This window comes from Vidua macroura, chromosome 31 (genome assembly GCF_024509145.1).
Source record: "Vidua macroura isolate BioBank_ID:100142 chromosome 31, ASM2450914v1, whole genome shotgun sequence".
NCBI lineage: Eukaryota > Metazoa > Chordata > Aves > Passeriformes > Viduidae > Vidua > Vidua macroura.
In genome coordinates, this window is record NC_071601.1 from 1 (window position 1) to 246,453 (window position 246,453).

Below are 246,453 nucleotides of genomic sequence, written 5' to 3' on the forward strand. Positions count from 1 at the left end.
AAAAAAGAAATAACAGAAGGAGGATTTCAAATGTTAAAGAAAAAGAGGTTTGAGAAGAACTGAAGCAATAACTAAATATATGGAAATCTTTATATTTATTAAAGTGTGGTTCTATATTTTATGAGAACTGTAAGAACAGCACAAAACGTTCACTCAAAATACAAAGTGAAGGAGCAATAAGTCCTCAATAAAGTAAAATGACCATCGCATGTACAGGCAAGAGAGGGGATTTTACCACAGAAGTCTCATTGACACAAATTAGAATTGAAGGAATTGCAGACAATGATATCTACCATTTAAAGAAAAAAAATATCTAAGTAAACAAGTTAGGTAAAACTCCAGGAATGAAGGGTACAAAAAATTATGCAGCTATTATTAATCTTTCTGGACAATGAACTTTCGCTCCGCCCCCCCCGGAAAAGGGATCCAAAACCAGAGGACAAATCCAAAATACAGAAGCTTTTCACAGATATGATATGTCCCAGAATATTAAATGTTAGCTCTAAAATATGTGTACCTTTGTTTGAGGTTTATTTGCACAACATAGTAGTAGTCTCAACAGATTGATGGTAGATTTGGATATTACCAAAAATTAGTTTCCTGTGACAAGTGGAATTCATGTTTCATACCAATACTCCCTGGTTGGACATTTATGTCCTCCAGACGATCACAGTAAATCCCTTCAGAAGCCCGAAGAAGGAACAGCAGCTTTAAATCCCTTTCTAGGGGATGTTGCAAAGAACCTGCAATAAAGACAAGACAGCATCAAACCCACCACAAAAGTACCATGGCTTCTGTGACACTGAAAATGGAAGGGAAACTAGGGGGAGAATATGTGTGAATCTGATTTTAAAGAAATACCTAAATGGCTGAATTAATATTTCCATACTCAACCAGTTTTTTCCTTTTTGCTCCTTCACCAGTGGCAGGATAATCATACAGCAAGGATGGGAAAACTAGAAAGACTGAGGAATAAAAAGCAGGGAAAAAGAAAGTGCCCAAGAAGTTTTGATGTGTGCAATGGTGATAAGTCTGCACAGCAAACTGTATTCCAACTTTGCCTTCATTTCTTTCACCAAGGGTAGTTTACAGTTTCAGAGGAAAATGGCCCAGCACTAAACAGATATTAAGGAGGAAAAAGTAGGACAGTTTTTGCCCTGGAGAAATGTATGTAGAGGTCCAGTAAAGGAGTTCAGCATTCCTTTAAAATTAGAGATAAAATCAATTATGCAACAGAAAACTGCAGCAGATGTAGAACTAAAATATATATACGTATCTGTACAAAATTAGCTGGCCTGTCATGTTCTTTTAATATTTAAAAATTACTAGTTTGGAAAAGAGAGCTGATTTTGTATCCTAAAGAAACACTTTGCTTTAAGAGCCTTTTTTTATTTATGTGAAATCAATAAAACAATTAATTTTTCCCCACCAGCACCTGACTGATAACTGAGGATATTTAAATTCTCTGTACACCTTTTCAATGGGTAAAAGGCAAACAGTATAAGACTTGCATGTTCCCCATCTAATATATCTCACACCTGTGAGCACGTATGTTCTCTGGGGACATGGAGGGAATTATTTTTCAGTGTCCATCATAGACCCAAACCAGGTTGGATTTCCTTTTTTTAAACTCCCATAACTGTGTTTTGATCAGAGGAAAAGCAGAAATTAGGTTGTTTCCAAATATACTTTCACAATTTCTCATGTTTTTTTGCTCCTGGTTACAAAGCATTTACTATTATAGTTAAGTCAGTTAAAACCATCTCATATATCCAATTCTCAGCTCAGTTTTAAAACAATTTTTAAGTAGGTTTCCAGACTTAACAATCATGTACAAATGATTGGAAATGGGGATTCTATAGGATGAACTGGAAGTTCTCCCTCCCTTAAAAGATTTACATCTACATTTAGCTAAAAATCATAAATTTTAGTCCAAAAAAAGCACAACATATTAAGAAATGTTTCCCTTATTAAAAAAAAGCCAAAACCACACAAATAAAAAATACAGTCAGAGTGAGAAACAAAGGTCATAATAAAACTATTTATAACGGAAAATAAAATAAAATTAAAAAGGGAAGATTATATTCACAGAAATTCTCCAGTGGCTGGAAACTCTAATTGGAAAATGACACAAAAGAACATAGTAGTCATCAATCAGTAGAAAAATTCTGCTTCTTTTAAGAATTTTTGGAAGAAAAACAGGCTTAATACTTGCTTATTGCCATCAATAGTTCCATGGGTTTAAATCAATGGATTTCAGTAACTTGAATGCAAGTGCTAGCAGAGAGTTTTACAGGAAATCCGTTGGACTATTAAGGTGGAATCTTCAATAATTTTGGGATCACTCATGGTGTCTGAGAGTCCTTGAAGAAAGCTAATATTGTGCCAATATTTCAAACAAAGATAAAAGTAAGAGCCCCAGGTAATTACAGGACTGTCAACTTGACACTGATTCTGGGGGAAAAATAAATAAAAATGGAATGTCCAACTCTGAATACAATTAATAAATCATTAAAGGTGGATGATATAATTAATGCCAATCAACCTGCTTTTATAGAAAAAAAAGGTCCTGTGAACCTTCCTTGTTATCGTCTCCTAATGAGATTACAGGTCTAGTTGATAAAGATAATAGCTTTGATATCGTATAATTGGCTTCTCCAAGGCACTTGGCTTAGTAGCACAAAACTTTGTGATTAACAAACTACACGAGTACAGCAGGAACGTGGCGCACACTAATTTACAGCCTGAGTCACTGGAATGGGGACATGGACTCAACCAGGGCTGGTCCTGCAAATCCTGTGGCATTCAATGTTTTATTGGGGACCCAAACTTGTGTGAAGATACTGAAAGTAAGCAGATAAACTGATACAACTGGAGAGAACAATTACAAGGATACTCTAGGAAAGTCAGCAAGAATTTAGAAGTGAAGAATTAGGAAAAAAGTGAAGAATACTCTACGGGACCCTGCTTGAGCAAGGTGGTTGGATTAGATGACCTTCAGTGATCCATTCCAACTTTATCCATTCTGTGATTCTCTAATATTGAACATTATAAGGCAAGAGGTCTTGAAAAGGTAAGAATCTCTCTGGGAATGAATGGAGAAGAATGAAAAACAAAGGGAAAAGCTGAGTAAGGTCTCAGATACACATTTTGGCTAAGTATAAATAGATTCCAACAGAATGGCCCATGAAAATGAAGATATGGAAGCAGCAGCTACTTCAGCTTACTCATAAGGGGACTCCAAAATAGTTGATTCATACAAGTCACAGGAGCTGGGTAAATTTCAGAACCTTATGAAGTAACTAGCAATGAAATCACAGCTCTTGTGTAATTTTGTTGGATACAGCAACTTGCCACAAACAACAGGAATCATAAATTCTGCAACACATAAGTGAAAGATCTGGGCTTTAAGTGTCCATCTTTGGACTTTGGTTGTGAAAACTTCTGATTTTTTGTCCCACTTTTCTGTGGTGAGCAAATCCAACATAAGACCACACCAAACTGCCCAATTCCCCATCCTGCACGAGATGAGTGGAAATGGATCCCCTTTCATGCTTCTACTCCAGCTGGAAGCCCTGGCAATTTGATGAGCAACCTGATTGATCATAAAGTGAAATATTAACATGCTGCTGGCAGAAAACCAGGAAAAAAGGATACTTGCAAACTGGAAATTACGAAAAGATGGAAATGTCTGGTGAGATGTGCAGAAAAGGTCAGAAGGCACTAAAGACAGAGGCAGGACTCCCTCAAACATGTGTTCTTCCAATTGCACTACACAGTGCAAAAAGCCCCAATCATTTATGATAATTCTGTGTTAAACAACCTGATGTGTTAATAAATTCACCAATGATACACACTGTCCTGAAGAAGTGTCAGATGCAAATGTTGAGATTGTAACACAGATCTGTTAGCACAATGGTTTCTGCTGGTTCATAATTCTCCATCAGGTCTAACCCCTAGAGAGGAGAAAACCTACTGCAAGAAATAAAGGAGGGAATAAACAGAAGAACAGAAATAGAGATGTGTTTTTTCTACCCAGATTTTCATTATTCTGGACTGTGGTCTGGATATAGTTTGTTGAGTTTTAAAAGCATTTTCCATTGTTTTCATATTTCAGTTCTGTTCCAGATGTTCCTCCTGACAAATTTTTGCTGTATTGTTTAGGGTTTTGTTCCATAGCAAAACCCATTCAAATCTTTCCTAGGATGGTGGGTGTTTCCTCCCTTCTAGCCCTCTCTTTTTTTCACAACATAACACTCTGCAACAGCTGTTGTATATAAGAGCAACAAAATCTCTGAGATAAGATCTCCTCCTTTCACCTGGCAAACAGACTTAGCTGAGTATCTTGCTGGGACCACCTCCTCTGTTTCCTGAATCCAAAACTTCTTGGACTCCAAGTACCCAGCTATTTTGAAAACTGTGCCATACTTTCACCAGAAAGTCTGAGGAGCTTTTATTCATGGTCAATACACAGCTGGACAGCACCTACTGTTGGCTCTCTTCTGGGGCTTCCTTCAGGTGTTCAGGCTGCACTCTGGAAAGCAGCCAAACAAGGAGACCTCACTTGGTTGTCTCTTTCTGCCAAATGTACAGAAGATTTCAGAAGTCCTCAGCTCCACATCTCCATAGCTGTGGAATAGGAACCAACAGCCAGAAGTGGGGAGTGAATGAGGAATAAGTGGTGAGACACATAGGATGGGATCTGAGAGTCCCAGTGCCCTCCAAATCCTCTCTTGGATGGCAGATACAAGACAGGGATAAATGACTGAAGAGTGGGACTTTTAAGCAGAAGTTGCAGGCAGGGGGAGACACCTGAGGATGCCCAGAACAATAGAAAATCCTTATAATTAGGCAACTGAACCATATTTCTGGGGAGAATCATATACCTGCATTCAGGTTTTTTATGTAGAGTTTTTAATGTTTTTTTAAAATGTCTTTTGTAATGTAGATTTTCTCTAGATACCTTTATCAACCAGTCTCACTGCAGGGGCTTCACTGGTTATATTGGATAGACCTCTACTGGAACAGCAGCTCATGTGCTGATGTCCACATTACACCTAAATTTGGGTGTCTTGAACATGCGAACCAAATCCTTTCCCTACATGGTGCAATCAGTTAAAAGAAACTGAATGGCTTGGAGGGGTAAAAGCCAAACAGACAGAGGCTGAGGGGTTCATTGAAGGGAATACAAATAGTCCAATGATCTTCTCAAATCACTTTTTTCTGTGGTCTGGAATGAAAATACATCCTGTTACACCAACAGAATCCCTTCTTCATACAAGTTGGGCAGGGATGTGTGTGCAGGGATGATGTGTGCAGGGATGTGCAGGGATGATGTGTGCAGGGATGATGTGTGCAGGGTGGGACTCAGCCCACAGCCAAAGATGGGACCCACACAACAGAGGTGCTGGAGAAATTGGAAAAGATAGTACACTGGTGAAACTCACTGGTGCTCTAATTACTGTTCTTTATTTACTGCTAACACATGGCCATTTAATGAAATACACTGGTTTACCCTTTGACGAATCAGTATGGGGTTTCTTCACGGAAAAGAGGGGGAATAAATGCATTAGAGCTCTTACCACAAGCAAGATAAGAGGCATTAGAATTGTCTGGGGTTCCCTCTCCAGACAATCAAGCCATGAGCTAATGATGACCTTAGGCTTCTTGCCTCCAATGAGTGACATGACTGACAAGCAGCCATCAGGAGATATGTGAAGGAAAGAATGTGACAAGTTGAAACTAAAAAGAGAAATCCTATCTAGATAATTACTTGGCGGGCTCTACTATAAAAAGCAAAAGCAGCCTGCCAGCAAAGAGCAGCTGAGTGCAGTTTAGTTCAGGAGAAGTCCAATGGATCAATGTGTGCCAAGTGAACTTCAGCATTTTCTTCAGGTTTATTGGGAGCTGAGGGCTTTGCTCAGCAGTGGAACAGGGCACTTTCTGCACGTATCGTCTGAGTTTTAATGCTTGTGGGTTAAAATGGACAGAATCATCTTAGCTGAGAATGGAAAAACAACTGTGAGATGTTGAACTCAATTTCTTGTTTTGTTTTGACACAGATGTGCTAATGATATTTAGCACTTTGCTTTCTCTCTGAACCTCAAACTCTCCTTTTATAAGCTGGGAAAATAGCCAATTTTTACAGGATCACATTGCAGAGAAATAGAAATAAATGGTGTAACTAAAATTCTACTGCAAACATCATCATAAAATAAAACACTTTGAAGGATAAAGTGAAAGAGATAAATTCCTTATCTTGGAGGTAGGACTATGAAAGTAGAAATAATCAGAAATTTTCCCTGGATCCAACAACATTGAAGGTCTAGGAGCACTCAGAAAATTCCTGTGGGGGCAGATCCACACATTTTCCTTTGGGTTTTCCAAGGGTTCTGACAGAGTTCTTTGTGGATCTTAAATTATCTCACACCTTCCAGGGATCATAATTCACAGGGATTGTGATTGTACATTAAAGAGAAAAGTGATGATTGACCCTGCACAGTCAATGGTGCTCCAAAAATTCTGATTTCCCAACCATCACTATTTTCTCATCCCAGTTTACCTGTAAATTATTGTTTCAATAAAATTAATTAGGTTCTTGTTATGGTTGATAAATTCCAATTTTACACTGATTTTTTTTCCCTCTGTTGCATATTTCCCATCATCATTTAGTTCCTATGCATTTATGGTCATGATTTAACCTTCTGATTTTGTTTTGTCTCTGCAGAGAAGAAGTCAAGTGATCTGGAGGACACCAAAACCAGATAAGATGAATTTCTAAACTGATCATTGTTCTCTAGGAGTTTAAGGGGACAAAATACTCTAGCTTTACCAGAAAGTCTTTGTCCCAGGCCATGGAATTAGAAGGAACAGCATGTGGCTATAGATTGTTACACTGAAAACAGGACATGGAGAAATTATACAACAGGCAGGACCTGGGGATTTGGCTCACGTGATGCCAGCCTGAGATCCTGCTCAGGCAGTGCTGAACGCTGATGTCCACATCTATTAAATCTGTTTACTAAACTGTCTCATTATCTGTTTTGTGTCAGGATTTCTTTAGGGTGTGGTGGAGTCGGACAGATGGGCTTCAAAACCCTTCCTTCAGGCATGGAACAGGCAGGATTGGACAGATGGGCTCCAAGACGTTACCGTAAGGCCTCGAACACATGGGAAGGGAAAGGGGAAGGGAGGAAAAAACCGGCACTCCCAGCTCTACATGCAGGCAGAGAAGCCAGTATGAGATGTGGGAAACTTGCAGAGTCTCTACCCACCCATCATCTCACAGCTGAAAAAGAACAGCTCTCCAGGAGAGGCTGGACTGTGACTCAACAGCTGCAAATACCTGTCTGGCTTTTAATATCATTACTGCTCACAGATGTGCTGGAGGGGAGTTTGTGCAGCGAAGTGCCTCAATGTTTTTTTAATAAGTGTTTAGCAATGAACACATGCTTTTTCTTAAAACCAATATGAAACCATATTTAAAGTGCAAAGGAGTCTAAGTAAGAAATGACTGACACTCTTTTAAGTATATATATTTTTTAACCTCCCAGATTAAGCTTTCCAACCTCTTTTTCCAAAGAAAAACACAAGACAGCAAAATAACTTTTTTGGCCAGTACTATATTAACTAAACAGTCCCTTGAGATTAACAACAAACAAATATTGAAGCAGACTTCCTCAGGAGGTGATTACACAAACAAATTCTCTTTTTAAAGTTCATGAAACCAATCTTGAGAAAGGTCAAGCAGTGATCAACAATTTGATCCCAGCATCCTAAGGATTCCTGTAAGTAAATATAATGCCTGGCTTTAGAAACCTTGATATTTAAAGGGAATTATGTGAGTAATTACTTCAGAGTGGAAAAACACCGATCCTGACTGTTGTAAATAATGTGGAACAGCCCCGGTGACTTTGGGGATTGTGAAACAGCTGGAAGTAGGGGCAAGGTGGTACCTTCCTGTGGTCCTGGTGCTCATCTGTACTGAGGGATGAGAAGAACAAGTGTGCTGAATCCAGCTGTTTCACACCACAGCAGGATTTCCAGGCATTCAGGGAATTCTTCATGACTCTGTTTATGTTGGCTTTAAATATTTCTGTGTCACAAAAAGTGTCCTATTAATGCCCATAGGCACCAGGCATTGCCTGAACACTAGGGCAGATCCTGCCCTGAGGAATTACTGTCTCATAAAGCAGCCCCACAGGAAGTAGGGAGGGCTTTTACACATATCAGATAAAATCTCTGCCCCAGTGAAACCAGGAGTGAGGTGCAGATTGCAGTATTTGTAACACATTGCCATTAAAGGAATAGGTAATTAGCTCAGTGGATAATTATCGTGCTTCACATGGATCCTGGGTGTCCAAACTGCAGATATCCAGATAGCCACGGGGCATCAGGTTGGACAGCATGTTTATGGTGACACTCTTAGTTCTCCACAGTTTTTTTCCTATCAAGAGCAGAAATAAACCCCAGGCATCCCAAAGATCAGCTGTTCACTCACCCACTCTCAGCACACCCCCCAGCACAACGACACAGGCTGCGCTCAGGACGTTGCTGGAGTTGCTGGGGAACTCGAGGGTCCCCAGGATGTAGAGTCCTCTCAGAGGGGGAAGAACCACATCCACCAGGATGGTCCTGTCTGGGAAACAAAGGAGAGGGTTGTTTAGGTCAATGGCAGCCTGACAACACCACTTGCCAAAAAGTGTGGCGAGCTGGTGAAGAATGTCAGCTTGGCTTGAGTTTTATGTTCAGATTGGTTTTCATAGAATCATGGAATGGCCTGGGTTGGAAGGGACCTTAAACATCTTCTTTTTCCAACCTCCTGCCATAGGAAAGGAACCCTTCCACTGTCCCACGTTTCTCTAAGCCCTGTCCAACCTGGCCTTGGACATTTCCAGGGATGCAGTGACAGCTTCTCTGGACAACCTGTGCCAGGGCCTCACCACCCCCTCAGGGAAAAATTTCTTCCTAATATCTAATGTAAACCTACTCTGTTTCAGTTTGAAGCCATTAGTCCTTGTTCTGTCACTCCAGACCCTTGCAAATAGTCTCTCCCCATCTTTCCCATTTTTGCTTTATGGAACTGAAGAGGACAAGAGAGTTCTTTTGAAGAGAACAAGAATGACAAAATGCCTCATCCCTGGAAGCAGTCAAGACCAGACTGGACAAGGCTTGGAGCAGCCTGGTCTAGTGGAAGGTGTCCCTGCCCATGGCAGAAGGTTGGAACAATATGAGCTTTAAGGTCCTTTCAAATACAAACCCTTATGGGATTCTAAGATTGATGGAAATGGAAAAATATCCATCAGTATCACCAAGGTGCATCATGGTACAAAGCGACTGCAAGTCCCCACCTTGTCCACAGTAGTGAGCAGGGTGACAAACTGCAGCCACACAGCATGAACACTGACTTTCTGTTACCACTTTTCCCTCTTTTCATCTTGGCTTTGCTCTGAGTTAGGTTTAGTGTATGAAAACTCACCTCTTCCTCACCATCCAAGAGGAAAGCTTTGCTTACACAAACATAACCTGCAGGAAGCCAGAGCTCATAGCATCACAGAATTGTTAAGGTTGCAAAAGAGCTCTGAGGTCATCACCAGGTCAACCATGAGTTCCATTCTGCAATTATATTTCCCTCTAAAAATCAGTTAGCAATGACCAAGGCAAAGCACCATTCCCTCAGATCCATAAGGAGAAAGCAAGGGAGATATTTTTTATATTTCAGAACAGAGTGGAAACTTTTATGGCTTGAGCACAATGACAACATCACTGCTGCTTCCTGAAGCTGAAAGTCTGCAGCCTGGGAGCCTTTAAAATGCCTCTTAAGTGTTCCAAGTAGGACATGAGCAAGGATGTAAATGGTGGATCATTTAGAGGCAGCCCGCTACACAGAGGTGAATTCCACCCCCAGGGCCTGTCTAATGCTCTTGGATGTCACTAAGAACTTCTCAGTTGATTGCACTGGAAAACAGCTCAGGCCCTGAAACTGTGGTTTCCATCCCCTTTCATTATTGACAAGAGTAACAGTATGGTGCATCTCTCAGTCAGTGGGTGCTCCTGGAAGAAGGAAAAGCAAGGTGTTTCCCTAACAAGGGGCTAATAAAGGCTTTCATAGGAACAGATTGCAGGGAAAAAAAAAAATCTTCAACATAATGACAGCCCTACCCTACACAGAGGTCTTCTGTGACTCTCATTGTTCTCATAAGCATTTATTGCAAGGCATAGATGGAGAAAACAGGAAAGATTAAAGAACGCATATTTTTATGGTGCATTTTGACAGAGGGGTGAGAATGGGACACTTGAAACCAGTTTTGTGTGGAATATAAGAACCATGAAGTGTCTTGGGAAGTGGTTCTGCTACTTAACAGTTTCACTGTTGTCAGTGGACATTGGCAACTGCTGTGGATGAGAACACAAATGACCATAAAATGGGTAGCACAGTCCTTGCCAAAAATCATGTAATCAGGGACTGGCTCAAACTATTTAGCACATAGGTTTAACAAAATTTCCAAGCCCTGTTTGCAGGAAACATAATCAATATGATTCTGTGAAAACCTTAATGAAGTACACTCGGAAGTAGACTGAAGGAAAATATTAGTAGGCTGTCCTTAACAGTAGCATTTTCTAGTTTTTTACTCCTTGGTTTTGCAACTCTCTAATTTCACAACCTCCAGGGAAAAGAAAATTTTATTTCAGGTTCTCTTTTCAAGCTTGGAGTTCTGGTTCTGCTTACAGACTTGTTTGTCTCCTACCTACATATTCCTTGTGAATCAATTATCCCACCTCTTCCTTTTCCCCTCTGTATTTTCATCCTTTCTCTCTGGCCATGAGCACTCTGAAAGCCCTGGATGTTTGTTCTCAAGGACTATACCAAGTACAGCAGCAAGCCATGGTTAATCTGAACCCCTCATTCCAAAACAAATTCCCTGCATCCCTGAGCTGAAACATCTTTCAAGCATGCAACATTTTCACAGCATTCAAATGAAGTAAGTCTCTAAGAAGCAAGTGCTTTTTTCTTCCCCCCTAAATCTTACGGTGTTAGTACTTAATATATTTTTACAGGCATGAAGAGACTCCTGTCTATAATCTCTTTACAGGACAGGTACAGTCCCATGCCCTGCAGAGCTGTGGAAGGAAGGCTCAGGATGTGAGGATATGAAACAGAGAGGAGAATAAGGGGGAGATGTTGTTAAAATGGTATCTCTCAGACAGAAGGAGAATCTAGTTTGTGAAATCACAGCTCAAGAATGTGGCAAAAAGCTGCAGTTGACAAAGGCCATAAGTATATTCATCAAACACAGGCTGAAACATTTTTACAAGGAAAAGAAGCAGCGCTCCCAGGCATGCCATTTATATGTCACATTTCAGTCTAGAACAGAGATTTTTTTGCTGAGTTGCACATCTTTCTAAAAATGGTTTTATAAAGGAAATGCTGACTGCTCTGTAACTGTGGCATCATGTGTGTGAGCCTTGAAACAGAGGAGTGAGAAATTCCCCCACTCAGAGATATCTCTGCAAACCTAGAGTTTCCTCAGTTTAAAAGGACAACACTCTGGGGTGTGATGCTTGGGGTGTGAAGTCCTCAGAGGGTGAAATGTTGCTCCGCAGAAACAACAGAACACTCTTTTGAGGGAGGAAAAAAAGTATTTCCACACTTGAGGAGGAAAGCAAACAGATTCAAAGGTAACTTCTTTACAGAATACACTCATTTACCTCGTAGAGGGAGATATGACTTAGCAGTTAAAATAATAGACTTTAGGTCACTGAGCTCAAAGGATTTACCTTCAGAGAAAGACAAACTGGAGCTGTTTTCCCACCATGAAAATATTCATATAAAGGCAAGAAACCACTTTCAGCACACCACAGTTTGAGCTTGAGAACAGGGCAATATTTCATTGTACATACACTTTCTTCAGACAAAAAGCTCAGGTATGCCAGAGTCTTAATGTTCAGATGTACAATACTGAGAAGACATTAATGACTCCAGCAATGACACAAAATGCCTTTGATCAGCCACATTGCTGTATAAAACACCATAGCATGCAATTGAATGGAAATCAGGCACAACAGAGGAGCTATTATATGGGATACAGTACTCCAGCATTCATCTCTTCAAACAGAAAAACTTCAAAGAAAATCAAAATCAGAAAATGAAGAACAGAGTGAATTCCACCACTGGAGAGGGAAAAAAAAAAAAAAAAAAAAAAGGAAGATAGAAATTGCCAGAGGCTACATGATATCATATCAATACCCTTCAAAACAGCATTCCTTTGCTTGGAATTATAACACATTCTCCTTCCACCCAGAGCACACTGCATCAGGAGTGTGCCACACTAAAAGCCATAAACCAAAGCCCTGAAAATCCCAGGGCTTTGGGAAGCTAATGCCTCTGCTGGCTGCTGGAATGGCATGACTAAACTCCTCTGGCTCGTTTTCCAAGGTGGTGTGCCTGCTGAAGCCTGATGCATGTGAGAGGTCCTTGTGGGATGGCTGTGGCTCTGGAGGATGAACCTCCAGGGATAAAAGCACAAGCTGTGGCAACCTGAGCTTAGGATTTCCAGATCAGGCTGGAAGATACTCATATCCACTGGGGAGACAGATACTGATGGGAATTGTAGCAGCACACCAACACTAAAAGTCACTTTTACATGAGGAACACGCCTTTGTTGCAAGTGAAAGTCATCCTTGTACTAAGTCTGTGAAGTCAATCAGGGCAAAAAAAGAAAGAACTTAGTACACAACCCCAATTTCCAAGCTTGTCCAAATCTCCAGGTGTCAAGCAGACACCAAGCAAGAACACAAAAACCTGGTTTCTAATATGTATATTTTGCTAATAGAGGCATTTTCTACCTTTTCAAACCTTCCTGAGATCAGCCCATGAGGTAGCCCTAATGTTGCAATTCTGCTTATTTTTTTAAATAAGCCTTTAAATTGAAGCCTTCAATAGCTAAATTTAGACAGTGCCCCAGTTCTCCAGTGAACTCTAGGAACCCACATTCAGTCAAAGATTTCAACAGTGTCTGACCAAAGTCTTTCCCTGTACTTCTTCACACTAGAAATTAGCACTAAGCATCTACTATTTGCTTTTATGACCCTAAAACTGATCTATTATTTGCTTTTATGACTCTAAAACTGTTCTTTGGGGGCTGAAAGGACTAAGCTAGTCATGCACAGAATACCAGAAGCAAGCTCATGTCTTGGCTTTCAACCAGAAAATCATTGTCGATGGCTCCCAGAAGAGAATTTTAAGTAACCAGAAGACAGCAAAGAGTAAGACACGGATGCATCTTGCCAGGAGTGAATCATAAAAACTTCTTTTGGTGTGTATAGCAGCACAAAGTTTGGGTGGTTTGTAGAATATTTGTTCTCATGAGAACAAACTGTCACTTTTTTGAAGCCTTCTGGAGTCATTCTGAGTTAAGCAGGGTCTGCAAAAGCCAGTGGAAAAGGGAAGAGAAACATACATAAAATACTACAATTAAACATACATTTTAAAATTGTTGATTTCATTTTAGATTTTGGATCCAAGCAAGGGGCTGGCTTTCTTTGAACTGAAGACTCAAACGCTTTTGGCAGCAAAGCAAAGCATGCAAAATGGACAGAAAATTCATCTTGCCTAACTTAATTTTTAATGCATTTATTTGAGCAACAAATCCAGTTCCCTTATCACCCTGGTGAGGACCATGACTCTAATTTAAGACCCTGTACTCTGTTGAGTCCAACACCAGTGAGTGTCTCCAAACCAGCAGGACTGAAGAGGGAGAGCAGAAATAAAATAGAGAGAGGATGACCAGAAAAGGCAACAAAATAGATGGTGTGATAGACAGTTTGTGTTTGTGTTCATGTTTGTGTTCTCAGGATAAAATCAAAGGAGGATTCCAGAAAGGCACTGGAGAGGAAAAAAGTTTCTGCACATCAACCAACAAATACATTTACTCTGGCAATGGGAGTGAAGAGATTTTTTTATAGAATCACAGAATCATGGAATAACCTGGGTTGGAAAGGACTCACAAGAATCCCTGAGTTCAGCTCCTGGCCCTGCACAGAACAGCCCCAAGAACTCCACTGAGTGTCTCAGAGTGTGATCCAGACCCTTCCCCAGCATCATTGCCCTTCTCTAGATATGCTTCAGCTCCTCACCTTTGCAGGAAACACAGAAGAGCTTTATTCATCATGCATCACAAACTCATCCTTCATCTTCTACTCTCCTGATCTGATCTAAACAATAGAACTCCAAACCCTCAGCCAAACCTATTTATTTATTAATTTGTTATTCACTGTGTAAATTTACCTCTGTGCCTATTCATATCTACATCTGACACATGATGGTGAAAACTGCAATGTTCTGGTCTTATGGCAGTAATGGGTTGATATTGGTGAACTGGTCATCACAGAATCATTAAGGCTGGAAAAGACCTCCAAGACCATTGAGTCTAACCTGTGACTGATCCCCACCTTGTCACCCTGTCCAGAGCATTGAGTGCCACCTCCAGACCTTCTTTGGACACCTCCAAGAATGGGGACTCCACCATCTCCCTGGGCAGCCCCTGCCAATGCCTGACCACCCTTTCCATTAAGAAATTCTCCCTGAACTCCAACATTATCTACTCTTTAGCTCAATGTAAGTTCCTCCAAAAATGAAGAAAATTAATATTTTTAAAAATACAGGCTTTAGGTTTTTTTTATATTTACTAGAAAATTGAAGAGTAAACTAAATATATATAGAAGGTGGATCATAATTCTTAATGTAACCCTCAATTATATATATATATATATATATATATATGTGTGTGTGTGTGTCTGTGTGTGTGTGTATGTGTGTGTGTATAGATGTATATATGTGGGAGATGTTTGTGTTGGTATTTGGGCATGGAATTTCAGTCATGGTTAGGGTTTATCTTCATATAAATATATCTATGCATGTACATATATATATATATGAAATCTTTAATGACACAGGCCAGAGAAGCCCTAACCATGACTGAAGCCCCATGCCCAAATACCAACACAAACATTTCCTTCCACAAAAGCCATAAACCAAAACCAGGTGGGAGAGGTGTAGACATGAAGCAGTGTTATCCACATTCCACATTTCCAGAAGTGGAGCTGTGGTAGGTAGAGAGGCTTAACTGGTTTCAAACAAATAAGGAGACAACATCATGTTCTAGAATATTTCAGTTACATATCAAAAAATATTCATTGGATCATTCAATAATTACATCTGGAAAGGAACTCAGGACCTCATGTAGTCCAACTACAAAAGGAGGGTCAGCTCTTATGTAAAGTGGTTATCACAAGCTTTTCTCCAGATTTTATTGCAAATTCCCTAATAAATGTACTAAAATCCAGTTTTCATGCAGTGATCCCTGCTAAGGGATCCTTAGCATCCCTGCTAAGATGAGCAGGGATTTAGGTGTAACTCAGTTGAAATACAGGCCTAAGCTAAAATATCTAGGAGGCATCCATGGCTAATGGTTTGAGAAATTACCATTGATAAGTGGGAATTGCAACAGAAAATAAAACGGAAGGTTATGCAGAAATGTAAAATATGATCCTTGCACAAAACACAGAGAGAGATGGGGCAAGAGATGAGCACTTTGTGAGCTGTGGTTCTTACAAGTTCTCTTCTGAATTGAGGTCCCTGTACATACTCCAGCTTGAAAGTCAGTATAAGTGTTTGTGTTCATACGTATGTGAAAATGGAAAAGAATTATCATTCTCTTCCAAAAACTACATTTTTGTACTGCAGTCTGGGTGACAAGGAACAAATGGGGTCCTGCACACACTGGAATGGCCACCAGGGCCAAGGAACCCATATTGGAACACAAACATCAATCCAAAATGTAGGCAGAGCCCAGCACCTCCACAGAAATTAAACACCTTTCCTTCCTCACGTACTTGGCAAGATGATGACATCTTCCCCAGGGCCTGGGATGCTGCCATTGGATCCACCCCAGCCTTTTCCCACACCATTCCATGTCTCTGGGAGTGACCATTTCAAGACAGCACAAGAAGGAACTACAAAACAGAACACATAAAGACAGGATTATCATTTTCTGTAGCTATTTCTTTGATAGTCAAGCATCTGTGACATTAACATCCTCCTTTTTTCACTGTTAACTATTCTTTGTTATTTTTCATGTTTAAAGAAAACTGATTGAGGGGATTGAATTCCCAGGACATGGGAATTTCCATACTTTCCCAAAGTACAAAAAATTTAAAATAATTAGCGATCAACTCTTACAAGCTTGCTAACACCCAGAAAAGCAATTTTCCTATTCCAAGGGGTGACCAAGACCTGCCTTGGAAAAACAGCTTGACCAAGACACATGGAAACTCCTGCTCCTTCTCCAAAATTTCCTTTTTCAGGTCAATCCAAAAGAAAAATCATGAGCCTTAGGAAAGTATTGGAAGCAACTGAGTTCACCTGATTGCACCTGATTGACTTGCACTTGTATTTTAGAGAGCTAACTAGCCAGGCTACATAAATGAATAGCCCCTAGGTTTGTTGTCCTTAAGGTGAGGAAAGGAAGCTTTCAAGGGAAAATCCTGCACACTAAGTTTAGTCAATCCTAGACTAATGCAGGCAGGGCCTCCCTCTGGAGGCCTCTGCAAGCACCTACTTCTGTCCTTCCACTGTAAAGGGAATTCTGGCATTTTTTTTTCTTGAGGAAATCTTCTTTGGGGATTGAAAATATGGGAGCAAGCACATGCCAAGGTTTGGGGGCTATACCCACCTCAGTAATGTTGTGGTGTACAAAAAACTTCTGTTGTTAGCACAGGGAAACACAGAAATTAAACCCATGTCGAGTTCCTTAAGTTTGGGTCTGTCTCTCCAATCACTTGTTTGTTCTGGGAGAAATACCCTGCCAAAATGTCTCTACACCCTTTTTCCACATAAGTGATTACTGTTAATCACAACATAGCAAGGCAGCTAATATGATGCCTTAAGTTTTAGCTTTCACATTTTTCAGATTCTGTTCTGCCTTAGTGTGTGACTCTGAACTTCATACACAGTGTTAGCAAGTTCTCCTCACAGTTCAGTTAGACAAAACAATCATTTTCCAGCCCAAGAACCAAGGACACCATTGCAGCTTCAGGCCCAAAAAGTGTAAACAACACCGAATTGAGGAAAACAATCTGGGAAGATGGGACTTCATAACCTGCAGCTGTAATTGGACAATTAACCCCAATATGTAAACGGACCAAAACTTATAAAAGTGTGAAAACTCATGACCTGTCATCTCTGTTGGGTCCATCTTGGGTGGAGCCACAGCCAGGCTCTTATTCTGCCCAAGGTGTATCCTTTGAAGGCCTTTCAATAAATACCTACTTTATTCCTTTAACACTGTCTAGCCCCTGTTCCAGGTAACTTCTCTAGGCGACAATACCCAAAAATATCAAAATGTGGAAGTGTCCCTTGTCTCTGGTATGTTTTTCTGTCTGATTCAACATGAAACTGAGCACTAATAACAGACTATGGAACACTAAAATACACTATAGACTGGCATTCTCCATGACCTTTCTGATCTGCTGTGGTATTTCCCAGGGAAAGTTTATAGTTTTTTATACTGTGGAATCACACATTTATCTTGAGCAATGGTAGATAGGGCTCAATGAAACACCTAAATTAATACCAAGAGCCTCTGTTGGCTTGATAGATGTACAAAATATTGACGTGAAAAATAGCAATTTACTCCTGAAAAAGCCATAAAAAGAAATGGTGTGACTCCCAGACCAATGTTTTCTGACACAGACTATCACATACCTGGGGCAGGTAAAGCCACTCTTTCCTTCTCTTTCAATGTCACCTGAATTAAGTCAGCTCCTGTGACTGAACACAGAGAATTTTAGGGAGTTACAGCAAGGCCTTTCAAATTAACACCAAAAAAAATTAGTAAATCAATTTCCACACATGAATTCCTGACAACATTATACATTTCTTACAAAAAACATTTTCTTTAAGAGATCTATACATGTTTTCTAAGCACTTTTTGTCCTTTTTTTTTTAATGCATTGAGAAAGGACTAAGCAAACACATTTTAATTTACATACTGATACGGAAGGTCTCAAGACAACTCATTAGAAACAGCTAAAAAGAAAACATTCAACAATCAGAAATTCTGGGCTGGAACTCGAATCTCATTTATCCCACTATAAATCCACAGCAGTTCCTCTCACACAAGCGATATCACACCATTGAATGCATAATGTATTAACTGGCTCAAACAGCGAAATACAGCTTTTGTTTTGTAGTTCAGTTTTGATTATTTTTTTTTTTTTTTTTTTTTTTTTGCCCCCAAAATCTGGTATCTGAAAGAGATGCTTTAATTAGTCAGACTTTATGGACTGGAGACAGGGACCCTGTGTTCTCTGCTGTGAAAAGGGGTCAGCAGCAATTATCACAGTGGTAACCTTTGTGCCCGTGTATTGTCAGCAGGAGAAGGGCCAGAATAATACAAATCAAAGAGGAGCAGGAGAAAGCTGCTTCAGACCCAGCTAAAATCCCACCTCCTTTTCATCTCCAGTGGCATATAAAGGCACTTCCTTTCAGTCACCAGACTGGAACAACTGTAGGTTAAAATAGAAACATTCTGACAAACAAATAAATCTCCTGTCCTCTGCCCAGCCCCTTATGGTGACCCTAAAGTGTTGTTGGAAGATTTTTTTGGGGGGTAGAAGAATTGTATCAATGAAGCCATTGTCAGAACTTTCCTCAGTTCTAGAACATGCCTGGAACTTTCCTCTGTGTGCATCAACCCACTGATGGGATTTCATGCCATATTGTAATTTACTTATTTTATCTTTAAACAAGTCTCTATACTTTTAAATTGTGAAACCCATCCTTCCCTACCTCTCTCCTTTTCTCCCAGTGCAACTGAGCAAATTTAAAATAACTGAGGTTCATTAATTTTAAGTGTTCAATAAATTAGTATGAATAATCAAAAAACTTGATTCTTTCTGATAATTACTATTTGATGTCAGTTGAAAGCACTCAATTGAGTTAGCAGCATATGCTCCTATGCCAAATGAGGCTTCCATAATTAAATAGAAACTGATTCCATGAGGTTTTTCTCATGTCTGATTAATTAGTAATCAGGTGCCTCAGCCCTGTTCTTCAGTGACACCTTCTCTCCCAACGGTAGCTGGGATCTGATCCATGTATCAGTCAAATCAATCTGCCCCAAACCATCACACAGAACTCACACTGAACAGCAGCATGCATTGAGTGGCCACAAGGTGAACATTTGAGGAGAAAAAGATGACATGAAACTGCTAATTTAAAGCCTCTGACACAACTCTTGTGGCTTTCAGACAATACATCTGTGTGCACTTTTATGGTTATGGTGCTTTTCCTTCTCGCACAGGGCAAAATAGTTGCCAAAGCTGATAAAACAGGATTAGGAAAAACAAGACAACCAAGCCCTGACACTATCCTTTTACACCTAAATATATTTTGTGAGGTTTGTTGGGTTTGTTTGGTTTTGGTTGCTTTTTTTACTTACTTTTGCAGACACCAGACTGAAATAATCTAATTAAGGATGTTTGTATTTTTCAGAGAAAAGCTGTTTTAATTAAATCCTGAGGGGACATAAAACTTGATCAATATGGTGCATAGACCTCATAACGGGGTTCAATCCCCTTATATGGTAAAGAAAGGAACCATTAAGATTTAATTAATTACAGAGTTTTATCATTGCCATGTCCAGAGTCAGGCCAATAATAAAAGTTTCTCATATTTGAAGTGTCATCGCACCAGAGAGCATGACAATTCAAACCATTATAAGTTATTTATACCCTTGACACGAGCATAAGAGTCAGGGACAGAATTGTCCCCAGAACTCTCCACATCCTTGTAACTTGTACAATTTTTTACATCGATGGGGTGTAAAGTGCATCGGTTGTGAATCAGCAGTGTTTTGTTGCCATTTCCCACAAATACTCCTAAAAACTGATCGTGAAAGATAAAGGCCTTGGGATTAATCAAGGCTACAGTGACATAGTCCTTTTGGTGGTTTTGTTTTGCTGCTGAGTACGTTATCACTGGGTTTTGCAGGACAGGAAGAGATACAGGCACTACAGATGAAGGACATCATTAGTAAACATTGAATTAAGGTGACTCTTGGCTAAATGTAGTTATAAGGCTCCAGGGTTTAGTTGTATAAAACCTTTATAAGGCTCATCAATTTTCTGCCTTATTACAGCTCCTCCTGGATGTTTGGGCTGTGGATCATAAATATAGGCCTTCTGGATGATACTGCTGGTAACTTTTCCTGGTTCAGGGCTCCTTGAGTGAACATGAAGGAGGAGAAACTCAGTCTTTTATCAGCTTTGCACTGACTCGGAATTTTGCCTGTGGATATTAGGATGGGCTGAAACTAGGATAAATGGCTCCAATAGCCTGACTTACAAATAACAAGCAGCTCCATGCTATTTAACATCAATTGGGCTAACATCCATCACCAGAAAATCAAAACTTTTTAGACAACACAATCAACAACACAGTGAGACACACCTCTAGAAATTGGAGAACCTAGGAGAGGGTGTTTGGTCATCCCCTGTGAGGAGCTTCTTCAGGAGATACCCAGAAGTGTGATAAAATGAGGACAATGAATTAGGGAGAAGAGGTGTAAAATCCATTTTATATACATATAAATAAATAGATACAATTTTATTTTTTATTTTCATATATATATACACACACATACACACGCACATATATATGTATATAAGTCTTTGGGTTGATGGACACAAATTCTTGCTTACAGCAGATTGGCATTTGTGTGAAATTCCTCCTGCAGACATGGCATAATCAAAAAATCAACCCTGACAGGATTATAAGGGCATTTCATCATGTTATTTTTGTAACTGCTGCACTCTCTGGTTTCTCTGCTTCCACGCCAGAAGGACAGGAGTTCACCCACCAGGAGAAAGTTGTTTTGTCTCTTTGTGTCTATTACAAAAATTGAGAAACTGAGGGAATGGGGCGAGGTGGGGGGTGGGTCTCAGCCTGGAGAAAAAGAATCCCAAGGAGGATCCTATTGCTCTCTGCAACTCCCTGGACTGAGGTCGTAGCCAGGTGGATGTTGGTCTCTTCTCCTAGGTAATTAGCAAGAGGACAAGAGGAAATGGCCTCAAAATGCACTGGCGGGGGGGGGGGGGGGGGGGGGGGTTGGGTTGGAAGAATTTCTATTCTGAAAGGGTGGTTAAGCGTTGCTACAGACTGCCCAGGAAGTTGGTAGAGCCACCATGCCTGGAACTGTTAAAAAAATTACTGGATGTGGCACTCAGTGCTCTGGTCTGGGTGACAAGGTGGGGATGGGTCACAGGCTGGACCTGGTGACCTTGAAGATCTTTTCCAACGTAAATAATTTTATGATTCTATGATTACAAGGGGCACCTCTTCGCAAAGAACTGACTTTGATTTCATGGAGGTCACTGAGCAGCCCACATCTGGTCAACTGGCCCTCTGAAGCAACTGATATGGGTGAGTTTTATCTGGCTGGAAGAAAAGATTCATCCCTGTACAATCAGTCCTCTGTAAAGAATTAACTCCATTCTTCATGTCTTTCACCTAGGATTCTCCTTTACCCCCAAGCAATAGGGCTGCAGAGAATATCTGTGTTTATTTATTTTCTGTATTTTAATATTAGAAACAAACATTCTTTAGAGTGCTTTTCCTCCTATACAAAGCAATTATAGAAGCCCACAGAGCCTAATGGAAGTGAGATCATTCTTTAGGAATCTGGAAAAGACAATAAGTATAATCAAATTATTTTTTTAAGAACTATGGAAATTGTAAACCTGCTTCTGACACAGCAGTAATGTGAGGTTGAGCCTCAGGCTCTCTTAACAACTCACACATGAGCAGCCTGAGCAAAGTCAGCAGAATGACCCATCTGCATAAAAGTTGTGTCTACTGAAAAATGTATTTGGGATAAATAAAAAGTTTGATAATCCTTTCAGTGATGTTTTCAATAATGTTTCTGTCCAGCACTTCAAATTTTAGGAAAAAAAAAAAAAAAGAAGCCAAGAGAAATATGGAGGTGAAGGAAGACAACACTTTGTTCCATTCTGAAATAAAACAGCTTAAACATTTCAAAAGTGAACTAAAAGGAAACAACATCTCTCTGGTTTTTAGCCAGTTCCAGTATTGCCCAGAGACCTTAACCAAGGAGCAGTACCACTCTGTGGCACCATATGCTGAAATTTGTAACAGACTTTAAAAGCTCATCATGTTACTATTGCAATTTACAAAGGATATTTCTCCTAAAAAATTTCCCAGATGTCCCAGTGGGATATTTCCACCACCTTTGTTACAATAAGTGTTGTGTTTGGGTTTGGTTTTTTTGGTTTTTTTTTTTTTTTGATTCAGCATGGTCATATCATATTTCACTCCTCTGAAATGTGGTTGAGCCACAGCCCATGAGTGTTTCAGAGTCGCACCACAATTGCAGGCCCACAGTGACCTTTGAGGATCACTTCTCTTAACACATAGGGTGCCCCAGAGAAAATCAGAGTGATGCTATGAACCATGTCAAAGCAGATCTGGTGATGTAGAAATGACTGGCACAGGATGCTTCAAGCGCCTTAAGCCTCCCCTTCACCCAGAACCCAAAAAGGACATGGGGTTTCCTGTCCTTTGACTAAAATTCCTTTAAAATGGTCTGAAAACGTGATTTTTAAAGTGGCTTAGAGGCTGGCTAACAGTTTCATGTATGTAGGTAACAGTGACTATCTTTGTTAATAGGATCATTGCCGATACAATAGATACATTCTCCATTACAATTATTTCTCCCCATTCAGCACCCCCTGCATTCTCCTCCAAGCCTAATTTACAAGACTCCAACCATCAGTGCAACTTAACTCCTTTAATCCCCTCCATACGGTCTATTTTCTTGCCTTTTGTGCTAGACAGACTTTTTTTTTCCCCCAAAGATAAACAAACACGTGCATGACGCCAGGCAGTTTTGGATGGAAGAGGGCATGCAGAAAGCCCGAACCCAAAGCAAAACTTCTGGCCAAAGTGGCTTCATTCGGCTGCCTGCTTCATTTGAATAACAATATCTTCTCAGTCACGGAGTTTTCCTTCCCCTTCTCCCCATTTTCTCCCCCATGCAGGCCTGAGTAAAAGGCTGTGTGAATTCAGGAGCCTGCTCATTAATGAGCTGGCATCTGATCCGTATTTACCGACGTTAATTTTTGGATGTAATGCACCCCTGCCACTTCCCCATAGTTTGCCCTAAAAGGCTTTCTGAGGGGCACAAAAGCAGAGGGTCAAAAGTGAATTGACCCCGGCCAGAATGTACAATTATTGCAGAGAGGTGGTACACCGGCAGCTGTCGAAACCCCACCGAAGCGCTTCCAAAAGTTGGAGGATGACTAATACGCTGGAGCCCTCCCCTCCGCCCCGCCAGAGCCGCCGACTTTGGGCAGGAAGAATTATGGCCCTCCCGAGCAGCTGCAATAATTGTCTTGCCATTGTCGCCCGGCCCTCCCTCCGCCACCCCCTACAAGTGCCCATTGTGGCCGCGGAGTCAAGTGATTTTATGCTCGGGCTGATGCTGTTTGCGCCCAGCTGCCCGAGCGCTGACACACGAGCCTGGAGAGGGGGGACCCGCGTCTGCTAGACGGGGCTGCGACATACCAGACCTTTTACATAAGTCAAACAGGAACAAATGACTCTTTATCAGCCCCTTCTCCCTTTGAAGTGGCGGCTGCTTATAGGCCCTTACAGCTTTTCCTCCTTAGCCCGAGCAAACATCCTCCTTTTGATATGCTACATGCTCATTATCTCTGCCCCATTTAATGATTTTTGATTGAAGGGTGGCAGCGCAGTTGCCAAGAGGGTAGTTAAAGAGGCTCCACGCAGTCAGGACAACAAGAAAGGCTTTCCTTGTGCAGCAGCCTAAATTTGGAGTTTCTTAACAGTGTGTTCTTGTTCTTAGCAGCAGATAAGGGCTGAGCGTGAAATTCTTAATTAAGCAGTAAATAGAGAGTGGGGTGTCAGCAGATGCAGACTGTAGCCATGGAGACCAAGTCTGATGAAGGAGGGAGCTAAGACTGAACGCCGGCCCCGGGCTCGGGCATAACTGACAGCTGAAGAATCCGACAAAGCTTGTAAAAGGGATTAATTAGTTGGCTAATTATTTAATATAGTTAAATGTAAATAAAATATTATATTAAAAAAAAATCTAAAAGAGGCAACTTGAAGAGTTGGGTAAGACGATGTTCTGATGGCCAGACCTTCTAGCCTTGTCCTCTCCAGGTGGGTGGGTGGACTGGTGGGGTTTTGAGGCCAGAAGGGACTATTGTGGCAGCTTTCTCTGACCTCCTACAGAGCATGAATCTCGCCTCATGAGGTTTCTAATAGCTTCTCGCAGAGCTGGAGCATATTTGCCTGAAAAGACAGCCAAGCGTCTTCTAAGGACCCTGAGTGATGGAAAGTCCACCACATGCCATGAATCTGCTCTGCTGGCTAATTATCCTCACCCTCTTAGTCTGCACAGCAGAGGGAAGGAGAGAAATCCCACACCAGGACCAGGAAAGTGCTTTGTTTCAAACTTTTACCCTACACCGACAGCATAGATATTAGGTACCTGACACTGAATTATTGATCTCACTCCTATAAAAGTCCTCGCAGAAAATGTTCACAGCATGAATTATACATGTTAGGTGTTTTCTTAAATTTCCCCTCGTGTACATTGTATTATTGTTTCTCTCTCTATTAAAATGAGGTACCACGACAAGCTCTTCATGTAATAAAAATCAAGATGAAAGTAAGGCAAGAGAAGGACAAGAAAGCCTCTGTGATGCAAGAATAACATATGCCAGCCAGACCACTTTTGTCCTGGTCTTCCCAAGACTCTCATCTCCTCTATTTTCAACAGCAGAGGCCAAGCTACAGATGCCATCCTCTGAGCTTTCCCATGCTGCTCAGACAGTGCAAATCAGGATATGCAAACTGAAATGCAGTCATCTTTTATATTTGAAGGAACAAATTTACACTGTTAGTAAACAGAAATAATAAAACATTTTTCTTCTTTCAGTAAATACTTGACTTGGCCTCTGGTAAGGCTGAGACACAACAGCTAAATTTACAGTAGCCAATCTACACTTGAACTGTATTTAAATAGGGTCAGGACACAGACCTAAAACCAAGACCCTAATAATCTACATGGTTATAATGCTGGCTAAACTCCTGGCACAGCTTTGGCCTAGAGCAGGCAGACTCTCAGATGGTGACCAGTACACCAGTACAGTTTGGGATTTAGCAAGCACAGGGATCTTTTAGAATTTGAAGCCTGGGTACATCCAGCCCATTTTTAGAGCTAAAATGTTAAACACAATCTATGCTGTGGCAGTTGCTGAAGGACCAGAGGTGGACACAGGAAGTCTGATCCTCAGACTGAGGTTAAGTTTTGGGCCTCCCCAGTTCTCCACAAATGTGATTTTCCACACTGGTTGATTTTCACTGTTGCCAGACTAAGCTCATTGGATTTCCTGCCCTCATTCCAGGCGTCTTCCTCTCCACTGTCACAATGGTTGTTCTAAGGTATCCTACATGAGAAAGCCATTTGCATGCCATCTCAGTAGTGGAAAATCAAGAGAAATTCATTAAATTTAATGGAACAGAAGAGAAAAATAATGTGTTAAAATGAAAATCATCATCTTTACTTTCCTGGTATATGGCATGAATGAGAAGATAATCTTCTCAAAGGCACCAAAATATATTTGTGATTTCTAGTTCCGTTTCTACTAATAAAGGCAACAATCATTACCTTGTTTTTTGACATATAGAGCTTAGATATTTATAAAATTATTTACTTGAAAATGGGAATTATTGAAAATGTCCACTTCTTAAAAAAAAAAAAATATTTCCACCACACTCCATGATCTCACATACAAAGTCACATAGGCAAAGGTTTAAGATGCCTTTGGAAGTTTCCAGCCCTAGAAAAAATTCTCTCCCAGTAATCTTACTGCCTTCAGTGGGCTCAGCCTAGCAAGATAACCACATTTTATTAACGATACCTGTGATGTAGGATCAGCTCACAGCAGAGGTCATTAGTGGAATTTAACGCCTTTACCACTCAAAAAAAGCCAACTCAAATACAACTGATGCTACATCACCCACTATTTACGGCACATTCCTTTTGTTGCTAGGTCAGGCATCAGCTAGATCAGTTAGGGATGGACCTGATGTGCACTTACCCATTTGATCAGCATTTTGAAGGACTTCTCACTTATTGAAAGGACATTGAAAGCTAGTCGTGAGTAGATTCAAGGTTTAAATTATTGGGGTTTAAATTAACGAAACATCAGCTCTGTCACCATTCTTGATCACAAATGTGGAGTGCAACTCCCACACTGCACTTACCCAGATAGGTGAACGTCCCCAGCTTGCTGTCAAGATGCCAATCACAGCTCCTGTGGTGTCCGTACGAAGGTACCAACTGGAGTGACTGTCCCCTCCTTGTCCCACAGGACACCACAGCCTCAAGGTGGGCAGGGAGATCCTTGTGTTCCACCAGCAGGTAATTCCCAGCCTTGAAGTTGCTAAATGTCACTGAATACTAGAGAAGAGGGAACCAAAAGAAACATGTCTGAGTCTGTGATTAGAGCTCCATGGAGGGCAGCATAAAGGGGTAAGGAGGGTGGTGCTCCAGACAGGCAATATGTGTTGAAAACAGGAAAATAAATGCAAAACTAAGCAGGAGGTGATGGTAAATGCAGAAAAAAAATCAACTCCCCTCATCACCTTTGAAAGGTGAGGAGGATCAATGTCTTCTGAAAACTGTGCTTCAACACATCTTAAGGCAGTAAAAGTCCTGTTGGTTCCTAAGCACCACACTGAACTTTCCCCTAAGAGATCCAAAATCATCAAGTGTCCATGGCTAGGTGGGACAGGGCTTGGAGAAACCTGGTCTAGTGGAAAGTGTCCCTGCCTATGGCAGGGGTTAGAACTGGATGAGCTTTAAGGTCCTTTCTAACCCAAACCTGTCCATGATTCCATGACCTTCCTGCTCCAGGTGACTACTGAGAACTTATCTAAGAGATAAGCGAGAGCTTATCAGTCATCTTATCTAAGCCTATAAATACAGAGAGACTTTCTCAGTGCACTTAACTCTATTTTTTTTTCTCTTTGTTCATCCAAAGAGATGAAAGCATGATTATCTCTTCCAGATATAATTTTGAAATTAAAAACCTTCCCGTATTACCTGGAGCTGTTTGCTGACCAAAGGGTTGTCAAATGTCAACGTGTATGTCTCTTTATCCAAGAGAAGAACCATCCAGCCATACAGGTTTGATAAAGTATCAGGGACATAATTGACTGTGTTTGACTTATTCCTACTGTCAGTCACAGTTAAATTATAGGGAATGTCTGGAGCCTCTTTTCTGCAGGAAAAGAAAAAAAAGTAATTACATTTTTACATTGAATTCTGTTATTCTGCAACCTGCACGGTTCTATTTTTATTTGAATTACAGTAGCTGTGCTGGATCTCCCCTAGAATGTGTTTCCATTTTTGTACTTCTTTATAAATGCCATAAGAAACAATATTTTGCCCCAAGTGCTGTAAAAAGAGAAAGAGAAAAGGAGAGATGCAGCACGTAGGAGTAAAGGAAGAGGAAAAGAGTAGAGCAGGGGCAACAGCCAGGGTACCAACTTCTACATTGCCAGAGTATTTTCCCTCCACCAGACTCATGGGCCTCAGGTCCAAATGTTAGGATCTTCATGAAATTTGGTGGAGTCTTCTTATTAACCTCAGCCCAGGCTGGGTGGGGCTTGGAGTAACCTGGTCTGGTGGAAGGTGTCCCTGCCCATGGCAGGGGATTGGAATGAGGTGATATTTAAAGTCCCTTCCAATCCAAACTATTCTGTGATTCTGTGATTATTCACTCCCAACTGAGTGGTCAAAAGTTTCAAAAAAATTCCTGTGTAATTCAAAGAACTGGTCTCTGCCTGCAGTCAAAGCTGGGGCTGCTGAGGGCTGATTAAATTCTTCACAAAATGGATGAATTTTTAGCACAGCAGTTCTTCTGATCATCCAAATGAGAACTCAATCCCCTTTTTCACTAGAACTTGGCACTCCTAAATTCTGACCAGTCTAGTCAGGACAAAAAACCCTTACTGAACAGATCAACATTAGCTCTGATATCATGAGGAGTCATAAACCCTTTAGATTTAAGGTTGTAGTAGATTCCTCTCAGTTTTGGCATTTGAGCTGACAATAAGCTTTAAAAATCCCCTCTTTTAAGCATCCCTTGAATAATTTTTCTCAATATTTGAAGCATTATCTTACAACTACACATCTCAGCATATTATCTAACCTCTCAGACTGGATGTGGCTTGCTAACACAAGACAGTGCTAAAACTCGTGTCATCCTGCAATTTGCCTGTATTTGCAATTTTTGGCTGGTTTGTGACTTTTTTTTTTATCCAAGTGCTTTGGAGATGATGCAATATCACCAGACCACTCATCCCAGATATATTTTTCTTTTCTCTTTTAAAATCAGTTCAGGGATTTTTAATTTTTTGGTTGATGTTGTTGTTATTCTAGTGTCTGTCACTTTGTCAAAGCGCTTTCTGGTTACCCAGAAACATTCATCTGAGAAATACAGCTGAGAAACAGCAGTGGCAAAGCAAAGTGTGAATCAGCAAAGAATCACTCAACCAGAAGATATTGGCAGACCAATGAAACTGGAAGGAGTTTATAAGGCTTAAACAGCTTTTGTACCACTAATAAACCTCCTGTTATGGGCATTAACTGGACCAGGATATTAGGCTGCTAATTAAGCAAGTAAATGACAACAAGCACATTATTGCCACAGCTATCAGCACCTACACAGGTATTCTAGCAGCAGAAGAACATCACACATAATGCAAAATTGTCTTGCACATCAGAAGGAGCCTTATTGACTTGCAAAGATGCCCAATGTCACAGCAAGTGACAGACACTCAGACCCATCCTCTCTGCAGCATAAATTCACATGGTTTTACTCTTTATTTATTTTAATTTTCATCACCAGAGGATTCTGAAGAGCACAGCTTGAATCACTTTTACTGGTGGACTCTCCCCAGTACTTCCAGGAGAAGTAAAGACAGAGAAGAAAGCTTGGAAAGGACAATCCTTCTGGGATACAAGCCTAACCTGTTAGAAATTTATGTGGCAATTCCACACCAGCCATTCCAACAACTAGTGAATGGGAATGTGAATTCACAGACTAGTGAATTAACTGTGAATCCATTTATGTTGGAGACCAATATTTAAAAGACCCCAAATAAATATCTTAAACTGCATAGCGAACTTCCAGATGGCTACAGTGAAGTGAAATATATCTTTTCCTGTGTGTCTACTTATAACAGACAAGAATCATAGAATCATTTAAGTTTGAAAAGAACTCTGAGATCATCGAGTCCAACCATTAACCCAACTCTGCCAAGGTCACCTCTAAACCATGTCCCAAAATGCCACATTTACATGTGTTTTAAATCCTTCTAGGCATGGAGACTTAACTCTATTTTTAGAGATTTATGAGCACCACTGCCCCACGAAGCCCATTTCATGCCTGACTTCCTTTTCCATGAGGAAATTCTTTCTAATATTCAATCTAAACCTCTCCTGGTGCATCTTAGGGCCATGCACTCTTGTCCTGTGCCTTGTTCCCTAGGAGCAAAGCTTGACCACACCTCCACACTCTGTCCCCGACTGTCCCCTCCTGTCAGGGAGTTGGGCAGAGCCAGAAGATCCCCCTTGGGCCTCCTTTTCTCCAGGCTGAGCCCCTTTCCCAGCTCTCTCAGCTACTCCTGGGGCTCCAGCCCCTTCCCAATCTCTGTTCTCTTCCCTGGACATGCTCCAGCCCCTCAATGTCCCTCTTGTCATGAGGGTCCCAGAGCTGCCCCCAAGCCTGGAGGTGTCCCAGCAATGCCAGCACAGGGGACAGGCACTGTCCTGTTCCTGCTGGAGACACCTGTGCTAGGACAGCCCAAGTGCCATTGGCCTCTTGCCCACCTGGGCACACCTGACTCATGTCCAGCTGAAAGCCTGTTCATGACCCAGGGAGGAAAAGGAGCAGGAGATACCTTATGGCCTGGAATCTCTAGGGTTTTCTTGACCTGGAATGTTGTGTCCTTGTGTTTTACATGCGTTGCTTGAGGTGTTGCCACCCATAAATTAATTTCCCACTCATGACAGGCTGCCCACAACCAAACCGAAAATTTGGGGAACCCAGAAATCTTCTCAGCTCAGTGTACAAGTTAACCAGTGCAAGGACGCAATAAGCCTGAGATACATCCCCTTGAAAGGATGTCAGTGTGTTGTTTTTTCACCTCCATGCCAAAAAGGCACCAAAATGGAAGTACCCTACTAATGGAATTACCAGCCACAATTAGCACCATTTCCATTTGCCCTAAATAGCCAGTGATTTCACTGTGCCCTAAATAGCCACCAATCTACCTCTCTTTAATGCTAATGAAGTAGAAGAGCGCTGGCGCACAGGAGTGCGTCTAATTCAGAGGATCTGAGGGAGCCTGCACGCATCATTAACGTGGAGAGCTTCATTATCAGAGGAGAGCCTTCCCCTGAACTTCTCCTGGCTTTATTTGAAAGAAACTAGGAGGCAATGGTCTTAATGCAAAATTAACCCTCCCTTTAAACTGCTGGAAGCCTTTACAAACTGTAAAGGGGAAAAAAAGGATGACTCATTGTAAAGGCTGTATTTTTTATATTGAAGCAGGTTTCAATTAAGGAGCAATTTGCTTTAGAAATATGGCAGGATTACTGGATAGGGCTTTACAGTCTGAGCCACAATTTACCGATTGTCACTGTATAAACTGTTATATAATTTAGTTCAAATGCATTGTGTAGAACTGCTCAACAGATATGGGCCACAAAGGATTTGTTAAGCCAATCAACAACATGGAGTAGAACAAATATTAACTCTCCTGTTTATGCTTACCATTAACTTATTTATCCTAAGGGTCCATATCTGTGTGTATGAAGGCAGGCACTCTGTTTAGCTCTAAATGCTTGCTGTTTGTGTAATAATCCATTATGATTATCCCTCTTCAAAAACAGGAAACAATTTAGCATTGAACTTCAAATGGGACACCAAATGTTTATATCAAGAGTCCATGTTTATTGTTGGCCAAAGGGAGGCTAATTCCAAATTATAACCATATCAAACACTTTACAGGTTTAATCCTGGGCCCCAGACCAGTTCACTTTATTTTAATTGCCAAGAACTAAGAATTTTCAGCTGTTTTCAGTAAATGTGTATATCTTTGTTGAGATACCAAGCTCATTATTCAAATCTGTCTTTTATTATGAATCCTTAGTAGCAGAAATTTTTTTTCATGCATGAGTCTTTTAGGAAATAACCACATCTTTGACCCTGATCCTGAGTCACCACCACAGGCTGAATTTTAAGTAAAAGAAGAATTGGGATGGTTTCCCAGGAATAGAAAGGGTTGTGACTGACAAGCCAAGATGGATTCATTCAGAGTAGAATTTCAGTTTGCTATGCCTGACGTCCAAAATCCCCTATGTTCTTAAAACATTTCCCCAGATCCTACAGTTTACAAGGTGATGTTTTCAGGAAAACTAAAATCAGACAGGAATCCTGAGCTGGAAAGTGATTGGTAAACAAATGGTTCAAATGTCTGCAGTGCGAGCATAGCAAAGACCAGAGTAGAACTTCTTGGTCACTCTGCTTTTCCCACATGAGGTAGAGCTCAGAAGAGTCCCTGGAAATGTCCAGTGCCAGGTTGGATGGGGCTTGGAACAACCTGAGGTAGTGGAAGGTGTCCCTGCCCATAGCAAGGGGTGGAATGAAATGATCTTGAAGGTCCCTTCTAACCCAAACCATGCTGTGATTTTAGGATCAATATGTTGGTTATTACAGGGAGTCCCAGCTGATGCACCTGGCTCATAAGATCCATCCAACGGACTTGCCAGATTTCTACTTGCCAGGAAAGAAAGCTTAGGGCCAGCAAATGTTGCCTCAGTGTTAAATTCATCTCCCTGCACTTAGAAATACCTCAGATGATGATCAAGCTGAGGGAGAAGGCTTAAAGAAATATCTTGTCTTGCATACTCATAACACTGTGCAGGATCTGGCTTTGCTGCCCATACCTCTGACTGCAGGGTGAATGGAAAGGTGTCCTCCACTGGGAAACAAATTTCTCTTGGTAGGATGTCTGAAATGCCAGAAATGCAGGAGAGTAAAAGCTGAATCTCTAAAGCTGAGCTGATGAGTTAGTAACTGAACAGTCAATAATTTAATATTTGCCTTCCATGTTACATCACAGGAGCCCTCAGAGGATGGGTTATGGGGGACAAGTGACTGTGTAAGCTGCCCCCTGTGTGGGTACAATCATGTACACAGGGAGGACACATGGCCAGAGAGGGACTGAGGACATTGAGAGAAGAATCGTGGTTGTCAGGGTGTTACACAGCAGGGAGACGTTCAGCTGAGTGCTGAACGTCAACTGAGTACAAACCACAGAGAGTAAATATCAAAGGAAAAGCAAAACTAAAAGCATCTGAACTCTCTTCACAATTCAAACACACAGAGGCAGGGGGACACCAACCCATCAGCAGTGGCTGGGTTTGCAGCAGAAATGCGTCACACAGAGAGGGTGTTAGAGCTGATTTAGGAATGAAACCTAAAATGTTAATCTTTTGCTCTGCATCAGAAGAGGGAGACAATAAAAGCCTTGAACTACATGACTGGTGCTGAGCAATTCCGAGGCTTCCCCAGTGAGAAAAGGAAAGCAAATTAGAGGGACTAAGAGGGAAAACTCCCTTTTGGCAGGCGCAGCCACCAAGTGTTTGGAGTCCCCTTCGCCGCAAGGTGCTGCCAGGCTGCAGATTATTCTAATGCTCTCCTCTTGTAAAAATTATGCATAATGTGAAGAAACTTTGAAAGTCACTTAATCATGTTATGACAATTTTTTAATGAAAATTTGTTTTAATATTAATAGAGATACATAGTTTCATGATAATATGGGTAGCGGTGGCATTTGGAACAGCCGTTTCTAGCCTGCAGCCATGCTGTGCTGTGCCATAGCATAAGCTGTGCTTCAGACTACTCAATAACTTTCTCACATATAAATTTATAAAGACTTTTATAAGCTTCAATTACATTTTTAAAAGACATAAAACCCCTCTTTAAAGTGTGCTTACGTGACACATTAGTTTAACTTTCAACTGGACTTTGTGAAGAAGGGTTTTGTTACAGCAGTGCTAGCTTGGAAATGAATCCCCATTTCCCTGGAAGTTGTTAAGCGAAGTAGTTCAGGACAGAGAGTCACAAAATATTCAAGATAGTAGTTCTCCTTTTCAGAAAAGAGTTTCCATACTTTTTCTCTAACAAAACACTCTTTTTCTCCCAAGCACGTATTTTATTTTGGGGAAAAGTGTCAATACAACACACTCATCCTGGTAAATTAAACGGCACAAAGATAAAGAGTCAATTGACCACATTGTAGCATTAATAATTAAAATTGTTCCAGATATTCTTTTAGCTGGCACCAAACAGCCCTATCCCTGACAGCTCCCAGGCAGGGGATCTTTCCTAAAGGTTAGTGCTGATGCAATATCCCTGATGTTTTGGAGACTGAGATGGTTGAAAATATGGCCATGTCCAATCCTTGTCAGTTGCTCCTGAGGTTGCTGAGATAGAAGTTGCCATACTAGGTCTCCCCTCTTAAAATCCATTATTTGCCTCAACCTTCAAGATTTTTGGAGCTGGAATCCCATTCCTGAATTTCAGGATATGAAAAAAAACCCACCATCTCAAGGTTCTCATGCTTTTCTTTGAGGTGCACAGAAAATTCATGTTGCAGACCTGACAGGTCTCATATTCCATGGCCTGGTAGAGCACAATAGAAAGATTTCTTCCAGAGAGATTTTTAACCCTTTTCTTGACAGAAACTAAAGACAGCTAAGCAGCAGTGCTTTTTTCTTTTTATTGAGGTGAGATGGATCCAAGAAGAACTTGTTAGGAAATTTTTGCCTGTCCCTCACCTATCTTTATTCTCTTTACTCAACCTCTGCCAATTGCTCCTAGTCATGTTTTGCTGTATTAATCCCAAACTATTCCCTTTTTATTGCAAACACTCTCCAAATACATCTGGACAAAATTCACCCATTCTCCTTCTTCCACCCCCTCATCCTCTTGTCATGCTGTAGATATTTTAATGACTTTTACTCTTCATCCCCTCCAGCTCCTTTTATTCCCCATCCTGGTCCTCTTCCAGGTTCCTTTTGGAGCTCTGTCTATCTGAACAAAGCCTCCTTGACTCACTACACTCATTTGGCTGGATCTGACAGTCTTTCAACTTAACATGATGATGATTTGGTTGCTGGGAGCTGCTGAGGAGAGAGGATCTGGAAGCAGCACAGAGAGGATGCTCACAGTCCCTGGGGTTACTCTGCTGAGCACACAGTCCTCAGGAGGATATGCTAACAGCTGGCTTCTTCTTCTCAGACTGCCAAGAATCTTTGATGCAAATTGACTCCCAGCTCATGCAGAGGAATAATAAAGAAGATAAATAGAAGGTACTTGCATGAAATAAAACCTTCATTGAGAAGTCATTGATATGACTAATCATCGAATCCTGGAATGACTTAGATTGGAAGGGACCTTAGTTCCAACCCCCTGCCATGGGGAGAGATACCTTCTACTAGACCAGCTCCAATCCCTGTCTAACCTAGTCTTGAGCACTTCCAGAGAAATTCTCATGCAGTTTACTGGGAAGAAAAAAATTAGGTCTGGTACGTGTTCCAGAGTTAACAGAAATGGTGCAGATTAACTCCTTCTTGTGCTTGTTCCTTACCCACCTTTTGATGCCAGGAGAAACAAGGTGTATTAAATATCTTAACTGTCATGAATTATTAACAATTACATCGTGGCAGTACCCAAATGACTCTACAGGACCCAAATCACTCTACAGGCAACATTTAGAGAAGCTGCATCCACCCACACAGCATCAGCCCAAATATCTTGCAGTCCATTTCATCAAGGTAAACACAGACTAGAAAGGGAATTAATTTCCCCAAGACCTCAATGTTAACTACTTAGGAAAGACACCAAGCACAGTTTTATTTTGCCTTCTACCCAGTATTCTTTTAGTTACATCAGAATGACTCCAAGCTCTTAAATTTTTGCAGACATTTGGTTTCATTACGAGACACAGTAATCACATGCAAAGCCTTCAGGTAACTCAAAGTCTTATAGTTTTCTCCTTCAATGGAAAAAGCTGATTAGTCTTTTTCCTGTTTGGGAAGGGGTTGGGGTTCTCCCCTTCCTACTTCTAAAACATTAATTATGAGGCAGACATGAATAATTAACAGCCCTCTGACAGAGCACTTCAGGATTTCTGCCTGTGTACTGCTAACCTGAGACAGCAAAAAATTGATAATTTTTCAGGTTTTTACTCCAAAAGAAGAGTGAAATACTGAGCATGGGACTGGGAAGGGAAGATGAGCATGGCAAGAAAAGCAGGAGTGATGTTTAGATCTCTAAAAGACTTTTTCACCCTTTTTCCTACATCAGAAATTTGCAAATGTCCTCCCTTTGTGATAGAAGTGGTGGCAGTTCTTGGCTGAACAGCATTCCTCCACTGGATCCCCTTAGCTGCCAGCTGGTGAAAGGCAGGGAAATTCTAGCCTGGGGAGACAAGTGAACTGGGAGCTGTCCAGCCACCAAAGCTGATAGGAATTACCTGGCTGTACCCCAGGACTGGATTTTTATTAGAGTTCTTTCTAATTTCCCAAGCTACCAAATTCTTCAGTGTGAATGTCAGATTTGACACAGCATCTCCAGGAGATCCTTGTCCTTCTGCCATGGAGTGACAGGCCATGGGAGATAGCACAGCAGACTAAGAGATGCCATTGACATCTCTTTAGACCTAGTTTAGGACCAAGCAGAGAGAGGCAGCAGTCCTGGAACTGAGCTCAGACCAGAAGCAATCTCAGAATACCACATAGAAGCAAAATCCACACTGTATTTTGGGAGATGGAACAATTACTTACAAGTGAAGAGCCATACGGTGGAAAACAAGGTCACTGTCACAGACACTGCCACCAGAAGCTTGGCTGAAGTTGGCACTGGCTGTGCAAGATGCTGCCAGGATATCTGTGGAAGGCAGGATGTGACTTCCCTTCTGTCCCGTGGTGGAGCCGTCAAGGTCCTCAAGGATGGCAGAGTGAGGAAAGGGGAAGGACACTTGGAAAGGAGAATTGGTGAAGGTCAGATGTTCAGCTGTCACTGTAAACCCACCTGTGGGTGACAAGCAGCATTTCAAAAAAACAAAATGGTCACTTCATGTAATGGGCCTGAAGACAACTCTCTGGAGGAAAAGAGACCAACTTCATTCCACCTTGCCTTTGGAAAAATGTCTGATGGGTCAACAAAAATGGGGAGATGCAGGAAAATAAATGGAGATGGTTGTAGGAATAGCTATTGCTGTGCCAGACCAAACCTGCCCAGTACCCTGCTGTGGTTCAGATGCAGGTGCTGCTCCTGGCCCTACCAGCATTTCCTCAGTGACTCCAAACACTTCTTCACAGGCCCACAGCCAAAATTACAGTGACTCTTATAGATCCTGTCTGCCTGTTTTTTTAGAGGTGAGTACATGGTGTAAAAGTACTTGACTCTTGTGCGTATTTGCAGCACCTGGCAGAATAAAGCCTAGGCTGAAAAGTGAGTCTGGGGGATTTTTTCACTACTGAAACATAGATAGCTACAAAAAAGATGAATATTCATGCAGGCTAAACTTTATGAGCACATTAATACTTACAGAAATGTCAGAAAATCATTGCCCCATGGACTGTAACAAGTCCATTTTGGCAGGAGTGCCCTACAACACATGGGTTACTATTTGACTGTCCTATTCCCAGTTTTAGCCTGACTAAACCAGATTTTACTATTCCTCCTGTCCTTTGATCTCATCTCCTGAAATCCTTTTCTCTTCTATATTATTGTAGGGCAGTCTTCATTTATATAAAAATACATTTTATTACAATGCACAAGGCAATTGCAGCTGGAACATTCTTCAAAGAGCCTTTGAGTACCTCTTCAAAGCTCAGAAGGATGCTTAGTTTACACATTATCTTAGGCAAATTCACCTCAGGTTTAGGTTGGCCTGAGGTAGCAGTTTGGTGAAATTCTGTGAGGTTGTATCATAGCTTTTAAAGAAATCATCACTCTTGAAATTTTACCTCTCAAAATGAAGATGCAGAAACAAGGCAGTGTATAAAACCTCTTTCCACTGAGAAAACTGTATCAGTGCAAAAATCAGGCTACATTTGTCTTAAAATAAATGCAATATGTGTGATGAAGTCAACTGAGTGATGAAGCCACATCCAGAAAGACGGGAGAACCTGAAATCTCAGCCTGTGCAGAGGAGTTATCAATGGTCATATGTGGAAACTGTGAACTTGTAATTGGAGGGGAATCTCGGGATTTGGGAATCCTGAGAAATAAATATAAATCAGACTCACCCTGCCCTTGGTAACAGTCAGAACAAGTCCTGATCGCTGTGCAAGTGTTCACATCAAAGTTCCTGAAAGCTGTATTGGAGATGAAGAGCTGGTATCTTTTGGGAGTCTTCAGTCCTGCAGACATACAGGTCCTATCCTGAAATGGAGAAATGAAGGAAACATCACCATGTGAATCATAGAGTCCTAGAATGGTTTGGGCTGGAAAGGACCTTAAAAGTCACCTCATTCCAACCCCCTGCCATGGCAGGGACATCTTCCAGAAGACCAGGTTCCTTCAAGTCCTGTCTAACCTGGCCATGAAGATTTCCAGAAATGGAGCATCCAGGATGCAGCAGCTGGGAATGCAAGAGTGTGATTGCCCATAACTGTGGAGTTATGTATGGACAGATGTAAGCTAATGTTTGGCAAATTCTGACAACACCTATCTAATTCCCCACTTGAAGCAGGTGATCGCTTTTAAGGGCAGCTTGTTACCCTTTGTTTGAGTTGTTGCATAGTAGTTATGACTGGACATTCACTGGGGAGAAAGAATCCACCTAAAAGCCACAGTGTGTGGATTTTTACATCCCCATTTTACTTTACCTTTTTTGTCCAGCAAGTGCAAATTTTTCCTACTCTGCAAAGCTGACCATTCTATTCTGCAAAGATGACCATTCTTATTTCTGGTCTAAGAAAAATCTGAGCACTGAAATTCAAAGGGATTTTGTGTGATTTGGCATGGGGACACACTCAAGCCAGGCTCTCTGAAAAGCTCTAGAGGACTTCAGGGTCTATTAGAACTTAAAGAACCAGAAAGGAAGAACAAAAGCCATGGGAGATGAAAAACAAAATCGACAAACTGGATTTTGGGGTGATTGTAGTCCATGGCACAATGGAAGTGTACAACCCTCTGCCAAACTCTCTTGGAAATGGGCTGGAAATAAAGATAGAGTTAGTGAGCAGCCTGGAGGAAGAAGGGCTGGCAGGAGTCTGTGATACTGTTTCTGAGGCCAATGAATACTTGTAGACTATATCTCAAAAGCCATAGTAAAGAATCAGTCAAGAAATCCACCCTATGTGAAAACACCTGCAATTGAAAAGAAAGAATTTAATGGACTCGCATAAGTAGATTATTACTTCAAAGAGAAGGTGCTATCTTCAATCTTTGTAAGACACAGTGGTTCCATCAGCTATTTTATTCTGAGGCCAAAACATCAGGAGTGATAGTCGTGGTCCTCGGACCATCCTATTCCGAGTCAGTGCTAAGCAGAAATCCCTCGTTCCTGGTAACAAATTGCTCAGAAAGTCTCTATTGGCTTTTTTCTTACACTTCTCGTTCCTCCAGCCCACACAGTTTTCTATGTCTTTAATTAATTAATTTTATTTAAACAAATAGCAAATAGACCAGTGTGAGACAATAATTCCTCCCTTGTGTATCTCAGAACTCTTGCTTTTTCCAGGAAGAAATGCTTCTCCTTAAATGGTTCCACAAAGACAATGAGTTGCTTAATGAGAACATGGAGGAAGCTTTCTGGATGTCTAGGAAGTTAACAAAAATCTTTCACTTGGCTTTTACAGTCCTGGATTTAGCCCTGTCACTAATGTTTCAGTGGGTCAAAGCCTCAACTTTTCAATGCCCTGATATTTCCAGAAAACAATCTTGTTTTAAAAACACTTTTTTCCAAAAAGTGGAAGGGCTAACAGAGAGGAATATCCAAGGTTCCCATTAAATTAATAAAGTTTTAATTGATATTAAAGAGACATCATTATTAAAGGGAGAATTACATACATTAAGATGTAAATTATGACAAGGAGGCTCTTATCATGAGATAATCAAAGATAATCACCCCCCTGAGGTACTGCAAGAAACAAGGCACAGCATGAGCGCCTCTAAATCTCTTAGCAAGTACAACATTGGAGTCCTTCCATGGATCCTGCAAAGCAAAAACAAAGACACCCACCCCTTGGTATCAGAGAAATTCACTTGGACATCACTGGGACACTGCAAGGTTGGACAGGTGAAGCCAGAATTTTATCTGAACCATCTACTTAGAATAGACCTGCTAAGGAGGTTCCTTTCTGTGAGCTTCTAAAGAAAACTCATTTAAAATACTTTTTTTCTGCCAGTCAGAGAGAAAATTAATTTAATGAACAACAATAGAAAACTGAACAGGAAAAAAAAAAAGCCCTCAAAATCATGAACAAGCAGCTGCAGCCAGTTGTAACTAAAATTCCACTGTTATCCATGTTATTAATCTGTTAACAACCTGGTAGCACCCAAAGGACTTTGTCCAGCTGCCTAAAGAAATAGTGTGAGAAGAACATATTTACTGCATAAATAAAATTACATTTTGTCAGTATTTTTCATTCTCAAGTAAAAAAAAGTAACACTCTGTATTCCAGGTGGACCAATGATGCTGAGAGGGAGCAGAGGAAACCAAAGTGTTAACAAGGATAGAAACCAAAGCTGGTGTTGCCCCTCAGTATTCTCAAATCACTAAACTAAACCCACTTGTGCATAGTTAAATGGTGCTAAATGCAAAAGGTGTACAGGAATTTGTGTTAGAAAAGCTTGATTAAAGAAAAATTATGATTTTGCTCAAAAAGTAAGGTTTGGTGAAATTCCAAGATTTTTCTGAGACCATATCAATCCTGGAAAAAAAAAATTAGTAGGAAAAAAATTTGCACTTGTCTTGCTAAGATCCTTCAGCTTTTTGTGTTTGTGATTTTGCTTTCACTTTTGAACATTGTTTTAGAAAGAATATACAGGATTATGCCTTATAATGTGAAATTTTGTACTAGATTCTAATAAAAATAGGAAAACCAGAGTCCTTGTTTCAAATTTGCTTTAAAAAATTCTTTAAAACTTCCATGCTGAAATGAAAAGATGTTGGAAAAAAAAAAAACAAAAACCTGTAGAACCGTGTTGGTTGGAAAAGCCCTCTAAGACCATGGAGCCCAACTATCAGCACAACACTGCCAAGGCCAACACAAAACAATGTCCTAAAGTGCCAACATTTACATGGTTTTTAAAACCCTCCAAGTGATTCCACTACAGCCCTAGGCAGTCTGTCCCAACACTTGAAAACATTTCAGTGAAGATATTTTCCCCAAAATCCAGTCTAAACCTTCACTGGTGCAACTTGAGGGCATTCCCTTATAACCTGCTTAAAATCCAAGCTTTTTCCAAGCTGCCATGGAGCAGGGGCTGTTCTCCAAGTTGCTTTCTTATTTCTCCAAATTCCTATTGAAATGTTGCTGTGAGACTTAAGAGACATTGAAATTCCTTTCAGTTCTTACCTTTTGCCCAAGGTGTCCATTTAAAACACTATCAGACACAGAGGTGTTTCCCAGGCTTTCCACAATGTCAATGCCAAAATCTTTGCAAGCAGAAATCCAGAAATGCTGGAGTTCAAGGTTCCTGCTACTGAAAATCTACATGAAAGGAAAATAAAATAATAATAATAGATATCATCATCAAATGATAGAATGGTTTAGGTCAGAAGGAACCTTAAAGACTATTTTATTCCAACCCCTGCCATGGACCCTTCCATTATCCCAGGTTGCTCCAAGCCCCATCCAACCCAGCCTTAAACACTTCTGGAATGGAGCACCTAAAAGAAAGAAGATTGTTTCTAAAGGGAGCCTATGGAAAGAAGCAGAAAAAAAAAACTTAGTTATTTGTGTATTCTAGGTCAGTCACATACAAAAAAATTACAAGTTATGCAGAGAAAACAAACAACAACAACAATGAACCTGCAAATCACCCTTTTACTTCTTTTCATACAAATAGCCTTTCCAGAAAGGAAACACATCAGCCTGAAAAATCACACTGAAAAACTGGACACCTTCAGAGGAAGAGTCATAGGGATGGGTGAGGCTATAAAACCTTACAGAGAAACAAATACAAACTGTTCAGGTCATCAGACAGGAATTAATAGGATCACAGGGTCCAAACTGTGACTATGGGAAAAAACATGACATAATAAAGGGTGGTGTGGCTTTTAAAAATCAGATTAATTAATAGTGAGTCATATTAGCTGGAGAACAAAGCTAGACAAATTTAAATAAATAAAAAGTGCAAAATTTTAAGAATAATAAAAAAAAAACCATTTAAACCATCAGTTCTATAAAAGTAATATAACTACCTATTACAGTCTTCATGAACAGCTCAGATATACTTGGAGAATTTTTTATTTGGCAACATGACCTAATGGAATGAGGTTGGAATGAGATGGATTTTAAGGTCCCTTCCAACCCAAACCATTCTAAAATTCCATGACTGCAGTGGCAGACAGATGCTAGATGATTACAAAGAACACCGGCTGAGGAAAGTAGCACTGATTCTGAAGCAAAAAGAATTCACACAAATCAAGTTTCTGGCCCTTTCATTTGAACAGGAGCCTCCAGGTGAGGATATGGACAGAGAAGCACAAGAGCTTTTAGTCAATCAAGCTTTTAGACAATCAAGTGTGGAGATGAGATACTTAGAAAGATCCTGAGCATCAGAAGGCAGCAGAGACAAACATACCTGTGCTCCCCCATGGCAGCTCCAGGCTGTGAAGTTGTTGAAGTGAACATGACTGTCTGGCACATACTCTGGGTATACCAGCAACCCGTGCCTGTTTAGGAAAGAAAGCCATGGAGACTGTTCCTTTACAGTGCATGTCCTGGTGAGCAGGTTTTTCTATTCATCATATTTGATATCTAAAACCTTAAATCTGTAACATTGTCTGCATGGGACTTTATTTCTTAAAAGCAAAGTCAAAAGTTTTCAGTGTTAGACCTATCAGAGCTAAAAAGGAGCATGTAGTGCCACTGAGAGGTTCTCACTACAAAACACCCCCCCCATGCTCATGAGTTTTTAGCCAATGTCACCTTCAGGTAAGCCTGACATGGATCTGGACAGATAAGGCTCTTCTTCATCTTGGATTCAGCTAACTTGGATTACAGCCCAAATGCATGCATTTGGTTTGACCTTCTCAGAGATTAAAAATCCAGATTAATATCCAGATTAACTCAAAATTCAGGTCACCTTAACCACTGATTTTCAGTACGATGTCATTTTTTAATTCTCTTCCCGTTTTAGGGAAGTACTGGTTAAAACTTTTGTCAACAGCTGTTCCTGGATACTAAAGGAACAATTGTTGCATGAAATGTCACAGAACCATGGAGTCAGGGAGTGTTGGAAGGGACCTTAGAGCTCCTCTCTTTCCACCAACCTGCCATAGGCAGGGACATCTCCCACACCGATTCTGCCCTTCTCCAGACAACTCTGCTTGCAAGAGACAAGGACCTGAAAGTGTGCAAAACTGGGGGGAAAAGTCCTGAAAAGAGAGGCAAGGCCTTTTCTGCCCACTACTGCAATTATAGATGGCACAACCATTTGCTGAAGGAAAATTTCTTTAACCAAATTCCCCAAGTACCTTGTGCAGGAGTGAGCTGTGTTCTCACTGAAGGACAGGAGACGCACTCTGGATGGTCCCTCAGGGGAGAGATGAAAGAAATAGCCATACCCAGCACCACACACTGTGTTACCCTGTAGAGAGAAATATGTAACTATGAAAATAATATTACCACAGATTTCTGGAAATTAAAATCAATTTAAGAAACACACAAATTAAAATCCCAGCTGTAGTCCATTCAAATTATGGTAAACTGGCTGGTGGATACTGGTACCTCATTTCTGCATCCCCAGTCTTGTCCTGTTTTCACTTTGACCTTGGGCCAGTTGTAAAAATACTTCTTTTTAAACCAGTCAAGGAGCATTAGCCAAGCAATAGAGACAAACATCAGAAAAATGGTGTTGTCACAAATCTTCAAGAAGTAGGTAAGAAAAAAATGTGTTGAAAACTTACATCTATAAACTCCTTTCTACATAGGAAATGTCAGGAAGGAAAAGTAAATCACAAACTAATCCCAAAGATAAATCACACACTAATCAAGTTTATTGGTTTCCTTCTTAGTCTCAATATTTCTCCTATCTCCCAAAGCAAACAAAGCACAAGGAAATAAAATGAATATTTGCATTGAAAAAGTGAGACTCCTAAAAGTCAAGAGAAACCAAAGAACAACATCTTCAGGATATGTCATTGACTGATCAATTAAACTTCCTTACACCTGTGGTAAATTATGTGGTTTGGATAATTTTTATAGGTCATAGGAAGATGTGCTGTAAATTATTGTCATTTAATATCTCTTAAAGAAATTGCATTCTAAATTCTGTGCTTGAGTTACATTATTTGTGTTGCAAATAATAAAATAATAAAAATAAGGGGACATAAAGTCTGACTGGCCTTAAAATTAGGAGTTTGGTACTTACAGAATGTGCATTAATTAGGTTATATGAGTTGTATTTGGTGTGTTCTGAACTTTTCTACTCCAGGATAAAAAACCTGCTCTTGCCAGCTTAATTTGGAGAGCAGTCAAGCCTAGTTGGGTTTGGGTTGTGTCCATATAGCAATGTCTTCATGTGTGCACCTGTGCATGATCCCTCTCACCTGCCTTAGGTGTGTGAAAATTTGAAGTCCAGGCTGGTAGATTTTAGCTCCCTTTCTAGGGAAAAAAAAAAATAATAATAAGACATAGGCATGTGCAGAAGGCAATGCTTTTGGTCTGTCCTTAGACAAAATTAATTGCTCTCTAGAGGTATGTGGCTCTCTGAGGGGGGTCTAGGATGGCCTTTCTTGCAGCTCTAAGGAGGGCTTGCTCTCTAAGATCAGGTCTGACACCACCACTCCCATTCATAGGTCATTGGACAGTGTTAAAATACTAATGACTTTTTGGTCCCTGATGGTCCAAATCAAAGCTGAGCCTGGTGACCTCGAGGTGAATCTCTCCAAATACCAATTACTTTCTTCTGACCCATCCAAGTGTGCTCCCTGCAGTCCTGATCTCTGACATCTGTCAAGGAATAAAGTACTGAGACCCAGAGCTCTGCTTTCTCTATCCCCTGGTAAAACTGCTGCTTTTTCTGAAAGTGTAGCCACAGAACCTTTTTCTTTAACAAAACACTTCTACAGTCCAGTCACATAATTTCCAGGATATTTTACTTGTGACTCCAATCATGCGTTCTACAGATGATTCATAAGGAAAAAAAAAAAATCCCTGCATATTTATTCAGCCAGCTCGTGGCTGGAGGCAGGGGTTTTAAGCAAGCAGGGAATTTTGTGTGGAAATCAATTCTTTGTGGAAGTCAGTATATTATGAGTGTCCATGCAACCAAAATTCCAGAGAGAAATTACCTCCCTGAGCATGCCAAAAACCTGGAGGTATGCACTGCAAGTCAGTAAAATCAAGTGGCTGATGTTTTAAGTGTCTCTTGACCATACAACTCTGCTGGTGTAAATATTTCCTGAATTTCTTTTAGATAGCTGGGACTCAAAATGTTGACCTTCAAGATGACATTAAAGTTCTGGACAGTGTTCCCAGCACCGCTCCCACAGTTTCAGAGCAGGGCAGGATGTGAGTAGTACTCACAATGTGCCTGCTTTGGTATGGGTCCACTTGGCAGGAAAGGGTTTGGGAAAGATCTCAGCAGGGATGAAACGATGGGAAAACAGTGCCAAACAGATGCAGCTTCACCTCTTTGGTCCTTGGAGAATGGTTGGATGGGGTGACACTAGGGAACAAATGCATTTACCAACAGTGTGACAATCAGTCACTCCTCTGACACGAAGACACCAGCTGAGCTCCACCCCGTTCATTCATCTGAGCTGTTTCCCAGTCCTCAACACCAAGGCAAGAAAGAAAAGGGAGGTTCTTGCTGGATTTCTTAAACCCAGTCCATATGTTGTTATGCATGTGCACCGCATGCTGGCTCTGGCATTTCAGGGCATTGAATGTTTATGGATTGGAACAACAAAAAAAGCCAAAACTCACCAGGCCCAAGAGAGACAACATAAAAAGATAAAAACCTACTTTTTAAGTTATTTTTTCCTGCACACAAAAAGAAAACTAAGGACATAGGGTGGATGTTTCAGTGAGAAAAAAAGCCAATATCATAGAGGAGCATCTTCAGTTCCTTGCGCTGATAGCATTTAAAAAGTAAAAAACCAGCCTGCTAATGAGATTGTCCATGACATTAAAAACTGATAACCTGGGCTTACACACTGTGTTTAAAAAAAAAATATATACTAACCTTGTAATAATCAGTTTGCACTCATACTGTCTGAGTATAAAACTATAAACCTGATTCACCAGTGCACTTAAGAGCTAAATGGAAACCAGTGGGACTTGGGTCTCCAAATGTCTTTGTAGGCTCAGGTTTGAGTGACTGGTCTATCCCAATTTCCACACCGTTTAGGCCACCACTGAATTTCAAGGAAATTTAATCTGTTCAGCCACCGATGCAAATTTAAGCTCCCAAGTAAATTGACTAGTTATGAAAACATTACTGCAGGTCTCACTGTGGAAAGGCTTAATCCATCATGCACAGAAAATGTTACACAGTTTGGACCTAGAGCCCTCTGCAGTCCCTGCCTTAAAGATTGCAGCCAATAAGTTAAAACCAGTAACCAAAATATGGAAATCTGAAAATAAACAAAAAAACAAACACAAAACCAATAACCAGAAAGACTGACAAACACCTGAATTCTAAACTGGGAAAATTTCTATCTCATGTTCTGGCCTGAGAACCAGGCAGGTGGAAGATGAGTCTTTCCCATTACATTCTTCAAATGGAAGTTTGAAGATAAATAAACTAGGATTATAAATACCTAAAAAGCTTGAGTAATTTGATCTGAGAATTTTCATGAGAGAAAACGTGCTAAGACTACAGCATCATAATGCTGGTGCTGTACCAGCACCCTGAGAATTTAGTGATTATTATTGCACTTAGAAAAAGCCACCAGTTCTTTTGCCAGGGAGAAATGTGACCTTTTTCTCTTAATATCCCTGTGCTTTGCTGCCTTCCTGAGCACTGCTTGCTCCTGTTGTACAGTAAGTGCAGTTAATAACAATTTTAAGCTGGGCAACTTCTTCGAGTTTTCGTTTTGCTGCTGCGACTCCTCAGACATTCCACTCCTCTAGATGATGAAGGTCATCAGCAACCATGTGAGAGCCATCTGCTACCCTGCCTGGAGCAGCACATCTCTGGAGAACAGAAAGGACCCCCTGATATTGGGGTGCACAGCCACAGCTGTAGCTTTATATCTACAAACTCACGTGAGCAGAGAAGGATAAATAAATGTGCTGAAAACCCAGCACAGCCAGTTCCCAGGAACCCGTGGAGGTAATTGCAGCAAACCTTTTCAAAAGCTGAGCCACTGGCGATGGAGTGAACAGCTCCAGGGTAAGTCAGTGCATGACAGTACAAAACTCTGTGCTTAGCGGAGCTGAAATTCTCATGATTCTGCCTAGCTGTTGTATTTTAAAACCATATTTGATGGCCTTAAAAATGATAAATATGGCCTCGAGGGAATTGCAGAAAAGTTCTCCTTCCTCGGTGCTCCTGTCTTCATAAAAACATAGGAAATGTGTTGGTCTCTTTTTTCACCTTCAAATTTAGGTGTAAATCTTTCTTCATAGAGCAGAAGCCCCGGGGGTGATTAGGTCTTCACAAACAGTAATTGGTTTGGTTACTGGGGGTTAACAATAGAACAGGTTGGGATTATTTTTTTTAATGAAAATATGCATTTTTCACTACTGAAAGTGTGGAAAGAAAGGTCAGTTTCAATGTAATTTCTTAAAATAGTTGGGAAGGAAAAGTAGTTTGAAGTTGATGAAAATCATATTTTTCCACTAAACACATAAAAATGACTCTTTATTCTGAAGTGTAAGACCAAAAAAAGAGTATGAACTAAGAGAGAGCATCAGAGAATTAGTGAATAAAAGTATTTTTTCTGAGCTCAGCTTTTTGATGTGTGGCAGTTCTCTTTAAAAACCTGGTGGTTTATTACCATTTAGAATAGAGAAGCTTCGTTTCTTTCAAAATCAATGTCATTTTCATAGGACAGGGAACACGTTCTCTTTCACAGCCCAGAATGCAAATCTTCAGCTGTATGGTCAATGTGATTTTAAATCCAGACAGAGGTGTAATTGATGCTGCTGAATTTTAGTGATTTTGCAGTCAGTCCATTAAAATTGAGGTTTTTTTTTTTAATAATGACATAAATCCTAGAGAAGCTGAGGCTAAACTTTTTCCAAGTTTTCTGAATCTGTGAGCATTATAAAATAAAACAACATTTTAAAGGACCTCAGGATGAATTCTCTCACTGTAATATTCCATTCCACTCAAACACAGCAAAATTCTCAGTAATAAATTTACCCAGGAACATAATTTATTTTGTAATATGCACTTGTTTCAATATCCCATCACAAGCACAAGTTCTGACAGCTCAGCCAAGAAACAAATATTGTGTATGTGAGCTCCCAGATAAATGAAACTCTGTGTCTTTCTGATACCTTTGATTAGAAAGGAAATGTTATGTCTTACACCAGAACTTCTTACCCTGATGTGGCTGGCAGGAGCCTTGATGTAGATCCCTGCTGGTGACAGTGTCTCAATATTGGATAAACCATCAGTTACAGAAAGGCCAAACACTATGTTGTTACTAATGTTGTTCTCCTCTTCCAGTCCCTCACCTTTAAACGAAAAAGATATGAAGAAAAGGAAAAATGAAAGATAAAAAATAAAAAATAAGAGGAAGAAAAAAGAAAAAGAAACATAAATGTACATATTATTCATTATTCATATTATCATGATTCAATGTATCTATTATCATGATTCTCATTTCAATACACACGAGTCCAGATTATATTCACATATATTTCCCTGTACGAGGTATTATATGTGACTATACCACAATAATATATTCTGGACTGCACGTTTATGGTAAAAATAAATAAAATATGTATTACAAAGCAGATTTACAGTTGAGAAAAGAGGCTCAGAGTGGTTCAGAGTGGGAAAGATGCTCACCTATGTACACACAGGCATGCTCCTGGCAGTACTAGAATTCAAAGTCTTCTTTACCTCCTGTCTCTGTTCACTGCCCTACTTACATGTAAGAAAATTTCTAAACACCTGAAAAACACCTGGTGCACCTCTGCACAAAAGTGGGGGGTTGCCCCTCTAAACAATAGAGTAGGAGAAGAGAAAGGGAAAAATCAATCAACCAATTGATCAGACAACACAGACCTCTTGTGGTGCCCCAGATCTAGTTACAGTATAGAAATTGGAAGAAGAAAACAAAATAAATATTTTTTTTAAACTGCATTGTAAAGAAATGGGCCACCTAATGGCAAGGAGTGGACAGTCCCATACAAGCCAAGTCCAAATAAGGACACATGGATAGCATAAGGGGAAATGGCCTTAAGTTGCTCTGGTGGAGGTTTAGGTTGGATATTAGGAGAGATTTCTTCACCTGGAACAGGCTGCCCAGGGAAGTGGTGGAGTCACCATCCCTGGGAGTGTTTGCAGCCATGGAGATATGGCACGTGGGGACATGGTTTAGTGGTGGGCTTGGCAGGGTCAGTTTAGTGGTTGAGCTTCCAGAACATCCAGACCTTGGAGGTCTTTTCCAACCTTAATGACTCTATGATTTTATGATCAGCACTGCTGCTCTTCTGGAAGCAGAATACAAAGTGGAATCCTGTGTGGAATCTTGTGTGGAATGCATAGGCCATTCTCTCTGGCCTACATTAGGAGCAAATCACACCCATCTAGTTTTGTTTACCCACCAGAAGTCATTATCTTCAAATACACCTGTTCAAGTTCTATTCCTAATACAGATCCCTTCCCAAATAATTACTACCCGAAATATAAGCCACTTGACAAGAAAACCTGTGCCTCTGGTTGGTTTTCAGGATAGCAACAAATACTTTTAGCCTTTCCTCAGGGAATCATCTTTCTCAGTTTTTTCCAGTCTGTATGTACTACAAACAATGCTACTACTAGAGCATGAACAAGATCCTAAAGAAGTCTTTTTGACAGCCATACAGGATTTGAAGGTTTTGGCTTTCAAGCTCAGACCTTGTGTGTCAATAATTTTAAGTCCAGAGTGACATTTTTTGATAGTCTTGCAAACCCTCTGAAAATAAGAATTTTAGGTGAAATCACTGAGAGAATTCAATTCCAGAACTGCAAAGACCAGCTGTAATAAATATTCCTTCATGGGCAACAAAATTATATATAAATTAATCCATCAGACTGGAGCTGCTGACAGTGAAGCCATTAAAAGCATCTTGAGGATAAGGTGTGCTCAGGCTGAAACTTCAGCTCAGCTCTGAGTCCTTTAACTCAGACACAGATCCCAACACGAATGAGCCAATGGATGCCAGAAGCTTGGAGGTCCTGCTCTGCTTCCCCATGGCTGCAAGGGCTCTCTACATCAGCTTGGGCAAGTCCTTGCATCTCTCTGAGCCAGCTTGCTTCATCTGCAAGGTGTGTGTAATCACATCAGGTTTATAATCTTCCCTTTTTAAATCATGACATATCACTCCTCATTATGTTTATACACAGCACCCAGCACAGGAACTTGCTGTGTGTGGGGAATTGCAGGATCAGAATTGAAGGTTTTCTTTTTTTTTTCCCCTCTGTTTATCTCATAATTGGTCATTTTTATCCCATCTCTTATGGAAAACAAAAATCGAGCTATATCTTTAGGTATTCAGGCAACATGAGAGCCCAGCAGAAGATGCTTGAAATCAGTCTCCTGATGGTTAGTTAGGAGAACTATTTTGTTGTTTAACATTTTTGTTGCTCCAAGCTCTGGTTTATTTAAGTGCTAAATCCTCTGGTTAACTTTTAACATACGCTTTCATTCCATTATCTTTGACATCAAACGACTGAAGTTAAATGTAATATTCTCTTAAATGCTTCATTGAGTTGTGGTCTTACATATGGTATAATGACACTTTTCCAAAGACAGATGAATCAATCCCCTAAAAAAAAATCTACTATTTTTCCACTGAAAAATAATTGATCCCGATCAAGTGAAGACTGACCTGAAGAAAGAGAGCTGGTCAAATGGAAGTAGCTGCTAGGAATTGTGTGTGGAATTGTGGGAGCTTTATTCCAAATTCACTGACACCAGAAATTGCAGAAGATGTAATTAAAGTTCTCAGAGTACAGTTAAAGATCTGCCATTCTTTCTTCCAAAGCATTTTCATGCAAATGGGAACCAGCACAAGCTGCTGTTGTATGTAGTGTTGATATTTGCCTGCTTCACTTACCCAGGAGAAGCCCATGGCCTGAAATGTTGTAGAAAACATTGCTGTCCACACTGAGGTTGGAGATCCCACTCAGACGGAGGCCTTGGCCAAAGGAGTCCAGAACACAACAACCACGGATGTAAGAGTCTGGAAGGAAGGGAGTGGTCTGAGCACAAATCACTCTGCAGATTGAGGGCAGATATTTTACACCCCTTCTCTAGCCAGGCATGGTGACCTTGCCATCATCCAGATCCTGGCCAGTGCTGCCTTCTGCCACCAGGAAGCCCTGACCCTCACTCAGTGATGAAGATGGCACAGGTCCCTTCCAAACCAAACCATTTTATGATTCTGTGAGAGGTGCAAATGTACCTTAGGAAGGGAAAATCCATTCAGCACCCTTAAAACATTCTTTGAGCCCGCCTAACTTGCCCTTACCACCACCAGCCTTCAGAGCCCTCACTGCCACTTCCACAGAGATGAATTTGGCACTTAACAGTGACAAAGTCAAAAGAACTTAATATGCTTCTTATCCTTTGGGCGATAAAATTAAATGTTGGCCCCTGCAACTAGCCAGCCCTGAGCCATTTTTGGGCTCCCTCATAGTGTCTTAATGCATTCATTTCCAAAGCTACTCTCTTCTACATCAAAAGAGCAGTGAAGCATAAAAAAAAAAAAAAAAATTTAGGAAGAAGCAGAGATAGAAAGGAAGTGAAGCAGGTGAAACCACTCTGTGACTTGGGCTTAGACTAGAGGTGAGGGGTTTTTTTTTCACAATTAACAATTCAATTTGCCAACTGATTCAAGAGCCAAGCAGGTTTTGGGCAGGAGAAGGTAGATATCTCCAGTGCAGGCAACTCACCTGCCATCCAGGTGCTGCCAGTAACAGTCAGGGCACTGCAGTGGCGCCGGAACGCTTGGCCCACGTGGCGGAACTGGACCCCCTCCAGCTGGAGCCGGCTCGCCTGTCCCTGGAAGGCCTCCACAACCACGATGGCTCCCAGGTCCCGGGAGCCCAGCTGCCTCTCACTTTTCTTGTACAAACACCCAGAGTGACCTAGGACACAACCCAGGGAGAGCTGTGAGTGGCACCCTCCCCATGGGGTGGGACATGCAGGGGGAGATCCTCCCCACTGACCCAGTGAGACTCCAATTCCAACAGGGATCTGAAACATGGGCCCAAAGACAACACAGGCAAGCATTTCTGATGTCCCTCAAAATAGGCATGGTTCTTTCCCTAAAAGTCTGGACATTTAGGAGGGAAATGTATCAAAACAAGCAGGAAGCTGTAGTTTTATGTCTTGGACAGCTCCTTGGAGTTAATTTTAGATAATTGTATGCATGAGGAAGAGGGATTTGACATTGATTTCCCTTAGGTGAGGTTCTTGAAAAGGAGGCTGGGTATGGATATATAGAACTAAACTGAAATGAGGCATTCTGTTGGTTTCTTTTAAACTCTGTTCTCCTGACTCTCCCTGCAGATGGATGGGGAACTGTTGCTACCCATAGTTTCATGACAAGAATAGAGATTAGGGAGAAATTCTTCCTTGTGAGGGTAGTGAGGATCTGGCATAGGTTGTCCAGAAAGCTGTGGCTACCCCTGGATCCCTGGAAGTGTCCAAGGCCAAAGCTTGGAACAACTTGGGGTAGTGGAAGGCGTCCCTGCCCATGGAAGGAGGGTGGAATGAGATGATCTTTAACTTCCCTTCCAATCCAACCATTCTTGGATTCCATGATATGACAAAAAATTAAATCATAGGACTGGGAAAAATTCCTGAAATACCCTTCCATGGATATGAGATATTTTGGTATGAGATTCAAACTATGAATGTGTTACTTGGGCTTGTTCAGTGGAAGAGCAGGGGGGGATCTCAAATTGCAGCACTGCCTGCTGATGCCCAGTAATGCTCATTTTTCTTTAAAAAAGGTAAATTAACCACAAAAAACACTGCTCACTCCTCCTCTGGTGACTCCTCTGAGAAATCCTCCTATCCTTTAACTCAAATAAAAACCTCAAATGGTTAGTGCATTTCAGAGCCTATATTTATGAGTTCCACACAAAATGGACCATAAATCCATGAGTAATATAAGCAGCTGGCTGCTGGATATCAAATGAAGTCTTGTGTCACAGTCTGAAAGCCCAAGGCACTTTTTTTTTTAAAGAAACTTTACACCTGGGTTGCCAGATAACCTAACTCTCCTCACATTATAATCACTGTGTCTGATTCTGCCTCTTGAATAGATCGTGTAAATCAGGAATCCACCTGTCAAAATCCATGCCATTTCATACAGGTAAAACTAAAGGAGAACTGAGATATTTAACATTTTTTCACCAGTGATACTTTATGCATCACCTGTTATTTTTTCCTTGGCAACCCTAAACACTAAACAACATCTCAATATTTTACGCTAAAGAGTACAAACAGCATTGGGCTGTTTTGTTTTTCCTTCGTCTTTAAGTGACTAAATAGTAAACACAATTAAAAATTTAATATATTATGTACACTGAAACATGTTTTCAGAAGATAGTTTCTTTTCTACACCCTTAGGCTCAGGCAAAACTAAAGGGTCTTTCCCAAGATGGCTTGAAACAACAATGTGAAAATAATACATCTGAGATATTACAATGAAGTGCAGTTCAACTCCCAAGACTTCACACTTCAATGTCAAACAATGTTTGGAAAGACAAACTCTCTTTCCTGGCATTGGAATTATCTCAAAGTTATCCTAGGAAGAGGGAGTTCTAATACACAGTGATGCTGCCACAATGGGTTTTAATGGAGCAGTTTTCCTTCCCAGTACATTTCTGTGAGAAAAGACCTCCTCACCTGTATTTACACACTGCCTGAGGTGGGACACCCTCTCCAGCGTGACATTTCCTTGAACAACCACCCTTCTGCTGATCAGTGCCACCACAGCACTCGAAGGCAGACCTTGGCCATTGCCCCATTCCTCTCCAACACTGTGGGGATACCTAATGAAAGACAAAAAATATCATCTGCACCAGCCAGAGGGAGAGAATTATGTTTATCATTTCTTGTTATTTATGTTTATGACTATAACCTCCCAAATTCTGAGCTCGTTTCAGTCTTTTTCTCAGTAGATGGCACATCCAATCAGCGCTAGATAGGCTTTTCCTTGTCTGATGTTTGCTTTTATCTTTTTGTTTCACAAGCTCTCAAACCTTCCTCAGATTATGTACATAATGTTATATTGTTTTGTGTTACTAGGAAAAGGCTTTTCATCCAGAGGGTGGTCGGGCACTGGAACAGGCCCCTCAGGGAAGGGGTTACAGCCCCAAGGCTGCCAGAGCTCAAAAACACTTTTGTATGACACTTCCAGGCATATGGTGGAGATTTTGGAATTTCCCTATGCTGGGCCAATAACTGGATTCAATGATTCTTGTGGGTCCCTTCCAATTTAGGATGTTCTATGACTCTATGAGATTTACAACAATATATTTCAGACTTTGAATTCTCTTTCCAAAGTAGGTTTGGGTGAAAACCATCAGGATTTTTTTCCTCGAGCCCAAATTATTTCTGAAAATTATACCCTTAATCTTCCTGGGCATTGGAGTTAGGTTGCCTCTAGATAATGTAAGAAGTGCAGTTTTCAGTCTGTCCAAGATCTCCAGGCACAGCAGATGAAGAAAGTGGAAGGCAGTGAAATTAACACTCACTGGAAATATGAAAGCAGATTTCCACAGTGAAAAAATTCACTTTGAGTGTATTACTTAAGAAAATCAGTCAAGAAGAGAGGATATTTTTTTACACAAGTCATACATTTCTTGTGAAAAATATGCACTTTCTCAAGGAATTGAATATAGAGGAAATTTCTTTGTCATTCCTATGCTGACACCACTGGACTTTACTGGCCATCAGTGTTTTCTGCTTCAAAGGTTTTCTGAGTGCAAGGACATGATACAGAATTTAAACATAGAATTTAAACATTCAGGATTGAACATCCACTACCTTTAGGGGAGCGAGGAACTGAAATATCACTGGCCACCTTTGTTAAAGGGATTTATATAGTTATTATGTCCCACAGGGAACGGCAAATCCTGACTTTGATCAAATTTTCTCCTTGTTTAGCTCTCTGCTATAAAAATCTCCTGAAAGGATACCTGAGTGGTGATCTAAGGTGCAACTCCATGTTGTTCACAGACTGGATAACAGCCACTTCCTCCTGCTGCTGTGCCTCTCCAAGGCCTGAGCTTCCCACCAGGATTTCATCACCAGGTTGCCAATCAACAGGTTCCTGGAGCACTAATCGTGTGTCACTAGCATTAGCTGATGATTTCAAGTGTGTGAAAACTACTTTGGGCATCCAGCCTGAAAAGAACAAGGGGGAAAAAAAAAGGGTTAAAAAGCAAGTCAATCCACTTAAAAAACAAAGAGAAGTAGCATTCTCCTGGTTCAGGGTTGGGTTGGACAGGGCTCAGAGCAGCCTGGTCTAAAGGGACGTGTCTCTGTCGATCACAGGGGGGTGGAATGAGATGGTCTCTAAGGTTCCTTCCAACCAAAACCATTCAATAATCCAATGATTCTATGAAATCCGGGTATAACAAGCCCCAGCAATGAAAAATCTTGCCCTATAACCCTCCTTTCTTCACTTAATTAAGTTTGCTTTAACTTTTGACATTTCCTTTTCCCTCTCAGGCTCTGGAATAGATTGGTCCAGTGAGGTCCAGCACACTGAACATCATCAGGGGAGAGCGTGTGTTTCACACACCCACCTTTAGAATACTTTTCCTTCCCTCCCTTGCAATAGATCATCATTTACCTTTAGCCCACAGCAAGTTACTGTCCTCCTTGGTCGTACTGAAGGAAAGTAATAATAGCAGAAATCACTGAGTGCAGAGGTTGCATCCAATAAATCATTTTCAAATTATTTTAAGCAAACTTCTCTGTCCATATCCTGTTTCACTTTCTTGCTCCTTATACTCCAGTGTCTTCATTACTTATATTCTAGTGTCCCAACTATTTCCTTAATGAAGATGGAAATAAGAAGTAGCACTTCCAAGACAGTAAATTCACAACAGAATCACCGAAGAATCAAATCTTTATACTCTTATTTTGAAGTATACATGAGCACCTGTTCTTTGTGTCAGTGATGGGCATCTAAACCTGAAACACTTCAATATTATTACATTTTCTTAAATCAAACTTGAAATTTCTCAACTTCCAGCTAAGAAAATCTCCCAGACATCCTTCATTTAAGGTATTTCAGTTCATATTACAAACTGTTTTGGAAGGCATCAAACATCTCTGGCTGTTCAGCTCAGCCCTGTGAGGTGCATCTGGCTTTCTGTATCCTATTCTGGGCTCCTCAGAGAGACATGGCGTTCTTGGAGTGGGTCCAGTGGAGAGTGATGAAGATGACAAAGGGCCTGGAGCATCTCCCTTAGGAGGAGAGGCTGAGGGAGCTGGGGCTGTTCAGCCTCCAGAGGAGACAGAGCTGAGAGGGGCCCTCAGCCCTGGGTGTCCCTGTGTGCAGGGAGGGTCAGAGCAGGGCCCAGGCTCTGCTCCAGGGCCCAGCAATGGCACCAGAGGAACGGGCAGGAACTGATCCCAGTGAGTTCCACCTGAACAGAACTTCTTAGAACTTCTTTCCTGTGCAGTGACCAAGCATTGAACAGATTGTCCAGAGAGGCTGTGGAGTATCCCTCTCTGGAGTTATTCCAGAACTATCTGGACACAACCCTGTGCCCTGTGCTCTGGGATGACCCTTCTTGAGCAGGGAAGTTGGATCAGGTGACCCACTCGGGTCTCTTCCAACCTGACCCATCCTGGGATTCTGTGAAACCAGTGCAGAAGCTGAAATGCAGTAGGACACATAGGACAGTGTAGGTGCCAATGGAACCAGACTGGAATGACTCTGTAGTAGCCCCCAGAACATGTGGACCTTGCAACCTCAGCACGTACATCATTCACCCTCCAGTTCTGCATCTATAGGGCCATGCTGTTTTCTAATGCAGACATAGACAAAACCCACCTTCCACCAGATATTAAAGACCTCATCCTCAATACAGCTCATAAAACCTCTCTTAATATCATCCTATGTGCATTCTTTTACCAGCAGCACTCTCTTCATTTTTATTAATTTACCTCCTTCCACTGAGCGATTCTTGTGAATTTTTAGGTCTGGCATAAAAGCCCACGACTGGCAGCAGCCATCTGCATGTGGAGCACTGCACAATTTCTCTCCAGCTCTGGACATTTTGTTTCTGGTGTTGATTTGTGTGCCTGTGTTAATGTGTGTTCTCATGCATCTGTGTCCAGACACACAACTGACCCCTGTGGAGTTCATCTGTCACACACACACTCCACAGCAGCACTGCTGGGCAACAACTCCTGTCACTGAGGACTGGGAAACATCATTCTGCATTCAAAACATGCTCCAATGGAAAAGGCTTTTTTCAGGCTTTTTTCCACTTTCGAGCTCTGACTCAAAAAATTTTTATGGAAAATGTTCTCAATTGTTTGGGATTTTTTTCTTGTAAAAGAATATTCAGGGCATCCAAACATTCCCCCATTTCCTTTATTTCCTTTTTCTTGTTTTCACCTCTTACTGTGTTCAGCCACCTGTCTACCATTCCACAGTTTGTTGTACCTTTTTTCCTGATGATCTAGGTGGGGTGGGATATTTCTCTTCATGTTCAAAATCAACTTCCATTTTCCAATAAGTTCAGTATATTTTTGTTAGGGAAAACCAAACCAAACAAATCTAGTAGGTTCCACTTTCATAGACTCATAAAATCATTAAGATTAAAAAAGACCTGTGAGGCTATCAAGTCCAGCCATTAACTCAGCTCTTTCATGTCTACCACCAAATCATGTCCCTAAGCACCACATTTATCCATCTCCTTGCTTCCCACTTATATTCCCACATACAACATCTCCAGGTCAGAATCTCCTCTACTTCCAGCAGCACAAGTGACATACAAGATATGGTCAGTGACACCTTTCTGGGATCAATGAGGGACCATAACTGAGGCTTCTTGGCCCTAATTATAATATATTCCCCTTGAAAAGAAACTCTATTTTGATTAAAACATGCAAAGTTCATAAAATAATCTTTGGTGCCTGGGTTTGGGCTGTGCAACAGGTAAATAAATTACCTGTTTGAGGGGAAAATGTTTAAAAGACCAACAGCTGTGATGTATTTAAATTATTTCTTCTCCCAAAATGTACTGCAAGCAGAAACACTCCAAATGCTGAAAAATAGATGAATCTGTATAACTCCTTAATTATTGAACTCATTTTTAATAATTAACTAAGCACGAGTTGGAAAAAAAAACCATCTTGAGATCTAAAGCAGAAGTGACTTCATGTTAAAGGTACAGGAGAGGGCCTTCAGACACAAAAAGCTGTTGCAGGCAACACAAGAATTGAGCTCTTTACTAAATGACTTAACAGAACACCCTTAAATATGGAGCAGAGAAGAATGGTGCAGCCTAGAAATGCAAAGGACTTGAAAATTAATTCCAAATTAATTAATCACAAATCTTAAGACCAGGAATATCTTGGCATCGGGACTCTAGTTATGCTTCCTGTTAGAAGCATAATGTGAAGCTGCAGTCTTTTATGGACCTGGTAAAATTATTAAGAATTATATAATTCTGATGTGTACAAAGCCACTCTTGAGGGAAAAAACAGTATAGATTTAATTTCCTATGGCCTCTAATACAAAAAATTTCATAAATCAGTGTGGGATAATATGTCACTTACCTAGCTGGTTTTACCCAGTCCTAAGTAGCGATCGGATACCAATAGGTACTGATAGAACAAGGCGAAAAAGCTTTGAGAGGAGTCATTTAAATTGGATATTAGGAAGAAATTCCCAAGTTAGAGGGTGGTCAGACCCTGGCACAGGTTGCCCAGAGAAGCTGTGGCTGCCCCTGGATCCCTGGAATTGTCCAAGGCCAACTTGGATAAGGCTTGGAGCAACCTGGGATAGTGGAAGGTGTCCCTGCCCATGGCAGGGGGTTTGAATTAAATGAGTTTTGAGGTCCTTTCCAACTCAAACCATTCCATGATTCTAAGTAGCTCAACAGGAGATGTGAATTTGACATTTACAGAAATTATCTCCAAGTCACATCAAAACTGAGCAAACCAGCAAGGTGTGTCTGGGCACACATCTCCAGGGTCACAGGAAAATCTGTCCACAGAATGCAAAACATTCATTGTACTGAGTATTGTAGGTTTAAAAAAAATAGGCTGTAATTTACAATCTTTTGATTACAAAAGACACGAGCATCATTTCCTCTTCCAGGTGTACAGTGAGTGACTCAAAGTACACAGAAAACTTTAACTGGGTGTTTGATATTCATCTCTAGTCACTCAGCTTTGGAGGCTGAAGCTGCTACACTGAAACACTGGAAATAAAGGGGTTTGAAAGGCATTACTACAGAGTAAAGAGACCGCTGCAAATTGATTAGGAGACAAGTCCTGTAATCAGTGGGGAAAAAGAGCTCCTGGGGATCCTACACAATCTGAATCACCTAGAGGAGTTTCTCTGCCCCACTGCAGGCACAGGAGAGCTGTCCCCTCATTCAGACCAGGGGATTGACCCAAAGTGACTCAGAAAACACCTGAGTAGCCAAGGAGCCTTGGAAACTCCATCTGCCCTCACTTGTGGCTGTCCCTAAAAAGGTACAGGTGTCCTTGGACCTGACGGGATGCACAGACCTGGGCTCCCTTCATCACTGATTCCCTCCCTAAGCACAAGTCCAGCTTCTCTGCCAACCTGCACTCCAGAGCAGAAAGGGAGGGAGGGAGGAAGAGGCCAAAAAGCAGTGCTATTGATCTCAGCTGAGAAAGGCACCTCCACATCCCACTCCTCATCACAGTGGGGAATTTTGCTTCAGACAAAATATCTTTAGAGTCTCTATTTGTCAGACCATCTACAAAGCACTCAAGTAATAATTTTACCCATTCTTTGCACATTTAGAAAATATCACCTCTTGCCCACTGCCTTAAAATGTGTTCCAGCTTCCACTAGAAGAGAAACTTGGATTGACAATGATCATCAAAGGAGGTGCCTAATTTTTAATTTTTTTTTTTCCTATTAAACCAGGGCCCACCATGCTGGAGGGGGTGGAACTTGATCTTTTTGATCTTTTCCAGTCCAAACCATTCCATGTTTTTGGGTTAGGCACTCCACACATGCTGATACTTAAGGCTAGACCTAATGGGAATCTCTCCTCTGGACACAGACAAGTCCTACTACAGCACTCATAAAGAGCCCATGGCTGGATTCTTTATGCCATGGAAACATGGCTGAGACCTCCACAAGATAAAATTATTCATCTCATTGTACACAAGGGAAGGTGTGGAGGAGATGAAAAAGGGTTAAGTGGCTTGTTTGGGGTAACACAGGTATCTGGGGATAAAGCTGGGAAGGGAGTTTCCACCGAGCCAGACCAGTTTCTCAAAAATGAAATCTGTATTCCACTTAGGAACAATCCAACACATCTGAAAATCAACACTTAGACTCTTCCAAGAACTCTTCCAACAATTCCAACAACTTAGACTTGTTGGAATTTTCAGTTGTTCCTCACTCCTCATGTATAAACTCCAGTGGCAGGATTCCTGCAGCTACTGGAATGCTTTCTCACTGGAAAGGGAAACTGAATCAGTTTAAACAGATGAACTCAAAAGCAGATAATTTGTCCTGGTCCAAGAGGCAGACCAAAACCAAAAGAGGAGGTCACAGCTCTGTGAGTCATCTCCAGCTTTCATACATTTCTATTTCTATTTCATTTTTACATGAATTTCATTTTAAATCTATAGGTGCCTAAGAATTTACACGACAAGATGACAAGGTGCCTTCATGGAAAACAGATGTCCCTGACCTGAAAACAAGACTTTTTGCAGTACACGTTGTTACCTAACTTTAGACACCCTGGGAACCTCCTAACCAAGCCTGACAGCAAGCAGTGTGAGCCACATTCAGAGTCAGGCAGAGCTGGAGAATAGGGTTTACACATGGGAGTGTTGGTACAAACTGGATCTTTTAATGGGTTTTAAGAGAACTGGTTCCAGTTCTAAGCCTGCCATAGTTCTGTTGGTCTTTCTCCCAAAAGTTGTTTAAATGTTTTTGAAAAACTTCCCCTTTTTGTCATAGGGCAGCAGGGTTTGAACCCTTCTCCTCTGACACCCAGGACCCTGCTGCACCTCATTTTTGATTCTATTTACCAGAAATTAATTAACTCAGTTGTGAACACAAAGCTGCTTAGGGTGTTGACAAACTATAAAGCTCTTTTACACCTTCACACTGTTTATTGGCATTTTAAAGTTGAGGTAATGAGATCCTTTTATTCCACAAAAGGAATTTACAAGAACTGCAGGGCTCAGACACAAAATCTACTTACTGGGAATGTACAAATTACACTGCAGATAATTTGTCAATCTGTTGTAGCTATACTGTAAATCTTTAGTGTAAATGGGAATAGGAGCTTTAAGTTTCCAGGAACAAAGTGAAAAAAAAAACTGTTTTCCTACTCTCACAAAAAAAAAAAAAAAAAATAGAACTTTTCAAGAGAAGTTAATAATATAATTCAGTGGACTATAACTGGTTTTTTTGTTTTGTTTTTTTTTTAAGAATATAAAAACCTCTCACCTATGGCAGGGAGTTGAAACAAGAAGACCTTTAAGGTCTTTTCCAGCCCAAACCATTCTATGACTCTATGATTGTCTCTGGTAATAAAATACAACTCACTTTACTGCAGCATTTCTGGGGTCAGACTATCTTAGGAATGTAGCTTCCTCTCCATTGTCATAATCCCTTATTATTGTTCCCTTTTCCTGACCCAAAATGCACTTCCTAATCAAACTTAGCTTGGCTATTCCTAAAATTTTCAAATGTCGAAGTGATAACTGGCAGTACTGCCATTAGAAACTGGTGCTTCAGGAAAAAGATGAGTTTTTAAAAATATATCTTTAGATCTACAACGAATACATTTTGCTGCTGTTGCTTCACCTAATAAAACAAACCATAAAAATAATAATGGATTAAATTCTTCAAGTTAAAAGGAATAGAAAATCTTTTCCAAAAAGCCTCTTTAGTCAGGATAGCACATAGATGTGCTGCTCCAGCTGTCTATGGACAAATGGATCTTTGAGTGACAGATCCCTAATTAAGGACTAGGAAACAATATTTTATGAACCTGGATTTTATAATTTTTTTAAGTGTCACAGCTACCTCAGCTCTTGCAGTGACTAGTCCAGTCACTGGGCATAAAGAATGCCAAAAAGGGAATCAAAAAAGAAGAATGAAAGCTGCTTTCCTATCTTTTCAAATGTGTTAAAAAAAACATTTGCTTGAACTGTGAGCTGTCAACCCTCTGGACTTGAATGTTTCTAGCTATTTTTGCTCTCTGTTAATTCCAGTCCTAGGTATATTCCATAAGAATTTGTATGTTTTTAGCTTATTTTGCAATGAGAGTAGTTTGTTAGGGTTTTGGTTTTTTTGGTTTTTTTTCACCTGCTGCACATCTTAGAGAGACAGAGACATCTCTGCCTGGAACTGGGAGCTGCCTTCCCATCCCTGTGCAGTCCTGCAGGACTCACTGCTGTGTGTGGGCAGCTCCTGGGGAGATGCAGAGCAGCTTCCCTGCCACAGCCACTGCTGAGCTTTTCATTCCCATCCCAAGGTGATGGAATTCTGATTTATAACTGCTCATTAACCCTTAGGACACCCAAGAGTTTATCAGCTCTTTGACAAGAAGCTGCAGCAGGACAACACTGGGTATTTTAGGTGGGCTGAAATCATAGTTTGGAATCAGAGTCAGAGAATGGTTTGGGTTGGAGGGGACCTTTAAAGGTCATCTAGTCCAGCTCCCCTCCTCCTGTTGAAGGAACAGGAGCACCAGCTGGATCAGGTTGCTCAGAGCCCCGTCCAACCTGATCCTGAATCTTCTCTCAGTGAGCAAAAATAAAAAAATCTGACATCATCTGGACAAGAGGACAAACTGAATAACTTTTATGCTCTCCACTGGGAGACATCCTTGAAAGTAACCTAGTCCTGCTGAATGTTTCCTGTCCATCAAACTGCAGTTTTCACTTTAAGCATTTCCATCTGACTATCTTTCAACAGCATCCTGGAGAAAGCAAGGATTATCATGTTCTTTTGGAAGTTCAAGGTGAGGTTGGATGGAGCTTGGAGCAGCCTGGTCTAGTGGAAAATGTCCCTGCCATGGCCAGGGTTTGGAATGAAATGAGTTTAAGGACCCTTCCAACACATTTCATCATTCTAGGATCTTACTGAGGATGGGAAGGGCTTTGTGATTAAACAAATCTATAGAAACTCTCAATGTTGTCCTTTTCTGACAATTTACATTGCAAAAAATGTACCTTCCCTTCATGCTTTCCCATAAATGCACAAATTTCCAAGCATTCCCTTTAATCAGAGATCCCCCAGTCACTTTGCTAAGTCACATCAGTCCTGAAAACAAGGGGAAAGATATTCCTGTAATGCCACTGCATCAATGAAAATCCATGCTCCACGCCTAGAACGAGCTCACAAGTAAAGATGCTACAGAGGAAAAGGTCTTTAGACCAGAAACAAAGAGCTCCAGCCGTGGCAGCCAAAGACAGTGGATCCTGCAGGGAGCTGCAGACAGCTGGTGACACTTTGTGTGATTGCCAGTCCATCTCCCATGCTGCTGTGGAGTGAGACAGGGCATATCTCCCTGCAGGAGGGGGAATGTGGGGCAGCACAACCATTGCCAGGCTAAGATCAGCTTCCTGTGTCTCCAAAACGTGATGGAGGAGAATTCAGCACCAGGAAAAGTGAGGGTGAGCCCAAAGGGAGGGTCCCTGCCTGGCTCAGCCTGCAGCTCTGGGGAATGCCAGGGCTTGGTCTAGGCCCCTCAATTTGCCAAACTCCACAGAATCACAGAATAACTCAGGTTGAAAAAGACCTGAGAGGCTGAGTCCAACTTGTGACCAATCCCTGCTTTGTCAACTAAAAAGGAGCACTGAGTGCCACATCCAGTGCCACGTCCAGTTTTTTCTTGAACACCTCCACCACCTACCCAGGAAGCCCAAACTTCTCAGCCTTCCTCCTGTCTAGGGTGGAAAGTAACTCTGAATTTGCTGCTGGGTGTTCTCTTCCTCCAGCCAATAACCTGGGTTTTGTCCAGAATTGGAAGCAATATTTTGATGTTATATTTGAAAGTTTGAAGGAGGAAATTATTTAATATATAATATGCCTCCACATTTGTAACAACCCACAGACCTGCACCCTGTCAGGAATCACAAGGTAATTATATATAGGTATATTAGCTATGGTCTATTTATATATTCTATTCTATCCTATTTTATTCTATTCTCTTCCAGTATATAGTGTGTATTGTATTATATTGCATTAATATCTTTACTACCTATATTATACTTATCATTATTATATAATATATATTAGTTTCCATCTCTCTGTCCCCTTTGCATCATGTTTTTCTCAGTAAGATCAGCACCAAAACACAAATCAACTGATTTAAGCTTAAATCAAAGATAATAGATGCATTTCTGTTAGAAAGAAGGGCAAACTGTGAAAGACACAGCAGCTTGTCCTGAACCCAACTCTCTTTTTTTTTTTTTTCCCATCTGCTAGGTCTTTAAAATCTAATGGTCATCTTATATTTGTGAATAAGAAAGTGAAGGCACAAGTCATTGTACATTAGCTACTCCATGGGAAGTGCCTAAGTGCGGTTTCTTACCCCTGGTGAACACGAGGGGATTCAAGGCAGCTCAGCCTTCTGTTCCAGAGCCATCTGCTTTAATGCATCATGTTAAAGTCAAGGTCTTGGAAAGGAAAAACATTGTCACAGGAGGAAAAAAGACTCCTGCAACCCCCACACCGAATAGCTGGCACCTAAGGAAAACCAGCCTATGGAAGCAAGCTCAGGAAATCAGGAAGTTTAGGTAGTGAAAAATAACATTTACTGAATAGATGCATTTCAGTGGAGTAAAAAAAAAAATCTTTTCTCTAACAGATCTCTGCACCTTATCTTGAATCCCCCTGCTACAGATTTTTTTCCCTTATTTTTTTCCCCTGGGAAGCTTTTCTTTTTAATACATGAGTAAAGCAGAACAAATTCTCTCATGTTGTCTGTGATCTCTTAATCTCAATCTCAGCACAGATACATAACACTGCCTAATGGAGGCAGAGCAAGAGGCATTTGATTAAATGTTTGATCTCTGGAGGAATGCACAGGCTTTGTAGAGCACAGTGAACAGCTCACAAATATTTTGTGTTTTATTATTGATTAAAAGCAATTAAAATTAATAATTGGTTTAACTGATAAAAAATACTTTTTTTTTTTTTTTCCTGAGCTAACCCTGAAAAAGTATCAGATTGCTTTGGCTACAGAGAAATCTGGGATAGAAGTCAAAATGCAATTTTCTCCATTGCAAATGCAGGAACATTCTTTGCAGTAGGACTGGCCATGATTTTAGAGCACTGAAATGACTACTGACAACTCTGTTTAAATTATCCTGATTATAAATAAGTAAGTTATTAAACCAAAACTCTCAGGACATTGTTTTTTCTTTACCACACACCTTTCATAGTTTGGACAAGGTGAATGCAGCATGCTTTTAATCTGAAGTGTTAACATCTTTCATCTAACTGAGGGGATACATATTAGTCAAAATTCAGGGAAAAGGCTCATGGAACCACAGGATCACAGAAGGTTTTGTGTTGGAAGAGACCTTAAAGATCATCCAGTTCCAACTCCTGCCATGGGAGGAACACTTTCCACTAGAATAGGTTGCTCACAGCTCATATTCTTTCCCAGCAGAGTGTTGACACAAAGTTTTCGATAAATGCCTGACAAAGGAATGCTGGTCTTTTTTTGGAAAGAGTCATAATCTGTTTCATGGGGACACAATGGAATAACAAGGTCACCTACACAGGACTCCTGAAAATAAATAATAAAAAAAAAATTAAAATATTTCAGTATGTGGCAATATCTCTGCTCTGGAGGCAGGCTGGGAGAGCTGGGGGTGTTCAGCCTTGAGAACAGAAGGTTCTAGGGAGACCTCAGAGCCCCTCCCAGTGCCTAAAGGGGCTCCAGGGGAGCTGGAGAGGGACTTTAAACAAGGGCCTGGAAGGACAGGACAAGAATAAATGGTCTTAAGATGAAGGAGGGTGGGTTTAGATGGGATATTGGGAAGAAATTCCTCCCTGTGAGGGTAGTGAGGCCCTGGCACAGGTTGCCCAGAGAAGCTGTGGCTGAACCTGGATCCCTTTGGAAGTGTCCAAGGCCAGGTTGGACAGGGTTTGGAGCAACCTGAGGTAGTGGAAGATGTCCCTGGCCATGGCAGGGGGTGGGACTGGATGATCTTTAAGGCCTCTTCCAACCCAAACCATTCTGGGATTCTGTGATAAGAGCATTAGGACCACACAATCAGGCTGCCACAAGGACAGGGTGGGTGTTCTTTGCTTTGATGCAGCATCTCCACTCTGCACCCAGTTCCTCCCCCCACTCGGCATCCACTGGTGTCTCCAGTTTCCCTGGGAAGGACAAAGGCACAAGAACAGCCAAGGCCACCACGCTGAACTTCTCTCCTGAAGCTTGTCAGGAGAGTTTCTCAGGGAATAGAGCGCGAATGGAGCTGGAGACAGTGATAAATTTCCCTTCTGAACAATCAATAAAACTCTCTCAGCCCTGCTCAGGCCCCTACTGCGGATGCAAGGGCCATAATTACATTGTCAAAAAGTCGAGTTGCCCCGGCTGGCTGAAACCCCCTCTCAAAGTGACGGGTGATTGACAGGCAGTTTATGGGTGGCACGCTCTGACTGGCAGGGGAGTTGGCTAAAGCCAAAGGCAACAGTGAAATTTCCCAGTCTGCTACAACTACCAGAGCAAAGGACTGCCACTCATGAGGGAATTGTGGGAAACCCTTAGTCATATTAACATATCAAAGTGAGGAGCTGACAGCGCTTACTAAACAATCTGAACTCAACCAGAGCTGCAGAGCATCCGCCAATGTTCCCAGCCTGAAAGAGGAAAGGAATCAAAATGTGCTTGGTCCTGTCTTTGCCAAGACAGCCAAGAATTTGGAAACCTGCTTATTTAATGATTTTGATCTGAGATAACATATATATTCATGTATATAAATGTATCTCACAAATGTGTATTGCAGAGCATGTCAGCCTCTTTCACATATATATATATATATATATGAAAGGGGCTGTCATGCTCCACAATTTGTTCTATACCACAGACCACCAGACTGATGCTAAATTGAAGACAGAACAGCAGATTTTTTTTTTTTTTCTGTGTAAGCAATATTAGCCCAGTAAAAAACCCCACTACTTTCTGTCATGTTTTCTAGCAGGCTTCTACTGCTTCTATGTTAAATTGCAGATTACATGGTTTGAATGAACAATAATTGCAGCCATGCACTGGGGCTGTGTGTGCTGCAGAGCTTAAAAAAAGACTTCATAGCTACTCTGGATCTGTTGAATAAGAAATTGTTATGATTTCTTGAATATGAATTGGTTTTGAATAATAATAATAGAATAAGAGTTGACATTGTTCAGCCTGAAGAAGAGAAGGATCAGGGAGACCTCAGAGCCCTTTCCAGTGCCTAAAAGGGCTCCAGGAGAGCTGGAGAGGACTTGGGACAAGGGCCTGGAGGGACAGGACCAGGGAATGGTTTCAAACTTACAGAGGGCAGACTTAGATGGGATATTGGGAAGAATTTCTTCTCTGTGAGGGTGGTGAGGCCCTGGCACAGGTTGCCCAGAGAAGCTGTGGCTGCCATGGATCCCTGGAAGTGTCCAAGGACAGTTTGGATGGGACCCTGAGCAACCTGGGAGAGTGGAAGGCATCCCTGCCCATGGAATGGGGGTGGACTAGATAGTCTTTAACATCCCTTAACATACAAGCCTTTCAATAATCCAATAATTTATGAAAAATTGAAACCAAGAGTTTTTTCCACTAAGGGTCAAGCCACTTTTGACTTTCTATATCTCCATCCAGGCAATACTTGGATTGCAGACCTCATCCTCATTTTCCTGAGAACTATGGCACTGAGTTAAATGGATAAATTATCATTGAGAAAAGACTCAAAGGTACTGATGTGGAAGCCTGGGTTTACTTCTCTCCATCACATTTTCAAGGTAAGACTGCAAAATGTGCTTTGCCCTGTTTGTCTTCAGTTTTTGTCTTCAGCTGGGTGATGGAGTCACCAAGGCAGAGTTGATACAGGCTTGGAATGGAAGGCAGAAGCAGCACAGGAGGCACAGCTGCCAAGAGTTGCTACTGGCTTTTTTGCTAGAAAACAAAAAGCATGGAAAAGTGAAGGCTCATGCTGTAAAGTGCTGACAATCTAAGGACAAAATCCTGGCTTACAGGGGTCAAACCAAGAATAGAAGGATATTTTAAAGTGGCAGAAGACAAAGAAAGTGAAGCAGCAAAAGCTGCTATGAGGCAAATTCAAATCTCAATACTTTTCTTTAAAAAGAAAGAAAAAATGGATGATTAACCAAATTAATCCCCTGGAAAAAGCCTCTAAGGAAAACGCTGGTTTTTGTCTCCCTTGACGTCCTCAAAGACCAAACCTTTCTGGAAGGCAAGCTTTAATCTGTCAGGAATTACTGAGCTCAGGGCTGGGATAACTGTGTGAAACTCAATGGCCAGTAACAGACAGTCAATTCAGCCAAGATGCTCTAATAGCCCTCCTTCACAGAGACCCTCCAGGAAATGGGGTAGAAACGCTCTGCAAAGCCACTTCACTGAAGTTATTGAAGCCTTTTACAGGCAGTAAATAATTGAGCCTTGCTGTGTCTCAATGAAGGGGTCAAGAGCACCTGACATGGTGCTGAGGTGCAGCTCCACCTCTCCTGTCCCTGCCAGGAGCTCCTTCCTCAGCCCCTGATCATCTCTCCTGATTCAGAAAAGCATCTGTTCACTGACTCCCCTCCAAACCCAACCTCTCCCAGCCTTGCTCAGCTCCTGTGAGCTGGCAGGATGAGGGCACAGAGGCCCAACTCACTCCTTGCCTGTGTTTCAATGGTACCCTTGGTGCCTGACATCATTTTTGTCCAAAAGCCACGTGTTTCTGTGCTCAGACAGCAACATTTCCTCCTGTAGGGCACAGGGTGGAAGTTCAAGACCTGCTGGAGGGTATGAACTCCCACCAACAGGAAGGTTGGCGCACACGAACAGGAGGAAGGGAGATGAGACAGTCAGATGGTTTTTCTTTTTCTTTTTTTTTTTTTCTCCTCCTCTATGAGACATAGAGCTTTTAAAAATAGCCCAGTAGAGAAGAAGAGAAATGTGCACCAGTGTTCTGAATCGAGTTTGGACTTGAATTCCATGTCCAAACTCCGGCAGCAAGAAATGGCCATTTTATACCCATATTTCATAGACTTCAAGACAAGCTCCATATCTAAATTCTCCTATGCCACAATATAAGAATGGGGTAGGGTTGCTGGAATGGGTCCAGAAGGGGCCATGAAGATGTTCTGAGGGCTGGAGCCCCTCTGCTCTGGAGACAGGCTGGGAGAGCTGGGGGTGTTCCCCTGGAGAAGAGAAGGATCCAGGGAGACCTCAGAGCCCCTTCCAGAGCCTAAAGGGGCTCCAGGAGAGCTGGAGAGGGACTTGGGACATGGGGTGGAGGGACAGGACACAGAGAATGGCTTCCACTGCCAGAGGACAGGGTTAGATGGGAATTTGGGAAGGAATTGTTCTCTGTGAGGGTGGAGAGGCCCTGGCACAGGTTGCCCAGAGAAGCTGTGGCTGCCCCTGGATCCCTGGAAGTGTCCAAGGCCAAGCTGGATGGGGCTTAGAGCAGTCTGGGCTAGTGGGAGGTGTCCCTGCCCAGGGAATGGCTGTTGGAACAAGATGGTGTTCCAACACAACCCATCCTATGATTCCATGAGAATCATGACCTAAGTTTTGTCAATTTATTTTTCTTCCAAAACCTTTTTTTTGTGTGTGTGTGTTTTCTTTGTTTTGTTTTCTGTTATTCATTTATCCTTTGCTTTTGACAACAAAAGAAATGTACTCACCATGAATGGAAAGGGTCCCATTCCTCACTGCCAGGAATTTGACTCCATATGGAAATAATGGTGGAGAGTGGAGGCTTCCGTAGAGATAGATGTGTGCTTTGTGATGGAAAGGGGCCTCAGGGGATCCCACCTGGAGCTCTCCTCCATCAGACACCAGGATGTAATGAGCATGCAGTTCTACAGGCCCTGGTCCAGTAAACAGGAGTTTTCCACCTGAAGACAAGAGAAGAACAAAATGCAATCATATATTCAGTCAGTCATTCTCTCACAGTCAAAGGAACTGTAAGAGGTAGGTAAACAAAGGGGTTTGTAGCAAAATTAAAGGCTAAAATGTTATTGCATTCTGTGAAATTTCCACCTTGCTCTTTATTTCTCCCTATGGATTTATCAACCCTTTAAAGACCCAATTAATCCAGTCCATTTTTTAATTCTACAACAACCTGGATTTCTAGGCTTGAGTAAGGCCAGTCAGCCTGGGCAGACTCTCTAACCACAGTTAAAGGAAGCTGTGTTTGGAAAAACCCAGTTTTAACCAACTAAGTCACTAAATGTTGAAAAGGGATATTCCTGCTTAATTTGTATTATGTTACTTTTTAGATTACAAACTACTTGTGACTGGCAGAGTGGAGAGGAAAACTGCTTTGGAACGTAAGAACTAGCAACTTGTTTAGATCAGTGGTTGATTTAATCCTGCAAACTCTTCCAGCTGCTGTTCAAAACCAGATGCTTTCAAATACAGTTCAAAACACATCTCCATCTTAGCTGGATGTGGGTTGATCTCCCCATCCCATAAAAACCTCATTTAATCCCTAATTAGAGGTTAGCTTCACCTCAAAGCATAAGGTTTCAACTCCTTGCCAACATTTTCCTCCTACTGACTATTAGTATAATTGGATAAGATTTGCCAGTAATAAAGAACTGGTCTTTGGAATCTTTGTGATATTTGGTCTCAATAACTTCTTGAAGCAATGAATTCTGTGGGTTAAATGCATAGTGCATGAAAAACCATTTCCATCCCATTTTATATGACTCAAGCTCTTCAGCTCTGTCAAGTGCCTCCTTTGTTCTTGCCTCTCATGAGCTGAAAATCACAGTCTGTCACCTCAGGATGGTTCATTCCATTATCTATTTTGTATTTCCTCTCCTGTGAAGGACGCTGTCACTTTCTGTACAATGGATGTGGACCCTCATTCATTTTGTCACACTGCACATGGGATGTGCCTTCCTAGGTCAAGCCACGCTTCCCAGGAAAGAGTAGGGAAATTCCCAAAGTCTGGAAGCTTCACACCTCTTATAAAGGGCCTACCCTGCTCCCTTTGTGTGAAGTAGCTGGTAACTGTACCAGCTCATCACACAGCCAGTTTGCTGCTGGTGGAAGCAGTTTTTAATGGTGATCTCTCTGTCTACCACCCAGTTGGCTCTCCTGCCTCACAAATTCTTCCCTGTAAGAGTGGGGAGGCCCTGGCCCAGGTTGCCCAGAGAAGCTGTGGCTGCCCAACTCTGGAAGTGCTAAAGACCAAGCTGGATGGGGCTTGGAACAACCTGGGATAGTGGAAAGTGTCTGTGCCGGTGGCAGGGGGTGGAACCAGATGATCAGATGATCTTTACGATCCCTTCCAACCCAAACCATTCCCATTCCATGATTTCATGATAACACTGCCAAATCTTAGCAAGAAAAAGGGAGATCAGACATTTGCGTTAATTGCAGTATTTAGACTAAAGGAAAAAAAAAAAAAAAGAGAGAGAAATTCTAATATAAAAAACAGATTAAGTACTATCTTGACCATTGCTCATATTCTGCTTATCCTGATTCGCTTTTTTTGTTCTCACATGGAGAGGCTTTCCTTGTTTCAATGATTTCTTGAGCTTATAAGAAAGTCTTATGACTTAGTCCTCATTTCTTAGGCTTATAAAAAATAGTATTTGAATAGGGACTACCCATTAAATATTTTCTTTTCAGATTTCATTGCTTTCCAATTTTTCACATAATTTTTTACAGAATATGCCTAATAGAAGAAAGAGATAAATCTCACATTTTCTTGCTTATAACCACTGGGAACCACAGGTTTGCTCTCAAAAACACCAACTCTCCTATGTGTAAATTGTCTCTTTCCCTATGTACTTTTCTATGTACAAATGTATTAGTATTGAGCCTTTATATAGAGTCTTTGCAAATTACACCGCATGGATTGTGAAGAACCAGAACAAATTTCAGCTTGTTTCGTGTAAAACAACACCAGATATCTGACTCCAGCAGCAGTTTTAAAGCTCTTGAATGAGACTGGACCTGTCAATTTAAAGAATGAGCATTCTGAAAGAATATTTAATGCTTTCATTCTATTAGCATTATTTGGCAATAAATGGACTGCTGGTCCATCTTCCTCTAATGATATAATTTACCATCCTGTTTCTTCCCATACTGAGAACAGAAATATTTATTAAATACTTTTGCTTTATAGCAACAGTGTTAATAATTTTATCACCACAATCTATAAATGGAACTGTAAATCACTGTGATTTATTTCACTCCTAACATTAAAAAAGGCATCTTCCCTAAGGTCTTTATTGACTTCCTATGCTCTATTCTCAGTCAAATACAGTCATTTCTGTTTCCACTTCTCTTCATACAATTTTTAATGAGTATTTTAATTGCTGCCATGCTGTATCACTGAACCAGGAGGGCTGGTAGACTGTTGTCCTATCCTTCAATTGCAAAATCACAATTCTGTCTCAAAAAAGATTTCCCAAGTTTCAGTCACATATTGCCCATTCAAAATTTTCAAGCTGCTGATCAAAGATTTTCCATATCTTTTGTGGATTTCTGAGTGTCTGAGAAGCTTGGATGCTGCTAACTGCTCTGGGTGCAAGTAGGAGCAATAGTCCCACCTCATCCCAGCAGCAGCAGGAATTCCAGCAGGAGCTGTGCACACCTGGCATGCAAGTTTGACCCTTCCAGAGGGAAATCAGAGTTACTGAGGCTGGGAAAGACCTCTAAGATCACAGAGTCCAACCATTAACTCAGCACTGCCAAATCCACCACTAAACCATGTCTCCAAGCATCAGGTCCACGCATTTTTTGAACACTTCCAGGGATGCTGAGTCAACCACTGCCCTGAGAAGTCTGTTACATTCCTGGCCCTCCTTTCCAGTAAAGAAATTCTTCCTGATATCCAATTTAAACCTCCTCTGGTGCAACTTGAACACCAGAAGCCCTTATTTTAGGAAGAAATTCTTCCCTGTGAGAGTGGTGAAGAATTAGAACAGGTTGCCCAGAGAAGCTGTGGCTGCCCTGTCCCTGGAGGTGTTGAAGGCCAGCTTGGAAGAGGCTTTAAGCAACCTGGTCTCATTTAAGCTTTCCTGTCCACAGCAGGGAGGTTGGAACAAGATGGTTTTTAAGGTTCCTTCCAACCAAACCATTCTATGACTGTGGGATTTGCTGTATGTGACTCTTTTGCTTTCCCTTAGAAGCATCAGTCAGACACAAAATTTAACCCTGGAAAAGGGGCAGATCAGCTACACTCATGGTCACTCCACAGTGCTGTTGTCCCCTGGATCTTTGCAAAGCTTCTGAAAACCTGCCAGGACAAATCCAAATGGTGCTCGGTCTTTGGGAGAAAATACAGTGGAAAAGTAAAGTTCAGCTGCTGAGGATAAAAGAAGAGCAGCACTGCAGAACAGAAAAGAAAACACTAGGAAGGACTCATTTAACCATTTATCAAGTCAATGTGTAAAACAAACTATGGCCAAACATACAGATTCTTCTGTCCAAAAATTGCATATTGTCCCTCTACACCTCTGTGGTTTCTGTTGGGTCAGAATAAATATACAGCTGCTGCTTTACAAGGTTGTCTTCTCCTTTTTTTAAAAAGAAAATAAAAGTTATGCTTCCTTCTTTTATTGCACTTGACCCCTTCTCTGAGAGCAGAAAGCAGGAATATTGCTCAACGGAGCCTTTGGCTGTGACCCTCAAATTGTTTGTTATGGCTGCACAGGAAAGCAAAGTCCTACACATGACCTTGAGGGTGATTTTATAAAAATCAATCAACCACTGTTATGATGGCCTCCCCACCAAGCAAAATAAATACAATTAAGCCCATAATCACTTCTGTACAGTAATGTGTAAATTCAATGGGTCTCTTTAGGTGGAGTGAGGGAGAGAGGGGAGAAATATGTTGAGGCTATTTGATACTTTGTGAGAACATCAGAAGCACCATTCTTCTCAATTAACCCAGCAATTAGCCTCCACCTCTGCACAAACAGAAAAGAAATCTTTCTTTATCTGTCTTTACTAAAGGGGGGAAAAAGAGGAGGAAAAGAAAGAATAAAAACAACAAGGCAACTCCATATGTCCCACAGGAGGGGAGAAGCAGCCAGAACAAATAATTAAAAAAAAAAAAGATATATTAAAGAAAACAATCCTAATAATAAGGTGGGAGGTTTAATCTGCTGAAAAAATAATTAATTACAACACTACTCATTTTGTGAAAAGAGATTTACCTCCTGAAGTCCCTGGGAAATGGTGGAGGACATGCTCAAAAATAAAGGATTTGGAAAGGGAATGTATTAACAATTCTCTCTGTCTCGTGTCCTGGACTCACTCATGCAATGCCGTAGCCCAGGTATCCAAAACATTAACTATGAAAAGAGCCTGCATTGTGCACTTCTGCTAAAAAAAAAAAAAAAAAAAAAAAAAAAAGCAAAAACAAAAACGAAACAAAAAATTAAAAAAAAAAAAAAAAAAAAAAAAAAGTAGAAGATTGGGCAGACTGGTGTGGGGAGTTTCTCCTTGCCTCTGTCAAGAAGATCCACACTTGCAGACAAAGCATTTTATATTCCTCTTCAAAAACCTCATTTTAAATAAAGAAAAATTCTAAACCTGATATTCTTATCATAAATAAAAGCAATGTTACTATTTTTCATTTAGGTTGTGACATAGAATGGTTTAGAGATTTTCTGAAATTGGAGGGAAGCAAAGTCCCCATTCCAAAGTACACCTTTTGCATGGAGACATTTTTGAGACCACACTTTGCATTCACTGTCAATATACAATATTTTTCCTAATGAATGGCTCATTAGGGATCTGGGATAAAAGTAACATATTTATATTTAGTTCAACTTCAGCTATTCAGTTCTGCTTCATATTTTATTTAATTCTACTTCTTTATGTAAGGCTGAATACAGTGTTAAAGCCAGCAAACTACAAGAAGAGTGCTGGATAGTCTCAATACATCTTTTTTTAATAATCAAGTGGTAGAAGAGTATCAACAAAATGGTCTTACATATCACTGCTGTGTCATAACCTTCATCTAGCAGGGAACTTCCTCAACATGGAAGGGGATTTACAGACTGAAATCTTAGCCCTTCACCTGGACTACCTCTTCCCATCACAGTGCAGGGGAGAACTGCTCTGGTTGCTCCATGACCAGGAATAACTCAGCCCCACAGCCTTCAGCTTGCTCTTACCAGCTCCTCTCACTTGGTGTTTCATGACAAAGCCACAGAATTCTCCATGAGACAGGGTTGGGACCAGAAGTTCTACTCCTGGCCAGCATCCCTGAGTGGCAAACAGCAGGATACCACTGCCAGAGCTGGAATAGCTTTATTGATCTGTGTAACTACAAGGATGTAGTGTGCTGGCAGCCCCCTTACTGCTCATTCTTCTGCTCCAAGGGTCTCCCTGGTAGGGCCTCCAAGCAAGGGAAAAAAAACCCAAAGCAACCAAAATCTTGCTTCACACAGAAAGAAAAATACAAAGTTCATGAGATTTAGAAAATACAATTAATTATTTCATGGATCTGTCACCTGCACCCTCTTGACATGCTCACAGGACATTCCAATGAACCACGAAAGTTGTTTGCAGCTGGGACTATGGCTGAACAAGATGCAAAGGGGAATTTTGTTATACTGGCCCTGTCCAAAAAGCTGCTCAAACCAAGAGTCCAAAATTCATCCTGCACCTCCCTCAAAATGTTCCTCCATATTCATAGCACACAGGTACAGATCCCAGATTAGTTCTGAATTCAAATGCCTGTGTATTTCCATCAGGACATCACTAATACACTCAAAAGTTAAGCTTGTATTCCAGCATTTTGTTGGATGGACGCCTTAATCCATCCCTGGGAGAGGAATCAGCAGCTGCTTCACTACTCTCAGACAGAATTCATTTCCCCAGCCTGACAAGCCTTTGTTTTTTGGCTTGCTGTGCTCACAGCCATCTGTTCAGATGGCACGTGCTCCCTTGGAAACTGATCAGGCTCTTCCCTTAGAGCTCAGGAGACAAGTAAAAGGCAATTCCAATCAGCATCCCAGAAGATGCTGCCATAGATGTACCTCCTTCAAAGAAATCTTTCTATTTCTTCAGCTCTTAAGGGGCCTCTGAGATACTTAACAACACCTGGATGGGTTGGGAAGAGGAGAGATGACTTGGTGGGGAAGAGGTGTAGACACTCCAGGGTGTCTTCTAGCACATCTGACGTCATCTGGGATCTAATTGAGAAACTTCCAAGTGAGCCTTGTGAAGGCATCAGGTAAACACCACCCAGAGAGGTGTGATGAAAATAAAGGTCCTTGGGCTGTCATTTCAAGTCCCCAGGTGACAGACATTAATTCAGTGCACATTTGGAAGTTCTTCCCTGTAAGGGTGGTGAGGCCCTGGCACAGGCTGCCCAGAGAAGCTGTGGCTGCCCCTGGATCCCTGGAAGTGTCCAAGGCCAGGCTGGACGGGGCTTGGAGCAGCCTGGGGTAATGGAAGGTGTCTGTCCTTGCCCATGGCAGGGGGTGGGATGGGATGAGATTTAGGGTCCATTCCACCCCAAACCATTCTGTGGTTCTGTGATTCCCTCTTTCCATGACAGTGATGAGAGGAACGAGATGGTGCTGCCCAGGGTTTCTGCTCAGTCTCTGCCAAAGCTGTGTTCAGTTCCTTGGCCAGGATTATCTTCCACAGATCTGCTCACTGTGAAACATCCCACAGGAGTCTCAAGAGCTGCTGAAGTTGCAGCAAATCAATTTAATTGGCAAGTGGGAGTCCTGGGAGGCCAATGTCCATGCAGTAAGCCCATATGAAACATGATGGCAAAGGAAACCTGCAGTTCACACCCAAACTTGAACCAGGGTTTGCAGCTGGAGGAGGACCTGAAAAGACCCACAACTTAAACTGCACTGATTCAGGGCCTTAAAAACCTTCCTCCAGGAATGCCTACTTCTGTGAGTTGCACTCTACTGGATAACACTGAATCCCTGCAGAAAAATGTACTTAAAAATAAAGAACTGATGCCTTTCACAGTTTTTCATGAAAACAGAAAGGATTCTAAAGCTCTGAGACTAATTATTGAAGGCTCACCGTAACAATGTAGGAAAATATCACACAGTGACAGAGAGAAATAGAGCTGACTTTTCTTCCTTTTAAATCTCAATTAAAAAATACATTGGATGAAATTTCCCATTAGCTGGTACTATTTGTACATCCCATGTTCTTTCTTTAATTAAAACACATGCTTATTGCAATACTGCCAGAATCACTTTTATGGTATTTTAATTGTAACGTCTCTGCCTGATTAAAAAAAGAAAATATGAACTGGAAACTCCCTAAAAAAAAAAAAAAAAAAAAAGAAAAAAAAAAAGGATCACAATGCTTATCCCAAATGGATTGCTCAAAAGGGCACGGAAAACACCATGACAGGAGCAGATTCCAACTGTGCCAACTCACAAGGGATTTAAAAATGAGTTTATGGATTGGTTGATGCCATAGAAGAAAACAGAGGGAAACACTTTTTCCTTCTTTCAATGAATTAAAACCCAATCTTTCTCAGCAGCGACTGAAGCACAGTTTATTTGACAACTACTGAATTTGGTGTATCAGTGAATATTTGATGCTTGTTGCTAATAGCATCAAAGAGGAGGAAAAGACAAGCAAAATCAATATCTTTGTTTTCCCCACTCCTGGATTTACTCACAGGATCCATTCTGGCCAAAGTCTGATCAAAGCATGGATTACAAGAAATTCAAAATATTCACAAAATCAGAGAATCAAAGAAAAACTGCATGTGGCACTCAGTGCTCTGGTCTAGTTGACATGGTGGTATTTGGTCAAAGGTTGGACTCCATGATCTTTGAGGTCTTTTTCAACCTAAATGATTCTTTAAGTGAAAATGAGTCTTTTCCAGTACAAGGATCAAAGCAATCTTCTCCCTTATGCCTGCAAGAGTGGCCACTTCAAAACTGCCTTTGCAAGAGCAACTGCCCAGTTGGGGATCTTCAATTCCACTGCAGTGTAACTGGGAGTGTCACCCCAGAATTCATCTCCAAGGGACTCCTGAAAGACCAGACAGCTTCTTTTTTTTTTTTCTCCAGACCTCCCTAGACCACTATAATTTCAGACAAAGGCAATAACACATGTCTGAGGTATCAACCCATCAAATGCAAAGTTCCTCCAGTGTAAACCCTGTGCAAAGGAAATTTCCATCTGTCCTAGGTTATCATAAATATTTCCATGCTTGTGATGCTGGGATTACAAAAATAACTGCAATCTGCTGAACATACAGAATTATCTACAGTCTGTCTATCTTGTATCTCTTTCCCAATCAGTTTTGTCTGAGCTGTTTCACAGCCTGACTATTAAACTTTCCACTCTCGATATCCATGCTCTGCTTGTTGAGGAGGAGGGAGAAACTGCTGAGCCCTCGTGGCAGTGAGAAGAATCCAGCTGCCTAATCCTATTTTTCTATTGTTTTGATGTCCAGATCTTCTGCCCAGACAGTCTGGTCATTCCCAGAACCTCTATATATTTGGGGCTATATGTTAATATGGCCAAAGAAGGGTCAGTTTAAGGCTGCAGGTTAAGTTGATGTTCTTGTACTAACACTCTTTAAATAATTCCTGCAATGTTAAAATCATCAAAAGGGGACAACACAGGGCCAGTATTCAAAGTCCTCATGGTGTCTTAAAAAGAGGGGAATTTCAAGAAATGGGCCTGTAAACATGTGTTGGATTTGCTGGATACAGCACCAGAAAATGGGCAGTGTAGCAGCAGTAAAATGTTACATATTTTTCCATCCACAAAACCTTGTATTTTCAGCTTAAGAGTGCACAGCCAGCCTGATGCTGAGTCATGAAAGCCAAAGGGAGCAGAACTACAATTTAATCCCTTTCTCCAGCTCCAGCTAAGAAAAGCTCTTCAGGTAAAATAGGAATGGGATGTTTTAATCGAAGCACATATTGACACCTACCTTAGGGGTTAGGGGTTTACTGCCATGCCCATCTTGCACCTGGGGAAAGTGGTTGATTATTTGATGTGCTCATGGGGTTGGTAGTTGCTGCTCTGAGGGATCACCTGTGGTTCAGTTTGAGATGGGTGTCTATAATTCCTAGGATGAACAGGTCTTTGTTGATGTGTTTTTCTATCAATACAGGAGCCTAAACAACTCCCCTGAGCTGGACAGCTTAAAAAAGGGAAAGTAAGGAAAGATAAATCTCAGCCTCATTTCAGAGTAGATCTCATCATGTCTTGATTCCAAATCTAACCAAGGCTACACAGCCAGAGAACTTATGGTAGTGGCAGTGGATGCAACAGGCAACTTCACAAAGCTCAGACAAAAAAAATCCTGCAGGTTATAATTCTAAAATGTTTTATTCCTCTGTTTGGCATGTAACAATGGAGAAAATAATTGCATCTAGAATATTCTAATGCTGCTTTTCTAACTGAATTGACTTTATAAACCAGGCTTCTTGGAAAAGACGATAAAGAAGAGGAATGATTTGAATGTCAGATGAGCCAAAGCCATAAAGATACTACTCCAGACTTCATTAAATTCAATCAGAGCTCCAGTAGCTTCATGAGGGCTGACTCATAGATCAAATGAGCCTTTGAATAGGTCCAAAGCTCAGAGGGTTTCTGCTCTAATATTTCGTCCCAATTCTTCACAAAGTCAGTGACTGAGCCCCAAAATCTTCATCCAGATTTGGAGCCAAAAGAAATCTGGTGTTCTGACCTGTCTCCTCTAAAGTATGGCATAATCACAATGATGTTAAGAATAATCTTGAGTCACAGATTTAGAAATTTCACTGGGGAAAAGGATTGTACCAAAGTGTTTCACCTTTTTTTAATCTTGAAATCTCAGTTGATTTTTAATTTTGCTTTTAAATGGGAGTGATGTAGCAATTCTTGAAAACATCTAAGCCTAGACTGAGCAAGTTCAATCAGTTTTGAAAATGTTCTCATGATAGGGATAAACTTGCAAACTTTTTTCTTTATCAAATTATCATTCAAATTTAAAATAAAATATAATTGTCAAATGCATGACTTTCACCATCATCTCCACAAAAAACTAGTACCTTTAGTATAATTTTAGAATAAAAGCAATTTTACCAGTAATGATCCTGGTCTTTAAACATATAAAAACTCCTGCTTTCATTTTTTCAGCTCTATTTCAGCAGAGGCTTAACTTTGAACAAGCAATTTCACCAGCACAACTCATTCCCATAATACCAGTCATGTGTACAGCAGTTTCCACAACCAGGATCTAACTTCCAGGGGGAAAGATTTCTGGCATGGAATTACAAGTCCTTTAAACTCTTACTTTGACACTCTCTGAGATATGCCTGTCTCATTCTTATTCTGGGTCTATGTACAGGTACATAAACCCAGCAAATCCAGGGTTTCCCACCATAACTGTGCTCAGTTATCTACTTACTGCCCACCAGCTGGGTTCTAGGATTTGGGATTATTTATTGCATTTGATAGTTGTGACCCACAATTCTATAATGTTAATAATTTTGTAAAGGTGTTTGTGACACACCTGCCTCAAAGATGCCAAACAGAACAGAGCAGATTTCTGTTATCAGCAGTGCCATTATCACTGAACACTGCTCAGGACAGCAGCAATTTTGGTAGACTGGGGAAATAAAAAAAAAACGGGGGGGGGGGGGGGGGGGGGGAAGGCCTTTTTGCTGATATTGTCATTATGCTCAAGCAGCATAAACAATTCCTTCTGCACACAGAATGTTTAAATTCTTGCCCTGTCCCCCATCACCGCCCCCTTGCATCAACCGAGGGCAGGCTCAGCCTCACAATCATCTCCTCTGATGCTGGAGCTGGGGAATGGAAGGAGAGCCCAGGGCCATGAAAAACCCCATCCCGGGAGGAGGAAGAGCACCGAACCCCCCTCCTGCAGACCTCTGAGTTGCAGCAGGTTGAGGACATTCGTGGTGGTCCCCAAGAGCAGGGTCCGGCCGCCTTCTATCGTGACGTTATCGCCATCTCGCGGCTGGTGGCCAGCAGGCCAGCTGGAGTCCTCGTCCCACCGGCCACAGAACTGGAGGGCAAGCTGGAAGGAGAAAGATCCAGAGAAGTTCAAAGCTCCCCCCTTCCCATCTTCCAAGAAGCCAGTTTGCTCGGAGAACAGTGGAGGAGAGGCCAAAGCCGCGTCCAGCGTGGCATTGGCATCTCCTCTGCCGTGCTCTGGGCAAGATAACTTCCAGAGGGACCCTGTGTAAGGCAAAGGAATAGATGGATATTGGCACTGGAGAGGTGCTTGGCCCTTCAGGAATGCCTGCCAGAATTTGGGGGTTGCTCCTTTCTCGTTCTGGTCTGGGAAACGAGGGATTTGCTCCAGGACCGACAACAGGTTTCCTGGTGTGTGTCTCTCTCTGCCTCCCGAGAAGCAGAACTGCACTGTTGTTTCCTGGCAATGTCATCAAATAGCCTGAAGAGCTTAGAATTAAAACATCCTGCTGGATGGGCAGTATTGTGCTTTAGAGGTTTTTGGGTTTTTTGGTTTCTTTTTTTTTTTTGGGGGGGGGGGGGGTTGTTTTGGTTTTTTTTTCTGCCGCTCATCCTCATTTAGACAGACATTCCTCCTCTCAAAATACCTTTTTAGTTTTCTCAGCTTATCCAGTGTTGTTATTGCCTCTGCTTAGAGGGTGAGCAGAGCAGTTCCAAATAAAGCCCTGAATAACTTGAAAACTGCTAATAGATTGACTCATGCCATGCAATTGTAAAATGATTCCTAAGTTTAAAGGTTGCTCCTCACCTCTAAACTTCAAGCATGCACTTTGCAGTGAAGGTTTTATAGAATCACAGAATTTTTTGGGTTGTAAATACCTGAAAGTCATTTCCTTCCAGTCCCCCTGCCATGGGCAGTGACACCTCCCACTAGACCAGGTTGTTTAGGCCCTGATGGTGAATTTCTTAAAGAAGGTGTGAATATTTTTGTCTGGGCACGTGTGCACAAGTGTGGACATAGACATCCAAAACATATTATTTGGTCTCATATGTGAACCAGCAAGAACATCCTCAACTCATCTGAGGCAGTGGTGGGGGCAAACCAGACGTAGAAATATTTGTGGTCCTCACTGGGCTGTGCTAATCCAAAACAGCAGTGGAAAGAATAACCACAAGACAAAAGCAAAACAGAGTTACTCCATTTTCAAATGGAGCACATCGAGTGCATTAAAGCTTTTGCTTGGGAGCTGCAGTTGGGGTGAATCAATAATGGGGGTGTTATGATCGTTATTCTCTTTTACTGTGCTGTTTTCAGGTTTATTTTCATGTGCTGATGTTTTATAGAATATTTCCCACAATGCTGTCCCTGAGCAACCTGGTCCAGAGGAAAGTGTCCCTGCTCATGGACCTTCAGATGAGCTTTAAGGTCTTTCTGACCCAAACCACTCTGTCACTCTAATAATTTACACCAGGGAATGAGTGATGGTTCCCAGGCTAAAAGATACAACTGGCTGATATCTAGCCTGGCTGGATGCTGGGATTTTCCACAATCCATTCTCTGATTTCTCTATAAAGGGAATTCACTTGATTCAGTTCAGAGTAAAGCCTGGGAGTGCATTAACACACAAGGCAGTAAAAAATTCTTGGGAGTTCAAACTCTGGTGTCAGAGGGAGTGAACCACTTCATCATTACCAAAGTAAAATTATTGCATAGTTGCTAAGTGTAGCAGGACAAGTTAAATTTTCATTAGTTTTATAGTTCAGAGATTTAGGACAAATTTCCAGCTGAAAGGATAGATGCCTTTACCCATTATCTTTCCAGAGAAGCTGTGAATTACTCTTCATTGACAATACTATGAAGCAGATTGCATAAAATATACAACAGATCCACTGAAAATCAGCTAATTAAACTTCTTTTTTATCTCAGAGGAGGAGACAGCATAAAATTGTAGCATAAAATTACAAATTCAATAAATTCCTGTCTGGCACAAATGCTGCCAATGCCACCAGCACAACACTGGAGGGGACAGCTGGGAAATGGTGGGATCCACAGGAACATTTGGTTGAGAAGGTTTGCTGAATGCCTTTAAGTCACTCTGACATTGCTCTGACCCTCTGAAATCACTCAGAGTCTTCCAACTAACTCTCATGGGCAAGGAAGGCTGCAAGGAATGCACCAGACCTTCTTGCTAGCACTTACTCAGCTGTTGATAGAAGCCCTGCAAGAGCTGAGAATTCTTCTTCTGAATTTGACTTTTTTTTTTCTTTTAAGATGGCAACTAGGGATTTCTAACTAGGAAACACTCTAGTTCTTCATTTAAGTCATCTAAGCTTCTCTCTACCTAATGTCAGTGTTTGAACTTGATTGGTTTGTGCTGTCACCTCTTATCTGTTAAGAATCTGTTAAGTTCTCCCAACACCATCTGGCACAAAAATCTCAGTGTTCATACATGACAGTGGAATCACAGAATCACAGAATGGTTTGGGTTGGAAGGGACTTGAAGAATCACCTCGTTACACCCCCTGCCATGGGCAGGGACACTTTCCACTATCCCAAATTGCTCCAAGCCCCATCCAGCCTGGCCTTGGACACTTCCAGGGATGGGGCAGCCACAACTTCTCTGGGCAACCTGTGCCAGAGCCTCCCCACCCTTACAGGGGAAGAAAATGAGTTAATCAAGGTCATACAATTCTCTATTTTTCCACCCAGTCCATACCTGAAAGTTTCCAGTGAGAAAATGCCTGGCTTAGTCCACTGTCATGTGCATCACCTGCCTGTGTGTCTTTCAAGTCATTTCTGAGTTGTAAAATCAATATTTGTAAAATACTGTAAAATCACTTTTTCTTCTTTATAAGTAAAATTAAAGAGATTAACATCGGCTAAATAACACAAGACCAAGAGCTGTTTATAATCACTTGTACTATCCTTGCATTATCACAGAGACAATAAATCCAAAGAATCTGTTTTAGGAGGAGAAAAGGGGGTTTGTTCAAGGAACACACTTTAAATTACCAGAGCACAGAGGGGGGTTAGAAGGAAGGCAGCTCTGTAGGGATTGAGGAAAGACATCAAACAATTTTGTTTGGTGACTCTTCTCTTGCAGTCCTGCACCCTTCCCTAAGATGAAAGAGCACCTCCTTAAGATCTTTGAGAGAGAGGGTGTGGTCTAATGCAGGTTTTGTGAAACAGACACCTGCCCTGAACCACCAGAACAGTTTTCCTCAACTTTGTGAATCCCATGTGATTATCCTCCCTGATTTCTGGGAGAAAAACACAGTGCAATCTCCAGCTGCAACAGAATTCTTAACATCCTTTGCAGAAAGCTGGTGATGTTTATATCCAATTCCACTTGAGCAACCCATGGAAAAATAACACCAACTAATACACAAATTAATTGCACATCTCTCATTAAGCAGGGCTGGTGACAGAATCACAACATCCTTCTCAATATTTTTTTTTTTCAGACAAACAAAACTCTTTCTTTTTCTATTTTTTCCCCTGCCTGGCACCCTGTATTTGACCTCTGGTGTTTAATTGAAATACTTCTCAGTCAGCCTGAAGAGCAGCAGCAGCTGCAGGTGCCAGGGTTGTGGCTGAGTGCCCACCTCACGTGGGCTTGTTGAATGAACCAGAAGGAACCTGCAGAGCAAAGGAAAGCTGTGTGTCAGCCACTGGTGCTGGGCATTTTCCTCCTGTGCTTTTTCCAGCTTCAGGAAAAATGGCAGGGAGCTGGAAATTCAGTATGGGAGAAAGAGGAGCTGGCATAAAACAAACCCTGAGCTGTGAAGCTGAAGCTGGCTGGCAGCAGCTGCTGCAGTGGGGTGGCAGCTCCACACTCTGGCTTCAGTGTGTACCAGAGTTGGAAAGATGATTTGGAGGAAACGGAGCTTATGAGACCACAACATCTCTGCAGCCATCTGTGTCACTGTCACAGCTCACATTTGAACGTGGCCAATTTCAACGAGGTTTAACAGGAGAAGCAAAACAACAAAGATGCTGCAATCCTGCAGGGTTTGTGACAATCAGTAGATAAACTGGGACATGAGTCTCTTCTGGCTGTATGTTTTATACAATGTAGTGAGTTAAATAAACAATTATAACCTGAACTGAACACGTAAAATCATCCCCCAAACTGTTGCAGTATGTGCCCTCACATCACACATCCATCCACTCTGGCAACATTTCACATGTTCAATCCAGCACAGCAGACAGCATTAACCCAGCAGGGAGGCAAACCTGCAAAATATGGGCAGAAACCTCCTGTGGGTGGGAAATCACTTCCATTGGGAATCCCTGAGAAACCCCAGTTATTCTACCTGGGGCACCAAAGAACAGAAGGAGCTGGGAAGGGATCTGACCTGAAAATTCATTGAATAGAATCCTGCAACTGCTTTCCAGCTCTGACATCCATTTGGAATGTGTCATGCACACAGGAAATTTTATTTGCTAGGGAAAGGTTTTTTTACCCAGAGGGAATTTGGGCACTGGAAGAGGCTCCCCAGATCAGAGCCCCAAGGCAGATGGAGCTCAGAAGCATTTAGACAAAGCTCTCAGGCACATGATGGGATTTTTGGGGTGTCTTGTGAGGGCCAGGAGTTGTACTCAGTGATCCTTGAGGGTCCTTTCCAGCTCAGAATATTCTGGGATTCTATGCACAACTCATATCAAGCCCAAACTTTGTGTACCAGGCCCACAGCTTGTTATAACACGGGTTAATTTTTCCTTCCCAATCATATCTTCAAAATAATTAATGAATTATGTAAAAGTAAAATAACATTTTTGTAACATACAATAAAAGACATACAATCTCTTTGTAATTCAGCACCTTAACCCCCTTTCCTGCCTACTACACCTTCTTTTTTTCATTTTCCAGGCAGATTTCTTTCCATTTTATGTTTTTTAGCTGCTGCTGTCAGCCAGGTTGGGGTTGCCTTTCTGTCAGCCTTTGGGGACACATCCCAGGATCAGTTTGTCAGCTTGTGCCTGTGACTACCAGGGCTCAGAAACAGCAGCAGTGACTGCAACAACTGAATAAATAACAATGAAAAACTTGCATTCCCACCCAGGCTGGTAAAAAAATCACAAACAGGAAGGATACCAAAATGCAAGGTTTGGGCTTTAAAGGGTTGAGAAACTCCTGTTTAGATACAGAATAGATAATTTGATCATACTTTGGGATAACTTTACAATTTCTTGAGTTAAATGGGTTTGTTTAGAGTACAGTCCCAAAAAAGGACTACAGTAACATTTACAGGCACAAAGAGCTTTCATCCTCTCATCAGAAAATAAATTTTAAAACCAAGAAGCAGTGATGTCGTTAAACACAGACCCTGCTTCCTGCTGTGCTCACTATTCTCCCTTCTTCCCTAGATTTTAACGATAAATTCTTTACTGTGAGGCCCTGACAGAGGTTGCCCAGAGAAGCTGTGGCTGCCCCATCCCTGGAAGTGTCCAAGGCCAGGCTGGAAGGGGCTTGGAGTGTGGCAAGCACATTTCCACTTGGAGCAACCTGGGATAGTGGAAGGTGTCCCTGCCCATGGCAGGGGTTTTGAAAGAATATGTTCTCTGATGTCACTCCCAACACAAACCATTCCATGATTCCAGGCTGTGGGTTCCAGCTGAGGGTTACCTGTGACATGGCCAGAGGGAGAAACCTGGAAGCAGGAGGGTTTTCCCACCAACTCCACCCCCAGCAGGCAGTTTTATCCTTTCCCCCAGGCCCAGCTGATGGGAAAGGGAGCACAGTGTGGTTCCTGCAATCTTCAGCAGGAGGAAGTTTCCCCTGTCCCACTGAGCACATCCACGAATGAACCAAGGTTTGGAATGCTGCCCACACAGCAGAGATTGACACCCAGGAGAGCAGCCTTTCCTTGGTGCTGACAGATTGCCATTTAACCAGCAAGTACGGAGAGCAAGTGTTCCTGTCCTCAGTCACCACGGAGAGACAAGGTTAACATTCCAAGTGATGGAGTGCAGCGCAGATTTCCCCACGCCACACACCCAGGACTCCACACCACATTTGAAAACACTTTAATTTCAGTGATGGATGCAGGGAGCTCACTTTCCAGGCTGTGAACTCTTAACAGCTCCTCAGTTTAATACATCAGGAAACGATTTACACCCCCTCACCCAACTCCCATCCACCTGAAGGAAAGAAAAACGTATATTTGGAGGAGACAAAAGAGAAGGGGAGGTATTTTATTATACTAGATGTCTTTTACAAGGGAAGTATTTTCAGCCATCTGCTCTAATTATTCCTCCTGTATTGGCCACCATCTTCATGCAACAATAGAAATAATTATCTCCTCAAGGGCAGAAAAAAATATTTACAGAAACAAACAAAAGTTGATTATCTTTAGCTCCTAGGGAAAATAAGAAACAAGCTACTTCTTAATGAAGGAGCAATTAGGAAGGTGGGTAGAACATCTATAATTAAACCAGACAAATTGGTGCAGGCTCCTCCCTCCTACACATACTTGAAAGGGATGCAAATGCAAGTTATTTGCTACAGTCAGTAGAATTAACAAGCAAAATGCTGCCCTGTGCCCAAAGAAGCTGAACCTGTCTCTTGGCATCATTCCCTGCCTCTCCTGCTTGTCACACCTCTAACCCTTTGCCAAATTAACTGGAAAATACTCACCACAACTGTAAAGCTATGGAATTTCAATTGGCATGGGGAGGTCTTCCTCTGTATAACAGCATCCCCAAGACAATTACAGGATGCTCATTCATCCCATTCTTTAACAACAGCCTCCTGCCTGCACTTCACCACTCAGTGTAAAAGAAAGTGCTTTTCCAATATAAACCAAAACCAGAGGACTTTTGCAATTGTCTTTTCATTCCCTGTAGTGCATAAGAATTTTGCTCACTGGGAGAATGAAGGCATATATACAGCTTTGTGGGAAGGATGGAATGGGGCCATCCCAAAGAGAGCAGAAAATATCTTATACTGTGCAAAACAAGTATAAAGCTAAAAAAAATATATATTCTCTCTACTAAAAGCAAAGCACAATGCCTCATTTTGTAGACAAACATATGGATTTTGACTTCCAAAAAGAAATTTGTAGAATTTAAATGTCTGTGCTATGAAATCAATGAATGGCCAGACTGAAGCTGGTCAAGGAAGAGGCTGATTGGGGAAGTGGTGGTATCGTCATCCCTGGAAGTGTTCAAAAATCACATAGATGTGGCACCTGGGGACATGGCTTGGTGATGGACCTGGCAGTGCTGGGGGTATGGTTGGACCTGATGATCTTGGAGATCTTTTCCAACGTAAATTATTCTATGATTTTTACGTCTGAATTTCTCAAGGCTTCTCCAGAAAGTCTCAGGACAGAAGGTACCACCTAATGCTCATTACAGGTGCAAACACCAACCAGGAAAGAGTTGCAAATCAGCACACTGGGGACACTTCATAGGCAAACCCTGCCCCACCCCAGGCCAAAAAGGCCGATTTTCACCAAAAAAAAAAAAAAAAAAAAAAAAAAAAAAAAAAAAAAAGGAGACAAGCCAGAGATTAAGAATTGCCATTACTTGTAGCATTTCTCTTGACCATTCAGGAATTCCAGAGAAGCTGCCTTCAAATATTTAAGTAGCCTGTACTGAGTTCTTAGGAAATCAGAGTGCCAAAGGAGTCTAGTGGATCCTACAATGTCCTCAGCAACACCATAAAGGACTTTTATCCGTGTGCACATCACTACAGTGTTGCAAATCTGCTATTGATTAAGGCATTTCCAAGCTGGATGTGAGGGAGATGAAAGTAACAGAGAAAGGAGAACCCCTGGAAAAGTTTGAAATGGAAAATCTACTTCCATCCTCCCAGTGAAAGCACCACATTCACCTTTATCACTTCTATTTCATAGAATCATGGAATATGCAGAGTTGGAGGGGTCCCACAAGGATCATTGAGTCCAACTCCTGGCCCTGCTCAGGACACCCCAAAAATCCCATCCCATCCCAACCTGAGCAGACACTGCTAACCAAACTGGGCAACAAAGGTAGAGAGATAATGGGACCATCTTCTTCTGGTTTCTGAAATAAATATTTCCAAAACTGGCAGAAATTGTTGTGCTCAAATCACAAATCACTAAGGAAGTAGCCTTATACACATCCAAAAAAACCAAAGAAACCAATAAATAACACCCCTCCAGAACAAAAACAAACAAAAAAACCCAAAACAAAACAAAACAAAAAACAACACACACACACACACACACACACACAAAAAAAAAAAAAAAAAAAAAAAAAAAAAAAAAAAAAAAAAAAAAAGCAGGAGAAGGTAAGATATCTAGAGAATTATACACTGTGTAAAAGTAATAATTTATGCCAAAAGACAATCTTATCCCCAAGAAGACTGGAAGAAACTGTAGCTGTGAATAAACAGCTACAGAATGGAAAAAAGCAGAATGCTTCTGAATATACCTGCATGGAGAGACTGGAACAGGCTTCCAGAGAGAGTAGGAGACCAAGCTTAGTTTTCCCTTATGATTTAACATTCTTGCTTTGACTGCCTGGGACGGGACAAGCCTGGAACATAACCCAGCAAACCATTTCCAAGGCCACAAGGTGATATTTTTATCTTTGTCTGCATCATCTGCTGCTGTGTAACTTCTCTTTACCCACTACTCCAGCTTTAAAATGCAGATGGAATTATCCCACCAGGTCCCTCTTTAGTTACTCCCAAAAGCATTGATACAGCAAGGATCAGGGCTGGGTTCATGGCTGGACATGTGATGCACTATCCAATATCTTTATTTTTAACTGAGACTGCTTGTACCCTGAGTTAAAAAGGAAGGATTATTTTTCCCTTTTTCTTAATTCTTTTAATTTTAGCTGTCCTGCAGAAATCTTTCTGACTTCTGGTGAGTTGCACAGGCACAAGAAGGGAAGAATCTGGCTGGGCATGTTCTCTATGGGACTGATGAATGACTCTAGTCTCTCCCAAACTATTAGAGGATAAATCTGTTTACACACAAAAAATTGACCTGGGCTGGTGAGGTGGGAGTAGAACCAGGAAACTGGCACGTCCCAGAGGTAAAAATGCATTTGCAGCCAAGAGCATTAGTAACTCAAGACCATAAACAAGCCACGGCATCATTAATTACTCAGACAGGGGCAGCCGCAGAAGCAGTGAGAAGACCCAAAAGCCAACTGTAAATAGTTCATTGAGCTGATTAGTTCAGGAAAAAAATGAGTGGGCAGTTTTGGAGGTCAGAGGCCATGGCACAAGTCAGTCTCAAGCCAGTTTGCAACTGGACAATGGCATGAGAAACAGCTTAATTCCTGTTAAAAAAAAAAAAAAAATCCCAAACAAAACCAGAAAAGCCACTTAAAAAACAACCACAAAAAAAAAAAAAAAAAGGTTTATTCAGCAGGGGAGTAATCACTGCAATTTTGAAGCACAGAAGGTAAGGCTCCTTGCTCCAGAAGTATTTAATTAAGGACACGGAGGATTAGTTAAATCGAATGGTACTTTTATAAGGAGGGTACTGAAAAGACATCACTGTTGTCAGGGGGGCATATCCCAGGTATAGATGAGCCATCTTTGTACACACAGGCAACAAAACTCACCCAAATTCAATGTAAAATACCAGATAATAGAGGGATTTGAACACTATTAATCCACTCCATAATTAAACAAACCATGAGACCTCTGGGAATGTCCCTGTCTCTTTACCACACTCACATGAGAACAAAGTGTTGTTCTTGGGTCTCTCAGGGTCATGGTGGGAGGATGAGCCTAAAATCAGAAATCTCAATTTCAAATATTAAAGGAAATGCCCTGGGAAGCAGAGAAACTGTCTTGGAGCACATGAAGAACCTTGTTTGACAGAATGTGTATTTTCTTGTAACTCCTTGTTAATTCACAAGAATTTTCACAATGTTCATTTACAGCATGGCATTCAGTGACTGTTTATTTATTACATTATCATTTTTATATTTTATATAAATTATGTTATTTTGTATTGCATTTTTATATTTTATATTTAAGATGTTATTATGATGTGGTATAATGATATGATATGATTATGTGATATGATATGATTGATATGATATGATATGTTATGACATGATATATTAACTATCCTAGTGCAGAGTTTAAAGCCCAACTTGCTGAAAATCCTGAGTGTAAACACATTGAGGAATTCAGTGCAACCTTCCCGTTTAAATACAACAGGACTGGGTTTTCCTTTCCACAGCACTGTTAAAGGGCACACATAATTTACACATTTCTCAAAGTACAAAGGCTTCTGAGGCAAATTAAAAACAGCAATTTAATGGTAATGAGAAAATTACAGCATCAAGTTGTTTACACAAGCAGGATAACCAAGCCTGGTGACTCTGTCAGCCTTTGCACTGTGCAAATATTGTCTCCCAATTGAATGAGCTTCAGTTACACTTACTAATCTTAGAGCAAATATTGCAAATGCAAAGATTAGTTCAACAATTTGCTGACCACCTGCAGGAAAAGTAACCAAATTATGTCCTTATGTGACAGCAAGCAGGATTTCTGAAGGGGTGCTACAGTAAATGGGGTGGGAGGAGTGAGACTCATCAACCCCAACAGTGCCAGAGAGAGCTGATGATGTTTTTTTGGATCATGAAGGAAGAGAAACAGAATAACAGAGATGTTATTTGGGATGGATGGGACCTCTGGAGATCAATCCTACCCCCTGCCAAGGCAGGGTCACCCAGAGCAGGTGACACAGGAACACCTCCAGGTGGGTTTGGGATGTCTCCAGAGAGGGAACTCCACACCCTCCCTGAGCAGCTGTTCCAGTGTTCTGATACCCGCAGTGTAAAGAAGTTCTTCCTTAATTTAAGGTGGAACTCCTTGTGTTTTAGAACCCCTTGCAAGAGTCCCAAGTCAGCAGTGAAGAGCACCAGTGTGGGGATCCAGCCTCAGAGTTTCCCACAGCTCCCATGGAAGCATAGGGAGTACAAGTGAGTTGATACACAAACCATGTCCACAGCAAACTTGGTTTGCAGGGGGTTCAGAGTGATTTACCAGGCAAAGACTGAAAAGTGCTTGGAAGAGGGCAAACTGTGTTTAAGCTACAGCTTGGTCTGTCGTATGCATAAAATACAGCAACCTGACAGCAAAACCACACAATTCAAGGACAAATGTTGATTCTGCCTCAATTGCATCCACACCTCCTTAAGCCCAAGAGTCAGGGCCATTGATTATTACTGGGCATGGCCATCTATCCAGGGTAGGATCTGATGCAGAGCAGCAGCATTCATAATTATCACTGCATCACAGGGATGATTGCAGGTGTAATGAGGTGGAAAGGGCTTGGCCAGCAGCAGAGGCACAGTTACTTCTCAAAGGTTCATCACAGAATGGGAAAGTTTTGAGTTGGAAAGGTCCTTAAAGCTCATCCTGTTCCACCCTTTGCCATGGGAAAGGACAACTTCCACCTTCCCAGGTTGCTCCAAGCCCTGTCCAACCCAGCCTTGGACACTGCCAGGGATTGAGCAGTGATAGATACTCTGGGAAACCTGTGCCAGGGCCTCACCACCCTTTAGCAAAGAATTTTTTCACAAAAGGTAATCTAAAAAAACTTTCAGCTTAAGGCAATTACCCCTTGTCCTATTACTCCATGCCCTTGTGAAAAAAGTTACTCTCCAGCCTTCCTCTTTCCTTTAAACCTTGAAATAATCATTTCCTCTCACGTTGTGCCACAGAGATGTAGGATTTGGAACTCCCAGCAGCCACCAAGACTCTCCTGCTCCTGCAGAAGTGGGTGGCAGTGACCAACAGTGCTGGTGTCTGACTTCTGCAATGGAAACAATCCTGCTCCTGCCCCTCAGGTAGTGAATCTCACCCTGCACAGCTGTTATTTCAGTAATGTGAGCTTTTGGAACAGCTCCTCCCAAGCTGCGAGCTTTCAGAGCCTGCTCTCAAACTCAGTGTCCTGTTTAGCTTTAGCACATCAACAACATGCTGCCCTCAGCCTATCTGTGTGCATTATCTGCTGCTCTAATGTATCGTGTACTGAGACACAGCATCATTACAGGTAAGTGCTCAGGTTTAAATGCAAACATAATTGCATAATGTGGTACAGCCAGGAAGAATAATGCAGGAAATAGAGCCAGCTCCATCTGATAGTGCAATCTGACTGGAGCACCGGCCCTTCGGATCAAACGCGCAGCCCAGATGGGGCAACCAAGAATAAAAGTGCTTCGTGGTATCTTTATTGTCATCATCAAAAACACTTATCTGCCACAAAGGTAAAAAGGTGAAGATGGGACTTATACAGAAAAGGTCACAGAAGCGACAGGGTATCACCAGGTTATGGGGGCAAGGACAATGTCACACCCTAGCAAAGGCCACCTTTGCCCTGTCACTCCAAGCTGAATTTGCCAGTTCCTAATGGGATTCTGAGCACTGAGTGGCATTTAGAACAGCACTGAGTGGCATTTAGAACACTGGGAACATCCATGCCATTTTCCTGCAGTCAGGGGTGTCTCTTTAACTATGATAAATCCAGATAAAGCCTCCCACCCTACTGAGCAAGGAGCTGCACAAAGGGGGAGAACATTCCCAACACAAGATGCCTTCGAAATGAGGACATGTCTGCAGCAGATATGTGTTGTAGATGTGCTTACCACAGATATGTACACTTTAATACATTTGTTTTATGTAGCTAAAATTAGAACTGATTCTCGACAGAACAGTGCTTCCATCTATTTAATTTTAATTTTTTTTTTCATTAGTTTGAGCTCACAGTGGCACACAATACATGATTTCAGGGGTGCAGACAGTCCTGAAGGCAGATGAAGTTAATTTAGTGCATTTTGAATCACTTGCCCTGAATGAGAATGCCTCCGCTGAAGAGAGCATCACAGACATCATGGGACAGTAACCACTCTTGTCATTTCAGGAGATTTTAGCCCAAACTTCATTCAAATCAGACAAGATGAGAGCCTATAGTGAGACAGAACCTCCCCACCAACACACTGCTCTCTGAACTGATAAGCCTTTGAGTTGAAAGCGCAAACTGCTGCTGTTTGAGCTGTAAAGACATCCCTCTGTCTGTAACAGAGCTTTAACAGCTCATCTTTGTTGGGAATACAGATCCCCTGCAATAACACACTCCATGGCCTTCACTCTCTGCCTCCCACACACACTCTTGTCTACCTGTAAATCATTTGTTAGGATATGAAACCCAGGATCCTTCTACCCAAGGGTCCTTGCTGGCACATCCTTATCCCGGTGTCTGCATGCACTCAAGTGCTAAAGAATGCAGATGTGTGGTGAGTAATATTCCAAGGGTGAATTTCGTTTTGGGGAGAGTTGGATACCATCCTAGTGCACACACACAAAAGAGGGTGTAGGTAAAAGTGGAAATGCCAGCTATCACCACTTGGAGAAACTCGTCCGGAATTGTTACCCATGATACCTGTATTCAAATCCTTCATGTACCTACCAGAAACTCCCTCCTCCAGACCTGAAATTGAGCACTGGCTTGGGGCCATGCCAGTGACCAGCATCTGCAGTCCTTTCAGCATGGGAAAAAACTCAATTTCTGCAACACTGTCTGGCCATCTCAGCTTTGAAGGCACATTTTTAGCTCAGTGGCTTTGTTCCCTGACTCACCTCAGTAGGGCTCCCAAAAAGTCACTGCAGAACAAGAGACTGCCCAACTTCTTCTGAGCCAGTTCATTCCAGAGAATCATGCAATCACAGACTGGTTTGGGCAAGAAAGGGCCTTAAAGACCATTTAGATCTAACTCTCTGCCAGAGGAAAGGACACCTTTGACTAGACCAGATTGCTCCAAGCTCCATTCAATTTGATGTTGAACACTTCCAGGGATGGGGTAGCCAAAGCTTCTCTAAGAACCTATGCCAGGGTCCCCCCACCCTCACAGGGAAGGATTGCTCCCAAATATCTTACCTAAATTTAGCACAGAATGGTCTGTGCTGCCTTCCTGTGCCTGCCCTCCTGGCTTTACTGGTGAGCTCAAGGAAAACTCCCCTCAACACTGAAAGCAAAAATTGCATCTTCTATGCACCAAACACAGGTGAAGGAAGGAGGAAAAACTGCAAATAAAGGTGAATTAGAGTATGAGAGAGCAAGAGAGTGTGTGTGAAAGAGGGAGCACTGTGACCCTTAAGTAGGTGAAGCTGAGCCTGACCCTTGATCAGAATCCCAAACCCAGAGAAGATGTGTGAAAGCAGGAAAATAAATCAATAAGCAAAACAGCAATCTCTTTCCTCAATTTTATTTGAGGAAGTTCAAATTTACCCAGCTCCTCACAAACTGTCTTTGGCTAAAATCACCACTAACGAGCTCTGACATTTGAAATTTAAGTGAATATGCGCTAACAGCTCCCAGCCCTCCACCACCCAGGGAGCTGACCGAGAATATTTTGTTTAAGTCATAGACAGGGTTAAACTGAGCATTATTGAGAAGACCCAGCATCCAGGGGTAAGCGTTTATAGCACCCACTTCACCTGATGCTTCCCTGCCCTGGCAGTCTGCTTTTCTTCACGGGGACCACAGAGCTCTCAGTCCCCTCCTCTCCTCCCCAGCGTAATTATTTGCTGATTTTTTAGGAGGTCCCCTTACGATCCCTTAATGAAGTCCTTTGCTCTGCAGCAATTCACGAGGACAGATTGGACACGAGGGGCTTCCACTTAGGGAGCTGCCAATCAGGGGGTGGTACCCAGCATTTAGCGAGCAGTTGTTAAGCCAGTCTATCACCCGGCTATTACAGGCTCATCACGAAAACAGCTTGCTTTTACTGGCAACCACATCACATTAACCCTTTCCTTAGAGACAGGGGGATGCCTCGAGTAGATTCATCACGGCAAAGAGCTCTGGTTTTCCCTCCTGCTGAAGCAATTTTTTTTTTTTTTAAGTCATTAATAAATGCTCTCGGAACTGAAATCTCCTTACTTTAAATTTGTTTTTTCCTCTAGCTGTACACATTTTAGTCTATGCTAAATGTTGTGATAGCACCAACAGTAACAAAACCAGGAAAAAAAAAACTTTACAAAATCCCTGAACAACAAATACTATTTGTCCTTTTTCTTTTCATCACTCTAAACTCTGTGCACAGAACAAATCATGATGCAAGATGATTTTCTCTCCGTCACTACCAGTGGTTTGCTAAAAGACCAAATTTTCAGGCTTTTGTTAACCTCAGGTTGCTTTTCTTTTCAAAGAAGTAAATCATAACTGTGTTCCCCTCCCACACACTTTATCCAAGACTTCTTCTCACTTCTTGTGGATGGGGTGGGACACCTGATCTGGCCCTCATGGGCAGAGGACAGGCCAGGCACCAGACTCAGAACTTTAGAGCTACATCCATGGCCCAACCACATCAAGAATCAACAATCAGTGATCCCACTCTGGCCAAGACTATGCCACTGAAATCTCCCAGATTTCAGCAGAGGGTCACCACATACCCAGTCCTTGCTGGGTGCTGTGCCAGACCCCAGAAATATTTGGGAAAAGCTCGAAGGTCAGCCAATGCCTCTGATATACAGAAAACACCATGTGGAGCATCCAGCCCACAGTGCTGCTCTGGGTGGGACTGGGGAGAGGACACGAGTCAGAGGGTGACATTGTCCTCTGTTAGTGACACAAGGGGCTGAAAGGCCACATCTTTATCCCATGTCACACCACATGAAAGACAAGACTGTGGAAGAGGTTTTACAGCTACTTCTGTGAACCAGAGAGAAGTTTGATAAGAGGATCCATGCTTACCCCTGAAAGAATTTTCTACCAAGGTCCTTGACATAGAAATGAAGAAAGAAAGAAGTATAAATAAGAGAAACCTGCTACTGCCTATTCCAATAAGCATTTTGTTTGTCTCGTGACCAATGAGTAAAGTGTAAACTTATGAGCTTTGTAAGAATGTATAAAAAGCATGCATGTTAAAATAAAAACTGTTTGAAGCCTTCTGAAAATGGAGTGTGTTGCTTTGCATTGTCTCTGTCTCAACTATGACACAAGACCATCAGATATGTTAAGCCATGCTCCAGTGCAGAACAAGCCTGGGCTAGGTGTGTTTCTAGGTTGCTCAGCCCTTTTCCCATTAAATTCAAGATGGGCAGATGGAAAAGGCACAAGGCTTCCTCCAATTTCACAGCACAGTCCCAGGCACTCAAAATTCCCACTCCCTTCCCCCAGGGAGACAAAGCCAGGTTGAACAGGGCTTTGAGACACCCTATTTAGTGGAAGGATCTACATCTTTAAGGACCTTTCCAACCTAAACCATTGTTGAGACCAAGTCCCACAGATGGAGAACCAAAGCCAAGGTTCCAAACACAGACAATCCTTTCTCCTCCAAAATGCTGAATTGCTGAAGGAGTCAATTAAAGTTTCAGTCATAATTAAACAGAAAAGTGGCAGCAACACTCCGTGCAAGCACCAGGGAGCAAGTGGAGAGGACACAAGCCCACAGTCACTCAGGAACTTCCCCACACCCTCCTGACCTATATTGGAGCCTTCCTTTTGTACAGAAAGGGAAAGATTTGCTTTCTGTTCCCTGGAGCAGCACTTCCAAAATGGTGCTTTTCACTCCAAATCTGTTTCTCTTAAAGGTTGGGAGCAGGGATAAATGGAAGTGGGAAAAGGAGAACAGCTCCCATTAAACTACACAATGTTCAGTTCTGATTTCACACTGGTTTGTTTAAATGCATATGGAAAAGCTTTGAGGTGCTTTGGATTACAGGGACTGGCATCCCATCCTGGGGATTATGGCATTCCATCCTAGAATATTCTGGGGATAGCTTCCAATGGACCTCTCAGTGCAGCTCTGTGAGTGGTGGGGAGAAGAGTGTTCCCTGGAAGCCACTTACAATTTGGGAAGTAATCTCTTCAGAGACATTAGAAAGATGGTGGGATCGAACATAAAAAGAAGAGGCTTTTCACAATGGGGGGGGGGGGGGGGAGAGAAAGGTACAGTTCAGTCTTTCATTTTTCATCTGACAGCAGGAGAGGAAACAGTTAAACCTCAAATCAGGAAGCAAAAAAATTAAAGGAAAATAAAACCACACCACAAGCCCAACTCCTAAATTTCCCATTGCAGCCCTAGGCTGAGCCCATTAAAAGAAAGGAAGAAAGAAAAGAAAAGAAAAGAAAAGAAAAGAAAAGAAAAGAAAAGAAAAGAAAAGAAAAGAAAAGAAAAGAAAAGAAAAGAAAAGAAAAGAAAAGAAAAGAAAAGAAAAGAAAAGAAAAGAAAAGAAAAGAAAAGAAAAGAAAAGAAAAGAAAAGAAAAGAAAAGAAAAGAAAAGAAAAGAAAAGAAAAGAGAAAGCAGAGAAGAGAAGCAATTTTGCTTATCCTTTCCTCACACAACTAGCAGCCCCTTTTTCCCTGTTATTTATTTATTTATTTACCTTCCCCTTCCAGAGCAAGGCCTTTATTTTCTCATTTAGTCCAACAGAGATTGTCCTCCTGGAATGACCTTTTTTTTTTTTTTCCTTTCTCTCTCTCTCCTCCCTTCCTTCTTCCTCCCCCCCCCCCTCCCCGCTGCCTCCAGGCCATTGCCCTCGTGCCAGTAACTAGATAACACACTCTATCAGAGATTTTTTAAAAAATCATTGCAAAGGCACTGGGGCTGATAGTGGCATCAATCCTTGCCTGACACGGGGCTCGGGTCAACCATTTATCTCTTCACATTGCCTGTGGTTACTGGGGAGCCCATCTTGGTTTTCTACAACTTAACAACCTTGCAGATGGTACCTCTCTGCTCCAGCAGCCTCCACACCCCAAGACTGGTTTTGTGGCTTTATTTTTATTAGTTTTTTTATGGACTGTTCCACTTCTTTTCTGTGAGGGTCTGGTGGGTTTTATTGCACTCCCCACCTCCTTTTGAAAATAACACTGTGACCAAGATATTAAGAAAACAGGGAATTTGGAGATGTAAGGGTGGGCTTGCTGGGCTGTTAAAAGTGCATATTTATTAAAATACACACAAAATATTGTAGAAGAGTTTCATCTAGTCCTACTTCTGATGTCCCATCCTGTGTGATATGGCTATTTTTGGTTGGTTGCACTGCCAAAGGACGTAGGAAATCTACTCACAGACCAAGACAACATAAAGTCAGGTTCTATCAGGATACTTGCTAATAAATCCAATGAAACTATTCCCAAATCTCAGCAAGTTGTGATCCCCATGGCCAGGTAAAGGGTTCTGGTTTTGTACTCTAAATGGATACACAGGAATTAAATATCTATTGCACCATAATTCTTCTTCAAGTGGAGAAGAGAATAAAACAGAACTGTTTTATTAGCCCCCTCCAAACAAATTCCATATCAAACTGGAATCTGCCCAGTTCCTTCCCCATTCCTGGAAGTGTTCAAGGCCAGACTGGATGGGGCTTGGAGCAGCCTGGTTTAGTGGAAGGTGTCCCTGCCCATGGCAGGGGGGAGTGGGACTAGATGATCTTTTTAAGATCCTTTCCAACCCAAACCTTTCTGTGACTCTATGATCCCTGCCCTGCCTAGCTACCCGCAGCCTGCTGTGGTGGTTTTCCTCATGGACTGCCAAGTATGAGCCCTTCACCCTCAAAAACGCACCCATCAAACATCCACACAACATGAGGACAGCTCTAAAATGACAGTAAAAGGGTCACTTCCCATCACTTGTAACCCTCACAGATGGAGAACATGCTCAAGATTTGTCCCTGCCCATGACAGGGGGTTGGAATGAGTTGATCTTTAATGTCCCTTCCAACCCAAACCAATCTATGACCTTGCATGAGTAATAAAGTGAGAGTCCTTTATGCCCAGAGTGCCCTGGGCTTCCAGGGACATTTCCTCGCTCCCTGAAAGCAGCCTAGGTTTTGCCACCTTTGTAAATCACCAAATATCTCCACCTGTGGAAACCGTTTCATTGCTTCCCTCACCTCCAAATACTTTGGCATCAAAAGAGATGGTAAGTAGGGAAAAAAAAGGCTAAAAAAAAAAAGAAGGAAAGGAATGATTCTAAGATCTGCAGAGGAATCTGAGGGATTTGAAGATCTAGTCCTGATTATATTAACTGGAAGTTGAACAGAAAGGATTTTTGAAGTGACTGTACTTATCTCAGACACAGAATTTGGGGGGGGGGGGGGGGGTATTTTTTTCTTTCATGAGAAGTGACCAAAACAGTTATCCCTGTATCAGTCACCAAGCTAAGAATTCACAGATCCTCAGTACTCTAAGCCACTCCTTAAATCTCAACACCTGTTAAAAACAAACTCAAGGCAGCGCAGCACACCCAGGCAGAGCCATAATCCAGGATGGCATTTTTATCTGGGAAGTTATTTTTTTTATTACCCTCCTATCCCTCAACAGGGACCCCTTGAGGGTTGGGTTGCAGGGAATTCACTGGGATACCAGTTCAGCTTCCCTAGGGCTGACTTAATACGTGGTATTGGCCCTCTGCCAAATATTCCATCAGCCATGTGGGCCAGCAGAGGAGGGGGAGTGGGAGCAGGGAAGAGCTGCTCCAGCAGCACGTTTGCATCATGATTAGGTCTGGTCCAGTGATCCGAAATAATAATGGGAAGGCTCACTAAGCATAATGGGTTCAGAGCCATCCCAGCCTGGTCAAACCCTCCCGTGAGCATCCTCTCCTTGTGTTTTTGGGGTGTTTTGCACATCTCATCAGTGTCACCAGAGCTGACATCTCATTAGACAGCCAAGGTGGAAGTGGACAGGTACTGAGTGAGCATTAGAACTTTTCTTTTCCCTTTTATTATTTAATTCATGTCTTCCTATTATCCAGTGCATTCTTGAAGCTGTGAACTAATTAAGTCCTGTGGGATATACAATCAGTGCTGGTTTTTTTTTTTTTTTTTTTTTTTTTTTTTGCCCTCCCTCTCTTTTCAGTAGGCTAAATTGCATTATATACTGAAATAAAAATAATTGTGCAACTCTTCTTAGATAATAGCATAGCAAGTTACAAACACTAATGATGCTGAATGCAGCAGTGGGGCAGAGGCCTGCTGCTTACTTCTTGTGACCTAATTAAGTCAAACAGGGCAAAATACTTCAAACACAAAGTGAGGCAAGAGCTTAAATCAGTTTCTAATGAAAATCATAAAAATTATTCTCTGGGGGAGGTGGTGGGACACAGACCAGATGTCAGGAAAAATCCAAGTGGAACTGAAATTTCATGAAGTCTGCCATGAATATCACAGATCTCCAGGTAGCACCTTGAAACCCCATGAAATTCTGGGAGTCCTCTAGATTCAGATCTGAGCCCATCCCTGACTGTAACCATGCACCTGATGTTCCTGGAGGTCTTTTCCAACATTTAGGATTCTATGATTCATGCAAGCAACAGCTCAGAGACCAGAGTTGAAAGGACAAAAATTGAGTGATGGATTTTGCAGCACCTACCAGAAAATGCAGTTGTTTAAATAATACAACTGATGAAAAAAATATTCTAAAAACTGTGTCATCGAATAGTAGGCACATCATCGAATATCCTGAGTTTCAAGAAACTTATCAGGATCATCAAGGCCAACTTCTGGCTCTGCAGAGAACAACCCTAGAACCCTAATCTGTGCCTAAGAATGTTGTCCAAATGTTGCTTGAACTCTGGCAGGGTTTGGTGATGTCACCATTTGTACCTCTCAGGCTCAAGTTCCCAGAACCAATATTTTACATTTTATTTATTTATCATTTTCTGCTCTCAGCCAAGGCTGTTCTCTCTTCTTGCCAGTGCCCATTCATTCCATGCCATAAACCTTTGTCAGCCTTTCTACCTTTTCATTTCCAATGCCATCCTGGAGCTAATCCTGTTCCACCATCATCACCAAATCACCTCTGAGCCAACCCTCCCACAGCACCCAGCTGGGCCAAGTTCTTGCCCTCCTGGGCATCCTTCAGCTGGCAGCAGAGGAAGCAGAAAACAAACCACTGACCAGTGTATCTGTGCTGAGAACAGGATCAGGCCTCTTTTTTATGGAATGCTTTGAGATCTTTGCATGAGCATGCAAGAGAAGTGCCAGATGTTATTATAAAGAGATGCAGCCCCATTACTTGTACACAGAGTTGTGCTGCCTGCTAATAGCACCATTATCCTAAGGCACGTGGTGCTATTAATGCATTTCACTGCTTAGTGCTGAACCTGGGGACCATTTTTTCCACTGGAAAGGTAAGGCCAGTTCACATGACATGATTTAAACCTCCACAGTGAAGCATGCATGCGCTGCACCAGGTCGTAAATCTTAACGGGATGCTGTCAGCCAGAAAGGGACCAAAATTGAAGCCATTTATCTGAACTCCCCACCCATCCACCTCTGCTCACCCAAGCCAGTTTTGGGAAGAGGGATAAAATGATTCTGAATGCCCACTGGGTTCATTAGGCAACAGCAAATCCCAGATCTAAAGTGCTGCTGTTTTCATCCTGCTCTGAATGAATTTGTTCATTCAGGACACTTAGGAGTTCCTTGGTTTTTCCCTACTCTGAGCAGAAAAACCGCAGCAGGAACAAACCTCACGGCTTCTTCCTCTTCTTGCTCCCACCTGAGTCACAAGACAAGCTGTCGTCCTGCAGGAGCGGTGACACAGCTGAGCTGCCAGACCCCAGGCAGCAGAGGGGAATATCCCTCTGTGCTGCAGCCCAGGCTCTAGGACTCTAGAGATGCCCTTATCCCATTTGGGAAGGAAAACAGGAATGTAAGGAGGAGTTACCATTTGATCTCATACTTGCCTGGGTGCTTCACTCCTGCAATCACCGACCAGCAATTTTTGTATTTCTCCTTAGCTGGGCATGTTTTAGGTACCGTAACTAACAAGGCTGATGAGCAAATGAACTTTAATAGGTAACATTCTACATCTGACATTCCTTCACAGACTGAGGACAGGCTGAACAGAAGCAAGGAATTGTAATTTAGGATACTCCACTGCAATAGTAATATTCCTGTAAGGTAGATTTGCAAGTATCCAGAGACTCCTAAATATAGAATAAATCAGATATATAAAACTAAGTAGAGAATTCAACACATTTTGATGCAGAAATGCATCAAAATTACTCTACCAGGACAATGCAGCTACTTTTTGGGATGACAAAGTAAACTTAAAGTCTTTAAACACAGGAAATCTCTTTGCAGATAGAGTTAAAAATTACTATGGGTAGCTTAACATTGATCCTGAGCAAATGAACTTCATTTTCCTAAACTGTGCTAAAAGACTGTGTGAAAATTTTATTTAATAGATTAAAAATAGCATTTGGTTTTTATCCTAAGTCAGGTGTGTAACTATCCCCACTCACAGGTTCCTGTATTCAGGAGGTCTCCTCCACATCTCAGAAGCTGCTCCACTAGGAAAGGAGAATGAAGGGATAATTGGTGTCCAACAAATATCCAACCCCTCTAAATTTCTTCTTACAGGTGGCGAAACACCCCCTCTGCAAAATTGTGAGGACTCTAACAGGACATTTCAGGTTAGCAAGGATATTTTTACCTATCAAGTCTTAAAATTTTTGATGGTTCAGAATTATAGCTTTTTTGTCATGAACTCTTGGCATATGTCTTATTTTCTTGCACTACCACAGATAGCACTGGGAAGACTGTCCCATTTTCCTTCAGCTACTGAAAAGCAGCAAAAATCAAATATAACCAAGGTTGCACTGAATGCTAAGTCTCTGCCAGAGAACTGAAACTGTACCTCATGGCTAAGATTTCTGCTCAACAGAAAATAACACTTTTAGAAGAAAATTGAATTTATATTAAAAAAAAAAGGGGGGGGAGAGAGTGTTAAAAATACATAGAATGCTCAGAAAATAAGGTAAAGCTCATTTATGTCTCATAAAAGACATGATTAGCCATAGTTAACCATTAATTCAGCTGTGCTGCATTAGAACTGCTATTCAAAGTTGGAAAGCATTTAATATTATATATTGCTGCTGCTCAGCCTAAATTGTTTTTTTTCTTGCCCCCCTTTAAATGTACACAATATTACAAATTTAATTTTAAGCTGTTTGAATCAGTCTGTAAAAAAGATTTGATTATACCTGAGTGTTCTGGCCCCAGTTTTTCCATATCTCAGTAATCTTGGCAGTAATTGGCTGATTAGCTCCCTCACACTCCATCTCTGCCTCAGTTTCCATGGTAATGTTACAGGAGCTATTATAGATGAGAACTTCATCTCTTTCCACTTTAGGGCTGAAACGAGAAGGGAGGTTAAATGGGGTGTCATCAATCTTAATGAAATGCAATTATTTTTACTCTTATTAATCATTGAAAGCCATTAGCTTGTGGCAACTCCTGGCCACCATTTGTCAAACTTTGCAAATTTCGGTAATTTTGTTTCCATTCTTTTATTGTTTATTTGTTTTTCCCCCCTTTATCTGCACACACTCAGGATGAAAACACATGCAGTAAATATCTCTCAGTGATGCTTTTCTCCTTCCCCAAACCATCACAAACAGGAATGAATGCCATTCTAGGACCAAGGCAGGCAGATAAGTGCAGACAACAGGGAAGGAATCAGCAGTGTTGGGAGCAAAGATGGACTCCTACAAGGAGTAGGGTTTGTTTGTGTCTCCCCCCTCCCCATCTTACTCACACTTAGCAATGGGGAATGAATAACTTGCAACTCCCCTAGGGCAAGGGGAGAAATTGGAAAAACCACACAACTGGCTAACTGGTCCCTAATTCCAACTGTGAAAAAATGAGCTCATTTAGGGGTTCCAATTCCTGCTACCCAGCTGATTGCAATGATGCTTTGTTGCTAACATTGGAACATTAACTTAGTAAATTAATTAAACTTACTTAACAGCCCAGACTAAGCAGATTCGATATATGTGCCAGTTATACCAGCAGACATTTGCTCTAAAGCCTCCCCTTGCACAGGGGGAAGAAGAAATAGAAAACGTGGTGGGAGAGAAACATTTTTTTCCTTGGTTTTGCTGCTGACAGTTGCTGATTTTGGTAGTGTTTCATTGTGGGGAGCTATAGGATTCAACATATGGTTTGGTGGTGAGCAAAGTGTGGTGCAGGGTTAATGGTTGGACTTGATGATCCCAGAGGTCTTTTCCAACCTAATTCTGCGACTCTTGGCCCTTGCTACTTCTTCCTCTCCTCTTCATCCCACCATCAGATTCACACAAGCAAGTTGTAGGAAGGTGAGGAGAAAGGAGAGGAGTTACAGCAACACCAACAAAACAACCAGCAACACAGCCCAGAAATTACACAGCTTTTCTGAATAGAAAAGAAAGGACAGAGTTCACAGCGTGATTTACTCAACAAAACAGAGGATCCGATAGGCAGGATCAGGATTTTAAGAGGCCTTCAGGTTCCTGAAAATCCCATATGACAGGATTTTGGTAAAGTGTCTCTGGGATTAGAACCCTAGAATGGTTTGGACTGGAAGGACATTAAAGCTCATCCAGTTCCATCCCCCTGCCATGGGCATGGACACCTTCCACTAGCCCAGGTTGCTCCAAGCCCTGTCCAGCCTGGCCTTGGACACTTCCAGGGATCCAGGGGCAGCCACAGCTTCTCTGGGCAACCTGTGCCAGGGCCTCACCACTCTCACAGGGAACAATTCTTTCCTAATAACTCTCAAAAATCTACCTTCTATCAGTTTGAAGCCATTCCCCTGTTGCTCCAGGACCTTGTCCAAAGTCCCTCTCCAAATCTCATGGCATTGAAAGATGTCCTAAGTTCTCCCTGCAGCCTCCTCTTCTCCAGGCTGAGAAATCCAAGTTTTGCCAGCCTTTCCTCACAGCAGAGCCGCTCCATCCCTCTGATCATCATCCTGCTTCCTCTGGACTCACTCCAACATCTCCAAATCCTTCCTGTGCTGGGGACCCCAGAGCTGGACACTGTTGCAGGTGGGGTATCGTGAGAGAGGAGTAGAGGGCGTGAAGCACCTCCTTAGCCCAAAGCTCTCCCAGAATTGACCCATTTGGAAAGCCAGGACTCAGAGCTTTGTTGGAAGGGTGATGATCAGAGTGGTTTGATGACCCTGATGATTTAAAACTTCCCTGCTGGATGCAGCAGCTCACTCTGCAAACAAAGCCCTGCTCTGACCTGCTCTATAGGAGCTGTTTGTTTTGTTGCCCTTTTTCAGGGTTAAAGTGGTAAAGGAATCAGCCACATTAGAAATCACAACAATATTAAAAAAATTTTAAAAAAAGCCTTGCAAGTTGCTGAACCCTTTTAACAGGAAATTTTTATTTTTATATTTGAATAAATTTTACCTCTGCTGTATCAATAATCAAAAGCCAGCCTTGGGGAACTGTGCTTGCTTTTGATAGCAGCACTTTGAGAACTGATCTTGTCCTATACAATAATTCAGTGGACTGGGCTGTCTTTCAAGACTGCAAAGTACTTTTTAAAGCTCCAAGAAAAAATTGCTTCTTTTAAATAACCAACAGTTTTAAAGGCAGAAGGGGGTGGTAGTCAGCTGGATGCAGGGCAAGGACACAATTTCTGAAACATCCAAGTCAATACAAGGACCTTTGAGTGGTTTTCACAGGTTTTTTGGGTTTTTTTTTTGTTTTGTTTTGGTTTGGTTTTGTTTGTTTGGTTGGTTTTTATTTGTTTGTTTATTTGTTTTGGTTTTGTTTTGTTTTGTTTTGTTTTTTTGCAAAAAGTAAATATGCTTTGCTTATAAGGAGAATCAGTTCCTTTCTGATGTCATGCAAACACATTCTGAAGCACTCTTAACAAATTGTAATGTTTAAAGGAAATGCAAGAAAAGGAGTGAATTATTAAATGGAATCCAGGAATGTACCTTGATACAAGTGTTGTTAATGGCAAAACTTACAACTCTGTCAAGGAATATGCTTTTGCCATTATGAGCTGATAAAGGATGGGCTGTGGTATAAACTACATAAAGAAAATATTTATTTAAACCAATGAAAAACATTGTTCAGGTGGCTGCCCCAACCCTGGAAGTGTCCAAAGCCAGGTTGGATGGGACTTGGAGCAATTTGGGATAGTGGAAGGCGTCCCTGCCCATGGCAGGGGGTGGAATGATATGAGATTTAAGATCCTTTCAAACCCAAGCTATTCTGTGATTCTATAAAATTAGTAAGAAAACCAGGAGAAATTCAATGTGCACTTAAGCCAGGAATTACTTCAGTAGTTTTGTCCCCATCCTGAGACAATAAGCAAACAGTCAGTAAAATGACTTTGGGACTTTCTGCACAATGGCAGCCCAAACCAAGAAAAGGAAAAAGAAAAAAAGTAATAATAGAATATTTTTATTATTATTATCATCATCATCATCATCATCATGTCATTGAAGATGCATTTTTTTATTAGTGAAGAGCAGAGAACAATTTTGATATCCAGGGAAAAAGAAGCAAAAAAGAAACACATATGGAGTTGTCCTGTCCCTCTCAAGTTTGTTGGTCCTCTGGATTGGGGTTACACTGATGTGAGGAAAAGCAAAGCAAAATTCAACCAGACAAGGCAAGGCTCCTGGAGTTTCATGATGTGAAACAAGTCATCATGGGAGCAGTAGAACTGATTACATTAGTTCAATTTCACTTTTTTTTCCCCCCCTTCTAAGTCTCCTTATTTTTGTCCTCTTCAAAAGACCTGTCCTCCCCATCTCCTGGGACGTTACAGGATATTACCAATGCACAGTGTGGCTTTGGACACATGGCCAGTTGTACAGATCAGGGCAGAATTCTGTCCTCTGTCTCCTCAGCAGGAAAATTATTTCTTTCTGCCTAACACCGATTTTCTCAAAACTGGGAAGAATTTTCTTAAGAAGTCCAGGCCTGATAAAATCTAGATCAAATTTAAAAATCTGGTGAGGAAGAAGTGACAGACCCACAGAGCGGTGTCGCAACTGTGTAAACTTTTTTTAAAAATTAATTTTAGTTGGAAACTTCTATTTTTATATTTTTAAACAAGTTTAAAAAATTGTGGAATTTATGTCTTGCTGTCTTTGTACAGTAAATGCCAGTTGGGTTTTTTTTTTTTTCCCCTCAATTCAGGTTATCCAGAGCTCCCTCTGGTCAATCAACACCAGGTATGATTCAAGGACCAGGTCAGGATGAGGATCAAATCTCTGCAACTTCAACTTCACTGAAATACCTGGACCGTGGCAAGATGTAGCAGTCAGAAGTTTGGTCACCATGTACAGCAGGTCATGGGCAATGCATTACAATGATGTTCTAATTCTCTATTTACTAAATAACTTCTGGAAAGTTTTGTTCAACTTGTTCCAGTATCTAAAGGGGAGTTACAAGAAGCCTGGAGAGGAACTTTTCACAAAGGCATGGAGTAATAGGACAAGGGGGAGTGGCTCCAAATTGGAGGAGGGGAGATTTAGATTAGAGATTAGGAAGAAATTCTAATGTGAGGTCCTGGCACAGGTTGCCCAGAGAAGCTGTGGCTGCCCCTGGATCCCTGGAAGTGTCCAAGGCCAGGCTGGATGTGGCTTGGAGCAACCTGGAATAGTGGAAAGTGTCTTTGCCCATGGGGTTAAAACAAGATAACCTTTGAGGTCCCCTCCAAAACCAATCCTTTAATCATTCACCTGTTTATTCCTTAACTCAGACATCCCACTTACTCCTAGAAGTAAATGCTCAGCGGGAATAAATCCTCACTGCTCCATCAAAGACAACAGTTCCAAGCTATACTCCTGGATAGCTTGGCCTTGGATTTGCAAAGCATAAGCACCCTTGCACACCCTGCTGAATTTACTCCATGACATTTAACTCATTAAAGTGCTTAGAGAAAGGCAGAGGGGGGCAGAAAAAAGAGAAAAAAGAAAGAAGGAAAAAAAAGGAAAAAACAACAGAAAAAAAAGAAGGCTTCTGCTTTTCATAATCCCTAATCTTTTTTCCCATTGGCATCCACCAGATGTTGCTTTGGATCAGAAGATAAATATTAAAACCTAAGAAGGAACAAAGCAGGCTGTTTACGAGATGGATTTTCTGATGTCTCTCAAACACTTTAAAAAGGCAGGAGGGAAGGAGGGGGGACTGGAGATGCTTTGATAGACACGGGGATTGAATTCCACAACCCAGCGGAGCTCTCTAGTGGTCTCAAGGATAAACAGCTCTACTGGCATCAATGTGAGAATTAAGAATTTGTTCTTTCAGTCCATCATTTGGAACAACTCTGCAAAAGGTGGAAAGCCATGGGGGGGATGTAATTTGTGGGTGAACCCACTGGGATGACGGAGAGACACAGCACTAACCTGGCAAGGAGTCCAGCAAAATGTCCCTGGGGCGGGGTGTCCCCACAGACATAGAAGTAGGACACAGATTCTCTTTGCTGGGAGGTGCCCACCAGGACTTGGATGTCACATTCAATGAAAGTGGCTCTGTCCTCTTGGCAGTTGGCAGAAGAATGTGTCAGACCACAGAGAATGGCCAAAGAGGCTGCAAGACAGGAGAGGGGAAAATAATCCAAAGCAGCCTAAACACCACTGACATTGAGCATATTTTAACTACTGAGAGGTTTCATTGCAGGAGGTGTCCCTGCCCATGGAACTAAATTAACTTTAAGGTCCTTTCCAACCCAAACCATTCCATCATCCTTGGGCTCCTGATGTGCACCCAGCCTCTCTTTAGGTGCATCCTTTTCGAGGATAATCAGATCTCCATGCAGCTCTTTCAGCCCTATTTGCTTTGTGTGAGCAAAATGTAACCTCCTTTGTGCCCTGAGCACCAGGATGGTCTTTGGGATCAAAGTGCTCTGTCCAGAAGGAGATGACATAAGGGATTAAATAAAAGCATGGACATTTCTTCTGGGAGAGCTAGAACATGGTTTACAGTTCAGGAATATGGCACAAAACTTTTACCAAGGAGATGTGACAACTTAACATATATCACAAGTTTGAAACCCAGAAAGAGTTTTTGAGGAAACTTTGACACAGCTTGGAGGGCTCCTGGGGAACTGGTGGGAACTGGGATCTCCTGCCTTGCTTTATAGCTGAGTATGACTTGAGATGTGGTCCAAGTCTGCCTCATGGATGAGGTAAAAATTGTAACAGGAACAGTTGTTTTGAGGTTTATTTAGAACAAGTGGTGTGAACATCTGGAAGAATTTTTTTTTTTTTCATGGAAAGGGTTGTTCAGCACTGGAATGCAATGCCCTGGGAGGTGGTGGAGTCACCAACCCTGGAAGTGTCCAAGGATGGTCTGGACGTGGCACTCAGTGCTCTGGTCTGGGTGACAAGATGGGGATCAGTCACGGGTTGGACTCGATGATCTTGGAGGTTTTTTATCCAACCTAAGTGATTCAATATGATTCTGTGGGAAGAAATTAGGTTTTCTTATTCTAAATCCAGACAAAAAATGCTAAAAAAAAAAAAAAAGGAATTATGAATTTTCATTGAAGTTCAGATTCAGTTGAAATATTTGGGTTTAACAATTTTAGACAGGAGTCCTTTAAGCATTAAACCATGACAGACATTAAATCTGTTTCTCTCAAAGCTCTGACTTTTGAAGAATATTCATTAATCCTGAACTAACCAAATAGTTGTAATGAACTGCTGAAAAGGTCTGTGGACAAAAATAACAGACTGCACTGTAGCATCCCAAGAGTACCAAGAAAGGGTTTTTTTCCTATTTGCTTTTGTAAGTTCCAATTTGCTCAAAAGGTACCTTGTTTGCTGGGGAAGTGTCATAGTCAATGACTTGTCTCCTAAGCAATCGTAAAAATGGGGCTTGAAATTATAAAAGTATGAAAGTGTTCTATTTCTCATATTAAAATATTTATCACAATTTGCTAAAGCTTACTATTTCATATGGGGTATTTCTGAAGAGTTTATAACTCTTTAATATTTCAGGTATTTTTGAAATATTAAAATCTATCAATTCATCTGCTCTGAATTTTAGAGAGAGTTTACAATTCTTCACTATTTTTCTTCTCTGGATTTAGAATGAGAAAATAAAGTTACCCACATGCTCGCAAATTTTGCAATATCTTTAATTCCTTTCCTTCCCAAAATCCAGGGGCAATTTTCTTGCTTGGCACCCTAACAGAGTCAAACACAAACCCTGCCTTGAAGACCTACATCTAAGATAAGTAATAGGCAGAGAAGCCTAGAAGAATGATAGCTAGATTTTGCTTTTATTGTCCAAAAATTCTATCTAGTTCTACTTCAGTTATTCTATGACAACAACAAAATTCTTATGTCTTTCCTGATGTTCCAAGGGCATCTTAAGCAGCACTAAATATCTGTGTTTTGACTAATAAATAGCATCCAAGAGGACTAAATTCTGAAAAGATTTTGCATTTGCAACAACCTGGAGTAGAACCAATTCATTACAGGAAGGTTTTGGAATTTTTGTGGTCTTGAAAAGAACATGGCAGAGTTTTCTTATGTGGAAAACCACTCAAACTCTATTTTGGGACAAACGTTGGACATTACTCACAGAATGCCAGGACTGTTTTCCTCGACATTTTGCTGCTGTCAAAGAGCTTGCCTAGCTCATGTAGGTCACCAGAAAGTGTTTCCTGCAGAGCCCCGAGAGCTCAGCACAAAAACAGTCTGGTATTTCTTAAACAATCCCAAAATGTGGAAATTGGGCATTTCTGCTGTGCTGCTCCAGTGCCCCCATCCCAAAATTATCATGCCTGTTGGAACAGGCGTTACTTCAGCCATCTTATCAATAGCTAAAATAATTTTTAACACAAACCAGGCAAACAAAGGTATTAATTTATAAAACCTAAGTTTTAGAATATGGCTACAAAGGATTGCGAAGATATCAGAGGAAGCAAAATCCAAGCAAACCCTACCTAATCTGTACACCCCAGAATCAAGCTTAGAATTGCTTTCTCTCTCTCAGGTGGAAGGAGTGGAAAATCTCACTGCCTCACCTCACATCTCCTGTCCATTGGACAGAGATATCCCTTTAAGAGGTGATGGTCTTTTCCCATTCCTTCGTTGGGACTCTCCAAGATCCTCCTGTTTCTTTCCTCTCAGAGGTTTTAATGTCTTTATTAATTTAGGAGGAAGTCTGGGCCTTTCCCTTCCCATTCCTCAGACCATGAAACACAAATAGCCCTTGGTATTGTTGGTGCCATTATCTCCTACCATTACAGTCACAGAAAATATCAACTAAATATTTCAACACACTTTTGGCACATCCTAAAAGGATATTCTGCTCATTCTGGGACACAATTCTTCTCCCTGCTTAATTGGTTAGTGTTCAAACCCCAGAATGAAGCTGCTTTAGGCTTTATATTCCCAATAAAGATCAAACCTGCAATCCCATTGCTGGGATGAATGCTCTCAGCTCATTACAGCTTCTCTTTTGAGATCAGACACTATGGCAGCCAAATCTGTGTGGTGGTAATGGCTTAGGGACTGACTACCCCCAGCCCTGGCTTTGAGGGATACTCTGGCTTAATCCAGGATCCCGGGATGCTCAGCACAAGGGCTTTGTTCTGGGTCACTGTTTAATAACCACTGCTGGACTTGTGATGAGGCTCAAACCTACAGGAGGCTCCAAGGGCAGATGCGGATTGATTGAAGAGCTGCCCAAGGAGTCCCAGTGCCAAAACTCACATCCCTGGTTATCCACCCCTCACAAAATGGACTGTGGAGCAGCAACATGTGCTTAGCAGGGAAGACAAAGAATTAAAAAAAAAAAAAAAAGTTAATAAAAGGGAGAGGAGAAAGAGACCTGTTAAGGTCAGTGAGTCCAACCTTTGCCTGTGAAGAATTGCTCCCTGTGAGACATTCATTTCACAGACAGGTTTCAGAAGTCCCAAGAGATGGCTTTCAAGCATCTATTCCACTGCCTGGTAGATCTCACTGTCAGAACATTCCTGCCATGTAATTAATAGGCTTAATTTCCCCCTCTTAACTTCATTTCTGGATTTGAAATGTAGAAGGGACCATTTGGATCCTTTGGTTTGATCTCCACAATAAACATCAGAGGCCCTGGTTTCTCCTGATGTCCCAACTGCCACAACACCACAACAGACTCTCTTCACATCTTCTGCATCTGCTCATACAAATCCCCAAATTTCCCTGGCTCTAGTCCCCATTGTCCTGGCATCTCCTTGTTAGAACCAAAACTCATTCCTCTCTCTACTCTTGCCCCATTCAAAGAGCTCCACCAAACCACATCCTTTTAAACCAGTCTTATTTCTAGCCTCTAATCTAAATCCTCCTCCTTAAACATCCACTTTTACCAGGGGAGTCTGGAGTCTGGTTAATGGCACCTCCAGAACCCTCCAACAAAGATCCCAAGAACTTTCAAAACCCTCTCACATCAAAACCCTTAAGTCAGACCTGTTATTCCAAACATGCTGATGCAACCAGGAAAATCAGGCTCAGCTTTTACCCTGATGCATCCTCTTATCAGTTCACCTCCTTTTAAAGGTGCTTTCCTTGCCTTCACCTTAATGTAAAACATAAAATCTCAGGGATTGGCTTACTGGCAAAATTATATGTGGTATTTACCCTAATATCACCTTAGAGGAATAATCAGATATTTTCTCACCGGTCTCAAGCTTCCTGCCAGTTTTCTCATCTTTCACAGGAGCACAACTCAGTCCCACAAACATTAACCACATGTTCTGTAAATTTAACCTGAGTTGAATAGAATCTACAACTGCATTTTCACTCATGCAGTACCACAAACAAGGTAAGAACCAGAGAAGGGGAGAGCTTTCAGGATTATAGAATAATTTTGGTTGGAAAAGCCCTCTAAGATTGAGCCAAACCATTCTCCCAGCACTGCCAAACCCACCACTAAATCACATCCCCAAGTGCCACATCTACATGGCTTTTGAACCCTTCCAGGCATGGTGATCAAGACAGTTATATCTTTACCTTTAAAGACTCATGGGTTAATTTGGACATTTTTCTTTTGGTTTTGTTTTTCCTTGAAGGCAGTGAGGTTTTGTTAATTTTATTTAATTTTGTTAATTTTTTTTAAGCTTTAAGGCTGAAAATCAAATTTTAGCTCTGTTCTGAATTGATTTTTCTGCATCTTGCAAAAGACAACAGTTTTCATAAAAGAGTCTGGTCCTGCATTCCCATTCCTTGTGCTCTGGGTTGAGGATATCTCAGTAACACACCCAGCTCTTGCCAGTGATCAAACCAAAACCTCGCTGTGACCCCGCTCAACACCCATTCCTAAGGAAAGCCCCATGAGGAAGGCTTATGGATGGATCCTGCTGAGCCTGGCAATTCCTCATCTCTTAGAAAACTTCCTGCTCAAAGGGAAAGAAGGAAAGAAGTCACATTTCCTACCTGCAGAGCCTTGCCCTGTGGACTGGATCACATGAGAGAGCCACATGGTCCTCTTGGGGATTCCCACGTGGACATCTCTAATCTCAAGCAAGCCAGACACAACATGACCCAGCACTGAGAGCCAGGGCAGCCATTGCCACCTGACATCCCACAGTGCCAGAGGAGAGAGGGTTCTGCTTCACAGCCCTCAGTAACAGAAGAAATGCAGCTTAAACTCTCCACATCAGCTAGTTTGGCTGAAAGGAAAGGTCAGACAAATATCCAACTTGGACACAACACTGAGGGGCCCTGGGGCACCAAAGATCTCCCCTTCCCATTCCTTCACAGTCCTGAATCCCTGGAGTCTCTTTGTCACCTCTCCCATGTGGACAAGGCAGTGCAAGAAAGGTCTGAGCGCTGGATGTGCCAGCACCAAGTGGCAAATTTCCACAGGCAAACAGCACAAAAACCATGAAGTGAAACTGGAGTTACTGCACTTAAACCACCCTAAACATGGTGAGAGACCTTAAATACTAAAAAAAAAAAAAAATAAAGACATCCTTGAATATTAAGCACTAGATTCACCCATGCCAGATGTAGATGTGCACAAGCTGAACACAGCTGTTTTAGGGAGTACAAAGAGCCTGACAAACACAGATTTGAGCAGCCTGCAAAAGGATTTTTATTTTTTTAAGAAAAGAAAAAAATATATATTTGTTTGTAAATATTTAATTAACAAATATCTTGCAACCCGGCTGGTGTAACTGGCAAGGCTGCAAAACCCAGGGCAGGAGAGAGAGGGTGAGGCAAGGTTTCCTTTGCATTCCCTCTCTAGACACACAGCCAGCGATCAGCATTCACTTGCTGACATCTAGTGACAGGAACAAGCATTGTGGTCCTGCCTGTACGATTGTTTTCCCCAGGCTCCCTCTGCCACCAACCACCCAGTGAGTTCTGAACACATTTTGGATCAATGTGATTAAATTTTAGTATGCTATTCTCCCAGCAATAACCAGGGTGCCCCATTTTGTGCTTTATTTTTTTTAACAGTACTCCAGCATCGTGTCTTTTTCTATTTAAAATAACAAGCTGTTTTGTGGACTGTGCCTGGCCTTGTTTAAAACAAAGAAACCTGAACTCTTTATGACCTCTTGGTGTCTCTTTTTGAGTGCTTGTGGCTGAGTCTTAAAGCCGTTTTTCTTTCTCCCTTCCATCTTTTTTACTATTCCTCATGACACTGGGGCTGGAACTAGAATACATTCAAGGTTCCTTCAGCCAAAATATTTCTGGGATTCTATGAAAGGAACCATTCAAAATGACAGGAGTAAATTTAGAATTTGGGAATAAATGAAGCTGAAGAGAGCACCTGGATGTCTCTTGTCCTAGCCCTTGCTCAAAAGAATGTTAAATTTCACAGTGGGGTGGCTTCTTGGCAAATAATTTATTCAAATTTTATTTTGGATGATGGATATTTCACACATCTTTGAACAAACCCCTGTGAATTCACCTTGATGGACACTCGAACTTGCCACCTTTCTTTCACATCCACAAAGAACAAGAGGTCGTGGATCTCTGGTCACCTGCATACTGGATGTCTGGACAGCCTCAGAACAGCAAGTATTTCTGCAGATTTCCAGATCTTCTCCAACTTCAGAGCTGTGAAGAGGCTGAAATGTTAAGCTTCCGAGTCTTGGAATCCCTGAATCACAGCATCATTTAGGTTGGAAAAGATCTCCAAGATTGCAGAGTCCAAGTTTTGACTGATCCCCACCTTGTCACCCAGACCAGAGCACTGAGTGCCACATCCAGTAATTTCCTGGACAACTCCAGGGATGGGGACTCCAGCAAGAAGCCAAGCACCAGGGTGAATACTCCATGTTTAGAATTTGGGAAATGGTACATGGCTCAGAGCTGAGACTTAAAAGCCTTAAATTCTGCCTTTTGCAGATCTGAGAAGCCTAATTCTGAGCCTTCAGTAGGAAAAAGAGGGAATGTATCTTGTCCCAGGAAACGCTCATTTTGAAGAGTTAGCTCCAAAATCCAGCCAGGGTTATTTCTCTCAAAGAGAGACATGGAGATCATCATGTCTCTGTCAAGTTAAGGAAGATGCTCTGGTCATGATGGATGATCCCATCCTCATCTCAAGGAAGTCAAATCCTCATCTCCAGCTTCCCAAAGGTATGAACTGGCCATGGTCTGTCATTTGTTCACCCTTTCAGTAAATCATCCTTTTCCTTCTACACATTTACCCCACTGAGGCCATACCACCATGTAACCAAAACACAAAATGTGTGTGGCCACAGAATCAAAGAACTGTTAAAGTTGGAAAAGACCTTTAAGATAATCATGTCCAACCATCATCTCACCAACTCTATGTTCACCACTAAACCACGTCTCAAGTGCCACATCCACACATATTTTTTAACACTTTCAGGAATGATGACTCCACCACTTCCTCGGCCACCATCTTACAAAGCTTGAAAACACTTTATGTGAAAAAAAATTTCTAATATCTAAACTGAAACTTCCCTGGTGCAACTTGAGACCGTTTCCTCAGAAGAAAAGGCCTTTAAGGGAGCTTAATTCTCTAAGATGATCATGGTGGCTAAGAGGTGCTTGGGTACCCAGCCCTGCAGTCCATATGCATGTTTTACATGGGGAGCTTTCCCAAGGAAAAACTGCTGTGAGGAAACATTGATGTTGTGCAACTGTGGCCACAGGCACATGCTGGATCTACTCCAACGTCCATGGCCACGGACACAAAAACTCACCCTGACACCATCTGTCCTCAGACTGAGTTCAAAAAACAGAAGTCATAGATTCACAGAATCATTATGGTTAGAAAAGACCTCCAAGATCACCAAGTCCAAGCTTTGTCAGTCCTATGTTAATTCCTTTTCTCTCACCAGGGCTGCTCCTTGTTCCCCTGGGATGAGATACACTAGGGCTCCCCATTTTGGGTCAAGATTTTAGGGGATATTTTTATCACAATGACAGTTTCTGAGTTTTAACTGACCTCGTAGGCGTGGGGCAAGGCAGCTCAGCTCAGTCACTGTCATGTTGCCCAGGAGTTCACAGCTGGTGCCACAGACTGTGACCCAAGTCTTTCCTGGGGAAAACCCAGTTCCATGCAGGTAAACTTGTCCTCCATTCAAGCCACCTTAGAAAAGAACAGGAAATGGTATTTAAGACAGAGCCTGACAGCTAGCTCTCAACAAAAGGGTTTTTTTTTAATTCATAATTTTTGCTTTCATGACAAAAAGCCCACATCACTGCAGTGCCTCACACAAAACCCTGTGGAGGAACTGCAGCAACCCTCCATGACTTACCCCAGTTGTGACATGCAGCTGTCACTGTCAGATGAGAAGTGAACATCAGGTTGGAGGAAGCCCATCCCCTGGGAATATCCAGGCCCAGCACAGGGTACTCGCCCACAGGGAGCAGAGGAGCTGTGCACTGCAACACGGAGCGACTGATGGTGATGTTGCTGCAAGGGAAATCTCCAATAAACACCTGGATAATGTCCATCTCTGTGACCTGCGATACTGTCAAAGTTAAAAGAAGACCAGTGGAAACAAGTGAAAGGAAAGCTGGGGTGAATTCCTCACTGTAACTTATTGTTCCAAGGTAATAGGAGTGTCCATCTACTTTCAGACTCAGAGCCCTCGTGCCTTTCCCCGGAGGCACCGTGCACTGGATGAACACACAGGTGATGTTGACAACAAAGCAAGGGTGATGGTCTATGAGGACTGAAGTCGTCCTCTTTCCCTTCAGAGCCAACCCAGCTAAGCTGAGCAGGCCTCCCCCATTGGTGCTGAAATTCCGTGGGTAAAACTGGTACACCCAAGGCAGGATGGTGAGAAGGTTGGATGTCCCTCTGAAACAAGCACGGCCACTTTTCCTGCTGGATATGGAAATGTTGTGCTCCCCTGGGGCCAGGCAGGCTGTCTGGCACTTGATGATGGTCTCATTCCAAAAAGTCACCTTGCAGGCAGAGCTGTTATCCACATGTACCACGGGGCTGTCACCCTGCCATGCCAGCCTCTGCCCTTTGATTGTCATGTGGGTGGATGTCCCATTGGTCTTCCAGGTCACCAGATGTACCAGGGGGGTCCAGTGCTCCTGAAGGTGGAGAGTACAGCCCCCAAGGCACACACTGCGGACCCCATTGACAACCACGGTGACACTGAGAGCCCGAGATGCCTCAGCCAGCCACTGAGGGTGCAAAGGATGAGCCCCTGGAAGGACAACACAGTTGATGGAGTCATTATCAGACTTCTGGATCTCACAGGAGTAATTACTCTCCAGGCTGACTTGTATCAAATTCCTCCTGGATTTCAAAGCAATACCAGATATAGTGAGCAACATTCCACCACAGACTGATCCTTGCGATGGGAATATGGAGGTTATCTGTGGAGTTATCGTGAGGGCCTGCTGCCTTGCTGTCACTTGAGCATATCCCAGCTGCCTCTGGACAACCTGGATGGGGAAAGTCCCAGGTTCCAGGCTGTTCAGTGGCAGAGAGCACTGATAAGACATTGCATACTGGTTGCCCCATTGAAACTCAAGCTGACATTCAGTGTGTCCAAGCTTAGCCACAGATCCAGTGATGTTTATTCCCTGAATGCTCAAGAGCAGGCTGCCATCTGTGATTTCTGTTTCAACAGCAGTAACGAGGGGAGTCAAAGCTCTTTGGTAGTTAAAGGTGGTGGTCCTATTTGCAAAGAGAGCTTGTTGAAATGACCCACTGCTGATGGCTACATTTACTCTGACAGAGATGTCACATGAATCGTCATTAGACAAATTAACAGCTGGCGGGGTCAGGCACCAAATTGTCTCTTCTTCCAGGTGAGTAACTGTACAGGTTTGATTGTCCATTGACACAGAAACCAGGGCAGGATTTTGGCTAAAGCCCACCCCAGAGATTGTGAGCAGTGTTCCACCTAGGAGTAAAGCAAAATAAGGAAGAAGGGTATTATATGCACAAGAGGAATTCATTACTATCTCTGAACCATCTCAAACCATGATCTTTAAGGTCCCTTCCAACACAAATTTTTTATGATAAAGCTGATAAGCATGACAGGCTGAAGGAAAGAAATAAAATACTTTTTTTTTTTTTTGGACAAGACAGCTAGAGACAATAGCAGCCATATATCAGGATAATCCTACATGGACAAGAGGCTAAGGCAGCAAGTAGTCAGGGATCTTTGTGGCAGTAAATGACTGTAGAAAGCCATCGCAGAAATGGAGAAAGCTACTGTGAAAGACCCCTGAGAGCAAACAGAGGCTGAACTCTTCATGGAATGGGACTGTCCCTACAGGAGGGCAGGGAGGTAGTTTGCTCCTGATGCCCACAGGGAAGAAGAATGCAATTGTGAATATTTTCAAACTCAGGCAGTGTCAGATTTCATAGAATCACCAAACAGTTTGGGTTGTAAGGGGCCTTAAAGACCCCCTCCTTCCAACCCCCCTGCCATGGGCAGGGACATCTCCCACTATCACAGGTTGCTCCAAACCCCATCCAAGCTGGCCCTGAATACTTCCAGGGATGGGGCAGCCACAGCTTCTCTGGGCCCCCTGTGCCAGGGCTGCACCACCCTCACAGGGAAGAGGCCACACAAAGGCTCTGTCCATGCTCCTTTTGTTTGTAGTACTGGTACTCCCAGTGTCCTGCCCTGCTTCAACCTCTTTAAACATTAAGCCCATTCTCTTCCTTTTCCCATGATCTAGCTGAAAAAATAAGTTGGTTTATGATGAGGATTCTTTTTAAGTGAGTCCAAATCCTTAACCCAGATACACACACAAGTGTTAGAGACAACAAGAGGTCACAGGTAAGGGGGAAGGGACTGGTGCTTTTTGCAGCAAAGAGGTTTTAATTCAGATTAAGCCATTCATAAAACCACAACCAAAGAGTTAATCAGTTCTTATTTAATTTTCAATTTACCCTGAAATATAAAAAGAAGGGTAAAACTTTTATTATTTTTTTGTAGTATGGCTTAATCTTCAAAACTGATAGGATTTGCTCTCCAAGCTCTATCCACTCTCTCATCTTTCAAGGCTTGAGCACTTCACAAACTATTAAACTAATCACGTACCACAAAGCCTCTGAATTTTTGTGTCTTTAAATGTGTTGTGAGCCTGAGAGAGCAATCTGTGGAGGACCTGAGGTTGTAGCACAAGAATTTCTCTGTCTTCTATAAAAGCATTTCTAAGGGCTCAAGTAAAATTCACTACAGGGATTCAACTCTCCTCCACCACCAGCCAAATGACAAAATAAATCAACCACCCCAAATCTGCTTTTTAAGATTGAAAGTAAAACTTTTCTTTATAATTCAGCAATGTTCTGCTCAGAAACACACTTAAATTATTTCCAATGTCTAAAAGCTTGGAACAGGATTAATAAATATTTCCCTTTTGATTAAAATTAACATTGAAAAAGGGTTTTTTTTTTATTTTGTCTTTTCAACATAACAAAAATGAACATCCCTTTTGGGATCACTTCAAATTATTGTTTGCTTCAAACCACAATTGTACTTTGCTTTCCACCTAACTTTCACATGGAAAACCTTGAAAGATGGGGGCAAAATGACTAAAAGAAACAGCACAGATGAGCCAGGTGTGGGCGTGCTTTGTTTTCCCAAAGGGAACATACAAGACTACATGAGCAAACACTTGGGGAAATCAAATTCAAAGCACAGGGAGCCCTGAGCCAGCCAACCAGATGGAGGGATGCTCAGTACAATCCCACATTTCCAGACCGCTGCTGTCTGCCAGTTGATGCCTGCATAATAAAGGGTCACAGATTCAAATCCCCCTCATTTAAACAGATGTGAAATGGGATGCACTTTCCATTCCTGCAGGAAAACTGTGCCCTTGATCCCTTTAACCTCCATAAGTGGCTGCAGATGTACCAATGCTGTTTACCCAGAACGGAGCCACAACACGGCTCAACGCTGAAGATCTCGGAGAGGTACTGGATTAACGGCTCAACCCTGCAAAACACAACCAGCACAGAAAGGATTTGGGGCAGTTAGGGCTATTCTTTTATTTTTCCTTCCTGTTGCAGTGCTTTTCTTTCTTACAACTCCCAGAAAGCTAAGCACCCACCTGGCACATCCCCTTTGTTTGATGTCACAGTGACAAGATCACCCCAAATTTTTCCATGTGGTTTAGAATCACAGAATGGCTTGGGTTGGAAGGGACCTTAAAGATCATCTCATTCCAAACCCCCCTGTCCCTGGGCAGGGGCACATTTGAGCTACATCTATCACAAACACTCTCCTATCAATTGGCGACTCATGGGCCAAATTTAGTCCAACTGAATTGCCCATCGAAGGAAGCAAGAATAAGGTTTTTTTTAGCAAGCAGACTCCACTATGCCCAATAGAAGTGCATTGAAAAGGCATCACAGCTGCCTTCTCTCCTCACACCCTCCCACCAGAGAGTGGAGTAAATTTAACAAGAGGAAACCCATACATGAGCTGCTGAAGCCCACCCAGATAAAGTTATAGCTCTAGTTCTGTCCTATCTACATCTATTTTTCTTCATCGCCCTGCTTCAAAAACATCCCCTTGACTAAAAAGACATGTTAGAGAAGGGATCTTCCCAATCCTGCAATCCAGCCCACCAGAGCTCAGAGTCCTCTCCTGGGATGACCCATCTCCTTCCAATCTGTCCCTGGAGATTAAATGATGGTGCTGCTAACAGACTCCAGTACCAAGTGGGATGAATTCCTGTGTGTCATCCTACCAACCACAATTTTTCTCCTTCTGAGGTTCATTAACATTACAAGCAGCTTAACTTGGGTTTTGAGCAATAAAAACACCTAATTTCTCCCCAGTATTTTCATTTCAGGATCACTCCTGGCAGCTGCCATGGCAGAGGAACAAAACTGTGTTCTTTTGAATACATTCCTACATCCCAATTTCAGGTCAGCTTTCCCCCACATTTTAATTCGTTTATATTACATTTATCTAGGCATGAACTTGAAGTGTCACCTTAGGAAATGGAAATATCATCATTTAAAAATTCTCCAAACAAAGCATTTTTGTATTGTTCAAACTAGCTTTTGTTTTTCTGATGAAAAGTGTTTCTTTTCTTCTGCTGTTTTCCTACAGCAGGATTTATCTGCATTTGACCTGAATCTGTGAATACCTTTGATTGCCTGAATATGCATTTTTCATCAAATCAACTGTTTTTTCCTAAAATGTTGCTCTCCTGCCTCCTACTGATCCAAGGGAAGTTAATTGACTAGCATTAGCAGTTTGCTGACTCGGGCTCCACAGATAAATAAATGCCTTGATAATTATTCATAATTTCATACCACACTGCAGAATTCACCTTTAGGTACAGAATTTGTGAAAAACTCAAGCCTTCCTTTTCAGATTAACCCTAAAACACCTAATAGGATGGAGAATGAAGCTTCTAAGCAAAATACACACCTGTTTGAAGCGACAGCAATGCCATTGATGAGGACAGAAATATTGTACCACCCTGCAGGCAGGGCTGGAAGTGTCACATTAACCCCACGCTCTGTCTGTGCCTGGATCTGTGGCCATGAGTCCCCAATTTGGACCTTGACATCTGAGCCCTGGTAGCTGGCAAACTGGGATATTCCAATGTGAAGCTCCTCACCTCCTGCAGAGAAAGGAAGGGAAATTATTCAGTGTTTCTGGCAATGGCTATTTTAGCACACATGACCATGGCCTGAGGAAGAGCAGAGTCCCATCATGCCAGAATAGTCCAGCCCTGCCCATCAACCCAAACCCTGCAGTGGTTCTGTGTCCTACTCAATCTCTCCTGCAGAAGGTCACCAGCTATCAGGGCTGTCTTGAGACATCAGCACAGTGAATGTGGTTATGACCACTCTCAGCAACACTCAGGATAGGATTCATGTCCCCCTTACCATAAATGTCTGCCTTATAAATATCTGAACCTGATAAAAACCAAATACGGGTTTTTTTAAAGTTCTGGAGCTGAGGGGGTTCTGGTATTTTTTTTTTTTTTTAATCTCTGATAAACTATCTAGAGTCTGTTGTACGGAATTATGGAGTCATGTAATAGTAATAGGAGCCTTCCACAGTAAAATGAAAATTTCCTTGGGTACCTAAAGTCAGATGTGTTTGTCATGGTTTAACCCCAGATGTCATCTCAGCCCCACACTGATCACTCCTTCCCCTGCAGTGGGATGGGGGAGAGAACTGGAAGCATAAAAGGGAGAAAATTTGTGGGTGGAGATAAAAACAGTTTAACGGGTAAAACTAAATTTATGTGTGCAAAGCAAAACAAGGACTTCATTCTCTGCTTCCCATGGGCAGGCAGGTGCTCAGCCATCCCAGCAGGGCTCCATCACATGGAATGGTGACTTGGGAAGACAAAACACCATCACTCTGCCTCCCTCTTCCTTCCTTAACTTTATAAACTGAACATGAGCAGCCTGGTCTAGGATAATCCCTTGGGTCTGTCGGGATCAGCTGTCCTGGCTGTGTCCCCTCCCAAATCCACGTCCACCCCCAGCCCATTCACTGGTGGGGTGAGGAACAGAAAAGTCCCTGACTCTGCGTAAGCCCTGCTCAGCAATAACAAAACATCCCTGTGTTATGCATGAACTCAAAACACAGCCCCACACGACTCGCTACAAAAAAAATTAATTCCAGGGAAAACCATCTCTGCTCCAAAGCACCCTATTTTCGTTAATCATGACTCCCTCTCCTATTTAAGCTGCTGTGTGTCAATCTGTGTTCAGATGATAGAGGATACTTTCCTTTATTAGTGCACATTGCACTAACAGGAAAGGACAAAGCCAAGAGACAAGGGATTTTCGTAACTTTAATTTCTTCTTAAACAGCTTAAAAAAAATAAGGTGGCATCCATCAGTCCAAATAAAGGCATTTTCACTGATAGCACTATCAGTGGTCAGTGAAGAGAAAAGAGACTTTATGCCATGATTCATCCTATTGCAAGACACACAAAAGAGCTGTGGCAAATCCCACCACAGAAACACCTATTTATCTTCAATGACCATGCAAAACATCTAAACATTCAGCATAGGGATGTGTTTAGGAGGTGAAGCTCATCTTCCTGTCTCCCCTGAAAGGATGAAGGAGGGAGGAAGAAGCAGGAGAGTCTGTACAAAGCTTCCTTCATCTACCTGCTCCTCTAAGCAGGTCTTGGAGCTGATACCTTTCAATTCTGCATTCACAAAGACTCAAATAAAGTTTGAAAGCCTGAGAAGTTGAATATGTTAATAACATGAACTCCTTGGACTCTTGGTCAATTGTCAGCTTAATCCCAGATGCCTGGAAGGCATCAGTGCAATTTATTTATTCTTTTTATTATATAGAAGGAAAATTATATTAAAAGACGAAGCTGTGGAGGTTCTGAATAGGAGATTGAACTCAGCCCCACCACAGCTCATGAGACACTGTAACATTAAGGAATTCTTTGCACCTGAGTTGCCCGCGGCTACAAAAACCTTCCCTTGGTGCTGTGGTATCTGAATAATATTCAGATGATAAAGGACATTTTCTCTTATTTATGCATTCTGGAGTAATAGAAAATGACAAGGGCATTTGGGGAAAAATGAACAGAAATGCTGGGAGTGCACAAGGAATTTTGGCACTGGCAGTCACCTAACCCTGTACATCCCCAACAAGTCCAACCGAATTTGGAAGCTGTGGGTAGCTTTAAGGTGTTCACTGGAGGGTTGCAAAAATAGAGAAAAAAAGTCAGATATTATATTCTTGGAGGAAAGGGAATGGGATAGGTAAGAAAACAGGAATATTTCTGTCTTCCTCCCATCTCCTTCCCCACTGTCTCAGATACCACATAACTGGTGTTGGTTTACCATGCAGAAATGTGCTAAATTTTCCTAAGAGGCTTGTTTATAAGTGGACATCATTCACTATTTATGCTTTCTATTCCCTAAACACAGCTAAAATCTTGCAGGGAAATATGAGGGAAATGTGGGGGAAAAAAACCCCAAAAAACTCAAACAACCCCAAACAGAAACTTTGAAAATACAGGAATGGCAAACACTCTGTGAAATCTAATTAGGATTTTGTCCCCATGAATTCTGTGAGGTCCATGTTCATATTCTAAAGTAAAACATCACAAGGTCAAAAAGGAAGGGACAGTTTGGCTTGGAAATGGGAACTAAGAGAAAGAAATGTTGCCTATCCCTTGCTTTCAGTAACCCAAAATGCACATGATGCTCTTTTTATGGTCAACCCCTGGGGATCCTGGAGAAGGACACTCTCCAGAGCTCATTTCTCCTATCATGGATGAATCTGTTATTAAGAAATACAGAATCATTGAATACCCTGAGTTGGAAGGGGCCCACAAGGATCAAAGTTCAACTCCCAGCCCTGTACAGGACAGTCCTGAGAATCTTACCCTGTACCTGAGAGAGTTGTACAAACATTAGTTGAGCTCTGGCAGCCTTGGGGCTGTGACCATTCCCTGGGAAGATTTAGTGCCCAGTCAGCCTCTGGGTGAAAAACCATTTCCTCATACCCAGCCTAAACCTTTCCTGACACAGCTTCATGCCATTCCACTGGTTCCAATCACTGCATGAATGGATGGGATCGTTTCAGAGCAGAGTTAGAGAAACCTGACACAAAGGCAGGACTATACTGAACCTGACATCCTGTGGACATCATCCACACCACAGGGCAAGCAACTCATTGCCTCATATATGCTAGTGAAAAACCAACAAAAAACCAACCACAGCTGACCAGGACTAGCAGGAAATACAGGAACTAAAATTTAAAAGAAAACAAACAAAAAGTGTCAGATCAAACTTTATAGATCTATAAATTCCCTCTGCCCCACCACCATCAGCACTAACAGCTCTTCTCCAGAAGATGCCCAATACACATCTGCATTTTCACCTGCTATGCCACTTCTGTTCCTGCTCAGGGATACAAGTTCAGGGTTTAAGGAAGGATCATACTGGAATAAGTTGGTTACTGTTGTTGACTTGTACCCAAAAATCAGTGTCACATGGACAGCAGCATCCTCTGCCCCCTAGGAAGAGAGAGAAAGAAAATGTCAGAAATACGAATGAACCAATTTTTAAAAAAAAGTTATTTCCTATGTTCCTGCATCTCCCATACAAAAGTCAGGCACATGGCACTGATGAAACTTTCACATACACCAGATCCTACTTAAATATTTACAGTTATGTTGAATTTAAAGAGCATCTATGGAGATTTAGAAACCTTAAAACAACCCCAGACTGTGCAGATTTGGATTTGCTATATCCATACAAGTACATTAAACTAGTATATAAAATCCCAAACTAACTATACAGTTTTTAATTTGCAACATTCTTAAATTAAAAATTTAATTTGCAAATTAAGGCGCTTGCTTTTTTCACTAGTTTTCATAAATATCCTATTAATCTATTTTTAACTAAGCTGGTCTAATCTGTAACGATCACATTTAACTGCCCCACAGACAAGACTTGGCTGAGGGGCTACTCTTTGCCTTTCCCTAGTGCAGCTCAGGCCAGGAATACACAGGAAGTCACATTGGATTCTGACTGCTCTCCAAAGTGTGGTTTCTTACCCGAGAAGGAACTTTACATTGAATTCTTGTTGAATTTCTGCCCTCCTCCAAAACTGGGCAAGGCTGGGATCCAAACAGCACTGCATTTACCCCTTCCAGATTGGTCCCCCTGAGAGTCACTCTAAGTCCTCCTAAAACAAACAATTATTCCATGATATTCAATGTGTGGGATGTTTTAATAAACAAAGAATTATTTGTTTATAGATGAATACAAAAGTCTCTCAGCTGAGCTGATGATGATCTGTCCCACCTTGCTGTGCCTGGCTCCCTCTCTTGCACTAGAGATCCTTCTTGCCTTATTTGAATTATTTGAATTTGAATTATTTGAACTCTCCTCCACAATACAGGATGACTGGGGTTTTTTCTCGGTTTATTTTTTAATGACATACTTATTTAAACCAGCAAGCCCTGGCCTGTGATCTCCCCCTTAGACAGATCCCCAGCCCAAGAACGAAATAAGGAAGGAAGGAAGAAGCACTAAGAATGGAAAATGAGCTTAACGCAGCAGGTGCTCTCACAGTTCAAACAGCTGCCAAGCTCCCTGCTGTCAGAAAAGCCTGTAGCATGTGTCTAGGAAACTTGGGATAGAAAGGGGACTTGGCAGGGCTGAAGACTCGGAGTTGTGAGGGAAGTCACGGAGGGATTTGTTCCGTGGAGCGCTGAGCAAGCTCAGCTCTCCTCCGTGCCAGACTGAGCCTCTCCAATCCCACGTGGGATCATGCCCAGCACAAGTCAGACTTGTGCTTGATCTTTCTTCAGCGTCCAATTCCAAAGAAACAAGGTGCCCCTTTGCTTTTCCAAGTGATTAGAAGACTCAGGGATAGTTCAAAGAGAAACAGGAAAGAGAACAGGAGTGGGCATTAATGGCAATTCTAAGCTGGAGTTTGTGCTTTGATGCGATTCAAAGAAACTTTAAAAAAAAAAAAAGGAAGTGTTGCTTGAATTTTAGAGCTTTTTCTCTAGGTTTCAACACTGCAGAGTTTTAGGATTAGGGTTGAACAGACTGCTCAGACAGGCTAATTAATGCAGTGTTTATTTGTATTTATTAGCATGGCTATATTGTAAACCTACTGAGCTTTTATCCCTCTTTTCAATGTGATGTAAGCAATCCCCGATGTTAAAGTAATTATATATTAATGAAAAATTCCTTTGCACGTTTTCCTGAAATTCTTTAAACCCCCAGAGAATTATAGAAGTTTAGTCTTGATTTCCTGTGGCTGGCAGCAAATCCAGGCCAACAAGAGCAATCAGATACATTAACAGCAAGCTCCTGCTATTCACTGGATCGTGGGAGTATCTTTAGAAAGGCATTCCATGCTTCTAGAGTTAGGTCATGGGGATCTCCCAGCATGGCACCACTGAGACCAGGGATATTTTGACAAGAGGGTGCTGAAGCAGCAAAGTACAAGGTGCTTTGTTGCCTTCCCGTCCTGTAACATTAAATTTGCAGAGTCAGAAAGAGCAAGAAGTGAAAGCTGAAGCCACTTGCAAACGCAAGAGTTGTCAGATAAAGAGCTTCAGATTTAGAGTTCAGAATCCATGAATGTTGCGTAAAGACTGATGCTGTTAAGTTTTGATATCTACATTATATCTATATGTGGTGAAATACTGCCTGTGTGCACTTTACAATGAGATTGAAGAGAGGTATTTGAAATGGGAGAAATTAAAAACACAGATGGAAGCTGTAATTCTTTCCAATTATGAGCATTCCAGGCACATGTAATGTATGATAGCATTATTCTTGCTTTCTTTTTCATGAGTGACAGATCACTGTAATTGGGAGGAGTGGATTTGCCAGCAAAGGAAAGGAGAAGCAAGGCCTAAGCACTAAAATTTGCCATTGCTGGATTGTTTTTAGAGTTGTTTGGAGGTGTTTGGATTTTCTGTGAATTAAAAGTGATTATTAAACTTAGTGTGCCATGACCCTCTCATTAGGGGAAAAAAAATGGTAATAAAAGAGTTTTTTTCCCATGCAAAAAAAAAAAAAAAACCAAAACAAAAAAAAAAAAAAAAAAAAAAAAAAAAAAAAAAAAAAAACCAAAACAAAACAAAAAAAAAAAAAAACCAAAACAAACAAAAAAAAAATCCCCCAAACCAAAAGGTGGCCATAACTTCTAACTTAGGAATCCTGTGTTATTCCAAGTCCATTCCATGCTCATCCATGGAGAGGTTTACAGGCCAGCATTCCTTTCCTCTTGCTGATCCAAAGCGGCCAAAGATGGCACAGTCAGATCTCCAAGCCACATGTCTGAGCTGCACTGAGGGCAGTACTGCTCTCAGTGGTGATTGCTGCCATGATCTCAGAAATAAAATGAAGAGATTTAGAGAGAAATGACTGGGTAACTTTACTGTCAGAGTAGACCTGGTTCATGCTGTTTCTGCTGCATTCCTTGCTGCTTGAAAACAAAGGATAATCTGAGACTGTCCTTCACTGCACAGCCCAGGTGCATCAAGAGTGTTTGCCACATTTCTCATTGGGTTGAGGAGACTCTTTTCTCTCAAAAAAAAAAAAAAAAAAAAAAAAGAATTCTTTGAAGCTCTTGTCTTCAGGTATGGAATTTATCACTCTTTATTTCCTCCTCTGTTTCAAGGAGAGGAGGTATAATGGGAAGGGAAGGAAAATCAGTTTAGCTTTAGCTTCTCTAAGTTGCTTAGCTTTGTACCTAAACACAGGTGAGTTTTCCATTTTATTCTTCAGAACATGAATTTGCTTCAATGAGGCTGGGATTAACCAGAGTTCAGCCATTTCATAATCACAGGATCATAGGATCATTTAGTTTTGAAAAACCCTCTAAGATCAGTAAGTCCAGCCAGTAACCCAGCACTGCCAGGCCCACCACTAACCCATGTCCCCAGGTGCCAAGTCTACACATCTTTCAAATCCCTCTAGGGATGGTGACTCCACCAATGTCCTGAGCAACCTGTTCCAGGGATTGGCAACCATTCCAGTGAAGAAAATTTCACTCTAATTAGACCAGATTAATTCAAATGCTACAAATCTACGTGTCAAATGGATATGGGAGGATGAGTATGAAACACCAATGATTTGCTGAAATGAATATATGTGCACTTGAAAATATAATACCCAAACAAAACTACTTGGGAAACTGGTTGCCTGCACAAAGAGCTGAAGAGATTCTGTCAGTCTTTAGGTCATTTTTGACTGTGCTTTGGGGCACACACAGTGTGTCCAGCCATAAAATTTTGTCTTCATCAGGTGAAAATCTTGGCAGTGAAAGTACAGGAGAACCAAAACATGCCACAATAAGAAAGAAGCAGGAAGCAGCTCCCTTGGAGGGTTCACACCTACCAATCTCTGAAGTCGAAGGAGGTTCAACAACTCCCAGTGTTGGCTGGACTGTGAGGAAGATCCCTTGTCCTGTGGTGCCACCAAGAGCAAAGCCATGAGGTGCCACCAGCAGGGTCACCGGGTAGATCCCGACCGGCAGCCTCGGCACCTGGCAAACCACTCGGGTTTGATTCAGAGATGTGACGTGGCAGCTCCTCCTGTCCACCTCCACCTGCAGGGCCAGCTGCTCCTCAGCAAAGCCAGCTCCCCTGAGAACCACTGTGGCCTGGGACCCTTCACCTGAAGGAATAGAATCATCAAGGTGACTCATGAATTTTGGCCTAGCAATGCCCAGAATTTAAATTCAGCCAACAGTGAAAAGTATCTAACAGCTTCAACAGGATATCCTAAAAACTACACCACTGGTGATATCTCACTTCTCCACATAACAGCAATGCCTGCCTGTCCCTGTCCAGCTGTTACATTATTTTTTATTAAAAATAACTTGAGCCAAGAGCTGGTTTTTTTGCTTTAGGATTCAAACCTGCCATTGTTACTCTCCTCTTTATGCCTCTACCATAGAATCACAGAGTAGTTAAGGTTGGAAAAGACCTCTAAGATCACCTCTGTGTTCACAACCCAAACCATGTCTCCAAATGCCACAGCCACAAGCCCTGTGAACCCTTCCAGGGATGATAACTCCACCCCAGCCCTGAGCAGCCTGTTCCAGAGCCTGACAACCCATTAGATGAGTAAATTTTTTCCTGATAACTATTCAAAACTTCTCCTGATGCACATTAAGGCCATCTCCTATCATCCTGTTTCTTCATCCCTGGAAGAAGAGTCCAAGCCCCACCTGGCTGCATCCTCCTATCAAGGAGTTGTGGAGAGTGAGAGGGTCACCCTGAACCTCCTTTTCTCCAGGCTGAGCCCTGCCAGCTGCTCCTCCTCACACTTGTGCTCCAGACCCTTCCCAGCTCCACTGCCCTTCTCAGGACAAACTTGTGCACTCAGCATATCTGGAACTGGAGCTGATCAGAAGTGACCCATAAAAGTGCAATTTCCATAAAATCAAAAATTTACAAAAGTATACAGATATCCATGAAATCACCAGCACCTGGTAGATCTTTTTCACAGAATTTTTGCCATTGTGCTCAGACACCAGTCCCCATTACCTGATGAATACTCCACATCTCTGACTATGGGTGTCAATTCCCGGCTGAACTGGAAAGAACATGAGCCAGAACAATTTGCAAGGACATCATTCACCATCACCACCACCTGGAGGCAGACCAGAGAGTTACCTTAAAGTTGGTAAGGGAACAGAGGTGTTTTCTAGAGCCATAAGTGACTGATAGATGCTGGCAGCCACTCTGAGGTAGTGAGAGCACTCAGTGCTAGAACAGGGTACAAACAGAGAGCTCTTCACCCTGCTGCAGTCCCACTGCAAATTTAAATAGCAAATTGATAGGGCTCATCCAAGGCACAGCTTTGGATGCTGCATCTCCAACCTACCTCCCACCATCCTAGGACCCACACCTCCTCAAACTCCTGTTCTTCCAGTCACCCATTGAAGACTTTTCTTGCCTTCCCCCAGTTCTTCCCACTTTGCCTTGGGAATAAATTTATTATGCTTAAAGCGCCCTGGAAGATTAATTAAAGTGAAACCCACAATGCGTCTTCTCAACATGCAGCCCTCAGTTTTATTTTTTTCCCCTTGTTGGTCAAGCTGAAGGAAAAAACTGGGCTGTGACCTTGATTATCTAAAAGAGATATCAAGAAATATCCCTCCTGAGATCTTGATATTTTTGAGGTGTCAACTAGCAAAGGATGGGGCATAAAAAAGCCCCTCTTTATCCCTCTCCAGGAGTCAAGGGCGTGCCTGCAAAAAGCAAAGCATCTGTCCCAAAGAAATGCAAGGAGCACAGAGCTTCAAAGACACAATAATTGGGGGCACACTTTTACACTGCCAGAATAAAGCTTCAATAACTACCAGAAAATCTGTTTGTTGCTGCTGGTGTTGTTTCACTTGGACTATTTGAGGGTTTGTGCAGCACAGATGGAAAAGATGCTATAGGTGGCTGAGTCACTGGAAGAAGAGCAATTCTCATGGCTGGAAACCAGGCTTATTAAAAAGTCAGGGTGACTTGGCCCCAGATGTTGCACAGCTGGGCTTGGAGCCCATCCAGCATCACCCTGTTATGGTCACCATGCCTGTGAGCCTGCTGGAAGCAAAGCCAGCAGTAGCCACTGTTCTGCAACATCTGAGAGCAGAGCTGGAAACACATTTGTCCATCCAGCAGACTGGAATGATCTTTCCTTCAGCCTGAAGCTCCCCTATCTCTCTCTTCCTTCTTGAGGAATCCAGAGAGGTACAGGATTTGCCAAACTCACAGAGGAGTATCCCAGCCACCAACTCATTTACTTTGCCCATCAGTGTCACAGAGTGTTGCAGGTGAATTGTGTAATTCCCAGTTTGGTGTCCAGCACCACAGGACCCACCAAGGGTGGGAGTTCAGAGATTTTTATCCCTCGGTCACTGCTTCCAAAAAATTATATATTGTCTTCCATCACCCATGATCATCATTCTCCCTACCTGCAACAGCTCTTGGAGGAAAGTCCTGCTCCACACACCAGGCAGCAGAATATGAGAAATTTATGGCAAATAACATCAGATTTCTGAAATGATTTATTGGCATAACAAGGTACCCAAATACCTGTGAGACTCCTGGAGCTACACAACCCTGCTGAATCAGTGACAAGTATGAGAGCACATCAACTCACCTGTGTTTGGTTATGGAGGGTGGCAAGCATATCCCCAAATATTGGTCCAATAAACACGCCCCCATCATAAACCACACGAGTAGAAACAGTTGGCTTCAGGCCAGTGAGGTTTTCAGCAGAGACCTGGCAAAGAGCAAGGAATTCAAGTTTCTCATCCTTTTCTGTCCTGGGATGTTAAATTAAAACAGAATCTTTACAAGCAATAACTCCTGGAAACTTCTCACCCTTCTTCCATGAATCATATCTGCAGCTCTAAATCTTCATTACTCAAGGTTTCTCTATACCTGCCTGTTCCCACCTTCACCTTGCAGTCAAAGAGACAACAAAGAAGTTCAGGAGTCAGGTTGGTAAATAAACTTCTAATACCCAATAATAATTTGGATTTAGGCATGGAAAGATCTTCTCAAAGACATGACTTTAGGTGAAACAAGGGCCTGTGCAAGAGCTGAAGATGCAGCTCAAACTTTTTTCACCCTCCAGGCCAACATTTTGAGCACTGGAATTTGTTGAAAATAACATCACACTTTTAGAAGCTGAATATCCAAAGAAATAGCATTTCCTTTTGAGGTAGGAAGCATCTCAGTTTGAGTCCTTACTCAAAAAGACCCTTCTGCTTGAAGCAAAACTAGCAGGACAAATCTTGGGATGGGAGACTGCAAAGTGGACCTTCACCTGAGACTTATGAGAACCAGATACAAAACCAGACAAAACAGTTCTCAGAAAAATACCTTATTGGCAAATAAATGATGTCACAAATCTGTGATGAGCTCCAGTTACTGCACTGAAACATTAATGTAGATATAATTAATAAAGACTTCATTTCAGTATACCAACCTCTTTGCTGTGCAAAAATTGCACTCAAATCTCCTGGTTTTGAATCACAGACTCAATATAATTTCCTCTCCTACAACTGTTTTTTTTGGGTTTTTTTTGGTTTTTTTTAATAATTTAATCTGGAACTTGCTGAAGGTGCTGCTCCAAATAGGAAGACTGCCTAAATTTCCATGGTGTTTTTATAAAAACAGCCATTGTGAGAGTGAATTAGCCAAGACCAAAGACATCAAATGGGGATCAGAGTGGGGATTAGTAAGAGAAATTACAGTACACTGATAACATTGGGCAAGTCCCCAGCTGTTTTTTTCCAAGTCAGTGTCCAGACACTTTCATAGCACAAGCTGGAGTCTCTGGTCACAGTGAAGTCACTGGTGTTGAAGAAGGGAGCTGTAAAATTGTCCACATTATCCTGCAAAAGCCTGCGGAGCTGGTGGGCAGAGATGTGCACCGAAACATCTGGAAAAGACATTAGGGAGCAGTGGATATCTCCATTTCCAGGAGACCACATCTGCCTGCTCTTAGGAAAGGAAGGGGTTTCATTATTGGTGCAAGGCTGTCATGGTTCAAACCTCTGCAGCTGCCAAAAGAGTGACCCTATTTCATTGGACCCTAAACACCAAAAACTCATAGAATTATAGAAGGATTTGGGTTGGAAAGGACTTTAAAGGTCATCTAATCCCAGCAATGAACCCTAGACCAGGTTGCTCAAAGCCCCACCCAACCTGACCTCAAATGTTTCCAGGGATGGGTCATCCACCACCTCTCTGGGCAACCTCTGCCCATGTTTTCTCAAACTCATCATAAAAAAATTCTTCCTTATGTCTAATCTGAAGATCATCCACACCATTTAATAACAACCAACCTGGCCTTGAGCACACCCAGGGATGGGGCAGCCAAAACTTCTCTGGCAATTAATTCTTCCCTTGGCTTCCTGCTCAGGAAATCCAGCTCCTGACCTGCATCTTCCCTTACCTGGTATCACTGTGTTGGCCAAGTGGATGTGGAAGGTTCCTCCGAGAGGTGGGGATGACTTCTGCAGCCTCTGGATGGTGAGGCTAACTCTCACATCCTCCGTGGACACGTACAGGTGTCCATATTCCTTAGAGCCCTCCCCAAGCACGGCACCTCTGTGGGACAGAGAGGGGGTCACAGGAAGGCATCAGCAGTGGAGACCCTCACTGCTGACACCCCCAAGTCAACCAACAGCTCAGGGACACCTATGGGAACAAAGCTCCTGAAGGATTTAAGGGGAAGATGCCCAGACCTCAAACAAAACTGGATATTCCCAACTTCTAACTTGTTATCACTCTCTACAACTCCCTGAAAGGTGGTTGTGGTCAGGTGGGGTTGGTCCCTTTTTCCAGGCAGCGACTGAGAGAACCAGAGGACACAGTCTTCAGCTGCGTCAAGGGAAATATAGGTTGGATATTAAGAAAAAGTTTTTTAAGGAAAGGGTGATAAAGTACTGCAATCATCTGCCCAGGGAGGTGGTGGAGTCACCATCCTGGATGTGTTTAAAAAAGATTGGATGTGGCACTCGGTGCCATGGTTTAGTTGAGGTGTTGGAGCTGGGTTGGACTCAATGATTTTAAAGGTCTCCTTCAACCCAGTGATTCTGTGAATTATGCACACAATGCACACAGCAGAAAATTATGGAAAACTACCTTTTTTAAATTTATGATAGAAGAAATAATTTTTATATCATCAAGCACCAGGGTGTGCTACCCCAGTACTGGTGTTTCTAAAGAACCAGCTCAGTGCAGCCTGGACAGCATCTGCAACAGCAAAGCAAAAAATATTTCCTGCTTTACACTGTAATCTCCTCAGCCCATGAAAATCTCAAGTCCCCTGAATTACAGTGAGATTTCATATTGTACAATCATTTATAGGTTGGAAAAGACCCCTAAGATGGAGCCCAATCCTTAACCCAGCATTACCAGGTCCTTCATTAAACCATGCCCCCAGACACCACATCTGTATTGGAGTAATTCAAGTTCACCCAAAGCCCAATTTCTAGAAGTTAAAACGCTGTTCTCCTTCGCCACTAAAATTCTCGTGTTTCAAAGGAAAAGGAGCCTCTCTGTGGTACAACGGTGCCACCGTGTGTTAAGTGTCTGGATAACAAGCGGCTTCTGCAGAGCAAATTTCCACGAAACAAAACCAAAACGACCACTGAGCCCTTTGTACAGCTGGTACAAGATTTTAGCCAATATTCCTGTTCTGACAGGGGTAGGAGTTGTATTGGATGAAATCACAGCCCGTGTTCAGCGAAGAGAAAGGGCCAGGTTTATTTTGAAGATGTCCAAAGACAGTGCTCAGCTCACCCATTTTTAAACCTTGCGCTGATTCTTGTTTTTCTCTAATACCTTCCTCGTGAGATGGAAAAGCCTACCTGTGCCTAGCACCTTTTTTTATCCTGGTAAGAGGTACTGTGATCAAACTGCTTCTTAACCCTTTTTTTTTTTTTTTTAACTAGCTAAATAGGTGTAGCTTCTTAAATCATCCTCTTCTAGGCATTTTCCTCAGCTCCATAATGATGCTTATGGCATTTTTTTCCTAAATTTATTTGAAAAGTACAGCTATCAGTGTTATTTGCAGCATTCCAATGTCAGTCTTCAGGCTCCACAGAGGAGTAAAAATTTTCTCTCTTCCTATTAGTTACACCTCTGGTTATGCATCTCAACCACCACAAACATCCCCCTGTATTTTCATTTCTGCCTTTACCCTTGGTGGTTTATGTTAAGATACTACATTTGACTCAGCTGGATACAACCCAACTTTTACAGGACTTATTTTCTGCCAGTACAAACCTTTAATGTTACAGGTCTTTTTCAAATAAACCAGGAATATTGATATTTTGGCAATTCCTTCTTGACTGATATCACAAAAAAAATAAATATAAGTTCAAGGGGAAAAAAAAGTATTTTTGTGCCTGTTGTGAACATTCCCATTGAAAAGTTTCATCCATCTTTATTGCAATAGATCTGATCTAGTTATAGCCCATGGCTCCAATTCCTGTCATTGTTGGGAGGAACAGAAACCTCATCTCAGCAAACAAGGACACCCAAGGTGGACTTCCAGTGCCTAATGTGGGAATTGGTGTCATTAATGGTGTTTTGGACACCATTTTGGATGATCTTCATCCACACTGTTCCAGAAGGGTTTAGATTTCCTTCCAATCCCACATCACACCTTGGTGATCCAGGGATATCTGACTGTCCTAGAATGCAAGGCAAGATGTATTTTATTTGCCATCCATTGGAGGTGTGGCAGTTATCTTCTGTTAATTGGGCAGTTTCCTTTATCTCTTCCACAAAGCAATCCTCCCTCTGGGGAGACATCTGCTGTTAATGGCCTATTGAATGTCACTGCATGACTGATACAAGTTACCCCATCCCACTGGGAGATGCTCTGCCCAGAGGGAAGAGCCAAGCATTCCTAACTGGATGCAATCTGAGTTTTTGGGACACTAGACTAAGCCTTTCCACTGGGTTTTCAGAGGAACAGCTGGGTCTTTCCACTGGACCTTCAGAGGAAGACTACACCCTTCTACAGAATCGCTGCCCCGACAAAACCATATCTGCCACTCCAGGAGGACTGCAGCCATTCCAATTTAGACTGCTACCAACACCCTGACCAAAAGAGTGTCAGGTTGTATTCTGACTCTGTCCATGGTTTTTCTTTTGAATTATTGCATGTATTTTTTTTTTTTTCCTTTTCCTAATAAATTGTATTTCTGACTTAGAGTCTCTCACTGGTTTTGCTTTCAAACCGAAACACTGACACCCCGAGTTATCTCAAACTTCTTAAGCACCTCTTGTTTTCAGCAGCTGAACCCAGCTGACAGCCAGCTCCAGACACATTGCGGGAACTCTAAGAGGTGTTACAGGGTATTGAGATCAGCTGTCCCTACCTTGGAGAGAGAAGGGGCAGACTGGCATCACAGCCAGACACCTCCCAGGACACATTGTAGGTAGGAGGAGACCCCACCACAGATACTGCTTCAATGATCCTCCCCCCTGGCCAGGGGGGTTTGGGGTCTCTCTGAGAAACTGAAAGAAAAAACATAAACATTCATTAGAGCAAGGAGAGCAGAGGTGACTATGCCCAGGGTATTTTCATTTCATAGCTGGAAACAGCTGCTTGTTTTTTGTGGGTTTTGTTGTTGTTGTTGTTGGTTGGTTGGTTGTTTTGGGTTTGGGTTTTTTTGTTTTGTTTTGTTTTGTTGTGGTTTTTTTTTTTTTTTTTGAGTTATATTTCATAGAATCATTAAAGTTGGAAAAGGACTCTAAGTTCACTGAGTCCAACTATTCTGCAGCACCGCCCAGTCCACCACTAACCCATGTCCCCAAGTGCCACATCTATACATTTTTGAACTTTTCCAGGGATGGTGATTTCACCACAGCCTGTTCCATTTGTAGAACCACATTTTCAAATAAACCAAGAATATAGATATTTTGGCAATTCCTTCTCCACTGCTGTCACAAAATATATATATATATAAGTTAAAAAAAATTGTGTCTGTTGTGAAATTTCCCTTTGAAAAAGTTTCATCCATCTTTATTGCTATAGATTTAACAGACTACCCTGGGGAGAGAAAAAAAAAAAAAAAACAACAAAAGAGATGTCTTTACCAATCACAGATCTGTCAGCAATGATGAGATCATCAAGATAAAATGATCCATTTGTTTCTTTTTGCAGCACAGGGCTCTGCAAGTCTATCTGATGCACAAACACTGGGGAATTGGCTGGGAAGTCCTGGAGAAGCACAGAGAGATTCACACACCTCTTCCAGAGGTTGGTGCAGGTAAATGTCCAGCTGGAAGACACCAAGGTTGGGACAATAAACAAATTTGAGGTGATTGTGAAGATTCCAGGTAACATCAGGCACTGTTTTTGTTACTACTGGTATTTAGCACAAGCTACATGCACAGTGGTTTGTGATTACTCACCATGTCCTTGTTGGGTTCCCCAGAGTGAGAAATGAGGATTTAGGTCTTTGCTTATGTTGTCCCCTCTGAATCACTAGAGCGGGACATGGGAATGATTACACCTGCTTTATTTTTGGCAAAATACCACAACAGCATCACTGACCTCAACTGGGGTCAATCCAGAATTCAAACCCTCAGGTCTCTTCATTTTTTTACACTCCTGATTTTTTTTAAGTCTGCCTACCCTAAGCTTTATGTCTGCTACCAAATGTTTTCTACTCATTGAATTTTAAGTGAATAAAGAAAATCAAAGGCTACACCAGTTTTCAAATCTTTCACAGGGTGGACTAAAAAAAAACAAGCAATTCTCTCTCTTACTGCAGAAAATCGACTGGGAAAGAAACTGGGGAATTTATGTTCTCAAAAACCTTCAAGTACCCGTGTGTGTCACTGAGGTGAGATAGTGCATGAAGCAAGAAACATGGAAATTTACTCATTAAATCCTCCAAAAAGCATGGAAACACATTCCAGCAATGCCTCTGTAAGGATAGAGCTTTTGTCACATTACTGACAAATTGTTCCTATATAAATAAGAACTTCCCTCAGTTTTCCTACTGCACCTTCTTACTATGGAAAATGCAATCTCTGACAACTGTAATTGTCTGGGTACCTTCTAGAGTCAGTTTCATTGAAGTCCCACTGGCAGGTGATGTTTCTCCTCACTGGACATGAAGAGACATTGGTGTAGGACACGGAGAGATGAAGGATGTTGCTCATATGTCCTTTATGTGCAAAACACACCTGCAAAAGTGGGGGAAAGATTTTCACAAATCAAAACACAGGTAATTTATATATAATGTACATGGAAGATAAAGGAGGAGATTCTATTTCAATTCTGGTTTAACACTGGGTTGTTTGGCCTGGAGAAGAAAAGACTCTGGGGAGACCTTAAAGCCTCTTCAGTGCCTAAAGGGGCTCCAAGAGAGCAGAAGATGGAATAAGAGCTGTAGAAGACAGTTTTGGCACCCAGGTGTGCCACAAGATGGCATCAAACTGACCCCTGGGGCTTCCCTGAAGTTTTGGGTTTATTCCTGTCAAAAGTAGGAGAAGATGAGCAGAAAAGTGAGCAATGGGCCACCAAACAATAAAGAATTTTTTCCTTTTGTCAAGAAATGTTCGTCCTCGTCCCTTCCACCTTTCTCCAACACAACCCCACTTCTTCCTTTCCCACAGCAAGGGTTGTATCCCCAGGATCAGTTAACAGTCAGCTGTGTTAAACAATATTTACATGCCAAAGATCCAAAACCACTCCCAAACCAAATAAAAGATGCTCTGCTCTGTTCTAAGACACAATGCTTGATAGATTTGGGGGAATTGGGAATTATAAGCTGACCAGATGACTTTATGTTGCTTATTAAGCTCTGAACATTCAGTGCCCAGTGCAAGCTGCTCATTAAGAGCAGCCACTCACATGTGGGTATTTAGTAAGGTCATATCTTGGCAGTGTTGATGGGGAAGTTTTCACCAGCTGGCTTGGTCTGTGGACACTGAATCTCCCACAGAAAGGCTCTGTTCCACTGACAATGTGTCCTGTGGTGATGATATTCTTCATATCTGACAGATTAAAAAAAAAAAAAAAAAAAAAGGAAATGAGAGGTTTCAAAGTGATTCAGAAAACACCAGTACAGTCAAGATTCCTGAAAATACAAAAGTGGGTATCCAGAAATTGTCAAAAAGTCCTACTCTGAGAGTTCTCCTGCCACAGTTCAATAGGTGTTTGTACAATACTCTCAGGCACAGGTTCCTGGGGCTGTCCTGTACAGGCCCAGGAGTTGGATTTGGTGATTCTTGTGGGTCCCTTCCAACCCTGGATATCCTATCACTGTGATTATTACAGTGATCATGTTGTTTTTAATGCATACACACAACAAATAGATTATAAACATGAATACATATTTACAGCCATTAAAAGTGTAAATTTCCTACCAGAAAAAGTTTAAAGAATATTTATGTCATAAAAGCAGATCAAGTCTCACCATAAATACTGCTTATTTGCCACAGAAGTTCCCTACCTTCTTTCTCAAAACCACAGCGAAAAAGGATTTTAGCAGAAGTTGGTTCAGTTTCACATCCTACTGAAAGGAGTTCTTCTATTGCTGCTTGCACCTTTAAAAGAAATTAAGAAAGTGGAAAGCAGTCAGTTACAACCATTCCAGCAGAGACTTCAACACACACACCATCACTTCATTTTTCGTCAGCCAGGGATCAGTGGCACAGCAGCTCTGAACAAGCAAGTAGCCAAATATTAAACGAATAAATATGTTAAATAATAATATAACAAAATTTATCTCAACAGAGTGTAAACTTTTATGTTTACATAAAAGTTTTCAGGGGTCTGGGACACCCTCAGTCTAATGACTGTCATGGAGCCATCACTCAGGGTCACTTTAATGTTGACAAATTAACAATCAAGAGCCACATCAAGAGCCTATGGGCTGTTGAAGAAGCCAGAGCCATACAAAAGCCAGAGCTCATCTGGCCTTAGAGAAGTCCAAGGATCTGGATCAATGAAAGTCCAAGATATCTGGATGTCTTTTGGGCCAAATCTTAACTTCTGTCAAGCACCAGAGCTCCACCAATTCCCAGCAGAGGACCCTGTGTCTGTGTTTAATGGCACCTACCTGGTGAGCTGTAGCATTTGTGGGGATCATTCTCAGCGTGTTGTTCCAGGAGATACTGAAATAACCTGTACCAGACACAGTCAACATCTGGGGAAAAAAAGACAAGCAAATCAAGAAATGAAAACAGATGCAAACTGCGTGAGACACACACACTTCAAACCTGCCATCTACTGAGGGAGATTTTACAGCCAGCACTTTGCTTTGTGAACCAGGGATACTTTCCAAGAGCCACTTCAGCTACTCTTAAACTGCCCTTGTCCTACAAGGAGCAGGATTCTTACAGTAACAAGAGAACAAGGGATACATGACCTGTGCACCTGCAGATGGACCTTAAAGCTCCTGACCTGCAGGAGTTTAACCATTAGGAAAAACTTCCCTCATTCCTGAGTGTTTACACACGCCCATTAATGTATGTAAAAGCCACAGACAACTTCAGCTCACGATGCTCTTCTCATCAGCTATCTCAGGAGGTTGTAAACAAGGTGGAAACACCCATTTTTTCACATCTGGCACCAACAAGGCAGTTGCAGGCAGCACTGACCTGCACTTCTGGGAGATGCAAGGCACGAGCCCGAATTTCGTGCCTCTCAGTGTAGTAGTTGTTCACCACGCAGGGGTCCAGCCATGTGTTGTGAATCTGGACTCCAACTCTCATCCCCTTGCTGGGTGTCTTGGCGTGATGCAGTGCTTCCAGGTAGTACCTTGAGCCAGCAGTTAGTTCAAATTTCTGGGATTTTGGCTGCCAAAGTTCACTCCAGTTCTTCACCCAGTTCTCAGACCACTCTGAATTGCCAGCAGGGAGAGAAGCAATTCTCACCTGCGAGCAGAACAACCAAATCACAGAATCACAGAATGGTTTGGGCTGGAAGGAACATCGGAAACCATTTCATTCCACCCCCTGCCATGGGCAGGGACATCTTCCACTAGCCCAGGTTGCTCCAAGCCCTGTCCAGCCTGGCCTTGGACACTGCCAGGGGTCCAGGGACAGCCACAGCTTCTCTGGGCACCCTGTGCCAGGGCCTCACCACTCTCTCAGGGAAGAATTTCTTCCTCATATCCAATATAAACCAGCTCTCTTTCAGTTTGAAGCCATTAAACCAGTTAGTAACTTTTCTCCAGCCCCAAATAACATTTAGTCCAATGCCACAGCTCAAAAAAAAAAAAAAAAAAAACCAACAAAAAAACCCAAAAAAAAAAAACAAAAAAAAAACCAAACAAAAAAAAAAAAAAAAAAAAAAACAAAACAAAAAAAAAAAAAAAAAACCAAAAAAAAAAAACCACCCCACTCATATTTGTGTTTATAACTGATATCTGTGGGTTGATGGCTCACAAACTCCTTCCTATTATATGGGAAAAAAGCCACAATCTCAGAAAACTTTGGTTTAAGGCTCAATACCATAAAGAAGATAATTTCTATGGCTTACTCTAGCACTATTAACAGTTCCCCAAAGAACTTTTCATGGATAGCTTCAGTTCAGATAGACAACTAACAAAAAAAAAATCTTCTGGAAAAGATAATCAATTACCCTGGTTGCAAGAGTGATTTTTTTTAATGAGCTATATAATGGACAGGGCCTATGTAAAATATCAAAAATAATCCCATAATTTTGACTCTGCAATAGATTCATAAGAGACAACAAACCAATCCACACTGGGGGAATTCCTGCTTGTTATCACCTTAATTAAAACCATTTCCATCCTCATTTTTCATTTTCATTTCTCTCATTTTTGCCTACTAATAATAATACCTTCTGCTTTGGATCTTGGGACAAACTTAAGTAGAGAGATGCTTGACCATCTGCCTGAATCCAGAAGGTGTAATTGTTGGTCTGAGGAGCCACGAAAAACCCACGGAGTCTGGAGCTGAATAAAAATAAAACAACCATCATATACAAAAAAGAGCAAAAAAACCCCAAAACAACAAATCATCCCAACACACCACCTTCACATGTACACTGAACAACAAGAAAACATCTTTAAACCATTTTAACAAAACAAATCTTGTTATTTTAAAGCTGAAGTAACCTCAAAATGACCCAATTTCACACTAAATGCCAATTACGCATTACAAAAGTTTCAAAAAGGAAAGAAAAAACAGCTCCATGAAACTAAGTATGATTTTGTTGGAGGCCACTTCAGTGTATTTCTTCTCAAACAAAGTCTTAACCCCAAAAATGCAGGAAAATGCCAAAACCAGAATGCTCAGAATCAAACAACAAAAAATAGAGAAGTGGTAGAAAAATGTAAGAATGCATGCAGATTGCACAGTTTTTCAAGGTCATATATGAAGAGGCAATGAGAACCAACACAAATCAGGAATTTATTTATTTGTATTAACACCACCTTTGCTGCCACCATCAGCTGAGAATCTGCCCCTCCACATCTGGCCAGAGCTCCAGCCCAAATTAGCCTCAAACTGGAGCTCCTTCTACTTTCAGAGCAATCTTTTTGGGTGGTATTTCAGCTAATCTAGGCCAGGTAGAGCAGAAATACTGAGGGAAGGCAAAAGGAGGAAAAAATAAAGCACTTCACTGCATATTTTAAGCTTCAAAAGGACCTCGGAGCAAAGGGTTTGCTTTGATTTATGGGAGCTATGCAGTGAGGCTCTGCTATAAAGAGCTGTCAGGTGTTTTTGCTACACCTTACACTGCTAAAGGTGATTGCCATGGCTTCGTCTCTTTTTAAGATCACTGAGTACCTGAAGGACTTCTCTGCCCCAGACAGAAACCTTACTGGGGAGCTGGCATTAGGTACAAACTGCCATCTGTATCCAGGACCTGCTTCTGTCAGATCAGAGGCATCATCCCAGACTTCAAAGAGAAGCCCTCTGTTTCCTAGAAAGTTAAAACAAAAGCATTCTCAGCAGCAGCCAGCAGAAATCCCAGAGCACATGCTGGAATCAGTGCTGTAGGAGGCAGGCCAGAGAGAAAATTTTAATAATAAATTGGTTCTGTTTGTGGGGTATTTTGCAGTCTAAGGCAGAACACAGATCACGCCATAGGGAATTTGTTTTACCTTTAAACCCTCCAACAGAAATAACAAAACTCTGCAGAGAGAAGAACATCCAACCTGTTCACATGTCTGCTCTTACAGGAAAAAGCACTGAGACGACTCACAGCCAAAGTTAAGCCTCATTTTATGTACTAAAATCTCCTACTGCAATGTTCCACTCAAGGAGCATCCCCAGAAGCCTCTGCAGTAACTCCAGTTCAGCCATCCTACTTCTCAATATTTTCCATGCCTTTTTCCCCTCATTTTCCATGGATTCTTCCACATCTCCCGTCTGCTTGTGGTGGGCTGAGCTCTCCCCCTTGGTTTTCCTGGCTACAGATTCACAGGACGGTTTGGAAGGAACCATTTGAGTTTATCCCGTCCAACCTCCTGCCACAAGCAGGGACATCTCCAAACAGAGCAGGTTGCTCAGAGCTGCACCCAAGCTGGCCTTGAATGTTTCCAGGGATGGAACATCCACCAGCTTCCTGGGCAAATTGTGCCATGGCCTCACCCCCATCATTGTAAAAAAAATACCTTCCTTAGAAACTATTTAAATAGAAACTATTTAAATAGATGGTTTTAATTTAAAACAATCACCCCCTGTCCTATTGCTAATAAAAGTCCCTAATAAAAGTTTATTCCTATGTTTCTGAAAGCCCCCTTTAGGCACTGGAAGGGACTCTCAGGTCTCCCTGGAACCTTCTTTTCTCCAGGCTGGATAACCCCAGCTCTCTCATCAGTCTTTCCTCATAGCAGAGATGCGCCAGCCCTTGGATTATTTGTAGCCCCCTTCCCTACCACCCCAAAAGAAACTGATAGTGCAGACAGTGCTTTGGAAAACCCTGTTTCTTGATTGCATTCATCACCAAAGGGTTTCTGCCCTGCATTTCTGTGTGTGTTTGCTTATTTGGAGCTCCAGGAGCAGCTCACCTGGCTGGGGGGCACCAAGTCTCCTGCCCTCACCAACAGGCTCGGTGGTGCATCTGATTTCCCGGGGAGAGACGTGCTTGACCGTACAGGGAACACCTGCCAGCAGGGAAAGGAGACAAATGTGCTGTGGGAGACTTGGAGACACAGCTGAGCTGCAGCATAAACACATCTCAGAGTCATGGAATGGTTTGGGTAGGAAGGGACCTTACAAATATGTAGTTCCAAGCACCTTTCTATGGACAGGGTCACCTTCCACTAGACCAGGTTGCTCTGTTGGAGCTCCTCTAGGAACTGGAAAGTGCTCCTTATTTTCTCCAGTCTGAACAGCCTCATCTCTCTCAGCCTTTCCTTATAGTATAGGTGTTCTATCCCTCTGCTCACTTTTGGGTTCCCTCTCTGGATTTATTCCAACAGGTCCATGATTTTCCTGTGCTGAGGACCCTGGATCAGAATGACTGGAGCTTCCTGGAGGTGTGTAGTGGTTTAGGTTTGCTAATTTGAGATTTTTTTTTTGTTAATGTATTAATGAGTGTCGTGGGTTTAGTTTTGGCTAATTATTAGTGTATTTACTAGGATGTATTTACTCATTTCCTGCTGTGAGGTAGGACTAGGAGAAAGGTAAAGTAGGTTTAAAACTTTAAAAGGGTATAAAAAGAAATTTATTAATAGTAATTAAAATAAAAAGTAATAAGAATTTAAACAAAACCTTAGGGACATTTCTCCTCCTTCTACAACCTCTTTTTTCTTAATAACAATGTAAAGAAACAAAACCTAAAATTTTAGTTAGTTTACTACTTCTAGAATAGTTTTTCTTCAGTTTATTTAGGGAGACAAGTCTCTCTTGTTAATTTTATGGAGATTTCTCTACAAGAAAATAGTTTTTTTGTGTCTCTTTATGAATAACAGCTGACTGGGAAGTATGCAATCATGAACTTCTTTCATTTTTCTGTAAGCTTTTCTCACAGCTGTGTTTATGGGTTGTGTTAACCTATGGGGAATTGTTTTAAAGATTACTTGTTTAAAGGTAAAGGTTCTTATTATCTATCTATTTGTATCACTTCTGTAAATGCCTCCCATGCAAAACAAGCATGGGGACAAGGTGAGTCGTACAATTCCCACACTGGTATCCCTGAACATCTCTTGGACTTTGCAGTCAGGGCCAAACTGTATTTAAAAAATAGAATTCACATGTCTCTGCTCTTACCTGCAGCAGTGACCTGCACTGGCTCCTCAAAGAAATCCCCGGTGACAGTGAGATCAGTGCCCCCTGCCAGGCTCCCTCTGGCTGGGAACACGGAGAATATCTCTGCAGGGAAGGAAAAGAGGGATCTGAGCACAAGCCTTGCAGAGGTTAATCCCAGCTGAATTTCTGGGAAAGCCTTCAGTGCACTTGCACTGCTTCCAGCCAGAGCAGGCTCCTGTGAATGAAACCAGCTTCTCGCTGATCCCTTTTTTTGGCAGCCTCTGGGATGACACCGGGAATGAGCAGCATGGATAATTTGGCCACATGGCAGGGGAAGCACTGCAATGCTTGGGCTGTTACTTAGCAGTGGCTGCATCTATCATGCTCAGATTGCAAACTGCTCTGTTCTGTGCTATTGAGGATCTCTGGGAAAAAGAAAGAAAAAAAGCAGAATTAAAACTATTTTAATCCTCTTGACCTTCTCTGATTCACATCTCAACTTAGTCCTTAGGTTTAAATGTTACCACTCTTTCCAATAATCCCTCAGACTTCAGGGACAAATGGAGGGAGCAGAATATCTGAGTGTCCACATCACAACCATGAGATCCTTTCAGGACTTTATCTGTTACAAGTGTGCCATTCCACAGGAAAACTATTTTTCTTTTTGATGACAATTACCCACCTTGCACTCATATTGGAGTTAAACCACCCAGTTCTACCTGTATAGCTCTGAAAAAAATAAGTCTAATAAGAAAAAGGTGAGGGATTTTGGTCTATACCTGCATCATTTTTGTTAATTCATCTAGTATTTAAACACTAATGTTACAGTATTGACTACTGACTAGCACAGTACTGTCTACTGCATAATCTACCAGATCTTTCTGCTCGTGCTCTGCCCACAGCTGACTTCATGCATGGTTATTTCATTTTACTCTGCTTCAAATTGTAAATAGAGACATAAAATTAGCCTTCTTAACAAAGAGTTGTCTACAATACAGCTTGAAACATCACATGCAGGTTATTCTTAATGTATCTTAAATAATTTTTTTAACTAATGGTGCAGTACCCTGCCATTCACAACTTATCCAGAACTCAATTCTTGGAGTAGCTGAACATCACCTCCTACCTGTAGCCAGTGTGGGAGTTCTCATCCTGAGGTCTGCATTTCCAAAATTTCAGCCTCAACAAATACAGAGTGATTTAAGGGGGCAAAGTTTCTCTATGAGCAACACCTTGACTCTGTAACTGATCTGACAGGACAAGCAACAACATAAATCTGGTTGACTCATAATTTTTATCTGCACCTTTTGCTTAGTCAAGCCCATACCAGGTGAGTGGAACACCAAAATGAGGACAGAAATTACAGAATTACATCCCTGGGAAAAGCAACAGTGAGAGGTCTTTTCTTAGATCACACTGAGATTGATGGAGGACAGTGCCAGTGAGGTGGATCAGTGAATACCTGGATGAGTCTGGTACAGGAAAAGCTCCTGTTTGGCACTGATGAGCCAAGCACCTTTGTGCACTGCTGACCTGCAAGAGAGAAAATGCCTGAGAGATCCTGTAAATAAAAGCAAACCTTCATCTGACAGGGCTGGAAACTCACTCTCCAGAGGAACAGTGGAACATTTCTGCAAGCTCCAACAACTTCTTTCACCAGCACATTGAAGCATTGATTCATGAGGCCCCATTAAATGGCTGAAACACTTTATTAGAAGTACTAGCACATTGTAAAGTATGCTTTGACACAGTCAGAACCTGTTTTCACCTCCTTTAATGGTTAAATTCTTTCCCATGAATAGTTAAAAACAAGGTGAAAGGTTTTAATTCAGCTAGATTTAACAGATCACAGAATAGTTTGGGTGGGAAGAGATGTTAAAGAGCATCCAGTTCCACCCCCTGCCTTGGGCAGGGACATCTTCCACTATTCCCGGTTGCTCCAAGCCCTGTCCAGCCTGGCCTTGGACACTTCCAGGGATCCAGGGACAGCCACAGCTTCTCTGGGCACCCTGTGCCAGGGCCTCACCACCCTCACAGGGAAGGATTTCTCCCTAATATCCAACCTGAATCCATCCTCCTTCAGCCATTTCCCCTTGTCCAAGATAAGATGCCTCAGGTTCTGGTCACTGATGGTAAAGTATAAAACACCAAAGTGGAAATACTTTGGGGAGAAACATTGTCCCATGTTATTCCAAATCTGACTACCATCTTCTCAAGGTAACAAACCTTATTTCTAAGCAATGAAACACATGATAAGGTAAAAGTATAACTCACTCATCCTGGACTCAAATGCAGCTCTATTCCTATGCAAAACCAGAGAAAAAGAGAGAAAATATTCTTTTACTCACTTTCCTTTGTTAAACACTGAGAAGCTGACGTTGTGGTACCCTGGGGGAGAGAAAAGTGACAATGCTTTCAGGCAGAAGTATGAAGAAAATCATACCAAAGGTTGTCCAGGTTCTCTGGGCCCAATTCTCCCTTCCTTATATTTTCCTTACAACAGTAAGGAAAATCTATTTTACATATTTCACTCACAATATCTTTATCTTTCCCAAACAGGAAGGCTGGAGCTCAAAGCCTCCACAAGAAATTAAAAGCTTCATCAGGGTGCTTGGAAGTGAGGAAAAATAAAAGGGATCCCACCTGCTTCTGGAGACAGAAGGGGACACCCGATTTATAAAGCACTAAAGGAAAGATACACCACAGACAAGAAAGATTAAAGTAGGAAACTCAGCAAGGACCCCAAATCCCACTGTTGGCTGTCAGCAATGCCCACATCACATCATGGTTTCCCTTCATGTTCTCCCAGGCTGTGCAGAGGACACGAACCATGGCAGGGGCTGTGCTGAAGGCTGACAAGCCTTGATCTGAAGCTGCTTTCATGGACTCAGCCCTGAGCCACATTCCAGCTTTGGAGACAGAACAGAAACTCATGATAGACACCCTCCTCCCTCCATCCTCTGGAGCTGCAGGAATGACAGAAACCCATGGGTTTTACCCCTTTTGACCAACCTATGTGATTCCCTTCCACCCGGCACTGCAGGGTCCCCAGTCCATCCTTCACCTGAACAGGGTAACTGTGAAGAGACAAAGGACTTCACTGAGCCTTGGGAGCAAAAAATAAGCAAAATATAGTAGAATCAACTAACCAATAGAAGATGTGGGCTTATACACCCGAGATAGTCATGATTTGCTGTCTTTACAAACATGGGAGTGAGAAGCAGGTGAGATGGGAGAGGAGCAACCCATCTTCCCACTAAAGATCAAGAGTTCAGCAGCTTAGGAGGATGTCTTTCAGCATCATTGCTCCAGCTTGGCTTCTTTACACCTATTTCTAGACGATGATGCTGTTGGTGGCCTTTAGAACCCCCCTTTGAAATAAAAAACTGAGCAGGGGCAAGTGCAGGCACAAGGGGAGGGTGAATAGAAGGACAAAAGTGTTTCCCCTCTACTTGCTCCTCTGCAGGCTCCTAAATGTGAGAATGAGCAGGTAGCAATTAAAGTATATATGCTGGAACTACATCAACCCTCTGGAGTCATGGAATGACACAATTTCCATCATTAACTCACATTTATGTTTAAGTAGTTGAAGCTGCATAAAACCAGCAGCCCTCACCCACCCCATCACAGACCATAACTCCCCAGGGTCTGTCTCCATTTTAAGCCAAAGCAGAAGAGTTTCTTCAAAAGCCACAAATATTTTTGTGCACAAGCTGTGCTGAACCCTTGCACCAACACAAACCCAAAGCAAACCAGAACTGACGAGCTTCCAGCTCTCCTGTCGGCAAAAGAGCAGAGACTGGTCCATCCATCTCCTTCTGATGTAAGAACAGCGGGCCTGGGCAAAAAATAAACAGGAAAGAGATGTGATGCAGATAAAAACATGATCCTGTTAATATCAGCAGCCAGTATTTTCCCAAGGGACAGGAATTTTCTCCCACTTGTAGCTAACATTTATTAACCTTCTAGAAAATGGGACAAGCCCTAATCTCTCATCTCTGCACCTGCAAATTGCATTCCCCAGATAGTGTGGGAGCTGCAGCTCTGTGAGAGTGCAGCAGGGCCCTCTTGGGGACACTCCATGCCAGCCCGGAATGATCCAATCCCTCCTCCCTGAGGGCAAGGCTGAGCTCCAGGAGGGCAAGACCCACCCACACCTTCCAAACCAGCAGGCAGCATTAACTACAGCAAGTACAGTCAAGATGCAGCTCAGACATGTCTTGATTTCATTGAGGAAAAACACTACAAACAACTTCCAGCAGAAATCACCCAAGCTCCAAATAAAAAAAAATAAATATGTGTTCCTTAGAGGATCAGTATGGGACAACTTCCATTGGAGAGGAGAAAGAAGATGGGAATAATAAATTCAGAGTAATTAGCAGAGTAAGAAAAGGCTGGCAGTGACTCTTTGAGAATTAACAAGCAATTAAAAGAAATAGGTAATTAAACCTGTAATGCAAACAATTTTTGATGACCCATCCCTCACCAGGCAGTTTTCTATGGCCCATGTTTCAGAATGCAGTTTTATGAGGTTTTTCTAAAATAGCTTGCTTTTATTAATACAGGCGGCTGATACTGAGAACCTTTCCTTTTAAGGAAGACTAAAAAAAACATCAGTGCTGCCAAATGTTTGTTCAGCATCACTGGACCAGTGCATCCCATACAAAGCATGGAAAAGGGTGCAGAACACACTTGGAAGCCATTCCTTTTTTTTTTTTTTTTTTTTTTTTTTTTTTTGCTCCAAATCCTGAATCAGCATGACTGAGTGACAGACTGCTCTGGTCAAGTCCAAGTTCCCACCTGGTACCTATTTCCTAACACACCAAAAATGGGCAAATTATTCATGTGAAGCTACAGAGGGAACCTGTCTGGTATGCTGGGATTTTGAGGCCATTTCCTTTTGGTGAGGCTGAGCTGTAAATGAGTAATCTGGCAACAGAGAACTGCAGGCATATCCAGCCTGCACTCAGACAGAACAGCCTTTCTTCACTCTCATCAAAGGTTCCAGAGGCAGGTAAAACAATAATTGATCCCAAACAAAGGATGCTGGTGTGCACAGTGTAGGGATGGCATGGCAGGAATCTGCACTGGACTTTTCTTCATGCCAGCAGGGAGTTCAATCACTTAGAAAGGGACATTTCCAATCAGCTTGAGAAGTCGTTAAAAAGTATGTCAGAGTTAAATATCTGACGCTTCAATTAAAATTTTTAACTACTGAGAATACACACCTTTCCTGGCTCCTGAAATGATCCTTAAACTGCCACCAGAGTAACTATGGATTTATAGTTTATCTTTAAAATACTTACCTGGGCTTCGTTCTTCACTGCCACTGGCACAGAAATCATAAATTAACATCTGATAACTTATCCATACATATGGAAATACATATGACACGCAGCAGGACAGTGTTGATACTCATTTTGGATTCACTGTGTTAAAAGGGACTGCTGTCCTAAAACAAGGGTTTTTTTAAACCTAGCTGTTTTTCTCTGTTGCATGTAACCACAGAAGCAACATTAAAAAAAAAATCAAACCTCTGAGAACAAGAAAACAATTACAGAGTGTTTAAAGCAGTGAACAACCAAGCCTTTTGTCTCAAAATACTTCTCTATAGTCTTCTGGTTCACCAGAGCATCTGCTTCAAACTAATAGTTTTTTTTCCTTTAAAAAAAATGCAAATGGAAAGGGGAAAATTTATTTAACTTTTCAACTCTGACATTATTTTAATTAGTTAAATTTTAATTTGCTAGCCAAAATAAAATCTACAGCAGCCAGCTGCAATTACAGTACAATTCACACTGAGCTGTGATTGACTGTGCTGCCAGTAAACAAACCAACCAGCTTAATGGACCAGTTGCAATTAGATTAACAAAGTTTGCTGGATCCCAAATCATGAGCTGCAATAAACCACAAAGGAAGTAAATGGCAATTCTGGGCCAACTGGTTGCAATTTATTGCTGTCAAGGAGGCTGATGGAAGAAAAGCCAATTTACAGAGACTGCAGCAGATAGCTGAGTGTTCATAATTACCCATCAATATAATCCACGTTGAAGTCCAGGGTCTCATATCTGTCAGCAATTGTCTTCCCATGAATCTGTATTAAATTTCCTGTTTAAGAGGAAATGGAAATTGAAGAGAGACTTTTAAAAGCAGAGAACTTATTTGCAGATTTTCTGAGCTGAACAAAAGGAATTCATGGTCTTTATAGATTTTGCAGAGCTTCCTCCACTGGATGTACTCTCATGGCTCAAGATGATTTTTTACCATGGTTCAAGATGATTTTGCATTTAATTCACTTTTCTCAAAGCACGTGTCTTTGTTTCCCACCAAAAAAGCCCAAATTCATTTCAAAAATTTTTGCAGATCTGTATTTGCACAGAGCTGACAAGTTTTCTTCAACTCTTTTGTTAACTAAACCCCGCTTTCTAACCCAGCTCCACTGTAGAAACTCACAAAACAACCAAAATTACATCATTTGTACACCAGACAGGGTGAAGGTGTAAAGAAGGATCTTGGCATATACGTGACCAGATTATTCTCCTGCTTTTCACACACTGAAAGGTGAATCATCCATCCAGCTAACACATAGAAATCTCCATAATGACACCCATGCAAGGCACGAGAAGCTAGAGCTGAATTACACCTGAAAACAATTGGAAATTAGGGATTTTTTTAGATTGAGGCTCATCTGTGTGATATAATCATCCATGTGACTGTCTGAACTCTTGAGAGACCAAAATCTTTTGATTAATCTTGACTTTGAGAACCAAACTTTCAATTTTCTCCAAAGAAACTGGCAAAAACAGAAATAATAGAAATAGAGGGGAAAAGAATCTCCCATATTCCAGTTAATTTTTCAGACCAAAATCAGTGAATGACTTTTCATGTAACTTTAAAATCTGATTTAACCCCAATAAGCAAAAGGTCTGTATGGCATTAGATGTTAAAGAAAGGCCCCATACCTGGTGTGCCAGATGATGGATTAATTTGGTAAACCACAGGTGTCTGCTCGGCTGAGAACTGCAAAGAGAGATTTGCACTGAAATGTCAGCTATTTCTGCAGCAGTCCAACCCCACCTGACGGTGCACTGCTCACAACCCAGCCAGCAGCTGCATTTCAGAGACTCACACTCCACATCTGATCTTTGAAGCAGACCCCTGCTCTGGGAAAGGAGTAAGGAGAATTATTCCTTTCTTACTCCCTCTCCATTCAGAGTCTGGATTAGTGATATTTTTACATCTTCTTTTGTGCCGAAATTGCCCACCCGGGCAATGTCAGAAGATACAGTTTCATACACTATCAAATTTCTAAATCATGCTTTAGCTGAAGTTAAAACCTGCATTTCATCTTGAATGGTGACACCATTTTTCTTCCCAATAGTATTTCCTTTAGAACAATTCCATCATCATAGATGTGAAATACTTCAGCCAGTCTTTGGCAAGTTTGTTGGATACCTTAAAGCAGTGGAGCAAAAACTTTGTCTTGGCCCATCTTACAGCAATACAACAGAGATTTTTGGGGGAAAGGACCTCTTTTGCATCTGAGGAAAAAAACCTTGAAAATCATCAAGTCCAGCCATTAATCCAACACTGCTAAATCCAGTAAAACACATCCCCAAATGCCACATCTGCATGGCTTTCCAATCCCTCCAGGGCTGGTGATTCCACCATTTCCCTGGAGTTTTACAATCTTTTAGGGAAGAAATTTTCCCTAATATCCAATCTAAACCTCCCCTGGTGCAACTTAAGGCAATTTTCTCATCCTGTAGCTTGTTACTTGGGAGAAGAGGCCAACCCCCATCTGGCTGCATCCTCCTGTCAAGGAGTTGTGCAGAGTGAGAAAGTCCTCCCTGAGCCTCTTTTTCTCCAGGTTGAGCCCCCTCCATGGAGCCTCCCTGAGCTGCTCCTCATCAGTCCTGTGTTCCAGACACTTCCCCACCCTTTTTGGACATGCTCATCTTCCCCACCTCCTTTATGATCCCCCTCAAGACTTCATTGGCACTTACAGATGCTGCTCACAGCCCAATAAATAAAACAAAAAAATAATTTGTTGCATTAATTCAAAGGTACCATTGCATATATCAGGTTTTTTCCTTAGCTTTCCTTGAAGCCCATTCCCTCTCAGAGGTCAGCCTTTGCCTTCCCTCCTACTCCTGGTCGTGTTAAAAATGAATGAGCAGCTACAAACTTCCACCAGCAATGGCCACTTCTGGAGAGCAAAGGCAACATCAAACCATGCCCCAGGCTGGAAAAGATGTGGAGAAAGAAGCCAAAAGCAGCAGGAAACTGGAGCCACTGGCTGACACGAGTCTCGTGAGCTGCTCAGACTTGTTGCTGCCTGCAGCAGCTTTTCCAATCTAACGCAGAGGCAAAATTAATTTTAATATGTGTAGCTCCCAGGGCCCAGCCCCAAAACAAAGAGACACATTGTGGTTTATTTAGCTTGGAATGTGCCTCATTAACAGCATCCCCTGGTGATTTTTCATCAGCTCTCTAAGCTAGCTGAACCACCCAATGACTCTTCAGCTTTAATGTGCAATTTACTGAAAATGCTGGGTTTTTTTGCTCAAAGTTAGCACAGAGGTGGGATGTGACTTTCAAAAACACCAGGCCTCATCCCAAAGCACACAAGCATGTTTAAGGATTCTGCTCTGCAAGAGATCACAGAATCCCAGAATGGTTTGTGTTGGAAGGGACCCTAAAGATCTTCTCATTCCACACCCCTGCCATGAGCAGGGACAACTTCCACTGTCCCAGGTTTCTTCAAGCCCTGTCCAACCTGGCCTGGAACACTTCCAGGGACAACCTTTGTCAGTGCCTCACATTAAAGAGTTTTTTTCAAACATCCAATCTAAACCTACTGTCTTTCAGTTTGAAGCCATTCCTTCTGGTTCTGGCTCTAACCTTTGCAAAAAGTCTCTCCTCATCTTTCTTTAGCTTAGGGTTGGAATTGAATGGTCTTAGAGGTCTCTTCCAACCCAAACCATTCCACGATTCCTTCCATTTCAACATATTTCCTGTGACACAATGTTGAAGTTTCACTCCCTTCAATACCTTGAATTTTTTATCCTCACTTCTACACTTGGTGATTACCTTGAAAGAATAGTTCTCTTTCTCCACCTCAGACAGGTTGTTAATCACATGTCCTTTAAAGGTCACCTCCACGTAGTACAAACCCTCCTGGGGCGAAGACCTAGGTGGAAAAAAATGTGTAATATTATATTATTTTTAAACAAATTGTGTTTAGGAAATGTCAAGTCCTTTGCAGAGTCTCCATTCACAGCAAGTCCGCTGAGACATCCATAGAGCAAAGGAGTTTTATTCTCTCAGCCCAAACTTCACACATATGAAGCCAAACTTTAAAATAACAATTTAGAAGAAATGTGGAAGCACAACAAGAAATCACAGTTAAGAGCAGAAGGTGACAGGGCTGCACTGGAATTCCACCTAAATTACTGTTAATGCAAAACACAAACATTCTCATTAGGCATGCACAGAAAATAATTGTTATTCATTAGTTATAGAATGACCCAGGGCTGCCTGAATCGGCAGGGCATCTTGATCCTGGTCCATAAATTAATGCTGCATCCTTGTTTCACACAGTTTCCCAGCACAGCACCCAGCAGAATTAACTCCCAGCCAAATCATAGCAGCAAAATATGGAAGAGTCCCATTAGGTCCCTCTTCAGACACCCCAATCTTCCAGTCCAACAGCCTGTGTTAAAGCTAAGACAGGATAGAAAACAGGCAGCTCAAACTGCCCAGCTGGTGCTTGGAACCATATTTATTTCCTGTTCTATTCATAACCCCTCTCTATCACCTTGGACAGATCAAAGACACCAAAAGCTGGTAGAGTCTCCTCCAAGATTTCCTTGGGAGTTTTGCATCTGAGAGCTAGATGTCTACAAACCTTTGAAGGTCTGAGCCTGGACTGCCCAAGAAGCCTCACTGTGACCCTCATGCCTCAAGGTATCCTTGTGCTTCATGAAGTTAAAACAAAAATCAATCAGCCCAGGTTAGGAGGTGCTCAGTGAGGCCACAGAGTGAGGATTTGTGAAGGAATTTTGAATGAGTTAGAGACAAGATTTCTGAGTTGTTTTAAATAATGCAATTTATTTTTCTGATCTTCTACATAAGCAAGAAAGATGAGTTCAACTCACATCTTCACCACATGGCTCAGAAGGTCACAAGACCTCCAGTAACAAGACTTTTAAAAATTTATTAACCAAAAAAACCACTATCAATGAGGATATTTATACTTTTAAGCCAATCCTTAAATATTTTGTCTTACAGACTCATACTACAGAGTAAGATTTCTTAGTCAATTATGATATAACACACAAACCTACAGTACAATTCTCTAAAACTCTGAACTCTCCTCTACTTTAACTTAACGTATCTCTGGTTTAGACTATAAATCCACATTCTCACTTCTAATACTTAATTTTGGAAGCCTTTTCCAAAGTTTCAGATCAAATCCTTAATTCTAAACTTTGGCTTACAGGCCCAAAGTTCTGAGAATTCCCTACATTTCAGATTCCAACACCACGGGAAATCTTTCAACTCCCAAACTTCCTGTGCAGACACTGAAGGAAAATGAGGATCCTGTTTGACAAAGGGCGAAGTCTCACCCACAGTGTAACTATGGATCATACCTTGTTCTGCACCTTATGGTGGGCAAGTCCAAATACAGAGGAGAGACATCACACGGCAGCCTGGGCAGGTCTGGATGCACCAGGGACACTTCCAGCTGGGATGGACTGGCTGGAGAGACAGATTCTACCTGGTGGGATGTTGAGCCTAAGCAATAAAGTCAATCAGAAGAGCTCTGTGAGGACAGGATCATTCCCAGTCACACACCGAGCATTTTTGGAGGTTCAACCCAGCTTCTCTAGGAATAATGCTTAGAGCCCTTGATCAGGCTTTTTAAAACCATGTTTGTGTAATTTCATGTTGTGGTGGTTTAAACCCAGCTGTCAACTCAGCCCCACACAGCCACTCACTCATTTTCCCCCCAGGGGCATGGGGGAGAGGATTGGAAGGGTAAAAACCACACATCTTTTAAATCCTCCTGGTGACTCTACCTCTGCACTGGGCAGCCTGTGCCAGCTAATGAACATGCACAGCTGATTTAGAAACCAACTCTCTTCACAATGAATAAATATTCATCACTGTAGAAAATCAGACCTAGCTTTGTACATTTGGTTTGGGGCCAAAATGGACATGACATACAACTTTCTGAAATTTTTACTCAGATCTCATGTTTATCATAACAGTTTTAAAATGCTCCAGCATCACAGGACATATGAAAAGGGCAGATTTTTAGCTTTTCTTCAATAAAAGGGCAGAAGCAGGGAAGAAATTTCTAGCCCTACATCTGAAAAAATAAAGCAAACATTTTTACTTCTGTTGCTTAGAAATAAACCTTCAGCAATAGCTTATAAAGTCATCATTTCAAGCTGATTTCATGCTATGAGTGTCATAGCCTATGGCTCTGTGGGGTAGGGTTTGTCACTCCAACCACAAACCTGAGAAGGAAGCTGATTATCTGATATTTTTACATCCTTGGAAGTGTCCAAGTCCAGGTTGGACAGGGCTTGGGGCAACCTGGGATAGTGGAAGGTGTCCCTGCCCATGGCAGGGGGGTGGAATAAGATGATTTTAAAGATCCCTTTCAATCCTTTTTATGATTCTATTTCAACACACACTTCCAAAGAATTTAAAGCTCACCATCCAAAGTGATCGTAATCCATGTTCCTCCAGCAATGCTGCCCTCCTGGGGCTTGACAAGTGATCCTGAGGCTGTCCCTGCAAAAACAAACCAGCTCCATCAGGCTGAAAGGAAAGGCAAACATCTAAAAAACCTTATTCAGGATGAGACACAGTGACCTGAGAGATGCCTTCCTGTAATCCCAACCCTTCATCCCATTTCTCCTTCTCAAGCATCCAAATTAATCATGTTTCCTATCCTTTTCCCCCACCATTGTCCCCCATTTACAGCTCCCCTCAGGGAGGTGTTGATGCCTTTAGGGCCTGGTGAACCAAGCTACAGCCTGAACCTCCTGTCATCCTCAAGAATTAAAGATGATAAACCTCATTTTTATTCCTTCATCTCTCAAAGAAATGTGTTTGCTGACTTCTGTGCACCCTACCAAAATTAAGGCTGCCTACAAACATATCTTTTTCTGGCTCTTGGACAGCCTGTCCAGCTATTTCCTTCTGAAATCCTTAGGAGAGACATACAGGCCTGGAAAAGAGCTCCTGCTTCATGACGTTAATCACCTATAACCTGCTATGCCATGCCTTTCATAAAGGCGCCAAATTCCTTAGATAATTTAGGATTTATTTTGGGTACCCTCATTCTCTGAAGCTGAGAGATTAACCAATATATGGCTTCTTTTCATGCAGCCACTGACCAGAATTTTCCAGAAGTCATTTCATGGTGAGATCCACTTTCCTGATTAATATTTTAGGAGATTTCCAACTTCTTAGCTATATTTGGATGCAATCTGATCAAACATCAGTATTGAGCACCAAAGCCAAATATAGGACACTTGTGCATCATGAACCCTTAATATCAACATGCAAAGAGTGATATATTTATCATCAAGTAAACAAAAAACAATAGATATGATATGAAATCAAGTAGAACACAGAGAACTAAAAATTAATCTAGAAATCTCCTCTACGGCTATGCAAATAATGCCATGGAAAACCAATAATAATGGTGGACAATGTCCAATGTGCTACAGTCAATATCCCATCATTTTCAACACCTTTTAGAGGTTTTTCTCCACTACTGACAGGCAGTCTGTGTCCAATCCCCACTGGATTTTGCAGGTTTGGTCGGAGGTAACACCTCTCCATCACCCACCTGCCAAGAATATCAGCCCAGCACTCAGCAGGAATGTTCTCCAAAGGTTCATCTTGAACACTGGATGAGGAATTCACAAGAGTCTGGCTCCAGGACGTTCCCTGTAACCTAAAAAAAAAAAAACAACATCTGTATTCTTTCTTCTCACTGCAAATCTGTGGGAGCAATAGCTGTGAACTCTTCTAATAATTTAAGAATATAAACATTTGAGTACTTTCAGACCAGGTCTAACTTGCTGTCATAGCCAGAGATATCACACATTTCCTTTATAAAGTCTATGTCAGGAACTGTTCTAACATTTAAAGACAGACTGTCAACTTCTCCTGCCTTCACCCTCGATACGGAAAAAGCATGGGTGAATTAACTTAGCCACATTTGTAAATCACAAAATGGTTTAGGTGGGAAGAGATCTTAAAGATGACCCAGTTCCAACCCCCTGCCATGGGCATGGACACCTTCCATCAGACCAGGCTGTTCCAAGCCCCATCCAGCCTGGTTTCTAACTTATGGACCACAAGACCTACTGTAACCGCTTTGTATTTCTTGCACTTTTTAACACACTGCAAAGTGCATGGGGCAGAGTCCAGCACGCTGGTGCAAGTGAATGCTGCATTTCAATGCAGGTGAAGGAAATATCATTTGGATTTGATTTTGTTTTTCTTTTCAGGAGTCTTTCTGGCTTTACTTACCTTATTCAATTTGTTCTTCCTCCATTTCTCTGATGAGTGAAGTGCAGGGGCTCTGATACCAGCACAAGAGCTCCATCCCTTTGGCACCAGCTCTGTCACAGGTTTCAGGCTGGGGTTGTGTCAGTCACTCTGCCCAGTGCTGGAACCCACCAGACAAGCTTCCCAAAAGGCTCAAACCCTGTCACAGACAGCTCAGAGCTGTCCACTGAGGGTGCTTAATTATTAACCTAAGCTACTTGCTGCTATTAACTGTTTTGTACCAAGACTTTAATAACAATAATAAAAATAAACTGGGATTGTTCTTCCACTGGTATATGGTTAGGTCCTCCAATAGGAGGACAATTAATCCATTTTATTCTCTTTTTTTCCCTCCTACAACAGAAAAACTGTTTCTTCATATGCTGGTATTCAGTCTGAGACTGACTTTCACAGCAAGTGGACTTCAAGGTTCCCTTACATATTATTAATTCAATTTTTCCATGGTATTCCAAACAGCATCTGCTGGGAATTCTGCCCAAAGGGTGTTTAGATCCCTTATCACTTCTCAAGTAGCTTTAACCCTGCAGGCCTTTTTGCCTGTGGAAAAGAGGGCAGTGGACTTTCACATTGTTTTCACTCATGCCCTGGAGAGCCTTGGCTCCTGGGAAGATGCAATCCAGCCTCCCTCAGGCACTGAACAGCATCTTTACTCCCACCTCTGCCCTCCTCTCTTTGAAGCCCAGATGGATTTTGATGGACTCCCTCAATGGACTGCTGAGCCCCTACCCTGGTATGGAAACCTTCATGGAAGTTTCCACTGAAATTCGTAGGAAGTTCCCAGACCCCGCAGCACAACTGAGGTTTAATGAGTTACCACACACCAAACAGCAGCAGAATGTGCTCATGCTCTCACCTCAGCCCCAAAGGGAGGTGGAACAGCCTTGCTCAGCCTCAATTCAGAGACTCAGTGGCACAAAGTCACAGGCAATCAACCCTCAGGGGAGCTCTGGAGCTCTGCCCAGCAGTGGAACCAGTCGTGCTTGGTTTATTCTTAGGCCAAGCCCCCGTGTCTCAGCCACAAACAGCAAATGATTACAGGAACCCCGTGTGAGTTAACCCCATCAGTGACCTACACTCAGTTTACTTATTAGCAGAATTACACTGGAAATGTGGTCAGAAGGAAGAGTAAACTCGAGGGAATTCTCAAACAAAAAACTATTGCTAAAGGGGTTGTTCAAGGATGACAACTTGAACCCAGAAGACAGAAAGAGATGCTGGTAACAGGGTCCACTCACAGCCCCAAATAAAGGGATGGACCAGGTACAAGGTCCCTTCAGGAAACCCCCTCAGAAACAAGAGGAGACTGGGCAGGGTGCTCACCTACAACACAAGCCCATGATCCAGATAAAAGGCAGGACCAGAGCGGGGATTACAGGGCAGTATTTCTACAGCACAGCTCAGGGAGGGGGCACAGGGCCACAGATGAGGTTAAATCGTGCTCTTGAACCACGGCCAGGCTGAGGAGGGTGGTCCCAGTGAGACTGATCAGGGCCATTATGGTTTATTGCTGCTCCCAACACACTCTGTCACTCAAACTCTCTAGGTCATAGTCAGCAAAAACTATTAGTATTGGTATTATTACCCATAGCACTTTGTGATCCAGTCTTAAGGAAATGTTTTATCCAGGAAATCTCAACCAAATGTCCGAGGTTTGCAGATCAGAAGGATCTGGCTGGGGTGAGGAGTTTATTCTTTGCAGAAAGTCACGGATTAAGTAAAACAATGCACAGGGAGCCCTACCCATGAAGGAGCTGAAACGTGAAAGGAAAGAGGGAAAGGGCAAGTCCAGAGGAGGCCACCAAGATGATTGAAAGGATGGAGTAACTCTCCTGCAAGAAAAGGCTGCGATAATTGGGAGTATTCAGCTTGAAAAGAGAAGGTTTTGGGGTGACCTAATTGCACCCACCCTGTACCTGCAGGAGCCTACAAGAAAGATGGACAGAAACAATTTACAAGGGCCTGGAGGGACAGGACAAGGGGGAAGGGTTCCAATTGCCAGAGGGCAGGGTTAGGTGGGATATTAGGAAGAAGATTTCTCTGTGAGGGTGGTGAGGCCCTGGCACAGGTTGCCCAGAGAAGCTGTGGCTGCCCCTGGTTGTCTGAAAATGTTCCAGGCCAGGTTGGATGGGGCTTGGGGCAACCTGTGATAGTGGAAGGCCTCCCTGGCCATGTCAGGGGGGTGGAACTGGATGAGCTTTAAGGTCCCTTCCAACCCAAACCTTTCTATGATTCCACAATTCTATGAAAAACATTGCCACTAATAACCAGAAGTCCAGGCCTAGAATTCAGATCAGGAGAGGAATGGCCGAGTCACACAGGAGCCTTTGCTACAGGAAATACTTTGTCACCACAGGCTGATGCCTGTTTTTAGGGACGTTACCCTCTAAAGAGGAAATCAGCACATTTTGATGAGCAAGTGCACATTTATATATATGTGCAAGCCATTTTTTTTCCTGCCAAAGGACAATTCTGCTCAAAAACTTCGCCCCTCGTTTTATTTGTTTGGAGTTACTCATTTAGGGGTTTAAATTTTGAGTAAATAAATAGAAATATCCCTGTAGAGAGACTCAGCATCCAGAATTTGAGTGATTCCTGCAGTGAACCAGAAAGGAGGCAGAGCCAAGCAGGAGGGGCGAGCAGTGGCTTCTTGTCACTAGATGGAAGCATGGAGCCGTCAAAGACCTGTCTGACACTTGAAATGCAACCCACGAGCGGCCAGGCTGCCACTGCTCTGCCTGGCACAGGTCCAGGAGTGTTTTGTGTTAATTCCCTCTGCTGGAGGAAAAGCCCAGGTTCAAGCAGGCAGCACAGGAAAAGAAGATGTGGGATCTACTCCGAGCTCTTGCACTCGCCAGCGCGTGATTTGGGCTAAACAGCTTCACTGTCAAGTCACTGGTGTGTAAGACAGGGATGACACTGCCCATGAGGCCTTTTTCAGAGGCAGCAGCATGGAAAGACTCCATTTCCCCAGGACTTGGAGCATTTCTGGGATGGAAAAGCCTTGCAGGAGCCAAATGAGGGGTCCCCTCATGCTCCCCCCTCCATCTCACAGCGGCCACCTCGCGACAGGAGCGTGGCAGTTGTTGGACACCACATGGCACCTCCCAGAGAAACAGCTGAGGGGAGGATGATGTGGGATAAGGAGAGGTTTAACAATTTTGTCTGCAACCGCTGCAATCCCCTCCTCCCTCCCAGCCTGCCACACTATGACACAAAATAACTCACACAAGCAGGCTAGATGCAAAAGGAAAGAAAACGAACCTAAAAAAGTCAACTTTATTTTCTGACTCCACTATATATACAATAGCAAAAGTGATGGTGGATTGGAGGGTGAAACTGCCACCTCTCCAACCACACTGGTTAAACTAACAGTCCATCAATTCTCTTCACCCACAAAGAAGAACAAAACAAAACAAAAGAAGAGCAAAACAATCATTGTTTATATGAACAGTGTGAGAAAACTCAGTAGAAATATGTAAACATCAGAAGGCATTGAAACCTTTAGAAGAACTTTAAAAGCAGCCCTGCTGATGTATCCACCACCCCACATCAAGGGCAGCAGCCTCCTCTGCCTCCTGCTTGCCAAAGTCAGGCCCTGGCATGAGGAAATGAGGTGGGAATGCACAATTCCTGCACCTACCCCTGTAAAGAGAGAAAAATTCATCCCAGGGGAAAGCCAGACTAATGGAGCTCATTCTTGGAGCATAAAATGATGGAATCACAAAATCACAGAATGGTTTGGGTTGGAAGGGATCAGAAAGCTCACCTATTCCAGCCCCCTGTCCCAGGCAGGGGTGTCACTCCCTAGATCAGGTTTCAAGGGGACTGATGCCACTTAGTGGCCAGCAGCATTGTGTTTCTCTTGGATTTATCTTCGGACAAGCAGCTTCCCCTCCAATGCAGGGTGTGTCATGCTGGTCACACAGTAAAGAAAAAGAGCTTGAAACTGCTTGAACTTAGTGACTGTGTCCAGACACAGGGCTGTGATCCCTGCTTTCCAGACATCCAGACACAGGGCTGTGATCCCTGCTTTCCAGACACAGGGAGAGATCTCTGCTTTCCAGCTTGGCATTATCATAGGATCATGGAATGGTCCAGGTTGGAAGGGACCCTACAGCTCATCTCGTTCTACCACTTGCCATGGGCAGGGACACCTTCCACTATCCCAGATTTCTCCAAACCCTGTCCAGCCTGGCCTTGGACACTTCCAGGGATCCAGGGGCAGCCACAGCTTCTCTGGGCAACCTGTGCCAGGGCCTCACCATCCTTGAAGGGAAGAATTCCCTCCTCGTATCTAATTTAAATCTACCATCTTTCAGTATGAAATCATTATCCCTCTCCTGGAAGGCTGGGTTACCAGTAGCCTTGAAGTGTTCCACTGGCTGTGCTGCTCCGTGCTGAGTTCTTACAGCTGCTCTTTCCTTCTATTAATACTTCACTTTTCCTGTATTGACACCAACTTCCTAGCAACCAAGGTCACAGAGAAGGTGCTAAGAAGCTGGGCTGATTAATAATAAGTCCTGGGGTTTGATGTCTTTTTTTTTTTTTTTTTTGAGAGGCTCATTAGACACCAGCAGGCAGGGTGCTGAGCTGGGATTTCCAAAGGAACCTAGGGGATTTGAAAAACCTTCTCTGATCAAATTTCCCTTTGAATCCCAGTCTTCCTCCTGCTGGCCCTCAGAATCCAGCTGGGTGAGGCTACTGTCCCTGGGGAGGTGAGCTGAGGCAGGGCAGTGGTGCTAAGCAGGGATCTGAGTACAAGAAAGCCAGTACAGGTTGCTCATGATCATTCCCAAATCAGAAGAATGAGCCCTTGGACAAGAATCCTAGAATCACAGAATAATTTGGGTTGAAAGGGATCCTGAAGATAACCTAGATCCAGCCCTCTGCCATGGGCAGGGACAACTTCCACAGTCCCAGGTTGTTCCAAGCCCCATCCAGCCTGACCTTGAACACTTCCAGGGATGGGGAATTGACAATATCTCCTGGTAGGAACAGCATTCAGGCATCTTCTCCCTTTTTTACTGTTCCTTTACAAAGCAAAAGAAAAGCATTTTCTTCCTTGGAAATCTTAATCTTCACATTATTAGGGTTTTTTTTTTTTTTTTTTTTTTTTTTGAGATTGTAAAACCTTCTACTTACATTTGCAGCCTGTAAATGAACTGCCTGACTTGCCCGGCCCATTTTTGTACCAGATTTTTAAGGGATTCAACTCTTTCCTTTGAGGGGAAAAATGCTGATGCTTCCAGGAGCCTTCCACATCTTTACAGGGTCACTTTTCAGCAGGATAAAACTCTGTTGAGCTTGTTCCCATAGCTACTCTTGCTGCATTTTAAACAGGCACTGAACTTCTTTAAATTCTAAATTTATTGCCGGTGCAGCTGCTTTAATGACAGGTTTGAGGCTTCTTTGGTTTCAAGGTTGGGTGTGTTTGTGCTCACATCTCCCGTGGGTCACAGAGGGGATGTGGGGTCCCCCCAGCCCCCTGCTCTGGCAGATGCTGGAGCCTGGGGATGCACAAGGCAACTGGGCCAGAAGAAACCAGCATCTTGCAGGGGATTTGTCTGTTCAGCTTTGGTCTTCTCCCAGCCACGCAGAGGATGCTCCCCTGCTCCCTTGGGGTCTGCAGAGCACATGTGATTGCCAGGGAAACCCAAGGTCAAGGCTGGCTCCCAGACCCATCATAGAATCATTGAGATTGGAAAAGACATCCAGGATCATCAAGTCCAACCTTTGGTCAAATATTCCCGTGCCCACTCAGCCATGTCAGAGAGTGCCACATCTACTCATTTTTTGAACACTTCCGGGGATGGTAACTACACCAATTCCCTGGGCAATCACTCTTTCAGTGAAGAAATTTTCCCTGATATCCAACCTGGCACCAGTTAAGATCATGTCTCCTTGTCCTATCACTTGATACCTGGGAGAAAAGACCACCCAAACTGGCTACACCCTCCTTTCAGGTGTAGAGAGCAAAAAGGTCCCCCTGAGCCGCCTTTTCTCCAGACTAAACACACCCAGCACCTGACAGGTACAGAAATCCTCCTAAGGCAAAATCACAGTCACAAAGGACAAAAAAAAGCAACTTCAAATAAAGCACTAGCTGCTTCTGCACTGTGAAAACAATCCTGGTGTTGAGGTTCTTCCCAGAGATTTTCCTCTGCTGGGCTGCTCACAGACACATCCACACTTCCCATCGGTGTGATGGACCATCACTCCTCCAGCCTCTGTGTTACAGGGCTTTCTGGCACCCAAAAAAGGCTCCAGCTCTGTTATGCTGGGCGCTCTGGAGCCACGCAGTACCAAGGAGTGTCCAACCCTAAAGCAGCTTTTGGTTTAAAAAGGGGCAAAGAGACACAATCCCGAGTGTCTGTGGGAAAAGATGCCTGCTGCAGGTTTTGCAAAGTAGGTGACAACAGCCCCAAAGGGAACCTGCACAGGTTGGACCCTGGAGAGAAGGATAAAACCAAGAGGTGTCATTTGGACAGAAGAAATCTCTGGGGGAAGTCTCGGCAGGCGCTGCTGTGGAGTGAACGTCAGCATTTGCTTAAACAAACAGCTGGTGGAGGATTGGGTTTCGGAATCAAACTGCAACCCAGCACCTACTGAGCTTCATCCATCATTAGTCTTTCATTAGGAAACTTGTTCTTGGCCTGCTCCCCAGTTCTCAGAGAAGTGATTCAGGCAAATGCCAGCCCCGCTGTGTCCTGCAGCCTCTCTCCTTCCACCTCTGCAGCAAATGCCCACTTTCTACTCATTTAAAAAAAGGAATTCCTTCCCTTCAAGGAGTTTTCACTGTGAATGCTGCCACTGCCCCATCCCCTCCATCCATCCCTGCTCCCCATGTCTAAGCAGGAGGAACAGGTGGGACAGCTGACCCTGGTGAATGAAAGGAGAGCACAGTTTGGCTCCCCTCACCCCTTTCTCACAGCCTGTCCCCGCTGTCAGTGATCCCCCAGCCTCCAGGGACGAGGGATTTGTGTGTATTAGTCACATGAAAGGAAAGACCCTGCAGCAGGCTGCTCCCGGGCTTTGCTTCACCTCCAGCAGAGGGGATGGCTTGCCACTGTATTCCTCAGGGCTGGACTCAAATGACACTTTTTTTTTTTTTTTTTTTTTTCCTTTTTTAACCAATTGGCTTCTAAGACATGCCACTGCCCTGATTAAAAAAAAAAAAAAAAAAAAAAAAAAAAAAAAGGGGAAAAGAAAAAATGAAAAAGAACAACTTACAATGATCCCAGCTGTGCAGGGAGATGTGCAAAGCCAGACACTGGATATAAGATCTTTTTCCATTGTCAAATCCCTGGGGTGGGATTTGGTCTCATTGGCCGGGTGTGGAGCTCCACAGCCTGTCATCACACAGAGGGCTCAAGCAGAGCAGGAATGGCCTCTCTCTGCCCAAACTCTGTTGGTCTGGTGTCACACACAGCAGACTCCCAGGTGGACCCTGCTAAGGTGGACTCGCTGCTCAGGGTGTCATATCCCAGGGATATTATCCTCTCAGGAGTAAAAACCAGAAATTCACAGAAGTCAGACAGATGAACACCAAACCTGTCACTCCAGGAGAAAGGAATCACAGAATCACAGAATGGTTTGGGTTGGAAGGGACCTTAAAGATCACCTAGCCCCAAACCCCTTGCCACGGGCAGCGCCAGTTTGAAACAAATGTGGTGACTTTGTAGCACTTTTCTCCTCAGTGAAAGTGTCAATGGTGTTTCAGGGTTGTTGGGAGCCCCGGATAGGTTGAGCACTGCCCAGCACATCTTCTATTTATTATTAGTGCTGTAAGTCTGAATTTATTTTCTCACTCAAAACAACTTCTTTCACACTTCCCTCTCTTTTTCTGCTTACCTTCGTTGCCTGAATCCAGCAAGAAGTCACTTCCCAACCAGTCTTAAAAAAACACTTGAGTTGAACCACAGCAAGATTTTTTTTCACCCCAGCTTTTCAGTACTGCCAGTGATCTGAATAACTGGTTATTCCCACATCTCTAATTGAGATATCCTTGTGCCTGCTGCTGCACAGACCCATCGACCCAGCAATGAAGAGAAAAACAGAAGTAGAGAGAAAAAGAGCCTATGGGTGGGATGAAGAAGGAACCCTTGATCAAAGCCTGCTCAATACATTTTAAGTCTAAATTAATGCTTTAATTCAGAATGGGTTTGCACACATTAAAATGTGAATAGAATGAATATTCAACCCCCAAACCCAAGATGATTCCCTTATTTAAGGGCAGGAGGCCTGTTCAGTCCAGCCAGATGCATTTCACAGTCATTTCCAGCACCGTGTGTGCAGGGGGGAGGGCCATTAAAAATAAAAGTGCCAGTGTTCCAAATGCCAGCCCTGTACCCACCTGTTCCTCTTTGAGCCCAAACGTGGCAACCTCTGACCCCGCTGTGGGTCTGAGGCACTTGGGAGGCTGCACCTCCCACCCCCCAAGCCCCATTCCCCACGGCAGCTGTGTAAACCTCAAGGGCAACAGCTGGGCACAAGAGATGATGCCTTCAGCTCCTGGGTGGAGGGACTGCAAAGGGCATCTGCAAGGGCTCCAAATCACTGACCTGGCAGTGGGGACTCTATTTATTTAAGTCACACAAAGTTTGGCACTGCCCCCATTTGAAACCCCCCCTCCAGCCCATAAATCCAGCTCAATTAGCGCTCAAGGGTTCTCACTGCAAGGTGTTAATTTGGTAATTGCCTGCCCTGGGGGACTGCAGGATGGGATTTTGGGTTCGGGGTCTGCTCAGCTCTGCTGTGACCTCAAGGGCATCCTGAGGAACTCTTGCTTTTTTGTAGCTGCAAGGATGGGGAGGGAGGAGAGGAAAATGGTGAAGAAACTTCTCATCAGTGCTGGATGAAGCCTTGAAGTTACCTGGAAACTGCAGGAAGGATTTTTCCATCCTGTGACAGCCAGGGACAATAAGTTTCACATCCTGACTTCAGAAAGACAAATCTGCACCGGGTGATGTGTGGATATCTGCAGGCTGTTTTCCAAAAGCCTGACATGGAAATGGACCTTGAGGAGATCTTCCTTAAGCTGCTTAATTGTGAAAACACCAGTGGGATGAGATTGAAACTCTACCCTAAGGCATCCCTTTTTTTTTTTTTTTTATCCTGTCTAAATACATGTCAGAACTCAACAATCCTTCTTCAGGATCTTTTCTTCTGCCTTGAAGGCAGATGGAACTGTCAAAGAATCATAAAATGGTTGAAGCTGGAAGTGACCTTAAAGTTCATCTACTTTTAATCCCCCTGCCATGGAAATACACCCTTGTACATAGGAGAAGGCAGGAATTCTGTTCCTATTCTAACACCAATAAATTAGGATAGCCACAAGCTGGAACTCCATAGCTGAGACTGGATGTCCTTAAAAGATGGAACTGCCTGGAAGAGAGGTTCATTTGCCAGCTCTGTCCCATGCTTAGTGGGCTCAGGGAAATTCACTTTTTATCCATCAGTAATGATAACAGCAGGAGTAACGTGAGATCAATGACATGTTGGACCCTCAGACAATGAATTTGCAAAGGTAATAAATAAATTCAATATATAAATAAACTCAACAATGGCCATTTTAGACAATGCAAAGGTTCAGGAGACATTTTTAGAAGATTTGTTGAATATTGGCTGCAAACCAGGCTAATTCTCACTCTTTTTCTTGAGATGGTTGTGTCCTCCCACTCTTGCTGTCCCCCAGTTACGGCTGGAATGAAACTCCAAGGGATTGGACTGATGGTTGGACTGTTGGCTTTCTCTGTATCAGTCCAAGGCTGAAGAGGCTGACAACCTGACCTTCCCATCAACTAACCCAGAAAATACACCCACCATCCAGCACGGACTTCAAGGCTGGGTGTCTCCCAAGGGAAGAGCAACGAATTTCCACTTCCAGGACATAAATATTCCAGGTTCAAACAACCTTTTCCCTTTTCATTCCAGAGTCTACACCAATTTTCCACCTCCCTTCCCCATCACCAGCTCTCCCAGGCCATGAGCAGGCACCAAAACCCCCTCCCACCCCCATCCAAACCCCCTCCAGCTCAATCAGCTGTCACAGGCCCCACATTCCTGCAGGACTCCTAGAATTGGCAGCTCTGGACATCTGCTCTTTTCCACCCCCACAAATATGCAAGCAGGTGTGAGGCACCACCACTTGCCTTGTTCCTGGCCACTTTTACCCTGGCACTGGGAATGAAGGCACAGCCAGAGGGGCAGATGATCTGTTCCCCTCCATCCTCTTCATGTCCCTCTGGGGAATGTATAGAAAAAAATCCAATCTTCTTACTGGAATTGAACAGCCTGGAAAAGGTGAAAGTTAAGTGTCTGAATAGAATTCCTCTCTACCTCGCTCTAACAGGGACTTTATACGAATGGTGACAAAACCCAACTCATTCCACCCCTGCCATGGGCAGGGACACCTCCCACTATCCCAGGTTCCCCAGTCCCTGTCCAACCTGGCCTTGGCATTTCCAGGGATCCAGGGGCAGCCAAAGCTTCTCTGTGCCATGACATATCCAGAGAATATAGAAATAGAGAGAGTACAGAAATTCCTTCCTATAGTGAGTTTATAGTTATCCAACATATCCATAATTTTATGGATGACAATCAGCATGGAGCTCTGTACAGGGCTGGGTTTATCTACATCCCAGTGAAATTTAAAGTAATGAATAAAAATAAACTAAAAATGAAGCAAATGTAGTTTGTGCAGTTTATGCCATACAGGTTATTAACTGGGATTAAAAGAAAATATTAATTCAACACATTCAACTTTTTTGTTGTTGCTATTTTTCAGACAAGTATAAAATAAAATAAAATATAAAATAAAATAAAATAAAATAAAATAAAATAAAATAAAATAAAATAAAATAAAATAAAATAAAATAAAATAAAATAAAATAAATAAAATGCTATCCATTCTGTACTGAAATTTTCAGCTCACAAATGTGTTCTATGGGCCAAGGTTGTGGTTTTTGAGAGACAACCTCCTTTCTTTCCTTAAGGAATGGGATGATACCTTATAGGAAATACAGAATTCATGTCATGACTGCATGGGATCATGTGAGGTCCCTGTGTCAAACTGCTGCTCTCAAAGTCCTTACAAGGTGTATCAGTAGCTCCAAATAGAAAAGGTACATTTTTTACAGCTTCCACGTGCCCAGTTTGTTCCCAGCTGCCATCCCCACATCCTTGTGAAGCCTGGCACTTCCTGCAAGCACCAGCACATTCCAGTGACACCAAACCCCTCTGTCAGCCTCAGTTTGCCTGGGACACTTCCAGGGATGGAGCAGTCACAGCCTCTCTGGGAAACCTGTGCCAGGGCCTCACCAGCCTCACAGCCAAGAATTAATGGGATATCTGAGTACCCCAGAGTGTCTCTTAGGTCCTCATCCCACCCTGGGAGAGGGCAACGCTGTCAAAATGTTGTTTATGGTTGGGAAACAGGCATGGGATGATGTGCCCAAGATCTTGGAAGAAGTTTATGGCACAGCAAGTATTTAAAAAAAAAAAATCACACTTTCCCCTGCATCTGAAATAGTAAATTCAGTATGACTGGCACAGCTGGCCGTGAAGCCAGATGGCTCACACTGGTATTATTGAAGCCTTTCAACCTCCAAAAGAGGATTGCTGCATGCAGCTGCCTGTTGGGATGTGTCTTATTCCTGAACTGTGTTTAGAAAAGGATGGGAGAGAGAAATCATCTCAGCCAAAACCATGCTGAGGGTGTTCCTGCAGTGAGGATGGTGCAGTTCCTGCACCCAGCAGCATTACCTGGGCCTGTTTCATTTACTTTTGGTCATTGCTCTCTCAAATAATCCTATTACAGCCCATCTTTCATCACAGAACCTGCTCCCTGCCTTCTGTCCCCATCCTAATAATTCTTTTTAGGTAAGCATTCAAACCTCTGGAAGTGATTGCATGTATGGTCACTCTGATTTTAATACAAAAGTAATTCCCTCCTAAAATAATGCTGACAATGTTTCAAAAGTATTTCTCTCCTATGAAGCAAGATTACACTAAGCATTGAGATTTTGACAGAAGATGGAGGGGAAATGAGAGATAATTTTAGAGGGCATTTTGGTTTATGTGTGGTTTATAGGAGTCTGGTAAGGAGCAGAATGACAGGTTTGCTTGCAATTTGCTTCCTTAACTCTGAGAAAACTGAAGATGTTTTCAAATTCCAACATAAGGAAAAAAAAAGGTCAAGTGTTCAAGGCCAGGTTGGATGGGGTTTGGATCAACCTGTTCCAGTGGAAGGTGTCCCTGCTCATGGGTGGAACTAGATGATCTTTAAGGTCCATTTCAACCCAAACTATTCTGTGGTTAATATTATTTGCCAGTCAAAAATTCTCTGCAAACTTTTACCCACACCAATGGATTCATTTCCAATCTCCCAGGGGACAGTATTTTTTAAAAAATATCTGATGGAGAAGAGGTGAAAAGGCACACTTTTAACAACACCAGGGTTGGGAGGATCCTGGCTGTACTGATTGTGGCTCATGGAACTGGTTGGGCTCAGCCCCTGTTGTCTGACCCCAGCACTTGCCAAAGCCCAGCTCCTCTGACCACTTCTAAGCAAAGAGCCCATCAGGATTTTGGACCAGCTCCAAATCCAGCCTCCTCCTCCTCCTCCTCCTCCTCCTGCAGATTATTAAGAGATAAAACTGCTGTACCTGCAGTAAGTGGCTTTATTCTGGAAATCTTTGGTGGGATTTTTTTTTTCCCCCTGACAGGACTGAGTTACAGCGTCGGAAAAAGGGATAAAATGCCGAAATGCGCCCGTGCGGGCACGGGACAGCTGAAGCGGTGCGGCTCAAGACGCCGCTGTCAGCGGGGTGATTGAGGCGGACAGGAGGGACACGGGCTCTAAAGGACACGGGCAGGTGCGGGGACGGGCCCGTGGGGTGGGCCGGCCCCGGGGGTGGGCGATACAAAAGGGCCGGTGACAGCCGGGCAGGGCAGGGACCAGGCGGGGATGGCAGCAGCATCCTCGGGGACAGCAGGGCGGGGAGGGACAGCGGCGAGTGAAGAGCCAGCCCCGGGCCAGGGCGGCTGGAGGCCGCTCTGCCCTGAGCAGGATGGGACAGGAATGTTGATGGAAACCTTGATAAGGGAGTTGAGAGGATGCTGGAGCGAGGTGGAGGGGAATGAGCTCAGGTGGTAGAAAACTGAAGGAAGGGAGGGGAATTTAATATGGTTATTGCAAGGGAAAAGAGGGAAAAAAGGAGGCAGTGGTGTAGAGGAGCGTGGGAGAGGGGGAAATGCCCAAATCCCCAAACACACTCACACACAGAGAGGTCAGTAGGATCAGCTGCTTCCAGAGACTTTTGGGCAGCCCCATGCATAGGCTGCTTGCTGGAGAGCATTTCTGACCACCCCAGCTCCTGCTTCCTTGGGGAAACCTTGAAATGGATGAACCCCGCCCCTTGCTGGAGATGCCAGCCCAGATAACACCCCTGGGGTGCCACAAAGGACCCAGGAGAGGAGGATGAAGGGACCAACTGCTCCTTTGCTGAAGGTAATGTCTGTAATTTCCTTTTTTTCTCATTTAATACCTCCTGTATGTGAGATTTATGGAATGCACCGGCCTCACATCCAGGGCTGTGGAAAGCATCCTAAGGAGCTCTGGGCAGGGTAAATGGTGCCATGGATGGAAAAGGGAAAGGAGGTGAGGTGGTGTCCTCACGATTCAAACAGGGCCCCAGACTCATTAGCAAATTCCCAGGGATCAGACCACTCTGCCTGGATGTCATCTATGGCTGTGGCACTGGAGCACCCCTTCAAAGTGGGTGTGTTCAGGCTCTTAGCTGTGGACAGACCACCCCCAGGGATGTGTTTGATTTTCAGCAGCAGCTTTAGACCTGGGGTTTTGTTCTCAAGGACAGCAGGGTTGGTGTTTGGAGCTGTTGGCTGGGTCTCTCCTCTCAGAAGTCAGCCCTTCATGGACCCAGGGCGTACAGGGACTGCTGAGGAGGGACTGAGGGGTGGGGGGACAATTTAATCCCTGGGAAGCTCTGCAATCTCAGATTGTTCCCAAGGAGCCTCCTTTGACAACAAAGGGTGCCCAGATGATGAACATTTTCCAGGGGAAGTGACTACCCACTAGTGCCTCCCTGTCACCATGTCCAGTTGTTGAATTATGCTATCCTCACACTGTATTTAGTTTATTTAATGCTCCAGAATAATTACTGGCCAATGAGGTGGTTTCCCCATTTCACCAAGGAAAACCAGGAGTACAGACGTCCATTGGTCCAAATCCATCCCCGTTACCCTCGGACCCTTCAGTGAAGAGTTTAAATGATGAGCACAGTCACCCCTGGCTCCTTCTGGAGTCACCAGAGAGAGGCAGCCCCCTCTGGACACACTCCTGGGCCCTGTCTGTGGGTCCTTGCTCTCCATGGGTGGCTATTCCCAGTTTTCCAGCCTATTAGAATTACTGCTTACTTTAACTGGGAATGAATGACTGAAGCTGTCAAAGCCCAATGTGGGTTTATCCTCCTCTTGTCTCAGCTCATTCCCTCATTTCCCTGTTCTTGGATGACAAGCAGAGGAACAAACAAACGAAAAACAAATAGAGGAAAAGGGCACTGTGCTCTTTCCCAAGGCTGTACAAGAGGCCTCCTGCCCTCCAGGAACTCCAACCTGGGGAGGGGTTTGTGACATAAGGAGACCCAAAAATCCCCAGATAAACAGTCTTAGGTGCAGTAAAAACACAAGGATGATTCTCCTCTTTTTCACGCCAGTGGCAAAAATCCTACTGGGCTTCTTGAAGGACAGTTAGCATAAATTTCATTGTAAAATAATTTGCATTCAAGATATGGGGCAAAAGGGAAAACCAAGGAGAAAGGGAGGCCATGCTAAAGATGTATGGGCATTTCTACAGGCACTCCAGTTTGTTCCAAGCGAATTATTTCACCTGTGTGCCTCAGTTTCCCCACCCAAAATCCGGGGATGTTGATGGCCTTAGCTCAAGGGCAGTTACTCTTCTCTGGTGCAAAAAAATCAGGCTGCTTAAATAAAACATGATGGGGCTAAACCAACCCGAAAATCTCAGTTTAAAATCACCAGATACAATAGAAAATATGACTTAGAGAACTATAATATGAATATCTTTTTATAGTAAAACAAAAAATGTTAATAAGGAGCAGGGTGGAGAGGCACCTTACAAGGACTGCTGGTGATTCTGACACAGCCTTTCTAAACAGCCTAGGGCAACTCACTTATTTTCTCCTTTATGCCTCCCTTTTTTAAGGAACTGAATGTCAGCACACTGGGACTGGGTGATGTTTCAGAGGTGCTCACTGAGGCATTACTCCCACTGAGGCAGAGAGCTCATCACCCCCGTTTATGGACCAAACTCAATAAACTTTGAGATACTCCCATTAAACCCCACCAGAGTAAAAAAAAAAAAAAAAAGGCTCTTGAAACTTCTCCAAAACCAAAGGGCCTAAATAAAGTCTCTGGTTAGATGTAGGCAATATTTTGCAGACAGAGGCAAACTTGATTTCTTGATTTTTAAACTTCCTGGAGGCTGTGGTTAAGATAGGGTTAAGATGAAACTCTGTTTCAAAAATCTCCCCTGAGATAACTAATTTGGCTCACAAGGCTAAAATGTTAATCTGACTGACTTGCCCACAGAAAAGTTGCAAAAGAGCCAAGAAAAGGCTCTACACAAGTTTTTGCCTCATGTGAGGTGCCTTTTGGTGCAGACAGGGAAAATGAGGTGGTTAATTCCTAACATGCAATAGTTTGGGCTCAAATATTTCCTTTGGAGAAGGTCAGAGCATTAGGAATTGACTTTAAATCAATGGGATCACTCCTATTAATCTTGCCCTTTTTTGCACTGCTGTCACACCCGTGTACCCCTCTGTGCGTGTGGGTGTAGACAGGAAAACCAAAGGCTGAGCAGCCTCCCTCCTTCCAGTAACAACTGCTCCCAGGAAAGCATTCATCCTGCAGTACAGGCTGGAAAAAGAGACTTGACAGAGAGCCCAGGCGAGTGACTGCCCGGATGCCAGGGGTATCAGGGAGCCCATTTTGGGAGTATCGCCTCCCCTCTCACCCTGCTGACAAACCCTCCCAGCCACAGGGACCCTTGGAGGACAGCTGCCCCATTCTTTCCTCCTCCTTTTCCTCACGCCAGCCAGGGACAGATGTGGCTCTGGATCTGCCTCAGATGATTGGGTTACTCCAAGTGGCTCCAAAGAGCATGGACTGTTGGCTCATAGTTTGCATCTCTGCTGTTCACAAGGAATATAATATTCCAGGGTGGGCAAAAAGAGAGATGCTGGTTGTAAATGGATGCATTTATATTCTACTGACTTCCTTCTTTTCCTTCCTGGCTTTTATGGCCATTCCTGCCAATCTTTTGTACTCAAGTATCTGTGGTGTCAGCTCTTTAATTTCTAACTATTTAGCTATAATTTCCTAATCCACATTTCTTCATTCTGCCTGGTTTGGGTTTCATAAATCTTGGAACAGTGGGGTCTGGAAATCCAACTTAGTGAGTCTTTACTGCAAGAGTCCCAGTTGATTCCAGTCAATGTATTTAATACAAATCTTGCTCCAATCAGGTTTTAACATCATCAATAAATTCCCATTTATACCAACATAAGATTTCAAAATCCCAGTCCACAAATTGGACCAGAATAGTGTACATAAATAAAGAATATTTACCTGCCTACATGGTTGGTATCAAGGATCTTCCCAGTAACTAAGTCTGTTTCCTCATTAATCACTCTGAATCCATTATCTCATCCCACAGTTTCCATGGTACTTTGATACAGGCCTATGAGAAATTTATGAAAATGCTACCAGTAAGCATTTAAAACCACTAATGGTTTTAAACCGAGGGCTAATAAGGCTAAGAAGAAATATCTCTTCATTCATTTTTGTTGGTAGCTAATGTAAACAGATTGATGCACTCCAAAGTCTGGAACCCACAGCCTGTGTCATGGCTCTTCTGAAATCTCTTGACATTTTACCCTGATGTCAGCAGGGCTTATCTTCCTCACCTCCTCTGAGTCAAAGGCCTTCCTCTGACTGGGAAGTAAATATTGCACTGAGTTCTTAATCTCAAAATGTAGTTGAACACTCCTATAACATTGATCTGATTTACATTTAGGAAAAAAAAATAATTGGAATGCTTTGCTGTGGATATTTTTAACACCTCTGTTGTGCTTGGTGTAAAAATAATGGAAATTCAGACACCACCCCTGAGTCTGGGAACTTTTAAACAATATAATTGCCTGTGTCACTGAATGACTCATCTCTTTCTGTAGAATTTGAATTAATTTGTTTGATCAGGTACTGAAGTTATTGAAATAATGACTATGTGAAATTCCCTTCCATTAATTTCTCTAGAAATCACAAAGAAAAGTCCTCATCTGGCTTTAAGACAAACAAACAGCTTCCCCCAAAAGCCATTCGTCCCTTCACTGCGGCCCATAGGGATTTTTGTACAAGCAAAATTACTTAGAGCAGCACATACAATATCAGAATCATGAAGTTTTTAAATGAAAATAAATTTGAGCCATTTTTACCCTCTTCACTCTGTAAATCCATTGCCCCAGCTGAGTATTAGGATGAGCAATGCCACAGGATGGATTTCCACCCTAAAACCTTTTGCAGACATCATTATATCAGGTACTGACACAGGTTTGAACAGCTGACAGGGGGAAATTATAGGGGCAGAGAAACCGAGGTGGTTGTGTGTGAAATGTGAAAAATCAGCAATGTCAGACGCTGCAAAATTGACATGAGGGGGGACATTGAAAAATTGATATTTCCTGAAGTTGCATCATGCAGGGGAACACCTCTGCCACAGGGAAGGTGTGGATGGAGAGCCCTGCAGGCATGGAGAGAGCTCTGACCCAACTTCTCCACCACAATAAAATGCCTGGGGAGTGACAGCAAAGCTGGGGAGGGGGAACCATGCTCCAGGCTGGAGCCTCTGAGGAGTGTGTGCAGTGCTGCTCTGTGCTCTGGAGTATGTGCTGGGCCTGCCTTCAAAGAGGATTTATGTTCCCTTCAAAGCTTGGGGTTATTCCCACGCTGATTTTAGTGCTTCTCATCACTTGATATCATTCCTTGGTCTTTTGGCTCTTTAGGAAGAGAAAACATGAGAGAAAGGCTTATTTTCTTTTCCTGTCCTATATACTTGTGTGGACTGGTTGTGTATTAGAAACTTGGGTATTCCCTCCCCTTTTCAATCCTCAGAGAAGGTTCCACTTAGAAATAAGTCATATTTGTGAATCTGCTCCATGAACAAATTGATTCCAACCAGTTGTTTCCCAAACATGCCCATAACTCCCTTTCAGCATCCCTGAGGATGCCAGCCCTATTGAGAATGAGAGTGCAAAAGCCCCAAATCGAGGATTAGCATAGGAGGGGACACCAGCAGACTTTGCTTTTCGCGTCTGATGATCACTTCTATCATTAAATGCAGAAATCAACCCATTTATCCTGCCCTCCGTGCCATGACAGGCTCCTCTCAAAGAAGCACCAGGGCACTCCACAAGTTGGAACACGGGAAATTCTAATTAGATATCACCAAACAGGATTTTCACCATCAGCTTGGTCAAACTCCAGGAAACAGACCCCAAAAAAACTGAGAGAACTCCATCCTTGGGGGGATTCAAGCTCGACTAGACATGGTGCTGAGCAACCTGATCTAAGCTGCTCCTGCTTTGAGCCCTCCACATCCTTCTGACCCAAAACACTGTGTGTGACCCTTGGACTTGCACTTTTTTCTGATCAGCCAGGGCAGGTTCTGGTGAGCTGCTGTCTGGTTCTGAAGGCACTGCCGGCTTGGCCAGGCAGGTCTCCAGGGCAGGGACCACATCCCTGAGTGTGTATGAGCAACTCCTCTGCTCAGGCAGGTCCTCCAGCTCCTGCCTCAATACAAATAATAATGATAAAAGTGAAAGAACACAGTCTATCACCTCTCACTCATGTGACTTTTTTTTTTACAGCACACTTTAGTTTTTGAGGATTTCAGGGCTGTAAAAAAAAGTCCGGGACCTTCTCCAACATGCACTCCCATGAGATTCCAGCCTTCAGCACTGTGCAGAGGCACACACAGGAATGTTTGCTGACCCACAGGCACTGGAAAAATCAGAACCACCCGAAAACATCCCTCCAAAACATCCCAAAGTGCTCCAGGGCACCAGGGAAGTTACAAGGGTTGTGCTGTCACTGCTTTTCCAAGGAGGAAGCAGACTGCTGGCTCTGATACACGTCTGAGGAGCAGCATTACCCCTTCAGGAGTGGAGGATGGAGAGCTGTCCTGCTGGCCAGAAGGCACAATCCAGGCTTCTCTTATGAGATGACATGCTTCTTTATATCCCCATATGGATTAGGCTGCTATGGAATGTAAGGAAGTGTGTGGTTTCAGGGAGACATCGCCCGTGTCCTCTGCTCCCAGGAGTCCAAAGATTTCCTGTAACTGCATTTTATTTGAATTTTACTTTGTCAAATAGAACAAGGCAGTTTATATTCACTCTACAGTGCCCTCAGCACCCACAGAGGGCACATAGGGATCTGGACATCTAAAAGGTTGCAAATTCCTGAATCCATGTAGACTTGAGAACTAGGATACACTCTGTACATCTTTCACTGGAAAAAAGCATGGAGTAAGCAGACTGTGGGTTTCACTCTATCCAAATAATATTCACACTGTAGTGAAAGTGCTTTTCAAGGGCTTTCTGAAAATCACTACATCCCAGAGAGCATCAATAATTCATAGAATCTTAGAATGGTTTGGGGACCTTGAAGCTCATCTACTTCCAACAGCTTCCTCTATCCCAGGTTGCTCCAAGCCCTGTCCAGCCTGGCCTTGGACACTGCCAGGGATCCAGGGGCACCCACAGCTTCTCTGGGCAGCCTGTGCCAGGGCCTCCCCACCCTCACAGCAAAGAATTCCTTCCCAATATCTAACCTAGATCTACCCTATTTCATGTTGCCATCCATTCTCAGATGGTGGAAAACGCTTCTGATTAAGTGACACAGAGGAAGAATTAAAAAGCACTGGGTAGGATTGACTGGTGAGGAGCAGAACTGAGTATGATCCAGATGTCACAAAATTCTCCTCTTTACTCCCAGTCATTCATAACAAGACCTTCTTTAATGGGATTAAAATGAATGCTACACGCACGGGAGTTGCTGTAGTGCACTGTTGAAGGTTAATTAATTGCACTCCCTCAGTACAGTAACAGGACAGGCTGCAGGAAGTCACCTCCTAATTAATATGACACTGTGGACCTAAGCAGGCACACAGCCTTGTCAAAAACAGTGGGATTTTTTTTCCCAAATCTGTATTATCTTAACTCGGAACAGTCCTGCCAGGTCACAAATGTCCCTTCCTCCTCTGAGCACTGCTTGATATTTTGTTGTAATAACATTGTCTAGCAACAAGCTCAGTGGTTTTTTTTTTGGGGGGGGGGCTTTTTTGGGGGGCTTTTGTTTGGGGGGGGTTGTTCTTTTTGGTTTGCTTTGGTTTGGTTTAGTTTGGTTTTTTTTTTGCAAACTGTGGACCTGTTGCCTTCAACCCCTCTAGGACAGCCTGCAGATATCCTGGATGTCTCCAGGGTATCCTCAAGATCCTGTTACACAGAGCTGAAGACTTCAAACCATTTCTCATACATTATTTTCTTCCACTGCAGGCCAAATATTCAAAACTCAAAGCAGTTTTCAGTCAGTCTTAATTTATTTTAAGAAAGAATTTAGAAAATCTTTTGAAGCAACTGTTCTTATCATTAAGGCCTAGGTCTGAAAGGTTTTCAGACCTTCACTTCCCATGGGAAATTGTAGGAATTCCACCCCAAAGTACCTTAACAAACCTGATCTAGTTAGAAGCTTAAAAACCATATGTATGTTTCAGTGATTAATGTTCACAACTTAATAATCTTCAAACTCCGTGCTGGCCAAGGACCGTCCCTTGACCAGTTCTAATAGCAAAGCTGAGCTTAGGAGCTGTTAGGGTCAGTCCCAGTTGACACAGGTCAAAACTGTGCCAGCAACTGTGCAAAACACAGCAGAAACCACTGAGTTCCTGTGCCTGCACCTCAGCCCTATAAAATGTACCAATATAGACCGTGAAACCAATGACATTTATGTTCCTCAGACACCAAGATGCTTTGCAAAATTTCAGTCTGAATCAAAGCCAGGGCTGCTGCATCTGACCCAGGCCCTGCGGTCTCCTAGATGTAATTCAGGAAAGCACTTGTCAAACCATTATTTCATCCTGTCCTTCTTGTACAGAAACAACTCCTAGGTTATGATAATTCAGAAGATAAATTTAGCAGAGAAAAATTATCCTAAGGAAGAATGGCCAGCAGGCCAAGGGAGGGCATTCTGCCCCTCTGCCCTGCTCAGGTGAGACCCCACCTGCAGAGCTGCCTCCAGCCCTGGAGTTCAGCATCAGAAGGATGTGGAGCTGCTGGAGCAAGTCCAGAGGAGGCCACAAAGCTGCTCCAAGGGCTGAAGCCCCTCTGCTCTGAAGCCAGGCTGGGAGAGCAGGAATTGTTCAGCTGAAGGCTCCAGAGAGACCTCAGAGCCCCTTCCAGTGCCTAAAGGGGCTCCAGGAGAGCTGGAGAGGGACCTGGGACAAGGGACGGAGGGAACATGACACAGGGAATGGCTTCCCACTGCCAGAGGGCAGGGATAGATGGGATTTTGGCAAGGAATTCTTGGCTGTGAGGGAAGCGAGGCCCTGGCACAGGGTGCCTGGAGAAGCTGTGGCTGCCCCTGGATCCCTGGAAGTGTCCAAGGCCAGCCTGGATGGGGCTTGGAGCAACCTGGGATAGTGGAAGGTGTTCCTGTCCATGACAGGGGGCTGGAATTGAATGGTCCTTAATGTCCCTTCTAACCTAAACCATTCCATGGTTCTAATCATAAAAACTAGGCAAGACAAAAAGGCTCCCAAGGGAATGAGCAGGCAGGGATGTGAATCTTGGCAGGGGTGTGAATCCTGACCCATGTTCCCTCCCTGGCTTTGCTGATCAACCCATTGTCCATGTGTCAATCCCAACACTTCCCTTTCTGCACCTGGTGGTCTCTTCATCTCTATGGTGAAGAAAACTTGTTGCAGCCTGTGGCGCTGTGGACTTTATTTAGTTGCCAAAAAGTTGTCCCCCAGTGCCCTTGGGGACAGCCTAAGAATGGCTCCCAGTGGATTTCTTCAGCTCTGTGCTGTGCCACACCTGCACATCACACGTGGCTGTCCCAGACAGCCTGTGGATCCTTGGATGGTGCCAGATGCTCACGTGTTGGCAAATGAAGCCAAACTTCTGGCTGGCCAGCTGAGCCTGTCCCCAGCCTTGACTGACTGCATAAATTTGGGGTTTAACCCTGGGGTGGAATCCCATCCCTTATTTACTCTCTGCAGCTGTTCCCGGCGTGTTCTGCCGGAGCCTGGGATCAGCAGTGACTCTTCCTGCACAGCACGGGCCAGGATTGGGTTACAGGCACACACACACTGGCAAGGACACAGGAGAAGAAAGAACCTAGACACGGGGCTAAGGTTTGGGAAAACCTACAGCCTGCCTGGGGGGTCAAGGCCACTGTTTTCACTCCATTCTTTCCTCCCTCCTCTACTTGTGTAACCACACCCAGACCATGACAGAAGGTAAAAAACTCTAATTCTTCCCAAATTTTATCAAGTTTGCAACATTCCAGTGCTGAAGGGGCAGAGTATGAAATGAATTTTGTAACTGGAAGCTTGCAGAAGCTGTTTCTTTGGCAGTAAGGTAGATGTTTCCATACGGAATATCAAATTTAAGTTGCTGATGCTTCCCTTGCTGATGAATACCCCAATGAGCAAAGAAAGTATGAAGCAAGCACAGGAGTCCAGAGGTTATTCAAATTAATATTCCTCCAAACAGTAAGCAGTGAGAAGACAAAAGGGAATTAAAACAAAAAAAAAAAAAAAAAAAGAGGGAAAACCCCCTCCTATATCAAAATGTTTTTCAGAGAAAAATGTATCAAGTCACTTGGACTTGATGACCTTAGAGGCCTTTTCCAACCTAAGATCCAACTACTCTAAGTCCCCGGAAAACCACATGCGCATGGAAAGGGGCCTATGCACAGGGTAGGAAAAATGTTGCTTTTGTCCTGTTTGGAAGCTGCCCCGTGCCCTGCTGCTCGTGGTCTCTGGCAGCTGTCTCCTTGCTGAGGCTCCAGGTACAGCTGGGGGGCTCAGGGTGGCTCTGAAAAGTGATGCCTGACTGACAACTGGCAGGTGACCTCCCTTCAATGGACAAAGGAGGGGTCTTTCCTCCCTCCCACTTTTCCTTTTTTTCATGATTTAAAAAAAAAATAATTAAAAAAAATTAAAAAGAAGAAAAATAAGGAGAGGGAGAATAGGAAAAGAGAAAGAAGCAGGAAGGAAAGAGCTATATGAAGGTGCCCCCATGCAGGGGAGTTGGAATGAGACGTTCTTTAAGTCCCTCCCAACACAAACCATTCCATGGTTCTGTGGAGAGTGGTGAGGTCTCCTAAGGTGGTGTCCTAAGTGCTGCACCACCCTCCTGTCCCTGTGAGCAGAGGTCAGTCCCTGTGTCCCTGGTCTCACGTGTCCCATTCCCGTTGCAGGTCGGGAGCAGCGGAGCCGAGCGCGTGCTGCAGCCCGGAGCTATGCTCTGCTCTGGCTGGTCAAACGGAACCAAGCCCGTCTTCCTCGGAGGTTTGGTCCCCTTCAACCAGCTATAGCAGTGTGGAAAACACCAAGCCAGGAAGGTTTGCCTGCCTCTGCCTCAGCTCAGCCCCACCAGCCCTTCCTGCCGGATGGATCTGCTGCTGCTCTGAACGTCCCCAGAGGTGCACCTGGGGATGGGGCACCTGGAAAGGTTTGGGATGGGCTTTTGGTTTTCATAAGCATCACTGCAAGCAGGGTTTCTCCAGCATTTCCTTCATCCCTGGAAGTGTTCCAGGCCAGGCTGGATGGGGCTTGCAGTAACCTGGTCTAGTGGAAGGTGTCCCTGCCCACAGCAGGAGGGTTGGAATGAGATGAGCTTTAAGGTCCTTTCCAACCCAAACCATCCCATGATTACCAGAGGCTCAAAATATCACGTACAAAGCTGTTGGCTCTGAAACAGTCAGCAGATTGCTAAATCAGTGTGGATCTGCAGAGCCACAACCATCTTTATTTCCTTTCCCTATCAAACTTCCATCCACACTGTGCCCTTTGCTGAGCGCTGCCAGTCCACGTAATTTGTGATTAAATTATTAAGAAAAATCATAAACAACATGTGCAACATATTCTTGAAAACCCTCTGCGTCCAAGTGTCTTTCTTACTTATTTAATGCAAAAAGCTATAAGTAACCACAATCTGCACAGCAAAGGTTTTTGACATCAGTTATCCCATATCCACTCAGCCACAACACGCACACCAGATCACACATCTCCCTGAGAGGTATCTTCTGAGTCTTCCCACCCACACCACACTGCAGCTGATGAAGAAAAACAGCCAAACAACTTGAAAATGGCTCTGTTGACCTCTTCTCTGAGCCAGGCAATGAGTTCTGATCTAACTTCAGACATTCAGCTCAGCTGGTTGTTCCCAATCTTCATTCCACCAAAAAAAATTCAAAGTTGTTAATAAACAAATGAACAAATGCATATCAAAATAAGTCCTTTATGTGTATCATTCATGACACCATTATTTTTTGCTGGATGGATGAGGAGGAAAGAGCATGGATGCAGCAGAATGAGGAGTGGCATCAGCCTGTTCCAAAGCATTTTGGATCTCGATTAAGGACAGGAAGTGCACGTCTTCCCAAATGCAACGGAGCACAACTTCATTTTTTTCAGCAATGTCATTTGGAAAACCCAGACAGACAAAAGGCTCCTGAGTCTAGAAGGTTTAGTAAATTCAGGTCAAAAGACAAAATGTTCCAAGGGTGGTGAGGCCCTGGCACAGGCTGCCCAGAGAAGCTGCGGCTGCCCCTGGATGCCTGGGAGTGTCCAAGGCCAGGTTGGATGGGGCTTGGGGAATCTGGGATAGTGGAAGGTGTCCCTGTGCATGGCAGTGGGTTGGAATCAGATGGGCTTTAAGGTCGCTTCTAATCCAAACAATTCCATTACTCTATCCCCCGGGTTCCTTCACTCCAGATACACAATTAATTCATCCTGGGCAAGGACTGTGTCATCCCTGACAGTCCATGGATCTTAACCACCAAGATGCCCCCTTTCAGTCCTAAACCCCTGGGGGTTTCTGAGCGTTTGATGTAAACTGATCTAATTTTTTACCTGGGAATGAGTCAAAAGGGGATTTTTAACACCTCATATCTTACTGCATGTCCCCTCCACACAACCTGGGTTTGCTCAGCACCACATCAATGCAAAGGACACCTGCAGAGCACAGCACTGGGCTGTAGATCCCCAGAGCTTCCCAACAGTGGGCAGAGCAAGCCCCAGAATAAAAGGAAAACCCTGGAGAACCAGGACATAAGTGGAAATAGACACACAACTTAAAAAGTAAAAGAGATTTCACCCAACTGTCTTGCCAAGTACCCCAGAGAAATCTTGTCAAAAGTATGAGTGGGGAAAAGGTACTGTGTCTATTCGCTTAATAAGATGAGGAAAACAAAATGTGCAAAACAAGACAGAAATTAAAATTTAGCTTCTTGATGTGACGTTCCCTCCTGGTAAGCATCCTTTGCATTAGAGGAGCTTGGCAAAGGATATCCTCCCCATCTTCTGTTCCTACTGCATTTCAGCAATCATTAAACCCAGATATTCCAGCCAGATATTTCTTACACTCCTATAAATGAGGAACAATAGAAAACACCAACAACTATTAAAAGGAAAGGTCTTCTGAATACTCAAACTCATAATTGTGTTTAATGATGACCTGGAATGAACCATCTTGCATAAAAAAGTACCAAAAATCCAGTTTCTTTCCCTGTTCAATTATGCTATAAAAGGAACAAAAAATGTTTTGTTTTTTGGTGAATTTATGAACCATTTTGGTCCACCAAGAATGTCTTGGAAAGCAAGAAATAGCACAGAGTGTTGAAATTACCACAGTTCAGCTTTCCCTGCCGTGGAATGAGCACAGCAGGACAATCTCACTCCTTCCTCTGCCAAGATCTGTAAGACAAGAGCATCCACATGATTTAGTCCTGGCACAGCAGGAATGAAGAGGAGTGTAGAAAGCAGCATTTTCATGTCACACTCAGTGATTGTCTATCACCTTCTCTCATTTCCCTTCATCACTGTTAAAATGGTTTTTTACACTGATTAATTGAAAAAAACCCACACTCTTCCACTGAATTTTATTAGCCAAACAATTATGAGATAACCAGAATCAAAAATTATGAAATTCAGGAAATAAATAATTCTTAGAAATGACCGATGTTCCTCTGTCTTCAGAAAGCACAAAAATTGATCCAATTTCTGTCTACTTGAGACCTAAAGTCCAAACCACTTTGGAAACAGCCTTCAGCAATTCTACATTGAGCAAAGCCCCTGCTCACAGTAAATAAAACAAGGGTGCAAATCAAATCCACCTTCAGAACATTCTGCAGAGTATTTCTGGGTGTGAAATAAAGTGCAATTTTATTGGGCATTAATTGCCACAACTGTCAGTTTTCAGGAAGCACTGCATTCATCCCAGAAGCCAGTTTTCCCCACATGAAATGAATATATATGCCTGTATATTTACATTGAAAAGATTCAAATTGGAAGACTTCTGTAAACTTGATATAATCCACTTCATTCTTTCAGGCTTTCAATAACAGACACTGACCACACAAAATACTTGGGGCATCATTATCAAGGAGGATCTCTGGTGATTACTGAGCACCCCAAGAGCAACACTGTTCTCCCCTCTCTCTTCATAATTATTTCCTGAGAGGACCAAGACCCTCCTCTTGACCCATTACCATTTATCTGCTCTTCCACCAGCTATATCCAGGTTCTCTCAGGGTGTGAGACCATTTAATCCAGTTTAAAACCTCATTTATTCTCCCCTGAAGGAACAAAGGTCTCCTGTAAACATGCAGAAAGCTTCTGCCAATCTTCCCTTTGCTGCAAACAAAGAAAGAAAATAGGACAGACAAGCAATCACCCTGATTAACATTCAGATTAGCATTCACCCCATCACCTGATTAACTCTGCCTGATGCAACTTTATATGGTAAAGCCCTGCTTGAATCCTTTGCAAGCCAACTTCAGGCTGGGATGATGAGACATTTGGGTACTTTGCTTTCTGTGTTTCTCACATAAGCTGCTTATCAGCCATCAGATGTTGTGCACCACAGAAGCCCTGTGATATCTGGCATCTCCCTCACTGCTGATGTGCCAAGGGAACCACCTGGGCACCAGGGGAGGCAGCAGAGGTGAGTCTCTGAAGGGATGGCATGAAGGTTTTTTCAGGCTTTGGAAGCTGTAGGTGTAGGAAGCAGCAAGATTATTTCCTTGTGGTGGAAGTGTAGACACATTTCATTTTAGCATTTCAGTCTTCACAGTAAAGAAAAAAAATATAGGAAAATGCAAAAAAAAAAAAAAAAAAGAGAGAGAGGAAATTCAGCTACTATAATGGAAGTGCTTTTAGCAATTCCTTAACTGATTAGAGGGAAAACAGTTTGCTTGTAGTTGCACGTGTCAGTCCTGTATATTTATACAATCTTCCCACTGCTCAGAAAAGAGCGGCTTTCACAGTAATGTGAAGAGTAATTAGATTATCAACCTCTCATCAGCCATAACTTTTCTATCCTCCAAAAGCTCATTGCTCTGACCCCATTTGTCTTCTTCCCACTAATCACAGAGTCACAGACTGGTTTGATTTTTCTTTAAAGGTTATCTGGTTCCACCCCCTGCCAGGCAGGGACACCTCCCACTATCCCAGCTTGCTCCAAGCCACATCCAACCTGGCTTTGGGCGCTTCCAGGGATCCAGGGGCAGCCACAGCTTCTTTGGGCAACCTGTGCCAGGACCACCACCCTTACAGAGAACATTTTCTTCCTCATATTCCATCTAAACCTGCCCTCTGCCAGTTTAAAATAATTTACCCTTGTCCCATCACTCTCTGCCCATGTAAAAAGTTACTGTCTCTTTTCTAAAAACCCCCCTAAGCACTCAAAGGCCACAATCATTCAGAATTGACCATTGGTTGAAACCAAGGACCACAATTCCTTTTCTAGCCCAGCTGGGCTCAGCACAGCCAGTTCAACCAGAAGAAAAAGAATCAGGGGTGGTCCATTCTGCCTGGCACACACCTATTCACTTTGCCCTTGTATCCATGGCATCAGCACAGAAGGATCAGGTGTGGTTAAGAGGCATCTTTCAGGTTAAAATGGGACCTGGGGTTTTTGTCATCCACCCATGGATGACAAGGCCACATCTCTAAGGACGAGCCTTCAGCAGTGCTAATTCTCTGAAATCCTTCCCTGGGATAGTTCTGGAAACTTCATTGCACTGCGGTCAGAATTTGCATATGATTGGAAAAGTGGTGAATTTCCATTACTTAAAAAAAAAAAAAAAAAAAAGTCAAATTGAATTGCAGCGAGGTGAAAGGGCTCAAAAATTAGGGTCCTGCTGGTGTTTTAACAACTCTCACCAAAACCGCTCTGAGTCACTTATTCTATAAAACTTTTAGATTCTGACACATTCTCGCACACAAAATGTGGCTAGGAGTGATTGCTCTGCAAGAAAAAAAAACAGAAAAAGAGGAACTTCCCTTCTTAAAAAGAAATGGTTCTGGAAACATTTGAGATCAGGTTGGATGGGGCTGTGAACAAGCTGATGTTGTGAAGGATGCGGCTCATTGCAGGTGTTGGACTAGATGACATTTGAAGGTTCTTTCCCACCCAAACTACTTGTGATTCTATGATTTTTTTGATTCCACAATGAATGATCAAGATTTTCAGATTTTACTGGGGAGCAGGAAAATGGCTACAGTAGAAATGAGTTTATTTCTGCAGGCTGCCCTATCAGACCTGCCTGGCAACTCTGAGGTTAAGCTCTGGGATACAGAGATATACTGGTGAGAAAACAAGTTTCCTGAATTTAATTTGGTTTGAAAGTGGTGAGTGGTGGAACACAAAGTAAGGGCTGGATTTTGGGCAAATAGCACGGACCTCTCAATGCTCCACAAATGTCCCTTTCTTAAAACGTCCCTTTCCAGCTCATTTTCTCAAAGTTGACTTCCCAGCTACTAAGTATGTATTAGATATTAGTTATGCAAAGGACATTTCAACCACTGGCAGCAACCACAGTTGATGTGAGACTGTGATCTCCGGTAGATGTGCTTGGAAATTTAGGCATGAAGTAAGAGATGATAATTTCTACTGCAGTGCAGTGGCTGGGGAGGAAAAATACAGGTGTTTAATAGAGGAAAAAAAACTACTTTAGCTCTTCTGCTGTGTCTCCTGTGTAAGAATCAAGGGTGGGAGATTGGTGCAGTGACTTCATAGAATCATGGAATGGTTTGGGTTGGAAGGGACTTTTAGAGACCATCCAGTTCCACCCCCACTACAAAGGGCAGGGACAACTTCCACTAGCCCAGGTTACTCCAAGCCCCATCCAGCCTGGCCTTGGACACTTCCAGGGATCCAGGGGCAGCCACAGCTTCTCTGGGCACTCTGTGCCAGGGCTTCCCCACCCTCACAGGGAACAATTCCTTCCCAATATCCCATCTATCCCTGCCCTCTGGCAATGGGAAGCCATTCCCTGTGTCATGTTTCTCCATCCCTTTTCCCAAGTCCCTCTCCAGCTCTCCTGGAGCCCCTTTAGGCTCTGGAAGGGGCTCTAAGGTCTCTCCAGAGCCTTCTCTTTTCCAAGCTTGTGGTGGAAGGATCTTGATCCACTCTATCACTCCCCCTTCCCAACTGGACAGAAGAGAGAAAATAAGGTGGGAAACTCCTGGGTTGAGATAAGGCAGTTTACAATAACAAAAGTAAAAGTTTGTGCACAAGCGAAAACAAGTGAAAAAGAGAAAAAAAGATAATTTTATTCTCTACTTCTCATCAGTGAGTGATGTCTGGCACTTCCCAGGAAGTAGGGCTTCAGCACACAAAGCAGTTGCTCTGGAAGGCAAATATTGTAAATAACAAATGCACCCCCTTCTTTCTTTTCTTAGCTTTTATCTGAGCTGACATCCTGTGGTATGGAATATCCTTTTGGATTACTTGGGGCAGCTGTCCTGGTCAAGATCCCAGGATCTTTCTCAATCAAATTCTGAGTTTCCCACAGACCACCACTGAACTCAGACTTAGTCTAACCTAGAAATTGCCTCCACAATGCAGAGTGTGTCATGCAATGCTTGTATGTATTGCATTGTATTACTTGTGTGAAGTAAGAGTACTGCTGTATTTATAGGGATTTATAATATGTACTCAAAAGGAAGAAAAATAATATAATATGTACTCTCCAGGAAGAAAAAAAAAAAGTAAATGTGTTCCTACTCATAAATAAAAAACAATCTTATTTTACAGAAGTATCATAAACTTAACTGATGGCAATTTAAAAATGTGTAAAGTTCTCTTTTAATTTACAGCAAGTTCAGTCAGGACTCCAGAGCTCCAGCAGTTGGATGGTTGCTGTGGCTGCCTCTGGATCCCTGGAAGTGCCCAAGGCCAGGCTGGACAGGGCTGGGAGCAGCCTGGGATAGGGGAAGGTGTCCCTGCCTATGGCAAGGGATGAACACCAAAAGAGACTGATTTACCCATGAGCTTTCCCAACTTTTCTTGCCACCCAAAAGCATCCCAAGGTCAGATTTATACCTGTGTCCTTCTCTGTCCCCAAAGGATTCACCTGGACAGTTCAGCTGCCCAGGGTTTTAGATGCTGCTGCTGATCTCAGTGCTGTTTGCTGGGGTGCCCTGTATTTCCCTGGTAAATAGCAGGGTTTGTGAGGCTGGCACAAACAGCTGGACTGGATGATTTTGGTGTCAAAGTGAGTGTCTTCCAACTCAGGGTATTCTGGGATTCTATGAATAAGGAGCAAAACAGCCAAGGACTGCTGGGAGAAGGGTCAGAGGAGTAATCTGAGATCCTGAAGATGAAAAGAAACAGCGAACCAAAGTTTGGGACTGGTACGGGTCTATTTAGGCACTGAGATGACAGAGTTTGTCTAAATGAAAATCAGTGAAAATCTGCATCAAATCTGAATGCAGAATGGAAAAGTCCCATGGCTGTAAAAGCAAAAACTGTCTCTAGAAATGTATTTGTAGGGAGTTCACCACAGATGGGGATGGGTACTGATAAAACAGGATTGTAGCAGGATGAACCTTAAGATCCCTTCCAACCTAAACCCTTGGGTAACTCCTCCTTCTCCCTTCCAGAAGGAAGAAGATGCGCAAGGAAGGCAAGGAAGACTCCTGCTGGATTAATGAATGAATGAATTAATTAATTAATTTTTAATTTAATGAATCCCATACAACTTCAGTGACACTGAGGAGGAGATGCCACAGGGTGAGTCCCTGGGTTTGGTGACACCTGGCTCCTGAGGGTGCTGCTGGGTCTGCAGAGCCGTTCTGTGGTTCTGAGATACTCTTTGAGGGGAGAAAGTGTCATCAAATGCCAACACACTCAGGTTTGAGTGCCTGAAGAATCTCAGCCAGGTAAAGTACTTAAAGAGCAACTTGCTCTCAAGAAAGCTTTCACCAGAGCAAAGAAAAGGGGTAGGTTTCATTTCAAAAGGCTTTTGATAACCTTTACATTTTGTTGTTGTTGTTTCAGTAAACCTTTTTTAGTGTCCCAGTTTCCAGATCTCTAGCTAAGAGAAAACTGTATCAGAATAAAACAAATCCTTTGGGGCAACTTCTAATCTCATGGGGAAAATCATATTATTTTTTTTTCAGTTCAGAGCATTAGGAATTACAAAATAATTATTTGGAGCTTGGAAAAATCTTGAAATCAGAAATTTCAAGAGGCACATTTTCTCCTCAGACCTTCACATCTTGCCTACGACAACTGCCAACAAACGTGTTCATGCCTCGATATAAACCATGGAAATATTTTTTTTTGCCATTGTTGTGCTGTGGTGCATCAGCCATGTTCAAATGCTAAACTATTCACCTTTCAACTGCTTAGGTAACCCAAACCACTGACGCATTTAAGGTAGACAATTTGAACCTGACCTTCCGCTGCTTCGCAGGCTTTCCAATACGTATTTTGCTTCTAAAATTGGCAATTTAACTGACCCACTTTGAAAGGATATTTCAGTAAATTGCTTTAGAGAAAACCCCTTCTGAGGGGACCATTTCCTTTAACCTGCACACCTCTAACTTGAAGAGGGAAACTGAAATATACATTTAATTTCTGAAACATCAGCTTCTTTTAAACAAGCGGATGTAGGTCACGGGTATCCCAGAACCCGCAAACTAAATTCTACCCTTATTTGAATCCTCCTTTGGATGGCACAAGATGAGTAAAATTTGGACTTAGATATAAATATTAAGCATATATAAAAATTCTGTTCCTTCTCCATATAATTTTTATTAAAAACCCCACTAAAATTAGACCTGGGAAATGTTCTGATCAGCATGTCAAGGCTGTTACACTGAGTGTCACTTCATGGGGCACATCTGAGCTATTCGTAACCCACTGTCAGAGCAAAATGATGGGACTATTTCCTAAAAAAGGAAATATCAGAGAATACACTTGATGTTATAGAATCCTAGAATCATAGAATGGTTTGGGTTGAAAGGGACTTTAAATATAATACAGCTCCACACCCTGCCATGGGCAGGGACACCTTCCAATATCCCAGGTTGCTCCCAACCCTGTCCAGCTTGGCCTTGGGCACTTCCATGGATCCAGGGAAAACCACAGCTCCTCTGTGTAACCTGTGTCTTGCATCATTTTGCATCTCTCAGCCTTCATAAAGTTTCTCTGGAACCCCTTTGTCCTCTCCCTAACTTAGGAAGTTTAACTACATCCAGCAGACTTTCCAAACTCCTTTCCTTAGGAACAAAGCACTGCCTCATAGCACGAGAGAGGGAAAAAGAAAGCAAAATTAAAGGGTGGCAAGCTCAAAACAAAGTTCACTCTTTTTTTTTCCTATGTGGAGAGTGACTGGCTTTTGGGAGCTCACTATCACCAAGCATTCTGATCAACACTGAGATATCACACCTGAGGTTTAACCATGAACAGAAGTAGCCCAGTTCAGAGGAGAATTGAGCTTGAGCAGGGACATTGCTCCTCAGACATCAAGAAAAATTGCAGCCCATGGGAAGAACATGAAAGCAATTTGATGGTGGCCAGCTGTCCAACATCTGCCCAATCTGGGGTGAAAAGACGTCAGACCGACCAAGGAGTGAACAGATCCAAACCTGTGCCAGCGACATTTAGGTTTGATACCTACAGCACCCCAATTTAAAATCGAATACTTTGCACCCACAAATTTGCAACATTTGTGGTTTTGTCACCATTAGAGTGACATGGCTGAAGGAATGACATCATCTACAGATCTAAGATATATCCTGTATTCCACCTGTGTTAATGGAACCTATATACATACACTTCTTAATTTAGGTTATGGTCAGAAACCACAGTTAAGGTTGGGGGAAAAAAACACCTACTCCAAATTATTTTGCACAACCCAGAAACTCTTATAAAAGGTCCAGCAGCAGATGTGCCCAGACACCTTCAGCTCAGCAGAACCCAGCAAAAGCATCAGAAGCAGTAAGAGAAGGAAGGAAGATGTCTCCAACTTTTTGCGCTTCTCTGGTAAGAACTTGAATTCTGAGTTTTTTTTCCCCCAGTTTGACAGAGACTTATTTAAATTCTAATAGATGGAATAGGGATCTGCACCCACCTTTAAAATGCTTGTTTAAATCATTAATAATTAAAAAACTTAAAATGTGAGAATGCTCATGGGGCAGCAATGAGACTGTACATCAGTGACATGGGCTTGCACAGTGTTTTCTGAGGCAAGAAATACATTGAAAACTCAGCCTTAGAGTGTCTTTCTTTTTGTTATACTCTTTCTGCTATCTTTTCTATTATATTATTTTCTATAATTTAACATTACAACCAGATTACAACTGTGTATATTAGTGTAAGTAGTGTAAATACAACTATCAGCTGTGAGAATCAGTTAATGAGAACAAAAGTGGATGTGACATACCGCACATTTTTCCATAATTACTCCAACCTGCAGTAGGGGCTTTAACCACCAGTTAGGCTGACTGTGGATGAATTTCACACCTGTCCTGTGTCCTAAATGTACCAATTCTCTCCAGCTCAGACCCCTGCTCCTTGTGCTGCTGGCCGTGCTGTCAGCCAGCAGTCCTGCCCAGGGGAAGGTGATCAAGCCTGGGCTCAAGCCAGAGAATCTCTTCAAGCAAGCATCTGCTGGATGCCTGACCCAAAAAGACTCAAAATTCCCCCAAACTGTGAGAGTCAACCTCAGCATCAGCAACACGAACCAGGACACCAAAACCAGCCCAGATGTCAGCAGCCGCTCTCTGGCTCCGTGGGATTACAGGTATGATCCCTGTCCCTGTGGCCTGGAAAAACACTGGATGCCCTGGCCAAGAAAAACACTTTCATCTCTATTTTCAGTGCTTTACAGCTGAGAGATTTTGGAAATATGAGGGTATCCACATCTGTATAATCCTCTTTGAAAGAGAACCAGTACAGAAAGCAGCACAAAAAAAACCCACAAGGCGTAGGCAATATACAGAAGGCAAAGCAAACGACTTTTATAATTTAAAAATTAATTTGTATACTGGGGCAAGCTTTATCTTCTAAAGCATTCTTTGTGTAAAACATCATTATAAAATACCTCAGAGGGTTAATGATGCACCAAATTCAACAGTGGTTTAACACCAACGTTTCAAGTTTTGGGGAGGAACTGAAGGATTTTGGGTCTGTTAGTTGAAGTGACACATTGGAAAGCTCAAATCATTTCTGATAAGTCTTTCAAAGTCAGTGCCTGCTTGAAGCAAATCCTCTGCAAAGGCAGTTGCATGCAGCCATGCATTTTAAAATATCCAATATTTAGTTACTTACATTTTATTTCGGAAAAACCTGCAGTCTTGGAGAAGCTGCTGTCCCTCCGCAGGCAATCCACCCCAGGATGCACAGGCTCCCGAGCAGGGAGCCCAGAGTCATCCAGACTGTCATGCCTTTGGATTCAAACCTTCTCTTTCCTGCCAACCCCCAGGATCGACGAGGACCACGACCGCTTCCCGCGGCTGATTGCGGACGCCGAGTGCCGCCACACCCGGTGCGTGACTCCGGAGGGGCAGCTGGACCACAGCCTCAACTCCGTGCCCATCATGCAGGAGATCCTGGTCCTGCGCAGGGAGCAGAAGGGCTGCCAGCAGTCCTACAGGCTGGAGAAGAAAAAAATCACCGTGGGCTGCACGTGTGTCACGCCCTTGGTCCAGCACCAGGCCTGAAGGGAGCTGGAGGTGCAAGAGCAAGGAGCCACAGGGAACTTCTTTGCATGGAAGAGGCCTGATCCAGCCTCCAAAAAGCTGAATCAAGCCATAAAATTTGTCAAGAATACAGCAGAATATATTGAAAATTAGGTGTCTCGGTTAAAAAAATAATGTTTTCTCCCAAAATCTTGAACTCCACAAATTCAGAATCCAGACACCTTCATGTGCCAGGCTGAAAAGTAATGGGAACTCTACCCATCCTTAGTTTATACACTTTGAAATGTCTATTTATATAAATCTATTTATGCTGATAGAAAACATGATAATAATGTATTATCCTAATATATATTTTTAACTATTAAGGTAATGTTTATTTATCTTTATGTAATAAAAAAAAAAAAATTAGTGAAAATCTCTTTGGTATTCTCCTTTCTTTCTAAAGAAGTATTCCAGATAAGGCAAGAAATCACTCCGTAAAAGAGATTTATATGCTGTTAAATCCTCCAATTCTTCTGATAACATCTACCTCTGCAGCAGTAGAATGTAAAGCCCATGAGAAAAAAAAAATAATAAGGAAAACACCATTTTACCAATAGAGAAGCTAAGATACCTGGAGGAAAATTATTCATAAAATGGTATCAAAGAGATTAAAGACGAGAAAAAAAAAAAAGAAATTTCTGCTGGGTAATTACCCAGTTATCCACCTAATTATCTGATTGGAAAAGGATTTATAAAGATGGGTTCAACACAGCACTTTGAATACTTCTTTGGGGGGAAAGAAACTCCCTCCCCTAAAACAGCGAGTGCACTTCCACTGCTGAGCTTTAACTTCACTCCAAAATTACCTGTGAATCTCAGCCCAACCCATCTCAGCCCATTTTCCATGGAGCAGAGGCACCACCTGGGTACACAGGGGGAGGCTCACGAGAGTCAGGTGGGTGACTGAAGCAATTAACCACGTCTGGCTGATCGCAATCGTGATTTTCTCTGTGTTCGTGTCCTTCCAACACGTTTTCAGCTCTTCAAAAGTGGAGCACCCTGCCACAGCACTTCATCTGCGGTTGGATGGCGCTTGCGTGGGTGGGTGTCTGGCACAGCAGGTGGGTTTATTTAAAGCACACTTGGGTTAAAAGTGCCCCAGTGAACATGTTCCATGTTTCAGAGGGGAGGGCAGGCTGGTGAAGATGTGGATGTTTTGTTTGCTGCTGTCTCGGGGAGGTGTGGCCCTGCTGAGGCACTGGCAAATGCAATAGCAAATACAGAACTTGTGGAGACGCAGAGCTCAGGGCTGAGAGTCTCTAACCAGAGGGAAGGTCCTTTCAGGTGAAAGCATCTTCTCCAGATCCAGCTGTGATCATCCCAACTTTTGCTACTGGGGATTTTTCCCACCAGCTGTTCCAGTGAGCCCAAACCCTCCCTAACCTGCTCCAGGTGGGTCAGCCTGTAGCCTAAACCCACAGCACAGCCACACCATTCCCTGACCTGGCAGATAAACACTGGACCAAGGAAATATTGATTAATTCAGGCTGACCACAGTACCTGCAATCACAGCAATGAACTCCTGTCTACACCATTAGTTACCTTCAAACATTGATATAACTTTGCCTAAACATAGAAATCTAGGAGTGTATATGATCCTAACTTAGCTAGTTTCTGATATTATCTCCAGTTATTCTTCCTTAAGGTCTCCTGTAGGTCCTGAACTTTAACCCAGCTGACCCTCCCACAAGTATTAAGCAAGAACAGACTTAAAAAAAAAAAAAATCCTAAACCAAAAAGCATCAAGGAACACTTATCCTTCAAGGTTTTCAAAGATTTATATAAATATCAATCCAGGAAAATTGAAACAGAACTGACTTCCTTGTTTAGATAATCTTTGGATGTCCTACCACTCCTAGAAGGAGTATTGTCAAAATATCTGCAATTAGCCCAAGAAACTTTCAACAGTTAAAATCACAGAGAGTCCAACCCTTTCTTCCCTGGAAGTCATGTGCCACTAGCTGAAGTTGGCACATGTGTAGTAGGGACTGGAAAATGCTGAGAGAGCTATACTGAGGTGTAAAAATTCAGAACCAGGTCAGAAAGAGATGACATAGCTGGAGCATGGAAAAGCCAACAGATTTCTTCTGACAGACTTCACAGATCAGCATCATCATCATCATGGAATGGTTTGGGTTGGAAGGACCTTAAAGGTCATTTACTTCCAACCTCTCTGCCATGGGCAGGGACACCTTCTGCTACCCCAGGTTGCTCCAAGCCCCATCCAACCTGGCCTCAGTGAAGATATACCAGTCTCCCTTGCACCAGCATGATTTTTGTTGAATCATTTACCAACCCAGCTAAATCTGAACCTTAGAACAGAACCGCTTTTTATTTATTTGGACAATTCTGTGCTCATACCTACAGGCTGCTTGGGTGTTCTACATGCTCCTGCAGAAGCATTTAATAGTTTAATTAAAAAGTTGGATTTATAGGGCCAGAGGACTATTTCCTTTCCTACTGCAAGTTCTCTCCTAACTCCTAGCACCATAAGCCAAGAGATTTTCCTTCACTGATTTCCTTCCTTGCTAGGTTCAGTTGGAAAGGTGCAGAATAATCCCAAATCAATGCATCCTGACAAGGGTGACCTCATCAGTGTCCTTATTCTTCTACAATCAATAATGATCACAATGAGAGACCAAAGAGAGTAGAGCTCCTCTTTCACCTATGCACAGCTCTTATCAGTTTGGGGCTCAACAGGTAAAGATTGTTCTTCCTTGTTTTCAAGAGTTTCAGTGCAAATTTCTGCTAATTTGATGCTCTTAAATTGTATTATCATTTGGAGGAAAGGGGGCGGAATTGCAGCAAAACCCTCTCCAACATAAAAATTTCCAGTCCAGCACTGCTCCCCATCTCAGTTTCATGTCAGTTTGCAAAATCTGAGCAGCAGTAACTTGACAACCTGTGAGTAAAAGCCACCAGGAAGGGAAGTTTCAACTTGGATTTTTGCAGATAATCACGCTCATCATTGCCACTTATCAAAGCAATCTGGATAGAAACCAGATGCTTCTAAAAGGTGCTGCAGATTCAGCTGTAATGAGGGCCAAGAACAGAAGTTTCAGAAGTCTGAAATGAAAAGCCACCCTGAAAAATTATGGGGTCAAGTTGGAGAGGAGATAAACTATCTCTATTCATTTACCAGAATTGGGAACCTTGATCATGATGCAAATGTATTGTGCTTACTAAGAATGCAGATAAAACAGGAACATGATGGTTTGTACTGATTTTACTCACTCATAGAGAGCTGTGCCCAGGAAAAAAAGTGTTTTGTCAGTCTATGAGCCCCAAAGTACATCAAACATATGTTTTAATCTTTTGTTGAACTTATAGAAAAAGTAGAAAAGCTGAGCCACTTTTCTGAAGGAAGAATAAATAAACAGTTACACCAAAAGCAAGAAGGGATTTCTCTGATGAGCTGAGGACTTGAACCTGCTGCCCCTGGAAGTATGGGGAATAAGAACTACAAACTATGAAAACTAGAACTAGAAAATATGAAAAATGTTTTTAATCATAGAATATCCTGAGAGGACCACTGAAGTCCAGCTCCTGGAACTCCTCTTCGTGAGCAGCAAAGGCAGAAAGTGTAGTCTGTAATGAGCTGGCATCCTCTCAGTTCCTGACAGCCAGCACCAGCACATGTCCCATCCCCACCAACAGCTCTGGCTTTGCCAAGTGATACCAGACAATCACAGATATTTTAGTCAGGTTTGAGGTTTTTTTGTCACTGCCTTGCAACAGTAGAAAATGCAGAATCAGCCCACTCATTCTTCTCGGGCGCAAGGTTAAAAATAATATCGAAGGAAAAAGGAGAACGAGATGGAAACAAAAGGAGATTGTGGCATTATAGAATGGTTTGGGATGGAAAAGACATTAAAGATCATCTCATTCCATCCTCCTGCCATGGGCAGGGACACCTTCCACTATCCCAAGCCCTATCCAAACCATGTTGGCTTTCCTTTTTGTCTGCCTTACGAAACAGGTAATTCTTGGGTTTTTCCGACCTTTTAGCTTGCCACCTTTGCATTCTTTACATAATTAATTTTGTAACACTTTCCAAAGCAGTGATTTTTGTGGAATAGGTTGCTGTGGCCTTTGAACACTCCCGGGAGCACCTGTCTGTGGTCAGGGGTCCAAAGAGGCCTGAGATACTTCCTGGTCAACACGACCACAGGTCACAGCACAGGTCTGGGAGGGGGCATCTACCTGTGCTTGGTCACTGCTGTGCCCCCCAGCTCATGGCAGTGCAGGGGGCTCTGCACTGTGCTCAATCCAGCATCCCACAGGAGCTGCCACACCAGGATCAGCTGCCAGAACACACAGGCAAGGGGAGCAGTGAGCAGAAGAACAAAGGTAGGAGGTTAGGGAGAGGAAATCAGGAGAAAAGGAATAGGAAAGGCCACGAGGCTCAGGTACCGACCTGTGACTGGAGGCTGCTTAGCCCAGCAGGTTACAGGAAGACACTGTGGCACTGCTGCCATACCCCCAGCTGTGTCTTCTCCTCCTGGTAAAGCAATCCAGTCCCTGTAGGCTGCTCCAAGTCCCCTTTCAGAGACAGAGATGCCCAGCTGGGTACCCAGGGTCTGGGGCCACTGCTGCAAACCAAGCAAAGCCTTTAGCAAAGGCTGTGAATTGCACTTGCTCTCGGTGCTGATATGACTGTGCTGTTTATAAGAAGCATAAATCTGTTTGCAGTGTTTGCTGATTCACAGAATCACAGGGTGGTTTATGTTGGAAGGGACCTTAAAGATCATGTAGTTCCAACCCCCAAATTAATAGATTGCTGGCAGCAAAAACCAGCACCCAAAAAATAACCAGGCTTGTATTTACAAGCTGCTGCACTCTAAGAATGATGCCATTAGGAGGAAACAAACCCCACGTACAAGCAATGCCTCCCTGAGTGGTGTGTGGTTTGCAGTCAAGAGCTCTGCCTGCAAAGCCTCATGACACATGGGTGAGACTTCCTTAATTAGCCACCTATGTATTTTCCTAATTAGCTACTTCATTATCCATCCAGTCAGGACCACTCTTAGGGTAAGCTGGTAGGTGTTTAGGAGCATCAGCACAGGATGATGCCATGAACCCCGTGTCAAAGTAACAGTGACTGAGAGGAGAGATGTAGAGTATTTTTCTCCCTGAAAAACAAGTGAGGGCAGCCCCACAAGGCAGGTTTGTGGAGAGAAGTAGGTCAGGAGTAAGAAGCGGGTTGCGATTTCCTAGTCAGCGGTTACTGAAAGAGGAGAGCAGGAGATGCCTCCCTGGGCTGGCTCTGCACCACATGAAGAGCTCAGTGGTCATAACAAAACAGCTGCTGCCACAAATGGGTGCAGATGCTCCTAACTGAATGAGAAGGGCACCCACGGATGGTTGGAGTGGCTCCCAGTGACCCACGGGGCACAGAACACACCCAACTCAACAAAGAGCACCAGAGGACGTAAGAGCCTGAATGAGAGCTGTGGGACTTCGGGCAGCTCTTCAAAACGCAGTTTATTGTACCCAAGATGTTCCAGCAGTCCAGGGTGGTGGGTGACAGAGCCTGTGCCTACAGCTGTCACACCAGCTGTAGACCTGGACACTCTTTAATTTTGGTTACAATGCATTATTAGATGAGCATCTTAATACATAAGAACCAATCTATACCTTTACTTTTACCTATAGCCTGTCATAACTACTATAATTACCATATTCATGTTATTTTCTCCAATCACAAAAAGTTAGTATGTTACAGTTTAAGCTAGAAGTTCTTTTTCAGTTTTTCTTGCAGTGGAAAATTCTGAGACCTTTTTTCTACTTGCAACATTGGCAGTCTTGTTTGTCTGTGGAATCTTTTTGCTTGGTAAAAACATGTTCTGTTTCCTTTGCCTTCTTAGTTACCCAATAAGACTGACTCAGCAATTCTTTTCTTCTATATCAAAATTTGCTTTCATTTCCATTCCTTCTTCAGAATCTACATTCAAAAAAAACCTTTCTGCCAAGCATACATATCTGTTAAAATTTCTTGTCAAACTTTCATCCGTCCCAACAAGAGGAGACATCATAGAATTGTAGAATCACAGAACTGTGGAATGTTTTGGGTTGGAAAGGAACTCAAACACCATCTCATTCTATCCCCTGCCACCTTCTGCTATCCCCAGTGGCCCAAAGCCCTGTTCAACCTGGCCTTGATTAATCTAGACCCAACAACTCACCTGGCCCACCCTGAGGAGGAAACCCAGGGTCTACCTGCACCAGGTGGATCTGATTTAAAGTGGTTTCTGTGCAGTCAAAATGAAATACTAGAATGCTTGCATGGGTTTGTCTTGATTTAAATGTAAAAGGAAATGCAGGCTTAAAACCTCCTGCAGCAGAAACCAAAGCAGAGGTCTGAGAGCCTGGCTCAGCTCTGGATGGAAGAGAAGCAATGTCAAAAAAAAAGTGATAATGCAGTAATTTGATAAAAGAGTAGATAGTTATAGGATCATGGAATATCCTCAGGAACACACAAAGATCACCCAGTCCAACTCCTGAACAGTGAGCTGTGCCAGGCTGTGCTCCTTGTGCAGCTTAGGGAGGGAAAGGGCAATTCCTCATTTCCTAAGGCAGGACCCCTCAGCTCAGCAGGAACCACGCCCTGCAGGTACAGTTCTGGTTCCTTGATGTGAGGGATCCTCATCCACCACTTTAATCCCAGCACCTGTGAATTACCTGCCTGGGGAGCAGTGAGATGAAGCCATCTGACATCTCCCTGCATTTCTGCTCAGCCACCCATTCAGCTGGGGGAGGAGAAAGTTGTTTACAGGGATGAAAGCTTGCCTGGAGGAGGATAGGACAAACCTTTCCCAGCTCTAATGAACCATCCCAAAATCTGGCTGCAGCCTTGGAATGTAACATCTCCTGTCTCTTTTCCCACCATCCCTAGAGGTTATCCCAGAGGTCTAAAAAACCTCATTCCATTGTCACCTGCAGAACCTCCCTTCACTGCTTTCAGCCCCTTCTTTGAGTCTTTTAATCTATTTAGGTTGCAAGTTCTCTTCTGCTCCTTCTTACTCATGTCACTGCACAGGAAAATACCCGATCTGTGCCGAAATCTCTCAGTGCTACTGCAGCACAAACCCATTCTCTGTGTCTCTTCTCATTCTGAACTGCCATGAAAAAACATTTTTTTAAATAAAATATTATTTTTATTCAGCAGATAAGTTATTGAATAAATACAGATAATTTTTTTTCTACTCTGAGCACACACAGAGCCATAAATACAGCCTTAAATAGAAGATATAAATAGAAATATAGATATCTGTTGGTTCTTTACCATTTTAGCACTCAACAAGTGGAATCAATTACCTCCCAAAATGTTTTGCAATAAATCAATTGCAGCAGTGACATAAACCCAGACTGTGGTGACAACCAGGCCTGGTGGCACCAATGTCTGACTGACATCCCAGTAAGCAGGGATGGCCAGAGGAGGGAAAAGGGATAGGGATGAAGAAGGGAGGGAGAAGATGCAGGATGAGGAATTTTTTGTGGCAGTGCTGGTGGGCATGTATTCAATTAGGGCAATTTACTGCCAAGGACAACTTCAGAAACTATAATTAATTTGGTTCACCAAACTGATATAAACCGCAATGGAAAATAAGTTTTTAAAAAGCACTGCTTTCCCCTCTCACTGCTTGGGGCCACAAACAAAACTCTTCCTCCCCTCCACCATCAGCTAGCTACCCATGATCCCCATCCCAAAATCCATAAATGAACAACAGCAAGAATCATGACTTTCACGAGACAATTTGCTCAGATGTGGAAGGGGAATGACGCGTCGAATTCCTGGAGTGCAAGGCGGGCAGCTGTGGGATTTCACCAGAGGGATTTTTATGGGAAATATTTCCTCTTCCCAACTTTGCCTGCCCTGTTGGCTGCTGCTAGGACTGGTGCTGGATGACGGGGGTGACGCAGGTGCAGCCCACGGTGACGATCCTCTTCTCCAGGCGGTAGGAGGGGACGCAGCCATGCTGCTCCCGCCGCAGCACCAGGATCTCCTGCTTGATGGGCACCGAGTTGAGGCTGTGGTCCTCCTGCCCCAGGGGGCTCACGCAGCCCGACAGGCGGCACTGGGCGTCGGCAATCACCCGCGGGAAGCGGTTGGGATCCTCGTCCAGCCTGGGAACGGGGACACAAAACTGATTTAAGCACTCGGACGTCGTGGTTTGGTAGGATCTTCTTTATATCTCTATCATCCTATTTACCTGTGCACTCTCACTGTGAGACACAAAGGATTTCCTTATCCTCAGTGGTTTCACAATGATTTCCTAGAAATGGAATCAGCACTAGGAGGGTAATATTGCTGTATCATTTTTTAGGAACGGATGAATGGAGTGGAGCTGGGTTAAATAATGCAGAACTCACAGCTGGCCTATTTATTTCTGTTTGGCTTTAATTTCAGCATTTGGATGTTTCTTTCTGTTAGAAAAATGTGAAATGTCAATGTACTCACATAATTCTTTTCCTAGAGGAATAATTAATTTCATTATTATTTCAATCTCATGCAGCACTAAAGGCTTGGGCCAGAGGGGTTAGAGAGCTGCTCAGAGGAGTTGGGGAAGGGGCTGGAGCACCAGGAGCTGGGAAAGGGGCTCAGCCTGGAGAAAAGGAGGCTCAGGGGGGACCTTCTGGTTCTGCAGAACTCCCCAACAGGAGGGGACAGCCAGAGGGGTCGGGCTCTGCTCCCAGGGAACAAGGGACAGGAGGAAACAGCCTCAAGTTGCTCAAGGGAAGATTTAGATTGGATAGTAAGAAAAATGCCTTCCCTGAAAGGGTTGTTAAGGCCTGGCACAGCTGCTGAGGAAGGTGGTGGAATTATCATCCCTGGAGGGCTTTAAAAGCCATGTGGATGTGGCACTTGGGGACATGGGTCAGTGATGGCCTTGGCAGTGCTGGGGAAATGACTGGACTCAAAGACCTCAGAGGGCTTTTACAGCCTAAATGATTCTGTGATTGATAAAGACTGACAAGATGATTGGAAACCATTCCAGTGATAGCCCCTTGCTCTGCAAACAGTTTCTCCTGAAGAGATCTCAACTAACATCAGAATGTCAGGGTGTGTCAAGAAGTGTTTGCAATATTCATGGGACTCTGGGCATATGCTGAGAATGAACCACAGACACCACAAAAAAGCATCTGTGGCACAGCCCTCACAATTTAGAGAACAACTGAACAGTTACCTGTAATCCCAGGGAGCGAGAGACCGGTTCCTGACATCATGGACCATCCCAAAGGCATGATCTGAGTTGCTGATCCGAATGTCAACGTTCACTGTCGTGGGGAATTTGGGATCCTTTTGGTTCAGGCAACCTTCCTTCAGCCTTTCAGAGGCACCAGCCTTTCTGTGGGGTAAGCTCCTCACAGTGAGGGCTAAAACCAGCACCAAAACCATTGATCTGAACTGGGAGAAAGAAAGGTGTCGTTAGTTCTGCCCAGTCAGGAAAGAGAGAGCACCAAGAGCCAAGTCTTGGTTAGACTGGACTATCTTCATACTTCTGTTTGTGTGAAATGGGCCAAGATGAGCAAATAGCAAAATTATGTTAATAAAACTCATCATAACTGATGCTAAACTCTGATTTAAATTCTGGTTCACAGCTGATTCTGCACTAAGAAGAGCATCTGTCCAACAAGCTATGAAGATCCTCCTCTGTGGTCACACAGCACCATCTTTTCATCTAAAAACTGGGGTAAGGACTCAGCTGACCCCTGTGCCTAAGCTTAAAACCTTGCTCAGCCATGGCTTTCTCAGGACAATAAAAACTGGCCACCCACAGCCATCTGATGGAAATACCCCTTTTCCCAAGAAAATCTGGGATTCTTGGGCAATTTCCAATAGGCAGAGTTTTAGTAAATATTAGAATCATAGAATATCCTAAACAGAAAGGGAACCACAAGGATCATTAAGTCCAGTTCCTAAAAGGAAGCCAAAATAAACGCAGGGCTTTTAAGAAAATCACAGGAGCTGACAGTGCTGCAAATGCTACCCAGGCTGAAATTCAAATGCATAGGTGTCCACAGTGAAATTTCAGCAGTTTTGATAGCATGTTGTGTGCAAAAAGGATTCTGCCATCCCACATCAGCAGTACTGATGAGATAAATAAATAAATAATGGGTAGTCCAGCACGCCTTTGTCACTCAGTCACCAAGCAGCTGCATCAGATACACCCAGCATCCCATTCAGCTCCCAGCAAGGCTAAAAGGGTTTTCTGCACAAATCAGGGGATCTGCACTCTGCTTTATCCCTTGCAGGAAATACATCTTATCCTTTAATTTAGATATAAGTACTTACCCCAGCAGAGCTTGTGAAAGCCATGGTAACCTCCCTGCTGCTTTGGGTGGATGTTAGGGCGACAGGACAAGAGAATTCTCCTTCTCTGAGACCCTTTCAACCCTGGTTGTGTCTCAAAGCCAGTTGTGCTCTCCATTTTATAGCAAAGCTGAGGCACTGCCATCCTTTCCATTGCAGCACAGCTGGCTTACCTAACCTGAGGTTAGGTAAGGAGCTGATACTGCAATTTTTAGCCCACTTCCTCCCATCTAACTCCAAAAAAGGGAAGGGCAAATACTACTACCAGCATCCCAAATCAGCCAATACCATTTATTCAAGCAGATCAAGAGATAAGGAACAAAAAAAAAAAAAAAAAAAAAAAAAAAAAACAAAAAAAAAAAAACCTGTTCAGGCAGGTGGGTTTTTTTTTTTTTTTCACTCCTTTCCACTCCCCTCTTTCTAATAATAGTGTTCTTTCACCACAAACTCATGTGGATGCACTTTCATGTGCCTCAAACCAACCCAACAGCAGAGATCAGCAAGCTGCAAAGTCAGGCACCCAGCAAGGCTTTCAAAATGAGGGCAGGACATGGAACCTCACCATTTAACCTCCCTTCAACTGCACAATCCACAGCCACCCTGTCTTAGGGATCCCTGTGTCTGGGAGGGACTCTGGCAAGAGAATTCCTTCTGGGGTGTCAGGACACCAGGAGCTGGGATGCCTTCCCTGCTGTGGTGACACATTGTGGAGAATTCTGAACACTCATATACACCCTGTCAGGGCCCTGACCACCTTCACCAGGAGCCCCAGTCCAGCTCAGCTTTGACTCCCAGACCCTGCCTGAGCTGTGCTGTTGGAATACTGGTTTTCTGTCCCTTCTCTGGCCCTGTAAACTGGGTGCACCTTGGAGCAGCATTTCTCCTGGATGGGCTCCTCGGACATACATAGTGGTGAATGGAGCTGGGGAAGGGGCTGGAGCACCAGGAGGGGCCCAGACTTATGGAATAATCTGGAGCTAGTCCACCTTGATATCTTTAGCACTTCCCCACACACAGTTTCTTGCTGATCCACCTTTATCCTTTCCTTTGCACACTTTGCTCCTGCTCCTGTACATCCCATAAGTCTTGCACAACCCCAAAACACTCTAATAAGTCCCATGGCCCTGTAGCCAGCAAGGTGGTGTGAGGAAAGCCTCTCCTGACTTGTCTGGTGGGACTCATGTGAGATGTGGTGGGACTTGGGTTGACCATTGTCCTTGAAGAGCCCTGAACGAGCTGGGTCAGAAGTTTCATTTGAATTCCTCCACCTGGTCCTGTTCCTTCGTGTTCGTGAAAGATTTGACCCCCCCCTCACAATCACACAATCCTCACTTAAAAATTAACAGGAGAGGGAGGCATGAAAATAGAAGTGGAAACAGGATTCTGCATCCTGTGGTCCAGAAAGAAGCAGCCACCAACTGGAAAGAGAAAGTTTGTGCTTGCGGTGCTTTCCTGGAGCACCAGCAGGTCTCTTTGGGAGTAAAAGCTATTTTTATGTCAGGAAACAAAAAAAAAAAAAAAAAAAAAAAAAAGAAAACATAACAACTTGATGAAGCTTATTTGTGGAAAAAAGCCCTGAGAGAAACCTTTCCCAAAGCTATGTAGCCAAGCACTAAAGTGTAGGACTCTTCACACAAATTCATCTTCAGTCATCCAGGGAATCAACAGATTCCTGACATTTTCAGTCCTAGTAAAAAAAAATCAGAAACCTGTTACAAATTCACAGAACTTTCCAAGGAGAAGGGGCTAATGGTGCCTGCTCTGTCACCTGCCTTGAATCACAGCAGCAGAAATCTCCATCGACTGATGCTTTACATCACTGCAGGATGTTGTCATGACTTTGTGGTCTGGTTCAACCCACAGCTCAGAGCCCAGCCCCTCTCCTCCTGTCCGTTTGTCACATTTCAGGTTATCAAGTCCACATGAGGCAACACCAGTGCTGTGACACATATTCCTATTCTGACTGTTCTAAATATTCACCAGCACATCTATTGAGATGTGACACAGAGCGTGGAGGAGCAAGAGAGGGTAGAATTACCAGAAAGCCACTTTTTTAGCCCAGAAGCTGACCTCCTTTTTTTACCCCCTGAATGTTCACCGTGAAAGGAAAGGGCACTGCCATGAAAATGGGTTGGATTGTGCAGGAATGGGGTTGAGTGGAAATGGTTACGTGTGACGAAGCAATGACGTTGTCATGCCAAATACTGGGTTAGGAACCCCCACCACCACTTTCCACTCACTTCTTGTGTCTTCAGCAGCTTGTAACTTCAGCAGGGATTCCCTCTTTGACCCAGAATTTCCTGCAACTGAACTTGTCTTGACAAGTTGAAGTTTACTAAAAAAATTTCATCAAAAAGAAGCCACCAAACATCAATCATCACAAGGGAGGAAAAATACTTTTATTCCTAGAATCACAGAATGGCTCGGGTGGGAAGGGACATTAAAGATCATACAGTTCTACTACCCAAGCTGCTCCAAACCCTGTCCTTGGACACTTCCAGGGATCCAGGGGCAGCCACAGCTTCCATGGGCAACCTGTGCCAGGGCCTCCCCAGCCTCACAGGGAAGATTTTTTTCCTTCTAGATAGGAATATAAAGTTATCTCAAAAAGCTTTTCCCTCTCACACATCAAGAGCTTGGAGCAGGGATGGGGACTTGGAGATTAAAGAGTATTTTAATTCCACTTACAAGAACTCTTCTACTCTTGAGTTCCTATAAGGAAACAGCAGTGTTTGCACTGCAGGATATGTTACACACTTAGGTTCAGGTTTTTGTGGATGATTGAATCACAGAATAGTATGGGTTGGCAAGAACCTTACAGACCATCCAGTCCCACCCCCTGCCATGGGCAGGGACACCTTCCACATGACCAGGTGCTCAGAGGGCCTTCCACAGCCTGCGGCAGCTAAAGGCTGAAATCACAGCCTTCAAAATCTCCAGATGACAGGGCCAAATAAAAATTTCAGCTGCAGCACAGGACAGCACAGCTTTGTACTTCCAGCAGATTGCTCCTGCCTCTCCAGCCACCCTTTGGCAGTTTTTCCCTTGTCAACAAAGACCCCTCCCCCAATTGCAAAGGATGTACCGAGGTGGCCACCAGCACACGGGGGATGGTAGTCACCCACAGCCTATAGCGCCGGGCTACAGCATAGGGAAATACCCAGATTTCTTTACCCTGGAGCTCCTCCTGGTGTCCTCTCACGGGAAACACGGTACTAGCGGTTTCCCAGCGGTAAGGGCAGGGAAGACACAAAATCATGGAATTATGGAATGGGCAGGGACTCCTGCCATTAGCCCAGGTTGCTCCAAGCCCAAGCCGGGCCTTGGACACTTCCAGGGATTCAGGGGCCTCCCCACCCTCACAGGAAAAAAATTTCTCCCCAGTATCCCATCTATCCCTACCCTCTGGCAGTGAGAAGCCATTGTCCCTATCCTGTCCCTCCATCCCTTGTCCCAAGTCCTTCTCCAGCTCTCTTGGAGGCTCTTTAGGCACTGGAAGGGGCTCTTAAATCTCTCCAGATCCTTCTCCAGGCTGAACAATCCCAGCTCTTCCACCCCATCTCCAAAGAAGAGGATCTGTGTTTAACTTTCACCAGTTTTTGCAATTTTGAGCCAGACCTTGCCTGAAGGTCTAAGGCTGCTCTGTACCAGCACAATACACCCACCCAGAGATCTTTAGGCTGCAAACACGCAAAATCCCCTCCAACCTTGCTGTCATGGCTTTCTTGGATGAAAGGAGCTCCAAAATCTGGCTTTTAGAGCTCACCAGGCAGCTGAAGTCCTTCCACAGCAGCACAAATCCCACCTGTGTAAGTGCAGCTGTATCCCCCAAGTGGGAATACTACATCCCCCTAAACAGCCAATCATGGGGTGAACAGTAGAGGCATTTTTATAACCCAAATAAAGATTTATGGCACCCAGGAAGAAGGGAGCTGTGCAAGTGTCTGGAGATAGGCAGTGACAACGGCAAACCTGTTCAGGGGTTCCTCCAAAGCTCAGACTCACAAAGACAAAAGAAAAAGAAACTAAAGAAAAACCCAAACCTTCAGCAGCTCTGGACCACAGGCAGCCAGAACTGGCCTGATTGTGTGTTCAGCTTCTCTTGAAAGTTTGCCATCCCCAGGACATGATCCCAGGCTAAAGGCAGGAGGAGATGGAATCCATCTGTGCCAGGGACACATTCCCTGGGCAGTTCTGAGACCTTCCAAGTTCCTTCCCTGGGGACAAAACCCCCATCAGGGGTGTGAAATCTGGAAATTCAAGCTGCCCATGGGCAATGGAACAGGTCAGACTACACCTGGCCCTCCATTGCCAGGAATCATCCTCCATAAGATGGGTGGGAAGGGCAGAACCAACAGGACAGGCTTTAGGCACCTTTCCCTGTGAGGCAAGCAGATCTAGGCTATATAATAGGGAAAAAAATGGGAAAAAAAGGGGGAAATAAAAGCTCCACTAACAGTGGAGCTCTCATATTGCTTCTTATCACCACTACTGAATGCTGTATTCCTAAATACATATTTTTTTTTTTATTATTTAAAAGCTGGAACTCTTAACACCAAAGCTAAAAACAATACATTAAAAACACCGACAATTTCCTCCTAGGTTTTTCCTTTCGTCTCCTTGCAGAAACCTCTTCCCAAATACTCCACTGTGAAGACAGCAAGAGCTTCCAGAGCTCCTGGCTCTTTTCTTTAGTGCCAGAAATGCACAGCAAGGAAGTGCACAGACTTGAGCTCCCCAAAATCCAGCTCAGCCACATGAAGCATTCAAACATGAAGAGTCTCCAGGCTGAGAGTCCATGAACAACTTGGGCTCCTCCACCCAGAGGGGCTCAGATTAGGAAGATAATGTCATCAGACACCATGATCTGGTTGTCATCCTGCATGTGGGCCAGGGCCACCTTCACCTCAGCTGCCGAGAAGGGCTCGGGGTTGTCACGGTTGATGGATTCCATCATGTTCTTCAGGCCCACGGACTGTGCGTGGGAGGCTTTGAACACCTCCAGGAGAGCAGCCTTGAACGCTTTCAACCTGGTCAGAGGAGAAGGAATCACCCTTGGAGAATGCACAAAAATCCTTCCACTTGTTCCCAGCCCAGGATGCCTCAGCCCTTCCCCGTTCCAGCAGCAGCGCTCAGTAGGAAAGGCAAAAGCTGGAGGTGGGAGCATCACAGATGCATCTCCAGCATGGGACAACAGCCTGGAGCCACTGGGAGAGGTGGACACACAGGGACAGCCCCCACTCACCTTGGCTCAGCCAACTCCAACTTCTTCCCTTCACCAGCTCCTGAGGCTTCGGGAGTTTTCGGAGGGTGTGCCTGAACTGGAGCAGAAGGAAGAGTTACTTTCACCCTGTGCCTGGTGACCAAGTACCCAGAGAGCAAAAGTGCTGGGCTCAGGATAGGGGGTGATGCCAAACTGCCTCCCAGTACTGTTATTTATGGTTTGGAGGTGGATGGAAACAAGTTTATCAGCAATAGAATCACAAAACGGTTTGGGTGGGAAGGGATATTAAAGCTCATCCAGTTCCAAACCCTGTCATGGGCAAGGACACCTTCCACTATCCTAGGCTGCTCCAATGCCCATGCCACCTGGCCTTGGACACTTCCATGGATTCAAGGGAAGGCACAGCTTCTTTGGGAACCTGTGCGCCAGGGCCTCAACACCCTCACAGCCAAGAATTCCTTCCTAATATCCCATCTAACCCTGTCCCATATGGATCTGTGGCTCTGAATGGTACTCTACCATGCCAGAGACCACAGGTAACAGCAGCACTGCTGCTCCCCAGGCTGTGCAGACCCAGCAACACCCTCAGGAGCCAGGTGTCACCAAACCCAGGGACTCACCCTGTGGCATCTCCTCCTCAGCATCACTGAAGTCGTACGGGTCGTAGGAGCCCTCCTCACCTTCCGTGCGTGCCTTCTTCCTTCTGTGGGGGGAAAAGAGAAGTCACCCAGGGGTTTGGGTTGGAAGGGACCATTAAGGATCACCCTATTCCACCCTCTGCTATAGGCAGGGACACTTTCCTCTATCCCATGTTGTTCCAAGCCCTGTCCAGCCTGGCCTTGGACACTTCCAGGGTCCAGAGGCAGCCACAGCTTCTCTGGGCAACCTCTGCTGGTGCTATCCAGCCAGCTCTTTATCCATGAAATTATAACCTCCCTCTACTACAAATGGGGTGGGACAAATCATCTGGCTGAGTAAAACATGGAGTATTTCCCCACAGCCCATGGCAACCTCGGAAGAGGCTGGTGCCCTTTGCACCACGTCCCTCCCACTCCCTTGCTGTGGCTCCTACCTCCTTGTCTTGCGCTCCTCCTTGTCCTGCAACTCCTGATCTTCCTCAGTCTCAGAGTCATCCTCCACCGGCTTCCTGCGCTTTTTCTCCTTCTCCAGCACCTGCGTGGCAAAGGCAGGATGGACTCAGACCTCATTTTCACTCAAGCTGCTTTTAGGGACCAACCCCAAGCACCCAAAATCCTGACAATCTCAGGATCCCCTGGGAACAGAGGTACACCTTCCTCCCACCTTTTTGAAGTAGGCAAACTGCACCAGCTCCAGAGCTGCCTCAGCATCCTGCATATCCACAGTCTTGTTCATCCTGGCCTTGGCATGGGCTGTGGAGAGGCGGATCAGGGTCTCCAGGGTCCGGGCTGTGATGGGGGAGGTCTGGGGGGACAGAGAGAGGTGTCTGTGTGACCCTTCACTGACAGGTGTCACATCCAAGGTGGAAAACACCCATAAGAAGAGAGGCCTGTGCCTCAGTTTCCCTCCTCCTGGCCCAAGAAGGAGCTGCTCCCAGGGCTCACCCTGGCCACGTCCGAGTTCATCTGGCTCTGGCTGCGCAGGCGGGAATACTCCTCAGCGATGTAGCTCGCCGCCTCCTCGGTCAGCACGGGCTTGATCATCTTTGCTACGTGGATGTACTTCCTCATGAACTCCATGCTGACAACCTTCTCCCTGCGGGAATGCACATTAGCTACAGAGGGGATGGGCTTCCCATCCATTTATACCCTCTCCAGGGGCATCCAGGTGTGTAGGGAATTCAGCTCCAGATGTTCCCCACCTCCCTGGCACAAGAGATCAAGCAAGGCTCCCTTAGCATCCTACCCATGGATCAGCTGGAGCATCGCTGGCACTGGATACTCAGGCCAAACCCATGAACCCACAGTGCTGGACACCCTCAGGGAGCTCCAGGGGATGAAGGACTCACTTGCGGCGGTTGGGCCCGTGCAGGAGGTCATCGTGTTTCTCATAGACCTGCAGCTCCTGCTCCTCCTCCTGCATGAAGTCAGGGTCATCCGTAGCCAGCATCTCCACAGCACTGCCCAGGGGCATGGCTGGAAAGGGGAATGTACAAAGAATAGGTTTTTACCCTGTGAAGCAACTTCTGATAGTCCCCAAGAGCTGCCATCCAGGGGTGACTTGGCTGAGGAGGGACGGGACTCACCATCCCCATCCTGCTCGTTGGGGTTGCGGTAGCGGTGCATCCGCAGGACGTGGTCCGAGATCTCCTTGTCCTGCTCGGGGTCCATCTGGTCCAGCACGATGAAGAGCAGGTCAAAACGGGAGAGCAGGGAGTCCTGCAGGCCGATGTTCTCCATGGGCGTCTTGTACTGGTCATACTGGGGAAGGACAGCGTGAGGGGTTACACGTGAGCCTCACTGGCCAGTCCTGGCTGCCAGGGAGGTTGGGAGGATCTCCTTGGGCCAGGCCTAAAAGGATGGATGGATGGATGGATGGATGGATGGATGGATGGATGGATGGATGGATGGATGGACACCACATCAAACCCAGCCTGCTGCAGCAGTACAGCCACTTTTCCCCTCCTGCAAGGCTCTAATTTCCAAGGAAAACAAGTGTTTTTTGTGATCCCTGATCAGACACCAAGACTGAGGCTCATGACCAGCATGAGGCTGCCCAAACAGGCAGAACCAAAACAGGGTGAGAAACCCCAGGAGCTCCTCTCTCCTATAGGAAAGCCACGACCACAACAGACACCAAACCAACAAGGTCTTCGCTGTGCCACGCATCCAAGTCACTGGTTTGGGGGATCTTTTGGAATTCACCAGCTGCCTCCTCCCTTCTCCAGGGAAGGGTAACACCAGCACTCACCCGGCCGTAGACGGGGTTGGCAGCAGCCAGGACGCTGCAGCGGGAGTTGAGGCGGGCCTGGATGCCGGCCTTGGCGATGGTGACCCGTCCCTGCTCCATCACCTCGTGGATGGCCGTGCGGTCGATGTCGGACATCTTGTCGAACTCGTCGATGCACACCACGCCCCGGTCGGCCAACACCATGGCTCCTGCTTCCAGGCGCCGCTCCCCTGGGATGGGACGGGGGAAAACAGGGTCAGCCACCCCCCACTGGCCCTACACATCTCCTGCCTTGCCATATCCATCACGCCTGGGATGAGGGTGAACCTCAAGGAGCAGCAGAATCCTTCTGCTCTATGACCCATCTCTATAGCAGAGAGAATGCTTAGGGTAAGGATCAGGGTTAGGGAATGTCTTCCCATGAGGAAGGCTGCTAGATGTGGCACCAAGTGGAAGAAGAGGAAAGAAAACCACCACCTAAGAGAGGTGGAAAAAATATCCCAAAACATGGGATCCCATGATCCTAAATGATCATTAACATAACTTCTGGTGGGGCAGGTCCTGCAAGTGTCACTGCAGAACCAACACCATAAAATCACTAAGGTTGGAAAAGACCTCCCAGATCATCAAGATGAGCAGCCTTGGATGCTAGAGTCCCTGCCAGGAGTTAACAGCCATCACCCCAGTGCTCCTCACCTGTCTCCTGGTCCGTGGTGACAGCAGCGGTGAGGCCAACGCCAGAGGAGCCCCTGCCAGTGGTGGGGATGGCCCGGGGTGCTGTGCTCAGCACATACCTCAGCAGCTGGGATTTGGCCACAGAAGGGTCTCCTGGGATGGAGAATGGCACATTTAGGAATAACTCATCCCCTGGATACCAGCTGCACCATCACCCTGTGTCTGGTTTGGGGGTGTTCAGAGCAGGGGCAGGTGAAGGGGAAAGGGGACAGAAGGGTTTTGTTCAGTCTTCATAAATTAAGGTAAGCAGATGATCTTCCCACTATCAATAAACCCATGGGAAGAAATAGAGAAGATGGAGATAAGAGACTTGAGGTGATGGGACAAGAGGCAATGGGGACAATTCAGAATATAGGAAACTCCAATGGGACACCAGAAGCAAAAAAAAAGGCTCCTTGACCATGGGCAAACACTGGCATAATGGCTCACAGAGGCCATGGAATCCCCTACAACCATGGAATGGTTTGGATTGGAAGGGACATTACATGTCACCTTGCTCCAACCCCCTGCCATGCACAGGGACACCTTCCACTATCCCAGGTTGATCCAAGCCCCATCCAAACTGGCCTTGGACACTTCCAGGGATCTAGGGGCAGCCACAGCTTCTCCAGGCAGCCTGTGCCAGGGCCTCCCCATCCTCACAGGGAACAATTTCTTACCAATATCCCATCTAACCCTGTCCACTGGCAGTGGGAAGCCATTCCCGCTTGTCCTGTCCTTCCAGGCCTTGTCCCAAGTCCCTCTCTAGCTCTCCTGGAGCCCCTTTAAGCACTGGAAGGGGCTCCAAGGTGTCCCTGGAGATTTCTCCAGGCTGAACAACCCCAGCTCTCCCAGCTCAGCTCCAGAGCAGGGGAGGTCCACTCCTTGCACTCCTGTCCAAGGTTTCCTCTGCACACTTTCTAACAGGTCCACACTTTTCTTGTGCTGATAACCCCACATCTGCACACATCTCCATCCTTGGACATGCTCAAAACCAACTGGAAAAGTCCCTGAGCAACCTGACCTACCAGTGACACTGGCTCAGACCTGAGCACATCCCTGGACCAGGAACCTCCAGATGTCCTTTCTAACCTCAGCTACGCCACAAAACTAAATCCAGAACCTTCCCTCACCCACAAAAACACCAACCAAGGGTGCCTCTGCCCAGCCCTCCCGGACCTATCAGCAAGATGTTGATGTCTCCTCGGATGCGGCTCCCGTTCTCCAGGATCTTCTCCACCCCTCCCAGCAGCATGCAGAGGATGGCCTTCTTGATGTACTCGTGCCCATGGATGCTGGGAGCCAGGGATCTGGCCAGCTGGTCAAAGATATCCTAAGGCAGAAGAGCATGACCCGTCACATGGGCTGGAGCAAGCAAGAACAAGCAATACTTCAAAAGAGCATTTCAGCCCAAATTTCAGTGCATTCCTATCAGAGCCACATGGATGAAAATTATTTGGAAAGGAAAAGACTGTTGGCCAAAGTTGTCTTTCACAGTGGGATTTAACTTAAATCCAGGACAATCTTGTCACTGTCACCTAAACAAGCACTGGAAGCAGTGAGAGCAAGGAAAGCTACAAAGGAAAGCTCTGAGCATGAAAGGCTGGGGCAGAACCCAATTATCTCAGTCTGGGTGAGAAAAGAGGTGTTTCTCCTGCAGAGCAATTTCCCCAGAAACCTGCTGGTAGGGTCAAGACACAGCAAAGCTGCCAGCAGGAAGGATGCTCTGCAAGCAGTACAGAAGCAGCAGGAAAAACAACAGGGCCTGATCACAGTTTAAGCAGAAAATTCAAAGAGGATTAGTTAGATAATCCAACAACCTGCTAAGAGGGTTGAAGAGTTACCTGCAACCCAACAAGAACCTTATTAGCCACATGCCAAGCTGAAACTTCATGCCTGGAGACCTAACTTAGATACCTTGGAGCGGCTCTTGCTGAATCTCTTGATTTTGGCCACATCTGAAGCAGAGTAGAGAGGCCTGAGGTCTTTGCTCATCTGCTTCACGTGGCAGGCAATGAGGATGGTCCTGGAGAAGGGACACAGCTGTGGTCAGCTCTGCAAACCCCACAGAGACACAGCAGAAGCTTCCACAGGGCCATCACTTGCTCTAGGAAGCCCTGGAAGGGGGTGGGAAGCTCTGACAGCTGTAGCACTATTGATCCGACTGTGCTGGACCATCAGTGGAGCATCTTCTAAAAGCATCCAAACCCTTCTGGGCACAGCTGGAAGTCACAGCTGCACATTGTGAGAGGAGACCTCACCACAGTCTACAGCTTCTTCACGAGGGGAAGTGGAGAAGTGGCACCAACTGGGTGCTCTGGTGACCAGTGACAGGACCCAAGGGCTGGAGCTGGGTCAGGGGAGGTTTGTTTTGGATATCAGGGAAAGGTTCTTCCACCAGACGGTGGTCAGGCACTGACCAGGCCCCCCAAGGAATGGGCACGGCCCCAAGGCTGCCAGAACTCCAGGGCTGCACAAGGTGGCATTGCTGGGGTGTCCTGTGCAGGGCCAGGAACTGGACTTGATGACCCTTGTGGGTCCTTTCCAATCTGCTAAATAGGATCAAGGTGCAAACCACTTCCAAGTGTTTTAAGCCACTGTTTGACCCAACTCTCTGATGGCCAGCTGTCAGATTTCACCTTCCAGAGACCCAGCCAAACACGGTGAGAGGGCTGAAGCCCCAGGAAGACCCACCTGAAAGTGCCTGAAGTGTAGCCCCCTTTCTTCCCTGGCAGACAGCGGTATGTCCCCACCACCTGGATGCGGTCCCCAGGCTTCACCCTGTCCACCAGGTCATCGTCCAGAACCACATCCACCGAGCGTGGCAGCTGCCCCGCCGGGGCCTTCTCAGGCATCTCCTGGATGGTGATGGTCTGGTGATCCTTGTAGACCGAGAGGCCAAACTCTGTCTCCAGCGGGTTGTTCTCTTCATCCTAAAGCAGGAACCCAAATTAAAAGATGAGCACCATTTTTCAGGAGAGCAGGGAGGACACAGGGTGCATCACCCACCCCACACAAGGCTGCTGGGAAGGGTTGTTTAGCAGGACTGGAGGCTGGAGCTCACCAGCTCCATACTGAAGCTGGCACATCCTCCCTAGAGGAACCTGCTGCTGCTTCACCTCACCTTTGTAGGGTAGATGGAGCTGGATGGGAAAGCATCCAGGGAGGTCATGTCTGCATATCGGCGCTCAATTGTTTTCTTGGTAGCTGGGCAATAATGGACACTCCGGACGACTTTCGGACGCACCAGAGAGCCTGGGGTTGGAAAAGAGAGGAGTTAGGGGCTGGGATGTCCCACCCCTCTGTCAGCAGACAGCCCCCAAAAGGGTCTCCAAGATTAAAATTACTTGGGTCACAACTCAGTGTCAAACATGGACAGGACTGGCTGATTTTAAAGACCATCCCAACACTCAAGACCTTCAGCCAAGCTCTCTGGCCCAGGCTGCCAGGATACAGAATCATAGGACGGTTTGGATTGGAAGGAATATTAAAGATCATCCAGTTTCACTCCCTGCCATGGGCAAGGACACCTTCCACTATACCAAGTAGCTTCAAGCCCCAGTCAGCCTGGCCTTGGACACTTACAGGGATTCAGGGGCAGCTTCTCTGGGCATGCTGTGCCAGGGCCTCACCACCCTCACAGGGAACAATTCCTCCCCAGTATCCCATCTAATCCTACCCTCTTGTCAGTGTAAAACCATTGCCCCTTGTCCCATCTCTCCAGATCCTTGTCCCAAGTCCCTCTCCGCACCACAGCTCCTGGAGGGCTCCAGCTCCTCCACAGCAAACCCCTGGCCCCTCCACACCCGCAGCCCCTGGGTGTCCCCCACTCTCACACTTTGTCACGATGCCCTCCACGCAGACGATGCAGCTGAGGAAACAGGCTGTCAGTGTCCGTGGGGACACGTGCTTGGAGCCAAAGCTGCCCTCCAGCCCGATGTAGAAGTCCTCGTACTGCTTGGCGTAGGTGGCATCGACAGAGGCGACGAAATCCTTCAGGGCACGCTGGAAGGCGATGAGCTCCTCGAAGGCATTGCTCAGGAGCCTGAAGCATGGGGAGGTCACAACGCAGGTGGGTCACCCCCTTCCTCATCAACACTTTTTCCCACACCCCCGCTTGCTCCACAAGTTTGCCAGGAGCAGGAGGTGAAAAAACCTGAAGCCCATCACAAGGCTGTGCGAGGTGCACTGGCACCAACAGCCAGGAGGAGAACAATTCCAAGCATATCTAGAAAGCCTCACATAACCCTGGCCAGACTGGCCAGGCTGGTCCAAAATATCCCTGAGCGTCCCCAAAAAGGCTGAGAGAAGTGGGGTTGGTCAGCCTGGAGAAGAGAAGACCTTAGAGCCCCTTCCAGTGCCTAAAGGGACTCCAAGACAGCTGGACAGGGACTTGGGACAAGGGCATGGAAGGAGAGGACAAGGGGGAATGGCTTCATGCTTCCAGAGGGAAGGGTTAGGTGGGATATAGGGAAGTAATTGTTCCCTGTGAGGGTGGTGAAGCCCTGGCTTTCACCAGAGGACACGGTTTGGTGCTTTCTTGTGACAAATGACCTGCAGAACCAGGGCTGGACCTTTGAAACCCCTCTCAAGTGCAGTGCCCAGGTGCCCCACACCCACCTGCTGGCTCTCTTCTCGTTCTTGCGCCGCAGGTCGTTGATGTTGACGATGAGCCGATACTGGTTGTCACTGATCATGTCCCGGACCTTGCTCTGGTAAATCCCTTGGTCTTCCTGCAAGTAGGCGTGGGGGGAAAAACACCCAAGAACCAACTCACTTTGCATGTCCGCCTGTGTGAAAAATACCCCAGGAGCCCATTCCTGCAGAGCTGGATCCCCTTTATCCCACCGGCAAGCAGGAAGGGGCAACACAGGGACCAGGTGCTCCCTAAATCCTGGTAGGAATGGGGGGACACAGGAACCAGGGGCTCCCAAGCCCCTGGGATACATGGCGGAGAGGATCAGGTATCTCCCAATTCCCGGGGGCATGGATCAGGGGGGACGGACGGGAAAAGGGACCAGATGTTCCGGAACTTCGGGAGTAGTCTATTTAGGGAGTAGACATGGGGCGGGGGCGCACAGGGATGAGATGCTCCCCAGTCCCCGAGGATACAGGGGGGAGGGGACATGGGACACGGATCAGGTGTTCCCCAATCCCTGGGGGCATGCAGGGGACGCAGCACCCGCGCCTCCCAGCTCGTCTCACCTCATCGTCCAGGAAATCGAGGTAATCGCGCTGCGCCTCCCGCAGCTCCGCATCCTCCAGCCCGCCCGCCGGCGCCGCCATTCTGCCGGCAGCCCTGGGACGGATCCCTCCGCCGCTGCTGCTGCTGCCGGGGTAGGCGGTGAGAGCCGAGGGGAGCCGAGGGGAGCCGAGGAAAGCCGAGAGAAGCCGGGCTGGCCCCGCGATCAGGCCCCGCGATGCGATCAAACCCCGCGATCAAACCCCGCCGCGCTCCCGTTTCGCGCCAAACGCGGCTCCTTTCCCGCCACCGCGCGGGAAGCCCGTCCCCGCCCCGCCCCTTGGCGCTGCTGATTGGTCAGCAGCTCCCGCGCCAGCCAATGGGACGGCGAAAGGGTGATAGACAGGACATTTAGCTTATCAAAGTGCAGGGGCGGGCCCGGGGCGGGGCCAGGGGTAGCGGGGATCGGATTTGATCCCGGCTCCGGCTCTTGGAAGTCACCGAGGGGCTGAAAATGCGGCTTTAGGGAAAAAAAAATATTTTAAAAAACAACAAAAACACCCAGACAGAACCCCAAACCAAGAAAAACCCAACAAAAACTAATTTAGGATTTTGTTTTTATGTTGTATTTTGGTGAGCCCTGTTTCCGGGTGTTTTCACCCCGTACAGGCTGGGTGGGCGTTGCTTTTTCCTTTAACGTGCCCCGGGTATGACTCCAGCAGTTTGGGGGTGATCACACAGAATCGACAGGTCCTGTGGTATTTAGAGTGGAAAAGGCGATTTTGGATGTGTCTCAGAATCCCAAAATGGTTTGGGTTGGAAGGGACCTTAAAGCGCATGTCATTCCAAATCCCCACCGTGGGCACGGGCACTTTCCACTATCCCAGGTTGATCCAAGCCCCGTCCAACCTGGCCTGGGACACTTCCAGGGATCCAAGGGCAGCCACAGCTTCTCTGGGCACCCTGTGCCAGGGCCGCCCCACCCTGACAGGGAAGGATTTTCTTCCCCTATATCCACTTAACCCTGCCCACTGGCAAGTTAAAAAACAGTCCCCCTTGTCCTATCGCTATCTGCTTGTGTAAAAACTCCCTTTCCCTCTTTTTTGCGAGCCTCCTTTAAGTCTCCTAAGAGGAGGAAGGAATTCTTATTGTAGGCAGGAATCAAAAGGTGCCGCTGCCTACAGGGAAACCTGCTGCAGTGCCTTACAATAACCCCCACGGTATCCCTTAAAAATCTTTAACTAAACTCCTCTTTAAAAATAGGAAAAGAATAAAAAGCATGACAAAACTATTTTGATGAGCAAGGCATACCAGGCACACAAACTTGGCGGTGTCCCCTGGATATTGTGGCTCACAGCAGTTTTTCCAGGGTAATCCTGGTAATAAATATTCACCCCGGGGTCCACTGGGCTGAGGCACAGAATTCCCGCTGCCTGATCTCTCCTCTCCAGAGGGAGCAGCTGCGATTGGTGTTTCGGCAAAGGAGCAGGAAACAGCCTTTGGCCCGTTTCCCATTTTCTGTTTGTGTGCCTGATCAGATCAGTCACTGGAAATGCCTGGCAACTCTTTGGTTTGGGATGCGTGCAGTCCAAGTCCTGGGTATTTGTCCTGTTCCTGAAAGATTGTTTTCACAAAGGTCAGAGTTCCTTTTAGCCCTGCTCTGGAATAATTTGATGCAGTATTCAGTTTGGCAGGTTGGCAGAAATAAAGGATCTTATGCCCTGTTGCTGTTTCCTTCCTTGTCCCCTTTTCTTCTTATCCTTTTCCCTTTTCTTTTAATTTATTTTCTTTTTCCTTTCCATTTTTTTTTAATATTCAAGGTTGCCCTGCTAGCTCCAGAGATGTTCCCTGCATCTGGAATATCTTCCCTGCTTCTGCACACTCAGCAGGACCCATTTCCCTCCAGCTCCTCCTCAAATCCACCCCTTCCCTCTGATTTGTTGGACATTTCTTGTTTTCCTGAGTGGAGAAAGCACAAAGAATGAACAGAGAAAACCTTTGGCGTGCCCCTGGCACTTCTATTTCTATTATTTCTATTATTTCTAGTTCTAGTTCTATTTCACTTCTATTTCTATTTCCTATTTATATTTATTTTTATATTTATATTTATTAAAAAAAAAAAAAATGGGCGCATCATCCGCTGAGGATCTAAACTGGCTGGAGGAATCTGTGTAAGTCCCCAAAGGAAATATGATTTATCCCATATAAATTGCCAGAACCCGCTGCAAGATTTCACCTCTAAGATGCTTTTTCTCCCTCTGCAGCAGGCAGAATATTAAATCCAGCAATGGACAATCTGTGTGCTCCACTGCAGATAAAATATGGGTGGAAGAAATAAAATATGGGTGCAAAGCACCCCGTGAGTACAGCCCAGAGCGTGTACCAGGGTGGGATTCTGGCACATCTATGCAGGTTGCACAAGATTTCACCCACATTTGGGTGGTCAAAACGAGTCCCAGCCCGCGGAGACGTTGTGGATGGCTGCGGTTTTTCCTCCTGCCAGGAGCTGGCAGGGCCCCACCGCTCCTGCCCGAAAGGTAACAGGAGTTAGGGATAAAAATAGCCGCTGTTGTTATTCATGACAGCGCCCTATAGCAACTGCCGCGTGCCTGAATAATTCATCGGAGCAGGGCAGGCCGAGGAGGACGGAGGGATGGAGAGAGGGGGAGAAGGCTGGGAAGAAGCAAGAAGCCTTCCCTGGCTTTTGGGACTCCCCAGGACTGTGCCCAAGGTCTCCCTGTGTTCACCTCCCTGCTGCATTCTGGAGGTTACGGGGTGAAAAGGCAGCACAAGCTCACAGGGACATTTAGCACTTCCTATACACTGGAAAAAAAAAACAGGAATTAAGCACTTAGCACACAGAGGGCCAGGTCTGGAGGGCTTGTAGAGAAACAGAAGGATCAGGGATCACTGGTGAATTGCACATGGAGCACTTTAAGGGATTTTCTCATCCCTTCCTCACACCTCTGTGTCAGCATCCACCTGTACTTGATTTCTGAGGTTTAAGGGTACCCTGTGATCCTTCGGAGATTCGGGGACGTTGTGGGGTTTTGTTGTTGTTGCTGTCATTTTTGTTGTTTTTTTGTTCATTTTTTTTCCTCTTAGTTCAACTAAATGTCACTTTTCAAGCCACAGCTCAATTATCAAGTTGCCATCTATTCGCTTTCCTGGCTGCTGAGAAGCCTTGCCTCGCCCATGAAGGGCAGGGGAGAGGCTTGTGGCTCATTCACAGCTCCAAAAATGGGAGGAGAGTATCCCAAATTTGACGGAATGTCACCTGATCATCAAGCAACACACTGGAGTGGAGGTTGCAAATCTATTTGTAATAAAATAGAAGGATAATAACATGGAATGCAATGTTTGGAATGGAAAAAAGTCACTTTTTAGAACTGAAATTATGTGGAGAAGTGAGACCACCTATGAGATGTTTTTATCAGGGTAAATTTTATGTTTTCCAAGGGATTAAAGGGATTTATATTTACTGGGCTCTCCTGAAGCTGCAGTTGCAGGAACTGAATCCTAACCGGGGCATGAATTCACTCTCACAAGCAGAGTGTTGTCCTGACTCTCCTCACAAATGATTTAATGCTGAAGGGGCCCTTCTTAATCTTCTCTCCTGACCTTTTCCCTAACATAGGCTGGAGAATTTCACCCCATTGCATCTTCACCCAGCTCAGGCATTTCTGACATAATTTTCTTGAAGTATTTGCTATTCCCACACACTCTGGTAAATCTTTAAGCGGCTCTAGCTCATGGGTTTTTTTTTCCTAATTGTGGAGAAGAAAAACATGGAAAATTACTATCAGGGTGTATAAACAGAATTTCTTTACTGAAAGGAGCTGCTGTTATCTGACCAGGAGAGCACAGGAAAGTGGGTAAGAAGTTAAAGCTCTGACCTTCACTGTGTTTGATGGGCTGAAACCACCTTTTTTCTTCCCAGAGTAGGAGCCCAGAGCATATGGATTTGTTTTTCCTCCCAGATGCCTCTAGCATAGCCCTAACACAGTGATGGGAACATAAAATCTTGTTGTGGTCCTGCTCCTGATGCACAGCTACCCCAGATCCCATGGGTATTCATCCTATTTTCCTGCTGTGCAGGAGGAAAATACAGCAATTAATAGAAAACCAAAACAAACCCACACAGGCTGTGCCTGCGGGCATAAGGAAAACTGAATTCCAAATGAAACCCGAGGAGTGGCTGAATCAACAACAAAGCTCTGGAATGGGGCAACTCAACCACATTTACAGGGAAATCCGAAGGGTCCAGACACAGAGCTGAGGTTTGGTGTTGCTATTTTGGTCTCCTCATCTGCTCTCATGGCTTCTGGCTGTTACTAAAGACAGTGACAGCTGGTTACTTTTTTTTTTTTTTTTTTTCCTCTTCTCTCATTTTCTTCACCCTCAAGCCTGGAAATCATGGATCTGTATGCAAAACATCTCTGCCTCTTCCTCAGGATCTCTGGGGGCGGCTTTCAACCCTGGGGCAGGATCCACTGGTCACTTCAGCAAGTGATGTCCAGCTTTAGAATCACGGAATCACAGAACTGTGTGGGTTGGAAGGGACCTAAAAGAACATCCAGTTCCACCCTCTGCCATGGGCAGGGACACCTTCCACTATCCCAGGCTGCTCCAAGTCCCGTCCACTGGCCCTGGACACTTCCAGGGAAGTGTACATCACCCTTATCATAAAAAATTCATTCCAATTATCTAATCCTTTTTCATCCATTCCCCCTTGTCCTGTCCCTCCAGGCCTTGTCCCAAGTTCTTCTTTCTTCTTCAGCTCTCCTGGAGCCCCTTTAGGCACTGGAAGGGGCTCTCAGGTCTCCCTGGATCCTTCTCTTCTTCAGGTGAACACCCCCAGCTCTCCCAGCCTGGCTTCAGAGCAGAGGGGCTCCAGCTCCTGGAACATCTCCGTGGCCTCCTCTGGTCTCTCTCCAGTAGCTCCACGTCCTTCTGCTGCTGGCCCCAGGGCTGGAGCAGCTCTGCAGGTGGGGTCTCACCTGAGCAGGGCAGAGGGGCAGAATCCCCCCCCTTCCCCTGCTGCCCACGCTGGGGGATCACCTCAGGAATTGAGGGTTTCAAGGAAGGGTCATGTCCAGCTCTCACCCACCAGCACCCCCAAATCCTTCTCCCCAGGGCTGGTCTGGATCCATTCCCTGCCCTGATGGGAAGTTGGGAAGCTGATTAGTAACCCCCATCACACTGTCACAATGGGCTCTCACTGCTGCGGGCAAACCACGAGGAAGCAGGAAAGTCCCGACCCCAAATTGCTACACAATCCTTGTGCAACACGTGGAGAACAGCTGATGGTGCCGAAATTAACTGTATCAAGTGCTTCCTTCTCATTGCAGAGGCTGAACTTGGTAGCCCAGGGCTTTTATGGACTTTTTTCCTGAATTATTCGTTAAAGAAAGCCTTAGTGTTCTAATGTGTTCTTAATGTTCTAATTCTGCATCTGCAGAATTTTTATTTAAAACTTGCCAAACAGATGATGAGCATCAATTCTTGCCCAGTGGGAAGGAGTTCCATATGGGCACAGACAGGGCAAAAAAAATGTCTCTTTTACCCCACTACAATAACAACAAGTCAATATTCTTTATTACAGGGAAATACAGGGAAAAGGTAACTCCTACTTTCTGGATTACATTTGGTCCTTGGAATACCTCAGTTGTCTTTGGTGCAAAGCTGCTACATTGCTCCTCAGCAGCACAGTGTGGACATGGTATGTGTGGATGCTTCTTGATGGAGGGAGACCCTGATCCACAAAAGAAGATCCTTTTTTTTTGAGTAATAACTCTGAGCACCTAAAAATAACAGGACAACCTTTTGCAGGTCCCTTCCAACCCAAACCATTCTATGATGAACATTTGGGTGGGGAATTAAGGCATTCAGGACATGTTTGAGGGCACAGAGTGTATTTGAATCCTATCAGATGACTGTACAACCTCAGCCTGGTACAACCCAGTCTTAACTCTGGGACTAATCTCCTGGCCAAACACAACCACACCTGGATTTTGACTTGGAGGGAGCTGGGTGATTCATTTCAGGGTTTAAAATGCCAATGGTAGGGAGTAACAGGGACTGCAGCACAGCAGGGTAAGTTTGAGATGAACTACAGAGCATGGCTTGGTACCACTCACCTGAGAGCCAGTGATCAAAGAGATCTCACTGTGCAGCATCCACCAGGCTTGGGGTGTAGAACAGGCTCTCAGCACCCCCCCCAGGAGAGCAGTTATCCCCCATAGAGCTGCCCTTTGTCCCTCCCATGGCTGCCCTGGGGCATGCCTTGAAGTTAAACGAGGTAAAAACCTTTCACAGGGGTAAAATAGGTGCAGGTGGCCCAGCAGTGTTGCAGTGTCCATGTTGCAGCAGGGATGTCACCTCCCACCATCCCCATCTGCCTGGGTTGTATTTTATGTCCCACCTCCTATGCCCCCTACTGCCCATTGCCCCTTGTCCTGTCCCTCCATCCCCTGTCCCAAGTCCCTCTCCAGCTCTCCTGGAGCCCCTTTAGGCACTGGAAGGGGCTCTGAGGTGTCCCTGCATCCTTCTCTTTTCCAGGTGAACACACCCAGCTCTCCCAGCCTGGCTCCAGAGCAGAGGGGCTCCAGCTCTTGGAGCATCTCTGTGGCCTCCTCTGGTCTCTCTCCAGCAGCTCCACGTCCTTCTGCTGTTGAATCACAGATCTGGAGGCAGCTCTGCGGGTGGGGTCTCACCAGAATGAAGCAGAGGGGCAGAATCCCCTCCCAGTTTAAGGAACGGAGGAGGAGGATGGTGCAGTATTATGGGTCTTTCAGGAGATGTCTTAGAGGGACAGAAAACAAGTTCAAGATGTAACTGGGGGGGTTGGTAGCTGCCCCTTGTATCTCATCCACATCCCTGAGTGCAATGACAGGGAAAAATTGAGGTTCCTTCCCACCTTTTTCACCCTGGATGTTTTCCCTCCTCACTTTGGGGGCACTGGCTCTCCCACATGCTGTGAGATTTGTGCTGGGATGTGCTGAACCTTCACCCAGGCTGCAGAGATCTTATCAGAGCCACAAAGTCGCATTCCTGGGCTGCCTCTCCATGAATCCTCTCCCTGCAGAACAAGCAGTCCTTCTGTTTTCCTCATAAACCTATCAAAAAACAGTGGTTCTGACAAGCTGGAGCAGCAGAACCTGCATGAACCAGCTGAGGCAGAGCCTGGAGAGGGCAAACTCTGTAACTCATAAATTAACCTGCTCCTGGGGGTCACGGTGACCCTACAGCTGAACCCACCACTGTGGCTTTGGCACAGCTCCATCCAGGATCCATCAGCCTCTCCCACACATTTCCCAAGCATAGCTCACGAGCCCAGAGGCTGCTCCTGAAAGGCCATTTGGGTGCAAATGCCTGTTTTTCTGGAGCCCAAAAATTTTGGTGCTGGCAGCTGGCTTGAGGCCATACTGCCTTTAGCCTGGAAATCTTGTGGAAAATCATCTGCTCCTCCACACCTGCATGTCCATAGCACTGAAATCAGGGGGTTCCTCCCACTCCATGGAAGTCATCTGGTCCAGCCCCCTTGCTCATTTAGGGCCACACAGAGCAGGTTGCCCAGGTCCATGTCCAGATGGATTTTAAATATCTCAAAGGATGGAGGTATCTCTTGCTGGGCAACCTGTGCCAGTTCTTGGCCTCATAGTAAAGAAGTGTTTCCTGGGGTTCAGAGGAATCTCCTGTGCTTCAGTGGGCACTCATAGCCCCTGGTTCTGTGATTTCTACTTTAAACGTAGATTCTTCTTCATCTTTGAGAGTGATCTCTGGGGCTGAATCAGGTGATGTCCAAAGGTCCCTTCCATCCCCTACCACCTTGCAGTGACTTGTAAATGCTATGAGGAGCGGCTGAGAGAGCTGGAGGGCTCAGCCTGGAGAAAAGGAGGCTCAGGGGGGACCTTCTGGCTCTGCACAACTCCGTGACAGGAGGGGACAGCCAGGGGAGGGTCGGGCTCTGCTCCCAGGGAACAGGGGCAGGACAAGGGACAGAACCTCAAGCTGTGGCCAGAGAAGGTTCAGGTTGGACATGAGGCAGAACTTCTTCATGGAAGGGGTGGCCAGGCATTGGAAGGGGCTGCCCAGGAGGTGTTAAGAGTCCCCATCCCTGGCGGTGTCCAAGGAACACCAGGACGTGGCACTCGGTGCTCTGAGCTCTCGATGACCTCGATGACCTCTCCCAACCTGAACGATTCTGTGAGTCTGTGACTTTACACCCCTCTCCCGGATGCGGCCCTGGGCTCTCCTCTGCACCCACCCCTGGGGTGACGGGATCTGGGTGGTGCCGCGGGTTTGAGCCGCGCTTTGTCCGGTCTGGGTTGGGCCGGGCCGGGCCGGGCTGGGCTCGGCCCGCGGGGCCACCCCGGGGCGGGGCGGGGCGCGCATGCGCGGGGCGGCCGCGGGGGCTCCCGGAGGCGGCGGCGCCGGGACTCGGCGGCGGCAGCGGGACAGGGGAGGGGAGAGCGGGCACCGAGGGGACACCGAGGGGACAGCGAGAGCGGGCACTGAGAGCGGTGAGTGCGGGACGGGAGAGCCGACACTGAGTGCAGGGGATGAGTGCGGCCACTGAGTGCGGGAGGTGAGTGTGGACATGGAGTGCGGGAGATGGAGAGCAGGCACTGAGTGCGGGCACTGAGAGCGGACACTGCGGGCGATCCCCTCCCTGCGGTCCCCTCCTCTCCCCCCGCGACACCCGAGGATCCCCAGCGATCTCCCGGAGCGCTCCTGCATCCCCGCCGCGCCGGGAGCATCGTTCCCTGCGGGGGAAGCGGGATGCCGGGATGGGTGCGGAGGGTGGTCGGTGTGCCGTGCCTGGTGCTTGCAGACACCCCTGGGATGCGGAGGGATGCGGGATCTCTCCCTCTGTGCCACGCACAATTGTGGTTCATCCAGCCGGGGTTGGTCCAGTGGTCAGGTGGGTGCTGGGGAAGAGCTTAAGGAGGGCAGGGATGAGCAGGGAGACACGGATTTTGCCTTAAATTCCCCCGATACCGGTATCTCAAGGGCTTCCTGAAGGAGAGAGGTGGGCAGTGGTTTTCCTCCGTGTTTGTTTGAAATGGCTGAGGGCGGATTTTCCTTTAATGACTTTGACACCCGGGGAGCTCTGGAGGCCACGGGAAGGAGATGCATAGTTCAGGCGTGAGCTGGGAGAAGAACCAGCTCCCGCTGTTTGCCTTGGAGCTGCCGCCTGCTCCTTGCGCAGACACGAGCTGGGGCGCGTCTCCAAAGGGTCACCGAAGGATTGCTCCCTGCTGATCTTCTCCAGGACGCTTTGGGGTCATGTCCCCCCTATATCCCATCTGGATTTTTTCCTGGCTGAAAACACCACAAGCATCTCACTTTTTTTTTTTTTTTTTCCCAAGGGTGGGGAGGGAAATATTGTGGAAAGTCTTAAAGAGTTCTGGTTTTCTTGAACAAATATATAGATACAGAAGTTCAGGTAAAGGTTTAACAGTTGTTTGTTTGATGCCAAACCAATTTCTCCCTGGCATGAGGTTGGGTGTGGAGCATCCCATTAGATGTGCCAAGGTGATGCACAGGGGCACACAGGTTTTTAATGGGATGGAGAGGTGCACTTGTTGTGGGATTGAGGCTTCAGAGCTGGGAAATGATTTAAATATCACTAGTTGGAGGATTTTTGGGTGGGATGAGGCTTGGAGCAACCTAGTCTAGTGGAAGGTGTCCTGCCCATGGCAGAGGGGTTGGGATGAGATGAGCTTTAAGGTCCTTTTCAACCCAAAATATTTTGGGATTCTAGGATGGCTTGCTGCAGATTAGGATGAGGAGTGTAATGCTTCCCTGGCAGCAGTCGTTGAAAAAGAGCAAAGTTATGGAAAGGTCATGAAAAAGGATGAATCCAGTGGGTCTGAAGTCTGGTTTTGCCCTCTGCCAGGGCAGGGAGGGGACGGGCAGCCATGAATTCTGAATTCTAGCAGCAGACTGTGCTCCTCCCTTGGGGTGCTGTGGTGATATGTGCTGCAAACAATTCCTAGAAACCCATTCAGGGCTCATCAGGCCAAACCACACAGTTGCACATTCCCTCCCACGCAGCTGGGGAAGGTGTGGGTTAACAGCCCTGCACCCTGCAGGATTTTCTGTTTCCTGGACATTAATTGCTTTTATGTGTTTACGCTGAAGCTGCAGCTGCAGCCTGTGGCTGAGCTGAGAGCTGTGTCCCTGTGGATGCAGGGAGGGATGGCAGGGAGGGATGGCCATGCCAGCAAGGCTGGGGACAAGGGAGGTGCCACCACCAGGTCACGTGCATGAGCTTGCAGCTACTTGCGCTTCTTGAGTCAGGCACCAGCTTAATTTTTCATCTGCCAGTTTACAGCGTAACCGCTGCTCTGGGGTCAGACCAGTGGCCATTTAATTGTATAAACAATCAATCATTATTAAATTTCAGAAGAATAAATGCCCAGGGAGGCTGCTGGAGGTTGCAGCTGTACAGATGCCATACCTTATAAGCTTCATCCTTCACAGCATCACGGAATGGTTTGGGTTGGAAGGGACATTAAAGGTGGTCCAGTTCCAACTCCCTGCCATGGACAGGGACACCTTCTACTAGACCAGGTTGCTCCAAGCCCTGCCCAACCTGGCCTTGGACACTTCCAGGTAGTAAGGGGAAGCTTGTTCCCATCTCCTTCCCACCCTCCAAGCCCCACCATATCCTTGGGATTGGGTAGGGTTCTAAGCAAGTGAATGCAGCACTGCCTGCATGCCTTTTGTGGAGGAAATCTGCCATCTGGCTCTTCCTTGGAGCTTTGTAGCCTCCAGGAAGGGCATCACTTCTGTCACTGCAAACCTAGAACCTGGCTGGGAGAGGCCATGGGGTTAAATGGGACGAGGTCCAGGATGGGGACAAAGACTTTTAGTGCAGGGGAGAGGAGAGCTCAGGGCTCCATGGGGTTGGCACAGAGCTGCAGTCTCTCCCTGGCAGTGCCTCCTCTCTGCCTGCAGCAGCCGCAGGGCTCTGCATGATTTATATACATTTTTTTTGAATGACCAAAGCTCTAAAATCCGCAGCCTTAAAAAAAAATGATGCTTTTGTGCAAGAGGCTTTTGTGGATGACAGCAAAGCTGAGCAGCCGCAGCCCAGAGGTTTTTTGGGGATGATTTGAACCCACAAGCAGCACACGGCCAGTTTGGTTTGGTTGCTCTGCCCGCAGGCAGATGGTTACAGAGTTGTCCCATCAGCAGATGGATCTGAGCAGGGAGGGATTGGCTGGCTTGTCGAGGTTTCCCTGTGCTAGCAGGAGTTCCCAGTTCTAAATCTGCACTGAAGGAAGATTAGTGCTGAAGGAAATTTGGGAGGTGAAAGTGGAATGCCACTGTGACAAATCCAGGCTCCTTTTTCAGTCAGTGCAGGGGGAAAACCCCAGGCACTTTGCTGGCACAATTCCAGTTTCTGGAAATGGTCAGTCCCAGCCCATCAGTGATCCCTGCATGGCTGAATACAGCAGGCAGGGACTGGTGAGGGTGGCAGGACCAAAACCATGCCCAGGGGATGCTGACACTTCAGCAACCTGATGGTTACAGTTTGGGACTGTGTCCCGGTCTGGTTTGATTCCTGGTGTACTCATCCAGGGATTTCACAGCCACCTGAAATCCAGCCCCAAAGCATTGGGTGCTGTGTTGGTTGTGTGAGAAAAAAGAAAGTCGTGAAGGGATCAGGAAAGCACAAACAGCAAAGGATTAGTAAGATCAGGAAGAAAAGCTGCAGAATATTACCTTGGCCTTGAGCAAATTTTGATATGGGGGAGTGGATTTGCCAGAGGAGGGAATTTTCAGCCAGGGTGTGTGACAGAATTAGTGAATATTAACTAGTGCTGCAGGTGCTTGTTTTTTTTTTTTTTTGTTTTGTTTTGTTTTTTTTTTTTTCTTCCTCAGGCATTATTGGCTGTGTTATCAGCAGCATCACCAAGCTCTAACTGGGTTAGGCATGAGGAAACTGCAGCTGTGCTATCACAGCAAACCAGAACTGTGCCATTCCCTAACATGGTTTGGGAGATAGCACAGTCCAGGAGTTGTTCCTGGCTGACAGTTTGTGTGTGGCCGCTCACTTGAGGGGTGCAGCAGCACAGGAATGGCCAAGCCAGCCCAGCTGATCTCTGAGAACCTGATGTTGTGAAAATCAACATCCCCCTTGCACGTGATGCTTGGACTCTGACAATAAAGCCACCAGCCTCATACAACCTTTGGTTTCCTAACTTTGGGGTTCCATTCTCCTGCTTTGCTCCCCCAAACACCACAGGGCCTCAGGGGTGCCCCCCTTGTTGGGCTGCTTTGCTGCAGGGAGGTGGCATTTGCCAGCAGCTTTGTTTTTGCTCTGTGCCCTCCGAGCAGAGCATTCCCTGTGCTGGCTCCACTGCTCTCATCCCCTGGCCCCATCCCAAAGCTCAGGCAACGCTGAGCCCATGTCAAGAGGCACTTGCTGCCCAGCACGGCTGAGCTGGCTGCTGGCCCAGCTTGCTGCCAGGCCAGGAATTGCAGGGGAGCTGACACTGCCGTGGCTTCCGTGGGGGATCCTGCCACCTCCCGCTGGCTTTCATGGCTCGTCTCCCAGCATCACGGGACGTTCGTTTCCTGAGGGATACAAGCTTGGATAAACCCTGCTTGGGCTGCACACTGTGTGTGTCTGTGTATAGAGAAGGGGAGAATTTGAGCCATCTTCTTTTATTTGAAATTTGCCACGAGGTTATTTTGGCCTTTTTTTTCTGAAGAGATCATGTTGTTTTAAGTCATGCCCTTCAGTAAATCACATGGCACCACCTTTTACCTTCCAGAGCATCCCAACCTGTGCAGGTCCCTGTGGGAGGAGTAACAGGACTTGGGCTGATGTAGATCTAACAGGGTACCTTGAGGGAAATAAAATCTTCTGTGCAATGCAGTTAAGTAGTCCCAGCACTGCCCAGTGCATTAGGAGTACGATATCTCGTTTCCATCAGGCAGGTGAGGACTGATATCCCCATTTCCTAGATGAAGAAGCGTAAGCCCAGTTTAGAGAAGCCCCAAGCACATACCTGGCTCCTCTCTGGTTGTGGGGATTTCCACTTCTTTGATTCTGGAGTGTAGATAAGTCCTTCATACCCTGCTGCCTGCCCTGGCAGGGCTGGTCCCTGGCACAAACCATCAAATTATGGAATCACAGAGTGGTTTGGGTTGGGAGGGACATTAAGGCTTACCAGTTCAACCCCCCTGCCATGGCAGGGACACCTTCCCCTATCCTAGCTTGCACCGAGCACTGTCCAGTCTGGCCTTAGACACTTCCAGAGATCCAGGGGCAGCCACAGCTTCTCAGGGGAACCTGTAAATCCCAGTAACTCCCCACAGAAGAGATCTGAGCTCTGAGTATTCCTGCTGCAGTCTGGAGCAATGTTGGCACCTGAATCTGTGGCAGAAGGAAGCAGGTAATACCAAGACTGCACAGGAACTGCTTCTTGAGCCAATCCATGGTCTCTTATTTTCTCAGCTCTGGAGAGGCCTTTCCAAAACACAGGGCAAGAACAGGATGGAGGAGCTGGCACTGTGCTCCCAGCATGGTCTTTCAAAGTTTTCTCCAACCCTCCAGAATGGTTTAATTACAGGAGGAGATGTTTGTGCTCAGGAAGGACCAGCCTTCAGACAACAGGGTTTGGGATGGGGCTTATCCAGTGCATTTGAGCTGGGTGCAGCCCTGGTGCAGCCCCTCCCGGAGCTGAACTGCTCCCTGCCATCCTGGTGCACTAGGAGCTGTGACACCAAAGTTAACCCCATGTAGGAATGGGTCACAATAAAACCCCAGAAGCTTCAAAATGACCTGGAGTCCCCCCATGGACTTTTGTTCAACTGCCAGAAGAGAGGAATTCAGGCATTAATCACCTGCAGCTCTCCAAACCAGTCTGTTGGCTTCTGCTGTTATTTTCATGCTGTCCACAACCACTACTTCTTTTTGTTTTAAATGACATGCATTTATTGAAGACTTCCCCAAAGCTGAGTACCCCCAGTCCTCCCTGCTTTGTTTACCAGGAATTACTGCCTTTTTGGAAGGCTGTGTAAATCTCTGATGCCTGAATAGCAGCCTGCAAGTAAATCTATCACATTGGTCCAGCCTCAATCCCAGACGGTGAACTCGGGGGCCAGACTGGTGGGAAAATCGACCGTACTCTATAGGAAATTTTCTCATTCAAACCCTTGCATCAGACTGTGACCAAAAAGCAAAAGAGCTGGGAAAAAGCTCGGGTTTCCAATTACCCTCTTCAAAATAAGAGAGAAAAACTGGAACAGGATCGTTCTCCTCCTGTGCCCGGAGTTTTTATTGTGGATGTCATGATGCAGCCTGGCCATCATCCACGCCCTCCTTCTCGCCTTGCAGCTCCCTCCCTGAACAAACGATACTTGGTTGCTGTTAATTGGGAGCAGCCAAAATAACTGAATCCCCCGGAGATGGGAGTGAGGACGGAATCTCAACGAGACACCCCGCCGATGAATGTGGCTTTCAGCTGCTCCTACACCCCCGTGAAGGGAAAAGAATAGGGGCTCTGTGAAAGGGAAACAGCCAGTGCTGACCTTGGGTTTCTGGGTTGGTGTTTTTTGTTGTTTTGTTTTTTTTTTTCTCTTTCTCTCTCTTTTCTAACGTTAATTGCTCTTCACTTTGTCCCATCACATGATCACTGGAAGCTGCCAACTTGTTCTCACTCACTCATATCACAAGGCTTGAAATAAGCAGGGTACCAGGTTCCTGATTTAGAACCATTCAGCCCAGTATCAGATGTGTTTCTTGTGATTTCGGACTATTATTTTGAAAATCTCTGCCCCTCACAGCCTGTTTAAACCTGGCATTTTCCAGCTCTGAAAGCCTGCCTGGAATAATCTGTGCTGTCAGGGAGATATGCAGTGCCCAGGCTCTCTGAGATGATGCTAGCTGCAGGCACTCAGCTCTGGGGATGAGAGACCTTGGCAAAATCCTGGCATGAGTATGAGTGGTGCAAGCCGGAGCCAGGCTGTGCCTGGGACAGAAACTGCCTGTCTCTCTCACACCCTTGTCAGCATGCAAAGCAGGCAGGCCATGGACTACATTCCCATGCATTCCCATTCCCAGGCTCAAGTGCCACCCTCCCGTGTGTCGCCTTTGCTCTTTATGTGTAGTTTTCAGCAGGTTTCTCCACAGGAGATCAGTACCAACTCTGCTCTCTGCAGGTCTGTGCCCTGTTGCCCTATGCTTGCAGCTGTGCCCTCTTGGAGGTTTTCAGTTCCTCTTCTGCTGGGGTTCACTCTGGCATTACTCTGTGTTCTCCAGGTTGTAACGAACTTCAGCATTGTCCTTTCTTCTTCTGCCTCGCCGTCATGATCATTGAATCATAGAATCCCAGAATGGTCTGGGTTGGAAAGATCATTTTGTTCCAACTTCTCTGCCATGGGCAGGAAAAAAATTTTCCCTATGTGGGTGGTGAGGCCATGGCATAGGTTACCCAGAGAAGCTGTGGTTGCTCCATCCCTGGAAGTGTCCAAGGTTTGATGGGGCTTGGAGCAACCTGGGATTGTGGAAGGTGTCCCTGCCCATGGCAGGAGGTTAGAATGTGGTGATCTTTAACATCCCTTCCATCCCCAAACACTCCACAATTCCATGATTTATGGATGAACTCCACTAGCTACAAGAAGGTGTACATTGGAAAAGGGCAGAGTGAGTGTTGTCTCCTGTTCACACCTTGCCCTTATAGGACAGCCCCAAAGTCAAATTTTGCCTCACCTTCCTAAATTTTTGGATGTAACTCCACAGGGATACACAACCTGCTGAATGAACTGCATGTCCCATCATAGATCAGGACCCTGCAGACCCTTAGGAGAGAAACAGTCTTTATGAGTGTGCACAACATAACTCCTCAGCTAGTGTGCTCTCTTCAGCATTACACATCTGTGAAACTAAAACAGCATTTCCAGGGTCCATTTTGCCTTCTGTGGCTAAGGCAGCTCCATCAAACACAGCAGACAAAGTCCCCTGTGGCAAACAGAGGAAAAAAACCTCCAGCTTTGAGAGATGCTAAGGGAGAAAGCCAAGGCAGTGTAGGGCAGAAAGAATTTTCTGGAAAATGAAACTCAATTATGACAGCTCCCCTCTGCTAGAATACAGAAGCAACAAGAAAATATTTTGTTTCTTATCAGATGCTTTGGGTTTCTACAGGAAGTGAGACTTGCTGCCTGGTTGAGAGTCTGCTCTGACTTTGCTCTTTGTGCTGTCTCACCCTGGGACTGCCAGGTCTCACCTCCTTGCTTTCAGAAACTCTCTCATGATGTTTAACGCTATCCTGTCCTCTGTGTCACAGCCTAGCAGGGGTCTCCCATCACAGAATCACAGACTGGTTTGGGTTGGAAAGGATCTTAAAGCTCTTTTAGTTCCAGTCCCCTGCCATGGGCAGGGACACGTTCAGTAGACCAGGTGCCCACACAAACTGTTGGTGTCTCACCACTGGACACAGCTGGTATCTCATGTAACAGGAGAAAAACTGGCTGTTTTCCACACTCAGTAAAAATACTTATTTGTGATTCCTTTTCTTTTTGTTTTGTTTTGTTTTATTTATTTTTTTTTTGCTACCTCCATCCCCCGCACCTCCAGTTGTATGCAGGCTTAGGAGACAGATTTTGCTTCTGCAAACCTGTGTGTGTTGGTTTCACAGGAGTAACCACAGCCTTGCACAGTCTGGTGGGGCCCCATCAGCACCAATTTTAGTTTAACATGGGCATTTGTGATGAATTCTCCTCTATTTTGTATGACACAAACACCAGCAGGGAAGAGAGATATCTAGGTTATTGGGAAACAGGGGGTATTGGGAATTAATTTAATGCCAAGAGTTGTTCTCCACACATTAGGATCCTGCTGTGCTCTGAATCTGAATCTTGCCAGCCAGAGCTTAGCAAGTCTGGAGGTTACTAAGGAGCAGAGCAGGCAGAGGAGTGCCCAGCACTGGGTTTGGCTGCTCTGAGCATCCAGGGACTTCTCTGGCAGTCCCTCAGCATTGGCTCCATGGATGCTCCCAAAGCTCTGATGCTGTACCCAAACTGCAGCCAGCTTGGATGTGAAGCCTCTAATTTCTTCAGTCCCTCTCAGTCCTGATGCTTCTTATTTGTGGAGGGATGAGGGCTGCAGGTTTGGGATGGTGGATTTCTCCACTTCTCCCTCTGCCATACTCACTACAGTAACCCATTGGCAAGTTGCTTGCCAGGGAATGTTGAGTTTCTTTGCAACCTCCATGATTTGGTTGGGACCCTCTTAACTCATGTGCGGACAAGCTGTTTATCCCTTAGATGAGTAATTTATATCCCACTTTTGTCCCTGAGCATTTTATTCTGGGGTAAGGGGTGAAACATCACCTTCATAAATCATCAGATGCTTTCTTGCCAACTAACTGCTTCCTGCAGCCCCTTGTTGGCAGCTTGTGGCTCCTGAACACGCTCCAAGCTGAGTGCCTGAGGAAGTGGGGAGGAAGGGCAGGCTTGTGACATTGCCGTGCCCATCTGATGCAGGCTGACCTGCAGGGACAGGGCTCTGCCATCCCCCTCTGTGCTGAATTTAGGTCAGGGAACAGATACCCCTGGGAATCCGGAAGTCCCTTCTCTTAACTCCTCAGGAGATCTGGTACTCCTAAACTCAACAATATTCACAGAATCATAGAATCATAGAATGGTTTGGGTTAGAAGGGACCTGAAAGACCATCTTGACCCAACACCCTGCCATGGGCAGGGACACCTTCCACTATCCCAGGTTGCTCCAAGCCCCGTCCAACCTGGCCTTGGATACTTCCAGGGATCCAGGGGCAGCCACAGCTTCTCTGGGCAACCTGTGCCAGGGCCTCACCACCCGCACAGGGAAGAATTCCTTCCCAATATCCCTACCCTCTGGCAGTGGGAAGCCATTGCCCCATGTCCTGTCCTTCCAGGTCCTTCCCCCAAGTCCCTCTCCAGCTCTCCTGGAGCCCCTTTAGGCACTGGTAGCTGCTCTAAGGGCCAGCATCTCCATGGTGCCGTGGTTAATCCCACTGGGAATGGCAGCATGCTCTTCTCCCTGTTCCACCACCATTAACATTTCCTCTTTCTCCCATCCCCGCAGGGCAGGAAGACGACGTTCCCTGGTGCGAGGCTGAAGGATGACAGCCATCCTGGAGCGGCTCAGCACGCTGTCCCTCAGCGGGCAGCACCTCAGCCGGCTGCCCCGGCTGCTGGAGGACGGCCTCCCCAAGATGCCCTGCACGGTGAAGGAGTGCGAGGTGCCACAGCTCTTCCGCGAGCCCTACATCCACAGCGGGTACCGCCCCACCGGCCAGGACTGGCGCTACTACTTCCTCAGCCTCTTCCAGAAGCACAACGAGGTGGTCAACGTGTGGACTCATCTCCTGGCGGCACTGGCCGTGCTGCTGAGGTTCAAGACATTTGTGGAGGCCGAGCAGTTGCCTGTGGATGCGTGGTCCTTGCCATTGCTCATCTTTGTCCTCTCCTCTGTCACCTACCTGACCTGCAGCCTCTTGGCACACCTGCTGCAGTCCAAGTCAGAGCTGTACCACTACACCTTCTACTTTGTAGACTATGTTGGAGTCAGCATCTACCAGTACGGCAGTGCCCTGGCTCATTTCTACTACAGCTCTGACCAAGCTTGGTACGACAAGTTCTGGCTTTTCTTCCTGCCAGCAGCAGCTTTCTGCGGCTGGTTGTCCTGTGCCGGCTGCTGCTACGCCAAATACCGGTACCGACGGCCTTACCCCATCATGAGGAAGATGTGCCAGGTGATCCCAGCAGGGCTGGCTTTCATCCTGGATATCAGTCCCGTGGCTCACCGCGTGGTTGTGTGTCACCTGGGGGGCTGTGAGGAGGATGCTGCTTGGTACCACACATACCAGATACTGTTTTTCCTTATCAGTGCTTATTTCTTTTCCTGCCCTGTCCCTGAGAAATACTTCCCTGGCTCCTGTGATATTGTTGGCCATGCCCATCAGATCTTCCACACCTTCCTGGCCATCTGCACCCTGTCACAGCTGGAGGCCATTCTTTTGGATTATAAGAACAGGCAGGAGATTTTCCTGAAGAGACACGGGCCTTTTACTGTTTATCTCTCCTGCATCTCTTTTTTTGGCTTGGTGGCCTGCAGTGCCATCACAGCTTACATCCTGCGATGCAGGATCAAGGCCAGCCTGGCTAAAAAGGACTCCTGAGAGTCACGGACATGACAGGCATGACATCACCAGAGAAAATCAAGAAAAAGGGCATAACATACTAGAGACATGACTGTCTTACTTGCCTAACACGCCGTGACTAACCAGGACCCTGGATTCAGATGGAGGGCTGGACACTTCATGCTGGATGCATTTTCACAGCAGGGATTGCCTGTTGCCATCCGGGGGGGGACATGGAGTGTTTTAAGCCAGAAAAAGTCACTGAACCAAGGATGCTGAAATAGGCAGAGGTTCTTTGTTCATTGTGGTAGAGCTGTGGGTGAGACCTTGCTGAAGGTCAGGGAGGGCAGCCTGGAGGCTGTGGGACTGCAGAAGGGTGTGCCAGGGCTCACAACACCATGAGGACCACAGCTGGATGTGATGACCTCTATGGGTTTTGCCATATCTGTGTGAGAGCTGTTCCTATCAAAGGCAGTAGGAAGGTTTTAGGAAGTCTGTGTTTCTAGGGTTCATGTGTGAGGGCACATGTGGCACTGTGGCTGCTAGAATCCTTTTCCTGTTCCAGCCAGGTTCTCTCTGCACTCCCCTTGTCAAGTGTGTCAATGCCAGGTCACTTAGATAGCTCTGGGAGAACATCTTTGGAGATCCTGGCATGACCTCGGGTCCTGTGAGACAAACTGGATCGGTGCCATCTGTCTAGGGAGTCTGACCAAACTCTAGCAATGTCCATGAAACATGGAATAACTTGGATGGGATCTGTTTGATACAGGAAAGGCTCTGCTCCTCCAACAGTACTACTGTGGTCATGGCCAAAAGGTGTGAAGGTGAAGGAGTCTTTATTCCTCTCTTAATGGTGCTTTGTGTCCTTGGTGAGCATTGTGGGAAAGCTGGCCTTGAAGCTGCAGGGTTGCTGTTCTATGATCAGTGGGGCTGTGACTCTGGCATTTTTTTATCAGTATTAGATGAAGGTGGAACAGCAAAAGGCAGGAGCAGGATGACAGCATCAGGGTCCTGCACAGCCTCGGGATGGGTTTGTCCTTGGGACTTGGTGATTCCTGTGTGAAGTAGCAAAGATAGCAGTCAGGGTCACTTAATGTCCATGGGTCACTCCTATCCAAGGTAAGAAAGGCTGAATTACTGTGTCCCCCACTAGAAGAATGTATTCTGTGCTTGCCTTGGGGGAATATTGAAAATGGAACCACCAAGGAGGTTTAAATCCTTGCTAAAACCAAGGAATCCATGGGATCTATCCTAGCCACAGATTTGTCTCACTGAGCCCAAGGGCAGGCAAATGAATTGTGATTGCTGGTTCTGAGCAGGCAGAGTGTAGGGTTGGGGATATGGTTGGTGAGGACAAGCACTGATTTCTGCACTTCATCTGTGTTTCAGCTCTTGAGGTGTGTGTGTTTGTTCATGTTCCACGCGCACGCATGGGATTTGTTATCCAGAAAGGCTTTGCCTTAGGATTTTATATCTGCAGAGCCTTCTAGCTGGGTTAAGATTAACCTGAAGGAAACAGTGCTGTCCTGCTGCAGGAGCAAGGTGGGCTGGACAACAGATTTGTTAATAGGTGGTGGAAAACAGATCTGTAGATTGGTACTTTGCTGGTCCTGTGTTTAGTAGGTAAATTTGGAACTCATGGCCCTATAGAAAATTAAATACAAAAGGAGAGGGAAGTAATTTTGGCGTATAGGAGATGAAGTCATAGGAAAGCCTTCAGGAGGTCATCAAGTCCACCCTTTCTCCTCAGTCCTGGCCTCAGCTTAGAAATTATTTACTTAATTTTGTAGGGTGTTTTTGATGGTACAGCCATGCTGACCTAGCAGAAAATCTGCCTCAAGGGAGATGCCAAGCAGGCGTGGTCCCACTTGCACCTCATTAAACCTCTTCCCATGCACAGAAGCTCATCTCACCACAGAGTGAGCCAGTGCTGGGAGAGGGACCTTTGGGAAACCAATCCTAGTGAAAAAATGTCAGTAATTTTTGGCTGGTTTTAATTCTGAGCCAATTCACTTGGACAATGCAGCTGCTGGCAGGGAAGGGCTGGAGTGAAGGCCAGCAGCAGTTCCTCCTTGCATGGCAGCTGGCTGCTCAGCTCCCTCAGCTGCACTGAGGACTGCTCCCTCCATGGCCTCTGGCTTTGTTTGTGGGTCTCCTCCCAGTCTGAGAAAAGGCTTCCAGTGCAAGCAGCTTTTTCTTATAGCCTAATTTGCCTTGGTTTTGTGGTAGGTAAGGGAGAACAAGGCACTGGATGTGGAACTGGCTGTATGGTATCAGTGGGTTCCTGTGCAGAAACAGAGGTAAATCAGGCTGGTCCAGAGCTCATTTCTGGAATAAAATGGAGAAGGATTGGGCATGGCTGGTAATAGCAAGCCTGCTCTGCTGCTACCTGGAGTTATACTGGAACCAAAGGAAGGGATCACCCAGGTGTCACCTTCTCTGAGGGTTTGAACACAGATAACATGCCCTGTCCTTGTTGAAGGAGGGTGAGTACGGTAATTCCATCTCATTCAGGGACAGGGAGAGGAGCCCACGTGGCTCTGCCAAGGTACTTCTGATCAGATCTTCTCCTTCCTGGCTGAGCAGAAGTGGACAGTGGAGCAGTGGTGTGACAGTGGAGGTGTTTTTGCACACTCCCCCATTTCCCCTCAGGTGAAGCCACACCCATCTCCGCGTGGCCCTGCACTCCCACCTGGAGCTGACCTCCTGGTTACGATGATGGGTGGAGTGAGTGGGGATCTACAATACAGATCTGTGCTGCTGTGAGGATGCACCCTTGTGTCACAAGGGGCTCACCAACACTGGAGCTTCCTTCTTCCCTGTCTCCATCCTCCTCTTCCTCCAACCAGCTTCTTTCTTTCCTTCATCCCCAGACTTCATCCTTTGTGCCTTAGGCACCTGGCTGCCTTCCTGGCAGACTCCACATGCTGCAGTCTCAGCTGGGAAGTGGCTGTGGAAGCTTTGCCAGTGATCCAGAGGACACCAGAGATGGATCTGGAAAAAGCCAAAGTGCCATTGCGATAAATGCTCAGCTTGTCTGAGACCCCCAGGACCTTCTCCTTGGGCTCACTGCTTGGAGCAGGTCTCCTCCATCCTGGTGTTCCTAAGGAGGCATGCCTGGGGAGAATGCACCAGTGGCCAGGCTTGGTGAAGAGCTGACCACCAAAGGTTGATCACACCTAAGATCCCTCAGGGATCCCTGAGGTCACAGTCCTCTCCCTTAGGAATCTCTGGTCCTGAGGTTGGGTTCCTTCAGATCTTGCAAACCAGGACAGCTCCTGAGAATTCATCCCAATGTGCCTTGTGCTACTTCTTTTGGGGATTAATCCTGAAGGAGCCTGAGGATCAAGGGCAGCCTCTTTGCTGTCTGCTCCATGGTCCAAGGTTGCTCTTAACAGCCAATTCCCACTGACAGGATTTGCTCAGTGTACAGAGCAGGAGGGGAGGATGGAGACAAGTGCCTTATTTATGCCTAATTTGTGTAACGAGGCAAGGACAGGTTCCTCATGTGCCTTGCAATTTACATCTTTTACTGACAGGATTATTTTTAAGCACTGTTCTTACTAAACAGAAGTACAAAACAGTTTGTATTTTTTTTCCTTTGGGAAACAGGGAAGGATATGAGTGTTCCTTATTAACCACCCCATTCCCAACTCCCACCTGCTGACTTTGTATTGTTGAAAACATTGACAATATTTTAAGCTTTGTACTGTACTGATCTTTATTTAAAAACTTTAGTGGAAAAAAAAATCTATGAAAACAAAACAATTGGTGTGGTGTGAAATTCCCAAATGCACAACTGCACAACTACAGAAGGTTATGAGTCATTAGAAAAAAATAGGGATGATAATTACAGAGAGATAATAATTACAATAATGAACAATAAGGTGTAGTTTTATCTGTGCATCTCAAAGCACTCCCAAGGTTTCACAAAACCTATTGGATTTAATTCCCTTTCCACAAGGGAAGTGCAGAACAGCTGCCCTGACACTGATTAGAGAAATTTTAGTTCATCATCCACAATCACAGAAGGGTTGAGTTTGGAAAAGATTTCTGGGGGCCACTTGGTGCAACCCTCAGCTCAAGCAGGGCCACTCAGAGCTGGTTGCCCAGGTCCATGTCTAGATGAATTCTGAATATCTCCAAAAAGATGGTGATCACTTCTCTGGGCAACCTGTGCCAGTGCTCAGCCACCCTCACAGTAAAAAAGTGTTTCCTTATGTTCAAAGGAATCTCCTGTGTTCCAGTGTGTGCCTGTGCCCTCTGGTCCTGGCCCTGGGATTCCTGAAGGCTAATCTTGCTGGTAAAGACTGAGGTGAAGAAGGCTTTTCTATATTCTCTGTAGCCAGCTCCATCTTACTGAGCAATGGGCCCACAACATTTGCCGTACTCTCCCTTTTGTCACCCTATAGAAACCCTTCTGGTTGTCTTTGGCATTCCTGAACAGATTCCAGTTGGACTTTGCCTTTCCTCATCCCTGCACACTCAGATAACGTCTGTATTCTTTTCCATCCGTGTCCTTGCTTTCACCTTCTCTCTACTACTTCTGTGTTTTGAGTTTTTCCAGGAGCTCCCTGTTTATCCATGCAGGCCTGCTAGCATTTTTGCCCAGCTTCCTGCTCATTGGACTGGACTGTTCTTGAGCTTGGAGATGACTCCTCCCAGGCCTCCTTATCTCAGGGCACTCTACCAAGCGGATAGAGGCCTTTGAAGAGGCCAAAGTGTGAAGTCTAGTGTTTGATGTTTACCTTCCTCCCTTCCTTCAGGATCCTGAACTCCACCAGCCAGCTGTGCTTTTGACCCCCACATTTCCAGTGAACCATGGCTGGTGAGTCTGATGTTCAGCAAAGCGCCTCTCCTTGTTGGCTCCTCCCTCACTAGGAGGAGGGAGTTGCCAGCACCGCATTCTAGAAGCCTCCTGGGCTGGAATCAGAGAATCATAGAAGGGTTTGGGTTGGAAGAGACCTTAAAGATAACTCAGTCCAACCCCCTGCCATGGCAAGGGACACCCTCCACTAAACCAGGTTTCTCCTGGGCTCCATCCAACTTGACCTTGAATATTTCTATGGATAGGGCATCCACAGCTTCTCTGGACAACCAGTGCCAGGGCCTCACCAGCTCCATACTAATTTCTTCCTAATATCCAATCTAAATCTACTCTCTGGCTTCACTTTGAAGCCATCCCCCTTTGTCCTGTCAGTACATGGTTTTGTAAATAGTCCCTCTCCATCTTGCCTGTAGGCTCCCTTCAGGTACTGGAAGACTGCAGTTAGGTTACCCCAAAGCCTTTTCTCCAGGATGAACAATCCCAATTCTCTTGGCATTTCCTCTTAGGGGAGATGCTCCATCCCTCTTAACTTGTCCTCCCAGCAGGTATCCGGGTGGCTGAAGTCCCCTATGAGGAGCAGAGCCTGCAAAGAGGCAACTGGCCGAGTACAACATCACCCAAACTGGTTATTCCTTGAACCCTCCCCCCATAAGCTCTCCGTTGGCTTATCATCCACACAGAATTCCAGGCACTCCAGCTGTTCTCTCACTAAAGGGCAGCTCCCTCTCCTCACCTTTTTGGCTTGTCTGTATCCCTCCACTGCAACACTTGGGTCGTGGGAGCCATCCCACCACACTTTCCTGATCCCAACAAGATCATGGCCCTGCAGATGCACCCAGATCTTTGCCTCGTTGTGCCCAGTCCTCACACTACTGATGTTCTCTACACACACTCCAGAGAGACACCCCAGCACACGGACTCCCCAGATTCAGGGATCTCAGTTTTAGGGATTTCTCCATCATGGTGTTTTGTTGATTTTTTGATCCCTTTCTGTTATACCGCTCTAGATCCTCAACTCATCAACCTTATTTGGGAGGGTTGTGTGTGATCACATACATAATTCATCAATTTAATCTGAATTTCAGAACTTAAAACCTCTAGAATGCCTTTCTTTTTTTCCTTCCAATAACCAGTAATTTTAATTATTACTTCTTAATATACCATGCAGACCAAGGCTTCTGCAGGTTATGTCTTCACCCACCAGAGGGCGAGTTGTCTCCATCTGTGTCCTCCACTGCCACGAAATCAGAGCCCGATAAAGAATTCCTTTTGCCTTTCATGAGTAGATAGCAGGGATGTGGGAAGCTAAAAAGGCTCATCTTAACCTTGGCAAGTCAGACTTGTCTGTACAGAAGTTGTCAAAGATGAAGCTTAATCTAGATCTTAACTTTAACTCCTCATTTCTCCTCTCTCCTGCTTTACAGTCACTATTACTAAACACCAGCTTCTGCTATGGCTTTTCTTCTACTTCCTTCTGTGGAATCCCAGAATGGTTTGGGTTGGAAGGGACATTAATTACCATCTCATTCCCAACCCCTGCCATGAGCAGGGACACCTTCCATTAAACCAGGTTGCTTAACCTGGCCTTGGACACTTGCAGGGATGGTGCAGCCACAGCTTTTCTGGGCAACCTGTGCCAGGGCTCCCCAGCCTCACAGGGATGAATTCTTTCCCAATATCCCATCTAACCCTGCCCTCCGGCAGTTTAAAACCACTGCTCCTTGTCCTGTCACTGCATACCTTTGTAAATAATCCCTTTTTGGCTCTCTCAGAGCCCCTTTAGGCACTGGAAAGGACTCCAAGGACTTCCCAGAGCCTTCTTTTCTCCAGGCTGAACATGCCTAGCCTGTCATCTTTACAGGGTGTGCACCAGGCACTCTGCCACACAGCCTTGTCACAAATTTGCATTTACTGTCCTTGGGGTTGATCCTTAGCACACGGAGGCGAGTTTCCTTCTCTGAGACAGGCCCCGTTCCCTGTTAAATGCTGCCTGGATACTGCAGCTTGAAAAATCAGAGCGAGGGCTTGATCAGGGTCCTGCTCCTGGGTCTAAGTCAGCCATCACACCAACAGCTTTGCTGTCTTCCAGATTCAACTCCTCTAGCCCTGCTTGGCCTTCAGCTCATTGTTTTCCTTTCTAAGCTCATCAGCCTCATTCTTTATCTCCCACCGTCTGGCTTTTTTCTCTCTCCCACACCATGCTCAGACAGACGGTCTGGCTGCAATTCTTCTCGCTTAACTTCTGCTTAGAAAACCCTCGGATCTGCTGCCTGCCCTTGAATCCCAGCCTGGCTTGCCTGGTGTAGTGGTGATAAAGAGAACAAAGCAAATATGCACAAAAAACTTCTTTTTCATGGAATCCTAGAAGGTTTGGGTTGGAAGGGACATTCAGGATCATCTTGTTCCAACCCTCTTGCCATGGGCAGGGACACCTTCCACTAGACCAGGTTTCTCTCAAATCCTGTCCAACCTGGCCCTGAACGCTTCTGGGGATGGGGAATCCATGTCTTTTGGGGAATCCACAGCTTCTATAGGCAACAAATAACTTCTGTTTTCCATGGTGATGGATTTAGCTGTTTTCTCTCTTGCATTTGGGAGTGACTTTTGCACAGCCACCTTTTCCTTGATGGTATCCTTGATGCTTCTTTTAGCCTCTTCCTCCAGAGATAAAAATCATGTTTGAAAGAGAGGAATTATATCAGTGCTACATATGAAAATTACACTATTTCACAACTATATACATTTTTATACATGTATATACATCATAAACCAGCACAATCACTTCTGTTAAAATATTTCAATCATTCCAGGTATGGATTTGTACCTTCAGAGCTGGTCGTCACCCTGGGCACTACACAGGGCAGGGAAAACTCCCCAGAAAGTAACAATCCAGGTGCCACCACCCGTTTGGGAGGCCAAGATGTTTTAATGTGAGGGGATTATGAGGGGCCACGAGGGGGATATGAGGGGGCTCTGAGGGGGATATGAAAGTCTGTGATGCGGA

General features: G+C 44.0%; 5 protein-coding genes across 6 annotated transcripts; 2 read left to right on the forward strand and 3 right to left on the reverse strand.

Moving 5' to 3' along the window:
* Window positions 1–629: 629 nt before the first annotated feature.
* PKHD1 (PKHD1 ciliary IPT domain containing fibrocystin/polyductin) lies at window positions 630–159,129 on the reverse strand (the record flags this gene model as incomplete). Its single annotated transcript, XM_054001685.1, has 52 exons — window positions 159,078–159,129; window positions 157,934–158,011; window positions 156,859–157,003; window positions 155,297–155,396; window positions 153,166–153,223; window positions 152,233–152,311; window positions 149,967–150,041; window positions 149,216–149,280; window positions 148,552–148,591; window positions 147,666–147,736; window positions 146,225–146,326; window positions 145,021–145,116; window positions 143,795–143,930; window positions 142,845–142,959; window positions 141,638–141,913; window positions 141,097–141,183; window positions 140,488–140,581; window positions 139,887–140,029; window positions 139,086–139,216; window positions 138,119–138,303; window positions 137,398–137,536; window positions 134,457–134,611; window positions 133,756–133,940; window positions 132,651–132,773; window positions 131,042–131,147; window positions 129,888–130,166; window positions 126,578–126,708; window positions 125,899–126,034; window positions 122,449–122,644; window positions 120,932–120,999; window positions 117,337–118,950; window positions 117,024–117,167; window positions 109,010–109,193; window positions 103,854–104,004; window positions 80,839–80,989; window positions 69,666–69,878; window positions 54,763–54,970; window positions 53,468–53,613; window positions 51,502–51,696; window positions 50,664–50,789; window positions 47,938–48,071; window positions 42,914–43,026; window positions 42,019–42,109; window positions 40,788–40,922; window positions 37,509–37,644; window positions 36,039–36,285; window positions 27,219–27,396; window positions 26,378–26,573; window positions 17,765–17,830; window positions 15,895–16,014; window positions 8,501–8,638; window positions 630–743 (listed from the first exon to the last, which is right to left on the reverse strand). Coding segments are annotated over exons 1-52 (8,446 nt in total), but the record flags the coding sequence as incomplete, so codon positions are not given.
* Window positions 159,130–193,443: 34,314 nt separating this feature from the next.
* On the forward strand, window positions 193,444–195,149 carry IL17A (interleukin 17A). The gene is made up of 3 exons (XM_054001670.1): window positions 193,444–193,470; window positions 193,986–194,230; window positions 194,912–195,149. Exons 1-3 carry the CDS (start codon window positions 193,444–193,446, stop codon window positions 195,147–195,149), a joined length of 510 nt encoding a protein of 169 aa, XP_053857645.1.
* A 7,910-nt stretch (window positions 195,150–203,059) lies between these two features.
* On the reverse strand, window positions 203,060–205,491 carry LOC128820844 (interleukin-17F-like). The gene is made up of 3 exons (XM_054001671.1): window positions 205,468–205,491; window positions 204,359–204,579; window positions 203,060–203,297 (listed from the first exon to the last, which is right to left on the reverse strand). The coding sequence occupies exons 1-3, from the start codon at window positions 205,489–205,491 to the stop codon at window positions 203,060–203,062; spliced, it is 483 nt and encodes a 160-aa protein (XP_053857646.1).
* A 4,505-nt stretch (window positions 205,492–209,996) lies between these two features.
* Window positions 209,997–219,937, reverse strand: MCM3 (minichromosome maintenance complex component 3). Its single transcript, XM_054001665.1, has 17 exons — window positions 219,497–219,937; window positions 218,912–219,024; window positions 218,128–218,336; window positions 217,416–217,546; window positions 216,986–217,224; window positions 216,209–216,317; window positions 215,471–215,624; window positions 214,274–214,405; window positions 213,599–213,807; window positions 212,934–213,108; window positions 212,697–212,823; window positions 212,293–212,443; window positions 212,012–212,152; window positions 211,782–211,882; window positions 211,330–211,412; window positions 210,731–210,806; window positions 209,997–210,515 (listed from the first exon to the last, which is right to left on the reverse strand). Exons 1-17 carry the CDS (start codon window positions 219,575–219,577, stop codon window positions 210,317–210,319), a joined length of 2,430 nt encoding a protein of 809 aa, XP_053857640.1. The 5' UTR covers window positions 219,578–219,937; the 3' UTR covers window positions 209,997–210,316.
* Window positions 219,938–227,918: 7,981 nt separating this feature from the next.
* On the forward strand, window positions 227,919–242,330 carry PAQR8 (progestin and adipoQ receptor family member 8). 2 transcript variants are annotated; one of them, XM_054001668.1, is made up of 2 exons: window positions 227,919–227,998; window positions 237,565–242,330. In XM_054001668.1, the coding sequence occupies exon 2, from the start codon at window positions 237,602–237,604 to the stop codon at window positions 238,658–238,660; it is 1,059 nt and encodes a 352-aa protein (XP_053857643.1). In that variant the 5' UTR covers window positions 227,919–227,998; window positions 237,565–237,601; the 3' UTR covers window positions 238,661–242,330. The 2 variants fall into 2 exon arrangements, with proteins under 2 accessions (XP_053857643.1, XP_053857644.1); XM_054001669.1 differs by lacking the exon at window positions 227,919–227,998 and adding an exon at window positions 228,005–228,063.
* Window positions 242,331–246,453: the final 4,123 nt, after the last annotated feature.

Excerpts from the sequence above, each read along its gene's own strand:
- MCM3 (XM_054001665.1), bottom strand. The coding sequence starts at position 219,577 with ATGGCGGCGCCGGCGGGCGGGCTGGAGGATGCGGAGCTGCGGGAGGCG. Across the intron at positions 217,225-217,415 it reads GCTCCATCTACCCTACAAAG|GATGAAGAGAACAACCCGCT; the intron begins GTGAGGTGAAGC and ends TTCCTGCTTTAG. Across the intron at positions 210,516-210,730 it reads TTGGAGTTGGCTGAGCCAAG|GTTGAAAGCGTTCAAGGCTG; the intron begins GTGAGTGGGGGC and ends TCCTCTGACCAG.
- PAQR8 (XM_054001668.1), top strand. The coding sequence starts at position 237,602 with ATGACAGCCATCCTGGAGCGGCTCAGCACGCTGTCCCTCAGCGGGCAG.
- IL17A (XM_054001670.1), top strand. The coding sequence starts at position 193,444 with ATGTCTCCAACTTTTTGCGCTTCTCTG. Across the intron at positions 193,471-193,985 it reads CAACTTTTTGCGCTTCTCTG|CTCAGACCCCTGCTCCTTGT; the intron begins GTAAGAACTTGA and ends AATTCTCTCCAG. Across the intron at positions 194,231-194,911 it reads CTGGCTCCGTGGGATTACAG|GATCGACGAGGACCACGACC; the intron begins GTATGATCCCTG and ends GCCAACCCCCAG.
- LOC128820844 (XM_054001671.1), bottom strand. The coding sequence starts at position 205,491 with ATGGCTTTCACAAGCTCTGCTGGG. Across the intron at positions 204,580-205,467 it reads CTTTCACAAGCTCTGCTGGG|TTCAGATCAATGGTTTTGGT; the intron begins GTAAGTACTTAT and ends TCTTTCTCCCAG. Across the intron at positions 203,298-204,358 it reads CTCGCTCCCTGGGATTACAG|GCTGGACGAGGATCCCAACC; the intron begins GTAACTGTTCAG and ends CCCCGTTCCCAG.